This window comes from Leptidea sinapis, chromosome 1 (genome assembly GCF_905404315.1).
Source record: "Leptidea sinapis chromosome 1, ilLepSina1.1, whole genome shotgun sequence".
Lineage (NCBI taxonomy): Eukaryota > Metazoa > Arthropoda > Insecta > Lepidoptera > Pieridae > Leptidea > Leptidea sinapis.
In genome coordinates, this window is record NC_066265.1 from 7,872,837 (window position 1) to 8,120,562 (window position 247,726).

At 34.1% G+C, this 247,726-nt stretch overlaps 1 protein-coding gene and 1 long non-coding RNA gene across 2 annotated transcripts; one reads left to right on the forward strand and one right to left on the reverse strand.

The window, feature by feature from the left end:
- The first annotated feature begins 19,947 nt into the window (after nucleotides 1-19,947).
- Nucleotides 19,948-170,635, forward strand: LOC126969339 (neuropeptide SIFamide receptor-like). Its single transcript, XM_050814735.1, has 3 exons — nucleotides 19,948-20,488; nucleotides 94,461-94,560; nucleotides 169,830-170,635. Exons 1-3 carry the CDS (start codon nucleotides 19,975-19,977, stop codon nucleotides 170,590-170,592), a joined length of 1,377 nt encoding a protein of 458 aa, XP_050670692.1. The 5' UTR covers nucleotides 19,948-19,974; the 3' UTR covers nucleotides 170,593-170,635.
- Nucleotides 150,049-151,701, reverse strand: LOC126972358 (uncharacterized). Its single transcript, XR_007731129.1, has 2 exons — nucleotides 151,658-151,701; nucleotides 150,049-150,639 (listed from the first exon to the last, which is right to left on the reverse strand). It is a non-coding gene; the product is annotated as an uncharacterized LOC126972358 (long non-coding RNA).
- Nucleotides 170,636-247,726: the final 77,091 nt, after the last annotated feature.

A 247,726-nucleotide genomic window follows, 5' to 3' on the forward strand; every position in this document is an offset into this window, starting at 1 on the left:
GTCCACCTAGAAGGACAACTTCACCCTCATCCCTTCACTCAACACGACTTTCGATAAGGAGGATAGCTGGCGTCGCAGTCGCGGCAATTTTAAGGGGAAAGCCTTAACAAAAAATTTTTTTAAAGGATTAAAACGCGTGTAATTATAATGTATTTTTACATTAAGTTTAATAAAATAATAATAAAAATGCAATCTTCTTGTATTCCTTACATATAGATGCGCGGTGGCCATTGAAAGCAAGGGAGCCTTTCCTCCCTTGCTTTCTTGGTTTGCAAATAATTTGGTTAAAGCGAAGACGTTTGATCGTGTGTTCTTGCAACTTCCATCATATGGGTTTCCCGAGAGTTTTTGCAAGTAGATTACCAGTTTCGTCATCGGTTGATGCTCAGATCCTTAACATGTAAACGCCACTATTCCTAAAGACTGTTTGCTATCTCTAACACTGTTACTTTTACAGGTCAATAATATGTTGGGTATCTCCAACTTGCATTGTTATGCAGATCACGATAGTGGAGGTTTTAGATTCACCAGTAGTGGGTTCTTTGGGAAAGCAATGACCAGTGCCAGAATAAACTTCTCCTATATAAGATACGGATGCTGATGGGTAAAATTAACTCATTCAATTTAAACACAAAAATAATTCAAGTATCACCGCTCTTCAATAATATTTCCTTTATGCCTCGCCTAGTATTCGATTACTGCGTCTCAAAATCACAAGAGATTTTCAATCCTGCGGTCATCTGGAACAGAAAGCCGAATTGGCATCAAGAAAACTAGGGTTTATTGTTAGAACATGACTATACTTCAAGCTGGGGTCCACATTTTAGCACTCTACTAAGCGCAGCTCTGACCTCATAATAATGAATATTATTCTGCTATTTGCTTTCATCTTTAGTCTGGTGAACTTCAGTATCAGCTCGAACAATTTGAAAGCGTGCAACGCAAAGCTGCTGGAATTTTCGAAGACCCAGTGTACCATGAACGACTCGATCACTCACCGTTGCGTAGAGACGTCTGTCTGCCACCGCATTTATCACGGCCGGATGTCAGAAGAACTGTTTGATCTGACTCCTGCCACCGAATTCCACCTTTGCACGATACGATCACCATATGGATGTGTGGTGTTCTGTTCATCATCATATCAGCCGGAACACATCCACAGCTGAACAAAGGCCTTCCCCAAAGATCTAAATGACGATCAGTCCTGTTCTGCTTTCATGTAACCTATTCCAGCGATCTAGACCAGATCATCAGTCCATCTTCATCTACCAACACTACGTCTACCAGTACGTGGTAGCCATTCCAGGACTTAACTGCCCCAACAGCCATCTGTGTATCGAGCTGTGTGCCCTGCCCACTGCCACTTCAGTTTCGCAACCATCTGGGCTATCTCAGAGACTTTGGTTCTCCTACTGATCTTTTCATTTCTGATTCAAACATTTCACTCAAGAAATACACATCATTCTAGAAGTAGCTATTGTAGTACTATTGATTATAATCAATACTTGACTGGTATGGAGAATATTGAGCCCATAGTGTTATTATTGATCTCTGCTTGGTTCATGCTAAACAAAATAAAATGAAAGCTCCGAGTATAGTCCTCTGAGCGACCAAGAGCTTCCTGAGCCCATAGTTATAGCGACTTCGTCTGCGTTTCGTATGTCATCACTGGCCTTCGTGTTCAGACACTGTGGTATTTGGAATGAGGTCCTGTTTGAGTGCAGTTTTAAAAGAACTCTCTTCCATTAACAATCGAAGTATATAATAAGCTCCCTTGCATGGCATGACGTGCATGGGTATCATTAAAAAAGTGCGTACTTCCTAAAATTCCTATGATTCCTCGGATGTTGTAGGCAAATATGAGCGGCGGTAATCACTTATCATAAAGGCATTAAAGGTATTTATTTTCTCAAAATTAATTCCTATTAAATTCTTTTTGATGTCATTTCTAATATACTAGATACTACTATCGCTTCGGAAACAAATGGCGCTCTGAGAGAGAAGAAGCGGCGCAAAAAATTCTCTCAGCATTGTGTCATGTCATTGCTAAGACTCTAAAATAAACATAATCTAGTCCCAGGCTGCCCGATCACTTAGATATTCAGCTTTGGAGTTGTACGATTGACGATAGAGCCATTTTTTAATAAAAAAAATAAATTTATTTATAGATAATGTCTGAACAGTGGTTGGGACTTAACAAAATTGTAAATTGACTTTATAAGAGTGTATACATTTACTCTTCATATCAAGCTTACTAGAATTCGCTCGTTCGTCCTTTTCTTTCATGAAAAACAATGACAGAATCAAAATAACATGAAAAAATGAATATCACAAAAATATATTATACAAAGCCGAAATCCCATTCTTAGTGACTGAGGTTTAAATTTACGATTCTATTCACGAACGTTAGTTTCGACTGTACCTAATGTGTATATCTTATCTGGATTTTGTTAGGTTAGTAATCTTGTAAGAGACGTCGTCCAGAGGATAATGTGACCCTTAAAAGGCTTCTTATAATGATGTGAAGATATATTTGGATTAGGAATGACAATAAATATTGAATATGAAGAGAAAAATTGAAAAACTGTGTGGGATTTATTGTGTGAGTTTTTTAAGTAAATAGATTTTCATATTATACACTGCACATTATTAATTTTTATGTCTGTAAGAGCTGATTGGGCTCAGCGTTTTCTGTAAAAATCGTTGTTTTTAAAATATTAACATAAACATTTTTTTTTCATGTTGAAAATAACAATTTTGTAGGCGTGGCTTAATGTATTAACTGCAGGTACTCGTATCTCTGTTTATTTTGTTTTAAAGATTTATTTATTTTTATTTAATAAATCTGTTGAAAATTTGAAAATTTTTGTTGCATTACTTTTAATATACTGTGTAGCATGTGAAATGTAGAATCTGTAAAAAATAAATTTAAGAGTTGCAATCAATGACGTCCTATATATATAGACAATGCACCTCATACAAAATCAAAGCCGATATATGGCACATGCCACAAATGACACCATAATAGGCTTCGACTGTTATGTTTATACATTTCTGCGTTTACTCCAATTTTTTTAAATATTATTGGTCAATAGGCAGCAATGTAAACACAATTTTAGCTGTGATTTTAGTTTCAGCTGCGTATTTTGAATTAAGAACCCAATTTGGACAATGACATCAGGTATTTTTTAAACCCAAACGAAAAAGTGGATTGCTGTAAGTATTACGTACGTCAGTCTGTCCCAATCAATCAAGATTTGTTCAGTCGGAGGTTTTATACGTTTTTAATCAAAAATCACGGGATAACAATAAAGGGATTTGGATTATTGAGGCAAACTTATACTCAAATATAATATTATATTTTTTTTCACATAAAATAATTAGTTAAACTAGTTATTTAAATATTAGGTTCCTTGAATTAAATAAACTTGTCTACGCTAAAGCTACCTTTGAAATATCCTTTCCATTATAAAGTGGAATTATCGAAACCGTTTGGCGCGATATTGAGATATTCGTAAATTTGTTGCGAACACACTCATAGCAAATTTAAGACTTTTATGGTTTTCTCATGGTTGCCATTGTCAGATCTGGACCAATTTCACGTACACTAACACAAATCGCGAGTGTAAGACGTAGCTTGTCACGCACACTAAACTAATATTCCTGGCCTATTTTTATCGCCTGCCTAACAGCAGACGTATAAGTTATCTTAGGATTAATTAATAATAATAAATAAGGAAACATAAATTAACAATTTATTAAATTATTAAAACTTTCGTGAGATATTGTAAGGTAATTTATAATTTCGGCTTTACTTACGACGGTCGGTACCCACACCGATAAATCATGAGTAAAGCCGTATTAATAAATAACGTAAGAATTTATTATAAGAAAACATCCGCGAACACTTACTTATATCGATTATTTGAATTTTGGTTTTATTATTATTAATAATAATAATAATAATATAAGTCTTTATTCAGAAAGTAGAATTTACATATACATTTACATACTATCCTTAACTTACCATCTATCACTATCTGTTTGTCTATTGACAAAGGCCTCTTCCAACTTCTTCCACTCCTTTCTACCTTTAGCTAAGCTAGACCATGCCTGCTATCGTCCTTAGTTCGTCTGACAATCTCCTGTATTGTCCCACCCGTTTCCTTTTTAGGTTTCTGGGATACCAGTCCATGTGATATATTATTTGCTCCATTTGTCTACACCCTTAAGGGTGTATCCGATCCAGCGCCATTTAAGTTTTCTTAAAGTATAAGTGACATAAGATAATATTTTTGTTTTATCTCTTAAATCTATCTTTCGAACTTTATGTGTTTTATTTATTTAGTCTTATTAAAGACAACATAAATATGATTTCGGAGATGAATGATGAAGCGTGTATTTTTATTAAGTCGTAAATTTCATTGAAATCCACGCTTATTATCATCTAAATAAATTATTAATCCAAATCTTTACGGTTTCTTTGGTGGAGGAGTTTTAGTGCTATGTCGAGACTTGGAACGTAGTTACGTCGTTTCATTACGTGATTATTGTCATGAAGAATAAATTACACTTGAGTTATACTTTTTTTAACTTCATGATGAAGTTTTCTAATAAGAAGACACTTTGGGTATTCACAATGGTGAAGTTATTACTCTTGTATTCAACACTAATATTTTATTGTAATATAGTATTTTATGCCACAGTTGTATAAAGAGGGTCAGAAACGCGAGTGGCGAGGGTTACGATGATGAATGACGCCACGAGCGTTTTTTGTCCTAGTTAAACGACGTGTCGAATACAATATTTTTTCTACGACTTGATAGTTTAATTTATTAATAAACAAACAAATACCACAAGTTTTGCTTAAATGAGCGGGAAATGTTTTGTATACATACGTACAAACTTACCTCTTGTGAGTATTTTTATTTATAAATCAAGGAATGGCAAAGGTACACCCATACCGCCAAAGCGGGAAATGTGAAAATTACAGAAGAATTACAGACCTTGCTAAGTTTGAAAGTGAACAATTGCTTAAAACGTACTGGATTTCGATTCTCCTTTTATTACAAGATTATAGCCGTCATTTGTCAATCTGTCAATGACTGCACGTTTCATACAATCGAGTGAATCCCTTTTTTTATCAGAGAGTTTCGCTAGCCTGACTTAGTGTCAGTGATACCATGCTCGTCATTACCACCGGTGCACCCCGCCCTGTCCAGCCGCGCACTACGAGCCCAAGTCCGCAGTAAGAGACGGGATGCTATCGCGAAAACACACATACTGATGAAGGACCTCCGAATGGTCCGAAACTAGTCGGTACCAACACCGATAAATCTTGAGTAAAGTCGTATTTAAACATAACTTAAACAAAATGAGCTACTTACACATGAAAAATCCCATTCGATTTCTTTACAAGCCTGGTAGCATTTTGCAAGTGAGAATGACAAACATCGGCATAATTACTTACGGCCGTTTTCAACAACCTATCTATCCTTAGTTTAACTTACTAGACGTAGACAAATCTATCCTTTTACGCTTACTTACATTTCAATAACGTATTGACAGATAGCATTGGATTATAACTGTATTGGACATAACTACGGATAGATAAGATCTTGTCATTAAACGGTGACAGCAATGTATCCCTAAGTTAAACTAAGGGTAGATAGGTTCTTGAAAACGGCCGTTAAAAACTGACATCTTCTAGTTGTAAACAGTACCTTCCGGCGTAGTTTACACCGCCTCGCTACTGACGGTATCTGGTTTGTTTTCTATTACTATTATTATTATATTTATTACCTCAGATTTCTGCTATTTATTTTATGGACTGATTTGGAATTAATTTTATATTTGAAAGATATCTCTCAGATTTGTGTCATTATAAAAAAGTCTAATGAAAGGAATTTCTCCATTCAGTAATAGTTTGTATCCTGTGTATACAATATTAATTGGTGAAATTGAATTGAATTTGAATTTATGAAGCTCAGAAGATCAGAGCAGAGAGATAGGTAGTACACAATTAAATTTGATTTTATTATTTAATTAAATTTGAAAAAAGGTTCCAATGAAAATTCTACCATCTAAAAATCTAAACTATGTGTTAATAAAGCTTACTTAATAAGTCCATGAAATCCAGTCATGGTGCTCATCAATTTGTAGTGAGACGCATTACCTGTATCCGTGAGAAAAATTGTAAAATAAAATTAACATAAAAAAAGTTAAGTTATTATAACATAAATCTTTTTCTTAATGATACCACAGACTGATAACGGAGCGGACACCCTCAGGCTCTTTAATTATAAACTTTTATTGCACGATATTACATTGTAATCCATATTTTTACAAAAAAAAACTCGCTGAGTATCTTGCGCAGGTTTTCTCAGGTCTTTCACACACTATTTTTAATGGGTAGTTTTTGGCGATTAAATGATTTTAAATTCTATTTTGAATAAAAATATTTGAACTTAAATTTGAATTTATGTAAAACTGTGCCATAGAATCTTTTTTGTAAATGATATAGTCAAATGGTTTTTTGTGGATAGCGCACAGACACGAGTTCAATTGAACAAATTTGATGTTATCCCCATTAAGCGACTTTCACAAGAGAGACATCCATAGAATGTACAAGTTTATTCGGCAGTGGTTGACAATTTCATGATCTCCATGCCTGGTACATACACCGTGTGTGTATATCTCTGAATGCATGTTGGAGGCAGGGGCGTGCATATCATATAGGCAATTAGTCAGTGCCTAACTCGTTGTGAACCTAAATAAACACAGTGTTAAAGTTAATTTAGTTTAATTTAATCCGTTATTTTATAACCAAACTTCAATTGAATACCCACTCATAAAAAATACTTACGCTAGATGCTAAGTACCCACGGAACAGAAAAAAGAAGAAAATACCTACGGTAAGCAATCTTCAGATTGCATATTCTATAGCTCTACTACGACTATATATACAGTGCCTACCTTGCTGGAAAACCAATGCACGCCACTGGTTGGAGGCATCAATCATATTATTGATAAACAAAAGGAACATTGTAGGAGGTTGCAAACAATCTTAGCGTATAACAGCTTTGATAAGTTATAAAAAAAAACTACGTTTAAAATATATATGTATCAAATAACTAAAAATTTAATTTAATACACCTTTACCTTTAATATTAAAAAATACTATTATTTGTATGCGCTACCTATTCATAGGTTTTAAGTCGTTGCCAAGCCCTAAACAAAATAAAACTTAATATTATAAACAGCTTACTTACTGTAATTATTAAGGTTGCCTGGACACGCGTGTCTGTCCGCTTGTGCTGTTTTGTTCTAGAGTTCTAGATGAAGCTATCCCGCTACCTACTATTTTGCTTACATTTGGCTTGGCATGGACTTCAAAGCTATCAATATGTAGCACATACAAATAAAAGTATTTTATTAATATTAAAGGTAAAAGCGTATTTAATTAAATTTTTAGTTATTTGATACTTTTCAGTTTTTGAAGTCGGTTTTTTAAACGTTGTTTTTTTTACTTTTTAGTGTCAGTTAATAAATATAATATGTAATCAACCTAAATAAGAACTCCTAAAACAGCCGTACACAAAAAACAATTATATCATCTCGATTAAATTTATATGAATTTTTGTTTACCTCGGTAAACAAAAATTTTCATAAAATGAAAACTACTGGTCAAAACCATGTAAAATTTTTATAGGACCAAATGGAATCTTTTCTGCATCGAACTAAAATTACGTAAATCGGATCATAAATCTCAGAGTAATCCGTGTAGATACATAAAAAAATACCGATCGAATTAATTACCTCCTCCTTTTTGAAGTCGGTTAAAAATAACCATACAACAGCCAGTGAGTAAACTAGTTATCCACTTGAAGTTGTAGATTACCTGTGAGCATTATCACACGTGGGATTATAGAATGATAAAAAGGTCAGCTTCGATTATTTAATTAAGTTGCTGTTACATACTATTTCTATATATCTCATAGAGAGCCCACGAGAATCTCTAAGCGAAAAATTCAAAGAAATTCATATTATGACCATGTACGGATAATACATATAAAGCAATCTACTCTACGTACATAAACATTATAATTTATACAGTAAAGCGACAACCATAATTTAAAAACTAGTAATAACTACAAGGTTATAGTACCGATCCCCTACTAGGCTCTACAGAGACTTATTTTACAAAATAAACAATTATTTTGCATGAAATGGTATTAAATTTTACAATAAATTACCAACAAGTGTATCTGAATTATAGATAATAAATTTAAATCTTATAATAAACGCAGACTTATGACGAAGGCTTATTACAGTATTGAAGATTACGTAAACGATATTACAATGTTGAATTGAATAGTAATATTGTTGTTAATTTTGGATTTTATGGTTCAGCCTTATATTGTTTAACTGGATTTTTAACATATGTTTAAGCTTTTGCATAATTAGCATGTATTTGATATGTATTTTTGGTGATTGAGGCTGACGAGGAATCTTTTGATTTTATGCCAATAATTTATTTTTACTTAGACTTTACATTATTTTGTTTTAAATTAAATACTATGCCGAAGGCCGACCGTTCTCACTTCAATTCATATTCTATGATCTCTGTTTACATTGTTTATTATTTCAAAATTTGAATGTTCCAAATTATATTATCTATATATGTATATATAAAAATGAATTGCTGTTCGTTAGTCTCGCTAAAACTTGAGAACGGCTGGACATGGGGATTTGGAAAATTTAGGTCTTGAATTATTTGTGGTCCAGAGAAGGTTTAAAAGGTGAATAATTAGGTTCCTTTGATGTGTCCATACATAATTTCTATGAGATTTTATTGACGCACGGTTTGACAGTTCTGCTGTGAAACAATTTCATTACGAAAGCAGGGTGCATATTTTACGAAGTAACTCTTGATGTTATGATATATTATTGACAAATTCATAAAAAACATTATTTTATTTATTATATACAGAACAACGTCCGTCGGGTCAACTAGTTCTTAATATTTGTGCCCAACAGTGATCTATTGTTACAATAGATCTCAAATACGAATAATAATATTATCTCCTTGCAATACAGTATACCGTACGTACCATTTGAATGCAATCACTACCTTTGATAAATAAGTACATAGAGGACTATTTAGGAAAATATATTGTTTTTTCTTACAAGTAATTCTTATACTTCGCTTAAATGGTGCTTTTATTTTAAATTACTATTATTTCCCAATTCCTTTCTTTACTAACACATTTTTACTAAATATGACCGATTTATTCACTCGTACAAATAACAATTTAATATACTCATATTGAATCGTTATTCGTTAAAGGCCCCAAGAGGGCACTTACGAAAGTCAGTGGCATTATAAATCTTCAGTCTGCAGTTATAAACGACCTATTTGGGCCCGCGGCTTTGCCCTGTCCTTATGTTAAAATAAGTCATTATTGAACATTTTGTACCATACATGAGTCTCATTTGGACGAATTTCAAAACTAATATTCTGATGACTAAGAAGAATGTGATGTTATTAATATTGTCTTCTATTTCAAGATATAAGGAAAAGCACGTACACGTTTCTAAAGCCGCGTCTGCTGCGCCGCATTTTCGTGTTTGTTAACACAAAAACATGTTTTATAAACAAATTAGGGGCGTGGCTTAACAGTTTTTTGTTAAATAAAACATCTTAACATGTTTAGCGCGAGAAACGGATAACATCATCCGCGTTTATCTGCGGGGAGGAAATTAACGCATAACTTGTTAGCGTTCTCTGAATGAAGACGTACCTACTACCTATCATTCGTAGCTAGCGCTAATTCTAATTGGTTTGCTTGTGATGGAGTGGAATAAGGAAAATACTTTGCTTTTTAAACAACTGATAACATAAAGACAGGTTCTTTGGGATGTTGTGAACTGTCAAAGTCTGCGCAGTCACTCCGGCGATTCGATTGCACAAAAGACTCAAATTGTAATATATAGTGAAACTTGGATAATGAATTTAACGGCGACTCTGCGCCCTAATCAGAATTATTTATTCTACGTGAGTAATCGGGCGAGGTTATTTAAGAAATAAACGTCAATAGTTACGTACAATCAAATCATAATTGGTCTTCCATAATTAAATCATTTTACAATCGTATTTCAAGCGGATCAAATCGGATAACAAAATATGGCTAGACGATCCGTCGTTAACGTCCGGTCGGGCCGCTGCTCGTTCCAAAAGTGACGACCAACATGGCCGCCCAACGAACCGACGACGTTCCGTCAGAGCGACAAGTACCTCTCACTCTCGCACGTCAAACTGTTTTTATTGAAAGATTAATGCGCCACAGTTGCGCTACCAGACGTTAGTGACAGTTACCTCTCGCTCTTGCATGGTTTCTCTTTCTATCGAAGAACTAAGGCGCTACAGTTGCGCCGTCAAATTTATAAATATTCCAAATTTAACGACGACGAAGTATAATCCGGCTAAGTTTGAAAGCGAATAGTTTCTTGAAACGTAGTGTTTTTCGGCTATCTCCGTTTTTTCAAAGATTATAGCCGTCATCTGTCAATCTATCAATAACTGCACGTTTCATACAATCGAGTGAATTGCTTTTTTCTTAGAGAGTTTCGCTAAGCTGTTTCAATACAAAAACCAAGTGCTTGAGAGGAGTTGCTATTATTTAATCATAACGCGAATGGACATGTTTTCTTATTGTACAAAAACAATTGAATGATATTAAAATAAACGTTATTTAACTAAACTATGTGGTACAATAATATTTTCATTGGTTTTATTTAAAACATTCATTATTACAAAGTTGTTATTACGACTAAAGTGAAATAGTTTTTGTTTTGTTACGCCTGACACACTTTTTTAAAGACAAAAGATATCTCATATTATGTGTTTTCTTAATAAGATGTCCAAAAATAATAAAAAATGTAGATACCTACTTATTTTTTAGATAGTCCCTATCAATGAAATTTCGATTTACTAGTAGATTCTTATTTCTGGAAGCGGCCAACTTCAAACGATTCTAATTAAGATAAAATCAGTATAATAAATAACGTATCATGAAGCTGGACTCAAAAATTATTCGACATTTTTAATTTCCGCTAAATCTCAAGTAATTAAAATATTTTAAGCGCGGCAAATTATAATAATGTTTGGTAATTAATTAGCAATAAATTTCTCAATCAAATTGATGTCACAATTCCATTGTTTTGGTGTTCAAAAACATGTTATACATGAGCCCCTTATATAATACGAGTACTTGCCCGTTGCATTCGCAACTAAAGGTTTTATCTCAATAAAATATTTAAGTAGGGATAAAAGAGAGAGTTGTCATACTGAAACATGCAGGGCAAGCCTGTCAGCCATTAGGTTGGCATAGCGACATCCCATTCTGCACGGACGCACGCCAAGAAAGGGAAGATATTAGTAGAATAAGACATCGGCCGACTATTCTAAATTTGATTTTGGTAGGTGGTTCACCGATCTATACGATCCAGTACACCTAAGAATCATTGAGAGCAAATTGACATCTTGACTGTTGCTTCTCAATATATTCTTGATAATGTAATGTATGTTCATAGGCACATAAGTGAATTTGCCAGAAACTGTCATAATCATAATGTTAACACCAGGAACAGACATAAACTTATGATGCCTACTACTCGGCTAAGTCAAGTTAGTAAGTCTTTTGTGGGGCGATGTATATGCTTTTACAACAAGATCCCAGAAAATGTTCAAAACAAAAGTATAACGTTATATTCAAAAGAATTGTTAAAAAGCGTTTGTGTGGTAAAGGTTACTATAGCATAAATGACTTTCTTAATGATACCACAGATTGGGAATGGAGTGACCGCCCTCAGGCTATTAAATAATAAGTTTAATTGTACAATATTACTTTGTAAACATATTTATTCGATGAAAAAAAAAGCCCGCTGAGTTTGTTGCGCCCATTCTTCTCAGGTCTGAGGTATTCATTTTGGAATGGGTGGTAGTTTTTGACTTTCAATAAGTGATGTCACATCCTATTTTGAATAAAAATATTTGAATTTGAATATAAATCTGTGGAAGTAATCCATTGATCGTAGGTCAAGGATTGGTCTCCGCTGCGCTCCAACTAGATACGGCAGACGTAGTCGCAAAGTGCAGCCACTAATATTACGCCCAAGTGGGCGTACTCGAGCCAGTCTCGACTAATGTCTGACGTTGACGTTGTTGTTCTGTTAGACTTTGCTAGTAAAACTTTGTAAAAATAATATTAAAAGAAATAAGAAAGACACTGGGATATATCTCATATCATCAATAAGTAATTTGTATTTTATTCATTTCAATGTAAAATAACACGAAAAGTATATTACAAAATTTAAATATGCCATTGAGTGTGAAAATGCTACGCACACAAGCATCTATTCGTTGCCGTAATAAAAAAAATATTATTCTTAGGTAGTGCGGTATCTAGTTTGAGCGCAGTGGAGACCAATCCTTAATCTAAGCCATTCAGGCTAGATATTTTTATCACCGGCAAACTACTCTATATAAAGTCAATAGTTAAACATGTTTATTCAAATAGGTTTATGAAAACACCGTTGAATCGTTATTAAAAAAAATTACGATTCGTAAAGCTGCTTTTGTTGAGAAGAACTCGTAAGAGACAAAACTATTGATTTTTTAGATCATTACAAATTATGCAAACAGCTGTACTGTAATAATTAATATTGATAACAATTACACAAAGTAAATATAGGTCAAAAGATATATATTAATAATTAGAATAAAGTTATAAAAAGTTATAATAAACAATGACTTAATAAATAAAACATAAAAAATAGTTATTAAGGCCGGGGACCGAGCCAACGGCCTTGAGGAATCCAGCGGAGCTAGGTTACCTCTGTCGCACAAGATCGCCATAGTTTTAATTCAGAATTAGAAGCATTTTAAATTTATTACAAACATAATACAATTTTCTTTACAGAAATAACAAAACTATGTCATAATAAATCGTATTGGTAAACAGTAAATAATTTTTCATACATTACTTATCTTTATTGAATGATTAACATGACTCCAACTGTAAAATTTAGGGGTTTCGTTGGTGATTTTTTCACTATATATATTATGGATAGAAAGGTAAAGAAAATATGAATATTTTTGTTATACTCTATCGACATCATTTTGTTTAACTAAAAGCTTTATATAAACTGTTAAGAAATGGTTTCAAATATGCGCTATTTTGGCGAGTTTCATTATTCGCCTGACCAACCAGTTCCATCTTTTTTGTTCTCATTCACTGTATAATATGCCTTTTTTAGTAAGTTCTGCTTTACCTTCTTATTAATTTCAAATCTATTTCAGCCCAACTCTAAAGTGCATATTACGTAAGACCTCACACACTCAGACATGTACCACTTTTTCGCTTTAACTAAGTAAGACGAATCAATATCGTATTCAAATTATGGATATCAGATGCTTTTTTAAGCTATTTTTATTTTTATGTGCTGTTAACGCCTCGCACATGTGTGTGTCGCAATCGCAACCAACGAATCACACATATGCATACTACGAGCTTCGAACAGTGAAACTCGCCAGCCGACAGTTACCTACCAGAGCACATCTGTCTTGTATTCAAATAAGAAATTTTGTACTTCTTGTTATATAATTCAACTGATAAGTTTTTAAGGTATTTAATTGAGGAATATACCAACACGCATGAGCTGCAGTACGTGCGTTTTGTTTTTTTATGACAATAAGGGAAGAGACGAGTAGGACGTGCAGCTGATAGTAATTGATATAATTGATCCTGCCCATTACAATGCAATGCTGCTCAGGATTCTTGAAAAACCCAATATTACGGAGCGGCACTACAATTGCGCTCGTCACCTAGAGACTTAAGATGTTAAGTGTCATTTGCCCAGTCATTTGCAAACTAACGTAACATTACATGTTTACACATTACTGCTATAAGGCAAATTACAAATTAGGCAGAAATAGGCGCCGTTGTGGTACCCATAATCAAGCCGGTATCGTCATAGCAAAGGAGGAGGAATTTACAGTGCAAACAAAAGAAAAATTATTAAATGTACTGTGACATAAGAGTCAAAATATCTATTTCTTTTGTGTTGTGGAATCATTAAGTCCTTGGCCAACCTTTCCAAGAGAATAATACCGAATGAAATAATAACTTAATATGTTGTTAAAATACGACTAGGTATGTATGCCGGCCTGTGCTATAAGTTACCCTGTCTTGTGCACGTCGAAGTCATACTGCTCTGTCTACAAATAGATTATTACGTTTTTTTTTATGGAAAAGAACGACAAAGGACAAACGAGCGTACGGGTCACCTGGTACTAAGTGATCACCGCCGCTCACATTCTCTTGCAACACCAGAGGAATCACAAGAGCATTGCAGGCCTTTAAGGAAGGTACCCATGTCGTATCATCCCGGTAACAACGCACATGGAAGCTCATTCCACAGCTTTGTAGTACGTGGAAGAAAGCTCCTTGAAAACCGCACTGTAGAGGACACATACAGATAGTGGGGACGATACCCTTAAGAATATTGAGAAGGTGGAATTCGGCGGCAGGAATCAGGTGAATGTGTGTACGTGGACAATTTAGATTTTTATAAGGATTGACTTAATCGAAAATGGCTTATTGGTCACATGTGTTTTACCTAAGATAAGAAATTAGAAGAAAATAATATTGTGCGTTAATTGAATCGATAAATAAATAAAATGAGGTCGCGGTAGATTAAGGCCACCGGCGCGCAATGATCACCAACGTTCATGTAGTCCAGGATACCGCGACGACATACCGACAATCGATCTATTCTCCGTTGCTTATTGATATTTGTATTTCGTTTGCCTGGTGATTTTTACTTAGTTTTCGAGTCAGTATTATTTTTAACCGACTTTAAAAAAAGGAGGAGGTTCTCAATTCGTCGGTATTTTTTTTATGTTTGTTACCTCAAAACTTTCGATTGGGTGAATCGATTTTGATATTTTTTTTTATTTACAAGCTGGCGCTTCCCGTGTGGTCCCATTATAATTTGGTCTAGATCTGACAATGGCATCCATGAGAAAAATCATAGGAAAACGGTTGACCCTACAGGCCCTCCCTGCGACTTCCCGCATTCCATACCTAAACTCTTCAAATTTTGGTTACGATTTTGAGCTCTTGAGCTCAAAGAATTAGCTTTTCTATAAATTTTTAAACTGCAATTACTTTTTAATGAATAAACCGATTTTCATGTAGTTTTCAGTCGACTGGTAAAGCCGTTTATAAACTTTTTTCGTAGTTGTATTGAGATTTTTCATAATCTATACCTCAGAATCGGTCCGAATTGTATTAATCATAATGAATATCTAAGTTTGGTCAAGCCCTTTCGAATGGCGCCAACTGCGATGAAATTGGTCAAGCTGTTCAAAAATTATACGAGGTTTACATACACCCATACACACCCACATTCAAACATGCGAAACGTTGAGGTCTGATGAAAACTCGATTTTCGAAAAACGAGATAAGACCAACAAATTCCCAATTTATGAAAATTTTGAAAAGTTAAAACTTTGTTGCGTGTCATTATCGTATTTGAGCTCCTAGACTATGATGTGTGACGTAGTGATTGGTGATCTAATATACGGAACATCGCGATGGCTCTATTCATTTGCTATCGACTCCACATCCAAGGCTGCTATTAATTCTTTCACCTCAGGACAAGGACTGACTCCTGGCATATTATCCAGGCTATTGCTTGTGTCTGAATATAGATTGATAAACGATATCTTTTTGTTTATAAATAGTTTGAAATGTTAATATTGTAATAAATACTTACTGAAGGCCTTTTCTATTATTCGTTATTCTAAGTGTATTAGTAGTGAGTATTACTTAGTTTCAATTTAAATATTTGTTTCATTATTAGTATGGCAGTACTAACAGCGCTGAAGATCACCTACAACTCAGCGCTAATATACGAATGTCACCAAATCCTGGAACAATTTGCCTCTTATAACCGGGTAACTGCAATGGATCAAGGAACACAGTGGTTCGTTCAGTAATGATGCAGCGGATGAACTTGCAAGGCGGGCATAGGCAACTCAAGTGTCTGGTCGATTGCTAGTTCTGCCACTTTCCTTCAGCCAAATGCGCTCATGGATACGCTCTCTCACCAACAACCCACACAACACCCGATGGATGAATGTATCAGGCTGTTGACAGTCAAGAGAAGCGATACCTGCACTATGTGACGTGGGCGTCGTCTGACTGACACGTCCACTTATCAGCCTTGACAGACATGACAGACGAATAACGGTGGGCAACCTTACCTCACACATCACTAAACAAGCACTTTTTCACAATCGCCGTAACAAACAGCCCTAAGTGCAGAGGCTTTCTAGCCGACGGTCGCTCATGTTATCTTGGAATGTGAGGAGGTGGCCAACCTACGGCAAAAACCTAAATTAATACGAGGTCGCTCCAAAAAGTCTGCGAACACCACGAGAATGTTTTGAACTTCTGGAAGGAGCTGGGCTGGTTGGAGAACTGATCAATACTGCACGCAAAATGGACCCAAATTAGTGGTTTAATTGCGGAAACAGGAGCCTCTATACCATACAAGACCATTTGTTTGACTCGCGTATTCTTACTTAGCACGTGAGATTCATAATTGTCATTTTATTATTTCATTTCCTAAATTTACCGTATGATCGGAAAAACTGTAATGATATTAAGAAGAACGACGATATACGGTCTACTAAACTATTATTATTAATGATACTTCTTGTAAACCAATTGTTTAGTAGTAAATAGTAATAGTTTAACCAGTTTCAATATTTATTGAAATAGGAGTTACTTTGCGGAAATCCATAATTATTAAAATGATTTGAGTTTTCTTTAGTGTTAATTAATTGAGTCTCGTGCCAGATTTTGGCAAGACAACACGTCCTGAGGATGCCTCGTGTAGAGGCGAAACACGTGTTGAATTGTTTAAAGACAAATATTGGCGGAATTAACACGAAAGAAAACTCAAATCATTTTAACAGTTTCAATATCCCATCTCAAATTTTAGATTACTTAGGCTGGGTTGCACCAACTTACTTTAGCCGACAAACATGTTAAACAAAAAATATGTTGCACCATTTGAAAATTTCTTGATGACGTCATAACATGTTAACATAGAAATTAAAATTTAGTTTAGTATGAAACGTGCAGTTATTGGACATAAATGTGTTTTGACATTGCGAAAGAGCATGTGAGAACATAATATATTTCCGAGTCAGTATGGTTGGTTTCACAAAGTAATGCTTAGTTTAGTCCTCTGGATTAAGTTAAACGGATTTTATTCAAATCTAATTGCGACTCTCTCTAATTGAAATACTTTACGTAAATCGTAATCAACTTGCAATATTTCTAGCGCTGCACTTATTTGTAGAACCTTAGTGCGGATTCTGCAATTAAATTTACAAAAGAAAAATACTAGTTGCGACTGTAAATTTATACCGCTTTCAAGGCCCGTTATTGTATATTTCCTTGGAATAACCTATGATTATTATTATATTACTATTTCCCTGCGAGATCCAATTAAAAATGAGGAGATCCGTAGGAGAATCAAAGTCACCAGCATACCCCAGATATATTGTCTTTAAACTTTTATCATTGAACTTTAACATTGTAATTATTATGTCGGGTACTCACGATATATATTGTATTAATTTGGTGCCGATATTTCAATCCAAAAAAAAATGGCTCTTTCGTTAATTTTAATATTCCACAGCTGAATATCTAAGTGATCGGACAGCCTGGGACTAGATTATGATAGTTTTATAGCGATAGAAATAACTGTACAATATTGTATATTTTTATTGAAAGAGCGCAAAAAAATAGAATGCTGGGAGAGTTTCTTGCGCCGCTTCTTCTCTCTCAAAGCGCCAGTTATTTCCGAAGCGGTAGTAGTATCTAGTATATTAGAAATGACATCAAAAAGAATTCTAAAGAAATCAATTTTGAAAATTAAATGCCTTTTTATGCCTTTTGAATCGTGGTTGTGGCGAAATTGCGCTGGCGGCACGAAACTCTTGACACATTGACACTTGCCACTAATAGTACATCAATCTGGCCACGTGGCGCCTAATTCGTTTCGGTCTTTGATTCCCTAATTCATGGCACACACTACTGACAACGTCTATACTTTCGGGTATTTTTGTTGCATTTGTACTGCAGAGAGAGACCACGGGATTTCATGTTTGCGCTAGTCTAAAACCATCCTCCCTATTAAAACTGTTACCACCCTTTTTAATTTCTATAGCTTCTCTAACAAGCTGTGGGATATATTGGCGTTCAGCAGAAATCACCCGTGGGTTATGCAGCTCAATCCAGTGGTTGGTACTGGCTTCAAGCAAGTGTTTGGCTATTGGCGATTTCGGACCACGATTCTTGAAATTGTATCGAAATATCTGCACCAAATTAATAAAATATATATCGTGAGTACCTGTCATAATAATTACAACATAGCCCAGATGGTTGTCAATCTAAAGTGGCAATGGGCAGGGCACATAGCTCGACGGACTGATGGCTGTTGGGGCACTAAAGTCCTCCAATGGCGACCACGTACTAAAAGACGTGGTGTTGGTAGGCCCCCCACAAGATGGGCCAACGTTCTGGTCAAGATCACCAGAATAGGGTTGATTGAGGGCAGCGCAGGACAGATCGTCTGGCGATCAAAGGGCTCCCCCTTTGTCCAGTAATGGACCTCTTCCGTCTGAAATGATGGTGATGAGGAAGCAATAGCATTGTAAAAATTTAATTTATTACAAAAGTGAAAGCTACTATATTTTTTTCTTCACTACAATAATCCTAAAACTATTACTTTAAGAATAAATATAGTGACATCAGATTAGTATTGTTCATGAACGAATAGGTAACGGATCGCAATGCTGTTACCATGTCTATCAAAGTTCATTAGCATTATATATCTACACTTCGCTTTGTACTTTGATAGCCCATAACAATAATGCCAAATATTCCATAACCTAGCGTCGTAAAGCTAACAATACAGACATTAAATTTAAAACATAAAGTGTTGAATCGCTTTATAGACAGCTTTGATGGTTTTATATGTTACCTTCTGATTGTAACTTTACTATCGTAAAAATATACAGCTTAAGTTAAATTATATGTAAAATAAATGGATATCCGATTCTTAGTTTAATATAATAAATGATTTTCGTGCTATAATGACAGCTGTCTGGATTATGGATTGAAAAATCTACCATAAGACTTTTATGACAATTATATCGCGATACTAGGCCCAAAATATCGTAGTCTCTATAACAGGCTGTGCAAGCTTCAAATTTTAAATGTGATATTTTTACGTTAATCTTAATCGTCTATTTTTACTCTGTACAACAGAACATCACCTTAAATCTTAAAAAATCTAAAAGACTAATTAAAAATTAAACTTCACAATAATATTAATTGTGCACATCCCTATATATTAACTCAAATAAGTAAATCAAAAATTGGCGTGTCACAATATTTGCACTCGTAACATACAATTAAGGTGACGTTTATTACTTAATAATTTAATAGAAGTGCCACTTGGCACTTCTATTAAAATGAAAGCATAACCTTCCGGATGCGACCCACGCGACCTTCCCCATATTTTCGCAAAATTTTAATTGCATTTTAATAAAGGAAAATAGACCATAGCTACATTGATATACCGATTATTTTATACGAAAACATAAGTTTGTTGATAGGCTCTAAAATGCACATGCGTCGGGACAGCGACTAGCGCTGCTACGACCCGGCTAAGAGCAGACGGCCCGCGACCGCCAATCTCGAACAACGCGACGCTACGTAGAACGCTACGAGCTACGAACTTTTTACTTCAACGAACTTTCGTAATGACTTTAACTTTTGAAGTGAAGTTACAATCTAATATATTACGTGAGATGTTTGTGTGAAAATGGCGCCGTTAAGAACTCCCGCGGATTTTACGGAGATGGATTTTTATAACTTATCAACACAGCCTTACGAGAGGCATCATTTGAGACACAGGAACCATCCGAGGGATCACGCCAGGAATCATTTGGCGGATATTTCTAATTCTATAATGGAGGTTCTGAATACGAAGTTTGTGCCGGAAAACGCTCTGCTACCGGACATGGAGCCGTTATCGACGCACATGGAGACGTTTGAGGGCCACGAGAGGCTGAACATCACGATGAACCGGTCAGAGCTAGGTGTCGAGGATGAGTTTATCTATCGGCACGGTGGCGCTATGACAGCCGTGTACTGCGTGGCGTACCTGCTGGTTTTCATTGTGGGTCTGGTGGGCAACCTGTTCGTCATCGCCGTTGTGTACCGCTCGCCACGCATGAGGACGGTCACCAACTTCTTCATCGTGAACCTGGCCGTGGCTGACGTGCTTGTCATCGTCTTCTGTTTGCCCGCGACGCTCATGTCCAATATTTTTGTCCGTGAGTATTCATTTTTGTTTTCATTTACAATATTATTTTTAAACATGTTTTCATAAAAATTACAAATATATCTTTCTTATCCCCCAAGTTTGTTAGATAATTTACTATCAACATAAAAAATTGGTAGCTTTTGTTATTGTGTGTAGAGAAATATTTTTTAAATTCTCTTTTACATTTCATTACGTTTGAGTTTTTGGTGTACCGAAGGTTTTATTTTATTCTCAATCAATAAACTTGTGATATCAGCGACAATTTTTTCAAGAACTTTAAAATTTTTCTTTACGAAAGTAAAAAGTTAGTATCGAAATGGATGCTTTAGATACGAGTAAAAGCAATTAACGTAATTCCAATTAACGCAGTAAATAATTTTAGGATTAATTTCAAATTTTGTTTTATTCATAGTACATTAAAAATTACTGATTTGGATTAACTGGCCGCTAGCGACAATTTGCAAACATATGCGTAGTAAGCCAAGTAATCGAAAATTGGAATTTCGTTTACATAAAGCCTGTTTGAATCTGTGAATTTTTTTTGTATACAGTTTTGGGGTCTGTTCCGTTGCGCTGGGTACGGCTTCTACCATGACAACTTATTTTATTAGTTCATAAATAACAATAGAAATGAAAGGTTTATTACTTCATATCATCAACAAAAGTCACCTTATCCGAACTGATTCCAAACGGCATATTGATTATAGAGCTGTTATATACAAACATAGATTCATTATTATTTAGTTTGTTGGTGTTCTATTTTTGTACCCAACGACTTTTATATGATCACGTTTCTGCTTTGATTCAATGTATGTACACTTTTAAAAGTATATAATAGGGCTACTGGCAACCGAAGTGCAGGCAACTATTTCGGTCAACGGATCGGCCTAGCTATCCAACGTAGAGATGCTGCCAGTATTCTTGGTACGCTTCCCCGTAGCGATAGTTTTAATTTTATATGACTATAGTATTGTAAATATAGATATAAAATTTGTTTTGTTTGAATAAATATCTTTTATAAGTTCTAGCCGAGTTCCAAAATTTATTAAGAAATAATTTAGTGGGCTGTACAGATAGCCAGCCAGTGTCTTGATTATGATAATTAAGTAGTGTTTGTGACAACTAGAAGATTTTTGAAAGAATAAATTTAGAAAAGATAAATAACTTTTATGACTTTTTATCTACGTCGTTCTTACAAGCAGGTCAGTACAATTACACTTTTGTTATGTCACCTTAAGTTCAAAAATATTTTGTAGTGCATTTATAAATGTTGCGTAGTCAGTACGATAGAAATTATTTTTTCCAGATGGATACCACTTTGAGATTTTGTGATTAATTCTTTTAATATCTGGTATTCAAACAATTGATGTTTTATCCGAGACGTGCGTGGATTTAAACTTAGCAGTAATTGAGAGTCTTTGATTAAGGGTTAGTCTTCGCTGCGCTCTAAATTTTTGTTTATAAAATTAAGGGATGAGACGAGCAGGACGTTCAGCTGATGGTAATTGATACTTTATGCCCATTACAATGCAGTGCCGCTCAGGATTCTTGAAAAACCCAAAAATTCTGAGCGGCACTACAATTGCGCTCGTCACCTTGAGACGTAAGATGTTAAGTCTCATTTGCCCAGTAATTTCACTAGCTACGGCGCCCTTCAGACTGAAACACAGTCATGTTTACACATTACTGCTTCACGGCAGATGTAGGCGCCGTTATGATACCCATAATCTAGCCAGCATCCTGTGCAAAGGAGCCTCCCACTGGTAAAAATACTGGATACCGACGGCAACTATTAGATGCTTCATGGTTAACATTTTAAAATTCCGAATTCCTACCAATAATAAAGAGTGCGTGGCATCTTGACACTCACTTTGTGTTATTTTACATTGAAACTAATAAAATACCAAATACTGATGATATGTGATCCCAGTGCCTTTCTTATTTTTAACCGACTTCAAAAAAGGAGGATGTTCTCAATTCTTCGGTATGGTTTTGTTATGTTTGTTACCTCAAAAATTTCGACTGGGTGAACTGATTTTGATAATTCTTTTTGTATTTGATAGCTGGTACTTCCCGTGTAGTATTGTAATTTGGATCCAGATCTGACAGTGGCATCCATGAGAAAACCATAAAAGTCTTAAATTTGCAATACATACATATAGCAAAGTAGATGATAAATTTACGAATAACTCAATATCGCGCCAACCGATTACGATGATTCTTTTTTACTGGAAAGGATATACTTCAAGGATAGTTTGGTGAGAGTTTGATTAGGTTCTGATTACGGAATCCATGACAAAGTAACGGAACTCTTCAATACTTAGGAGCAAATTTCTTTGAGCGAATCTTTTTATGCTATCCGGATATTTAAGTCATCTACCATAACATAGTTATGGTCAAGTAATTGTCGTAATCGAAAATGATGATCAATGGGACTCCTTAACGACTTACAGTAAGGGTGTGATCTGTGGCAGAATTTCTAACTGTAAAAGTAACTGAGAGGCGAGAGCGAAGCGGCGGAAGGACATCGATTCCAAAAATAACAATAATCGTAACTAGAATTAGATTAATTAATTAGATTGTATAAAAATACGCAATTATTTTTATACTTTTTAGTGCATATTATATCTATTGTTTTGGAATAGTGTTTTGAAGTCGGTTGTTTTTTGTTAAATTTTTTTTTAGTATTATTTTTACAATATTTTATTACGCGACCCGCTATTAAAATTTCAATTATTAGGAAAGTTTAACAGAACATATGGCACGTCAACGTCACACATTGTTCGAGACTGGCTCGAGTACGCCCACTTGGTCGTAGTATTCGTTGCCACAGTTTGTGACTATGCCTGCGGTATCCAGTTGGAGCGCAGCAGAGACCAATCCTTAATCTAAGTTGAGAGTTAACTAAACAGATTTTTATAGCCTTATAGTTTTTTCAATTCTTGTAATTTTTATTACCGGATTACAAATTAAACTCAATAAGGAAGACCCAACCTGTTAGTAGAGGGTACAACTATTACAATGCAATATTTTTGCAGCCTATACCAGGCCATCAGCAGCTATTTTATAGTAATATATTATTATCTTTCTTTTTATAGGTCGTTTTGTATATTTCATAAAACAATTAAACGTTATTCAACAAAACTGCTTCACGGCAAAAATAGGCGCCGTTGTGGTAACCATAATCTAGCCTGCTTCCTGTGCAAAGGAGCCTCCCACTGGTATATAATTTTCACTGATAAACAAAGAGCCCAAAACTACGACATAAAAGCTAAAATAATAATAGTATGTATATCTAGAGTAAAAAAGAGTCTTATTTTAGTTTATAGTAATAATTATGTTATTTTGTAATTGCTCCAAATGATGAAAACAAAATATTCTTAACAATTTTTAGTTGTAAAGATCAAGAAAATTTATTGAAGTAGGCGTTACTTTGCGGAAATCCATAATTATACAAATGATTAAGTTTTCTTTAGTGTTCATTCCGCCAATATTTGTTTTTAAACAATTCGACACGTGTTTCGCCTAGACTGGGTGAATCTGAGTCTCGTGCCAGATTTTGGAGAGACAACACGTACTGAGGATGCCTCGTGTAGAGGCGTAACACGTGTCGAATTGTTTAAAAATAAATATTGGCGGTATTAACACTAAAGAAAACTTAAATAATTTGTGTAAACATCAAACTTGCCGGCCAGGTCATGGGTACCACAACGGTGCCTATTTGTGCCGTGAAGCAGTAATGTGTAAACATTACTGTGTTTCGGTATAAAGGGCGCCGTAGCTATTAAAATTACTGGGCAAATGAGACTTAATATCTTACGTCTCAAGGTGACTAGCGCAATTGTAGTGCCTCTAAGAATTTTTTGGTTTTTAAAGAATCCTGAGCGGCACTGCATTGTACTGGGCAGGGCGTATCAATTACCATCATATGAACGTCCTTCGCATCTGGTCCCTTATTTTCATAAAAAAAACTAGGCTTTGTGATATTACGTCATTGAAAACAAGCATGATTTTTAGGAGAGCTAGATTTTGGTAACATTATAATTTTTTGGTTATGGTTGTAAAATGATATGACGATGATGGTGAACCACCAACCACCAACCTTTACTATACTCCAACTTGTACATAACAGGTTCTAGTGAGTAAATGAAACAGATATGAAGGGTCTCGTCAAGTCTGGACCGGAAACGAGCACAGACGTCGAACTTTCACTCGACAAACAAATACACAACAATATTTTATTATTTTCAAAGAATCTTTGCTCCCTTTATACTCTAGAGTAATTTAGAATAAAATATTTTCGCTTTATTTAAATTTCGTCTCGGGTTTTGTGAATACAATGGATCATTAGATTTCTATTACTAAGGAAATATTTCTGAGGTTACTGGCGTTACTAATCTGAAAAAATTCTATGGAATAGTGATCATAATAGCGATATTGTGTTGTTTGAAACGTTTACAAATCTGCATTTATTTTTTAAATAATTCACTCATGATAAACTTATAAAAACTAGAGAATATTGCGGTACATATCCTTAATCAACTATCCAAATGTTTTAAGTTTTCTTAAGTGTTAATTCCGCCAATATTTTTCTTTCAACAATTTGACACGTGTTGCGCCACTGTACGAGACATCTTCTCAAGACTTGGAGTCTCGTGCCAGATTTTGGCGAGTCAACATGTCCTTAAAGAATAAAACATTTGGATAACAATGGATTTCCGCAAAGTAACGCCCACTTCAATGAATTTGTTGAATCAACTAGTTATTATTTATCAATTTATTAATGCCACAGCTCTATCTCTATATGAAGTACAGTTCTGGTTTAAGTTCCGTGGTCATCACATGACATCTGGGCTCGGGTTACATTACGATTTATTGCTCTTTAAGTGTTTGGGTTCTGTTTCTAAAACTTATGCCGGCACTTTTATTTTGAAACCGGCTAGCCCTTTTTTGAATAATGTAAGCAATAGAGACTGCTTAATTTTAACAATTTTTCATCTATATTAAACATTTGTAGCGATTTTTTATCTTTTTACCTACAGATTGCATATCGATTATTACTTATTAATGTAGTAATTTTTATTACTCAAACAAATTTGAATGTTACCAATTACTAATATAATAGTAAGTAAAACACCATAGTATTGGTTTTTTATAAAAATATATATCAGGATATAATATTATTAGGATTAAAATAATCGCAGTACGAGCAAACAGATTCTACCCGGTAGGTGTTAAAAGATCATTAACTGGAAGTACGGCTGTCGCCAGCGAATTTGTGAGTAACTCATTACCCATTTGCGAGTTGTTCGCTCATTCAACGCCTGGATTGTGATGATGAACGCAGTACAATGACCTGAGTAACTGTATCAAATAAAATCATCCGTATTGAAGCGGTCACAGAATTCAAATTTGTTTAAATGTCGCTGTTTATTGAAACAGTCATTTAAGGTGCTCATTAATTGAGTTAACAAATTCAAGAGAATGTTTTATTAAGGAACTTGAAAGGAAATTCAATGGCGAAGCAAGTGTCTGGCCAATATTTAGTAGCAGTTAGGCTACGCTTGTCTACGATACGCCTTAGTAGCGCTACGTTGATAATTTATTACCTGGATTTATTTCAACAACTTTATTTTACTGCCTTGTTTGTGAAAAAATATGCACTACTGTGCTGTTTTAAGTGGTTGTATGTGCTGATAAAAATTTGATTATCCAAATGTTGTGATTTTAATTGATTGTGAATTCCACTAAGTTTTCCGTTCAAACAATCCGACACGTGTTACGCTTCTAGGCATCCTCAGGATATGTTGACTCGCCAAATTCTGGCACGAGACTGCAGTGTTTTCGCGAGATATCACAACATTTGGATAATTAAGTAAAATAAAGCCTAATTTTATTAATTTTCTAAAAACTTTATTATTGTTTTATAACTACATAATCACATAATGCGTCCATTGTGACATTCGGCCCGAACTTGCGACACATTATGTGGGCGGCATAATTTTATGAAAATCCATTGCTACGTTGGTTTGGCGAGCGATAACGAACTATGAAAAACCTTAACTAACTGAAGTACAAACTATGCGATTATTGTATTATTGTAATGGGCAGGGCGTATCAATTACCATCAGCTGAACGTCCTGCTCGTCTCGTACCTTATTTTCATAACAAAAACAGTTGAAAGTTGAAAATTGAAAATAACAATCTCCGCATTAAAAAAGTGTATTGTTATAACACTAAAGCTTATTTATAGGTACGCCTTATGAAACTTGACAAGTGCTAAAGTACCTACAAAGAAATATCATTATAAATTAATCTGCATCTCTTCGTAGACTCGCTAATTGAAAACGCAAATGTTAGTTTGAATGTTTGATGAAATAAACAAAGCACTCTGAAATGGTCTCGGAGACTGTGTTTATAATTAAGTTAAAGTTATGTATCCTTTCAAAGTGACAGAAAGGTAGCCACTTGTAAGATACGCTTGGCTTCAATTGGTGAAATTCATATAATATTGTATTTTTATTTTATTCTACTTGGTTGTTAACATTAATTGTAGTTTTTGTTCTAGACAGGCATTTGTTTGCTGGTTCAAAGCCCCTCTGGTTGGTGAGCTTTCGTCGTGGTTCATTTCGAGCTTTATACTTCACTTCAGTTTTGAGATGATTGCTCATCGCGAGATCAATTTAGGATTTCCACGTTGATGTTCTATTCCAAATTCAAATTCAGAGCTTGCTCTAAAATATGCTTTTACAACAAGATCCCAGAAAATGTTCAAAACAAATCTATTAAATGTATTACTAAGAGTTGTTAAAAACATTTGTGTGGTAAAGGTTACTATAACATACATAACTTTCTTACTGATAATACAGACTGGAAATGGAGCGACCGCCTTCACTATTTACGAGTGGCATTGAATTGTAATGGCAGGGTGTGATACTTACCAAAAGATGAAATTCTTTCTTCTTTGGTCACTTTTCCCCCAAAAAAAATACACATTACTTGGAATTTTCATAGGGGGGATCTTCTGGCGTTTTGCGGAATAGACATATTATAGTTTTAAGGCGCGTGTTCAACAATATTTTTATGCAAAGTTCAGCAACTATTTAAAATCAAAAATCAAATATAGAATAACAATTCGGCTAAGGAATGAATGTTAAAGTTAACCGAACCTATATCAATATCGAGGTCTATGCTTTGGATTCGCTCTGGTTTGCGATGTTTCTAGATTCTGAGTTTTCCGAAAAACTTTCTTAATCAACGCTTTACAAATATTAGCACAAAGTTTTAAATCTAAAAGAAATACACGGCTACAGTATTTCCAACTTTTATCGGAATTAGTTCGTAGTCTTAAATAATGCAGGCCTGAAGCAATCTATTAAGATGTGGTAAACGAGAAACAGGAATATCAAATGAAACTTATTATCTATATCTTACAGACAATTTATATAATCGGGCTTAGATCATTAATACATCTAGAAAGACTGTTATTGCTGTGAAAACGTCGAAAAAATTGAGTTCGACAGTAAGCCTCAATTTTGAATAATGCACGCATACTCAAAAAAAAACCGCGATTCTAAGACGTAGCGTACACATCACGCACACTAAGTAATAAGCCTAGCCTGTTTTCATTGGTTGTCTAGTAGCAAGAGGCTCTATCTAGATGTATTCAATTACCTTAGTAATCGAGTGTTGTAATATAATGTATTTATGATTTTTTATCTTTGTCTGGGCAATAGCGCATTTGCAGGTTATGAATATTTAAGACGGGAAATGGATTTAAGTGATCATTTTAATACTGCAAATACATATTAATTTTTATCGGCTAAAATCGATATTTCAATCTATTTGATGTTAGAAATGTTTGATAGTTAATGTCAGAAATGAGCGTAAAATAAGATAAATTTAGAAACCTTTTTACTATTCGATTTTTTTAGATAAGATACTTTCATATAGAAGTTAAGAAGAAAATAGTCATAGAGGCTTTCTTCTAACCCACACATATAAAAATAAATATCCAACAAGACCATAAAACACTTATTTAACAACTTAACAAAAAAATATAAAATTCAATACCATCCCTCATCTAGTAATTAACAATATTTTATACATTTCCTGGGTATTTTATAAGATACCTGAAGGTAGCACTTTTATTAACAACAGCCTGTGTAGCCGAGTGGTTAGCGATCCTACCTACAAAGCTCAGAGGTCCCGGGTTCGAATCCCGGTAGGTGCAAGCATTTATATGATGAATATAGATGTTTGTTTCCGAGTCATGGATGTTTAAATGTATTTATGTATGTTTATATGAATATATGTATATTTAAGTAAGTATATTGTATTAAATATATCATTGTCTTGTAACCCATAACACATGCTATATATGATTAACTTGAGGCAAGATAATTTGTGTAAAAAGTGTGTCAATATTATTAAAAAAATAATTATAATCAATTTATCCTTACTGCCATGGTCTTTGCTAAGTTTATTTTAGGTCATTAGGACACAATAGCTTTTGAAGAGCTCTTAAGAAAATGTATAAATAGCCTGGAGTCAGAGCTAACTTACCGAGGACCGCACATAAATATAAATTTAAAATAATAAAGCTGTAAGCAGATAAAAATGTCTCCAAAGTAGTAGATAAGCCGTTATGCACACTGTCTCATAAATATTGAGACGCAGACGGCGTCTACACTCAGATGTACTGCAGCATTTAGTTAATCTTGTGGAACGTCGACTGGCTTTTGATTTAATACGTCTTGAAAATAAAAAAATATTATTTCAACAATTTTCCTCTACACAAAGCACCCAACGCGGCTAAAGTGTTTAATGAAAAACTTTTTGACACTATAGGCACCAATTTTATCATACTTCATAGTTAAGACTAATTTTCTTGGATTTTATTTCGCTTCGTAAAGGCATAAAAGGATACATTTCCGCCAAATTTGGATTTTATTATGAAACAAAGGATGAGTATTCCTTAGTAACTTTAGATGTATTTCGGAAAATGTTATTCAATTGATAGGCGATTATATTTGTTTGTATATTATCTATCGATACTAATAAATGCACAGCCGCTTTTTCCTTCAGTTATACTGTAAAAACTACTCAACCGATCGGAATAATACTTGTACCATTAGATGCAGCGTGTTTCGGAGAAGGTTTAAGTATGTAAATATGTTGGTGATTACTTATCCGAACCTTCTTTTTTACTTATATACCTTTATTATAATCGCAATACATATAATTCAGTCAATGACATTTTATTACGTAACACAATTAGTAAAATGAGGTTTGTATGGCAAAACAATGTTTTCCGGGTCAGTCGTTTTTTATATTACCAAATAGCTGATCCGAAATTTTCTATTGACGCTGTTCTGTCTATAGAAAAAAAAATATGATAAGAGTATAGGGGAATAATGTTGTCTTAAGCCATTGGATATGTGAAATCAAAGTTAGTGAGTTAAAAATGAAACAAAAATGTATTTCTGAATGATTTTTAACCGTCTTCAAAAAAGACGAAGAAGATTTTTTTTTATGTTTGTTACCTCTAAACTTTCGACTGGGTAAACCAATTTTGATAATTCTTCTTTTATTTGAAAGCTGGTGCTTTCCGTGTATTTATGTAATTTGGTCCAAATCTGACAATGGCATCCATGAGAAAATATTAAAAGTCTTAAATTTGCTATATATACGTAAAGCAAATGTGAGTGATAAATTTACGAATAATTAAATATCACGCCAACCGATTTCGACGATTCTTTTTTTTATTGGATATATAGAAATTGTTAGTTAGTGTACTTCAAATTCACTTAAAATCAATAAATAAATAAAAATTACAAAAACAACTGACTTTTTAAACAATATTCCAAAACAATAGAATATAATATAATATGCACTAAAAAGTATAAAAATAATTGCGTATTTTTATGCAATCTAAATAAAAAATCTAATTCTAGTTACGATTATTGTAATTTTTGGAGTCGGTGTCATCCATTATAGGTTTGTAACTACATACATAGTTATAGGTGAGATGTGCTTGAGTCGTGAGGAGGCGATAGGCGAGAGCGGGTCGCGGCGGAAGGACACTGATTCCAAAACTAACAATAATCGTAACTATAATTAGATTTATTAATTAGATTGTATAAAAATACGCAATTATTTTTATACTTTTTAGTGCATATTATATATTATATTGTTTTGGAATAGTGTTTTTGAAGTCGGTTGTTTTTTTGTTAATTTTTTTTTATAATATGCAGTAATAAAATAATAAGGAATAATATTGTATTTGTGTAAACAGCTTTTACGTTACCGTTTAATAATTGTTTACAATGTTTGCATTTTTTTTAAATATTAAAATGTTATCATTAAGAGATAGACACATATGTCTATCTCTTAATGATAACTACATACATACATGTCTATATAAGATACAAAATTCCACTTTACATTTTTTTTATATCTCAAAGGGTTTGGACAGCGTTTTCGTATAAAGCTCCCAGACGGCTCATTTTTTCCCGATACCTCGTACTAAAATCATTAATATATATACAAAACCTTAATAAATTATATACTAAAACCTTCCTCGAGAACTATACTATCCATTGGTGAAACCAGCAAGAAAATCGGTGCAGTGGTTTTTGAGTTTACCGTGAACAGACAGATAGACAGACGCGTCGAAAGACTTTGTTTTATAATAAAATGTAGTGATAGTATACTATGTTATGACATGAATAAAACTTATCTCAACAAAAATGCGGTAGAATTTCAAGTTATTTAAAAAAAAACTTCATACACTAATGAGAAAATACCTGTGATGTAGTATTACAAAGAAATACGTACAAAAGGACACGCCAATAGCAACAGGGTTTCTATAACATCGTCTCTTGAAATGATTGTTTCTGTTCCCTAAATTGGTTTGTTTCGAGATTGTTTGACGTAAATATATAGCAGGAACGTGTGGGGAAATGTATTGGAAAATTGATAAATGGTGAATCCATTTTTTTGGGGTTGTTTCACGGAATTAATGTTAATCTTAATGGGTTACTTTGTGCACAGGTTTCTTTGAAGTTGATATAACTTCTAGCAAATTGTATTTATTTAGATGGACTTTGTTTCTTCAGTGGATATGACTTCTATGTTTGTACTAAACCAAAAAGAGAAGGGAGATTGGAAAATCCAAAAGTACGCGAGTCATAATGTCATTTTTCACAATATTTTAATGTGAGGAAAAACATTCTTTAATAAAATGTATAGACAGGTTTATACGAAACCGTCTGGTTTCGTTTTCTGAGTAACACACAGCGGCCAGGCGTCTACTAAGAAAAAATATAATGCTAAAAAAAACATAATTTAAGCTATTTTATAGTTAAAATACCTATTATTTTTCTTCTTACTGAAGCCATGATAACATGATGACTTATAATAATAATAATATTGACACACTTTTAACACAAATTATCTTGCCCCAAGTTAAGCATATATAGCCTGTGTTATGGGTTACAAGACAACGATATATTTAATACAATATACTTACTTAAACATACAAAAATTCATATAACATACATAAATACATTTAAACATCCATGACTCAGAAACAAACATACATATTCATCATATAAATGCTTGCACCTACCGGGACTCGAACCCGGGACCTCTAGCTTAGTAGGTAGGATCGCTAACCACTCGGCTATACAGGTCGTCTATACTTATCAGCAGTTACAATTTTGCAATTGCAATTAATATCATATAAATTACATGTTTTGTTGATATTTTAGTTAATCTATAGTTCCTGAGTTATATTTTCGGGTTATCTATTGAAATATTCAGAAGATTTTTTGATATTATTTTAACGTGAAACTTTAAGTACATCGCCTCAAATTTTTCGTCCATCAATACAGCCGGCCGTGGACTAGTGGTGAAACTGAATCATTAATTTCAATGACTGCTTTTAAATCAGTTTGACTGAGTAGTCTAATACGCCAGATATAAGCTCTGGCTCCCGAGAGAGAGCATGGGTACAAAAAAATATTTTTATTTAATTATATTTTTATTTTCTGAATAAGTAAAGTATAATATATATAAATTAGTTTTTCTTTACTTTTTTATTGTTATGCTGAAATTAATATGTTATTTTTTGAAAAGAAGCTACACTAGCATCTTTGAATACCACACTAAATGAATAAACATGGATATGAATATAAAACATCATTTTTTTTTATATTGTCTTCGAATAATAAATATGTCATGCTACTTTATATAGATATACCTACCAAAAAGTTCCTAATTAATCACTATCACTATATATTACAAAAAAAATACCTCCGCATCTATCTGTTTGTTCGCAATAAACTCAAAAACCGTTACAACAATTTTCATGCTGTTTTCACCAATGGATAGCTTGGTTCTCGAGGAAGGTTTCAGTATATAAAATTATATCAAATGATAAGGCTTTGTATACTTATTTGTATACATTAACGATATATGTTGGAGGTGTCGGAAAAAAATAAGCCGTCTGGGAGCTTTCAACGAAAACAATGTCTAAGCCCTTTGAAATACAACAAAATAATGTATCGTGGAATTGTTTATCTTCTATTATAGTTCTACAGAAAAGTCCGCGATGGCATATATCTATCTTTTAAGGATAACATACTATATCCATGTTAATACTTTAAATAATTGGCAATTAGAAAGCGGTATTGTAAAACTGCTTACACAAATACGATATTAATCCTTATCAATCAGAAATCCGTTATATATATATACAGGCTGTCCCAAAGTTATGGGACATGAAGGGAAAGTACCTTAAATATCAAAGATAGGCTATAGGCTGAAAGAAGACTTTATGCTATTTTTAAAAGTTTCATTTTAATTTTTAAGATTTTCTAAAAAATACTTGCCTCGTCTGGTAATCGAACCGACTGAAATGTAAAAAAAACACCCCTACTTTTATAATGCCAATCGAAAGAATGGCCAAAAACTAATAACCCTTCTTAAGTAACATAGTATTTTAAAACAAAGTAAAATGACCGATTAGATGGCCGGCCAGATCCCCGGACCTTACACCATAAGATTTCTTCTTTTGTCCCATGTTCCATAACTTTGGGTCACCCTGTATATACATTTCAGATGGCTTAAGACTACATTATTCCCGAAAACTTATATTATCTTTTTCTTTTAACAGAACAACGTCTGACAGGTCAGCTAGTTTTCATTATAATAATACGTACCTTAAGATTGTTTCAATCAACTCAAAGTAGCATAGACAACGCATAAGACCTTTACCGTGATATGTTTTGTCAAAGTTCGTTCACTTGTAATAGGAGATGAAAATGTTAGTTGGGGTGGAAAAACCTCGTAAGCGATATTCGGCCCTAATGGTGTTTTTTGCCATATTTGTGTTCTAAATGAGAATATCAAATGTTCGCAAACAGATTTCTGCAGGTAAGTGGCTCTGTGTAACGTGTGGTTTTATAGAAAAGGTGGCGCATTTTACGTTCATGAAAATGGCAGTTTAACGTTAAGGTTCTGTCTAGCTTACTTTATTAAGTTCTAATTACCTTTTGAAAGTATTTTGATCGTTCAAATTGTTTTATCTAATTTTATTCAAGCTTATTTGGTACAAACATCCAGTATGTTTGTAACGCTATTTGCACAAATTAGACTTAACTAACTTTTCCCTAAAATCTAATACTAATTTACTAGCATCCTAGCCAGTATCATGTAAGATAAACCCTCTAGCCCCAAATTTATGGTTGCATGACGTAACACAGATTCTACCAAATAGCAGCATGCAAAGGTTGAGCACCTGTACTTTCAATCATAATCATCATCTTTGTATTCCTCGGTGATTTCTTCGTTAATAGTCCGGTGAATTCATAATATGGTTTGCCAGGACACTCAGGCGAATATAGAAGAATCCAGGATCTTAGATCTATGACGTCTATTCTGCTCATCTAAGTACCTCTTTATTAAATACAGTAACACTTAAATTCCCTGGTGCGACTAAATTTATCACGACCATCTCCCAGAAGAATAGGCAGCTACAAAGGATTTCCTTTGCATCTGTCCTGACAGAATTGTCTGGTTTCTTCCAGTCGCTATGCTGTCTTGTTCTTTCCACTCTTGACCTGACCCATCTTAAATACAATTTGTTATTTAAAGTGATATCCTTCAATTGGATTAATGGGATTAATTATACAAATTAAATTTGTAACGAAAATTTCCAAACCGCGCCTCGCGGTTTCCGTCCGAGAACTCTAACCAACTGAGTTAACAGTTCGAGTGACGCATCGATCGTAAGTCTTGGTATGTCTTATTCAACTCTTCGGTTGTGGTTCCATCCACAGGGTCTACTTTAAGAGCGCTCAGACGGAAGCTGAGAGGTGCGGGTTCGAGTCCCGCACCGTTCATAAACTTAGGTTACAAATTTACTTTGTACTATATTTATTACATTACACCTGATCGTACTATGCATGGTCAACCTTAACCAACACTTTCATCTGCTTTAGATTTTGTACAGTCTACTCTTATCTATATCTTATATGGTGTGAGTGGTGACAGACACACTAAAGATACTTGAGAGGACGTGGTATTCGGTGATCATATTTAAATAAAAACTTTAAAAGTTAATAATAATTAAATAATTGCCAGACTTAACTGAAAGTTAAATATTAGATAATGTAACGCGCGATCACTCATAGATTACTCGCTGGGGTGGGTAAGTATGAAGCTAGAGGGCGGACTACGGATCTATCGGCGCTTGCGGTTAACTAACGTAAAAGTACGGTACATTACTATACTTTTTCCGTTCATCATTTAAGTATTTATTGGGAAATTCATTATGTTATACCTAATTTTATTTCATAACTAGGTCGATAATCGAATACCAAGTTAACTCCTGAGTCCATTCGAAAAAATAGTAAGCATCTCACCGTAAATATGCATAGTAGATAGATTTATGGATGTTTTCGAATTGGTTGCCAGCCACATGTAAACTTTAAATTATTTATAAAGAAACTGATAAGGTTTGAGTTTGGATGTAATATTGAAATTTGAATAAAATAAAACTACGTTTAAAGAAACCGACTACAAAAACTGAAAAGTATCAAATAACTAAAAATTTAATTTAATAAACCTTTAACTTTAATATTAATTTGATAACCTGATATTAATTTTTGAAGTCGGTTAAAAACTTTAATTGTATGATGATAGTGAAGGACCCTATATCTCTTTTTTCATCATGTGCATGCCCGCGTGTACTAATCGGGTTAACGTAATAAGGCTTTTCCTAATTTGCTTATCTATTTTTTTCTCACTGTATTGTTACCTCTCATGAAGGCATCATCATCATAATTATTATATAAGCTGGAAGACGTTTACTGCTGGACAAAGGCCTCCCCCAAAGATCTCCACGATGATCGATCCTGCGTTGCCCTCATCTAACCTATACCGGAACTCTTGACCAGATCATTGGTTTATCTTATGGAGGGCCTTTGTCAAGGACTTTACTTGCTCAGCGGCCATCGTTGAGCTATGTGCCCTGCCCACTAACTTCCACATCAGTTTTGCATTTATCTGGGCTGTGTCGATGACTTTGGTTCTCCTACTCATCTCCTCATTTCTGATTCGATATCGCAGGAAAATTTTGAGTATAGCAATGGAGAGCCATTGCTATACTCAATACAGCATATTATAAAAAAATTATAGAGCGAATGTTAAATGACACACACACATTGCGAACTTGCTGTTCAAAACATACAATTTTGATCGATTTGATTAGATTTTCAAAGCGGTTGGCGATCAGATAAACTGGGGTCACATTAATATGGGGAGCACTTACGAATTACCATGTCTATAATATTCATTGAATCGAACAGACTATTGGCTAACATTTGGCACATAAATTAGACTTATGGACATATTGAACGAGATAGATAAGCTCGCTAATTCATTACTAGGACTGTGATGAATAACGTACGAGGTTATTGGACTTTGCTTAAGCACTCCCGATTTCTATTAAGTAATTGCTAAAATCTGCAAAATGTATTCGGATTCGTTAGAAGTATTTTCACAAGTTAAAGCTATTTTAAGAAACAATTAGGAATGGATTCTGCGCCATCTGTTTCGTTTGGAATTCATTATAAATATCGGAAGACATTTTTTATTCAGATGTATCCCATTGAATAAAAATGTTAATTTATATTCTGTGTACGAGTTCTTGGGATGACTATGATTTAGAATTGTATAAAGATTTTTCAGTTTGTTTGAGACAATTCAATTCTGATGGTGTATTCTGATTCGTGACAGCAAGTTTTTTTTTTATGGAATAGGAGGACAAACGAGCGTACGGGTCACCTGGTGTTAAGTGATCACCGCCGCCCACACTCTCCTGCAACACCAGAGGAATCACAAGAGCGTTGCCAGCCTTTAAGGAAGGTGTACGCGCTTTTCTTGAAGGTACCCATGTCGTATCGTCCCGAAAACACCGCACAAGGAAGCTCATTCCACAGCTTTGTAGTACGAGGAAGAAAGCTCCTTGAAAATTCACTGTGGAGGACCGCCACACACCAGATGGTGGGGATGATATCGTAACTTGTGGCGTGTCGTGCGAAGGTGAAACCTGTTTGTAGGTCCATCCTACAAAAATAAGTTCAACCGAAATATTAAACTCGCTTCATATATTTCTACGCACGTGTATTATTGGTTATTTGCTAGACAGTCACACTAAACGGCCGAATGGAATTGAAATTATTTATATAAGTACCTAATATATGTTATATAACATAGTTTAACTTAGTGACTGTGATTAATTTTCGTTCCATTACTTCATTTTCCCTTGGGTTCAAATCAGTCGTGCAGACAAAGTAGCTAGTAGTAGCAAATTAAAATATTATATTCTTGGTATATTTCCTCGTAGTAGTTTTATATATTATTAATTATTTACTTCATGTATCATAAGTATTGTAAATACAGTTAAAAGTATTGTTTACTTTTACATATTTACATGACAGTAAGAAAATTAACTAAGTTGATATAGATAAATGATTTCATTTCTTTTGCAATATGCTTTTTGGCTTAATCGTTATTTGAGTATCGAAGTGACTTAAAGAGAGGGGGTAAAACTAGCTCTTACGATCGAGCCCAATAAAGAGCACTCCCGAAAGCCACTCTGTCATTCAGTGCTTTATATCAGTGATCGAGGAGCCGATTCATTATGTTTTTGATTGATTTGTAAAATGGAGATTCTTTCACCGTTTATTATATTTGTTGAGGTGTTACTAAAACATGAATTTGCGAGCATTGCTTAGAAAAAGATTTTACAATAAAAATGTGACTTCTTACATGCATACTTTAAAACAAGTATACTAAAATTGAAGTTTTGTGTACACTTTTGTTCGAATTTGGTGACAAGTTCAACATAAAATTACGACATTCAGTTATATTAATAACATATGAAAAAGGAATATCTGTTTAGGCGTTAGAGTTTATTATGATCAGCTCTTTGGACATGTGTATGATAAAGCTAAATTTTCTATTTTAACTGAAATTAATAATCCCACCCAGTTAATCGAAAAAAATAGACCCTGAGGTTTACGACAACTTGATAAAAAATCACAAATACATTTTAAATATATAAATATTTAATTTTAAAATTAATAATAAATATGGAAAGAGAACGGTCAATTATGTAATACCAGATTACATTAACGAACTGCCCAAAGAGCTGCAAGAAATGTACATTAATACTACGAAAAACAAAAGTCGCTTTAAAAGATACTTCCTGGAAAAAGAATAGGATTCGAAAAAAAATATTGTAACTTGAAAATTCAAAATAAGGTGAATGGTTCTAGGTACCCAGATAAACTAGTGAGGTTTTCATGGTACTTATATCATAAAAATGTATTTATTTGTTCTCTATTTCCCAATAAACTAAAAAAAAAGTATCATTGGAATAATTATCAATTTCTACTACTAGTGAACATAATGTTTCGTGAAAAAGATAACAGAATTACGACAGAAGAGTAATTTCGTATTTCGGTCAACCTAATACGAAACCACAAGCTAATAAGCACCACATAAAGCTGTTTCATCGTTTCATTGCATTATACGTGAGAGCGGTAGAGATATGAATCGTGCCAGTAATCTAGTATCGGTGCGTTTACCTCACAAACGGGGCACATAACGTTTGATGGATACTCAACGATATACGAGTATTTTGACAGTATTTAGGTCGGTCCAAACCCACTGACGAACAAATACAGTGCCACTTGGCGCTAACATAAGATGTTAGCTTTCGTGCGAGTATTATACACTTGACCAAGTTTGAAGATTGATTGTGGAATAAGATACAGTGAAGTCCTGAACTTACAATATTTTCCTGTAATAATACAAATTGTTTTAATTTGTTCCAAATAACAATGTAACAAGATTTTTCCTGAGCAATCCAGTAAATGTATTTATTTATTTGCTGTCAAGACACTTGGCCCTTGTTTTCTCTTCTCTCTCTATCTTCTCGTCTCAGTAGGGTTACTGGCAACCCAAGCGCTGGCAGCTATTTCGGTCAATGGATAAGCCTGGTTATCTAACTTTGAAATGCTCCCAAAATTCTTGGTACGCTTCCCCCTAATGATAGTTTTAATTTAATGGACAAGTGAGACTTGACAACTTATGTCTCAAGGTGACGAGCGCAGTTGTAGTGCCGCTCAGAATTATTATTACTGCTTTGTAATGGGCAGGGATACGCCCGGGCAATCACCATCAGCTCAACGTCTTCTTTACATAAAAAAATGTAATCATAGTATTGTAAATAATTTAGTTATAAGATTTGTTTTGTTTAAATTAAATTTTAGTTTTAATTACCATTTACCTCTAAAGCAGCTCATGTCTGCTCCACTATCAAAGTAAATATTTACAGCAAGATCATCTCGGCTGCCCCTATTTCCTAGACCAAAACAATATATCAGATTTCCAATTCGGTTAGAACACTAACATATTCCGGTTACCTATATATGTCGACGTGAGCGATCGTTGTAACTTCCTCCATTTTGTGTAAGGATTTTAAGGTGTCTGCCCCCAATACTGGCCTAACAAGAAACCATTGACAATATTAAATTTAGTTTTCATCAATCTAACAAGATTTGTATGTAAACTGAAGCTTTGGTTAACATTATCTTACACCTGTATCTAATGTTATTGAAAACAATGCTCTCAAATTGTTTTTTCTTTTTATTTTATATCTCTAGTACCTCGCGGTTATACTCACAAACTTAGAAGACTAGCGTAATTGGCGAACCCTGTGTGAAAGTGAGACACAACTTACTTAACTTGAACTTACATAAAAACCTAGATAAACGGAATAGATGAAGACCATGAAAGCCTTTTGAAACAATCTAGTGTCTATTAGTATCCTGTCATATTGGACCGCGTTTAAATTGTTGTGTTTTTATCGTTATTGTTCTGTTTTTTAATGGATTTTAATTACAATGGTAATATAATACAGAACACGACGTTCCGTATCAGATTATGTTGTTACATATAGCAACAATCCAACTAAAGAAACATTTCACAGGTAAATACTGATTTGTCAATACTACTTCCGTAATGTTTATTTTTGTAGAACATATGCACTAAAATACTAAATATTACATTTTATAAACGTAGTAAACACTCAATATTCTAAAGATTATATTAATTTAAAAAAAAGTGTTAGAAATTAAAATATTGTATACGTGAATATAACGCTTTTATCAATATTTGTCATAGGGATCGACTAAGCAAAATACTACACACTTCACTAACTCACACATCTGTAAAACTAGCACACATGAACATTTTTAATTGAGTCTCGCCGTAATGAGGAGAGTGTTTGTCTATTACGGTATGGTACTATGTTAAAAGTCATACTATTGTATAATATTTTTTTTTTCATGAAATACATATTGTAGCTTTTGTACAAGAAATAGATATCGCGGTATGAATATGGTAATATTTTTAGGTGTACGATGAAGCATTACTGTTGTGGATTATTATACTAACGTATCAAAAACCATAACGTGGTTTTTCTTCCAACTAACTTGACTAATATCAAAATGAGCTGTATGATGGGTACAAGACAATGACATTTAATACGATATAATATATAGTTAAACATAAATGTTTCTGCCTAAAGACTCCGTAGACCGAGCTTTATGACCCTGCGCCGAGTCATGCTGGAAGGACAATTCTTGGTTATTGAACATGGTGTTGTTAAGGGGCTTTACTACCTTCTCAAGAATGGACAAAAGAGCGTACGTGTGCCAACATTTTGATATCTTTTTCACAAAAGTATGGCTCAGTCACTCCTTCATAGCTAATACCCCACCAAACCATCACTGAAGTCGGATAGTGCCCACGTTGCACTCTGTCGATTAATTGGGAAGCTTCCTTAGAGCATTGAGCATAAATACGGTCATTTAACAATCATATAAAAATGACAGATTCCGAATTCAAATGTTTTAGTTTGTTTCTTTTTAATTGTAACAGTATTTAGGGCCAGACTAAGTGCATATTTGCGCAGTCAATTTGAAAAGATTTGATTTAATACAACCTCATAATATTATGAACATATAGAAATTCATTTATTAATTTGCATTTATAAAGTTGTACCTTTACAGTTTAGCTTAGTCATTTATTAGCCTTTTAATATAAATATAAAGAGTTTTTTTTATGATAATAATGGACGAGACGAGCAGGACGTTCAGCTGATGGTAATTGATACGATCTGCCCATAACAATGCAGTGCCGCTCAGGATTCTCGAAAAATTCTGAGTGGCACAAAAATTGCGCTCGTCACCTTGAGACATAAGATGTTAAGTCTCATTTGCCCTGTAATTTCACTAGTTACGGCGCCCTTCACACCGAAACACAATATATTTATATAAAACAATTGTATTAGAACAAATTCAACTAAACTTTATTAACCAATAAAGGGTAACCAGGTCGTAACATGAGCTTTCTTTCGTATATTGGGATCTTATTAGAATACTCATAACATTTAATGCAGTGGAGATCTCTTCGTATCCATATCACGTTTCAATTTGTGATACCTCTGCAAAATATTAACACGACCAGCGTTCACTCTTAACACGTTTTCACAATTTGAGTCACGGCAAATTCAATTGTACAGTGCAGAGGGAATACTCAGGTTTCTCTATGCTGTTTAAAACTTTTTTCATTACTACTAATGGTAATTCCTAAATCGATAAACTGATTGCAAGTCTATTGCAGTAGTAACAAAAAGAGGACTAAATAAATCATATTAGTTTTTTTTTGGATAAGACGAGCAGGACGTTCAGCTGATGGTAATGGATACCCCCTGCCTATTACAATGCAGTGCTGCCAAGGATTCTTGAAAAATCCAAAACTTTGTGGCACTACATTTGCGCTTGTCACCTTGAGACATAAGAAGTCTCGTTTGCCCAATAATTTCACTAGCTACGCAGCCCTTCTGACTGAAACAAAATAATTTGAACACATAACTGTTTTACGGCAGAAATAGGTGCCGTTGTGGTACTGATATTCCAGCCGGAATCCTGTGCAAAGGAGCCACTAGATCTGACTCAATTTAAAAAGATATAACATTTTATGATAGTTACAATTTTAATATGATAAAATATAGGCCGGTATGGGACGCCAGACAAATGTTGAGGATCTGAGTGAACTTTCAATCAAATTAATAATCAATAGTAGTTAAAAAAACAAAAAAAAAAACACGCTTTTTATAGAAAACCGAAATGAAAAATTTGAATTTATTTTCTTATTTAAAGTTAATATAATATCCTGCATTATAGACGATTGATGAAAATGATATAGTCATCGGTCTTCGATAAATCTACGAAGCTTGAACGAAATTTGCTCGTTTAAATTAGGTCAAAATCGCGCCCAAATGAGTCGGTTACATACAAATATACATACAGGCGAAGCTAATAAAAATCGTGTAAAAACAAAAATTTATGAATATTTGGACTATTAATAATATTAATAGACATTATCACTTGACACAGTTTAAGATAACATTTGTTGCTTAGTAACAGCATGACGGTATAAGAGATCTTCTTACCGTTTTCTGTGACTCCAAACTTTTTGATCTAATATATAAAATTCTCGTGTCACGCTGTGACTGATTCTCATGAAATTTTGAGTGCATATTGGGTAGGTCTGAGAATCGGACAACATATATTTTTCATCCCCCTAAATGTTAAGGGTGGTCCACACGAAATTATTTTTTTTAATTTGTTTGATTATGAGTCAGCATTAAAAAATACATACAACTTCAAATTTTCACTCATCTACGATCAACAGTTACTTTTGTATTGCGATTTTAATATCGGCAATACAACGTTTGCTGGGTCAGCTAGTATTACTATAAAAGTGTAACAAGGGTCGATTCACAACTTTTTTTTTATGGAATAGGAGGACAAACAAACCTGATGTTAAGTGATCACCGCCGCCCACATTCTCTTGCAACACCAGAGGAATGCCAAGAGACAAGACAAGAGCGTTGTCGGCCTTTAAGGAAGGTGTACACGCTTTTTTTGAAGGTACCCATGTCGTATCGTCCCGGAAACACCGCACAAGGAAGCTCATTCCTAACTACTACTAACACAACTACATCACTAACCAAATGAAAGAAAAACTTTATTTAAAACAAACAGTTTTTTCCCAAATTTGGGTTATGAAGAAATTGTTGTTTGTATTGGCTATATTTAATTAGTTTTAAATAATAATAAATATTTTTTTATTGCCATACAAAACATTACAAATATAAAATGAATAATATGGCTACGCGATGAAACAAAAGGCAAAAGGAAAAGGCTCAGCTTCACCTGACATGGAACCATGGATTTATGTTTAATGCAGCGCTGTTTTTCAGCCATGCCCTCCTACCTAAGCTGTTGAGTGGGAGTGGATGTATTATGGCTTCCCGATGCTATATTTTAAAAAAATGATGTGGTGTCGTGGGACACCAGGTAGGAACGAAGTTCCTTCGGCTAATGTAGAATCGACACAAATTGCAAAAAAAATCGTTCTAATATTGCTATAATCGTTATCATATATTAATATAATAATATTGATAATATATACACTACTCGCTTGTGTATGCGACTGTCGCGCCTGCGCACGTCTCATTTAACGATTTTATTATATAATATTATATATATTATATAAATCCCTATCCCCTCCAAGCCTGCCGTAAGAAACTTCGTTCCAAAAATATAATAAAAAAAAATAGTACAAGTGATGTCCATACTTCTTGCAAAGGAGCAATACACACACTTTAATTTGGATGATTTGTATTTCACGTATAGACATCACATACTATTACTATTAGCCCATGAGGGCCGCTTACTGTCCGGTACCGTCGCGTAAGGGTCGATGACCTGCACGCGGTACACTCGAGTGATAAAGCGCACTATTTCTTTGCGTGACGGAGAACGCTGTGTGTGTGTGTGTTGTGTGCAATTTTGCGGTTTGTTGTTTTTAAATGAATAGCACTTAATAACAGCGGGGTTTTCTTGTTATTTATGTAGTTTTCTCTCTGTTTCTTTCATTTTCTTCGACTTATTGGTGGGCTAAGCCAATTTCAATAATTTTATTGTATTATCTGACACTTCGAGACTAGCTCTTTTCATGAAGTTATGTCTTTTGTTATATAGTTAAATAATAATTGGTCCACCTAGATTTTAAACAATTTTGTGTTCTGAATAAAATTCTTAATATTCTGTTCTTTCTTATTGTTGTCTAATTGTAAATGGCTTATTTCTTTACAAGTTCCCGTCAAACATTGTTTTGCCATTTACATTAACCCGCGCCAGCTCATTGTAAGTATCGTGTTAGGCTTAGATTTAGGATTGGTATCCGCTGCGCTTCAACTAGATACCGCAGGCGTAGTCGCAAAATAATATTACGGCCAAGTGAGCGTACTCGCCAGTCTCGAACAATGTGTGACGTTTACGTGCTACATGTTTTGCGTAGTAAACGTTGTAACAATAATACTACAAGAAATACGAAATACACTGGGATCACATATCATCTAATAATAAACTTTATTTCACAAAAACAGAGGTTCACAATACTTAAATATATATGTACTACGTCTTAAAAATTAACTTATCTTAAATAAAATACAGTGTTGAATTGAAACTCTGATACCCACAATAAGATCTTACTTGTGTTATTGGTACCAGTGTTTGCGTAAATCAAATTATATTGGTTTAAGATAATAATAACATTAAAATGAAGAAGCGCGCACACATCTAATCTAAGCGCATCTAAACAACATTTTATAATAATTCATAATATATGTAGAATATTCCTATGTTGTAAACAGTATGTACTCAATAGTATTTTTTAGTTTTATAAGTTATATATCTTGAGGAGGTCTTCAGTTTCTGTGTATGTTTTTGATAGGAGCCATTTATTAACAACGGGTTTGCATCAAAATTTTGCAAGAGGATATATGTGACATTGTTGATTTATTTTATTATCGAGATGACTTGCGATTACTTGATGATGTCGACTGGCTAGAGAAGTTCTAAAATGTGGAACTGGACAAATCTTAATTTCAATGTAAAATAACATGAAGCGTATGTTTCAAAATTTGAAAGTTGCCATCGAGTGTCAAGATGCCACGCACACAAGCATCTAATAGTTGCCGTAATGAAAAGCTATTGTTCTTAGGTAGTGCGGTATCTAGTTGGAGCGCAGCGGCGACCAATACCTACTCTAAGGTCATAAGTAATGAAATGTCATTGACTGCATTATTTGTGTTGTTAAAATATAAGTATTTCTATGTCAAAAATACATACGTTCTGGATGACAAACATATTATCAATAATAAAACACACTGCATCTTATGGTACAAGTATTCAAATTCAAATATTTTTATTCGAAATAGCATTCAAAATCATTTATTGAACGTCAAAATCTACCACCCATTCAAAATGGACTGCCTCAGACCTGAGAGGAACGAATTAAGAAACTCAGCGGGCTTTTTTTCATTAAAATATGGATTACAATGTAATATTCCATAATAAATATTTATAATTCAATAGCCTGAGGATGTCAATAGCTTCATTCCCAGTCCCAGTGTGGTATCATTAAGAAAATCTTTTTTGTTGTATTAACCTTTCCCACACAAACGTTTTTAACAATTCTTTTAAATTTCGTAATACATTTGTTTTGTAAATTATTTGGGATCATACTGTAAAAGCATATACGAGGGCTGCACTAAAAGTATCGGGAATGGAATATTTCCACTGTTCCTGTCATATTAAAATCTTTTTAATTGAAAACTCCTTGGTTTTAAAAATCGAATACCATTTATTTATTTAGAAAAAGATTCTCGGTCTTGTCACAAGGTCTTTTCAAACTTGTTTAGTCGTAGAGAAAATGGAATTAACTCGAGAAAATTCTAGAGCGATGATTCATTATGACTTTCGAAGTGGTTTAACACAAAAACAGAGTGTGGACCGGATGATTTCTGCATTTGGTGCTGAAGCCCCATTCAAAACCAGGATTTATCGCTGGTATGCTGAATTTCAAAGTGGACGTGTCAAGCTCAGTGATGTTCCCCGTCAAGGTCGTCCAAAAACTGCAGTGACCATTTCCTCGTACATCGCCCAATAAAAGACTTACTAACTCCAATTAACCTAGACCTAGTAGTAGGCATAACAAGTTTATCTTTGTTACTCGTGTTAACATTAATATTATTATTCAGATCGTTTTACTCGTTTATTTTGTAATTTATGCTCATTTTAAAAGTTAATTTATTTTTATAAGATTTTTATTAGTATTTGCTATAACTGAAGGAAAAAATCATTTATAAGTATAAATTAGTTGCTGTCCACATAAAGTTATTATTAAGTATATTAAAATTGCATTGATCATCAATTTCATGTAAAATTTTAATGCGAGTTGTAAAATATCGCTCGAAAAATTAATGCTTAAACCACAATAAAAATTGTAGTACAAGGTGCGAGTTAAGTATTTCATATAAATTGCAGCTCTGCAACTACGTAATAAGGTTGACTCTTCCACTTCAATGAACAAAAGGTAAAATCCCCTTATATCGGTCTCGCAATTGGATGCCGCCATTAAAACTTTGTTCTTGCAGTCTTTATGAAGATATAAATAAGATATTGTTTTCTGTTCGACTTCTGTTTGAATATTGTAATGTTGCGGTTCTCTTTTGATGCGAAACAGATGTTGGATCCAGACGAGACAATCGTCTATTACATTGTTATTTGTATTCTCATTGTCTGTTTAATATTTTAATAAGGTTAATAATTCGTTTGAAAAAACTGTATAAAATCTTGACTCAATGAAAAATTTCTTGTAAACAATACACGTATTCAGTTTGATTTCAATTATTTTGACGGATAACCATTATTAAATATCATCATATTCTTAATTGATACTTTAGCATATATATTCTACAGATGATAAACATTTTCATCCACAACGTTAAAACATAAAGAATCAACTGCAGATAAATATAAACTTTGTTCAAATGTAAAAAAAAAAAAATAAAAAAATCATTAATTATTTATACTAGTTATATGGGTTTCATTACTTATTTGGAAGGCTTTTACGCCTTAACTACAAAGTCAATTATGAAATTTTACACACAACTTGGGCAGAAGTAGGGAATCGAATAGTGTCATATAATCAACCACATGATCTAACTACATTTATATCATACGTTTTTTAACAAGATCGTGGAAGGCTTTACTAAGTTGTAAATGGACATACAAACAAAAACAGCAAAAAATTGCAAATATAGTAGGTGTCGGATAGTCATAAAGCGTCTATTCATCACAAAAAAATATAATTAAAGACAGATGGTACATATTTATACAGCAGAATAGATAAAGATTAATGCAGAGGACCCTTTCCATATTTTATCTGTTTAATTTAGGTCCGGTTCGTTCATCCTTCAATCTGTTGGTAACAGTATCTCATTATTTGAATGAATTTAAAATATGATAGATACTCTACACTTTTATAAGATCATGGAAGATATTTATATACCAGCTTCTGTACGATATCAATACATATTATATAACAAAGTCCTCCGTCGCGTCTGTCTGTCTGTTCGCGATAAACTCAAAAACGACTGTATTTTATGTTGTTTTCACTAATGGATTGCGTGGTTCAAAATCAATCAAAATCAAAACGTTTATTGAACTCATAACATTAATTACAATTTTAGTTTATGACTGAACTTAAGTTCAGTTATACACTAAATTTCGTAATAATAAATAAATAATATCAAACAGATAAAATTAAAATCAAACAAATCAAATAAGTAATATAAATAACATCAAACAATTAAAATCACATAAAACAAATCATACTTAAGTAGATCAATTCAATTCCAGGCTGCTTTATCATTTAAATAATCTAGGATATTGTAATAGCCTTTGCTGCTTAATTTACTTTTTGTGAAGGCTTTGAATTTATTTATAGACATATTTGATATATGTTCGGGGAGTTTATTATAGAAGCGAACACACTGACACCTAAAAGAATTACTGACTTTATGGAGTCTTGTGGCAAGCATGGCAAGTCTACCCCTATTTCTAGTATTAATACTATGTAAGTCACTTAGTTTTGTGAACTTATTTTTATTCTTTTGTACAAACATCAAATTCTCGTAAATGTATTGTGAGGCCACTGTCATAATACCTATTTCTTTAAACTTATTCTTTAACGAAATTCTAGATCCCATGTTATAAATGGCTCTAACGGCTCTCTTCTGAGCACACATATTAAAATATGATATTATGTATATAATTTTTTATTGATCTCAGCAGCATTACCCCATAAAAGGATACCATAGCTCATAATGCTGTGGAAGTAACTAAAATATACTATTCTGGCCGTATCTATGTCAGTCAGTTCTCTTATCTTCTTAACCGCATATGCTGCAGAGCTTAATCTGTTTGCTAACGCAGATATATGGTCACCCCAGTGAAGCTTCTCATCTAGAGTTATACCCAAGAACACTGTCTTATTTACAAGATCCAACATTTCTCCATTTAATTAATATGTGTGTTAATCTTTTTTACATTTGGTAATATGAATTTTGCGCGTAAATGATTGCGTGGTTCTCGAGGAAGGTTTTAGTATGTAATTTGTTAAGTTTCTGTATATATTTGAATACATTAACGATATTCGTTGGAGGTGTTTGAAAAGCGTCTGGAAGCTTTCAACGAAAACGCCGTCTAAGCCCTTTGAGATATAACAAAATAATGTATGGTGGAATTGTGCATCATATATAGATCTACAGAAAAGTCCGTGATGGCATATGTCTCTCTCTTAATGATACCATGGTATATCCATCTTAATACTTTATATTGTTTATTGGGTAGGTCTCAAAATCAGCCGTATTTTATTTTTTGCCCATAAACATTTCTTTTTGCTATTTTTTTATCAATTTATATGGCGATACAACGTCTGCCGGGTCAGCTAGTATACATATAATTTCACATAAAATATATGAATTAGATATGAAACATCTCACACTTAGTAAAACTCACATGTACTTTGAGTTATAATATGTACAATGCCATTAATATATTTAATAATCACATTATTCTTTAAATTTGATGTTAATAAATATATTTTATAGGGGGAAAGTGTGATAAAACTATATATTCACACTCACTGAAGTAGAGTTATGGACATTCTGTGATGACTTTAGCGATCTTGAAGCCTCTTGAAGTGAACAGCCTTCGTCAGACGTGCTTCATCTACCATCCATACCTCCGTCGCATCATCAAACAGTGACCTATTTCTTAGTGAGCTCTAAGGTTCAACAAGGAGTACTTATTCTAGTTCGTTCGACTTCTTATGAGGACTGAGCTTTGTACTATGAATGCAAGTTCCTTAAATTTCTTGTGGATGTGTTGGAAAGGTTAGGCTAGGCTTACATTACACACAGTAACTTACTGAAGTCGCGACGTTCGCGCGTACCTGAACGTCACCTAACTGAAAGTCCCAAAGTAGACTGTGTTGCTCGTGCATTTGCGGATAGGTGTCAGAAGGGGTACCGAATACTGTATTTATTATTACGTCTGTTATTATTAAAATCATACTAGTGTAATACTCTTCTTCTCTAGTCTCTAGGAATCCAATAGATGGCGTTGTGCATTTCTTAGAACGCACTAACGGAAGACCATTTCTATTTTTTTCTATATTTCAAACATGCAATTGTGTTCAGTTCTGTGTCTTAAGCATAGTAGACATATGTGTATAAGTGAGTAAATTAGTTGAAGCGAAATTAGTGTGCCGTGTGCGTCTATTAAATATTGAACGTTGTTCCCGGACCCCCCTCCTTCGTTGTAGGGTTTTAGTCGGATAATGGATTGATTCCATCACGACGACCAACACACCACCCCACCGAAGACTCTGTATGTGGAGTGATGGCCTGTGGGGGTTTCCACACGCATTAAAAGGAACGACCAGGTCAGGAAATGGCAAAAAGAAGTATGTCTTGACCGAGGCAAAAGGAAGTTCATAAGCTGTACCTACCATTGTGCGACGCCTGCGTGATGTATGTATGTATGTTGTGTTTCAAATGGTTAACGTATCGTTATTTAATTGTATGTAGTACTGCAATCCGTTTGTTGAGCATTACCTATGCACACTGTGCCTTTTTTTGTTCATCAAGGGGCATGCGTCACAGCGCAGTCAACAGATCACGTGAGGCATGCCCTTAACGCAAGCGCGATGACGGTTGAATTCGCTTTCAAGCTTTTCGCGCTGTGTTACACATTTTCCCGCGTCCGCATGGGGTGGATTTCTGTACCACAAGGCGTTAACAACGACGAGACTAAATGACTATACGGCGTTGCGTTCCTAAACGCATTCAATTACCTCCGATTTTTTAAATGATCGCATGAGATCGGTGACCTTAAAGACCGTAGACTGTGGCGAATCCGACGCATTCCATATTGAGTAGAAAGTCGAATAATCATTTTTGTGTTTTATGTTTACGGCGCCATGTCATTACTGGACTAATGATACTTAACTCCTGACGTATCAAAATGACGAACACAATTGCGATCCCTCTCGGAATTTCGGGTTCAATCATCCTGAATCCTGAGCGACACAGCATTGCAATCCATAACTTACCATAAAATGAACATATTGTTCGACTTGTCACTTTTTCTCATAAAAAAAGATATGAAGCATTTCATATCGAAATAAATATAATTATAATTTCAGAAATATCAAAGCGCCTAAAGTAATAGAAATAAATGATGAGGCATTAAGTGCAGAACAGCATGTAATGAAAATAGTGGCCATCAAGACTGGATTGTGATGTCAGTAAATTGTTCAATTAGCAATATCGTGTTCGGTGTGATAAGTTTGCTCCTAAAAATATTTATTTAAATTGCTACAGTTAATATTGCTATGAAGATTTTATAAGTATTAATCTTATAAAGTAATCATTGACCAAAAGTTAATGTCATGGAAAAAGGTGAAAAATGCCATGTTTGTTTTTGTGTCGTTGCTTTTAATTTCTGAAAGAGTTAAACATCATTACCATCAGCTGGAAATGTTTACTTTTGGACAAAGGTCTGCCCCAAAGAGTTCCACGACGATCGGTCCTGCGCTACCCTCATCCAACGTATTCCGGAGATCCATCTTGTGCTTACCAACACTGCGTCTTCTGGTACGTGGTCGCCATTCGAGGACTTTACCGCCGTAGCGGCCACCTGTCCGTCGAACTATGTGCCCTGCCCACTGCCAATTCAGTTTTGCAATCATTTGGGCTATGTCGGATGTCCTCATTTCTGATTCAATCTCGCAGGAACACTCTGAGCATAGCCCCCTCCACTGCCTTCTGTGACCATGAGCTTTCTCATCAGGCATCATAGTTAGCGACCATGCCTGCGTACCGTAAGTCAACGCATAATAATTAGTTAAACATAATGATTATTATTAAACACTAGTAGAAGAGTCATTGGGCATTTGCCGCTGTTAATAAAACAACTATTTATATATAAATATGGTAAAAGTCCTGATGGAATGACCCTGGTGGCTTGGGCACGGGGAATGGCGTTGGTCTGAGATGCAACTTGCGTCGACTCTAACTCCTTCTGATGTCCAAGTTACTTACAAGTGCTGGAGCTGCTTTTTGGACTGCTGAAGACAGCAAGCGCAAATACATCTAAGTCTTACATCTTTGTGCCCTTTGGTGTCGAGATACTTGGCCCGTGGGGCCCAGAGACGAGGAGAATTTACAAAGTACTAACGTAGATAGTACTTTGTAAATTACGGCTAAGGACGGATTTATGTCCGTAAGCTTATGCTTAGCATAATCTCTGATTTTATTTTTATAGTAGTTTTGACAGCTAAAAAATAGATCGAGCATTAGATAAGACAGCCTTATGCAAACATTATGTTTGCGTATTATCACACTCACTTAAATTTTACGTTAGAAAATTCTCAGCAATGTCTTAGGACGTTTTATAGATCTCAGCCTAACTATCAGGTCACCCGTAAGTACGTTTGTTTGTCCTCCATTTTTTATGAACATAAGGGACGAGACCAGCAGGACGTTGAGCTGATGGTAATTGATACGCCCTGTCCATTAGAATGTAGTTCCGATCAGGGCTCTTGAAAGACCCAAAAATCCTGAGCGGCACTACAACTGCACTCGTCACCTTGAGACATAACATGTTAAGTTTCATTTGCCCAGTAATTTCTCTAGCTACGGCGCCCTTCAGACCGAAACACATTAATGCTGGCAAAAATAGGCGCCGTTGTGATACCCATAAACTAACCGGCATTCTGTGGAAAGGAGCCTCCCACTTCTGTTCCAAAGCCTTACACATAAAGCGTAAATAAATCGACTTCTATAAAATCACAAAAGTTTTCAAAATGAAATCGTTTAAGTTGTAATACGGTTGTTATGTGCAGGAATGAGTTCGCCAAAGGGAATTGAGTCCTAATAAGAATCGGTCTGGACACAATAAAATGTGTGAGTGTTCTCGTAAAGAACTCCGCAGATGTATGGCATTCAATAAGGTTACTCGAGAACCGCTGTCGAGTGCTCTCTGCGGCTGCCGAGTTTTTCACACCAACTATTGTTCCAAATAAACTTACGTAGAACTATCGAATTGTTACTAATTTACAAATTGTTTTCGTTTTGGATTGTGTGACACTGAAGTTGTATCTAATATGTTTGGAGGATGTACTATTTGGATTGTGTAGTATGAAGTCTTCCTTTTGATCCGGCTAAAAACATGATCATCATCATCATAATTTCAGCCGGAGGACGTCTACTGCTGTCTGACGGTCCTGCGCTACCCTCATCCAACCTATTCCGGCGATCTTGACCAGATCGTTGGTCTATCTGTGGGGGGCCTGCTGACACTACGCCTTCCGGTACGGTCGCCATTCGAAGACCTTACTGCGCCAACGGCCATCTCTCCGTCGAGATATGTGCCCTGCCCACTGCCACTTAAGTTTCGCAATCATTTGAGCTATATTGTTTACTTTGGTTCTCCTACGGATCTCCCCATTTCTGATTCGATCTCGTAGGGAATCTCCGAGCATAGCACTCTCCATTGCCTGCTGAGCAACAATGAGCTTCCTCATAAGGCCCATAGTTAGCAACCACGTCTGCGTTCCGTATGTTATATATGTTGGTTAAAAACCTTCGTCTTCAAACACAAAAAAAACATGTTCATGTTATAAGCCTTTTTCGTCTTGTTTCGGTGTCCTGATGTTGGTCGTTTCCTTCCCAAAAATTACCTTACATTTTTTATTTATACATGTGTGTAAGTTATGAGGTTTGAGTTTATGTGTTAAATACACGGATTCTGTCGTTTCGCATAAATTTTAAAATGATTAATCTCTCAATATGGATTTAAAAGAGTGACAATGAAATTCTTGAAACTTCTACTTTATAAGTTAAGGCTGCATGCGGCGTTGTAAGTTGTGAAGTGTTATAACTTTTGACATTCGTGTCATTAATTAATAATCTACAGGTTCATAGCCTATTATAACGTAGTTGAGTGGGTCCGCGTTATAGGGTTACTGCCGTATAAAGCATTTTAACGACCTCGTAATAATAATAAAAATTAATCAGAATTCATAAGAAGTATTTCCAATTGTTTGCCTAGTTTGCTATTTATAAGGTTTTTCAAATACACAAATTTATTAAAATAATTAAATTTAGTTATAACGCAATTGGCACACGTGCAAAGATACGTGAAGCTCATTACAAAGTGTACACATCATTATAAATATATAAAACAACAAAAATATAAAAACGCGTTATAAGGCTGCCACTTTTTAGAGAAGACTACTAAATTTGGTTTGGTTTTACTAATTTATATAGGTATATTCTACTAATATTCTTATGAACAGTTAGAGCCATTAATATTAATGTCTGAAGGTTGTCTTGATTTGAATTCATTATAATGCCGACACATACTTTGCAAAATGAAGCTACAATCTAGTATAATGATTATTCTTGTAACATGTTCTGTTTTAGAAATTTCGTAATTGATTTTCAGTTTATTTCTATTCCAGAAATAAAATTTCAAAATACATCAACGCAAGTGAAGTCAGGACGGCTTACTATAAATATCCTAAGAATTAATTTATAGTTTTTTTTATTTATTGTTCAAAATATACAAGAAACAAACTTCTAAACAATTTAAGCCATCTTCATCAAACTTAAGTGTTTATGTGAGTAATAGCGAGTTCATTAACTCTTAACTTAAATATTTTAAAATTATCCAAATAAAGTACAAACATATTTTACATACAATAACATGACTAAATTTAATAGCAAAGGAGACAAAGCAAAATAAAATCAAAGAAAAACAATGGAAATAATGAAAAAATTAGTCAACGAGACACCCAGGCTATGCTCATTTGTAATAGGCATTTCCTAGAGTATGTGGCCATGATCCGCGTTACTCATTCCCAAGAAATTAATAGGTATGAATGTAGGTAACATTCAATTGAATATCATAAAATGCTACTAATTCAATCAAAATCAAAATCAAAACATATTTATTTTCTCTCACAATAAAAACTTACAATACACAGTTTATTAAAATCTATATAGATACATTGTTATAATTGTGAGAGACCGGAGCTTGAAATAGGTAACAAAATACCTGTGCTACAAGTCACCGGGCCCCCAAAGCACATGGTTAAAATGATGAAGCGAATATACAAAAAATAAATATATTATAACGAAACTTAATTAGATAAACAAAACTTAATTAGATACAGAAAGTAATTGGTTGTTAAGGTGTTAGTGTAGATGATGGTTATGTGAAGGTGTGTGTGTGTGTGTAATATTAAGTAAATTTTCAGTTTCAGTGTAGTCAAAGTGTTTCAGCCATTCAAATAGAAGTTTTTTACTTTTTTGATAGTTTATTTTGTGTAATTTTAACTCTTTATTTATCTTATTAAACAAAAAGCTACCTAAATAACACGGGAATCTATTGATGAAGAATGTATTAAATTTTGGTACGCTAAATAAATAATTGAAATTTGATCGAGATAGTTATATATCCATAAATCTGTATTCTGAAAAATTAAATGCGGTGCAATATAAATACCTTTTTGATGAGGTTTGCTGTTAAAAAAATAATTAAAGAGAAGGTTTAATTTCCGATGGTCTTGAACCGGGAACAAAAGGGATTGTGTAGAAGCAAGCCACAAGCTCAGTATGCTGGTGGCGCATTAGCTTCCAACGTTTTATTTTAATATCGTGGCCTTCAGAATCGTGAATTGCACATTTTTCTCGACAATATTAGAAAAGTTGAGTACGTTTCTTGCATTCTGTTCTGGGACAAAATTAAATGTCCGAATGAAATTCCAGTTCAGACACATCGCGTTGGAAGCGACCTTGAAGCGACAGATGGTTCGTAAATGCGATTCATTTTATGCTTTAGTCTTTATGTTACAACATGATTGATGGATATCCTATGATCCAATGATAAATACATAACGCCGGGATTTTCATACAAAGTTATACAAATTCTATTCAAATATTTTTATTCAAAATAGGATTTGACATCACTAATTGAAAGTCAAAAAGTACCAACCATTATAAAAAGAAAGCCTCAGACCTGAGAAGAATGAGCGACACAAACTCAGCGGGCTTTTTTTCATCAAAAGCCAGCACACGATGTCAGATACTGTCTAGATATAATCATCATATCTAACTTAGTTTCTTTTCACTTTAAGCATGAGCGAAGTAAAATCCGCAAAAAAATACTATATATAATCTTACACGACTAGGATCAATAATGTACATAAATAAGGAAGAGAAAAGGTGTAATAATTGACCCTTGAGGTACCCCCCCCCCCCCTAGTACCATGTAACCATGTGAAGAGCCCCAGGTGATTTCCATAATTTTGAACACAATCGAAAACTTTAGATGAATCACAGAAGATACCAAGTAAATTCTTCAAAAATAGTTTTGATTAGCTCAACACCTTAGTAGAATGTCCCTTAGTAAAAATAAAAATATGTTTTGTATGCAACTTATGAAAAATAAATTATGTTAGTTTATGTTTTAAAGTTATTTTTTCAAAATAATTCTAGTGGATGGTAAGACCTGACTTTATTATTTGGAGTTAAATACAATAATATTATAAACTATTGCAATTTGTTATTGAAATACTATTTTTAATAAAATTTGAATTTGAATCATTTTACTTGTACCAAAACTACGTTACTATTTTTAACCTTAATTGTCATAACGACAATGTACTTTAACCACAAAGACTTAAAGCGCAATTCATCAAATCGTCGTAAATTCTCTCTGAAAGTAATACATTTCCGCAGCCCGCTTCAAATTATGTGTTGTCGACACAGAACAAACTCATGTGAGATTAAACTTCAAAAGTACTTTAAACAGTCGACATGATTTAATTGCGCTGAAAAAAGTTGGTGTTACATCATAAAGGGAACATAATGTGAAACAGCTTATTATGTTATCTTGTAGGCGATATATACTAATATTTATTTATGCAACTGTTGTAAAATAAGGGGTATTAAAACATGAAAGTGTGATAATATTTAGTATCACATGAGTGTGTTAATACCTTATTATCAGCAGTTGCATACAAGACTTTATCTACACCCATAATATGAATCCTCTATAAGATTTTCAAACAGTTAACTTACTGCTAAAATAAAAACAGCCAGTCCCAGTAGTAACACAATATGTTCTATTACTGATTCTATACAAATAAACTAAGTATTAATGAAAGAATTATTTATTTTAATAGTAATTTACATTGCAGCGTTTAAAGTATCTGGCCGTGTGCTGTCAAAACATGAATCGCTCATTTTTTGTGAACAATAAGAATATCGAAGAAAAATGGCGGAGATTCGAATAACCTATTTTTTTAATGGTTATTAGGACGTTGGGTGTTTTAATGTTGGCAATAAGCTAACTGTTTCAGAATCTTTAATAGATGACTTAAAGCATGGCCATGGGTGTAGATAAAATACTTTACTTACGCCTCACATTTAATAATATATTATAAGTATAAGCAATTTGATTGCATCTCATAATCGTTTCAGTTGGAAGACGTGCACTGTTGGACAAAGGCTTTCCCCACAGATCGCCATGATAATCGGTCTTGCGCTACCCTCTTCCAACGTAATCTGGCGACCAGACTTGACCAGATCGTCTTTCCATCTTGTGGGGTACTTCCGGTACGTAGTTGCCATTTGAGGACATTACCTCCCCAATGGCCATCTGTCCGTCGAGCTATAAGCCCTGCCCATTGCCACTTCAATTTCGCAACCATCATGGCTATGTCAGTGACTTTGGTTCTCCTACAGATCTCATTAATTGCATCTATCGCTGTCTATATGTATATATATATATATACATAAAATATTATAACAAAAGCCAAAAAAAGCCCACTGAGTTTGTTGCGCTCTTTCTTCTCAGGTCTGAGGCGTTCATTTTGGAATGGGTAGTTTTTGACTTTCAATAAGTGATGTTACATCCTATTTTGAATAAAAATATTTGAATTTGAATTTGAAAGAAATTTTCAGTATTCGAATATCAACAACATTTGAAGAACCACCATTTTAAAGGGTTATATATTATATTCCACATGAAATCAGCCTATTTATGTAAGATAAATTGTACGAAACGAAATAATCTTTATATATATAATTCTTGTGTGCGTGTGTATGTCACTGAACTCCTCCTAGACGGCTGGACCGATTCTAATGAAACTTTCTGTGTGTATTCAGGTGGATTCGAGAATGGTTTAGATTCATAATTGAACTACCTCCTAAACGGCTGGGCCGATTTTGATGATATTTTTGTGTGTTCCAGTGAATTTGAGATTGATGTGTGTCTTCAGGTGGATTCGAAAATGGTTTAGATTCACAATTAAACTACCTCCTAAACGGCTGGACTGATTTTGATGAATTTTTTGTTTGTTTCAGTGAATTTGAGATTGGTTTAGATTCTCAATTCCGCCCATATAATATAATTCTCCTGCTCATGTGTATGTTAGTGAACTGCTCCTAACGGCTGGACCGATTTTTCAAATTTAAAACATGTGTACAGGACAACGTCTGTTGGGTCCACTAGTATATTATATTCCACATAAAATTAGCCTATTTATGTTAGATAAATTGTACGAAACAAAATAATCTTTATATATATAATTCTTGTGTGCGTGTGTATGTCACTGAACTCCTCCTAGACGGCTGGACCGATTCTAATGAAACTTTCTGTGTGTATTCAGGTGGGTTCAAGAATGGTTTAGATTCACAATTGAACCTAAAAGGCTGGATCGATTTTGATGATATTTTTGTGTGTTCCAGTGAATTTGAGATTGGTGTGTGTCTTCAGGTGGATTCGAAAATGGTTTAGATTAACAATTAAACTACCGCCTAAACGGCTGGACCGATTTTGATGACTTTTTCTTTGTTTCAGTGAATTTGAGATTGGTTTAGATTTCGATCAATTCCGCCCATATAATATAATTCTCCTGCTCATGTGTATGTTAGTGAACTGCTCCTCACGGCTGGACCGATTTTTCAAATTTAAGACATGCGTACAGGACAACGTCTGTTGGGTCCACTAGTATGTCAATAATTTTCTATTAAATCCCAAATATTTTTGGGTATTTAAGACTTATTAATTTTTGGCCTAATTGTTGGTCTCTATTTCATATACTAATAAATAATGATCTTATAATGGAGTCATAAGTAAATCTAAAAAAAAAAATTGAAAAAGTAGAAATAATTTTGTAGAGTTCATTTTAGCGGGTTAATGTCTACTGTGATTTAATTTAGTTAGGCTGTCTGTCTATCACAAACTTCATATATAAGCTGTTTGATCATAATGTTATCTTCATATCAGCTATCATATATATTAATAGTTTCAACATTCAAACTAACATCCGAATATAACAGAAACTATAATTCAGTATTTTTAACTTTATGATTGTTCATGTCCTTTGATGGTATTGATAGATCGCCATTCAATCCATTTTCATATATCTGAATATGTTGTATTATCCATTTAATAACACATTCTCTTAAAGTTTCCCCATTGTCAATGGTCAACAAAAAAAATGGCGCGCGTAGTAGACTACGCCTTATTCTATAATATCATAAATTTCTTACGGCTAAAACTGTTTACAGTCTGATGCTTGAGTAAGCATACTCAAACTGTGGAAAAGTAAAATAATCTGGAATTTTCGAATCGTCAAATATAATATTTAATAATTTCCACCGTTTTGTTAATCTATGATGGGAGCCAATATAAATTACTTATGGCTAAAGCCAAATATTTACTGTTTGGTCTACTATTTAATCGAAGTTTTCAATATTAATTTGGTTTCAGTCGTTGTTTATGTAAACATTATGTACTTAAGAAGTTGGAAACTCAATTAAAGAACTAAAGTGGAGAATAAATGAGCTTACGGGTCAACAGATAGTATGTGTTATGTACAAGTGAAGTCTTGATAAATTGGCAATGAAAATTAATTCTTTATGAATTATATTTGAAGATTTAACAATAAAAATATTTAAGTGATACCTACACTTAATGTTATTGAAAACTGATAGTATAAGTACATAATATACTTTCGAAGCAGGTATTTTTGTAATAAATAAATGTATTGAAAAGGGCACTTATGATTTCTATTAAATTTTGTATTGATATAAGATATTATTTACTATAAATACTAAAAATATTATGCGGCACTAATATCTACGTGTATAACGACATACATTCGCAAACGGCAAAAGTGTGCTTAAAGACACTGTAAGCACACTTTTCTCCTTAGTCGTGTGTCAACTGTCACTGTCCGAGACAAACCTGAACTGTTAAATGCTTTAATTGCTAATATTTTAAGCAAGTGTAAATGTGGCAATGTATAGCAATGGAAGCTTATTATTGTGTACTTTGTGGCATGTTCCATATTTCGACTATGTTTTTATACGACGTGATTTTTAGAATAGACAGATTTTATTCCACCACCGGACATTACGTGCAAAGTACCATCCGCATCACGTAGACGTCTGGCATTCCACAACCGCGCGTTTTGTTCGAAATTTCTTGCCTCGCACAGCCACTTTGTGGAATCAACTACCGGCAGCGGAACAGATACGACTTGGGGACCTTCAAGAAAAAAACATACTCTATACCTCTACCAATACTCTATACCCTAAAGGCCGGAAACGCATTTCTTGACACACTTGTTGTTGCGGATGTCCATGGGCGGTTGCCTCACCTCTCCCCATTCCGTGAGCCTCTTCCCCGTTTGCCCCCCGTTTTTACAAATGGCTGCAAGGGAACGTACAATACTCTGAAGTATTTTTGCGAATTATTAGTATTTTGGCGAATATCGAATATCAAACAAGCACAAAAGCGCTTTGACATCCGCCAGTCCAGTGATACATAGTAGAGGTCAGTGCAACGAGTGAATTAGCAGACGTCAATATTGAAATTCTAATCGTACTAGTAACATAAACATCAGCAGTATCACCTCTTTTATTATATTCACCTTTAGAAACACGCTCTTTTGACTTCGTAAAAGTCTCGTTTTTACTGAAATGGAGCTTTGTGAGGTGCAGTGTGAAGCCGCGACAAGGTCGAGGTGAAGGGCTGAATTAAATGTTGCTTTTAATTTTACGAATTGTGTTCGTTTTATGGTTGTGAAATATAATTTAATTTACATAGTACCACATTGAATGTATCTATAAAAATGATACAAGTAAAACCGTAGAAGATATTATGACAGTTTCTTCAACAGAGGTAGATATTAAAGAACTACAAAATAAAACCAAAATAGTGCTATGGCTTAGCAAGAAATGTCTACATAGTAAATTAATATGCCGTAGAAGTAGGTGCAACGGGAACCAACAAGAGTGGTAGACGAGTACCAAAGGAGGTCTGCCCATTGCGTAAAGCAGTAGGTTGCAAGCAAAATGTTTCAGTTTTAAGGCACCGTACCTAGCTATTTTTTTTGACAGTAAGAGACGAGACGAACAGGACGTTCCGTTGATAGTAATTGATATGCCCTGCCCATTACAATGCAGTGCCATTCAGGATTATAAATAAAAAACCAAAAATTCTAAGCGGCACTACAATTGTGCTCGTCTCCTTGAGACATAAGATGTTAAGTCTCTTTTACCCAGTAATTTCACTAGCTGCGGTGCTCTTCTGACCGAAACACTGTTTACATATTACTGCTTCACGGCACAAAGAGGCGCCGTTGTGGTACCCATAATCTAGCCGACATCCTGTGCGAAGGAGCCTCCCACTGGTAATATGCTAGTAATTTCCGAGAGCAAACTTCACAAATCACATATAGGTAGTTTTCAAATTTTGATAGGCAGGGAGAGCAACACCAGAAGTGGCGGTACAAGTCGAGCCACTAGTTATGGACACCGTTCGGAGTTACGCGCTCTGTCACACAATGGAATCGCCAATCGCACGGTGAATCCATTGTGAATTCTGATAATTTATATTCTATTTATTATCAACAAATTTAAGCTTTTGCAATATTTTTTTTTTTTATTATTTGTCCATGACTTCTATTATATTAATTATCTTTAACAATTGGTGTTCGTTTTAGTTTATGATGACTAGTTCTGCTGTAGCCTTACTGCAATTCATTAAAAAAAGCGGCCAAGTGCGAGTCAGACTCGCCCATAAAGGGTTCCGTAGCAGCAAGTAACATAATATAAAAGTTATTTAGAAAGGAAAATGTTATGAAATTATTTAAATGGAAAAGGCAAAAAATCTTTGCTCAAAATCATGCAATGCAAATCTAATTAATCTAATCATTTATACATTATAAAAAAAAACTACTTACTAGATCTCGTTTTCGGTTTAAGTTTGCAAGGTAACGTACATCATTATTTTTTTTGTTTTATCATTCTCTTATTCTAGGGTGGGAGGACACTCATTTTACCAGTTTGGAAATGTCTCTTGCGTAAACTATTCAGTTTAGAAAAAAATTATACTAGAAACCTCAATATCATTTTTGAAGAACTATCGATAAATACCCCACACGTATGGGGTTGATAAAAAAAATTTTAGACTTCTAGGTATGGGGAACCCCCAAAATTTATTGTTTTTTTTTTTTCTATTTTTGTGTGAAAATATTAATGCGGCTCACAAGATACATCTACTTATCAAGTTTCAATAGTATATTTCTTATAGTTTTGGAAAAAAGTGGCAGTGTGACAGATAGACATGACGAATCTATAAGGGTTCCGTTTTTTGCCATTTGGCTACGGAACCCTAATAATTGGAAAAAAACATTATGATAAAAATTAAAAAGCAAAGCTTTTAAATTTAATCGGAATTAGTGTCAAGAATCCTTTTCATATTTTCCTTTCAAGTGAATTGATAATCCAGTTTTGAAGTTCACTTGAAACAAACGTTGGAGTGCTCCCTTAAAGTCTTAGCTAGCTCCAAGTTGCTCGTTCATTGATCGGGCTGGGTGAACATCCTCACATCGGGGTCACCATGTCACATGCATTCGCAGTGCGATCGATTTCATCCAACATTTCTCATGATTTGTGGCTATCAGATCACCATAGATACACTGTTCAATTCTGATTATTTATTCCACTCTATTAACCTACTTACTAATGTCGAGGATTTTTAACTACAAACAGAATTCTTTATTGTCATAACATGAATTTCAAATCAAGTAATTAATGGGTACTGTTGTATCACATACACTGCTGTATCATTATACACCTTTATTGTACTTGTGCTTTCAACATATATCTGTATCAGTCCAATATCCAGGTTCTATTTTTGCTATTGGTCAGTGTGAAGCGAATTTTTCAATTTTTGACAAACATCAAATCGACATTATTAATCCCTGCTATTTGCGATTATGGTCAAATAATTATTATAAGAAAAAATTTTTTACGTCTCATCAAAATGAAGCTACTCACGGACAATAAGTTTAATACTGATCAATTACAAAAATAGACTCTGCATCCTGGACTATATATAACGTTTTTCAAAAGAGTAAAAAAATTACGTCTCATAACTGCTAATTTCCCAAACATGCAATTATATAGACAATGACTTTACTAACATTATGTTGGCAAACTTAACATATTATATTGTAATTGAAATTATTTGTAAAACGATGAAAAAGAGTGGCAATGAGTTTCTTGCTAATTCTTCCCTTAAGCCATTACTAAGTAGTGGTCAATTTATTAAGAAAAAGAAATATTGACATTCATAAGTGTTACTTACATGACCTATATGAATAATGTGATTTTGATTTGAATTGAAATGCTTTTCTTGACGAATAATATATTAATTACACATTAAACGATTTATTAAAAAAAAGATAAAGATCATATATGACGAGGAAAGAACCTCTGTCTTGTTTTTAAAAGGTGTGACGTCATTACTGTTGACATCACAATTGCTATCTTGCTGAAGACCACTCATTGGCTATTCCAAAGAAAACTACACGAGTAAGTATTTTATTACTTTCGTTTATTCAACGGGCAGCGTTACGACGGCCCGAGCACGACTGACTAAATGTCGACCGTGCGGCTGTATTTATAGGACCCGGCGCACGTGCTAATCCACGTGTTTTGAAATGCAGCCGTATTTATGAGGCTATGTGCACGTGCACGTGTTTTCAATTCATGTTGTTTTTACAATAATTTCACATCACAATGTAATTGAAGGATAAATTATGAACTAATTTTAACTAAAATTAGTTAAACTGAATTATTCTCGTTTTTATAATAGGTGTGTTGTAGTATTTGCGCCGATATATAGTATATAGTGAAGATCACAAATGGCAAACGGAGCCTTTTAAAGATAATTACTTATTTAACAGTGTTTTCATGCTTATTATTATACCCAAACAAATTTAAAGGGTTATAATAAAAACATTGGATGAATTCGGAATGTTAGGCATTCAAACTACTTAAATAATCTATTTATTATTAGACACACTACGAATATTCGTAACTAAACATCTAAACGTGTTCTAAAAACATCTTTTTACAAAAACAAATACTTACTCCAAACAACTTATATTTATTAAGAACATAATCAATAATTAAAAACATAAGTATTATTATTTAAAACCTTATGCAGATGAGACCAATATATTTCAGATTGCTGCCAGTGGGAGGCTCCTGTGTACAGGATGCTGACTAGATTATAGGTACCGCAACGGCGCCTATTTCTGCCGTAAAGCAGTAATGTGTAAGCATTACTGCTTTGCGGCACTGCTGCAGTGAAATTACTCGGCAAATGAGACTTACCATCTAATGTCTCAAGGAGACCTGCACAGTTGTAGTGCCGCTAAGAATTTTTGTGTCTTTCAAGAACCCTGATCGGCACTGCATTGTAAAGGGCAGAGCGTATTCAATTACCATCACCTGAACGTCCTGCTCGTCTCGCCCCTTATTTTCATAAAAAAGGTAAAAATTATATTTTAGAGTGCATATCTGTGTAAGAATTGAATTTCTTTACCAGTGGTTTCTTATCATATCCCCCACACACTTTTTCTGCCATTAAGCAGTAATTTGCCAGCATTATTTTATATTGGTTAGTAGGCACCGTAGCTAATGAAATTACTGGGCTAATGAGATAACATCTGATGTCTCAAAATGAATACTCCTCCCTGCATCGTAATCCTCAGTACTGAGGGTCGTGACCAGCCCTCTGTATCTCTTTCTCAAGTATGGTCGCTCTCCATCTATTCCTGTCTCTGGCGGTGTGAAAGGCATTGTGAACCGTAGAGTCGAGGGCGGAGCGGATCTGGTCGGACCATCGTGTTGGACTGCGTCCACGAGGCCTCTTCTCATCTATTTTGCCGACCACAATGAGCCTCTCAAGGTTTCCATCGTCCTTCCTTGCGATGTGACCGAAGTATTCTAAAACTCTCTCAAACTCACAATGAATACAAGCAGCTGATAATTTTTAGTTAACACGAATATTGAGTTGGCACAACTACAGAGTGTTGTGGGATATAATGATTTATCTCTCTGGCTACGTAGTAGTACATAATGCATTCATCTTAATGTCATAATATGTTACATCGTTCTATGGTTATGTGTCAAGAAATCTCTTAACCCGCTGACCGTTCTTATGATGTAGGTTATTAAATCCGATCACGCTAAAAGCTTCTTGATCAGCACTTCCCAGTACCCACTCTAAGCTGTTCAAATCACCTTATCTACTTGACTTTATTAAACATCTCTACGATTTTTGCTCAAGATTTCTGTAAGGTTTTGTTTTTGTTGTAAGTTATTTTTAAGCTACGTTCAGTAATTTTTACGGAATCTTAATTAATTAATAATAATTCTAATTCATTTATTTTTTTCGTATCGGAAGCCAGTGGTAGGCCTCCCACAAGATGGACCTGGTCAAGATAACCGGCATACGTGGGATGAGGGCAGCGCAGGACCGATCGTCTTGGAGATCTTTTTGGGAGGCCTTTGTCCAGCAGTCGTCTTCCGACTGATGATGATGGGTAATTTTTGGTAGGAGAAAAACTTATAGTTTCGCGTCACTCGATATGCTCGTTGCGCTTTCGCCAGGCTAGCTACGCATAGCAACAATAATACATTGTATATCATACTAGATTATATCATATAAGTGTCGGACTTCATACAAGAGCACCTGAATTGACGCACGCACACATACACACGATTTACAAGGCTGCTAAGTAATCTTGGGAAGACAAAACTATTGAGCGTAAGTGAGCAAAATTGGCTGCATGTACCAACCCTAACGTTCCACCCAGACGTAGGTATAAATTTTTAGGAGACCGCTGAGTTACGCGACTGTTCTATACTTGTATTGTTCTATTAGTACAAGATGATATTATTTATCACAGCACTTTGTGAGGGGTCTGTGTTAAAAATACTTATAAGTATCTTATTAATTAATAATTGTATTTCTTTTATCGTTTATTTTTGAAATAAAAACTAAATGCATATTTAATTTTATAGGTTAAAAATGTTTTAATTAATCAACAATTTTTTTTTTGCATTTCGTATTATAAGCCTTCATTATATGAATTAGTATTAACTTATGCCAGAAGGTTTTTAAAACCCCTTTTTTATTTTCGCCGTTCCGATATGCTCCAATTTATAAAAAATCACTAATCAAACAATACCTGTAAAAATCAACAAATATACTGAAGTGAAGGATGAAGTGGCTAAAATCTGGAACCAAAATAAAGTATACGTAATTTCAATAGTCCTTTCCACCACAGGTGTTATCCCAAACCATCTGTTACATAGTCTCAAACACTTAGAATTATAGGATACTCTTTACATCACCTTAAAAAAAGACGCCATCTTAAATACATGCCGAATCGTTAGAAAGTTCTTACAAATTGACGAACACGACATTCCACCCGACACATAAATTTAACACACCACGCGCTGCATTTACTTGGTTTCGACCCGTTAATGCAGGCAAACCAGCGAAAGGCTGAGAAAAATTATAAAAATAAATAATAATATTGACACACTTTTTACCCAAATTAATTGCAAGACAACGTTATATTTAATACAATATAATAAAGGCGCTGGTGTGGGACGCTACTTGCGTTGACACTCTGGCTCCTTCTCATGTCCAAGTTACGTCAGTTGGTGCTGGGGCTGCTGCTTCGACTGCCGAGGACAGCAAGCGTCGCAAATATGTTGGTCTCAGTGAGTCATACATATTTGTGCCGTTTGGTGTCGAGACACTTGGCCCGTGGGGCCCAGAGGCGCGGATAATGTTCAAAATACTATCTTCGCGCCTCAATAAGGCTACTGGAAACCCAAGCGCTGGCAGCTATTTCGGTCAACGGATCAGCCTTGCTATCCAACGCGGTAATGCTGCCAGTATTCTTGGTACGCTTCCACGAAATGATAGTTTTAATTTTATGTAGTCGTAGTATTGTAAATATAGTTATAAGATGTGTTTTGTTTGAATAATAAATAAAATAATACATTATTATAATGAAAAAGCATTATAATCCCATTCCAAGGCATTAGCTCGCGAGCCTGTTTTTACAACACGTCTGGTTGTTATGAGTGACCTGTTTTTATAAGTCCTACTTTACCAAAGGGTTCTCAGCTATAACCCACTTCACTTGCGGACATAATTTCAGTTTTAGTACTTGAGCTTTTTACTGCTTTGCGGGACGAAGCTTTCAAGAAAACATGATATATTAAAAAAAGATCGTTTAGATTCATTTTTTATTTAGATGACATACTGTTTATTACTGTATTAGAATTAATAAAATATATAATTTGATCATGATGAGAAAATATCCGAGAGTGGTGTGTATACAGATATAAACTTAAAATGCCTTTTACTCGATTAAGTCGAGTTAGTTATAATCTTTTATGAGGCAATGTATCCTACTTATATTATAAATGTGAAAGTTTGTATATCTGGATGTACCTATGTTTGAACTTCTTTAACGCAAAATCTACTGAATAGATTTTGATGAAACTTTACAATAATATAGCTTACACACCAGAATAACAAATAGGCTATAATTTATAAAACTATAGTGTGAATTATACAAAATATAAAAGAAGTGTGATTTTTACTAATGAATACAACTAGCGCCATCTCTTATCAACTAGCAAGCAAAAGATTAAAACAATTTATATGGCAAAACAACGTTTGCTGGGTCAAACGTTTGTGTGGTAAAGGTTTCTATAACATAAATGACTTTTTTAATGATACCACAGATTGGGAATGGCGCAACCGCCCTCAGGCCATTAAATAATAAGTTTTATTGTATGATATTACAGTTAAACCATATTTTTTATGAAAAAAAGGAGCCCGCTGAGATTTTTTGCGCCCGTTCTTCTCAGGTCTGAGGAATAACTTTTTCGAATGGGTGATTGTTTTTTAGTGACTTTCAATAAGTGACATCATATTCAATTTTTAATTAATATATTTGAATTTGAATTTATTTATTCGTTAAGTCTTGAAGAAGATTTGGTCATGTGGACTTTGAGCCGCTGAGTATATTTGTAGCAACTTACCAGATTTTTTTAAGAAGGTTTATTTGGTTCATATCATCTTATAACTAATAACAATATGGACATTACAGAACCAAAATGGTGTCTAATCAGCATTATCTTGGGAATTTTACTTCTCAACGTTGGTAATCTCTAGACACCGTAGAAGCCAGACTTCGAGAATTAAATATTTATTTATTAAAATAGATATCCAATCCCCCAAGTCTCTGCTACCGTAAACGTTGGCAATGAAAATAACAAATTATATATTCTAGAAAATAAGATCAAATAGGGTTTTTTATAACAAATTGTAATACCACCTACTAAAAATTCACTGACAAGCTATCATCTAAATAAGTATTTTTTAAATAAAATAGATCAATTTGCTAAGCTTCTGAAAATAAATTTCAAATAACACAATGGCTAATATTTTAACATATATTGGGCAGAGTAAAATATATATAAATAGCAATTAAAATAAAGCCTTATATATGTAGGTATCAGAAAACTTATTTCTACAACCCTATCTACAAGTTGAGGGATAAAACTTTATTATGCTTAAAACTAATACATATGGTTTGTGGGGGGAAATCCAGGAAACTGGAAAAATCTGGCTATTTGCTATCACTTAACCTAACTTAATACTAATGACTAGAACTTAAAACTAGCTTAAAACTAAGTTAAATAAATACATAGATATGTATATACGTGTATAATATATAAATATAACGCTAGGGACACATCGCCTTTTATAGGCTTTTATATCTTCATTCTGTCCACCTATCACTGTCATGTAAGGCCGGTCCATCTTGTGAGGGGCCTACCTACATCTTGCATTCTCCGCATGTATCTTCCGGTACGTGGTCACCATTCGAGGACTTTACTGCCCCAAAGGCCATTTGTCCATCGAACTTTGTGCCCGGCCCACTGCTACTTCAGTTTCGTTATCATTTGGATTATGTCGTTAACTTTGGTTCTCGCAGGAACTCTCTCGAAACTCCGAAACTCTCGAAACTCCGAGGACAGCCCTCTCCAATGCCCTCTGAGCGACCATGAGCTTTCTTATAAGGCCCATAGTTAGCGACTACGTCTGCGTACTGTAAGTCATCACTGGCAACACACTGTTTGAAAACCTTCGTCTTCAGACACTGTGGTATTTGAGAGGAGAAGATTTTACGGAGCTTCCCGAGCGCTGGCCATTCGAGTTGGATTCGATAATTCACAATATCTACAACAAGCAAGTAACACAAACTTGATTAAGTGCACACGTTCGTCCCCAACCCGAATGTGTACACAGTATGCTTAATCAGTAGCTCATGTGAAATCGTAATCAATAATAGTATAGAACAGTTTGTGTCAATACGGGCGTTTGATTAAAGCCACAGAACTGGTGAAAGACATCTCTTTTAACTGTTCTGTGATTATAGCACTGCTACAACATTTAAAAACATTAATAAATAAAACCTTTTTTGAAAATAAGTTTATTTAGTAAAATTCAGTTGAATTAAAATAATAAATTGATTTAATGGTAGTTTTATGCAAGTCGTAATACCCATGTCGTATCGTTCTGGAAACACCGCACAAGGAAGCTCATTCCAAAGCTTAGGAAGAAAGCTCCTTGTAAACCACACTGTGGAGAATAAGATGAGATGAAATGAAATGGAATGAAAAATATTAATTTATATGAAACGTGGTAACATAGTTCGTAAAAATTGGTAGATACACAGCACAATTCGCCAGTAAATCTATAAAATTTGAATGTGCATATTAGAATGATCATATTTATACGTCATTAAAACAGATTATATAGCAATAATATAAATAAAAAACATTAGTTTGTAGGTACCACTCTCAAACAATAACTTTTTAATGTCATTATTTTTGGCTAAATAATTCTGCTAAACTATAGAAGCATTTATCTATTAGCCATCATTTTTTTTTTTACATAATTGTTTTAGGCATCTCTCTAATATTTTTGGAAGATAATTAAAGACCTTAATAGACATAACATTTGTGTTATTTTGATTAAGCGCTTTTCAGATGAATATGATTTATATCGATGACTTTTTTTTTCTTTTTTTATAACATGTTCTTTTTGAATTGAGCCTGACACGATCGGTCTATGTTGTTTAGTTAAGATCAGCCAAGCCCAGCCCAATCGAAATCCTCTGGTGTTGAGGGAGAGTGTGGGTGGCGGTGATCACTTAACACCAGGTGACCCATAAGCTCGTTTGTCTTATTTTACCATAAAACATCTAATTAAGCTTCTAAAGTTTGACACAGTCTAACATATTAACATGGCAAGTTATGTAAAATCTTGTAATAATTGAGAGAATAATAATTTATGTTTTTTTATATACTTAAGAGGGGGCAATCGGGCAAGAGGCTCACGGGATGGGGAGAGGTGAGGCAACCGCCCATGGACATCCGCAACAACAGTTGTGTCAAGAAGTGCATTGCCGGCCTTTAAGGTGGGAGTATGCTTTTTTCTTGAAGGTCCCTAAGTCGTATCTGTTCGAAAAAACCGCAGCCGGTAGTTGATTCCACAAAGCGGCTGTGTGAGGCAAGAAATTTCTTACAAAACGCGCGGTTGTGGAATGCCAGACGTTTTGGCACGTAATGTCCAGTGGTGCAATATAGCCGCTGGAATCAACCCGAACAGCTCCTTTGAGCACTCCCCATGATAAATGCGGTAGAAGATACAGAGCGAACCCACATCTCTACGCAATGCCAAAACATCAAGCCGATACACACTTCACACACGTGTTATATATCTATATTGAGCGTAGCTTTTCTCTTTACTGTAAGCGCGCAAAAGTCTATCTACTATTATTTTTAGATAATACATAATAACAAGATTCTCACCGCTAAAATGCATCATAGTAGTCGTTAGAGGTCGGAATAAATGTTTCAAGACAAATAAAATAAAATAAAGAAATCATAAAAAAGAAACTAAATTTTCAGTTTGTGTTTACTTATTTAGTATCAATCAGTTTTATATTTACTTCTTAGATTCAATTCTGACAACGAAACATGCAACTTGCATCTCATTTTGAATTATTTGTGAAGAGCGGTTCGTCGCCCTCTCTTGTTACCTACTTATATTATTTATACGTCTAGATAGACTATGAGTTTAGAAAATTTTAAATTGAGTTAAGAACTAACCTCTATTTTGAGCAATTCACGCACACTGACACAAATCGTGAATGTATTACGAAGGTTGTCACTCACCTTTTACCAGTGGGCTCTTTTGCAAAGGATGCCGGCTAGATTATGGGTACGACAACGGCGCCTATTTCTGCCGTGAAGCAGTAATGTGTAAGCATTACTGTGTTTCAATCTGAAAGGCGCCGCAGCTAGTGAAATTACCGGGCAAATGAGACGTAACTTATGTCTCAAGGTGACGAGCGCAGTTGTAGTGCCGCTCAGAATTTTTGGGTTTTTCAATAATTCTGAGCGGAACTGAATTGTAATGCGCAGGGCGTATCAACTACCATTAGCTGAACGCCTGAAATCCTGCTCATCTCCTACATAACACCTTATTTACATAAAAAACACACTAAAATAATATTCGTGGCCTGTTTTTAACGGTTATGTAATAGCAAGAGACTCTATCTAGACGCATAAATTATCTATGGTTACCTACTTGATAATATTTACATTATTAGGAACATTCTGTTTGAGCCGAGATTAATATCACACAAAACGTACAGATTAACAATTCATTCAATGATTAATGAATTTTTCCATGATCATTTTATTGGAGAGGACGTAGACAAAGGTAGAGTTATGAAGACGTCGTTCTCATATCGAACTGTCGCTCTAATGAACACCAACCAATACAAAAGTGTTGATTACTGGTGCGCTGCAGCGCAATACGAGGATCTGAATCGCTTTTATGTTGAAAACTCTGGTCGTTTTAATTAATTTTATAGTAATTAATTTTCTTCATTACTTACAATACAACAACATTAGCGTTTAAGCTTTAAAAACACGCAATTGATCGATATTGTACTCCTTTCTTTGGAGTCAGTTAAAAAGTATTTTTTCCTTAAAATAAAAAAAGAACCTTTGCACTGTGCTGTCTTAAATTAAATCTATTATCAAGTATCTTCTAATTTTCTCGTGAAAGGTAGAAAGGAAAAATCAATGTCGTGATACACAATTACTACGACCACTAATGTTACAAATATGAATCGCACGATATATAAGAAATATGAAAGACCTTAACAGTTTGTGTTGTTTATTTGTTATCATTATTATTACTTACTAGCTGACCCGGCAAACGTTGTTTTGCCATATAAAGTATAATTCACGCGATAGTTTTATAAGTAATAAAATATTGCCTATATTATAGCATGTACATCATTTTGTTCTATTGTCAATAGTTTTTGCATCGCACGCAAAAATAGGTTTTCGATTTTACACCTTGTGTTACAAAATAGCAATTTTATTACGGATCCATAATTTTGAAAAAAAAAACATAGCCTATAGCCTTCCTCGATAAATGGACTACCCAACACTGAAAGAATCATTCAAATCGGACCAGAGATTAGCGCTTTCAAACAAACAAACAAACAAACACTGCAGCTTTATAATATTTTGATTATTATTACTTATTATTATAATTTATCGAGTTTATATTATACTAGCTTTTACCCGCGACTTCGTGCGTGTGGAATAGTTACTTTGTATAGAATTTTTTAATTTTTAAATTACTCACTTTGCAAATAATACACTACAAACTGCTGTGGTTATTACATTGTCATAAACTTCCTACTATAGAACTTTCATTCCCCTTTTCATATTCACATAAGTCTAAATTTTAAAATCGCTAGAGCAAATATTTAAAAGTTTCATGGTGTTATCTTCAATGAAGAACTTTTATACAAACTTCCGTTCCCTATTTCAACCCCACCAAGATTTTTAATTGCGATAAAAGGCTATGCCCTTTCCTAATCTCTTGTTTGTCTCTGTAACAAAATCAAAATCTGTTCAGTGACTGAGGCGTGAAAGCGTAACAAACAAACTTACATTCATATTTATAATATTAGTAAGGTAATATATAACATTGAAAAATCTCTAAAACTTCTGGACGGATTACTTTGACTGATTTAGCTGGCCGATATAGGTATTATGACATGGACATTATAGGACTATGTTGAAGTAGTTATAATTAAAATCTATAAAATTGTAAAAAAAATATGATAATCATATTGATAATCATATAATCACCTCATATAAAATCTACGCGGGTGAATTCGCCAGCAACTTCTTGTATAATATACTAGCTGCTATCCGTGTGCGTACAAATAACTAATAATATGAATAACGGGATGGTATACATGTACCTTCATGTTGTCCAGACCTAAATTTACAATTTTGAATTAAATTTATTCAGTAGTTTGCCCCCCGGACCGCACCATAGTATCGCGCACTTTTTCCTACTAACTAGACTCTTACCGTTATATTTTTGCTTAAGACTATGTTTTATTCTGATCTGTAAGCTATGTTATTGTAAAGTGTCATCAGAATCTATTAAGTAGTTTTTGCGTAGAAACAAACATACATTCTAAAAATCTTTCGCGTTTCTTATATTATCAGGACTGTACTATATATGGTACCTGTGTGTGTGAGAGTACATGAACGGCTCAAATGTTGCACGAGGAACGAAAGGTCCGCGAAACTCTATCACCAGACGTAAACTCTTTATTGGTCGTAACTGACACGATATTGCCGGCTCTATGGCCGTTATCGTGAGTTACTTGATGACGATTGTTTCGCCTAAAAATAGATCGTTTTCAAATACAACCTCTGCTCATTTGTATTAAATTCAAGACATACGAATATATACTATATTTGTCATGATATAACAAAAAAAAACCTTATACGAAAAATAAATTTAACTTTATAACAAACTAGACTGCGTTCCAGAACTGGCATTGCTGATATTGGAGAAAAAACCGCCAGGCTATAGTGGAACTGGGCATGTATGTCGGAAGCACAAAGACCGATGTGCACCGGTCGTCACGCATTTGGTGCCTCAGAACGGCCAAAAACGCCGAGGCAGACATCGAAAATCAAATATTGACATCAAGAAGAAGAAAAGGGATCTTATGGCAGAAACTTTCAAATTTGTTCCTCCATGGCTTTGCGATGAAGGCTGGAAGGTTGGCTTCAGCAACGGCCATTCCGCTTTCCACCTCTAGGTCGCATCTCCACCGGCTGAACCTGGGGCATTCGATTACCAGGTGCAATGCGCTTTCGCCAGTAAGACCGTCGCATATGCACACTGGGCTATCCTTCAGGCCAGACCGGTGGAGATATCAATAAGATATTGCAGCTGGCACAGGGTCGCGATAAATGGAGAAAAGCAGGAAAGGTCTTTACCCACGATCCGATAGACTAATATATATGTATGGATATATACACATATTTTAAAATTTATTTATAATCGCTTATAAAATACTCACAGAATACCTTTATTTATTTATGGTGTATGTGGATGATACAGCTACTGTACTCAATAACTTTTGTATTCATTTACATTTACTTTATTGACTTACTCGTGTAAGACATTGACTATTTGACGTTTGAGTGTGTCTGTTGCATCATTTTACATATTATATTGTAATTTGAAATGATTTGTAAATCGATGTACTTAAATGTAAATCTTGATATAAAACAGTGGCAATGAGTTTCTTGCTACTGCTTCTCAATAGCTCAACCCTTTACGAAGAAGCGGTAGATTCAATATGAAAAAAAATTTTTTTTTTGACATTCATAGGTGTCATTTCCGTGACCTACGTGGATAAACTGATTTTGATTTGATTTGAATAAAAAATATTTCTTAAAAAAATGTAAATTTTCAGAGAATTATACGCTTATATATCCTTACGCTTGTACAAAATTAGCTTTGTTAAGTTATACTATATTATAGTAGATGAGACGTATCAAATTATATTGTATTTTTATTTTGTTGTGGCAAGTATTAAATACGAATCATTGACACACCACTTAGAGCAATGCAATGTCGCGCCAATTCCTACGTGCGGAAATTTTTGCGGGTATTTAATAAACGATTTGAAAAATAAAAATAGAAAATCTTGGCGATGGTAAGCGCTCTGTTGATTTCAAGAAGGAAAAATTCAGGCACCTTATTAGTCATTCATTTCTCATTTCGAAATTCTTTATTAGTAAACTAGCTGACCCGACAGACGTTGTTCTGTATATAATAAATAAAATAATGTTTTTATTTTAATTTGTCAATAATATATCATAACATCAAAAATTACTTCGTAAAATATGCTCCCTGCTGTCGTAATGAAATTATTTCACAGCAGAGCTGTCAAACCGTGCGTCAATAAATTCTCTCATAGAAATTATGTATGGACACATCAAAGGAAAACAAATTTGTTGCTTTTATTTAATTTAGCAGCATTTTCCTATTTATTATATTATTATTCATCATTTAAACCTTCTCTGGATTTCTACAAGTAATTCAAGAGCAAAATTAGCCAAATCGGTCCAGCCGTTCTCGAGTTTTAGCGAGACTAACGAACAGCAATTCATTTTTATATATATAGATATATATAGATGATTAATACAACAGAAATTTACAGCGATTTGAATAAATTCATTTGAACATTAAACATGAGAATCTTTGAGGCTAGGAAAAAGAAGGAACGCTTATTCAAGTTATGACTAACATAACAACATAAATCTCGCTACGACAATGTATAGCTGCTACAATTACTTAAAAAAAATGTGACAATAACATCCAATGTACATTATTTGAAAATAATCTAAAGGTTATAATTTAATTATGTTCATCACAATAAATAACACATCTTATTAGTTAAAATGGTAGAAGAAGATCTAAATTCATATTTGAACCGTTTGCGAGTGCCAGAAAGTTAATTCATTGCACTTATGGAAACGGTTACTGTACTATTTATTCAAATGCATGCCTTACCAGCGCAAAATAACAAATTGTGCTTATAGCCCAAACACATGGTCGGATTTGGTACGGCTGGACCATCGGTCGGTCCGGTGAGCGTCTCCCACCAATTGATACAGCATCGTACTCGGTACGGTCCGGGGGGTAATTATAATAATATAATGCGATTAACAATGCGACATACCATCAAATATCGTCCGGTACCGGACCGCGTCTGATGGTTAGACCGTACCAAAACCGGTCATGTGTTTAACCTATTAGTAATATTACTACTGGAGATTCCTTCAGATCCCTTGAGTATTTTTATGCAGCATGCGTCACTTCGCTCTCGTGCGATGTGCGCAGTTAGTCATCGTCCAATCTTTATGTTTACACGTTTCAACCGCATTGTAAAATTACCAATATTGTTTCCAATGCATTGATAGCATTCGATAAATGGAAGCTTTCAATGAGACTGCGCATTTGCAATGACATGTATTCAAATATCCCATCCTATTACAGCAATGAAATTAAAAGCAATATTGATACCTGCAATTACGTCTTTATACTAACAACATCGCAAATGGCCTAAGACAATGGACGACAAATTGATAGGAAGCATTGACATCATAAATCAAATACTAATACGCTACAGAAGAGAGCTTCAAGGGAATCATTAAGAGAAAAATTTAAAGAAATTAATATTTTGACTGTTGCATCTCAATATATTCTTAATAATGTTCTGTAAGTTCATATACACATAAACGAATTTGCTACAAACTGTGACAATCATAATGTTAATACCAGGCACAAACATATTCTTGTAATGTCTACTACTCGGTTGGTATGTCTTTTATTGTATGTATAAGTCTATACAACAAAAACCCAAAAATGTATAAAACAAATGTGTTAAGAAATTCAAAAGAATTGTTAAAAAACGTTTGTGTGGTAAAGGTTACTATTACATAAATGACTTTCTTAATGATACAACAGACTGGGAATGTAGCGAACGCCATCGGTTATTAAATAATAAGTTTTATTGTACGATATCATATATATTGTAGTGAAATTAAAAAAAGCCCGCTGAGTTTCTTGCGCCCAGTCTTTCAGGTCTGTGGCATACTATATCAAATAGGTGGTAGTTTTTGACATTCAACAGGTGATCTGCATCCTATTTTGAATAAAAATGCTTCAATTTGTATAATCTCCACTCCAGTCTTTCTTTATCAATAGTATAATAGATTGGTTTGTATAAACCATACTAAATAATAACACAATACATATTATGCACTTGTTTGTGTATTTATGTTCTAAAAGCTTATACCTATGGTATTTATCAAGAGATAATTATAACGAGATAAATCGCATTTTGGAACAATAGCGCACAAACACATACTAAGCATAGTACAACAGCCACAACTTAAACAATTACTTCAAAACAATCTATCTCAGATGAAGCGTCACCTTGAACTAGGAAGTGCGCAAGTTATTCAATCTCAGAGTTATTTAACATACAATCTGCTTTAATAGCGTGCCAGCAGTCATTCCTCAAAGGGTTGCCGGCCCGGGCATATTTTACTCGACGGACGTAATCCTGTAAGGCTGTGTAGGCTTTACGTCCTTCGCATTCACACGCTAAGCTCGACCGGAAAGCTATTTATAAGTTCGGGTTGATTTATTTAAGAGTACACGGAACTTTTGTGTGTGGTTATAAAGATAATACGATTCTAAATTATCAAAGCGGTTATATTAAATGCAGCGGTTTTAATAAAGCTTGTTTGTCAATGGGGTAGTATTATATTTATTCTAATTTATGTTTTTCCAGTGAGAAAATTACAAAATTGTGCTGAAATATGTTGCTACCGGCAATTCCTACGGATCTCTAGAATATTTGTACAGAGTATGCAGTCTGTGTTGTTTTGTGCGGATTGACTCATCGTTCGAACTATATGTAAAATGTTTCAAACACATTGAACAATTATCATGTTAAATATTTTGGAATGGTTAGGGAATAATTTCGCACGAATTGCTTTATTTATCAGTATAAAAGTACTAGCATTTTTGTGGTTAAATACAATATTCATTTATTGCGCTATCGTACACAAAAATAACAATTTATATTAAATACAAAATTTAACACTTCAGAACTATAACAATTATTTTACAGCGGCTGTCTTACGAATTTTCGATCAGGTCACGTGTCCTGACGCGAGTTTGACATTTTACACCGATCCCAAGAAAAGTGCTCAATGCCGCTAAAGAAGTTTTTACATCAAAAACTATACATTATAAATTGTGCAACCTTGAATACTAAGTATTAAAAACCTTCTTTCTCTATTTCTTCCAGTTCTAGTTGCTTAATCATATTGAAATAATATAATATGTACAATATTTTCTATAACCATCATTGCGTACCTGAGCTTATTAGTTATTAGTTAGACATTTACACTGATGTTAATTATCTATGATAATTGTATTAGATTTGGATCATTGGAACGTTTATTCTTTCGTTGGAGAGCTTTCTGCGTTTTTAAAGCTTCTAATATTATACGTTTTTTTTGTTTCTTATTGCAATAAAGAATTCTCATTGATTCTATTCATAAATAACTCGTTTATTTTTCAAGGTGTTCATTACTTCAATGAAATTCCAGGTAAACTAGTTAATTTTCCTCTGAATTCATTCAAACTTAGTATGATATAGACACATACAACACGAGATTTCCACGTATATAGTCACTCATCACGATATATTCCTTTCGCCGAGTAGAGTTCAGCTAAGAACGGATTTTACGAAATTCCACCCGCAAGAGTTTTTTTTAATATGAACAGAACAACGTCTGTCGGGTCAGCTAGTAGGTGTATAAATTAATGACAAATATATATAAGTATTATATTAATCTTGATATCAGACACGAAGAGGAACCTAAGATGAGTCTGTCAAAGATAGTATAACATTCAAAATATTAAATATTCACGTGAAGTCACGCCGCGCCGCGACATTTCATAATAAAGTTAAACGTAGGTCGTAAATAAGTTCACAGACGTTTGAGACGTAATATCCAGGGAGCCATTTGACTGTTGCACACAATTGTCGCTTCATTCTTACATTATATTAGCAAAGTTTAATTGATTTGAGATTGAGTTTATATACCAAAGTCCACAGAATGAACCACTCATTGATTTATGACTTGTTTAAATATTTATAAAAAGGTTCTTAATAATAAATATACCAGTGGAAGGCTTCTTTACACAGGATGCCGGCTAGATTATGGGTACCACAAGGGGCGCTTTTTCTGCCGCGAAGTAGTAATGTGTAAGCATTATTGTGTTTTGGTCTAAAGGCTGCCGTAGCTAGTAAAATAACTTGACAAATGGGACTTAACATCTTATGCCTCAAGCAACCAATTGTCGCTCAGAATTTTTGGATATTTGAAGAATCCTGGGCGGCACTGCTATGTAATTATTGGGCAGGGCGTATCAATTACCATCAGCTGAACGTCCTGCTCTACCCTAAAAAATAAATCGTTAGTGGAAGGTATCATGATAAATTCAATAGTTTTTGTATTTTTCACAAACTGTGCAGAGGAGCCGGCTTCCTGTGCAAAAAAGCCTCCCACTGTTCCCACTTTCAATATCATTAATAAAGTAGATCGAAGCTTGAAGCTGAGATAGCTGCTTCAAGAGGACTAGGTATTAAGAACTGTTGAAAGGCAATAAATAGCAAACTAAACAACTTATAAAGAATTTACATTTCACTTAAGAGAATAAAAGAATGAACATGTAATATTTTTCACTTGATCGCGATTACTGACTTAGATAACCCGTACCTTATGTAAGTTATTGGCATATTTAAAGGCTGCACAAAAGAAAGCCTCATTAGCATGGCTATATCCGATACTATTGTCTGGAAAATTTCATCCATTTAAGTTCAACTGAACACCGTTTACATAGCCGGGAATTATACTTGAATACTTTAAGTTTCGGTTAAGCGTAGTCAAGCTCTATTAGATCTTGTGATATACCCTTAATATATTTAATAATTTTCTACCTAAAAACTTTAGATTGCTCTGTCAGTATAATGGCTAGTATCCAGTTAAAGTGCTTAATAGTCTTATTATCTATTAAATTACATAAAAATTTCAGAACTAATCCCATTAATAATCTGATAATAATTTTTGGTACGACAAAACATGAGAAGTTCGGAGTGCTAGCAATGTACATAAAGAAAACTAGATATTTTATTTACCGACTTCACAAAAGGAGGACAAAAGTATAAAAACAATGCGTATTTTTATACAATTTAATAAATTAATCTAATTCTAGTAACGATTATTGTTATTTTTGGAGTCGGAGCTTGGAGGCCGAAAATGTACCTCACAGGCGCGGGGCGTCTCGGAAGGAGACTCGAACCTCGGACCGCCTGCTCACTAGGCTGGATGGAGAGAGGCCCTGTAAATAGTGTGTTTATGTGCGTGTGTCGTTTTGTGTGCTCTATTTATGAATGATGTACGTACTTTCTATTACTGTACTGTGACGGAACCTAACCACAGTCTACCAAAGATAGTATAACAGTATTAAATATTCACGTGAAGTCACGCCGCGACATTTTATAATAAAGTTAAACGTAGGTCGTAAATAAGTTCACAGACGTTTGAGACGTAATATCCAGGGACCCATTTGACTGTTGCATACAATTGTCGCTTCATTCTTACATTAGCAAATATTAATTGATTCAAAATTGAGTTTGTAAACTGAACTATCGGTTTATTGATTTCATCATCATCATCAGCCGTAAGACCTCCAATGCTGGAGAAAGGCCTCCCCCAAAGTTTTCCACGATGATTAGACCTGCGCTGCCCTCATCCATCGTATTCCAGCGATCTTGACCAGATCGTCAGTCCATCTTGTGTGGGCACACCAACACTGCGTCTTCCGGTACATGGTCACCATTCGAGGACTGTACTGCCCCAACCAGAGATTGGAAAGTAATACACAGCTTAAACGAACAGGCCATTATTTCCGTTCACTTCCAAACTTGCACTTCGTCGGTCTGCCGCTATTCCTCTTCAGATGGCGGTGCCTTCAATAGGTGATCTATTACCGCACCGAACACTCGTTCTCTTCTATCTTCTCCTTGGGATATAAATTAAGTACCCCGCGCCCGCTTATTGTATGAATTCTCATAACATGAAAACGCAAGTGTCACACATTTAAATAAACAATTTTTAAAGGATTAAAATTTTAGACGGACTGAAAACGTGATCTGGCCAGGTCATGAAACGTCGGGTTAACTAAAACTATAGTAAAAATGTTACTTCTACGCATTTTTTTTGTGTAAAAACACAGTAATATATACACGCGTTTTAAATCCAGTTAAAACTGTTTTATTTTAAATGTAATAATATGTAATTGAATTAATTATTTGTATTGCGAATATATATTTCCAAGTCATAAAAACATAAGTCCGACTAAGTAATCACCCACAAATGATATACCTTCTCCAAAACACGATGCATCTTATGGTATGAGTATTATTCTGATCGGTTCAGTAGTTTTACCGCAGTAAAGAAGAAACCCGCTCTACATTTATTTTTACGAGTATACCAGCTGACCCGACAGACGTTGTTCTGTTCATAATTAAAAAACTCTTGCGACTGGAACTTCGTAAAATTCGTTCTTATCTGACTTCTAAACGGCAAAAAGAATATTGCTACAATATTTCAAGTCTCTACGCCTTATTGTTCCAGAGATATCGTGATGGGCGAATATACAGGTGGAAATCCCTTTTTTTATTTTATTTTTATTTTATGGCAGTAAGGTTCGGTAGAACCACTCAGGATTCTTGAGAAACCCAAGAATGCTAAGCGACACTACAATTGCGCTCGTCACCTTGAGATATAAGATGTTAAGTCTTTTTTGCCTAGTAATTTCACTAGGTACGGCGTCCTTCAGACCGAAACACAATAATGTTTACACATTACTGCCTCACAGCAGAAATAGGCGCCGTTGTAGCACACATAACCTAGCCGGCATCCTGTGCAAAGGAGCTTCCCTCTCATAGATATAAGATAATTATTGACCACTTTGAGACTATAGTATGCTGTAAATTACGTACGTAAGCTAAATATACAAAATGTACTGGAATATTTTATTATTTTTATCAAAGACATAAAAATGTCTCATTTATAATACATCAATACGGTATGTTACCTGCAGATAAAATATAAATATTCGCTAAAGCTGAACGCTTACGTTTATGTTTCATGTCCAATGAAGTGAAAAAGATATGAACCGAATGGGAATATTGAAATAGTTAAGCTTTATTTTCTTCGGGATTTTGAATCAGTATTACGTACGAACAGATGTATCAGAATAGAAATTGTTTGGTTTGTCTTGAGCTGCTTTTAATAATGAATAATATATAGTAGACGGGGAATTGAATTTAATTGTATATAATATATTATGACAGACCGACATCTCAAGTCAATTTTCTAGTATGCAAATATTGAGGTTGAGCAGGTCATTATCAACTGTAGAGAAGATCCTGTAGATGGAGCTACAACCTGAGAGTTGAACAAGACATACCAAAATTTATAAACCTTACGTCACTCGAACGGTTGGCTCAGTGGAAGAGCGCTCGCGCGGAACACGAGAGGTCGTGGGTTCGACTCCCACATCGTCCATAAATTTTGTTTTCAAATTTAATTTGTGTATATATATTACAATATATACCTTGATGTACAATTTATATTATATGAGTAAAAGATTAAATTATAACCCAGTTTGATACATAACACCCATTGTTGTGGGTGTTGATCACGACAGCAAGTAAAACACACACAATCACATGGTTTCTTTATACCAAACGTTACAATTGTATCGGTGGTAATTGTACTTCACAAAGCCTCGTGATTATGCAATAAGAACATGGTGTTTCCGACATAGATGTGCGACACAACCGCCTAGCTCGATAGTTGTTCCCTGACTGCTTGCTCGGCGCTCGACCGGCGCCCGTTCTCGTCCGCACTCGCACCGCATGCCGATTATACCCGTGCCAACTTACAGAATCATTTTACGACAAATATATAATACAGAAAAATTACAATCATTGAAACTATTCTAAACTCGGAAATATCACGGAAACCATATTTTGTACATTAATCATGTCGAATCTTTACCACAAAAAACAACAAGTTTTATTTTAATATTTCCTCACAGTAATTTAATTTTCAAAATACACGAAATTACAGCAAGGTTTGAATTGATGCTGTCCTTTGATCAGAAGACAAATATCTTCTGCTCCAGTGGCTCTCCACCTGGCTGCCAGAGTCAGCTCCGAATATTTCATTCGTTTTGGCGAGGTTGAAAGGCTTCACTGCAATTTTAATTCCAGTTCATTTCAGGATAATGCACAACCACGACTTCTCTCTAAGTTCTTTTCTTCCAGCTATAATTTCTTTGCACAGGATGCCGGCTTTCTGCAGTGAAGCAGTAATATGTAAGCATTACTGTGTTTCGGTCTGAAGGGTACCGTAGCTAGTGAAATTACTGGGCAAATGAGACTTAACATCTTATGTATCAAGGTGACGAGTGCTGTTGTGGTGCCGTTTAGAATTTTTAGGGTTTTTCAAGAACCCTGAGCGGCACTGCATTGTGGCGGTCAGGGCATATTATTTACCATCAGCTGAGCGTCCTGCTCGTCGATTGTTGTCATAATGTAAACTACATACCTAATCTCCAGCATAATAGATATTTTGTGGTAAAAGGCACAAGCTTTTATGTCTCTTTTACATAAACCTACTATCTGTATGTACCTAGTTTATTTAAGAATTACTAGCAGTAACACCTACTTGTCTAGATTCATTTACCAAACTTAAGTACCTACCTATGTAAACTTCATCTTAATGTATGTACCTAATGGTTGTGATGTATAATGTTGTAGTAGGTATTATCAGTATGTAACTTTGTAGTAACTTGTACATGGCTTTCTGTATATTACGTTTTCTTTTGAGACAAAATAAAATATTTGTATATTTGTATTTGTCTCGTCCCTTGTTTTTATAATAAAAAGACGTTTTCGGAGTTGCTCTTAATATAAGTATAGGCATTATACAGAGGAATAAAAATTAATCCAAATGTTTATAACATCATAAGACGTCAACCCATAACACTATTACTAAAATATATCATACAAAAATTGTAAATTGTATAAATAAAGTAGAAAATTCATGAACTGCAAACATGTTTGCAACACGTTTATGGGAAAGTATAATTTCGAAATTTTTCACGCGAGATTTTCACAAAGAAAATATACGTAATTTCATTATTGCTTATCGGATCGTCTCACTGTAAGGTTAAGGGCCGACTTTGGTTTACACATTGCTGTAATGCTGAAAGTTAATACTTTATACAATATATTGGCTTGAGAACTTTTATAATCAATTTGTTTGAATATAGTCGAAGTGTGAACAAAAGGTAAACAATATTATTGTTGAAAATTCTGTTATTTGGCTCGTAAGAATATTGCAGATGTGATTTATTTATTTTTGAAAATTATAGTAATGTGTTGTAATCTATGATATGTTTCACGAGGTGAGGCTACTAAAAAAAAGCGGCCAAGTCGGATTCGCCCATGAAGGGTTCCGCAGCAGCAAGTAACATAATATAAAAGTTCTTGTAGTTTGTTTGAACTTTTATCGTTTTTAATAATAGTGTCTTTTTTTAATTAAGTTTTTGATGATACGATTTATGACGTATTAAAAAAACTACTTACTAGGTCTCGTTGAAACCAATTTTCGGAGGAAGTTCGCATGTACTGTAATGTACATCACATATTTTTTTTTTGTTTAATCATTCTCTTATTTTAGAAGTTACGGGGGTGGACGACATATTTTACCACTTTGGAAGTGACTCTCGCGCAAATTATTCAGTATAGAAAAAAATAAATTAGAAACCCCAATATTATTTTTGAAGACCTATCCATATATTCTCACGTATGGGTTTGATAAAATAAAATTTTTGAGTTTCATATCCAAGTATGGAGAACCCCCAAAATTTATTGTTTTTTTTTTTCTATTTTTGTGTGAAAATCTTAATACGGTTCACAGAATCCACCTACTTCCCAACATCGTTTCAACAGTGAAGTTCTTATAGTTTCAGAAAAAAGTTGCTGTGACATACGGATGGACAGACAGACGGACAGACATGACGTCTATAAGGGTTCCGTTTTTTGCGATTTGGCTATGGAACCCTTAAAACTTGTACGAAAATGTAAATGTAAATGAAAAGAGGATACAATTTATTAAGCCTGGGGACCGAGCCAACGGCCTTGAGGAATCGAACGGAGCTAAGTTACCTCTCTCGCACAAGATCGCCATAGTTTCAATTCAGAATTAGAAGCATTTTTAATTGATTACAAACATAATACAATTTACTTTGTAAAAATAACATAAATAGGTAATGAACTGTAAAACTTCTTTGGTGTTTTTTTTTCGCAATGTATATTAAAGCCAGAAATGTTAAGAATGAATGAATGAATTTACTTCTCATATTCTGTAGACATTTAATAATTTTTGGAAAAATAAAAGCCTTATACAAACCTTTCAGAAATAGTTTCAATTATGCGCTATTTTGACTATTTTTGGGATTGCGGCCATAAAGCAGTTCTACAGCTTGTAACGTTCACTGTGAAAAATAATTATAGGCTTCATTGAGTGCCTTGGTATAGTTAAATCAACTTGAAAAATAAAGAAATAAAATAAGATGTAGGGCTTTTGATATATAATATAAATAATGTCAGCATTATTGATTATTTTTTAAATAATTATCTTTTTAGCTTACAACACTTAAATCTGTAGTGACTTAACCATAGATTTTCACGACAATACCAACAGTCATTTTTTCTGTTTACGAAAATAAACTGAATATTTATTCAGATCTGTTCTACATCAACTATAATTTGATTCGTGTAAGTTAGTTGGCACTTCTGTAGTGCCACATTTGTGAGCATTAAACAAAGTTCGAGTAATCATTACTTATTTTGATTTCTAAGTGGAAACTCTGCCCAAATACAGTGATTACAAGAATTGTGTGTGTGTCTAAATTACCATCCCTTCTACATAAATTTTATTGAATTACTTACCAGCGAAATTAGGCTTACATTTAGACAGAATTAGTAATTACCGATTCCTGTCAACATTATCTGTCACATTTTTCACTCTGCTTTCTTTTTTGAAATAAAATACAGTCACCATAACAAACCTACTGATGTAGAAGATAATTTTTTAAATAAGTTTAATCGTTTTTGAGTCAATGAATTACTAATAATCTTAATTTAATTAAATGCAAAAAAATTGTATATTACGCACATACGGAGAAAAGTAGATCATTCTCACCCTCGGAATATTTTTCCAACCTGGATAAAAAGCTCGCTTTTAGTCCCTGCTACGAAGGACAGAAGTCGCTTTTCCGGGAGAGAATCGGCCTTTTGTTCCTCGTGCCAGGGACCAAAAGACAGCTTTTCATTAAGGGGGGAAAAATCTTTTCTTCTAATAATATATGAAAAATAAAATATATAGATGACTTAGTATAGGCAGGAAATAAGATTTATAGAAATCTTCACCCTCTCCTGCTTTCATTTCTTATCTATTTACAAGTTAAATTCTAATTTACTAATAGATTACTTAACAGTTAGTCACCTAGACATTTTTATAAGTAGCAGTAACTACGTTCATTATTTTTTACAAAATCTCTTAAATTATATAAATACTATTGTTAAATCCACGAAAGATATTTCCCTTTTAATAGAAACTGGATAATCGAATTCTGCTCGATGTGAAAACGGTGTTAATCGCGTCTTCCCAGCGGTGATCTAGATGGTTTTAGAACCCAAAGATTCATAGAGTAAATTTTATCTAAATGGTAAGAGTCGTTACGAGAGATACAAAAAATAGATTAGTACAAAAATGATTGCATAAAAAGTGCTCGTATGAAAATATATATTAAGGTTATCTTAGTACGAATGCTGTAAAAAAAGAAAACCTGTCAAAAATACTAATTTCCGTAATATCTTTCATTATTCGTTTAATAACAGATATCGAGGGTCAATTCTTGGACCCTTCACTGTTCATCTTCGATTTTCTTTATTGTTTAATTTTCTGCATCCTTTAGCCTCAGAGTAGGTCGCCATTAAAATTCCCCTAATACACAATCCGACACAAGGTCACATCCCAAGCATAATAACGTACGCCGCATTATCATAATATTATGTATCAAATACAGCTTAGCTTATGTTGAGGAAAATGTCTCGCACCGAATTGTGATTCGACTCATTACTCATAACATAGATTGATTATTGTCTGTAGCATTCGTGGTATTGGCTTTGACATTTCGTTTGTCAGTCTTTCCAGGATGAGGCATAGTTCAAAAGTGCACAGTAACGACGTTAGTAAGAAGTTCATCTTTAACAAAATTCTATAGCTGTAAAGATGATTTATCGAACTGCTGTTGTGAATAAAATTAAAATTTTAAAACACTTTTTCGCCTTAATACTAATAGGATTCTGGTTGATTCAAAATGAAATTTCAAGGCTATTTCTTCTTAAATGGATAATTAATCAGTGCAAATTGTGCATAACGCAAAATGGTGCAAAATGGTTATATTTTTGTACATTGCCTATAGTTATGATGGTATAAAGATCTGTATGGTATAAAGGCAATCTTATAACGACTCTTCCAGGTTCCAAATGATGTTCAAGATTTTACTTGGCTAGGCAACATATGAATAAACTAAGTGATATTTGTTAACCTAGATAATATCTAACTATATATTATAGATATCTGCTAATGAAATTTATATTTAACTTTTTAGTTACCTCGTGTAAAGTATATTATGCATGATTGACGTCATTTTTGTAAAATAATTACAGTTTAAAGTCATACGGCAATCGAGTTAATATGGCAAATTTGAATTAAATCTATTCAGTAGATCGTCCGCCGCCGGACCGCACCATAGTATCGCGCACTCGGTTGCTCACCACCGTAACTATTAAAATATTTATCCAATTGATGTAGCGTAAAAGGAAAAGTTTATCTATTTTAAATAACAGTAGCGATAAAAATTTTAATGTAAGAATCAACTTGAAACTACTAAATGTGCATTAAGATAAATTATCAATTTTTGTTATATTTTATGGTTCACTATTTTGGCGGTGATGACTTACATATAAGAGATAGATGTATGCTATCCTAGGGTTTTTTGTAGAACTATTTATGATAAGCATTTCCATTATACGTGTAACTCCAACGGTATGTGCAACGCACGTCAGACTAGCTCGCAGACAGCAGACTTTTTTCCTACTTACTCGACACTTTATTGTTATATTTTGGGTAATTCACAGTAATATTTATAAATTATAGCCTATGTGTTATTCTGCTGTGTAAGCTATATTATTGTAAGTTTTCATGAAAATCCATCCTGAAGTTATTGCTTGAAAGACATACACATACATACATTCATACAAACTTTTGCATTTATAATATTAGTAGAATTTGAGAAAATTTTGAGAAGTCCATCCAATTATTCACATTATTTTCTATCATCAGACCTATTCTCTTGATGTTGAAGAAAAAAAAATTCATAAATAAACGAGGTTTGAAGGAACTAACATACAAAAAAAAATACAATCGAGTTCCTTCTTTTGAAGTCGGTCGATGAATACTTTATAGCGCACTCTTAAGCCCTTTGAGTCACAAGAGCGCAATGTTGCAGAACCTTAACACAACCCAACACAACACAATTAAAATTTTCTTGCTGTGAAATAAAGGTTTAAGGGTGCCTGGAAAATTTCTGAGAATTGTTACTTTAAATAGAAACAGCTCACTGAAAGTGCAGTTAGGTGCAGTTAGTTGCCGGTACATTATTTAGCACTTATACAATTTAATTAGAAATGGAAATCGAGCACGACCGATGACTAAAATAGACTATGAATTATTATTGTAAGAGAAATGCAAATACATATATTGTAATTGAAATTATTTGAAACACGATAAATATATAAATCTTGATTTTAAAGAGTGGCAATGAGTTTCTTTCTACTTCTTCTCATTAGCTTAATCCTTTATAAAGTAGCGGTAAATACAATAAGAAATATTTTTTTTGAATTTCTGAGACCTACATGAATAAAGTGATTTTGATTTGATTTATTATTTGGCTTGTGAAAATGCTCAATGATTTATGAACAGTCGCAGAACTATGTAAATTGATTTAAGGCTATCCACTAATCGATGGGAATTTTGAATAAGGCAGGCACTACTTTGCCTCCAGGAAGCAGTGTGGCAACGATTCTCGAATTTGCAAATAAGAAAATATTTAGATGTTATTAACCTATCTATAAATATGTTTAGAACTTTTCAAATTGTAACTTAAATCATAATTAGCTCCAAATCTTAAGTCGCCTCTTAAAATGCGAGCCATAGTTTCAGGTGCTTTATTATTCTCAGAAGAAATCTCATGCTTTCAGATAGGATTTCTTCAAATTATTTTCTTCACTACTTCGATCACCATTTTAGTTCGAATACGAGGAGGCCTAGATCTTCTTCTGTCACAAGCAGACAAACTAAATTTTTTAGTTACACGTGATTTGACAACTAATTTGACTCTAAAATGTGTCTAGCAACACCTTAGATTAAGGATTGGTCTCCGCTGCGCTTCAACTAGACACTACACTACCTAAGAACAATCGCTTTTTTATTACGACAACTATTAGATGCTTGTGTGCACGGCATCTATACACTCAATGGCATCTTTCAAATATTTTATTTGATACGCTTCGTGTTATTTTACATTGAAAGTATTAAAATACTTACTGATGATATGTGATCCCAGTGTCTTGCTTATTTCTTATTGTATTATTTTTACAAAGTAATTTACTACGTAATCCGCCATTTTAGTTTCAATTATTAGCAAAGTTTAACAGAACATGTGGCACGTCAACGTCACATTGTTCGAGACTTGGGCGTAGTATTAGTTGCCGCACTTTGCGACTACGCCTAAGGTATCTAGTTTTAGCGCAGCGGAGATAAATCTTCATCTAAGAACAACACATTATAATACTTAACTTATTCAATCAAGTTCGTTAAATTTATGAACTATGGCTCATTACCCCGGCTTGAGATTTAAAAAATAAAAGGCTGCTCATAAGGGTTTCTGGTTCCTGTAAAACACATTAATATATCTGGCGAGCGTCTATCCCCTTAAGTTGATCGGTTCGTTTAGTTCATGTTACATCGGCTCCTCCCACGCCTCTTCAAGTAAATCATTTTTATTTTCCACAGTCCGGTTTGATATGGAGATCGTAATAAGAACTTAAGATTTATTATATTTTAAATGTTTCATAGCTTCGTCGGCTAAGTTTGGCAACTATTTTAAGCGCTTAACCTTTGAAAGTTGTGGATTTAACATAATATCTTATATATAAAATTCTCGTGTCACAATGTTAGTTACCTTACTCCTCCGAAACGGCTTTACTGATTTTTAACAAATTTTATATGAATATTCAGTAGGTCTGGGAATCGGCTACTATCTATTTTTCTTGACCCTAAATGTTAAGGGTAGTCAGTAGGTAGTAAGAATTTTTTTTGGACAATATTTTTATTTTTTGTTTTATTATGATTCAGCATTGAAAAATACATACAAATTTAAATTTTCGCCCTTCTACGATCTACAACTATTTTTGCATCACGATTTTTATATTATTCTGTTCCATCCACCAAACCGCTATAGGGTTGCAAGATGGCAATCGAATACAATAATTGTAGTACGATATATTTGGTAGATTTGAGAATCGGTTGCATCAAAATTTTAATAATTGATTTTTTTTTAATATGTTATATGGCAATACGACGTTTGCTGGGTCAGCCAGTTTCTATATTAATACATACTTATTAGTAATATTGTGAAAACGGCGCGTGTAAAGAAACCTAACCTATAAAATACCTTATTAATAAAAAAAAATATACTCTTTAGCGAATCCAAATCAGCAAGACTTCAGTCATCATGACTAGGCAATTAGTGCTGAAAATATTACGAGCCTAGACATGAATGTCGTGGACAACAAATATGGTCACTTTATTCAAATTAAAAAAAAAAAACTAACCACATTTGAAATGTTTTTTTTGTTGTTTTATATGGAAAAATGGTTATATTTCAATTATACGTCACTTATTTAATAAAAACTAAATGGATTATGTACTCAATAGATCGATACAACGAACTGTATTTTTATTAAATTGGACTAACTTAAATTAACCAATGGGAAGCTCCTTTGCACAGGTAGCCGGCTAGATTATGAGTACCACAACGGCGCCTATTTCTGCTGTGAAGCAGAAATGTGTAAACATTACTGTGTCTCGGTCTGAAGGGCGCCATAGCTAGGGAAATTACTGGGCAAATGAGACTTAACATCTTATGTCTCAAGGTGACGAGCACAATTGTAGTGCCGCTCAGAATTTTTGGGTTTTTCAAGAATCCTGAGCGGCACTTCATTGTAATGCGTAGGGCGTATCAATTACCATCAGCAGAACGACCTGCTCGTCTCGTTCCTTATTTTCATAAAAAAAGACTAGGCTGATACACAGCAAACCGTATAAGGTATGAAATACAGCAAAATAACAGAGCAGAGAGTAATGGCAAGTAAATTTGTTATACTTGGCTTGAGTATGGATCGAACCTTAGATCTTTTCATACTTTCAATTTCAACAATACCCACATAAAAAATTATTTAAATACATGAAAATGTATGTGTACCAGTGGGAGACTCCTTTTCACCGGATACTGGCTAGATTATGGGTACAACAACGGCTCCTATTTCTGCCGTGAAGCATTACTTTGTTTCCGTTTGAAGGGCGCCGTAGCCAGTGAAATTACTGGGCAAATAAGACTTGACAACTTATGTCTCATGGTGACGAGCGCAGTTGTAGTGGCGCTCTGAATTTTTGTTTTTTTTATAATCCTGACCGGCACGGCAGGGCGTATCAATTACCAACAGCTGAACGTCCTGCTCGTCTCCTCCCTTATTTTCGTAAAAAAATGTGAGAAAGTAGAAATGAGATTTTATATTGAAAAATTATTAGTCACCCAATGTACAATCAAGAATAACTTTTACCAGGAAAAGCAGGAGCAATTTAAGTATTCATAAAACTCTATGCTAAACAGCGGAAAATTCATATTTAATTATTGTACGAGGCTTTGTCATTTCCTTCTGTATTGTAATGCGTTGGGACAAGGCCACGGAGGAAACAGATAGGATACTGTGCGACCAGTGTGTGGGAAAGAGAGGTACCGTAAAGTTCACAGGTACAGTGACCTGACCTAGTTTACGTTGCAGGGTACTGTTCATATTGATTTGTTGACCCGTTTTCTACCTGTTGCTCTATTGCGCTCCGGCCCTTCCTTCCGAGCCTAAGCCTCAAGGTTTTATGCAGGAATTCATTTGCTTCCTTCGCTTGAATGTTTTAACGCGGAGAATTTTGGGTGGCCATCAATAAGATACGCTTTAAGAGGGTAGTTGTATACTTATATTTGGAAAATTCCGTACTTCTTCAATTTGAGTTACTACACATAAAAATTGTCTGATATCTTTTTACACGCTTTCTATTAGCTTCACCTGTGTGTATGTTTTTTTTGTAACCAACTCATTTTGGCGCGATTTTGACCCACTGTAAACGGCCACATTTCGTTCTAACTTCGTAGATTTATGGAGGACTGATGAAAATACATTAAGTTGATAAAATTTTTCCATTTTTCAATTCGCAAAATAATATTTTTATTAATTTATATAATTTACATCAATCACAGGAATTAAAGTTGCGTGTATTTTAAGTTTTTATAAGTACTATTTATTTATTAAATGAACTGGTAAGAAATTTTATTTAATTATTGTAACTAAGTAATCTTTTATTACGTGAATAACAAAAGGAACTTAACAAGTTAGTGTCTGAATATCTCATCTCTCTCTCTCATCCATTTTTAATTTAAAATGTATCATTTTAATAAAAACGATACATTTTAAATTAAAACTAATTCAATAGTACAATGTCCATTTTGCTGTCAGTTGTAGGGTGATAATGTTTTTCGTTTCACGATTCTTTAAATAGGCCTAAAAGGCATTTATTTTCTCAAAATTGATTCCTTTAGAGAGATTCCATTTGATGTGATTTCTAATATACTAGATACTACTACCGCTTCGGAAACAAATGGCGCTCTGAGAGCTTTTTTTGCGCTCTTTTCAATAAAAATATACAATATTGTACAGTCATTTCTATCCCTATAAAATAATCATAGTCTAGTCCCAGGCTGTCCGATCACTTAGATATTCAGCTGTGGAGTAATAGGATTTACGACAGAGCTAGATTTTTTTATAAAACATTTAAATTTATTTATAGATAATGCCTGAACAGTGGCTGGAACTTTATTATAAAAGTGTATACATATACCCTTAAAGCTATTATGTATCTTATGAAGCCTACTAGAAATAGTTACAAGCAATCCCTTATTTCTAGTGTTATAATAATGAAAATCACCATTAAGAGCAAAAAGGTGACGATTTTTGTGAACGTATATTTAATTTTCATAAATGTACCGATAATGAACAGTAATACTATTTATTTCTTTAAATTTTTCTTTGAGAGACTATCTGTAACCAAGCTGATACATAGCACGAACAGCTCTCTTCTGCAGAGCAAACACTATATCAATGTCAGCAGCATGACCCCACAGTAAAATACCGTACCAATATAACTGAAAAATACCAAAATAACTGAAGTACTGTAATCTAGCGGTCGCAACATTCGTGTACTCTAATCTTTCTAACGGCATATGCCGTAGAGCTGAGTCTATCTGCTAGATGGGCAATATGTGGACCCGACTGAAGCTTTTTATCTAACGTGATAATCAGGAAGACTGTAGTGTCCACAAGTGCCAATCTCTGGTCAATCAAGTACGCTGGTTTGTACCTCCGCTGTGTTTGGTGTAATGAACCGTAAACACTTTGTTTTTTTACTGTTTAAGTGCAGATTCTTCGTCTCAAACCAACGCACTATCTTTAAGAGTGCATTGTTTACCTCGTCATCAATAAATCGTGTGAAGTCAATAGATTAGGTTTTCATTTAAATAAACTCTATTATGAGTCTTCCTATCTTCACAAAAGTTATTTAATTCCAAACAACTAGCACTAGGGAAGACAATCTCATGCTAGGTCACTAACTCTGCTACTGTAGGACACAAAGCCAATTTTTATTCTTTAAAAAAATGGAATATTATCATCATATTATGTCAATATTATATTATTATGAGCAGACTCAGAAACATTTGGCGTAATGTCCTGCGTGTTATTGGTATTAACCCGAACAACTCTTCTGCGCATAATGCGATAAATAAGTTTTACTTTAGTTAACACTCGGACCATGAATTAATTAGTTTATTTGGTTTATGCAGCATGGGTGCTGGGTTGGCTGATGTGCAAGACGGTTCCATACGTGCAGGGGCTCTCCGTGGCTGCTTCCGTGTACAGCCTCGTCGCCGTATCTCTAGACCGGTAAGTGGATAAAAATACATTTACTATCTCAAAATGGATTCCCTTAGATTACTTTTAGCCTAATAAAAATAAAAATAATAATTTTTAAAATAAAAGAATACGTCTTATAACATATTATGCAGTAATAACATTTTTTGTATATAATGATGTATTCTGCAAAGTCATTATGTAAATTATTTTATTCTTGTTTTTTACTTTTGGCAGCGAACGCGTTGTGTATAATATTTTAGGTAATGTTTTTACACCTTGGGTTACATTATTGGAGTTTTAGTAAGGATCCCTATTTTTTTGAAAATATAATATAGCCTGTTTCACCCGGGGATGGAAAAGCTTCCCAATAGAGAAAGAATTCTTCAAATCGGTTCAGTAGTTCAAAGCATTAACGCCTTAATGGAGTTTTATTGTAAAACTGTATACGTTATCGCTTAACACTTACGACGAAAAAGAACAAGAACAATATCTACTTTACAGTTAATAACCTGCCCAACCCCAATATTTGCATATTAGGAAATTGACTTGTTTAGATTTAGAAGAGCGACATCTCAAGTAAATTTTTCAAATTTTATTTGTTTATTTATCCTAGAAGTGAGGGTTATCACTTTAAAAGCATAACATATTGTTTAGATTTACAAGAGCGACATCTTAAGTCAATTTCCTAATATGCAAAAAGTAGATCCTGTAGATGAAGCCACAACCTGAGAGTTGAACAAAGCATAAAAGATTTTATAACGATATGACACTCGAACGGTTAGCTCAGTTGGTTAGAGCACCGTCACGGAACGCCGCAGGCCGTGGGTTCGAGTCCCGCATCGTTCATAAAATTTTGTTGATTTTCAAATTTTATTTGTCATTTCTCTCACTTCAGGGATTGTATATAAATATTTTTTTTACACAAAATTAAGAATTTATGAACGATACTCTAAATTTTTTTTTTGTCTTTATCTTACCTTTGTCACTATAACAGCAGAACATGACAGAGAGAAGTAATTTTTAGCTTGGAGTAACTTTTCGTTGTGTTTATTAATAACACAAGTTGGGCTTACAGCACTGGTGACGCGGTTTCGAATACCGCATTGTCTGTAAAACTTGGCTTAGATAAAATTTGTTTTATTAATTAAATTAAAAAATGCAATTCGCCTCAAAAACGGTGGTGATATATAGTTAAACATTTCCTGTTTGAAGTCCGTTGAAAACATCAAATACAACCTTCATTTTGATGGAAAACCAAGTACCGACTATTGAATTACAATAATTAATAAATATTTACAAAATGACACTACCGGATATAACGTCAAATGCGAATTCTGCCTTCATCATGTTGACGTATGGCGTTCCACACCGCGTGATTGGCAAGAAATCTCTTGCCTCGCACGGTCTCTTTGTACAACCAATTACCGGCTGCAGTTTTCCTGAACCGATATGATTTAGGGATCTTCAAGCTTGGAGCATACTCCCAACTTACAGGCTAGCAATGCATCTCTTGATCCCTGGTGTTGTGGATGTCCTATCGCGTGAGCCTATTGCCCATTTTCCCCTACTTATGTAATATAGAAAACACGTCGCTTCATTGTGTGTCTTCTACTGCATTTAACATGGGGAGTGTTGCGAAGAGTTATTTCCCCTGATTCCTTCCACCGATTTCCACCTTCACACGACTCGCCACAAATTAGTACATCATCTCCACCATCTGAATGTGTGACGTTCCTTCACAAAGGGTTTTTAAGTTGCTTTCTTCCATGTACTACAAAGCTATGGAATGAGCTTCCTTGGCGGTGTTTCCGGGACGATACCACATGGGTACCTTCAAAAAAACGCGCGTACACCTTTCTTAAAGGCTGGCAGTGCTCCTGTGATTCTTCTTATTTTGCGAGAGGATGAGGGCGGCGGTGATCACTGAACACCGTATCCCGTTTTTTCCATAAAAAAATATAAAACCATCCTGAGTTCTTTCAAAATAAGCGCGCTTACGAACCCAATGGGTGAAGGGGCGGCAACACTCCTGTCATTCATCTTGTTTTGCAACAGAACATTGGCGGTGGTTGTAATTACATGCCAACAGAAGGCCTATTTCATAAAAAAAGTGTGTGTGTACTTATGTATTCACGCAAGAAGTAATACTTCTTTGACCTAATAAAGCAAAAATCCCTAAAATTATTGTTTCCTCGTGTTATTCTACGTTTGTAGAAAGAACAATATTGTAAAAATCTTGCAACGATGGCTTTGACAATAAAATATAAAATAACGAATACGGCTGTACGAACATGAACCCTTTGCCTGTCCTAATAATGGACTACGAAATAAAAAAAAAATAACGAATGTTGCAAACGTCAGAAAATTTTAGGAACCCACTTCAACCTGTTGCTTTTGTGTTACCGTGTTTAAAATTTCACTCGCATCATTTTTTCATAAGGCGCCTAAAGAAGTATAACTTCAAAAAATTTCGTGTATGACTTTAAATTTTGATATTACAAAAATAAAGTATCTCTTTTAATAGCGACATCCGGACATATATAACTTAGCTCGCCTATTCTGCGAGAGATTCATATATTATGAATTCAATTGTATGGAAAGGCTAGCGACCTTGCACAGACTGAACGGCCCATATACGCCCATATCCCACAAATCGTGAACATTCCATCTCATTACGAATTACTTATGTTGTTTTTCATTTGGGGAAATCCTGGTTTCGGCTTGCTTAATGTTATTTCGTAGATAGTAAACAAACGAAATTACGCATCACAATGTGTTCCAATTCTATCTACTCCTATATACAGCAGATGTTTTGTTCAGAGAAATACTTACATATGAAAATTTACTCATTTTGACGCGTTAAGGAAATATTATCAGAGTGAATATTTGTGATGTATGCGCACACCGTCACACAAATTCGACACCCTGGCGTTTGATGGTTAATAAGGCCATAATTTGTTTCATACTTCAGCTGCTATAAGCCATATGTCTACTGAAGCACAATCCATGGACGAAAACTAAAGTTCAATATGCATTAGTTATTATAGAAAAAAAAAAACATATTTATTTCTAATTGTTTAAATAATTTATCGATATTTAAGTAAATGATATTTTCATTGGTTATATTTAATTTCTTATTTATTACAATATTGCTCTTTCTACAAACGTAAAATAGCACAAGGATTTTTTTTGTTACGCCAAAGAATTATAACTTTTACGTTCGGTACATAAATATTTTTTTTCGCAAGATGTTAATTTAGTATTTTTATAAAGATTGTATTCAAAAAATTAATAAAAACAATAAATATTCTACGCTTTTCCTTTTTCTTTTTCCATAAGTTCGATTGATGTAACGGATGGCAGCGATTTACTCTACATCAAATGTGACTACGAACCTCATTCTTGATTGCTGATTACCATAATACATACTACTTCTTCTCCTTAAAATTTTTCATAAATATAATAATATATCTGTTTTAAATAGACCTTTTAGCTTAGAAATTATAAAATGTTGTGTACCCTTCTTTAACTCAAGAACCACTAGACCTATCATGAAAAAATTTTACACAACAAGAGAATAAATGTGCAAATTACGAGTATGATATTTTAATATCGGTAAATATTATTGAGTAATTTGTCAGAAACATAATTATTTTGATCAGTTAAATTGATAATAAGATTAATATGTTGTGTACTTCATTTCGTATGTTATGACAGGTGTTTGCTTGGTATAATTTTAAATCTGGCAAGTGACAACCTGTTATTGCATATTCCTACCAATGATTTGTCAACGACAATTGGTGGTCGGAGGTTGGGCATATGCTTGTAACACAGTTGGGTGAATCAGCCTGGCGAAACTCTTTAAGAAAAAACGATCACTGTATTGTATGAAACTTGCAGTCATTGATAGATTGACAGATGAAAAGGCATAAAAAGGCATAAAAGGCATTAATTTTCTCAAAATTGATTCCTTTAGAATTATTTTCGATGTCATTTCTAATATACTAGATACTACTACCGCTTCGGAAACAAGTGGCGCTATGAGAGAGAAGAAGCGGCGCAAGAAACTCTCCCAGCATTCTTTTTTTTCCGCTTTTTCATGACAGCTATAATCTTGTAAAAAACGGAGATAGCCGAAATCCACTACGTTTTAAGCAACTGTTCGCTTTCAAACTTAGCCGGAATATACTTCGTCGCCCAATTGTAATTACTATTTCAAATATTTGTCAAATCTCACTGCACGTTTCATACCAAAGTAAATTACAGTTTTTGCTTAGGCAGTCCCATCTCTTATTAGGTAGTATGTACATCCTCTTTTGGGTGAATGATCTCGCAGTGAGCAGACATCTTAACAATTAATTAAAAGTGAAACCAGTCACCAACAGATTTCATTCTGCCTGAATTTTACAAATTTAAGTCAGTAATCTAATGTACGAATTTAATTATATTAAAGCGGGCAAGTGAGTGAACTAAAACTGATTGAAAAGAAAAAAGGTACTTACTGCAGCCATAGAATGATTCCACAAAGTGGCTGTGCAAGGCGTGAAGTTTCTTTCGAATCGCGCGGTTTTGAAATACCAGTCATCCAGGCGATACGGGTGACTCTTAGGTTTTTTCTACGTTGTTTCACGCGGCATCCTAGTTATGACTAGAACACAGTTCAAAGTATAAATTATGATTTATTACTTTTATCCAAAGAATCCAATATAACTCCCACCTCATAATCGTTGTCTCTCAATTCTCCTTGACCCGAGCAATGGGCCTTCTTACAACAATTCCCCACTGTGCAGTGTGCCCCAATTTATATCGAAGGCCTCGCGTGCTCAAGATTTGTCAATGCATTGCCGCGGCCGGCGTATTGCCGGAAGTAAGGAAATCAATGTACTTTGAATTAAGTATATGCTGCTTTTAATCTGCGAGGTTAAGTGTCGTTTAATATGAAATAATAGAAATTATTGTTTATTTTTTATTCATTACACTAATTATAAAAGTATAAGACTTTTTAATTTTACTAGCTTGTTATGTATCATTACAAGTAGTGAGAGTGCAAAGGAAATATATTTGAAACGCGAATAAGACAATAATTATAAGGGGAATAGATGGAACATGAGATTTGTATACATATAAGCATGTAAGAATGAAAAATGAATATAATTCAGTAATTATCATTATAAGTTACTCCGCGTAGTGACGCGTAAGAATCAAATATTACCAAAAGTTATTAAGTTATTACCAAAATACGTTATTTGTACTTGGCAATATAAGATTTCATTATATTTATATTAATAGGTGCATAGATAATTAATGATAGCTTACGTAATGAAGCTAATTAATTATGTAGTATGGTCGGAACGTCCACGGTTATATTGACATATAAGTCGTAACGTCAAAGTCAAATGTTCAAGACAGTGGCACTCCGGGAAGCACACAGAAGTAAAAACTTGAACACTTAGTACGTTATTATAGGACGTAGCGAGCTCGTGTTTCACATTAACCGTCTGGGGCTAACGTAAGTGTGACGTGTTGTCAGAGGTTTGAAAGCATGGACGACGACGATCTTTTATTTTCAATTTAAAATTCATACCTGAAAACGTGCTATCGTATCTAGCGTCAAGTTCAAAATGGTAGAACCTACCTGACGTTGCGAGTGAATCGCGCGCGTGTGACTTCGACGTGAACAAACAAAACAACATGAAAAATTTGTTATAGCCTGAGCATATGGTTGGATTTGGTTCGGTCGGACCGTTGTACGCTATCTGGCGGACGATATTCGATAGTATGTCGCATGGTCCATCGCAAAAAAATATAATTACCATCCCAGCCGTACCGAGTCCGATGCTGGACTATTTGGTCCTAATCACCCACCGGACGCCTGGACGGTCCGACGGTCCGACCGTGTGCTTAGGGTATTATAACCGCGAGCAACAATCAGTCGCCAGCTTGTGCGCTTCTTGCACCGCACCTGCGTTTTCTACGTAAACACTTGCTTATTATTCTATATGTTCGATATAACGGGACTGCGCCCGTGAGTCAACGTGAAAAAGCACTATCGCGCCTGAAGTAGTTTCCACTTCAAAGTTTGCAGCTCCAGATATAAATTTCCATGTCACAACAGTTTAACCAAAACTTCAGGTTTACTCTTTAAAATTTATATATATTTTAAATTAAACAGAAGTGGTCAAAAGTAACTTTTCCTTTTATAGAAATGTTCCTCAGCTCGGTGTGTCGTTTGCATGGGCCTTTCCCAACTGCCTCCATTGAGCTCTATCTTTTGCAACCCTTGCCCAATATGGTCCTTAAGTCAGTATGTCATCCTCCCATCTCATCTTAGGTCTTGGCTGCCTTCTAGTATCATCTCCGGGATATCAAATTGTAATTCTCTTGCTTCACATTTCTGTTGAACTGCGAAGCATTTGTCCGGTCCAGCTCCATTCTTGGTGGCCAATGTTGACGACTTTAGTCTTATTTCTTACTAATTGATGCCCACGACTTCATCCGCGTAGACAAAGGTTTTTTTTTAAATAATAAATAAGTTTGAAATTGAAGACTATCTCATATCCTATTCAAGTTCCGGTTCCCGTTTTCGCTCCCGTTCCCAACATTTTATGTGAATCTTATTTCGAGGAAGGTTGCTATGGCACACTAAACTAAGTGGTATAGATATAGCTCATCGGGCGAGAACCATTGATTTTTTTTGAAATAAAATGAAGCCTATATCCTTTCCCAAGCATTAGTCTTATCACTGTACAAAATTTCATCAAAATCGGTTCAGTAGCTCCGGCTTAAAAGCGTAACTTGAATAATTTTAGTAGGGATGTCTGTACTTTTTATCCAGTCTCGAAGTGTTAATCCCATGGGTTGTTGGGATAAAAACCTTTACTTTTTAGTAAGTATAAATAAATACTATGAGTCAAGAGTGTATAAATTTACAAGAGTAAGTTCGCAAAATTCACTACAAATATAAAGACAATCTAATACTTATGGAAAGGACCTGTTGAATTATTCCGTGGGATAATTCATTGACACAACAACAACAGTACAAAGACCCCATACAAGAATCGAATCACTTCACCCCAGTCAAAGAACTCTCGCCTCATAAACAAACCTAAGGCTAATAATGTCAAAAATCTAAATATCATCGAATGCTCGGAGTGTAAGTGTGATCTTTTAGTCTCTTACGTGACTTGAATTAATTTGTTCATTCAGTAAATGGGTGCATTCTATTGCTCTGTGCATATTTATTACTCATTCTCGTTAATTAAGTATTCTGTTAATTCCTTTTTATATTTTTTGTCTTCCTACCTGATCTATTTTTAGACTGATTTTAACAAGTCCATGAATTTATTAAATTATTTTAATTGAATAAATTTGCGTTTCAAAAGGAAATAATCTAGTAAGAGCGTCGTTTTTGTGCAAACTTTTTTGTGTTACAATTTGGATTTATAGTTTTTATTCATGGAATATGAAAGTTTATATCCAGACTGGACGTCTGGATATCTGGTCCACGGCTCCTCTGCACAGGATACTGGCTAGATTATGGGTACCACAACGGCACTTATTTCTGCCGTGAAGCAGTAATGTGTAAGCATTATTACGTTTCAGTCAGAAAGGGCGCCGTAGCTAGTAAAAAAACTGGGCAATATTATTAAAAGTAACAGTCACACGTTTGACAATCTAATGGGATATAGTTAACTAATTTATATTAAAAATAAAGTAATAAATACTACAATAAGAAGTATCTTCGACGGCTTCTGAAACTTGATTATCAAATTTTACTACGATGTATGCGATACTTATTACAAGATTATTGTATTATGTATTAGAAAATATACACACACACACACACACATACTCACGCCTTGTTCCCGTCGGGGTAGGCAGAGACAATAGAATGCCATTTGCTTCTATCCTTACAAACCTCACGCGCTTCCTCTACATTCATTACTCTTTTCATACATGCTCGCCGGTTGCAGGTGCTTCGGACCTCTCCTTTTCTCAAAACGTCCCCAATTTGATCGACGAATGTTCTACGAGGTCTCCCGCGACCGGCTTGCCTCACACACTTGCCTTATATATTTGATGCGTCATTCTTTCTTCACTCATTCGCTCCACGTGTCCAAACCATTTAAGCATTCCTTTTTCAGTCCTTGTCACAACATCCTCTTTCAAACCACAGCGCGCTCGTATTACCGCATTCGGAATTCTATCAGTCAGTCTTACCCCACACATACTACGCAGTGATCGCATCTCAACTGCGTTAATTCTGCTTTTATGCTTCTTCTGCCATACCCAACTCTCACTTCCATACATTAACATGGCGACAAGCACTCCATTATGTACAGCCATTCGCGCTTCTATTGGCACAGTCTTACCGTTTATAAAGGCATGCAGCGCTCCATTCACACAATTTTCCGCACTCACTCTCCTTTCAATATCACCTTCATATCTTCCGTCTCTTGTAAACATGCTACCCAAATATACGAATTCTGTAACTTGTTCTACCCTTTCATCTTCAATCGTGATAGTACACTCAGTACACCTTTCATCCTTCTCAAATACCATCACTTTCGTCTTTCTTGCATTTACTTTCAAACCTCTCTCTTTAAAGCTCCCGTTCAAACAGTCAATCATTTGTTGCAACTCATTTACCGATGATGAATTTAGAAAATATGAGCTGGTTTATTACACATTGTATGAATAATTTTCAAACATTTTTATTCCAAGGAACTAAAATATTATTTCTCCTTAAAATATTATCTGTCCCAAAATTAATTGGAATTTGGAACTATACCTCCAGAGTAAACGTCTCGTACGTTCTTAAACTAACGATTGAACCCATATACATACAATATACCACCGTATAAAATATAGACAGAGCGTAAGTGAGAAAAGAACATCTCAGACGGATATGCAGCCACCGATTGACCACCCTACTGTTAAGGATTTTGATTGACAGATTGTTAATATTCAGCCAACCATTTACCAGTGGCAGGCCCCTTTGCACAGGATGCCGGCTAGATTATGGGTACCACAGCGGCGCCTATTTCTGCCGTGAAGCAGTAATGTGTAAGCATTATTACGTTTCGGTCAGAAGGGCGCCATAGCTTGTGAAATTACTGGGCAAACGAGACTTAACATCTTAAGTCTCAAGGAGACGAGCGAAATTGTAGTGCCGATCGGAATTTTTGGATTTTTCAAGAATCCTGAGTGGCACTGTATTGTAATGGGCAGGGCGTATCAATTACCATCAGCTGAACTTTCTGCTCGTCTTGTCCCTTATTGTCATAAAAACCACGCTTGAAGCTCCGTAGAATTACTACATATTATAAAAAAATGTCCTCCGCTGTCTGTATGTATGTTCGCGATAAACTCAAAAACTACTGCACCGATTTTCATGCTGTTTCCACCAACAGATAGCGTGATTCTCGAGAAAGGTTTTATTATATAACTTGTTAAGTTTTGTTTACATTTACGATATTTGTTGGAGGTGTTGGAAAAAAATGAGCCGTCTGGGAGCTTTAAACGTAAGTCTAAGCCGTTTGAGATGTAGTTCTCCAGAAAATTCCGCGAAATGTGTATTACTTAATGGTTTACACAATACTATATTAATCCTTATCATTTTATTACTACATATTATTAAATCATTCATTTCCGATGGCTTAATGTAGTCTACTTTAAACCTGAATAAGTATGTACCTTGGTACTTCATTTTTTTCTATTGACAGAACAGCGTCTGTCGTGTTAGCTAGTTTTAAATAAACCACTAGGTAACGCAGGCATTGATAAATATAATTGGACACGCATAATCGGGCTGTCTTACTGTCTATACGATAGTATATACTATGTTTGTACTGCTGTATCCTATTACGTATTTAACGATATCATGGCAAATATTATGTTCGACTCAATATATCAAATATGCCTTAAATTTAGAAGAATGGGCGTTTATCTACTTAATCTCTAAGCTGAGCAGGGAAAGACTTTAAAGTCAAAGTCAAATAAATTTTATTTAATTAGGTTTAAACTAAGAGCTTTTGATATATATATATATATATATAGATATGCTCACTTAATCCCTATGTATCAGCTTCGATTCCTACAAGGAAGTGGGAATGAAAGGGCATGCATCTGAGCGGTTTTAAGCATAGATATAAAATTTATAGTTTTATAATTTTTTAATAATAAAACCTTAAATATATAATAAAAATTAGACACTTTATAATGGATCCCCTGGAAACGAGAACTGGAAAGGTCTTGAATCGTCGGGTTAACTAAAATAATAATAAAAATTAACTTTTACGCCAAATTTCTAATTAAAAAACAAAGTTACAATTACACGCGTTTTAATCCTTTATTTATTTTTTTTATTTATATATAACGATTATTGTTATTTTTGGAATCGGTATCATTCCGCCGCGACCCGCTCTCGCCTCCTCACGACTCAAGCACATCTCATCTATAACTCTCACAATTCAAACGACTCAACAATTACAATGGGACGACACGGGAAGCACCAGCTTTAAAAAAAAAAAAGAATTATCAAAATCGGTTCACCCAGTCGAAAGTTTTGAGGTAACAAAAATAAAAAAAAGTACCGACGAATTGAGAACCTCCTCCTTTTTTGAGGTCAGTTAAAATGTGTTTTATTGAAATGTGTAACACTCGCGTTGATCAAAGAAAATACTATGTATTAAAATATATATTGTAATGTTACAATAACAATTAAAATTATCAAGACAAATAGCCACGTAAATATGACTCGTTGAAAATAATTAGAAATAAAAATTTACTGTTATTTAATTTGGATTTGTATTTGGTATATATATTATATAAGTATAACCTCTATTTCAACGATCTACAAAGTACGTGTTCAACTGAACAATCGGTTCGCAGATATTTATTTTAAAGGGCAAGTCCCCTACCAGTTATTCCTTCCAATGAATCAGGACGCCTACCTTGGGAGTCCCTCGGGCATAATACATCGTCCCAGACCGCTTTTCAATGGAAGTCAACGAAATTTATAAAACAAATATAATCAATAGATAAATTTAACTGCGACGTTTGTATGATTTTAAATCTCGAGTGGTAAGTGTTTATAAGCCCAGGTCGTTTGCTATTTTTACACAGTTTGACGGTATTAACAATTTTTTTATGCAGGCAGGGCTTATCAATTACCATCAACTGAACGTCCGCGAACATACCGGAAGCATTTTTTTTCACACTACAATTGCACTCGTCACCTTGAGACATAAGATGTTAAGTCTCACTTGTCCAGTAATGTCACTAGCTACGGCGCCCTTCTAACCGAAACACAATAATGCTTACAAATTACTGCTTCACGGCAAAAAAAGGCACCGTTGTGGTACCCATAGTCTGCATCCTGCGGCATCCTGTGCAAAGGAGCCTCTCACTGGTACTACAGTTTTATGGAAAACCCAAAAGCATCCTCAGCGTGATATTATACTGAACGCGTAAGGCTTTGACTGCCCTTTGAGTACATCTTAACTACAGGCAGCACGAGTTATATATTTGTTGACTCTATGAGCCAGACAAATTCGTGCACTACCTCAAAATCATATTTTTATAAAAAAGGAATTGGTTCCTATTTGTTCTGTTTTTTACTAATAATGTAAATATTAAATAAATTTAACATTTCACTAGTCAAATTATAATATATGACTACATAAAATTAAAAATTTCATTACGTGGAAGCGTACCATGAATACTGGCAGCATTTCCGCGTTGGATAGCTAGGCTGATCCGTTGAGCAAAATACATCCGCTGTCAGCGATTGGGGAAAGTACTATCTACTTTGTACATTCTCACTTCTCAGCGCCTCTTGGCCCCACGGGCCAAGTTCCTCCACACCAAACGGCACAATGAAAGGAAATGACGTATGACTCACTGAGATCGACATATTTGCGACGCTTGCTGTCTTCAGCTGCTTCAGCAGTCAAAGCAACAGCCCCACCAGCAACTGAAGTAACTTGAACAGGAGAAGGAGCCATAACCTAAGTTATATTTTTATAAACTAAGATTTTTTTTTTAAAAGTAATTAAAAAAAATGGTTCCCATTTGTTGTGAATTTTACTACTATAATAAATATTAAATAAATTAAACATTTTCACTAGTAAACTTTCAAGTTGCAATAACATTTTAACTTAAGCTGTAATTCGCTGAAACTAACGAATTGAAGAATTCGAATCACGATTGCAATTAAAGAAAACCTTCTGTGTTATAAACCTCTCACTTTCACACAAACTCTCCGTTATTTTATTTTATGGCCCACAAACTTGCAAGCGAACCTTTCAAATGGATATTTGAAATTAAATTTAGCAGAACAAAAGATGAATTTAAATTTAGGTATGTTTGAATTCTTTCATATCAGTAAATATTATTAAAAGTAGTTTAAAAAAAACGTAAAAACACGCTTTGGTTGAAAATATAATGGATGAAAAAATTACATAAATTAACAAAAATCTTATTTTGCAAATTGAAAAATGGAATAATTTTATCAAATTAATGAATTGTCATCGGTCCTCGATAAATCTGCGAAGTTTGAACGAAATCTGGCCGTTTAAAGTGGGTCCAATGAGTCGGTTACAAACAAACATACATACTTACAGTTGAAGCAAATTGAAAGTATTAAAAAAGTATATTAGTAACTCATTTTTTCTAAATGATTTTTTTTTTAATAAATATTTTTTTTTAATGACGTTCAGGTTAGGACCTGGACTTCACACTTGGACAAATATCACTTGACACTGTTGTTCTTTGACAATAATATGATAAGATTTATTGGATTCCAACCATTCATATCACAAGAATATAGTTAATGCAACCCGTTTACAAAATAACTGTCGACATCAATAATAATAACAATTTATTATTAACAACAATTACAATAATAACTTTACATTGCAAATAGTAATTAATATAAAAATGAAAAAATAAAAAAGGTTTGTGGAAATTTCTAATAAAACTGATAGAAATTAATCAAATTCCAATATCTATTACAATGGACCGAAATATGCTGGAATTGAGTGAGAGCCGAAAATTCAATTCAATTTCCCTAAGAAAACACTCTCGACCTTCTAGCGAACCTTTTTGTGAGAATAAGTGGACAATTGCAGCCTTGCTGAAGGTTTCTTAAGGGATCGCAAACCTTCGCGTTACCTTGGAGAGCCTTACATTGGAATTGGTAGAAAATATGAAGGATTTGACCTCTCGTATTATATTGACAACTTGAGAGATATTTTTACGGAAGACTATTGCTAATATTGGTCAAATTCTATTTATGATTTTTCGTAATTTGATGTATTGAAGGAAAAGCTTCTTTAACGGCGTTGAGCACTTTTCTTGGGATGGGTATAAGATGTTGAACTCGCGTCAGGACACGTGACCTGATTGAAAATTCGTAAGACAGTCGTGGAAATTACGGATGAAAGTTGATTTTTTAATAAGAAATTTTTTGTTTTTATATTGTAACACTTAGTTCTGAAGTGATAATTTTTTTATGTAATATAAATTTTCTTTATTGTGTACGGTAGCGCAATAAATTAATATTGTATTTTACCACAAAAATGCTATTACTTTTATACTGATAAATAAAGCAGTTGGGAAATTATTCCCATTCCAAAATATTAAAATTCACAACGTTAATGTTCAAATTATCACTTCTGCCGGCACTCCCGGAGTGCAATCCGTACTATTTTATAAGTCAGCTTACGTTATCAGTGTGTCTAGTCTTACTGAATTAAAATAAAACAGTTGTCTAGTCAAAACGCAAAATTCCACCCGCAGTATGATTATCTGGAATACCAGACGAGGAAACGAGTTTTGGGAGATACTTCTCGCCACTTTGTGGAATGAATTACCAGTTGCAGTTACACGACTTAGGGATCTTCACGCTCAGACCATAGTTTCACCTTGTTCATAATACCTGGTGTTTGCAGATGTCCTGAGGGGGTTTTTGTTTTTTTACCCTAAAAAAAAACAAAATAACGGCAGGGCGTATCAATTACCATCAGCTGAACGTCCTGTTCGTCCCTTAATTTCATAAAAATATAAGGAAAATTAACATAAGCTTGGATATCTTTACTAACGAAAAATTCACAATAATGGGCAACGGATATGTTGCTATTTTTTTATGTATGTCGCACGAACGACCGAAAATATATATTATTTCCAACTGACTTTACGAGAATATCTAAAAGTCAAGTCGACTGTTTATACCTAGTTTATACCATCAGTCTTGTTCATAATGAGGTATCGGAGGTTTAAAACATGCTTAAAGACCCTTGTTAAAAATTCAGACTGAAACACAATAATGCTTACACATTACTGCTTCATGGCAGAAATACGCGCTGTTATCGTACTCATAACCTAGCCGGCATCCTGTGCAAAAGAGGCTTCCACTGGTAAATTATAAAGAAAACCTGAAAAAGTGAAATAACGAATAATTTATTTAACATTTTAAAAACCTCAATATAATTCTCACCAAACATCGAAACTAATATATTTTACTAACCAGAAGGCACTCGATGTCTACAACAGAAAGTTCTAAAAATAGCTAAGAAATTCAATGTGAGAACATTAATTCTAGCCAGAATGCAAAATAAACGCTCTTGAAGATAAATATTTTTAAAATGTCTTCCCTGATATATTGTCTTTGCTGTCACTACAATATTGAAACTAGTTTTCTATTATATTATTACTAGCTTTTGCCCGCGACTTCGTCCTCGAAATCAGACATCGAAGAACTGACAGTGTGTCACTTTTTGATTCATTAACTTATGGATCAACGTTTGTTGCTTAAGAAGGATTTTTTTAATGAAAATAAGGGAAGAGACGAGAAGGACGTTCAGCTGATGGTAAGTGATACGCCCTGCACATTATAATGCAGTGCCGCTCAGAATTATTGAAAAAACCAAAAATTCTGAGCGGTACTACAACTGCGCTCGTTACCTTGAGACATAAGATGTCAAGTCTTATTTGCCCAGTAATATCACTAGCTACGGCGCCGTTCAAACCGAAACATGGTAATGCTTACATAGCACTGCTTCACGGCAGAAAAAGGCGCCGTTGTGGTACCCATAATCTAGCCGGGCTAGACATAGCTGAGACATAAGATGTCAAGTCTCATTTGCCCAGTAATATCACTAGCTACGGCACCCTTCTGACCGAAACACAGTAATGCTTACACATTACTGCTTCACGGCAGAAATAGGCGCCCTTATGGTACCCACATAAATTTACCCTTAAAAAGGTGTTTACGACAACATATCTTTATAAACGCGAAGAAGCTAAAATAACCATAGAATAAAAAAAAACGATTATTTGCGCGATTAAGAAATGAGATGAAAATGTAACTAAATTTTGAGGGAACTTAAAACAATGAAATGTGTGTCTAGAAATTTCTTGACCTGAAATTATTTCCAATAAAACACGTTTTTCCATACATACTTTACAACCCCTTTTCATCCCCTTGGGGGAGTTTTAAGATAAGCTTCCTTAGTGTAAACTTACGTTACTAAAGGGATATTTGTGCAAAATTTTGTAGTTCTAGCGGTTTCAGCTGTGCGTTGATCGATCCGTCAGTCAGTTTCCGTTTTTATTTAATATATTATTATATAGATATTTCATATAAACGTTTAGTAAAGTCTAATTAAATCCGGGATTAGGTTTTAACAGGCTCACCAATTAATAAGTCTGTCGAATCCATAATGAGTAGAACATAATAATAACTATTATAGCATTAGATAAAACGTTCATAATATGAACAATTTCAATATTAAGTTTATCTTATCAACTCTGAGAATAGTTCTAAACTAAACTGTAATTATTATTCATATTGAAATGATAGCCAAACAAAATATAAAATAATTTATTCATTATTAATGATGGACCAGTAATGGGGCGTGTCTGACCAGTGGCACGACGCGGGCGGTATGCACCAGTGGGGCGCGGTGGTGCACTATTGCTGCTGAATGGACAGGTACCACCGGCGCCACAGGAACAATAGGGGCAACGTGGGGCACGATGGGGGCAACGTGGGGCACCACTGGGTGGGCTACGTGGTGGGCGACGGGAACTATGGGGGCGATGACACCCGCGCTAGCTACCGCTACAGCAGCGAGGAAAATTATCTGTAAAATAATAAGATTTAATTTCAAATACTTGAAGATCCGTGACAAAATGGTTCAAAAATATAATTTATATATTCTTGATAATGTAATGTTTGTCTAAAGGCACATAAGTGAATTTGCTAGAACCTGTTATAACCATAATGTTAACACCACGAACAGACGTAAACTCATACTACTACTCGGCTAAGTCGAGTTAGTAAAGTCTATTGTGGGGCGATGTATATGCTTTTACAACAAAATCCCAGAAAATGTTCAAAACAAAAGTATAACGTTATTCAAAAGAATTGTAAGAACATTTGTGTGGTAAAATAATATAAAGGACTTTCTTATTGATACCACAGATTGGAAATGAAGCGACCTCAGGCTATTAAATAATAAGTTTAAACATACAATATTACTTTGTAAACATATTTTTTGATGGTAAAAAACTACTTAGTGTGTTGCGCCCACTTTTCTCAGGTCTGAGGCATTTTGGAATGGGTGGTAGTTTTTGACTTTTAATAAGTGATGTCACGTCCTATTTTGAATAAAAATATTTGAATATTAATTTGAGCAATTAATTTCCTTGTACGAGGTTTCCAATTTAATATGAGACAACCAGTGGGAGGTTCCTTTGCACAGGATGCAGGCTGAGTTATGGGTACCACAACGGCATCTATTTATGCCGTGAATCAGTAATGTGTAAGCATTACTGTGTTTCGGTCTGAAGGGCGCCGTAGCTAGTGAAATTACTGGGCAAATGAGACGTAACATCTTATGTATACGATTCTCTAGCTCAATCTTATATACGATATGGCTTGAGTAGTTACGGACGTACATATAACTCCTGTTTGAATGAAAAATTTAAGCTGCAAAAAAGAATATTAAAACTTTTGCCTAACAAAAATTATAGTGACTATTCCGAAACTGATTCTTTTAAACATTGCAAAATTTTACCGGTGCAGGAACTGATGAAATATTCAATTTTAAAAGATTTTTTTTTCTAAATACTGGGATAAATTACAACATCCTGTATGGCAAGCGGGCCATCACTCGGGGCCGTTTATGCGCTCCGAGCGCGCTCAATAGATATGGCGAACGAACGAATGCTTACCTAGTTCTTCGGCTTATTAATGAATTACCCACTGATGTACGGAATTGTATAAATCCTCGTAATATTAAGAAAAAACTGAAATCATACTTTTTAAGTCACTTACACAATTTATCTAACTGGCACTAATGTTCCGTAGTTAATGTACCTAGATTTAACTCTTTGTTAGCATATATTACAAACCCGTGTGGTTTTCTGATGCTAGCTTTAAGTACTTTCTTTTGTAAACTTTAATGTAAATAAATTAAATAAATAAATAAAAATGTGTCAGTACCACTCATAATTTTTGGGGTTTTTCAAGAATCCTGAGCGGCACTGCATTGTAATGGACAGGGCATATCAATTACCATCAGTTGAACGTCCTACTTGTCTCGTCCCTTATTTTCATAATAAAAAATCTTAAAATAATCATATAATATAGGGTTTTTATAGGCCGGCACTCTCTTTTCATTACTATTGCAAGGGGAAATAAGCCATTGTGCTTTGTGAGCTAATTTAACTCGATTTATTGCTAAGATTTTACAGAAATTGTAAAGAGAATATGCGAATAATTATACGGGGCTTCTAACCCTCTTTTATATCAGGTATTTTCCAGTTGTTTGCTTCCAATCAATCGGTTATTCCATACATAGATCTTCACTAGGGCTTATAGGCTTTGAAGAAATGAGATTTCTATTAAATATTAAAAGAGCATACAGCATTCATAACGATTATTAATTAAGTCATTTAGTCATTTTTCATAACAGTTATTGGAAGTTGGCTAACAAAATTAAGTGAATATATGAAACATCCTTACAATATGTTAAGCCATTATTATGATTCCTTGTGATTTATTTGTAATTTTGTTTATTTTCTGGTCTGTTTAATTATTGTTGATTTTTAATTATAGTTAGTCTTACTTCATAAGCGTTTATATTATGATAAGTTATGTATTACTTTGTGTACTCAAAAAAAGCTTTTTGTTTCTCTAAATAAATAAACAAAGTATCTCTGGAATGATTATACGAACATACATATTATGAACTGTTTATAGATTGGTATGTTAATAAAAACATCATGAAAATAGCACAAGAAAGTAATGCTGTTTGTATTTCTATTATACAGGGTGGCCGAGAAGTTGACGTCCAAAGTTAAAATTTGAATTTGGCTCATTTTATTGGCCAATGTTCGGGGAAGTATTTAAAAGTAGTTAGAAGCCATAGGCTCCCCATTTAATTTTTTTTTTTTGATACCTTGAACATTTTCATGAATTTAGCTGGAGCTTACGACTCAATTCTAAACTATTTCCGCATTGTCTATTCATAGTTTCTTATGTGGTTATTTCAACTGTTGTTAATAATTATCAACAATAAAATTAACTAAAAAAATAAGATAAAAGTCCTAAACCACAATTAGGTGAAAAAAGCGGATAAAAGGGGAAACACTTATTATCTCCTAAACTACGCAAAATCGTAGAACATACAAAGGGTTGATTGGGATACTCATCACCATGAGGCTTTAAAATTTTAGCTTTGGCCGTCAACTTTTCGGCCACTCTGTATAAAAATTAATATAAGAACTTGAAACAATTATTATAAATCTTATTATTACCTTATCTTTAGTCATGTTGATAAATAACCAAAGTTGAAACTTTCATTGAAACTTGAAAAAAAAAAAGCCCGCTGAGTTTCTTGCGCCCATTCTTCTCAGGTCTGAGGCAGTCTCTTTTGAATGGGTGGTAGTTTTTGACGTTCAATAAGTGATTATAAATCCTATTTTCAATTAAAAAAAATTGTATTTGAATTTGAAAATAAAAAAAATTCAATAGTTATAAAAAAATTTTTGGGGTATATAAAATATATGATGACCGATTCTCAGACCGACAAAATATATCGTACATACAATTTATAGTACGACAATAATTATTATATTCGATTGCCATCTTGGAACCAATTGCGGATTAGTGTATGGAACAGAATAATGTAAAAATTGCGATACAAAAATAGATGGATGGATCGTAGATGGGCGAAAATTTTAAATTGTATATATTTTTCAATGCTGAAAATGTCAAAAAATAAAAAAAAAAACAGATTTTGGGGTGGGTCACCCTTATCATTTAGGGGTATGAAAAATAGATGTTGGCCGATTCTCAGACCTACCCGATATACACACAAATTGGTTTAGCCATTTCGGAGGAGTTTGGTAACATACACCGGGACACGAGATTTTTATATATTAGATAATGTATTCTTATAATATCTTACCAGTTTGTACATTGTGTTCGAGTTAGGTTCTCTTCGCAGTGACTGTGTCTAGATGACATAAGGTTTACCTTTTATAGGTCTTTACGTTCGCCTTCTGCTGCCGTTGTACTTCATAAATCCTTACTTTGTGTTGGGAAATGTTCTGTGTTTGTTTTATATACAGGATGTTATAAATTAATAAATAAAAATGATTTTTTATGAAAATTTTGGCAAACTAATTATATATCTCACACCGAAATACTAAGCATACCTTTTTGTTCATAATGTATTTTTTTTGGCTTTTATTATAAAAAGTATCTTATCATTTCTCTTAGTTTCTGTTTAATACAGGTAATGTATCACACCAAAACAAGTACGGGTAATCAGTTTCGGTAAAACTTTCAGCTGTGAATCTTCAGAAATATTGAATTTTATAAACAATAAAGTTAAAATACATATGGCCGTCATTTTGAAGTTATGTAAAGCAAATTGATAATAGTTAAGTAAAATTTTAATAAAATGCATTTTTATTAAATATTGGGCCATTTTTCTCAGGTTTGAGGAAATAATATTATATTTTCGAATGTGGTGAAGATTTTGCATAATTCGTTCAGTAAGTGAAGAAGTCTATACTATTTTGAATGAAATAAAAAGTATTTGAGTCAATATTATTTGGGATCAAGTAGCACAGAGGAACGTCAAGAACTTTATTTGTTTCAAGAATTCCTTTAATAACTATTTCAATTTGTTATTTTACATACAATATTTGATATTTTACATACATTGGAAGTAATAAATGATTTTTAAACTATCATTAGTTGAAATAGCTAAGCGATGCTCACACTGACAGCAGGTATCTAATCGATCAGCTTCTAGATCACTCTATACTCCGCACTAAATTATATTTTTTTTTATGAAAATAAAGGACAAGACGAGCCGGACGTTCAGCTACCTTGATTATTCTTTAAAAACTCAAAAATTCTCAGCGGGATTACAATTGCGCTCGTCACTTTGTGACATAAGATGTTAAGTCTCAGTTGCCCAGTAATTTCACTAGCTACGGCGCCCTTCAGACCGATATATAATAATGCTTACAATCTAGTGGTACCTATTAACTAGCCGGCATCCTGTGCAAAACAGCCTCCCACTTGTATATAGGTTAATACTGATATTAAGCGATAAGTAAGCTAGAGTTAAGAGCTCCTTCACAGGTCTTAGTATTCAATTAAACAATACAATATCTAGACTAATAGAAGCACAAATATAAAAATATATTAAAGCTTCTTTGACAAAGAAGGTTTACAATAGTATAGTAGATTATATATAGAGGATAATGATGTATGGTTTTTGTCTGGTTCTGCGCAGGCCACCTAAAATTGTATAATATTACTAGCTGACCCAGCAAACGTTGTATTGCCGATATTAAAATCGCGATACAAAAGTAACTGTTGATCGTAGATGTGTGAAAATTTGAAGTTGTATGTATTTTTAATGCTGACTCATAATCAAACAAACTCAAAAAAAATGTCAAAAATAATAAGTCCTTAATATTTAGGGGGATGAAAAATAGATGTTGTCCGATTCTCAGACCTACCCAATATGAACTCAAAATTTCATGAGAATCGGTCAAGCCGTTTCGAAGGAGTTTAACTACAAACACCGCGATATGATAATTTTATATATTAGATATTAAATAGGCTACGTTGTTATATGATTTAAAAGATGGGCTGGGAGTTTCTTATCAGTTCTTCTCTCCATGTCAAAGCCCTTTTACGAACCGATGTAGGTTCAAGACTTTTACCAAGTGTTGTTGCAGTATAATATAATAATATTGACACACTTTTTACACAAATTATCTTGCCCCAAGTTAAGCATATATAGTCGGTGTTATGGGTTACAAGACAATGATATATTTAATACAATATACTTACTTAAACATACATTAATTCATATAAACATGCATAAATTCATTTAAACATCCATGACTCGGAAACAAACATCCATATTCATCATATAAATGTTTGATTCAAATTCAAATTCAAGTATTTTTATTCAAAATAGGATGTGAAATCACACATTGAAAGTCAAAAAAACTACCACCCATTCCAAAGTGAATGCCTCAGGCCTGAGAAGAATGGGCGCAACAAACTCAGCGGGCTTTTTTTTTTTCATCAAAAATATGTTTTACAATTAAAGTAACATTTACAAAGTAACATTGTACAATTAAACTTATTATTTAATAGCCTGAGGGCGGTCGCTCCATTCCCAATCTGTGGTATCATTAAGAAAGTCATTTATGTTATAGTAACCTTTACCACACAAACGTTTTTTAACAATTCTTTTGAATAATACTTTTGTTTTGAACATTTTCTGGGATCTTGTTGTAAAAGCATATACATCGCCCCACAAAAGACTTACTAACTCGACTTAGCCGAGTAGTAGGCATCATCAGTTTATGTCTGTTTCTGGTGTTAACATTATGGTTATGACAGTTTCTGGCAAATTCACTTATGTGCTTATGAACATACATTACAATATCAAGAATATATTGAGAAGCAACAGTCAAGATGTTAATTTCTTTGAATTTTGCTCTCAATGATTCTCTAGGACCTAGGTTATAAATAGCGCGAATAGCCCTCTTCTGCAGCACAAATATTGTATTAATATCAGCAGCGTTGCCCCATAGCAATATACCATAGGACATAATACTATGGAAATAACTAAAGTATTCTAGTCGCGCCGTATCTATGTCAGTTAATTGTCAAATTTTTTTAACCGCGTATGCTGCAGAACTAAGTCTGTTCGCCAATCCTTCAATATTTTTTCGATTCGAACCCGGGAGCTCTAGCTTAGTAGGTAGGATCGCTAACCACTCGGCTATACAGGTCGTCAAAAAGTATGTTATGAAAGGCATAAAAGACATTTATTTTCTCAAAATTAGATACCTTTAGATGTTTTTTTGATGACATTTCTTACACTGCCACCGCTTCGGAAATAAATGGCACTCTGAGAGAGATGAAGTGGTTATGTTATTGTCACTCCCTATAGTAGATAAATATATTATTTATATTTCTACCATTCTACCGTTAATTCATAATCGAGCGAACTAAAACTGTTATCGGATATGAACATATTTTATACACGCTGTATATATCGATTATTTAATATAAATCAGTGTTATCCTCGAGCTTTGATCACGAATTACTTGTACATATTCTACTACTATACAGATTATTAGATTCAAAAGTTCATTAATTGAAATCTTGGTTACAAATTGTGTTGCTATATGGCTTAAAAATAATAATTAAAAATAATCAAATATTTTTTTGCTAAATAATAGAATGATTGTTTTTGTTAATTTGTTTCATAAATACATTTAAAGTTACATAAAGATATTGTGAGTAAAAAAAGGTTTTATGGTTACCTGTTATCAATTCTACGTTTATTGACATTTTGTCTGGATGCACATTTATAACCCAAGAACAGCCTGAACGATCTTAATGAAAATTTGTGTAGTAGGTAGATCATGTGACTGATATAATAGCTATATTCTGCCCGCGAATTTGTCCGTATAGATTTCATAATAATATACGGGAAATCTATAAGTTTCGAGATATTATGATGTGCTCTATAGCATTTCCCAACCTAAATTGTCTGTCTGTTCACGATTGGCTGTGCCTTCATGTAATATCAAACTCATGTATTATCAATCATTTTCATTTCTATTTTGGACAAAATAACAAAAAAGATGCTGTGGTCACTACTTATCGTAATCAAAAGAAATAAATTCTAACATATTGGAAAATAATAAAATATTCCGAATAATTCGTTAAAATATGTGTCTGTTTTAAAACTGAAAATTTTCAAAAAAGTTTTCCCAAAATGAATGTAGTTTACATTTTAAATTCCTTTTACATTTTGATTTTGATTCACCATAATTGGGTAGTTCAAAATCAAAATTTGTATATATCGAATATGGCAATACTAAGATATGACGTCACATTTTATAATGGCTATCTCTGTTTAATCCGAAATATTAAATTACTTATTACTTTTTTGTTATTTTATCAATTGAAATCATCTTATTTATTATTAAATCCAGTTTCAAAAAATGAAAAGAAGAAATATTTTAATTTGAGTATCATCATCATCATCAGCCGGAAGACGTCCATTGCTGGACAAAGACCTTCCCCAAATATTTCCACGACGATCGATCCTGCGCTGCCCTCATCCAACGTATTCCGGCAATCTTGACCAGACCGTCGGTTCATCTTGAGTTCACCAACACATCGTCTTCCGGTAAGTGGTCGCCGAGGACTTTACTGCCCCAACGGTGACCTGTCCGTCGAACTATATGCCCTGCCATGTCGGTGACATGGCAGTGGGCAGGGCATGACTTAGGTACTTCTACCAATCTTCTCTTTTCTGATTCGATCTCGCAGGGAAATATACAGGAAGAAATTAATTTACAAAAAAATAACCACTTAATTGACTACTTTCTTTTAAAATACAATGTTACTTAAGTAGAGTTATTAGTTTTTGGCCATTATTTCGATTGGCATCATAAAAGTAGGGGTGTTTTTTTTAAATTTAAGTCGGTTCGATTCCCAGACGAAGCAAGTAATTTTTAGAAAATCTTTGAATGCAGAATTACTAACTTTTAAAAATAAGATAAAGTCTTCTTCCAGTAAAATAGCCTATCCTCGATATTAAAGGTACTTTCCCTTCATGTCCCATAACTTTGGGACACCCTGTATATCGCATAGCCCTCTCAATTGCCCTCAGAGCCACCATGAGCTTTCTAATGTACAAATTATTAATTTTAATTTGAGTATAATACCCAATTATTGTGAAACTGATTGTCAAGAAAAATACAAAAAAGAATTACAAAATAAATGTATGTCCTCGTAGTGTTTATTACATCAGTCCAGGAGAAAAACAACAACTATTGTATAAAGAATAATTAGAATCTATTACTTCAGGAAGTACATAAGGTTTGTAGGAAGTAATTATTATAAATTACGTAGATAGTTTACAGAAGTATTTTGTAAATAGTGACTTCCCTACTGTTGTGTATCAATAAGCATAATTTCATAACAGTTCCTTATATTTTTACTAGCTGCCCCGACAGACGTTGTTGTGTATACGATAAAAAAATACTGTTTTATTGGAATTTGCCAATAATAATTCAAAACATCAAGAATTATTTCGTAAAAAATGCTCCCTGTTGTTATAATACTTATGTACTCCTTCTCGAAAAGGTGCAAAAAGCTTTTCTTAGGTACCTTTACAAACGTACGCATGGATACTACCCCTATATGTATCCCACAAAATTTCTTCTGGGTACATTAGGCTACAATTCCCTCGAGGTTAGGCGAAAACGACAGCAGCTCACAGTTATGTGCAGAGTTCTCAGAGGTGATATAGATGCGCCGAATTTGCATGTTGAGCTATGTAGAATCTTTGTACCGGACAATTACTGTTCGAGGCACAGGCATAGATTGTTCGCGAGTCCGACACATCGTACTGTGGCTCGCACCAACTCACCAATACCGAGGTCTCTCTCGGCTCTCAACGCTCTTCTCGAAGCCAACCCTGCTTGTGATTTATTTGCGGATGGCAGACGATTTTAACAGAGTGCTTGCGTTTTTGTGAGAGGAATGGATGAACGGTATTCGGAAGTTAATTAATTGTTAGTTATTTACAGTAAACTTTGTATTTATTAACTATTATTTATGTAATATGTTTAGTTTGTAATTAATTCTTACTTTAGTATTGTAATTGGCTAACGCCGTTTTATTAAAGTATAAATAAATAAATAATGAAATTGTTTTACAGCGGAACTGTCATACCGTGCGTCACTAAATTCACTCATAGAAAATATGTCCATACAAAACAAATATTGAAAATAAAAATAATTATGGGTCCCGAATCGAAATAAAAACTATCCTATCTCTCAAGTTGGACCAAACAGCACTCCATGAAGTAATCCCCATTAAAATCCGTTCATTAGTTTAGGAGTCCATCGCGGACAAACAACGTGACACGTAATTTATATATATTAAGATTGAATGACTCATGTCTATTGCTAATCTATACTTGTATATATTACAATACATTTTTTTATGGACAAGACGAGCAGGACGTTCAGCTGATGGTGAATCATACGCCCTGCGCAATGCAATGCCGCTCAGGATTCTTGTAAAATCCAAAAATTCTGAGTGGCACTAATTTGCGCTCGTCACCTTGAGACATAAGGAGTTAAGTCTCATTTTCCCAGTAATTTCACTATCTAGCGCCCTTCAGATCTATCCACAATAATGCTTACACAATACTTCTTCAAGGTTGTGGTACCCATAATCTAGCCGGCATCCTGTGCATAGGAGCCTCCCACTGGTATAACCAATACGGTTATTAAAACTCTATGCAAAAAAGAATTGAAAAAGTACTGACTTCAAACAAATTTACTTTAAAACATGGTTAGTTAAAAGTAGAAAAAATATTAATAATTACAACATTTATAACGACATTATATACTTACAATATGAAATACCAACATCACATCTGATGTATATACAATGGGACCAATTCGAGAATAGACCCTTTTAAAAGAAAATTAAAAATAAATCTATGGAAAGCCATAAGTGGCGGTGATATATAAACCTTTAGACAGAACAAATACAGTCGAGTTCAGAACATCTACCTGCTTTTGAAATTGAATAAAAATTATCATATTATTTATTATAAGAAATATAAAAACAAAAAAAAAATGCGTGTGTATAAAGTACACATGTCAGAAGTGAAACCTGCATTGTGCATGAACCTCTAAACTACATATGAAGTCCTGGTACATGTTGCTAGGATGACACATGATTTCAACCGCTATGAAAGACATTACTAACACCGCTACCATATTTATGTTCTCCTGGTGTCTATGCAGTTATAAGTCGTGCGTATGACATAAGAATATATTAAGGTATACCTACTCGCGTCATACATAAAAATAAAATAGTATGTATATTTCCGTCTCATTCTTTGCCGGCTTCATCCTACACATTTTTGTATTTGTGTCTCTTACCTGTCGTTTTTTCCGTTGCATCCGTTTTGAAATCACAACGATTCTAAAGAAGTTTCACTTCAAAATATCCTTTTTATTTTTATCTTTTAAAACACGAAAGGCAAATAAAAACCAGGGCTGTAGGGTTATCGTTTTATCTGTAAACACATTATTCGACTCGAAAGGTCATACTAGTAGTCATTTATAGGAAGTTTGTTTTAACCTCGAACTGCATAATAATACTTTTTAAATGAGTTCTGAACCAATATTTGTTTACAATTGAAATTATTATTTCAATAACACGTACATAACATTCAGTTAAGTACGTATTAAAATTTGTTTATACATGGAGATTCTGCAAAATCGAGAAGTAACCATTTTTTTATTATTTTATTAAACTAAGATAAAACTTTATTTTTTGAAAATACGAGACGAGACGAGGAGGACGTTCAGCTGATGGTAATTGATACGCCCTGCCCATTCCAATGCAGTGCCGCTCAGGATTCTTGAAAAGCCCAAAAATTCTGAGCGGCACTTCAATTGCGCTCGTCACCTTGAGACATAAGCTGTTGTCTCATTTGCCAAGTTATTTCACAAGCTACGGCACCCTTCCGACCGAAACACAGTAATGCTTACACATTACTGCTTCACGGCAGCAATAGGCGCCGTTGTGGTACCCATAATCTAGCCGGCATCCTGTGCAGAGGAGCCTCCCACTGGTAAAACTAATGATGTACACTGAAAAAAAAAAATACAGGCATTTAAGCTTTTATTGAATGGATCTTCTGTCGCTATCTTGCATAAAAATTTGTAAATAGTGACTATGGTAAAACTAAGATATGACGTCACATTTTACTATGGCTATCTCTGTCTAATCCGAAATATTTAATACTCCGAACTTTTTTGTTACTTATTGATCAATTGAAAAAGTTTTTTCATTTCATTTGAATCAAGTTTCAAAAACGAAATTAAAGGAATCAATATTTTTTAAGTGAAATATCCGTTTCCACCAGTTTACATTATAAAATTTGTTTGTACATCGACATTGTTTTGGCGTAATGAAATAAAACAAAAGTTTCACAGACAGTTGTCGGTAGGTAAACCAGCAGAATATTTGAGTAGAGAAGATTGAATTAATTCCTTAAACTCGCGGTTTCTACAATCAATATTCGTTAAGTAGAAATCAAATTATCTTCTCATTATCACGAATTTGATCAGAGTTCAATGAACGGTGGAATATTGAAGCGACGAATCTGTTAAAAATTGTTTGGCGATAAACAAGTTTAAGATTTTTTTATTGTGTTTCAACAAATTTATGTATCGATTGTAGAGTTATTTTGTTTATAGTAACATTTTTTTTCTTTGACTAACGCGAGTGTTACACATTTAAATAAAACACTTTTAAAGGATTAAATCGAGTGTAATTGTAACTGTGTTTGTACATAAGATTTTTGCGTAAAAGTTACATTTTTATTTCAGTTTACCGAACGTTTCAAGACCTTTCCAGATTTCAGGGGGACTGCAATGAAGTTGCATTGCAAAATGTAACTTTTACGCAAAAATCTAATGTAAAAACACATTTACAATTACACGCGTTTTAATCCTTTAAAAGTGTTTTATTTAAAAGTACTCTACCTTCAGTTCTTTCGGTGATTCTTACATCTACATTTTTAATCGTATTTGTCACTATTATAATATACATTTGAAGAAGACATGAATTTTGAATAGAAATACATTATTAATAATGTTCTGAATTCTTGATAATGTTATGTATGTACATAGGCGCATAAGTGAATTTGCTAGAAACTGTGATAACCATTATGTTAAATCCGCAACAGACAAACTTATAATGCCTACTTCTCGGCTAAGTCGAGTTAGTAAGTCTTTTGTGGGGCGGTGTATATGCTTTTACAACAAAATCCCAGAAAATGTTGAAAACAAATATGTTACGAAATTCAAAAGAATTATTGGAACACATTTGTGTGGTAAAGGTTACTATAGCATGTTTTTCTTAATGATACCATAGCTTGTGAACTTACCAAACCCCGCTAAATTTATTACGTCCGTTCTACTCAGGTCTGAGACATACCTTTTGAAATGGGTGGTAGTTTTTGACTTTCAACAAGTGATAGCATGTCATACTATTTTGAATAAAAATATTTGAATTTGAATCTGACGACCCATATAGCCCAGTGGTTAGTAACCCCGCCTACTGATATAGAGCTGCTGTGGTCGAATCCCGGTACATGTAAACATTTGTATGATGAATATGGATATTTATTTTTTATATGTTTTGTAGTAAGTTTAACGAATTTATAACTCACAATAACATACTTGATAAATTAATAATTTTCCTTAGATATTAATCGAACTCTTCAATTTTATTAGTTTCTTAGTACTAACACTGAAAAAAAACCATGAGTGCAATTGACACGTGGTAGAAGTGAAACCTTCAAAAATTTTGGCATCGAGATAATTAAACGTTTGTAAAATTTCGAAAAGATGACGAGGAAGAGAAAGTTCAAAATATATTAAGGTATCTCGCGTCAAATATAAGACAATCTTTTCTTCCACTATGATCCCCTGGTACCAAATCACTGTATAATACTACCTATCTCTTTTTCTCCCACGTCATCTTATGAATTTATGTCTGTCTCTTTTTACTGTCTCGCTTTTTCGTTTCATCGACTTTCAAATCACAACGATGCTAAAGAAGTTCTCACATTAAAAATATATTACAGAAACCAGACACACACAGACATCCCGCTCATATAATATTTTTCTTTTGTTTTATTATATTTTTATAGACTTAATTTGTCAAGCCTAATTTTTGGTACTGTTAATTTTAATTGATTTGGAAGAGCGGGGCCATCTTTCTTAGGTGTTCCTCGCTTAATAGAAGGTCACATCCACTATTATGTTTGTACCATTTTTGTTACTGAAATATTTTTTTTTTTACAGAAACCATGTTGCATGAATGAAACTTGACCCTTAAATCGTATATCATGAAAGTAAATTAATATAATAAGAGTCTTAGTTCAATTCAATCCATGTCTTATTATATTGAGAGACAAAGAAAAGGCGTGAGCAACTTCGTAGAAGGTATTAAACTACTTTTAATCACAAGATTCGATTACTAGGTACTAGGCGAAAGTAGGTAATGAAAATATTGCTTTTTTTATCGGTCTTTGGGGTGTGCTAGCTTCTTCGTTTAGCCTCTTGTTGTCGGTGAAAATTTAAAACGTGAAGCAGTAATGTGTAAGCATTATTGCGTTTTGGTCTGAAGGGCGTCGTAGCTAGTGAAATTACTGTGCAAATGAGATTAACATCTTATGTCTCAAGGTGACGACTGCAATTGTAGTGCCATTCAGAGTTTTTGGGTTTTTCAAGAATCCTGAGCGGCACTATATTGTAATAGACAGGGAGTATCAATTACTATCAGCTAATCGTTCTGCTCCTCTTTGACCTTAAAAAAATATTATTACATTATATGTAAAAATGGTTATTGACATGTTGTTGTTGGATGATGTCTAGACTAAGATACTACTAATTAAAACATTAATTATTAAGAAATGGACACAACTGCATAACATAAAACGTTTTCTCTATTTATCAAAAATAATAAATATTTAATTTTTTTGAATTAAGTTGTTAAATGTAATTTGGATGGGAATAAAAGGCTTTTTTTAATTTATTAAATATTATTATTAATTTGAAATAGTTTGGATTGTGAAGCATATTATATATTTTGATTGATAGATATCGTCATATCGTCATATTAATATTTTGATTATACTATTAGGTATATTCCTTTTCCTATACCATTTAATTCAGTATTTGTATTTGTTAGTTCGACAGTAAGGAACACTCGGTGAGAGATTCAGACTCACGCTAGTCAATTATTTTATTTATTCTCAAACCTGGGTTTCCTAATAACTAGTGTCTCGTTTAGAGATTCATTAATGCAATCACAATATAACCTGGGGTCATTCGCACCGTTTGTCTTGAAAATGGCATCCCCTTTAAATTTAATTACTTACTCAATGAGATACCGATTTGCGATTATATTCAAAGACCTCTAAGTCTGTGAGGTGTAAGGATTGGTAACAGAAGCTCGATACGATTTTTATTTTTGTTTTTATTTTTATGTTAACTTAGGTTAGGTCCCTTAGGACGAGATGAGCAGAATGTTCAGTTCTGTTGGAAATTGATACGCCCTGCCCATTACAATGCAGTACCGCTCAGGATTCTTGAAAAACCCAATAATTCTGAGCGGCACTACAATTGCGCTTGTCATCTTGAGACATAAGATATTACGTCTCATTTGCCCAGTAATTTCACTACGGCGCCCCTCAGACCGAAACACTTACTGTAGCTTACACATTATTTTGCTGACACATTACTGCTTCACGGCAAAAATAGGCACCGTTATGGTACCCATAATCTAGCCGGCATCCTGTGCAAAGGAGCCTCCCACTGGTAAAACTACGCTTATAGAAACAAAATTACTTACACAGTTGTGTCGCTATTGTGTACGATATTAAAGAAGATTAAAATAGGGCTTATCAGAGTATAATATGTTAGTACATTTCGTGGTAGGACAAACTAGGAACTTTTTCTGAAAAAGTCTAATAAATGTTTGTAGCAGCACAGCTGGAATCACTGGATCTAGAACCACTAAGTTTTGCACAAATTTTCTTTTAGTAACCTAGATGTGCACATGAAAGTATTTGTGAAAAATCTAGCCCTAAGGGTGTAAAAAGGGGTTGCAAAGCTTATATGGAACAACGTATTTTCTTTGAAGAAATTTCAAGTCAAGTAAGTTCTAGACCCAATTATATTTTTTGAAGTTTCCTCAAAATTTCGCTAGATGGCGTAGTATATTTTCATCTCAATTCTGAATAGTGCTCGCAAAAGTTGCACATTCATGATTTTTATTTTTATAGCTTCTTCCATAATGGTTTGAAATGTTGTTCATGAAGAATTATTTACTGTCTTAAATACCTTCTTAAGCAACAAAACATTGATTTATCAGTCAGTGAATAAAATAGCCCGTCAGTTGTCTTCTTTTATAAATTTAATCTTGATTTATTCATATTAACCTCTTCGATGTCTGATTTCGACTATCACGGCAACAAAGTTGCTAGCAATAAGGCTTTATTCATCAGACGCCACGTCTCGCATCATATTAATATTTTTGACGATGAGTATGTACATGATATCACTTTTAAGTAGTATTATTAGTACATCATGACGAAACGCTCTCAGAATGTATAGCTTTTTTGCAAATGGCCCCCAGAGCTAAGTTTTAACTAAATTAGAAATGACTTGACTTTCTATTTTATATTGTTATAGTATCAATTTTTTTTCAAATAATGTTTTATTAGAAAGCACTTCAATTTTTACAAAACAATATTTTTTGATAAGCACTTGAAACATTATTTGGATATATATTTATAATAATTCCATAGATATAGTATTCCATTCTAATATAATGATGGATATCTCCATCGATGTAGATATGTATTGGTTGCTGTGTCGAGTGCTGCCTGCTTATCAGATCACCTCGTACTTCGTGGCCGTATGTTTCTAGTGTCACATTTGATTTATCAAGGTAAAATAATCGTATTAAGACTTGATTATTTAATGGTTACTGTGGCTTCTTGCATTTTATTTTCAGAGGCTTTACTGTAACGCGACTGTTTGTCATTACAGTGCGCGTTCAAAGAACTTTCTTCAACGTACAACAAAACTATGGAGTGGGATTCTTTGCGCGGTGTTTCGAGGTCAATACGATTCGGGTGCACACAAAAAAAGTGCGTATACTTTACTTAAAAGCTGATAACGCTGTGAATCCTCTTCCATAAAAACCGTTTTTTGTTGGAAAGTTCCAACATGTAGTTATTATTTCTTGACGTATGGTGCGATCTTCAAATTCGTCAGCAGGGATATGTAGCTATTATTTGTTCGGAATGGTAATATAAGAATACTAATATAGTTAATTTCTCAGTTTTAATGTGAATTTTTATTACAGTGCCTAAATTTGTCCCATTACAACCGGCCGCGAAGTAGGGGTGAAGTTGAATTATAAATTTCAAATTACGAATTGGCGCGTGAGTTTCGTTCTGGGGTGGGTTTGAACTGGTTACCTTTTTATTTTATGAATAAGTAAAGCATTGTATAAATTAATTTGGTATTTTTTTTTTATTATTATGCTAATATTATTGTGTTATTTTGTAAACAAAAGTTTCATTTGCATCATAGTTGCATAAAACCACACAATTTATATAAAGCCAATGTAAACTAAACTTAATAATACTCTCAAATTTATGTAACACGTGCCATTCATTCACAACACCTACTTATTCACATCATAGTCCCTGAATCAAACTTAGTTTGATTAGTTTAGGTCATTGCAAACATTGTATGGCACAGTTCAGTTTGTTGAAATGAATAAAACCACACACATTCTAAATTTGTAGAATTGTTATTACGTTGTAGAATTTGTTATTGATATAGGTGATCTATTTAAGGCGAAAAGTAATCAGAAAACACGCAAACATAGTGTTTTTAGACAAGTTTTGTGCTGAAAGTATAGCATTTCGGGCTATGAACACTACTTAATCCTGTTACACATATCCTTAAATCTTATTTGTAGGTTGCTAATGCTTGCTATTGCTTATAGTTAACACTGCCGAGCCTTTTTGAACTACCACTTTACTTTGAAGTTAAACAAGTTCTTTGGCATGGCGTGACGCATTTTTTGGTACTTCTGTCAAAAAAGTTATTCTTATAGCTTGTACTTTTTTGTGTAGGTTCATTTATTCAGATTAGTAGTGATTTACGAGGATTGTAAGCATATAAACTGTTTTCCACGTAAGAATTTTGAAAATATTGGCTTTGTTACATAGAGGGCGGGCCGGCAGCCGTGAACACATATCGCTCAAGGTCGCTGGCGTTTAGTGTCGCCTTAAGATAGTGAATCATTAAAACCATATTAAAACTAGGTATATATTCTACGTGTATTCTACGGGAGTAGGTTCTAGGTTCAGTAATGTGTAAATTTTACTGTGTTACGGTCTGAAGGGCCCCGTAGCTAGTGAAATTACTGGGCGAATGAGACTTAACATCTTATGTCTCAAGATGACGAGCGCAATTATTTTAGTGCCGCTCTTAATCAGGGTTTTTCAATAATCCTGAGCGGCACGTCATTGTAATGGGCAGGTCGTATCAATAACCATCAGCTGAACGTCCTGCTCGTCTCGTCTCTAATTTATCGTCCCTTATTTCCATAAAAAAAAAAAAAAAACTTCCTTTCTCCTGTGTTAGCTTTGAATATAAAATATCTTAATTTAACAACAGAAACAAAATCAATAGCCTCTTTAGAAATAATTTATTTACAAAACTTAGCAGCTATTTAAAAATTAACCGAAAATATGATAATGCGACTTGACTTTGTATTTAACGACTGGCGGATGTATCAACGGTGCGGCGTGCACGATCGGGGCGTGGTGAAGGATGGGCGCATGGTGAACAATGGGGACATGGTGCACCAAGGGAGCATGCACCACGTGGTACCCTGGCGCCGGGAGAGCCACTGTCGCCGCCACCACGCACAGGAGCTGTAACAATTATTACTTTTTTAAAACAAGCATTGAAAAAAAGCTGTCTTACCTAAGTTAATCGTTTCATAGTTATTTTCTTTATATCATTGGTAGTATTTTATTATTAGATACAAACAAAACAAATCTTATTAATAAATTTACAATTCTATGATTACATTAAATTAAAACTATCATTACGGGGAAGTGTATCAAGAATACTGGCAGCAATTCCGCGTTGGATAGGTAGGCTGATCCGTTGACCAAAATAGCTGCCAGTGCTTGGGTTTCCAGCCCTATTGAGGCGCGTAGATAGTACACGAATCGACACCATAGTTTTGACGTGTCTAAAATTCAAATAAAACACTTTTAAAAGATTAAAACGCGTGTAACTGTGTTTTTTCATTAGATTTTTGAGTAAAAGTTACATTTTTATTATGATTTAAGTTAACCCGACGTTTCAAGACCTTTCCAGATCTCGTTTTCAGGGGTTGTTTTTGTTCATTGTCCCCATTAAAAACACAGTTACAATTACACTCGTTTTAATCTATTAAAAGTGTTTTATTTAAATGTGTAACACTCGCGTTAAACAAAGAAAATACTATCCGACAAGTAGTTTTTACCACGTAACTGAATTATTCCCATGTATTTTCTTAGTTTTGTAAAGCGCTATTAATTATATTTAGTTAACTTGTCTGTCATTATAAATATATACTTATAATATAAAGGTTCATTAGTCGCGCTAAGCACTTTATTGTGTGGTACTTTATTGAAACCGAGCTGTCACGTTCATTCGGCTGAAGTCGGATTGAGTTGACTTTAGGAGCATTATCAGATGGAAATTTTACAGAGTAATTAATACCCAATAATCATATACAGGCTGTCCCAAAGTTATGGGACATGAAGGTAAAGTACCTTAAATATTGTAGATAGGGTATTTTACTGAAAGAAGACTTTATGTTATTTTTAAAAGTTAGTAATTCTGCATTCAAAGATTTTTCTAAAAATTACTTGCCTCGTCTGGGACTCGAACCGACTTTAATGAAAAAAAAAAACCCCTACTTTTATGATGCCAATCGAAAGAATGGCTAAAAACTAATAACTCTTCTTAAGTAACATAGTATTTTAAAAAAAGTAGAGGTACTATCATTCCATAGATAGCATTGATTATTCGTAAATAAGTACCCACTTCATAATTAAAATACTTTATAGCATAGTTTTTTTTTATTTTAAAAGCGATACGAGATAGTCCCATAAGTTTGGGACATCCTGTATATTAAAAATTTATTTCGTACTACCTGATATCCTGCGACGTCGTTGCGTACATTTTTTTAATCTTGGGTTACATTATTGGACTTTTAAGGGGATCTCTAAGTTTTTTGAAAATGTAATATAGCCTTTGTCACCCAAGGATAGTGCAGCTTCCCAACAGTGAAAGAATTTTGCAAACCGATCCTATTAATAGAGATTTCGGACCCTATTAAGTTCCCTAGAAAAGATTTGACTGTTTGTTTGTTTGCATTGAAACAAACAAACAGTCAAATCTTCCCTCTTTATAATCTTCCTGTCCTGATGTTTGTTTCCAGTGAACTCCTAAACTAATGAACTGATTTAAATGGGGATTACTTCATGGAGTGCAGTTTCGTCGAACTTGAGAGATAGGGTAGTTTTTATTTCGATTTGGGACCCATAATTACTTTTATTTCCTATATTTGTTTTGTGTGGACATATTTTCTATGAGATAATTTAGTGACGCACGGTTTGACAGTTACGCTGTGAAACAATTTCATTATAACAGCACGAAGCATTGTTTACGAAATAATTCTCGATGTTTTGAAATATTATTGACAAATTCCTATAAAACAGTATTTTTTTATTATCTACAGAACAACGTCTGTCGGGTCAGCTAGTATTTTATAAAATTTGATCGAGCACTTTATGTCTTAATATGTCAAAAGTTGGCAATACGTCATCAAAGGATTGACGATTTTGAATGTTGGTGTCAAATATTAAGTTCGTAAAGATTAAGTGCTATAAATGATTTAATTGTTATTAATTATAATGGGTTGAAGTCATTAATTTGACATATTACAGTAACAAATTGTTAAGATAATTTTTAATAATAATTACCAGATAATATTAATAAAAATTACTTTTACCGTAACATATTTATGAATGGCTGAGGTTAAAGTGAGCCTATTGAATGAGCTTATTAAAAACATAATGTGAACCATAATAAAATAAAAATTGCACATGATTTCAATCAATTAAAAAATAATTAAGAAGTTTAAAGTGAGAAAAAAGAATATTGCCAGACCCCTTCATCGAACGTACAATCATATATTTTCAAATGAAACTGCAATTAGAGTGCAATATAATATGAAAAATTATAATAATTATTTGATGCAATACAAAAATATCTCATTTATATTGTATCGCTAAAGAAGAGACAATACTTTATTTCAATTTCTGAATGTGCTCGTCCGCGCAAAGTTAATTTCAAAAACTATTTTTTTTTAAAACCTTATAATTGCCATGTTGCTTACTATTTACGAAAACTTTATCCAACTAGTATTGCAAAAATAAATATTAAAAGTAAAAGTCACAAATTTTTCAAATGAATCTCAGCTAAATATTATAATATGCTTTCGAAAATTAATGTACAAACTAAAAAAAAATCACACATTTTCTGGCCTCTCGCGAAATGTTAATAATGATTAGCTGTGCTTGTGAGCTTGTACTGTAGTAGTAGCTTGTAATGTACACAGATCAAGTTACGATTTAATGAAAGTGAACTTACAACAAGAACTTGAGGTGACATCTCGCCAATCAACTTCAGTATGTTCAAACGACACCTATACACCTATTTATATACATTTATAAACGCGCCATAGACTTATGCAAACAATAGACAAGTAATTAGAATTTTCCTTGATTCTATTAGGTAATTGATAATTATTTCTCTTTTTTACATTGTTTACGTCGTTCATCGAACTTTGAGTAGGTTTATTGTACTTGTATAATTTATGATAGTTCATTGTGAAAAAGAAAAACCTCACGATATTAACAAGTTTTTTATGTACTATCGGAATTATATTGTTGATAATAGTCATTTTATTTTACACAGATTTTCAATTTTTTTATTAACTAATCAAAGTGTCGGAATCGAGGAAGGGTTTAGTAGAGAAATAAGGGGAATGAGACGGACGGTTTCTTCTTCCACAGGCAAAAATCTTTCGTTGGGAATGCATCTGCAGTTTATAGTCCGAATGCAATTTATGTAATACAATGCCTTCATAAACATTACTTGTAAAAAAACCAAGTCTTGGAACTCAGTTCTTCTACCGAAAAAAAATATGAGATCCATTTGATACCAAGTCGGTCAATTTATTCAGTCCCTACTTAAGGGAACACCCTATTAAGTTATTTTGTAATTAGTGAACCTAACAACAACTTATAGTGACCATATCAATATTAAAAATCTTTTATGTTTTTCAATAAATACATTATCTTGGCCAACGCATGAAAACACGATTTCACCATTTTTTTAGAAACACCATGTATCTGTCAAGTAATTTAATAAATAAGATTGTTAAGTGGGATGGTCAAGTCATTCTATTAATTTAAAACATAAAATTTTTATATTGGTATGGTATAATACTAAACAGAAGAACGATAAAGAACTTAGCACTGTTAATGGCCAATAATGAAGTAATATAATTTCTTTTATGTGAGAAGAAGTCTTTGGGGTTCATCAGCACAAAAACTCATAACAGAGTTATTCAATTTCTAACCAATTTGACAGGTGACCCAAAGTCTGGTACGTACCTCTGTCACATGATAAGTTTGGCCATACAGAGAGGTAACGTTGTCAGCTTCAAGAGCACTTTACCAGCCAACAGCGTTCTTAAATTAATTTTATTACATTATCTAAGTTTTATTTTATAATTTTTTACATAAATATAGTGTTATTAACTATTAAGTCATATGTAACTAATATTAATTATTTAATGAATTATTTTTCTTGTGAATAAATAAAGAAAAATCCAACTAATTTGACCCTCAAGAGACAGTTATAATACCACATTGAATATAAGAAGAATTTACTTATGAATTTACACTAACACAGTGGCCCTGCTGGCATTCAGTCAATGTCACAATAAAGGTTACCCTTATACTTGTATTAACTCGGTCATGAGCAGCTTATTAAAGGATTGATTAAATATTAAGGCTGAGTTGCACCAACAAATTTTAGCAATAACAAACATGTTAAAGTACCGGTTAAGCAAAATATGTGGTGCACTTATTGACAATTTTTAGATGACGTCATACCTTTAACTGCTAACCCTAACCGTCCAAATTTCGCCGGATAAAGCTATTGTAAATGTTTAATAGCATCTTGTCAAAAGTTTGATAGTTGATAATAAAAATACGTTTACTTACTCGTCAGTCAAATGGTTTTAGTTGAAACTGGGACATTGAGGATATCTATGTATGCCCTGTGCTTTCCCGTGGCATAAAAAGGAATAGGGGAGTCCTAGGGTGTCGTGATAGGCGACTAAGGGCATACCAGTTGGAGGCTTCTTTGCACAGGATGCCGGATAGATTATGGGCCCCACAACAGCGCCTTTTTCTGCCGTGCACCAGTAATGTGTAAGCATTATTGTGTTTCGGTCTGACGGGCGCCGTAGCTAGTGAAATTACTGGGCAATTGACACTTAACATCTTTTGTCTCAAGGTGACGAGCGCAATTTTAGTGCGGCTCAGAATTTTTGGTTTTTTCAAGAATCCTGAGCAGCACTGTATTTTAATGGGCAGGGCGTATTAATTACCATCAGCTGAACGCCCTGCTCACCTCGTCCCTTATTATCATAAAAAATATCCATTACAATGTTTAACCGCTCTTCACAATACGTGAATACTTACTAAGACTGCTTAAGTCAATGTTACTTAACTATAAAAGTTATATAATGGTAATGGATATAGTAAAAATAAGAAAACAATTATAACAGAAATAAATAATCCATTAACATTTTCAGCAAACGAAACATTATAATACTTAAAATTAAATTATAGGTACATTTATAATAATATCAACCATCTTGCTATATACGTTACTTAAAATACTTGAGATATTTAATGGAAGCCAGTAAAGTTATGACTCAACTTCTGCGTATTGGTTTTCTATGAGATTTTCAATATTGATTTCAATGAAGAAATTTAATCCAAGTATTGGAAAGCCTCGCAGTAATTTTATTAGGCCTCGCTTATAAACCACTTTGACTGGACTTCTTCAATAAGAATAATTATCTGATTGTAGGCAGTATCTAAGAAGACAGGACGAGATAATATTAATTGTGACAGTGATCACGACCATCATGTTCACGAAGCATTACACATACAATGAGTTCAAGCTCTAAAGGTTGATGCATCCAATATACGATAATTTATATTTATACATTTAATTCTTTATTACTTTTCATGAAATAATTTATATTACTTAAGCACGACTGGTATTTTGGATGCAGCACCTTACAAACTAATTTGTTATGTATATTACAGCCATTGTAAAATACTCTATTTAATTGAAAAGAGTGGCCGTTGAGTTTCTTGGTTTTTGTTTATGCAAATATAAACTTTGACTTTGACGTTGGATGTTCTTCTCAAGAGGTCAACTTTATACGAACATATTGTAAATTCAGTAATTTAAAAGAAATATTTGTAGTGGCTATTCACAAGCGCCTAGTTTAAGTCCATTTGACTTTGAAAGACAACAAAATATATGAATGTTTTTTTTAACGTTTTAAATGAAAAAATGAAATTTTTTAGATATTATACTGGGATTTATTCGTAAGCTTTTATGCTTCGTGTATTCGTGTTCATTTATGTTGATTTTTGTTTGTTTTTCACATTTTTTTTCTGGTTGGGTTTAAGGCTTTGCAGCATGCCATTTTGAATCGTAAATCGCATATATATATTATATGTGTTCATACATTTTCGAACTACAGATCTGTAAGTTATGCATAGACTTAACAAATTCTAAAAAGGGTAAATTTTATAAGTAATTTTGTGGTAGCATATTTTGGTTACGATTATTAAGAGACTCCATACAACATAATGCCTAATGTAAATTTTTTACTCAGGTGATGTTAGTAATGAAGGAAGGTATTAATTCTAAATTATAATCCACGGGATGTTGAGGCATTTCATTTATGTATTTCTTTAAAAACTTTTTAATGAAACGGCTTGCAGTGTGTCTTTTGCATACATTTTAAAATTTGATTTGTTAGGGTCAGTCCATCTACAGGTTCTACTTTACAGTTGATAACTTGCTCAACCCCAATGTTTGCATATTAGGAAATTGACTTGAGATGTCGCTCTTTCAAATCTAAACAATTTGTTTTTTAAGTGCTTTTAAAAATAACAAATTGTTTAGAATTTACGATCACATTGTCTCAATTGGTAAGACCAATCGGACGGAGCCTGAGAGGCGGATTCGAGACCCGCATAATTCGTAAATTTTGGTTGCAAAATTAATTTGCATAACAAAGTAAACTAACAGTACCAGTAACCACTCTAATTGATTTCTAAGCCCTTGCCAAATTAAAAACCTCGAGAGCATCTAAATGTGATTACCCAAATGGGGCAAGAATATTTGATTACCCTTGAGAGCCAGCATTAAATAAGCCTAGGTTCTCGACGATAACCCACATTCTGCATTAGCAACGGGTATCTAGGTTACAGGGCGCCGGAGGTAAACAACTTAGAAAAACGCATTTCTTTTGCGCTCCGACGGATTATCGATGCTAAGGTAACATGCCGCCTTCTATGGAACATTTTTATGTTGCGTAAACAACTATTATAAATCTAGATATAGAAACAAGTTTATATAAATTATGCGTACAGATAGAGCCTCTTGCTGATAGGCAACGCATGACAACAGGCTAGATTTATTACTTTAATGTGCATGACAAGCCACGTCTTACACATAGAGTTTAACAGTTCACCGCTATTTTTCTCGACGTGTTCACAGCTTGCACAGTCTATCTAGATGTTTAAATTATCTAAGTAAACAAGTGTGAATATTTAACGTATCATTTACAACAATTTTGTCTTTCAGATTTTTTTATTATTTTGTTTTAAGAAAATATATATTATAATTCTGAAATTTCAATTTAAATTTGCTTTAAATAATGAGAATTGTTTCTTTATTTTGCATGAAAAAAAAACACAAAATTTAAGCGGCGTCATTTATTCTAAGTATTTTTTTACGATTAATATACTTTGATACATTCAATTTGTTACATTCTTAGGTTAGAAGAGCAGTGGAGAGTGTAGTAAATGGCTGTTTATGGGGTCGTAGAATGAGCTGACGTGGGAGACTGCGATTGGTGCGTGATGGATGACCGGCGTGTGGTGGATGCCCACGATTGGTGCGTGGTACAGCGACACCACTATCGGCTTTGAGCTGGCTGTCGAGAGCACGGCCAGAACTGCTAACTGCAACAAAAAGCATTGATAATGTTTTATTATCATAACAAAACCTTTATTTATTTACGGTGTGTGTGGATGATGCAGCTACTGTACTCAATAACTTTTGTATTAATTTACATTTACTTTTTTGACTTACTCGTGTAAGACATTGACTATTTGACGTTTGAGTGTGTTTGTTGCATCACTTTACATATTATATTGTAATTGAAATGATTTGTTAATATATGAAAATGTAAATCTTAATATAAAAGAGTGGCAATGAGTTTATTGCTACTTCTTTTCATGAGCTCAACCCTTTACGAAGTAGCGGTAGATTCAATAACAAAAATATTTTTTTGTCATTCATAAGTGTCATTTCCATGAATAAAGTAATAATAATAAAATATTTTATTTGCAGCTAAAAAATGTGTAATTAACAAAAGTAAACTTACCAAAACAAAATATATTACAGCTTAAAAGTAAAATGAAACTTAAACATAATAGAAATAAAAGAAGCTCAAACATCAGCTGCAAATAGGCACAAGCTCGGCATATGCTGACACACATCATGTATGTCCAGCGCCGATCTTCCGCTTGAGCCATTCTGTGACCTTGAAGCTGTCCCAATACGAATGTACGCTATGATTTTTATAATTTTTAATTTTGTTGTGAATTATACGGTTTCATTTGCGACTTTCTCAGTGTAACCAGTATCGAACCGATGGTTGCTTGCTCTGTGGTCTTCAAGCGTCCTCAAGCGTCAACCAACTGTCTAGGTGACAGATGACACTGTCAACTGTCAAAATAATTACAGGACTTCTAGAGCCACATTATATCAACAAACAATTATTGTCAACTAATATGTTATTCATTTTATATTGTGCATTAGGCTTACAATTATTTTGAACTAAAAAATACCTACGACATTATTTTGCAGTGTAATACAATCAAAACCAAAATGATAATAAAAATACTAGCACCATACAAAGAATAAGTACCTACTAGATAAATATATTATTAAAATGAACTATGATTAGAGAATGAAAATAGATAAAAGTGATTTTGATTTGATTTGATTTATCGATTCATAAGGGTTACTATAATATTAATGACTTTCTTAATGATACTACAGATTGGGAATGGAGCGACCACACTGAATGGCTATTAAAAAAGAAGAAGCCTTTACATTGCGTTTACGAATCAGACATTCAAAATATTATTTTGTTAAACAGGTGCCATATATAAATAAATGATAGTTTCAATTAAAGAATTTTAATAAATAAATAATATATATTATGTAGTATATAAAATAAATAATATATGAATAGTAAATTTTTGTTGGGATGGGATAGAGTGTTAAACTCAAAACGCGTCAGGACACGTGGACTGATCGAAAATTCGTAAGAGAATCGTTGAAATAACAAATGAAAGTCAATTTTTCTTGATGTTTTCGTTACATTTTATATTTAATATAAATTGTAATTTGTGAACGATAGCACAATGAATTAATATTGTATTTAACCAAATAAACCTTACTATTATACTGATAAATAAAGCAATTCGTGCGAAATTATTCTCTAAACATTTCAAAATATTCAAAAATGCACAACGTTCATGTTCAAGTTATCACTTCTGCCAGCAGTCCCAGAGTGCAACCCTAATGATAAAATCCCACTTCTCAGAATAAGTTTTAAGAATTAGGTTCATTAAAAATTAATTCCATTTGGATTTCACTCACCAGTCCAATAAAATATTTCGATGCCATTTTAAAGTAAACCAAGTTAGCTTCAAAGTTTGACTAACAAATTCACTAAGGATCTGTCAATTTATAGTTAACTTGCTCCAATGTGAATTAATTTGCGTCCCATCTCAGATTCGTAAATGGTAAGGAATGTACGGCTTAATGAATACCAAAACATATGTTTACGTTTTAGCTGGAAATCTTTGGCGAGTACTTAAGGCGTGTTCAGCGCATTCATAAGATTTTCCTGTTCAATTTTTTGTCGTTTTAATTGGGCCGTTTAAATGAGTAATTATATAGTTATTTATCATTAAACTTTGTTGCTGAATAGTGATAAGTTGGAGCCAGAGAGAGGATCATTTTTTTTATTTTATACGTCATTAAAATTAGGCCACTTATATTGAGGATTGGTCTCCGCTAAGCTTCAACTAGATACCGCACTACCTAAGTAAAATAGCTTTTTAACGGCAACTATTAGGTGCTTGTGTGCGTTGTATCCTGACACTGAATGGTATCTTTAAAATTTCGTAACATATGCTTCGTGTTATTTTAAATTGAATTTAATAAAATACAAAATACTTACTGACGATATTTGATCCCAGTGTCTTTCTTATTTCTTGTAGTATTATATCTACAAAGTTTTACTACGCAACCCGGCATTTAGTTTCATTTGCAAAGCTTAAGAGAACATGTGGCACGTCAACGTCACACATTGTTCGAGACTGGCTTGAGTACCCCCATTTGTGCGTAGTATTAGTTGGTGCACTTTGCGGCTACACCTGCGGTATCTAGTTAGGGCGCAGCGGAGACCAATCCTTAATCTAAGTTAGACCATTTACTAATGTGCGCGAAAGCCTTTGCGTTAATTATTATTGCCTGCTTGTGAATGCTTGAATTTTATAACGTTATTTCTGAGTAACCATGAGCTATTGCTAAGTTACCAAGCTTAGAAAAAGTACGTTGCACGTACTTTTGCAAGTCGAATATTCTCCACGTAAGCGACAATACCAGAACCGCACATTGCTTTCGTTTGCTCTACTATCCTCTCCAAACACAGCATTGATATATCGATATGTTTCTACTGTGTTTGCTTTACGCCAGATTTTGTTTCCAAAAAATAATCTTATTTTCATATCCAATATCTGTACTTTTAAAGCCGAATTAACAAAAACAAATCTAGAATGTTCTAGCTGTTGCTTCACAGCTTTGATTTCTCAAATTATCTAGAGGTTTTTTAGTAATGGAAATTTAGAACTTAGCAGAAATTTCTAACATTAATGCTTAGCAACTCCACTCACGCATGACGTGTCTCCGGGGATGAAAATGATCTCATATTTTCAGCCGAAAGACGTTCAGTGAAGCATCAAGGCCTCCACTAAAGATCTCCCTGTCTTGTGCTGCCCTCATCCAACTTAATACAGCTGTCTTGATCAGATCAGCAGTCAGTTTAAGGGGGGGGGGGGGGCTCCAACCTTCACGACTTATAGTAGTGGTGGTAGGTGTTCTTCTTGATGCGATTCATCTATCAAATATGTCATGTATATATTTCGCATAGCTTTCAGGCTCCTTTGCACAGGATGCCGGCTAGATTATGGGTACCGTAACGGCGCCTATTTCTGCCGTGAAGCAGTAATATGTAAGCATTACTGTGTTTCGATCTGAAGGGCGCCGTAGCTAGTGAAATTACTGGAATAATGAGACTGGACATCTTTTGTCTCAAGGTGACGAGCGCAGTTGTATTCATTCAGTCGGAATTACCATCTCAAGACCTACATTCTCGTTGAAGTACTTCGCCATTAAAAGTCTATGAATGTATAAATAATTTAACGTAAACGTTGACATAAATTTCGCAATAAATTATTGCCAATTTTGTTTACTGGTGATGAAGTTTGTGAATAATCGGTGTTTGTGATCATGTCTATTTGAGTTAGATTTGACAAATTGTTTAGATTTGAAAGAGTGACATCTCAAGTCAATTTACTAATATGCAAATATTGGGGATGAGCAGGCTATCAACTGTAAAGTAGATCTTGTAGATGGAGCCACAATCTTAGAATTGAACAAGACATACAATATTTATCAACGATACGTTACTCGAACGGTTGGCTGAGTGGAAAGAGCGATCGCACAGAACGCGAGAGGTCGCGGATTCGAGTCCCGCATCGTGCATACATTTTGTTTTCAAAATTAATTTGTGTAATTAGCCCCAGAAGTGCGGCTTATCAATTTAAAAAATTACAAATTGCTTGGTTGAGTTTTATAAATTTTTGTCAAGAACTGCTTATACGACCTTTATGAGAATTTGTTTGTATTTACATCATTATTACCTAATGTAGACGATATAATAATATGTAAGTAATGACTATATTCGCATTAAATTCGTTTCTACGCATCTTTGAGGGATCATAATTTCATGATTGGTCTGAAAACATAATATACAAACGAACAAACTTATATTATATTATATATCTTGAATTATGTGTTCATGAATAAAAAAATAAGCTGTGTATACTTTCCGTAATAACTTCCATTTCTTATTATTATAAGAAATAAATTCCAATGTGTCTTTATACTTCATTCGTTGTGTGTGCTTAAATATTGTCGTGATTATACTCTGATCCAGGTAATGTGAGCCTGTCATTTAATGTAGTGTCATTTTTATTTATAAAAAGAATAATGAATGTTAGAACAAATGAGATCAAGAGTACAAATTGTTAAACTTGTAAGAAAAATGTTCGACTAACTAAATTCGTAAAACGGGATTTTGTGCATTTTTTGATACGGCCATTTTGAATAATTCATTGTTTCATGTTATCATCAGTCTTGTCGAAAACTAATAAAAAAAACAACGTTAAAAAAACCGTCTTCAAAAACTCAAAAGTATATAATATCTTAATAATGATTTAATTTAATACACCTCTTATGCAAATCTAATACCTTTAATATTAATAAAATATTATTTCTATGTATTATTTATTGATAGAGCTTTAGTCGGTGCGAAGCCTAAACAAAATAAATTTAATAAACTAAAGAATCACAAAAATCCGATCATAAATCTCAGTACAAAAATAAAAATAAACTATCAATGGAATTGATAACCTCCTCCTTTTTGAAGTCGGTTTAAAAAGTTCAAGATAGTGTGTATATGTAGAGACTCCACTATCAGTATAGTATGTGTATCAAATTTGTATGAAAGCGTGTCTTAGAAAGTCAAGAAGCAGACCAGAGATTTTGGCAGGTTGCAGGACTTGAAATATGTTGATACCTGAATTTTCAATTGAATGACTGCGTGGAGGCACATAACGTTATGTACTTAGTCCGGCCATAAACAATGTAACAATTAAAAATAAACAAAATATTATATTCGAATTTGGAATCTGTCATTTTTATATGATTGTTCATTGATTTTTCTCATTTTCGCGCCAATACATACAATATTTGGCGATATTAAAATACAATATTTTAAAATATTAATATTACTACTGAAGGATGATAGCAAGCAGTTGCTGACGCTCGACGTGGACATGGCGTCTTTCTATTATTATTGCTCTCTGTAATTTTTTTTGAATAAATGAAATCTTGAATATAAACAAAAGCATCGGAGGTATTTCGTTTATTAGCCTAATTGGTTACGCTTAGTGTACGGCGATGATTGGGAGAGCTTTGACTGGGGCATGATGAACAATGGAGCTGCTGTGGGCGATCGCTGATGGGGCAGTCTTGACAACGACTGGGGCGGCGTGGACGACTGGGGCAGCGTGGACAACTGGGACGGCGTGGACAACTGGGGCGGAGTGCACAGCGACAACTGGAGCGTGGACAACTGGAGTGTGCACGGCGTGGACGACTGGTGAGCCGTGGTTCACGAGCTGGCTGCTCTTGGTGATGGTGGTCTTGGCAGCAACGACTGGCACAGCAGTGTGCACCAAGGGTGTGTGGACGGCAGCCACCACGGGAGCGTGGTGAGCCAGTAGGACTCCGGGAGCGGCGGCAGCGCATGCCACGAAAGCAACGAATACGATCTGGAAATATATATTCTATTATTCCATGCTGGCTTTTTTTCTTATAAATATCTATATATATTATAAGACTAGGATTTTTTTCTAGGATGATTTATGCAGGAACTGAAAAGCTGTACCAAAAGCATCCGTTTCATCCAGAATCGTTGGTATTAACAATGAAACGTAATGATTACTAACATAATAAAAAAACATAATAATAAAAGGAATAAAATGCGAGTTTGGTAAAAAAAAGGTAATATAAGTTTTAAATCAAACATTTACAGTGGTGTTTGGCCTGCAAAGTATCCAATGTAAAAGTTCAGTTGCTATTACAAGAGTATTAATTATTAAAAAAATATGTACCTGCCTTATACACAAATGATCTTAAAATTTAAATAACGAGGCGATTATTTACTCCCTCAAAGATAAATTTAATTACAGCGTTTATACTCTTTAAGAGAACGGAAATATTTTAAGTTCTTATTATTCAAATTGTTTAAAAAGTTTACAAAATTTGGAACTCTCATCAACATTGTGATAAGATATTTTATTTCAGGCTCAACTGAATAAATTTTGTTAAAAAAGATGAATGATAATTATTTTGAACAGGTGTATTTAACATTGATTGGATTATACAAGAATTTTTTATTATAAATATTTGTGAACTGAACTCTGTTCTTAACGAACATTTGGACATAGAATTAATACTCATACGAAATTATATTTTATATCAAAAAGATTATGTATGAGTCACAATTCACGATCCAATCGGGGATGTAACTGAAAATATCTATTTTAGATCATGACTACCAAAAATAAGATCATTTCACCAGTAAAATAAATAAATTTGATCATCAGAAAGGTTTGAACAAAAGATTCAGTAGGTTTATTTCTAATAAAGATAATCATAATTAAATGAATCTGGCCTGTTCGTAATGTTCTATAATCATATAAGCACAGGACACGTAGTACCAACACAAATAAAAGAACTTTTCATACTACTTAACTAAGGGACATCAGATAAGCGAAATGTTAGTCCTTAAATGTTGAAAATTAGCAAAAATAGAGAATAATGAAAGGGGAAAAGGAGGGCTAATGCCCTAACTAGAGTACACATCTCGGAAACAGAAGAAAAACTAACTTTAACAGATTAAATTAAGGAAATAATACTTTAACTTCTAACAAACATACACTACATTTCAATGTACCATTATTATATTTTAAATATAAAAAGGAGACTTTTTAATACTTTATTATGCTACTATGCAAGTAGACAGAAATAATTTAAATTTTAAAGATACTTTTAGCTATGCGTTGAAAAATGTCTTAAGTATAAATACGCTGTTTTAGTTGTCTATATGCAATAAAAACTCGATTGGACTTCGAGAAACCGCGTCAAAAATATTCACTTTTAAATCAAATTTTTAAATTAACACAATATAAAAACACTCACGAGTTTCTGCATTTTGGTTGTATTAAAACGATGTGGTAGATTTGTATGGATCGGTTGAATATTGCCGAATTATCTAACTAAAGTATCCCGTGGCCCGCTATTTATACCAACTGCCGAAAGTTAAGCATTGTTACACGCAATACGTTCTTGAAGAGCACGTCTCAAGTTCGAACTTTCGTGGAGGTGGTAACTTGAAAATTTAATAAGTTGTTAGCCGCGACACTGCAACTGGCTTTATAAAATATTCGCACTTATATTTTGCTGCCTGACATTTTAATATTTTCATTTTTGAATAATTATGTTTTTAATTTATTTAAAGGAAGTATTTCTCATGTCGTCTGCATATGAGATGTAACAAAGAAATTGAAGCAATACTTAAAGCTAAAATCAATAATTGTATACTTTAAATATCTCAATTTTAAGAAGAAGGTACTATTGTGATTTATCTATGAATAAACTAAAAGTCCTTCTTTCGGGAAATTTATGAAATATAATAAATAAATACTGATTTTTATGAATTTGTTAAAAACATTTCATAGCATCAAAAATTATTTCGTAAAATGTGCTCCATGTTTTTACAATGAAATTGTTGTACAACAGAACTGTCAAACCGTGCGCCAATAAATTCTCTCATAGAAAATACGTCCATCCAAACAGATATTGGGAATAAAAGTAATTATGTGTCCCAAATTGAAATAAAAATAATCCTATCTCTCAAGTTGGACTAAACTGCACTCAATGAGGTAATCGCCATTAAAATCCGTTCAACAGTTTAGGAGTTCACTGGAAACAAACATCAGGACACTGGATGTATATATATAAAGATAATAATTATAAACTTTAACTTTTGATGATGTTTATTTGTGCCATAAACAAAAGAAATATTATATCTATGTTTTAAATACTATGATTACCATAAATTAAAATTATCATTACCTACGGGGAAGCATACCAAGAATACTGGCAGCATTTCCACGTTGGATTTCTAGGCTGATCCGTTGACCGAAATAGCGGTCAGCGCTTGGGTTCCCAGTAGCGCTATTGAAGCGCGTAGATAGTTATTTGTACATTCTCCGCGCCTCTGGACCCCACGGGCCAAGTGTCTCGACATAATCATTAAAGACAGCAACTTAAGTAAATTTTTTATAAAGCTTTTGCTTGCCCGTGCGTTATAAATTGTATCTTTAACTTAAAAAAATCTAGTCTTACAATTAAACAATTTGAATGAAACAGATTTTCTTCCTCCTCTTTCTCTGTCTCTATTTTGTTACTCCTATACGTAAGTATATTCCTACGCTGTGCTCCTGACAGGCCCTTTTGTTGTATTTTTTCTACTTAAATGTATTTTCTTTATGATAATAAGGGACGATGCCAAGGGACGGCAGTGACACCCAGGATTCTTGAAAAATCTCAAATTTCTGAGCGGCACTACAATTGCGCTCAGAAATTTGAGATTTTTCAAGTTTTTACAGTAATTTCACTAGCTACGGCGCCCTTCAGACCACAGTAATGCTTACATATTACTGCTTCACGGCAGAAATAGGTGCCATTGTGGTACCCATAATCTAGCCGGCATCTTGTGTAAACGAGCCGGCCACTGGTATAAATTGAGGGTCTATATTTTTGTAACAGAATCTAACCTGGTGCAAATCAATCCTCTCTCGCTCCCCTATAAAACTGGAGTATTCCAAGTGCGGTGCTCACGTAAAATCCACATCACAACGATCCCCATTCTAACACGATGATAATTAAGTTAAGAGTTTATAGACAATTGCATTAGATTCTAATGACACAATTCACCTAACTCTTATATTTATACGTCTAGGTCTAGATAGATTGGCACAGCTGTGAAATCTTAGAAAAAAAAATAAAGGTTGACGTGTTAACCTCTATTTTAAGCAATGCACGCACACTTACACAAAGTAGTTGTCATGCACACCAAACTAACAAACCTGGCCTGTTTTCATCTGATGTCTAGCAGCAAGAGGCTTTATCTAGACGTATAAATTATCAATGCCTAAACTATTATTGCAATAATTGATAAAATGAATATATATAGCCGCATCCAACAAGCTCGTAATTCTTGGTTTATGACCGGCAAGTCAAGTTATAAGTGCAGAGATCAAGTTTGTGTAAGTAGGCTGATGCCAAGTTCAAGCAGTCAACTTGACTGTTACGTAAATCTTGTACAGCCAGCAATAACACAACGTATTATGTACATACACCGGACTGCAACTTTTTTAACTGACTTCAAAAAACGAAGATTTAGATCAAGGACATTTTTGTATGATTTTTATCATATTAAATAGTGTCGTTTATTAATAGAATTTTTTCATTTGAAAGGGCAAATCTAGATTGTTCTCATGAAAATTATGAAATCCATGATTATTCATCGGAAGCGATGCGTAGTTTCAAAATATGCAAGGCCTACGCAGATAAATAATTCTAGTAAGTTCTTTCACTGCATGGTTTCAGAATGTATTTCATCCTTTCTCTTGTTAAAAGACTGTCGCCCACTTCCTTTGCAATACCAGAGGAATTACAGGAACGAGGAGGAATTTTCTTAAAGTACCTACAGCGTATCAACCTGGAAAGATCACACATGAAAGCTCATTCCGCAGCTTGGAATTACGTGGAAGAAAGTTCCTTAAAAACCACACGGTCGAGGAATGCCACAGTACTTTGTGGCGAATTGTGGGAAGGTGAAGTCCGGCGAATTATTTAAAATTTTATCAACATTGGAAACTTTAAAAGAATAAGAATTGGTGAACAAAGATTTTTTTTTAATAAATTCTCAAGTTTTCCTCCATGGTAACAGTAATGTATAATTTTGCATAATGTCATTAAAATATTGACGAAGTGGAACTGATAAAGAAGACGAAGAAGAGAGAAATGGCCAACGAGACTTGTAAATGTTATTATTTCACGTACTGAAAGTTGTTCAAGGTACCTTGATCTAATCTGGTTATGTGAAAGCTGGGGACCTCCTATGTATAACAGCCATGTTAAATCTTATTGGAATTGTAAATTGTATAGGTCTTATAACAATTTTCATAGGTAAAAAATGTTAAGTACAGTAGACCGAGTAGAGAAGGTATTCACGGGCTATTCTCAGCAACGGTATGTGGCCACATTTGGCACTCCAGGATGATGTGTGTGGATGTCACTGAGTAGAGAGTAAAATACAAACTTTAAATATAGTAAAGCAACAATATATTTAAGAATAAATATTCTCTAGAATCTTTGAAGTCAGTCGTGGTACTTGGGAACAATATAATATATTGAAATATTTTACTTAAGAATCGGTACTTCATAGAGACTATTCCTTTAACAAACTATACCTTATAATGGAAGACCAATCATAAGTTTAAACTAAAGTGGTTTATGTCCAGGACTATACTATTCAATGTGTATAAATATAAAATACATTAAGTAAATTAATACAAACATGTGTTAGTTGATTATTTATAAGATGACAAATATTGAAATTTAATTACTTAACCATAACGACGTTACAATAGGTGACTCAAATATCCGAATAGCATAAACAAGATTCGGCCGAGTATTGTTGATTTGCTCCTAAGAACTGAAGAGTTCCGTTACTTTGTCATAATCAGAACCTACTTAAACTCTCACCAAACTACCTTTGAAGTACATCTTGTCCAAAAAAAGAAAAATCGAAATTGATTGGCGTGATATTGAGTTATTCGTCCATTTGTCAATATATTATTAAATCATATTATTTATATATAACTTAATAATTAATAACACTATTTATATAAAAAGTAATAAAATAAATAATAAAATAACCTATAAAATTAATTAATTACAAATAGTTAATATCATTAAGAACGCTGCCGGCAGGTAAGGTGCCCAGATTATCATAAAAGAAAATAAATTTGGGCATAACGTCTGAACATAGGCTGGGACTAAACATATTAAGCAAATAAGCGATACAAAATTGACTCAAACTTTAACAGCTTTTAATATGATAACAATCATCGTATTGGTAGGATTGCATAAATGTTAAATTAACAAAACTGTTATCTATAATTGAGTTGTTATATTAATAGTTAGGCTCGAGGCTTCTAAGGTCACAGATCTGCCAACTTGTCTTATATTATAATCGCATAGCCTTGGTCTAAGGACAATCAAGTTTTATTTCGTAAGTTGAGCTTACATGAGATACAATGTCAAGTATATATTTAGGTTGCGAAGAATAAGTAGAGCCCTATATTGTATTAATATTCTTGACCTCTTTGTTTCGGGATTATACAAATAGATATAGATTATAGAAATCTATTAATACTAAGGGCTTAAATTACATATTATTATACCTATACAATGATTATTTTGCTATTTTTAACTGAAAATTTGATTGAAATTCGATGAAACGAAAAAATGACAGTAAAAAGAGACACATAAATTGATAAGAGTTAACGTGTGAGAAAATGAGATAGGTAGCATTATACAGTGTTTTGGTACGAGACGATCATAGTTCAAGAAGAGATTGTCTTATGTATGATGCGAGGATACTTTAATATATTCTGAAGTCATGCGCACGACGTATTACTACGTCATAGACACCAGGAGAACATAAATATGGTAGCGGTGATAGTAATGTCTTTCAGAGCGGTTGTAATCATTTGTCATCCTAGCAACATGTACCAGGACTTCATATTATGCAGCTTAGAGGTTCATACACAATGCACATCTTAAAATTATCATACAAGTGCTGACAGTTGTTGTTGTTCTTTGGTGTTCGTGGTTCCCTTTGTACTCCCTCCACTCATGTTAGAACTTAGATAATTTATACGTCTAGATAGACTGTGACAGCTGTGGACTCGTCGATAAAAAAGCGGCTAACTGTCAACCTCTATTTACAACAACGATAGCACACTGAAAAAAGGGACATATGTATCTTGAGTTAAAGTTGTAGCTTTTCACGCGTTGTGTAACAGCAAGAGTATGGCAGAGAACTTAGGGTATTTACATTAACATTTATGTGAGATTATGATTTAAATAAGCTTAAACCGATATAAGTATATACATGTAAAGTAGTTTAAATTATGAAAAAAAAAAACAATAATTATATTTTCTTCATTTTTTCTTAACAGTTAATCTAAAATAACATACTTTGTTAGTTTATATTTGGAGGTATTCACAGTGTGAATAAATAATAACATAAGATATTGTCTGAAGAAAAATAAAAAAAAAACTGTTTCTGATTCCAGCTAAGATTCTCTTCAGTGCTCATTTGGATAAGATAGTCCTTAACCCTTTGCTATGTGTGTCACCGGGGCATGAAAAGAATACGGAAGTCCCAGTGTCGTAAGAGATGACTAAGGGCAACATTTTACCATTTGAAGGCTTCTTTGAATAGGATTTCGGCTAGATTATGGGTGGCGCGATTAATGGCGCTTATTTCTGCTGTGAAGCAGTACTAATATGGAAATATTATTGTGTTTCGGTCTGAAGGGCGCCGTAGCTAGTGAAATTACTGGGCAATGAGACTAAACAGCTTATGTCTAAAGGTGACGAGCGCAATTATTGTAGTGCCGCTCAAAATTTTTGCATTTCTCAAGAATCCTGAGCTGCACTGCATTGTAATGGGCAGGGCGTATCAATTACCATTAGCTGAACGTCCCGCTCGCCTCATTCCTTATCGTCGTAAAAAACTGATACTACATACAATAGTTAAATTATAGTAGTTTCGGTTACCTTTAGAATTATAGAAAATCAAATAATGTTTCGCGCCAAATGAAGAACACAAAATTTAATTTGTGAGGAATGGGAGTGGGGGTTGCTCTAGTTCTAAATATTTTTTAAACACAATTTATTGTCTCTTGCAACCAATTATATTATAAGCGGCACTACATTGTAATGGGCAGGGCGTATCAGTTGCCATCGGCTGAACGTCCTGCTCGTCTCGTCCCTTATTTTCCTCATAAAAAAAAAATTTAACCCCTCCAATGATTTCGTTATAGTATTATTAATAACAGCTATACGAAGATTTTTGGACGTTAATATATCAGAAATTATTTTAATATATACTAGCCGTTGAGTGCGACTTCGTCCGCGTGATACTCGAAATCAGATATCGAAGAACTGACAGGCTGTGACTATTTGATTCACTAAAAGATATATCAACGTTTGTTGCTTATGAAGGTGTTTGCGATAATATTTATTTTTTAAAAAAATTCTTAACCATTTTATTGAAAGAAGCTAAAATAACCATAAAACAAAAATCGTGTGCAACAATTAATTGCACGATTTTGAAATGAAATGGAAATTTTGAGGAAACTTAAAAAATGGTTGGGTCTAGAAATTTCTTGGCTGAAATTTTGTCCAAGAAAACACGTTATTCTATACAAACTTTACAAATCCTATTCTACCAATTAGAGATTGAATTTTTTAAAATCCTTTCTGAGTGCACACCTACATAATTAAAGGAAGGAAAGAGATTGTAGACCCAGCGGTTTCAATTCTGCTTTCATCGATCAGTCAGTCAGTTTCTGATTTTAAATATATGTAATGACTAATGAAATACATGGTTCCAATGTATTCCAATCTTGTAATGGAAAGGGTTCTATGAAATATAAGAAAAATTTCTCACATAGGCTAACATTTTGAATTAGTTAAGGTTCGAAACTATCTGAACTCTCTATTTTTCCAACTTTCTTAGATAAGTAATAATAGTTTAAGATTCAAATAATAATTTAAATTACATCATTTATTTTGGAGAAAATTTATTTAAGCAACAAGTTGTAACAAAAAAGCCTCTTTCATTAAGGTGTCATATAAAATATTTTAACTCATTATTATTCGTCAAACATGTGAACCACTGCTTTGGTATAAATTATACTTAAAAGTTAAAATACTTTATGTAATACCCAATACGTGACGGTATTTAACAAATCAATGGTGGTAAGTGTAGAACGGTATAGATTGGACGTAGGGCACGGTCTCGTGGGTGGTGGAACTGTGATGGGTGATGGCGGAGTCTGGAGTTTTGTAGGAAACCAGGGTCGATGGTAGTACTACCGGGGCGTGCTGTACTGTATACACGGGGTGCGACAGCTCGTGGGTTTGAACCAGAGGCGCGTGGAGGACGTGAGTGGTGCCATGGTCGACGAGTTGGCTGCTGTGGCTTGATGTGGTCTTCGCCAGGAGTGCGGGCTGAACGGGGTGTAGCACGTGGGTGCTGCCGTGGTCCACCGTCTGGCTGCTCGATGTTAGAGTTGTTTTTGCGAGTGGCACGTATCCATTGTTGTACACATAGACTGGAGACGAACTAGCGTACGCCACGCTCGCGATAATAAGCTGAAAAAATAAATTATAAGATAAAAAGGCGTTTAATATGAGATATAATATAACTCTATTTAGATTGCATTATTAATGTTATTCGTCATTCTAATGTGTAACTGTATTTCAGTATTTTAATCTTAATTAACAAATCCTATTTGTCACTTTCATTCGAAATTTAATTACCAATACGTTATGCCATAAGTGAATGGAAAAAGAGATGTAAAAATCATTTTAAGACCGGATATTGAAGTGCCAAGAGCAGTAGTTAAGACTGAATCTAGAACCGCAATTTAGGATCAAAACATAGATGGACATTATGCATTAATAAAGTTAAGTATACAATTTATATTTATTATTTATACACGAATTATCAACCAAAAATATAAAATCTTTTTCGACCATGATAGAAAGAATAAAAATTTATTGCAATATAATCTCAAGGCAACAAATCGGATGATAATCGTTACTAATTTATAAGATGTCTAGAAACAATTGTGTTTATTAAATGGTTATTCATATAAAACGAAGCCAATTTAAAAATTTGGTTGTTGGTCGAATACTTTTAGAATTGGTCAGAAAATACATTGGAATTATCCTTATAAATGATTATGAAATATGGTTAAGATACTTTATTGAAAATATATTAAAAGTTTTTCTGAATTAATAATTAACAAAATTGTTATACATTTTTGGACTCTACATTGTGATTATAATAATAAATTCAGCTATATAAATTCGAGGTTATTATTTTTAATGACAATATGGAACGAGACGAGCGGTGCCGGTTCAGGATTCTTGTAAAACCAAAAAATTCTGAGCGGCACTACAATTGCGCTCCTCACCTTGAGACATAAGATGTTAAGTCTCATTTGCCCAGTAATTTCACTAGCTACGGCGCCCTTCAGACCGATACACAATAATGCTTACACATTAATGCTTCACGGCAGAAAAAGGCGCCATTGTGGTTCCCATAATCTAGCCGGCATCCTGTGCAACACACTAGTTAATTAACTTTAAAAATTTCACAACTTACAATAATTGACTTCATTTTTGGTCCAACAGTATTCAACTGATGGGTAATAAGTTAGTCAGAAGCTTTTTATACTCAGACAAATTTATCAAAAGCAATTGCGTCATTAACAGGGGCGAGTTTTGATTGTACCGCGCTGTACTGGTTATGAAACTGCAAAATTACATCGCGTTTTGTTTCTGTCGTGCGTCAATTATTGTGAATTAGATATTTGCATAAGTGATCTGGTGTTATGAAAGATTGATACGTAGTCCTAGTGCAAACTGACGGACGGATCGTAATCTTAATATCGGCCTATACATATCATTAACTGTCTATATGTTATGCCAATAATTTTGATGAGTGCAAGGTTATATTTTGTTTTTTGCGAGCTGCTCAAATGCCACCTTTATAATTTTTTTTCATTCGCTATTATTTCTAAATCAGGCTCCGTATTCATGTTACACCGAATTAAGTCTCATACTAAAATGATTCGATATCGTATTTGATGGAAATTTTATTAATAACTGATTTCTTTATGATTACTTTTCTTTTAAATAAACTTAATTCAAATATGCTTAAACTATGGGCTTCTGAATCGCCACTATAAATATTTCTTATAAATTACTCAATTATACTATATGTTCGTAAAAAGTTGAGCTCGTGGGAAGAACCTATATAAGAAACTTAACGGCCACTCTTTTCAATCAATAGAGTATTTTACAATGGCTGTATATAAATAACAAATTAGTTTGTAAGGTGCTGCATCCAATATATGAGTCATGTTTAAATAATAAAAAATATTTCATGAAATTTAATAAAGATTTAAATGCATTAATATAAACTATCGTACCTTGGATGCATAATAACTCATTGCTTGTGTAAGAATGCTTCGTGAACATGATGGTCATGATTACTGTCACAATTAGAAATAACATCCAACAAATACAATGATTCAGTAGTAGTAGTAACCGTAAGTAGCACCCGTTCACGAGATGACGCATGGATCAGCCATCGTTCCCTTCGCACATCTTTGAGGGAAGGATCATACTTTAAATAAATGAATTAAAATGATATATTCAAACAAAAAAATAATAATAGATATACAATCGGGTGCTAAGAGGAAAACAAAACTAAAAGATGCCTCAAATCAAGCGTTTAAACTAAAGTGGCAATGGGCTGGACACATTTCCCGACTAACAGACACCATGGATGGACCATTCAGACCACAACATGGAAGGGAACTGTAGGAAAGAGAAATGTGGGCAGAGCGCATAATAAGATGGAGGAAATTTTAGAGATTGGCAGACCTAACTGGTACAAAAAAGGAAAAAATATTAAGGATTCTAGGAGGCATTCACCCTACTGCGATCCAGTTGAAAAATTAGTGAAACATAATCTAAACTAGCATAGCTTATAATGTAAATTATTATAACTAATATACACAAACACTAAAATGTAAAATGTAATGGAAAATTTATAAAAGGCTTCATTATTGTTATTATCGTTTATACACCAAAATAAAAAATATAATTATATGTTCACAAGAACAACTAAAAGATTGCATTGTGTTTGATATTGACTTTTGCCTTATCAATGACTTTTGTCTTATTAAGACATTGACTATTTGACGTTTGAGTGTGTTTGAGGCATCATTTTACATTTTACATATTATATTGTAATTGAAATGAACTGTAAATCTTGTTATAAAAGAGTGGCAATGAGTTTCTTGCTACTTCTTCTCATTAGCTCAACCCTTTACGAAGTAGCGGTAGATTCAATAAGATTTTTTTTTTTTGACATTCATAAGTGTCATTTCCGTGACCTACGTGAATAAACTGATTTGATTTGAATGGCAGCAAGTATTGTATCATTAGTAACAAATAAGAACTTGTTTCGATGTGGAACTGTAGGCACTGAAGAATACTTTAAAAATTTTATGTTAAACCTAAAAACCTTAAAGCTCCTTTGCACAGGATGCCGGCCAGATAATGGGTACCACAACGGCGCCTATTTCTGCCGTGAAACGGTAATGTGTAAACATTATTGTGTTTCGGTCTGAAGGGCGCCGTAGCTATTGAAATTACTGGGCAAACAAGAATTAACATCTTATGTCTCAAGGTGACGAGTGCAATTGTAGTGATGTTGTTGTGTTCAAGAATCCTGAGCGGCACTGTATTGTAATGGGTAGGTCGTATCAAATACCATCAGCTGAACGTCCTACTCGTCTCGTCCCTTATTTTCATAAAAAAAAACTCATTTCACTGACTTACAAGGCCAGTTCATTACGTGCGTGCTTATAGAACTTACGCACTTTTTGACGGATAACGTCGCCGGAACAATGAAATATCGATAACAATAGAATATCAATCCCAAGTCAATACAGAATAGATAACATCTGTCCATTATAAAAGTTGCTCAAATATGGCATACAAAGCTTTGTACAGTGTTCAGCTTAATTACAATATCGTGTTGCAAGAAGGTTTTACAATTGCATATGACGGTAATTGCGTTTTTATTGCCACTATTGACGACCCACATAGCTCAATGGTTAGTGACCCTGACTACTAAGCTAGAGGTCCCGGGTTCGAATCCCGGTAGGTGCAATCATTTATATGATGAATATCGATGTTTGTTTCCGAGTCATGGATGTTTATATGTATTTATGTATGGTTTAGTAAGTATATTGTATTAAATTATCGTTGTCTTGTGTACAGGCTATGGCCTAGGTTGGGGCAAGATAATTTGTGTAAAAGTTGTCAATATTATATTATTATTATTGAATATACTACATGTCTTTTTCATAAATAATGGGTCGCATAAGCGCAATAACAGAATAATAAAGTTATTAAAAGACTTTGAGAAATACCTTAATTCTGTCTAAAGACTATGCATATATAAATATACATATATATATATTACTATTCGTTACTTTTAGACCAGAGAAAGTGACAGAAAGTATAAAGGAGTTTCAATAATTTCGAGATACTTTTCTAATATCCTATCAATTCCATCTTGTTTCATTTGACCTAATTAAAAACAAAATGTTTTGATCAAAATATAAATTAAAATCGTACCCCGTATCTTGACAATCTAAAATTAATTAGTATTTATATTTAAATGTATAAATTGGTATATTTCTGTTATTTTTTAAATTGCACATAATATTTTGTTATATCTATAGTTAGTTTAACTGGGCTGATTACACACTTAGCTTCTTGATTGGGCCATTGTGCGTTTTTTAAAAAATATCTTCTTACTCCAATCAGCCCAGATCATTCCAGAAGTATAGCAGTCTTTTTAAGTTTCTGCAGGCATCTGGAAGCGATGCTGGTGATTGGAGTATTTGTGCCCGTTGTACGGCCACACTGCTGCACTCCATAAGCACGTGTTCTGGCGTTTCCTCTGCCTCCATGCATCCTCTGCACAAGGGGCTGTCTGTTACACCTATGATAGACAGATGCTTGTTTACGGGACAGTGAGCGGTGACTACACCTACAATTGTGCGTATATTGTCCCTGTGTAGTCTCATCAGGTTGCGGGCGAACCTCTTTGGGGGCACCGGAACCGCATTCTTTGTTTGCCTGCAACCTTTGCTGTTTCTCCATTCTGTTAGGTGGGATTGTTCCGTTTTTTCTCGTAGCCATTTTTTAATTTGGGCCTGAGGTTGTTAGATGTATATAAAGGGTGATCCAAGTAGAGATACTTTTTTCAATAGCCTTTTTTTGACAGATCACGTGTCAGTCGTGTCATGCTTATTACAAAGCAGTACCGATGAGGATGGATTTTTAATTGAACCCAAGATTCTTTGAAGCATCTCAAACGCGTTCGTCACTTTGAGACATAAGATGTTAAGTCTCATTCGCCTAGTAATTTCACTAGCTTCGATACCTTTAAAACTGAAACACAATAAACGAAATGCTAAAATTTTAAACTTTAAAAAAAAATTCCAAGTACAACAAAAGCTGTGGTATGGGCTTCCTTGTGCGATTTTTCCAGGATGATACGACATGGGTACCTTCAAGAAAAGCACGTACACTTTTCGACGCTCCTGTGATTCCTCGGTGATCACTTAACATCAGGTGAACCGTACGCTCGTTTGTCCTCTTCCATAAAAAAATACTAGCACTTACGTAGCCCTTAAAAGCTTACATATTAAGCTTATAAAGTCGCAATAAAGCCACAGAAAGCAGAACAATGGCCGATTATTATTTCCATAAACAATAAAATGCCTCCATGAATAACTTTTTGAAGACAGCAGAAGTATGGTTATGTCTTGTTGTGAAATACCTTTATAATTGCATATTAAGCTACGGAGGCTTTTGTGTAAGGACTGAGTTTATTTGTTAAATATTGGGCTATAGGAATGAATCTGGTTATTTATTCCTTGGTTAAATGTTCTTTTGAATGAAGTCTTTTCTTATACACCGTAAAAGTTTGATAAAAAACAGTTTTTTTTTTATTTTGAAACGGAAATAACTTTTCAATGAATGACCCGATTTTCACGCGGTTGGCGGCATTCGACACAGAGCCTCATAAAAATATTTTGAGTTTCAATTGATCGAAATCAGAATTTCGAAGTAATTCCGAAAAAAACACTTCATCGGTTTTCTTTCATCAACGATAACTCACGAACGAATCAACCGATTTTGACCGGTTTAATGGCGATCGACGTGGTTTTTTTGATGTTAAGAGTTGATTGGTTTTTGGAATTGATCGATAGAGAAGTTAAAAAGTAATTCCAAACCACATACGAAAAATGTTTTTTGGTAGTTTTTTGAGATTTGCTTGTCACGCACTAGTAATAAACTCGGCCTGTTTTCATTGGTTGTTTATCTACGCGCATAAATTACCAAAGGTTTCGACCTACGGATCTTGACCTGCCATTTTTTTTTTTCTTAATGCCACTTTTATATAACGTTTCGTCAAAAACAATCGTATATTATATAAAATGGCGTTTTAAATTCTGCCCCATAATGATGTTCTTATAAATTTAACTGGTAAATTTTATCCTTGTATTTAGGTACTTTTCTTTTCTTAAAAAAGCGTATACTAGAATAAGTTTAATGTTACAATAATGTACACGTAAAAGCCAATTAAGATAGTAAAAAGTGAACATATATTTAAAACCATATTATTATCACGCGATAATTAATGACAACCTTGTCATAATATTGATATCAATTTCGTAATATTGTATAGGTAATGCATCGGCTTACTCTAGAAAATTTTGTCAAGTTTTATGTCATAATTATACTTTCATTTACCTCATAATGTCTTGATCAATAAGTATTGCATACTTCTACATCTACCAGTGCGAGGCTCCTTTGCACAGGAAGCCGGCTATATTATGGGTACGACAACGGCGCCTATTTCTGCCGTGAAGCAGTTATATGTAAACACAAACGCCAGAATGTAAACATTACTGTGTTTCGGTCTGAAAAGCGCCGTAACTAGTGAAATTCCTGGGCAAATGAGAATTAACATCTTATGTCTCAAGGTGACGAGCGCAATTGTAGTGACGCTCAGAGTTTTTGGGGTTTTTCAAGAATCCTGAGTACTACTGGTTAAGGCGTACCAATGTATCAATTACCATCAGCTGAACGTCCTGCTCGTCTCATCCCTTATTTTCATTTAAATAAAAATTGCATTCCAATGTCATCAAATTTCAAATTCCAATCAAATATTTAAATCAAATATTAAAGAGCTGTTCGTGCTATATATCAGCTTTGTTACAGACAGTCACTAAAAGAAAAATTTAAAGAAATAAATATTATAACATTTCATTGTTAGTACATTTATGAATATATGTTCACTTTTTGCTCTAAATAGTGATTTACTTTACTATAATACTTCAAAAAGGGATTGCTTGTAAATAATTCTAGTAGGCTTTATAAGATACATAATAGCTATAAGCGTAAATGTTTACACTTTCAAAATAAATTCTCAGCCACTGTTCAGGCATTATCTATAAATAAATTTAAATGTTTTATTAAAAAATGGCTCCATCGTAAATCCTACTACTCATCAGCCGAATACCTTGATCGAACAGCCTGGGACTAATTTATGATTAATTTATAGGAAAAACAATGTACTATACCTTATTGTATATTTGATTAAAAAGAGCGCAAAAAAGAATGCTGGAAGAGTTTCTTGTGCTGCTTTTTCTCTCTCAGAGCGCCATTTGTTTTCGAAGCGATGGTAGTATTTACCTCAAAAAGCATTCTAAAAAATTAATTTTAAAGAAATAATTGCCTTTTAATAATTAATGTAGCTATTACCTGCAATGTTAAAAAAATCATGTATTCATTCATATACATATATATATATTTTTAATATTACATTTCTAAATTGTGTTTGGCAACAACTGTTTTTATTTGTGTGATAATAATTTAAAAATAAATTAATTATATTATGTTTATTTTCAACGGTATTTTCTAACTGCAGTTGTATCAGAAAAAGCTGACGAAAGCATACGTACCTAATGACTGAATAGTTCATCAAATTGTTACAAATCAAATCAAATCAAATCAAATCAAATCAAATCAAATCAAATCAAATCAAATCAAATCAAATCAAATCAAATCAAATCAAATCAAATCAAATCAAATCAAATCAAATCAAATCAAATCAAATCAAATCAAATCAAATCAAATCAAATCAAATCAAATCAAATCAAATCAAATCAAATCAAATCAAATCAAAATCACTTTAATCATGTAGGTCACGGATATGAAACTCATTGGCACTCTTTTAAATCAACATTTAGATTTTCATCGTTTTACAAATCATTTCAATTACAATATAATATGTAAAGTGATGCAACAAAACATTCTCTCACGTCAAATAGTAAAAGCCTTACACGAGAAAGTCAAAAAGTAAATGTAAATTAATACAAAACAAAAGTTATTGAGTACAGTAGCTGCATTATCCATAGATAGGGCAAATATAAATGCTTGGATACTAGAGAGCATAGTATTTGAAATTTCGTGTTATTTTATATTAAAATGCAAATTAATGTCTATTTACTTTAAAATTTTGTTAAACTATCAATATGAACATCAAGTTTCATTTAAATGTGAAAGTTAAAACAATAATTGTAAACTTTACAAATACAATTTCGCAAGTGCGCATATAACGACCGTATCATATTGAATTATCTTAAAGTCATCGCGTTATCGATTAAACATAACATCGGTGTATTGAAATCGATATTGTATTTATATGTCCCGATTAATCATTTATTCTTTTGATAAGATCGTTCTGACCCGTTTACGTTACCGCCTTCAGCAAAGTAATCACAGTGCTTCTCGATCTTTTTACTAAAGACAGTCCACTTAAGGCACTTTTTTGTTCGAAAGTAGTGTTTAAGTAAATCTTATAAATAAAGTAAGAGTTTTAACAGTAATGTTGTAATTAAAATCACACTTAACGTATAATTAAGTGGAATTAAATGGAGTGGAACTGTTTTAAAGTTTATGTTGTTGTTTTATGTATATCATCAATCTTACAACGAAATTTCGTTCTTGATTATTTAAAAAGAGTAACTTTAGTAAGTTTTTGACTAGTGTCCATAGGTGGAGAAATTTTTTCATTCGTTTGCAGTAGAGTAAACATTGGGTAACTTTAATTTTTCAAAATATATTTAATATTTTTAAGATGATATCTTATTTGTACTATTAATAACGACAAATCTTCACATAGTGTCATGTATATAAATTGCGTAATTATCTCCAAACTCATAAGCAATACCTTTTTTTATTATATAAATTATTAGCTGGCCCGACAGACGTTCTTCTGTAGATAATAAAAAAATACTGTTTTATACGAATTTGCCAATACTATTTCATAACATCAATAATTATTTCGTCAAAAATGCTCCCTGTTGTTATAATGCAATTGTTTCACAGTGGAACTGTCAAACCGTGCATCACTAAATATAAAATATGTTCAAATAAAAATAATTATGGGTCCCAAATCGAAATAAAAACTATCCAATCTCAAGTTGGACTAAACTGCACTCAATGAAGTATTCCCAAATAAACTCCGTTCATTAGTTTAGGAGTCCATCGCGGACAAACAACGTGACACGTAATTTATATATATTAAGATTTAATTACATACGTGTGATAAAATCACTATTTGATTACTATTATAATATGTAATCAGCTAATTTTGTTTTAAGGGTTATTCGTTCGTTCCTGACGACTTTAATTTAATTCTTTTGTTTTAATTTTTAATCTTATTAGTAAGACTATTGAATGAAAATTTGTAATAAGCCTTCAGTACTTAATTGTTACACGTGTTAATAACTTAGATTGAAAACAAAAATTGGTAGATAATAACATTCTTTCAAACTATCTTTAATTTTATCTATACCTATATAAGTAATAATTGTCAAGACCTATCCGACTACAACAATATTATTTTTACCTTATGTTTTGAGTATTATTATGGCTTGAGTATTATTAGGACTTGTGGCTGTAATCGCGACGGCCGCCTTCTTGAAGTTAGCTACTGAAAATCAGTGTTTGGTTATATCCAACTAATATGCTGAATAGCAAACCTTTTTGGGACAAAACACTGCGAACATCACCTTATTATGTTAATATAGAATAAGCCTTACTTTAATTTTTTACTTTGGTTCTGAATGTATGTTAGTTTTTAAGTAGATTATGTATGTATATTATATTCGTAATTATTTAGATAAGTTTTTCATGTTGTTTGTTATTATATTTTGTAAATGTTTTCCTGTATTTATAGTGTTTGCTCTAAATAAAGATGTACTTAATTACATACTTATATATATATATAATGAAAATGGTCTTTGTTTGAGGCTCAATCCCGCCTAAACCACTGATCGTATCGACATGAAACTACAACCATTCGATGACCCTAGGGTAAATTTCGCATCTAGATGCGTTATGGTTACTTATTTTTCAAATTCCAAGCGAAGCGGTCGGGATTGGCTATTAATGTAAAATCACAAAATGTTAAAGGTGAAATATATTTCACACTTCATATAATTGTTAATAAGCGCCAAAAATTGTTGTTCGCACATAATAAATGATACAAGTTTGAAGGTATAATATCGCCTCTGTAAATTTAAATGATTTATCGGTTCGCTTACTTACATACACTGGTCATGACCTGAATAATGACGGTAAAGATTACAATTTAATTATTTGTCACTTAATAATGTAATAGTAGTTAGTAATGTAATAATAATAATATTGATAGTAAAGCTATATTTAATTCCATGCAAAAAAAATACATTTAATTTATCTGACTACTAAATTTCTATGGACCATATGTGGGTAAAAGCCTCATCCAAAGAAAACGCACAAAGGCATAAAAGGCAATTATTTTCTCAAAATTGATTCCTTTACGATTCTTTATTCCGCTTCGGAAACAAATGACGCTCTGAGAGAGAAGAAGCGGCGCAAGGAACTCTCCTGGCATTCGTTTTTTTGCGCTCTTTTCAATAAAAATATACAATATTGTACAGTCATTTCTATCGCTGTAAAATAATCATAATCTAGTCCCAGGTAATATAAAAAAACTCTTGCGGATGGAATTTTGGAAAAATCCGTTCTTAGCTGACCTCTACTCGGTGAAAAGAATATTACTACCAAATTTCAAGTCTTTAGCTGTAATGGTTCCAGAGATATCGTAATGAGTGACTATATACGTGGAAATTTCTTATATATATATAGATCAATATCATACTTAAATTTAATGTATCGTTCTCTGAATCCAAATCTAGAATATACATTTACGACATTAACAAAATCCCTCCCCGAGAGAGAACTAAACCTGACTAAATCTAAAAATAAGAGCGACGTGTATATTCCCAGCGGTCGTGTAATTAACATGCTGCTCGAGAAGCTACTCTAAGCATACCTAATATACAGTCTAAATTAAGACTTTACTATAATTTGTAACTAATACTAAAATGTATCAGAATTATAGAAAATATTCAGCAGATGGAGTCATGTAGACCATATTTTGTTAAACACAAAATTTTAACTCTTACTTTAATTTACATCCTAGAAGCATGTAAATTTGTTAAAAAACATTTGGACTTATACTAAATACTACTAAATTACAAGCGAAATGATAAAAATTTAAACAAATTAAAAATACCCCAAAGAAGCATGTCATCAAGATAAATATGGCAATAAAAAATTATAATCACATCCCAAACGAAATTAAAAATAAAGAGAAGCCTTCCCTATTTAAAAGAGACCTTAAAAAATTTCTAGTTAAATGCTTCTACAGTTTACCCGAATCTTTTAATTACACCAAGTGTGAGAATTAGTTACAAAATAGAAATAAATAGTTATACTAATAATAACAGTTGTGTTTTAAATATCTGTTTTCTTATGTATAAAATGTATAAAACTTATTTAATTTACATAAAACACTGATGTAGGTAGGTATAGACAATGTACCACCCTTTTGTAAAAATGTGACCTGCAATATAATATTCAGATTTGATTTGATATTATGTGATGAAAACAAGAGTAGTTTTAAACAGAATTTATCGTAATGAAATCCTTAGCCGTATTCAAGGTCTAATTATAACGGCATCCGATTTTATTTTCGTGATTCATGTCTGATAGGTTTTTTTTATATATTTGTTTATTTGTTCTTTGAAATATATCTGAAAATACAAAATATAAAGTATTAAATTAAGGTTTATATCCTTTTTTATGGAAAAGGTATACAAACGAGCGTTCCTGGTGTTATGTGATCACCGCCACCCACATATCTTGCAACACCAGAGGAATCACAGGAGCGTTGCCGGATTTGATATTGATTTATTATTCATTTGTTGATTTCATCAAAATTACTCGCTAAATCCTGTAACATCTCGTACTGACGCAAGTTCTTTGGTAATTTTTTACCTTCACTATTTTCACAAAACTAAATACCTCACAAAACTGGTATTGGTGTAACAGTAGCCGTAACGCCATAATCTATCGCCATAAATGATACAGGTTAGAGCACACATTTGGAAGATTCTCTTCATGATATATCAAAATAGCCTTTTCACCTCTCCAGCACGAAAATGGCGATATTGCTACGTGAAAACTCGCAGCAAAAACGCTTTTTGCAAAGTGATTTGAATTTCGAACCCCACGTGACCATACATCCGGGAATTACTCCGCGTTAAAAAAATTAACAATGCGATCCGATGCGTTCCGAAATTCATTTTAGCCTATCGTATTATCTCATTGTCACAAAAAATTATTATCTTAATTGTTTCTCTTACTATAACCTATAACACTTTCCTCGCTAGTCGAGGTGAAATGTTGTATGTTTCACACGGGAGCAAATTTTTATATTTCGTGCCTTTAAATCATTCACTACCTCAGTAGTCTATATTATAATCTCTCGCCACGCTCGTGATACAAATCTATACTACTTCGCCAATTCAATTATCAGTGATTTAAAGTCAGCACTTGCAGCAAAAAATAAGTTTGCTCACTTGTTGAACAAATAACTATTTCAATGGAATTTCCAAAGGAAACATTAAGATTTCCGCTCTTAGCAGACCTGGTGGTAACTAAATTGCTTAAAGGCATTTGAAAATCCAAAGGCTATATATTCACATATTATTTACTGGTCTTTACAATTGTTATCGATATTCTATCTCCGTTGCTACTCTATATAGATACTTTTATTTGCTATGTTTGGAGAAAACGTTTCCCTGGTAAGGAAACGCTTTTTAGGTAATGGGTTTTCATTGTATACAGTAACAATAACTTAATTGAATAAATTTAATAATAGATGCTATATTTACGAACTTATATATTACGAAGGGTCTTCCAAACGGTTTAAATTGACTATTATATAATATAATAAAAAAATAATGTAAATGATATTATTGATACTTTTTTATCCATTACTATTGCTTTAATCGTTTATTACTGAATTCTTTTATCTGTCGTCTATCTCACTGACATTTTGCTTAAAAAAGGCAAACAATTTTTTTTTAATAATTCTAAATCAATTTGCCAATGTTATTCATCTCAATTTTCTGCACTTCTTCCCTATCATAACTATCAACAGACAAATGTCCTCCGTGAGCGAATTAAATTTAATCTCGATGAATAGTAAAGTATATTAACTTTATTTCTCTATTAGGTTACCAGTGGTAAGCTCCTTTGCACAGGATGCCGGCTAGATTATGGGTACCACAACGGCGCCTATTTCTGCCGTGAAGCAGTAATGTGTAAACATTACTGTGTTTCGCTCTGAAGGGCGCCCGTAGCTAGTCAATTACTGGACAAATAAGAATATCTTATGTGTCAAGGTTACGAACGCACTTGTAGTGCCACTAAGAATTTTTGGTCTTTTCAAGAATCCTGAGCGGCACTGCATGTCAACGTTTTTTCTTCTCCCGAATAGAGATTTTAAATAGCCACGACTAAACAAAAACAATTGTAATTTGTGATAAATTAAAACAAAGCTTTGGGGCGGTCTTTTTGTCATTAAAGTACGGTCAAATTTAATTGACGCATCTGCATGAAATTTATTCAGAAAGTTGGTAATTTATCGCATACATTTCGTGAGCAGTTTATTCTTTGCACAAATTCAACATAATTCTTAATAAAGTTATTCTCGACAGAAATAAATATAAATTATGAAGAACTTTTTAGGGTTAATTCCCGAAATAGTGGCAAAACCCTTCGAGTCTGTTACAAGGCTTTAGACGCGGGAACGACGCTGATAAGTTTAGAGCTTAAACTGTCACGGAATGTGTTTTTTGGTTGCTTTTATATAAATAAATTGTTTATTTCTATATGACGTGGCCATCCCTGTCACATGGTCAGGATCCTCGTGGTTATCCATTATGTTGTAGGCTTTCAATACGACAGCATGTCAAACACAGTCTTACAAATATACGTTTATTATTAGCCACAAACATAATGGTATGTAGGTGCACTTCACAAATGATTATGTAAAAAGAATGTGGTGTTCCCGGCTTGGGCGAGTGACACGACTACCTCGCTCGATAGTTCTTCCCTGACTGACTACTCGGCGTTCGCCCGGCGCCCGCTCTCGCCCGCACACGCACCGCACGCCACTTACTCCTAAGCTAGGACGAATACCGAATCATCTTCGTACTCGCTTTTTGGCTCGACGTTCTTGACTACGACATTTATATAAAAATTAGTTTTGGCCATACAAAAAGGTAACGTTTGCCAGCCTAATGGGCACCTTGCCATAGGACATCATAATATTTTACTATATTTTGTAGTTAATTTATTTAAATCGTTAATTTATTAATTATACTTTATTTTATACAATTCAATATTATTTAAAAAGTGATATTAATTAATTAACGAGTAAATAAAGTTATCACAAATAAGATTAACATAGTATTCCATGTTTTGTACTGCAAATGTTAGAATATCAAAAGTAAATATTTTGTTGTTGTTAATGAAACGGGGATCACCTGTGGGTTGATGGGGAAGTATCTGAAACCTATACATATGTAAGAAAATCACGAAAAACAGGGTATTTATGCAAGTGAATTTTAAATTCAGTCTACCGTGTCAAGGGGGGGGAAACCAATGAAGCCCATTCATCTTATGAATGGATGAATGGGCTTAATTGGTTCGTACCAAACAAACAGATTTTTAATTACGATTATGATGTAGTTTTCGAATTATGACGACGAATCCATAAGGGTTCCGTTTCTTGCCATTTGGCTAAACTGGAACCCTAAAAATAATTTTTAAGGGGTTTATCTGTGATGTTCTTATACATTAAAAAAGTATTGCACCATGTCACAATTCACTTAATTAAGAGCCTTCTTTCTCGTCCTTTGCCATTAGATAGCAGGTCAATGACCTCAAATTGCATCCGGCCATTGACCCAGCTCCCGTTTCAGTGACATGTCATTTATCAAAGCGTCAACCTGTCGACTATTTTTACCGCCTACCTTTTTTAATATCCTTTCAGAGGCCTGTCACTACACGCGTACACCATACTGCTCTGAACATTGTATTGTTAACACATGTTTTATTAATGTGATAAATTCTAGATGGGGGCTTTAAATTCATGAATTTGAATAAAATTTTTTTTTGTTGCAAATTTTAAGCATAGTTCAGATATCCTCGTTAAATAGGATATGATATCACTTATTAAAAGTCAAAAACTACACATGCGAAAAAGACCGCGGGCTTCGTTTTTTTAGATATGGTAACACTGTAATATGGTACTATAAAACTTATTATTGAAAAACCTGAGGGCGGTCGCTCCATTCCCAATTAGAAAGAAAGTCATGTTATAGTAACCTTTACCACATAGCAATGTCAACTGTGCTATGATTGACACCGGCTTTGAATTTGGGTTGGTGTTTCATTAATTATAATTAATAAGTTAATCTTTACTTTTAAATTGAGAATCATTATTTTTCTTAGTTTCGGTTGTATTCTTCGTATATTTGAGACAAGTCTTAAATACTAAACAGCATCTTAATTGCCTTTTTAACCAGACAATGTATTTTCACACCATGCAATGTATCTTCCCACCATGCAGTATATACTTCTGTTTACATTATAAGGCTTAACAAAAAATGTGATTGTTTATGAATAGTGTCACTGCTTGCTGTATTTGCTCAAACAATAAGTATTCGTGGGAAAAAATCATGATTACCTTAAAAGAAACAATTTCGTCGTACCCTATTTTATTTTTAATTATTCGTACATTATAATTGTTTTTATTAATCAACTATTTCTAGTCCTAGGGATAAAACTTAAAGACAGGATCAGAAATGAAGAAATTCGGAAACGCACCAAAGTTAGAGATGCTATACAACATATCAGAAGACTAAAATGGAAGTGGGCCGGTCATGTAGCGAGACTTGAGGATGGGCGTTGGACGAAAGTGGTCACAGAGTGGAAAGGACCAGGAAGTAGAAAGCGCAATCTAGGTCGTCCGCTCAAATGCTGGTCAGATGACATACGCGAGACCGCAGGCAAACACTGGCTCGGATTGGCACAAGATAGGGATAAATGGCACAACCTGGAGGAGGCCTTCACACGCACGGGGGTTCCTATGAAAGAAATCAAATAAATATTACCTAAACTAATAAATACTCACAAAATTTACTTTATTTCATAATAACTATTTATAGTCAGGAAGGTGTATTAAAAGTTATTTTTCACCTTTCCTCAAACTTAAATAATATAATAACTGTTTAAAGTTTGTTTATATTGTAAGTTTGTTTAAAAGATTATACTGTATTGATATTCAGAACAGTGAAGTGTTAAATAAGACATTTTACTACACTTGTTTACCAATTCCTTTCATTAAACACAGAAATCAAATAGTCCTAAATCCTTGGGAATTGTATTTTGAAGTGAAAACTTTTTTAGCGGCGTTGTGCACTTTTATTGGGATGGGTAATAAAATGTTAAACTCGCGTCAGGACACGTGACCTGATCGAAAATTCGTAAGACAGTCGTTGTAATTATGGATAAAAGTTATTTTTTCTGAGAGATAAACTTTTAAATGTTTTTAATTGTAATAGTTCAGAAGTGTTAAGTTGTTTATTGTAATATACATTGTCATTTTAGTAGACTATCGTAATAATGAATATTGTAATAAACTACGTAAATGCTAGTACTTTTATACTAATAAATAAATCAATTCGTGCGAAATTATTCCCAAACCATTCCAAAATATTCACATATTATGATCAATGTTAATGTTTAAGTTTTTACTTCTGCCGGCACTCTAACTCGGTTACCTACTCATAATTGAACAAAAAACCATAAATGAGGAATTGATCTGTGACAAATCAGGTATCGGTAAATCAGCTAGTGAATGTCATAATGTTTATATAATCTAATGCAATGGAATTTCACTAAGTGAATCAATAATGCTATTTTACCTGATTTCAGCACAACTCTAAATGATCTGAACTCTGTTCTGCTTCGTTATTTCTTTTGGAATATTAAAGTAAGGACAACACGTGTTTTCTAAACCTTTATTAATATTTTTGGGTATCACAAACTATAAGTGTCTGACCTCAATACGAAGCTCAATTGGGAACAAGGGCTGAGAAGTATAAATTAGGCACAAAGTAATGTCGTTAGCTGTTACTAGGCTCTATCAGTCTCATTTTGTTCTAAATATATTTCCCGACCCGTAACCGTTGATTACCTCATTCGTTATGTATGTTGTAACTGAACTTTCTCCTAAACGGCTAGACCAATTTTAATGAAACTCTCTGTGTGTCTTCAGGTGGATTCGAGAATGGTTTAGATTAAATAATAAACGGCTGGACCGATTTTGTTGATTATTTTGTGTGTTCCAGTGAATTTGAGATTGGCTAAGATTTTCAATTCCGTCCATATAATATAATTCTCCTGCTCATGTGTATGTGAGTGAATTACCCCTAACGGCTGGACCGATTTTTCAAATTTAAGACGTGTGTAAGGACAACGTCTGTCAGGTCCACTAGTCTAAACATATAAATTTGTGAATAATAAGGGTCTGTTTCGTACACAATACTGTACTTTAACTATATACTAGAGTGTCAACAAACGCACACATCACACGATTTACACGTCTGTCAGGGGTGGGACAGACGCCTTAAAGTGACGTTTTCAGAAGACTGTAGTGCCATCTGTTAGTTGGCCCGAAAATGAAAACTTTGGCAGCTGTCACTCGCTTTGAAACCTTTCAACTTTTCTTTATTTGTGTTAATGCCCAAGTGCCCACTGGTCATAAAATGGCGCCTAGCGTTTGCACATGTATGTAGCTCTCGTGTACCATTTTGCATATTTACACTACTAAATCTATCCTTTATGTTCCATGTTGTGACAAAGTTAGATAACTAACTCTACGCGCAATTTCAACATGGTAAAAAATTGCAGTAACTACATTAAAAAGCAGAGTTAGTTATTTAATTGCGTCAGAACATTAAAAATGGAATTTTATAATTTCGAGCTTATATATAGTTATTTTCGGGGCCAATCTCCAGATGGCGCCAGCTTTCAAATAGACAGCTGAGAATAAGCTAATGCGTAGAAAGGGCTCTCTTTTCCCTATATATTATTATACTCTTTGACATCTGTAAAGCAATATTGGGAAAACAAATACATTGTGTGGCACGCTGTACGCCACCGTGACTGGTCGATGTGCGAATTAAAATAGCTGCGCCCCACCGTCACTTCTTTCGTCAATTTCGCGCGTCAATTTTTTTGTATGTACCACTCCTACGGCTCCGACCAGACGTAGGTATAAATTTCAAAGAAACCGCTAAGTTACGCTTCTGTTCTATTACTCGTATTGTGCATACGTGTGTTATACCACAACGGCGCCTATTTCTGCCGTGAAACAGTAATGTGTAAACATTACTGTTTTGGTCTGAAGAGCGCCGTAGCTAGTGAAATTACTGGGCAAATGAGACTTCACACCTTATTTCTCAAGGTGACGAGCGCAATTGTAGTGGGTAGGACGTATCAATTACCATCAGCTCAACGTCTTACTCGTCTCGTCCCTTATTTTCATAAAAAAATTGTGGTTTGTCATGTCAAAATAACAGTTTTGTGGTACAATGTACATGAATATAGACGAGAAATTAATTTATTGAGCAAAATCGTTTCTTAAGTATTTTACAGTCAACTTAATATATTTTTGTTGAGATTACAAGAAAATTTGGGTGGAAAATGCAAACTCTATATTAGGATAGATAATGCATATACACCTTATAATATAATTGTTTTCGAAACATTTAACATGCGCATCCAACTCTTTGACCATTTTTTGTATGTTTGACGCTTGGATTATTAGTTTCGACTTAACATGTTTGTGTATTTAATAAAAAAAGTGTTTGGAATTCTTATTTTAAAAAAGACATTAAATATTTATAAAACAATCATAAGATAATATAAAATTCAAGGTATCAAGGGAGATTTTTTGTATTTAGATAAAACTTATTTCAATTCTCTATTCGGATTATATGTTATTCTTGTCGAAGATTGGACATAAAACCGTATCTATATATCGATAACACCACCTTCTGTTATCTTTTCCACTAAACCATTAGAGGTTGCCTGGCAGAAATCGCTCTTAAGCGTTATCGCTTACGAGCGATCAAAAAGCTTGAAGCTTTTTGATTAATTTCATTTCAAAACCTTGCCATTAACATTCTGTTTATTTGTTACAGGTTCCTCGCAATCTGGTGGCCGTTGAAATGTCAAATCACAAAACGTCGGGCCAGAATGATGATCGTCTTTATTTGGATATTCGCTATCGTCGTCACTGTACCCTGGGTATTCTTCTTCGACCTGGTCGTAGTCTTCGATGAAAGCCCTCACGTCCACCTCTGCATTGACGTCTGGCCCAATCCTATCAGCGAAGTCCTCTACTTCGTCATCGGAAACCTCATCTTCTGTTACATCCTCCCCATGGTCCTGATAACGATGTGTTATATACTCATCTGGATCAAGGTCTGGAGGCGCTCGATCCCAACTGACACCCAAGATGCCCAAATGGAGAGAATGCAGCAGAAATCCAAAGTTAAAGTCGTCAAAATGCTAATTGCTGTTGTTATATTATTCGTCCTCTCTTGGTTCCCACTATACTTAATATTTGCTAGAATTAAACTTGGTGGACCGATTCAGAAGTGGGAGGAAGAGATGTTACCAATTGTGACGCCACTGGCTCAATGGTTGGGTTCGTCCAACTCTTGCATCAATCCAATACTGTACGCTTTTTTCAATAAAAAGTACAGGAAGGGATTCGTTGCGATCATTAAGAGCAGGAAGTGTTGCGGCAGACTCCGTTATTATGAAACCATTGCTCTCCAATCTTCGAGTACGTCCACCAGGAAATCATGGCATTACAACAACCATGCCTCTAGTACTCGTCGCTCGCCTCCCGTTGATAAGAACGCTGTCTCATTCATATTCAACCACACAGGAGTTTAAAAACATAGCTCTATAAGATGGACACACTCGCAGTTAACTGTATAGGCTGACTGGCTCAGTTCTATCTCAGAGTACATACTTGAATTTGAGAGCAAGGCTTTAGTTAATGAATATGTAAATAAACCTTAATAAGGAAAGTACGCACGAATACCTACATTTGTACGCTACGAAATTAAGCAAGATTTTCTTGAAAGTTTTATATATACTGTATTTTCTTATTATATTATACTATATTTTCGTTGAAATAATAATAAAATCATCAATAATTATTTGTATGTTTATGCCACAAATTTTGTACTTGTAGAGCTATTGAATAAAAGATAATATCAAGTAATTTAAAGTATATTTCTTACGTATCTTCTAATTTAATTGATTGTTTTAATCTGTATTTGTAGATATAATTATAAAGTACAAATTTGTAGGCTTTCTTCAAATTTTTGTATAATTGAAAGTGTCTATAATTAAAAATACATACTAATAACATCATACCAACTGTCTATCTATCTGTCTATCAATATCTATTTATATATTATACGTAGATAAGTAGTAATAAATAAAAAAATTACTTGTAAGCAATAATTTGTAATACTAGGACAGAGTCCATGAAAGTTTTTATAATTTTAAAACTATTTTATATGGAAAAATATAAGCCAAGCTTACGACTCATTGCGACTCGCACAAACCTTTATACATTTTGTAATAATTCATAATCATTCATTGTTAAGTGTATGGGGACATACATCTTGTAATATCATCTATCATAATATAACATGCGCAAAATATGACAAATACTATGCATTATCTACGGAATCAAAAATATTTTTGTAAAATTAAAACTACAACGATAAAATAGCACACATATTCGACATAAGTTCCAATTAGATACTTAAATTATTTATAAGTCTAGATAGACTATGGCAGCTGTGAAAACGTCAAAAAAAAATGATTTCATCCACGAGTTGATTCACGCACACTACCACAAAGTGTCATACAAATCGCGAGTGTAAAACGTAGCTTGTCATGCACACTAAACTAATATTCCTGGCCTGTTTTTATCGGTTGTCTGACAGCAAGAGACTCTATCTAGACGTATAACTTATTTAAGATTGGATCATTTATCTGTGCCGACACGCTTCAAACAATATAATGTAATTAAATCGATGTTAAATATATCTTAATACTTAAATTGAAATAAAAAATATATTTGTTACTTGGTGTTACAAACATACGCGTTTTATAATATATTTAATAACGAATGCATAATATCATATTTTTATATAAAAATAAAAAACATAAATATGTAATTGTAAGTTTAGACTCGTAGTGACTTAAATAAAATGTATTATTTGAATTAATTTTCTTTTTTAACATTTAAGCATTGTATGTAATAAATAATTCGAGACAAATATTTAAAAACATGTGTTGATTTTAATAAAAAATAACTTTTTGTTTCAATATATCTTTGAAATCTAAATAGGCTTAGGTTAGTTCTAGAATAATATATACGAAATTTAATTCAAATAATACCATGTAATTATTACCTGAATTCGGGTGTAAGCCGCTTTTAATGCACAAATGAAATATAGTAATTAGGATATTAATTGTATTGTATTTAACTAAATAATATTATCATAGATAATAATGGGCGATAACCATAGGCTATATAGAATTGTCGTTCCTTAAGCTTTGATGATTTCTGTAAGAAATTTGTTCTTTTTTCTTAAAGAGATTATTTTTGACGTTGTATTTCTTTTGGCGTGTTAGAGAAAAACTATCTGAGATATCTTGACGTTAACTGGCCAACTAGACCATTTGTATGATACAAATTCTTCAACTTCAGCTACCAAGACTCTTTTAACTCATATGACTAGTGAGCCAATCCAAAGGACGAGAATTAAATAAATTACAAGTTTTAACCCTTAACTGCTATAGTAAATTTGACATACTTAACTGGTATCATTGGGGCCGTGCGGTCCCCATAGTATGTTTGCTTCTAGCAAGTTTTTACTATGTACTTGAACAAATGGTCAGAAAAAATTAATAAGAGGCTTGTTTTATGAAATCAAATAGTTTTTTTTTTATTATAAATCTTCTTACTTCAAAACTAGAAGAGATGACGAAATAGTATCAACATTTTGGTTATATTTTTTTCTACGTTACAACTATCAATGAAAGCTCTAGTTTAAAAAGTTAAAATAAAAAATAACATTATTTTACTTTATCTATAAAACGTAAATTAAGAAACAAATAAAGTTTTAGAATCTGTCATCAAAAATTCACAAAAATCAACATGAATTAAATCACTTCTAATCTTAACGCTCAAAATACTAATATGAAACTTTGTTCTGTCTCGACTAGTCTAGATCACTGATTCGGAATCAGAATCTTCGTGTAAGAGTTCTTCTATTATTTTATCACTTACATTCCGTGACATTTTGAATGAATACCTAAAAAATAACAAAAATATTTAAATTTCTATGCATAAAAAATTACGTACCGTGGGGGCCGCGCGGACCCCAACACGTGCATACCAGGTAAGGGTTAAAATAAAAATAATGATTTCTCTCTAATTGTATAATAAATGATATTTAAATCTCGTTATTCAACTTAATTATGCGGTATTATAATATATTCATTGATTGTATTTATTACCTTCTTTATAACAATATTGTTTTTGTCTACAAACGTAAAATAGCACGAGGTATAATTATTTAAGGATTTCTGTTTTATAACGCCAAAGAAAAATACTTTTGGTAGTGCGTACATTTTTTTTTAAATGTATGATCAGATATCTCATTATTAAGGTATCGCGGTAATATATTTAATTTATAAAATATTCTAGCTATAGTTAAAATATTTGTAACCAGATTAGCACAAATTTCAATATATATATATATAAATTAGGTAATACAGTAGAAATAAATATTTTTCTATAATCAAAGAAATAAATAGTTATTTTAATCCAACGATATTTTCATAGAAAACACTTTGCTTCTAGATCCGTAGCTTGTAATCCAACTTTAAAGATGTTAATTTAAATCTAATTACTTACTTTGATTTGACAACAACTTGGGAAATTGAAATGGAAAACCTTTCAATATAAAAAAATACATCAATCTAAATCTACTGATGTCAAGATGCCGGTATCGAGTGCTAATGATCCTTGAACCGGATATAAATTTAAAGATTTTATAAAGAGCTTCAAAGACTGACACGAAGCAAAAAACAACTCCTTGAAAAGGTTGTAGTTATATAATTTCTTTAATCAATATTCAATAGACGAAATTCAAAAATTCTTCTAAAAGTATATATTACTAGCCGACCCAGCAAATGTTGTATTGCCATATAAAGTAATAAAAAAAATCAATAATAAAAATATTTGGGGTATAAAAAATAGATGACGACCGATTCTCAGACCTACCAAATATATCGTACATAAAATTTATCGTACTACAATAATTAACAAACTCGATTGCCATCATACAATAAAATAATATAAAAATGGTGACTTAAGACAGGAGTTTATTGTAGAAGGGCGAATAAAAAAAATAGATTCTCAGACCTACCCAATATGCACACAAAATTTCATGAGAATCGGTCAAGCCGTTTCGGAGGAGTTTATCTACAAACAGCGCGACACGAGAATTTTATATATTAGATAATATAATAGCTGATAGTATGTAGTACTAAAGCATAATAATTTAAAAAGCCTTCTTGTTAAGAATCGGTACAGTATCCATTATGATGTAAGTAATAAAAAAATAAATGTTGAAATTAGATCTATAGGAGATTGAACTTAAAGTTTTCTATGTTACTACCTATAATGCTACAAATGAAATCTATTAATTTTCTATTTATGTTATATTATTTTCTATTTATGTATTATATTCTGATAAAACCATTCAATATTCATTGTATCAGTCGAGTAAACTTCACACATCATTTTAAATACTTTAGTTAGCTGTTAGAACTTTGCTTATGATAAGCATAGATTTACTTTTAATTTATTTGATTGATTTCATAATAATATTTATTTATTGGCTTAGATTATGGATTGGTCTCCGTTGCGCTCCAACTGGATACCGCAGGCGTAGTCGCAAAGTGCGGCACCTAGTACTACTCTCAATTGGGCGTACTTGAGCCAGTCTCGAATAATGTGTGACGTTGACGTGCCACGTGTTCTGCTTAACTTTGCTAATAATTGAAACTAAAATACCGGGTTGTGTAGTAAAACTTTGTAAAAATAATACTACAAGATATATGAATTATACTCACACATATCACATATCATCCGTAAGTATTTTGTATTTTATTAATTTCATTGAAAAATAACACGAAGTGTATGTTACAAAATTTTAAAAATGCCATATTTGAGAGTCAAGATGCCACGCACATGAGCATATTCTACTAATAGTTGCCGTAAAAAAAAAGCTATTGTTCTTAGGTGGTGCGGTATCTAGTTGGAGCGCTGCAGAGACCAATCCTTAATCTAAGTTTATTGGGTTATAATAAACTTTATTAACGTAAGTTATAACAATTGTATATTCATGTAAAAACTAGTATTGTTAAATATGAATCAAATAGGTGTTTAAATTTTTAGACAGCTTTTTAGAATCGTTAGTGATCTGCTTGTGAAGGCCGTGAGAGGCCCTTTTTGAAATTCACAACCATATCACCAATATGATTAGAAAATTTGCAATATTCTTACAATGGCCGTAACGAAAGCAATCTCTACATATGAAATTTTTACTCTAACATAACATATCAGAAACGTGCAGCAATTCAAAGGTTATTTTTACTTTTTTACGAAACTAATTCTCGGTTAAATAAAATATCACTTATGAACTAGCTTTATATTCTAGCTCTACTTTTTTAAAAGAATGTTAATTAGAAATTCAATCCATATTTCGATATATTGTGTTTTCGCAGTAGTTGGACATAGGTTGTAGAGAGCATGAAGAATTTGTGATTGTGATGAAAGAGATTGGATTGACCAAAATAAATACCAAGAAAACATGCTTTTACGTATATCAGGATGTATTTGCTTTGTTCGATTACACTAGAGTTTGTATTTTCGATTCGGTTTTCACTTAGGGTATTGTAGAAAGCTTGGAATAACTCTTACGGCGTGACAAATAAAATTAACATAAAGTTATACCTGAGAATAAACCTAGGTAGAGTTTATTAATGTTTAGTCAATTGTAATAATAACTATAATTTTGTTAATAATAATTTATGCATGCCAGAAATGGCCGAATCAGACATTGATACATTAAAACTATTTACACCCATTGTTACATGTTTTCTAGCAAAATAAAGGATTTATTTATATTTATTTATATTATTTAAGAATACGATTACCTTATGATTGGTTTATTCGGAAGTATAACGCGTTTATTTGCAAGGCTGCTTGAGATTCTGAAAACTTCAGAATTTAATATGTAGTGTCAGTGTAGCCTTCTTGGTTTATTCTCAGGTATAAATTTATGCTAAGTTTATTTGTAAAGCCGTTTGCGTTTGTTTTATTTCGATCGGCTGATGAATATAACCATTTGAAAATACTCAGGTAATGTTTGCAATTAATAAAGTGTTTATTTTGGTGGATTTTCAAAATATGTTATGTTGCTGTAATATGACAAATTTGGAAATACAGTGAAACCTGGTTAAGTGAGACATCAAGGGACCTGCAATGTCGTTTCACTTATAGAGGTATTCCACTTACCCAGTGTCGCAGATATACAGGTATAAATAAATATCTGTCTCATTTACAGAGGGTTCCATTAATAGAACTGGTAGGTCTTCAATCCATTGGCTACATTTGTTAATATCAACAGCGTTACTTTCTCCACAAATTGCTTTGAAAACTATACCGTTTCTTTTCTTAAACCCTTCCATCCAACCATTGCTGCTACAAAAATTATGAATATCGAGCCTTCGCGCGTGTCTTCCCACTTTCATAAACGGATATTAACTTCAGTTTTTCACGTAATGATAACGATTGTAGCTTTCGTTTTGACATTTTTCAAATAAGCATCTGTATGATAGTAAAGCGAAACTAAAACTGAAAGTAATTGAAGCTCAAAATTTGTACTTACGTACTTGGAATTACGTGTGGAATTTGTGGGTAGAATAAGAATGAGTAAACAAACAATGTTATCTATGATGATAAATCGATAGAACAAATCCCAGATATAGAGGTTTACCTCGTCCCACTAACAGAGGTAATTCAGTGCCAAAGTGTTGGGACCTCGGCATGAGTTCCAGTTATGGAGGTTTCTCACTTCTCCAGGTCCCACTTAACCAAGTTTCACTGTATTATATTTCATCAATTATAATAATGGAATAAAGTCAATACTGGATTAATTGACTGGGTAATATAGGTAGCTGGAAGTAAAGAAAATACGCATATTATCGGTCCTCATTTTAATTTTATTTTTTAAGTATTTTTGTATAATGACATGGAGTGCCCCTGAGTACCCTTATTATTGTATTAGAGTTGTTCATGCGAAAGCAACATTTTGTTAAGTAAGATTAAGCTTACTGACAGCTAGGTGTGGGCACTACTAAGTTCAACCTTAAGTTATATTAATTAAGTATCGTCTCATAAGTAATGGTTCCATTCAATTCAAGATTTGTTGTTCGTTTTTTTCTTTTATTTTCTCAAGTAGGTATAAGAATATTATGTTCTGCATAAAATTGCGATTTGTTATGTGTTATATATAGTACCATTTACTTTAAGATGTAATGCAGTGCCGTACTTATTTTTTTTTATGTTGTTATAAAAATAACCTACTGTATTCTTTTAATAGTCATTTGAGTGTTAAGTTAATATTTTTATCTACACTCATGCCTTAAATCATCTATTAAATATTCTAAAACAGTTTGCTTATTGCCAACATTAAAACACCCAATTTCCTAATAACCATTACATCATCCATAAGAGTGTTGTAATGAAATTCAGTACAACATTACAACACTCATTTTGATGATGTAATGGCACGCTAACTGTTTCAGAATCTTTTATAGACGATTCATATTATGGGTGTAGATAAAGTCTTATATGCAACTGTTAATAATTAGGTATTAAAACACTCATGCGATACTATTATCACATTCGTGTCTTAATACCCCTTTACACAAAAGTTGCTAACTATTTTACTGCCGGCATGATTGATTTCTCCGCGCCTGTCTGATGCACGCCTAATAGTTCACAGCGTGATAGACTTAGTGAGGTATTTATTTTATTACTGAGTATTATAAACCACGTTTGCAAAACTACGAATTGTAAGAAATATTAAATAATAAAATATATTTCCATTTTTCATTTATTTACCCCCATAGGTTTAAAAATATTGTTTGCATTGAAATCATTTGAACAGTTATAATTCTTCTTTAAAGAGTGTGTGTGTATTATGGACAGATAGCCGTTGGGGCAGTAAAGTCCTCGAATGGCGACCACGTACCGGAAGATGCGGTGTTGGTAGGCCCCCACCAAGATGGACCGACGATCTGGTCAAGATCGCCGGAATACGTTGGATGAGGGCAGCGCAGGATTGATCCTCGTGGAAATCTTTGGGGGAGGCCTTTGTCCAGCAGTGGACGTCTTCCGGCTGATGATGTATTTATGGATGATGAGGACAAACGAGCGTACGGTTCACCTGACGTTAAATGATCACAGGAGCGTTGCTGGCATTATAGTCGCGTCGTGTCGTCCCAGAAACAACACACAAGGAAGCTAATTCCACAGCTTTGTTGTATGTGGACGAAAGGTCCTTCTTGCAAACCCCACTATCACAGTGTAAATACTTACAATGGGCTAATGCGTTTGATGTTATGAGAAATGCCGCCTCCGTCCAGATACGCGTTATTCTGTCAGGGTTGTCACATTTATTTTATTACAATTTAATATTTTTACTTTGTATGTTTATTTTTATCTGTTGTAATGTGTATAGGGTACTAGGAAAATAAATAATACAACTATTTAGTAAGTAAATTTATTGAATTAGAAGAAACAAATCAATACAAAAACTCGAAAGTTCTCAATTCTAGGGATGTTATGGATATCGAATGACAGATATGGATAATCAATAATAGTTTACCAGTTTCGGTTACGGTTAAGGATTTGGATTTTATTTCGGATTATCCGATCGTTGTCCATAATTTCGGTTACGGATATATAACGAATTTTTTAAAAATATAAATTAAGATTTAAAAAAATGTGAGCCGTCACGGGACGCCTGGCAGATGTGAAACATCGACATTATTTTGTAAAAGTAATATGCAGAAAAGAACATATTGTGATAGGAACTAAATATGACATAATGATAAAATAAAATATTACGATTTTTTTCCAGATAACGATGACTATTTATTGAATAAACATTTATTTTCATTAAATACAAAAATTTACGAATTTATTTCAAATCGTGACTACTTAATTCGTTTAATCAGTGACTTCGGTAATAGTTATATTCGATGTTGCCTCTGAGGACGGTATTATGGTGACAAGGCGACGCGTCGCCACGGCATGCGTCGCCACGCCAGAAATCGGTTTTACGTGCGGTTTCACATCAACAATTTGTTATTTTTTTTTTGCTTTCAAGTTTAATTAATTGATTGAGGACGTATTTTCTATTATCTCACATCACACAGTATTCTTTATAATACTATAAAAAAATTTATGTTCAAGTTATTCAATGCAATATTGCATTATGTGCCGTTTAGTTGTACAAATATTTTGAATATTACATTTTATGGCTTACTAGAAGCTGTTTAGAACGATATTGTCTCGGGTAGATCCAAAAGTTTGCGCCATTTAAAATACAACTACCGTCATCTAGTGGTGAATATTTTTTTAATTCTTTGTCTGTCTGTTTGTCCGAGGACTATCTCCGGAACGGCTAAATTGATCTTTGACCGGACTTTCACTGGCAGATAGCTGGTGTTTTAGGGAGTAAGGCTAGTATAAGAAGGGGGTGAAATAGGTGATAAAAATTTGTAAGGCTTCTTTTTTTAATTGGAAGCGGTGCTAGACGAAGTTAGTAAAATATTATTTGTGCTTATACACGTAACAACCTATATTTGAAGAGAAGGCAATAAATAATGTCCACCTTTTTCAAAACAAGGAGCAAAACTGCGGGAATCTATAGACCAAGACCTCGAAAATGATACCCATATTGATTTTATTGAAAAAGTCACGTCCGCCATCTTGGATGTCAAAATGGACGTCATAATTGTAATTCACAGTCCTGAAATCCTCGAAAATGATACCCATATTGATTTTATTGAAATAGTCACATCCGCCATCTTGGATCTCGAAATGGATGTCGTATTCTTAATTAAACTCACGATAACCTCGAAATTGAAAACAGCTGAGTTATATCTGTCGTGTAATAATTTATTATTAAGTCTATGGTAGAAGTGAAACTTCAACGCACAAAATTTAATTTTTACAAATATATCAACCTTCCCGTCAAAATAAAAAAAATATTTCCAAAATAATATTGAATATAATGTTCTTAAAAAAAATTTATAAAAAAGTATTTACAACATCAAAAATTCAATAAAGTTTTTAAAAATATATCAAAAATATTTCCACAAAAATTATTATTTAAACGTGTTTAATTTTTTTTTTTTTTTAAATATATTATCAAAACACAGAACAGGTAGTGTTAACCATTTCAATAGCTTACAAATTAAAACAAGCGTTAGCCCTTAAAGTCGTGTCCCGAGTTTCTAACTAATTCGGATATCTGTTGCGTATGCAACTCGGGCTCGCCTACCCGCCTCTTAGCCCTCCCATCCCGCACGTCTCCGTCGGACAACTGTTGATATAGACTGTGCCACTGCGCAGGACCGCCACACATCCAGATGGTGAGTATGATATCGTAATTTGTGGCGTTACGTGCGAAGGTGAAATTCGGCGGCAGAAATCAGGTGAAACAGCTCTATGGAACACTCCTCGTAGATGTGGTGGAAGACACAATGAAGCTACGTATGCAACATCAAGTGATCTAGCCATTCCCAGAGCACTGGATTTCTGACAATTCTCTTATCTTGCAACACCAGAGGAATCACAGTAGCGTTGTACGTCTTTTAGGAAGCTATACGCGCTTTTTTGAAGGTACCTGGAATGTCGTAGCGTGCTGGAAACATCGCATTATTTATTGACAATATCACTAAATACACAGATCAAGAAAGTCTAAGCAACATGCATGATATTACAAATTTACCATTAATATTAATTAATTTCTAAGTCTTTATTCACTCAAAGTGCATAGGTATGTAAACTTTTTTGCTATTGATGACATACTGGGTGGTTGTAAAAAAAAAATCGATTATGTTTTGTTTTTTTCATAAAATTAAATGAAAGGGTTTTTGTTTGAATTTAAGTGCGTTTTTATTGCTACGTATAGTGTTGATTTTATAATTTTACCAACCATTTAAATAAAGTTAGCGACAAAATTGAATTGTTAGATATTCTTTATGTCATGGAGCGACGTCATTTGACGGCAAATGAAATGCAAAGAACTGTAGGGATGTTGCAAGCGGGAAGTAATCAATCTCAGGTATCTTGGCATTTTTTCGCCAAACTAAAGACAAACTGATCGCAGCTGCTCGCCATCAACGCAGCTTAAACACAGCACATACAGGGTTAGCAGGAGACTCTAAGCGTATTTATATTAATGAGCACCTCACTATTATCAACAAACAACTGCTAACAGCGACTAAAATCAAAGCAGCTGCAACCTCTCATCAGTATGTCTGGGTAAAAAACGGGCGAATATATGTACGGAAAAACGAAAAATCTCCCCCGATGCTAATATTATCCGAATTAGATTTAAAAAACCTCTTAAATTAAATAATCCACTTCGTTGTATTATGATTCTAAACACAGCTTTAATTTATGTTCTTAAAGTTAACGTACCTTTGTTCAAGTCACTCACATTAAAATATAATTTCAACATTGTTCACTATAATAACGTTATAGAAAACTACAACTCATTAAGGACCTACTCGAATTTGTCATAACTTTGTTATTAATACATTACAGTACATTACACCATACACACATACAAAAAAACACAGAACTAAAAACCATTATCATTCACTACATTTCTTATTTATCACAGATATACTACAAGGACGAATGTCAACTACTAGTAACAACGCGAAAGAATTATATTGTACTGATGGTAACAAACAATATCAATTAATATTATTTTACTACTACCCTACATATTTTGAGAACGTTATCTTTTATGAGTCAGGGTAAACTAAATGTATACTACCAAAATGCGTGCGGGTTGCGTACTAAAACTTTACAATTTTACAATAATTTACTTTTAGAATCTTACGATGTTATACTCATTACAGAAACTTGGCTTTGCGATGGCATACTTAGCACGGAACTTATACATAATCAGAAATACAGTATTTTTAGAAGAGACCGTCACTTGAACACCACTGCACGTGGCGGAGGTATCCTAGCACTTGTTGACCGCAATTCAATGCATTTAAACACAGCGAGGAAAGACTTGAAATTGAATGTATAACCTTATGTTTTAAGGGACAATCAATTGGTACTTCACAGGATTTGCATGTGGTTATTGGCTTACATACCACCTGACAGCTCCCACACAGCTAGAATAAAATTATTTTTGAACGTACTTATTAATCTAATCTCTAAATATCCAAATGATTTATTTTTAAATGTAGGTGACTTTAATCTGCCATGTATAAAGTGTACTAAAACGGTCCCCTTTTGCTTGCAAAATGTTCATCCGAAATGCAAAATGTTGCAGTGGAATTAATAAATACCTCTTTTGCGGGATTTGAGCAATTTAATCATCTAACTAACTGTGCGGGCAATACGCTTGACTTAGTATTTAGTAATCTAAATATATCCTTATCGAAGGCAGTTACACCTCTTACCAAAGAAGATAATAAGCACCCAGTTTTGCAATTCTACGTTTTAGACCTGAATATAAAGTATAATTCTCTTCATAAAAATAAAAAATATCTTTATAGAAAGAGCAATTTTGACAAAATTAATCTGGAGCTAATCAGTAAAGACTGGTCTGTTTTGCATCATGGTTCTCTTGACGAATGCACATCAGCATTTTATAAAATATTATATGGAATTATCGATAAACATGTGCCAGTGTGTACTGTCAGCCATAAGGAAAGCTAACCTACATGGTACAGCCGGGCCCTTATCAAAATAATTCGAGGAAAAAAGAAATATCATAAATTCTGGAAGAAATATGGAAAAATAATACATTTTCTCTCTTACGCAAAAGGCAAAAACAAATCCAAGATGAATGTCACCGTGCATTTATTACAAAATCTGAAAATAATATCAAACACAACCCTAAGATAGATTTATCTATGGACCTATATAAAATCAATACGCAAATACTTTTCTAATTACCCTAGTATTATGACGTATGAAACGAACACCCTTACAGACGCACTCAATATATTATGTAAATTATTCAATATATATTTTAAAAAAATGTTCCAAGAACCAGATCAGTCTAACCCAAAGTCACGCTTTCCAGTTGCTGGCCCTTCAACATCAAACAATCTATCCAAAATTAACTTACACAAACATAGCCTATTGAAACTCTTAACTTCTGATGACACAAAAGGTGCTGGTAGTGATAGTATAACACCCTTCGTCATTAAATCCTGTGCTAAAACTCTACTGTAACCTATTTATATTATATTTGCTAGATCTTTCAGTGGGGGAATAGTACCATCAGTATGGAAGACTGCTCACATAGTACCAGTGCACATGAAGGGTAGCAAAGTACAAATTGAAAATTGCAGACCTATGTCTAGCCTGAATATCTTTGACAAACTAATGGAAAAAACAGTTCACTCTACTGTATATCCAAACATAGCAGCTAATTTCCCAAATCAAAAGCACGGATTTATTAAGGGCCGCTCTACTGTCACGAACTTAGCGGCTTTTACAGATCATATTATATTAAGTGCAATGGACGATAACTGTCAGGTAGACACCATATACACATATTTTGAAAAGGCCTTCGATAGTGTTGACCAACAAATCTTACTTATAAAGTTAGAATCTTTAGGCATACACGATGACCTTCTCCGATGGTTCAGCTCATATATTTCCAATAGAAATCAAGCTGTGGTTCTGAATGGATTAAGATCAGATTTTGTTGCGGTACCTTCTGGAGTACCACAAGGCTCCTCGCTTGCACCTTTATTATATGTTGCGTACATCTACGACATAGCTGACTGCTTTCAAAATGCAAAATTTCTACTTTATGCTGACGATAAAAAATCTACATGACAATAAAGACTGTTGAGGATTGTAGATTACTGCAGGATGACCTGAATAGACTTGCAAATTATTACAGTAAATGTTGAACGAATACAAGAAAAAGTCATACATCTTGAATATCCCTCGCAGTATAAAGGCAAAGACTACTTAAGCCCGTGTAGGCATTTCAAACTATCAACTCTTAAAGATAGAAGGATAATTTCAGATATGTCCTTACTATACGAGATCTGTCACGGCACCATGATAGCCCTGAACTATTAAATACTATGCTCAAACTAAGAGCGCCAACACGCCACACCCGCCATACGCCCATGTTTTTTGTACCACACTGTCACTCGAGATACTCTCAAAATCGTCTAACGAGCCGCATTCCCCACATTTATAATACGTCCTTCCCAGGCTTAGATATTTTCTACCTTACCAAAAATAATTTTATGTTGAATGTTAAAAATATATTATTAAACAATGATGACATCAGTCAAACCACCTAAATTATTAAAAAACACTCATAATAACAACACACTACACACCCAAACACATACACACAGAAAACATGAATTTATGCGTACATTTTTTTTCCTTTCTCGCTTTGCTATTTATGAATTCATGATTTTTTTTTTGTGTTTTGCCTATATAATATAAAATCACTGTTGGCCAATGATCTGTACTTTATTATATAGCTAATAAGAGATGTAATGTGCTGCAGATTTTAAGAAATAAATAAATAAATTTAGGCATTCATAGAAGTATTATTTGTCGTCTTTTACAGCGCTTCAATAATACAAGGGAACCCGCTGAACAGCATTCAGACCGTAAAAGGAGTAGAACCACTCGGCAAGACATACAAATGAATGCAAGATGCCAGCCGATGTTAACCTCTCGAGAGATAAGTTTAAGGCTGCAAGATTCAAGCGGTGTTGATATAAGTCCCCAAACTGTGCGAAATCGACTGCATGAGTACGGCCTACGAGCTCGACACCCAATCAGGTGCCCACCGTACGTCACGCGAATCGCGCTCGTCGAAATGAGTGGAATGGAAGAGAACGCAGAACCCAGGAACAATGGGATAAAATTATGTTTTCCGATGAGTCGCGATTCGGGTTCAGGCGTGATACAAGAAGGGTGCGAGTGTACTGTCGGCCCGGAAATACTGAAAGGCTCAGGTGCATTCAAGAAGTTCATCCATACCGCGGCTCAACAGTTATGGTATGGGCGGGTATTATGAAGAACAGGCGAACTGAGCTCGTTTTTGTAAATGGAAACATAAACGCTGAAAATTACGTTGAGGATATTCTCAGACCTTATGTCCATCTATATATATCATATGAAGATGACATAGTCTCATTAATTCAATGAATAATCGTTGCTGACAAGTTCTGAATATAAGAGGAGGCCATACTATGTATTAAATTATCCTTTTCTTTCACAATAAATTCGTTTTTTTAAAAAATTTCATTTTATTAAAAAAAAAAATTTAGTTGTTTTTGTACCATAATTTCTGCAGTATATTCTAATATTGCTAATATCTGTTATTAAAAGAACGTATTAAGACAACAGCTGTAATTTTTACATCATATGACCCGAAAAATATTATTTTAAAAATAAAATACACCGTTATTATGTGAAAAACCATCCTAAAATTTAAATAAGTACATGTTGCTGAGACTTTTTTTATATGTGTAAATATAGAAAATAAATTTTACATCACACAATAGTTGAGAGACATATATCGACAAATTGCACGGTATCGGACTGTATGCACTCACAGCAATTTCTAAACCATGTCCAAATTAAATAAAGTGCATTATATTCTGCTAGCTCCCATGTTGTTAACACTTATATTGAAAACGTTGACCTATTTATCTAGCCTTATTGAAACTTTATATAAGCTCTATCGTGGTAAAGGCAAAAAGGACAAAACAGAAGTCTGAACCATTCATAACAAACATAATAAGGTTTTGATTTTCCTGCGAAGTTAAGGCGTGGGTAGCACAGTAGGTTGAGCCGGCGACTCTCACCACGGAGCATCCGTTTCAGTCCTCGGCCGTCACATACCAATGAGTTTATGGATTTCGTATTCATTATGTACGTTTTTTCGACGCTTTATAAGATCGGCAACGATTTTGTGATTTCTTTGGTGTTACAAGAGAATAACGACTGCAGTGATTACTTGTTGATTTAATTGATCAGTCAGCTTGACTCTTTGACGTCGGAGATATAAGGGGTTTCTCTTTTGCCCTCGTTAATAACAACAGCCAAATTTTGACTAAACTTTTCCGGCTTTAAGATTCCCGAACTGATATTACTAAGATACCTTAAGCTTTACACATCAAAAGCCGGAATCGCAGCTATTTTATCGCGGATGTGGTTTGAATTTCCATTAGGTGAGTTACGTGCCCGCATGGCCTCTCTTATATTATGTCCTATGCTATATTGCTATGGGGCAGTCCAGCCAATATCAATTTTATCTCTGTGCTGCAGAAGAGGGCTAATCTCGGTATTTATAATCTAGGTCTACAAGGTCTAGGTAATTTACTAGAAATTGCGATAATCACAATGTGATAAACACTCGGAACAAACATAAATTGTTATGCATACTACTTGGTTAAGTCGATACTTTTACACCATAAACCCAGAAAATGAACAAAACAATTGTGTTATGAAATTGAAAAGAACTATTAAAGTTAATAAACATTTGTGTCGTAAAGGCATAACGTAAAGGTATACTATAACATAAATGAATGTCTTAATGCTATCTCAGATCGGGAATGAATTGGCCCCCCTCAGGCTACTAAATAATACATTTTACTGTACAATATCACATTGTAACGATATTTTTATGAAAAAAAAGCCCGCTGAGTTGCTTGCGCCCGTTCTTCCCTGATCTGTGTCATTTGTGTGCATTTTATCGAATGTTTGGTAGTTTTTCACGTTCAATTAGAGATTTTTAACCATATTTTGAAAACAATATTGTTTGAATTTGTATTTGGAGCATATCTTCTAATGCAGATGCAAAAGTGCAAAGGCGAAACATGTACTATTTATTTGCTTAACCCATTATGAAAGATAATGCTTGTAGCATATTACATTATTAACTTGCAACTATATTTTAAATTATCTTGAAATGAAACGACAATGAAATGAAATGAAAGGAAATCAAAATCTAGCTTTACCCCAAATGACTAGTCATTCGTCGACGCAAAATATGAAAATATTGTGAATCAACTGAAGTGGTAAAAGACAATAAATATTCATACAGCTGAAAGCCTCATTAGGACTGACCGTTTTGATTCGTTTATTCATTCCAAGTGATAAACAGTTCATTCTTCCCTTACATAGGGGTCTTTAGCACAGTTGTATGGTGCCTATTATGTTCAAGATTGATAGATCTTTTGACAGGAACTTGGCTTATCATTAATGAATTTCGCTTCCTAATTAACTCTTAATGACTCCCAGGTCGTTAACCTCTCCTCGAAATTTTGTGTGGCTGTAAAGCTAGGCTTAATAATTTCTCTAATTTTACTAACCTTTGGGATTACAACAAAGCTGTAACGGGACCCTTATGTAGGGACTAAATAAATTGACCAACTTGGTATTAAATGGATCTCACAACCTTTTACGGTACAAGAACTGAGTCGCGAGAACTGTTGTTTTTTACATGTTATGTTTTTGATGGCATTTCAATTATGAGCTAGAAAAAAAATATAAATATGTCAATCTTAAAAAAATATTTTACTTAATAATTAATAAACATTTCTAGTATTACAATTTGTTATGTTTTTAAAGTGATAACCCTCACTTCTGGAATTAATACACAAATAAAAATTTTAAACAAAATTTTATTAAGAGTTGAACAAAGCATACAAGATTTTATCAACGGTATGTCACTCGAACGGTTGGCTTAGTTGAAAAGAGCACTCGCACAAAACGTGCAGTCGCGGGTCAAGTTCCGCACCGTTCATAATAAATTTGTATTCAAATTTTATTTGTGTATTAATCCCAAAAGTGAGGTTTATCAATTCAAAAACATAACAATTTGTTTAGATTTTATATTGGAGTTGAGCAGGTTATCAACTGTAAAGTAGATCCTGTAGATGAAGCCACAACCTGAGAGTTGAAGAAAGCATACAAGATTTTATCAACAATATGTCATTCGAACGGTTGGCTTAGTTGGAAAGAGTGCTCGCATTGTTCATTAAATTTTATTTGTGTATTTTTACTGTTGCCTCTCAACTGCATATATTCTTGATTATGTTATGTATGTATACTTAGTCTGGCCATAAATACTGTTACAATTAACAAATACACAAAATATTACACTTGAATTTGGAATCTGTCATTTTTATTTTGCGATATTAAAATGGAGGAGGGTGATAAAGAGAACCGAATCGCTGTGATTGCACTACACAAAGTAGGTATGAAGCCAAAAGTAATTTTTAAAACTCTCCATACGCATGGTGTTAGTAAAATGTTTGTGTACCGGGCTATTAAAAGGTACAATAAGACCTTTTCTGATTGTGTCTAAAAAAGATCTCCGTCCACGTAGTGTTCGTACGAAAAAGGTGGTCAATCTGTAAAGGAGAGAATTCAAAGAAATTATGTCCGAAAGAAAAAGATTTTATCTGGGGAGATGAACATAGCACCTAGATTCGTAAAATCGAAACATCTACTAAAGCGGGACGCAACGGGAGGTCACAGAAAAAATTTGTTTATGGATGAGAAATTTTTACAATTGAGCGACACTTTAACAAACAAAATGACCGTATTTGTGCTCAAAGCTCTAAGGAAGCTTCCAATTAGTCTACAGAGTGCAACGTGGGCACTTTACGACATCAGTGATGGTTTGGTGGGGTATTACCTATGAAGGAGTGACTGAGCCATACTTTTGTGAAAATGGTATCAAAACATCAGCACAAGTGTATCAAGATACCATTCTTGAGAAGGTAGTGAAGCCGCTTAACAACACCATGCTCAATAACCAAGAATGGTCGTTCCAGCAAGACTCGTCGCCGGGGCATAAAGCTCGGTCTACGTAGTCTTGGTTGGAAACGAACGTTTCGGACTTCATCATAGCTAAAGACTGACCATCGACTAATCCCAATCTTTATCCGCTGTATTATGAGTTATGGCCGGTTGTAGAGAGTACGGCTTGCTCTAAACGCCATGATTATTTGGTCCCTAAAACAATCCGTACTATTGTCAGTGAAGGATTTTCCCATGGAAAATGTGCGTGCTTCTATTGATAACTGGCCTCAATGTTTAAGGGACTGTATAGCAGCCAATGGAGAGCACTTAACTTGTTTTATATTTATGTATTAAACTAATAAACTGTAAAGGTAATAAATGTTATTTGCAATAGAATTCTTTTTTTGTCTTTGTTTCAGTATTTATGGCAAGACTAGGTATACTACAGTATGTATTTAAAGACACATAAGCGAATTTTCTAGAAATTTTGTATGCTATTACCAAGAACAAGTACTAACCTGTTACGTCTACTATTCGTTATTCAGATAACTCGAGTAAGTCATTTGTTGGGCGATGTATATGTCATTACAACATGAAATTCATTTGTTACGAAATACAAAAGAATTGTAAAAGTCACTATAATATAAATATCTTTCTTAAGGGCTATACCCAACACAGAGACTGTTCTCAAAAGTTGGTGCTCGTCAGACATAATTCTTCTTTTTAAAAAAGGCAATCCGCAAGATAAAGGCAACTATAGGCCAATAATTAGTCTTCTATCAAGTACTTACAAACTCTTTGCTTCAATAACACTCAAATAAATAACTCAGAAAATTGAAAACGCACAACCTGTAGAGCAAGCAGGCTTCCGCTCAGGTTTCAGCTCTATCGATCACATTCAGACAATTGAAAAAATAATAGAAAATAACAGAGAATTTAACAGACCACTGTATGTGGCGTTCATAGAATTTAGCAAAGCCTTCGATAGTATCAGTCACAACTCCATCTAGAACGCACTTAACTCTTTACATATCAGCCAGAAAGTAAAGATTATATATATAAAACGTGTATGAAAATAGTATAAGCAAAGTTAGACTAGAGACCAACGCTGAACCCTTCAAAATTGAGCGAGGTGTACGACAGGGTGACGCGCTGTGACCAAAACTTTTATAGCAGTTCTTTAAGAAATTTTCAGTAAAATTAGTTGCACACAAAAAGTAATTCTGTGAAATGGTAAATAACTCAATCAGATTTACAGATGACATTGGGATACTGGCTGAAAAACCTAGACTAAGAGGAAAAAGGGTGTGAAACAACTATGATGCTAGCAATATCGATTGGACTGTAGTATATAATACTGACTCAATTGATACCAAAATCAGTTTTTTCAACTCTCTAATTTTACAGCTTTATGAAATGCATGCGCCTCTTAGACCTGTTAAAAAGAAACATCTCCCCGCTCCTTGGCTCACAGATGAAATTAGGACATTAATAAATGCAAAAACTCGGGCATTAACAAAGTACAAAATTAGCAATTCTAGTTCCGATCGAGTTAAATATAAAAGTATCCGAAACCGATGCAACAGAATATGTAGGGATGCTCAACAACGTCACATATTTAAATCAGTCGATAATCCCGATCCTGCTAAAGTTTGGAAATTTTTAAATCACTCTTCTTTCACCATTAATGCCATCACTCTTTGGAATCAACTGCCGCTTACTATCCGACAAGCACAATCATTAGCATCCTTTAAAAATCAACTAAAAAAACATTATCTGTCCTCTATTTGATAGAATCTATCTGTATGTATATTTTAGTATAGTATATATTATGCGTGTCTATATTTTTGACACTTCTTACCGTTTTAATGTACTGCCGTTCTCTTTTATTGTATTACAAATGGTTGCCTGGAAGAGATCACTATATAGTGATAAGGCCGCCATTTGCACCATATCATGTAATTATGTATGTTAGTAATTAAGTTATATTTTGTTAATGTGGTGTCAAAAAAGTGTAATAAATAATAAAATAAATAAATAAAAAGTAACTATACTCGATCAATAAGAATAGACTCCGGAACGTACAAATAAGACTAAACTATACCACGGTCGTCTAATGATATTTAAGTGTAAAGAACCAGACGATCCACAAAGAACTTAGTGTACAGCCTTATTTAATGCTGATCGCTTGACACTTGAGGTGGGGTATCGGATATATTCCCGAACTTTCCTGAACTTGAAACCTATAAAACAATGTACAGTATTAGTTAAATAAGAAGTTCATCCTTATGAGAAAGCTCATGGTCGCTCAGAGGGCAATGGAGAGGGCTATGCTCGGAGTTTCCCTGCGAGATCGAATCAGAAATAGGGAGATCCGTAGGAGAACCAAAGTAACCGACGTAGTCCAAACGATTGCGAAACTGAAATTGCAGTGGGCACGGCACATTGTTCGGCGGTGGCAGTTGCCGTTGGGGCAGTAAAGTCCTCGAATGGCTACCACGTACCGGAAGACGCAGTGTTGGTAGGCCCTCCACAAGATGGACCGACGATATGGTCGAGACCGCCGGAATACGTTAGATGAGGGCATCGCATGACCGATCGTCGTGGAAATCTTTGGGGGAGGCCTTTGTCCAGCAGTGGACGTCTTCCGGCTGATGGTGAAGAAGTGGATCGCAGATAGCAAACAAATCAAAACACTGAGGGTTATCTGCAGTAACACCACTCAGCATCACGTGCTGCAGAAGACCATACGATGGTGTCAATATCAAACTGAACTAGACTGACTCATCCAAATGATAAGTTTGGTTACATTTGCAAATATACGCGGGCAAACTCGCAAGAATAACTAACACTTATACCCATACAAAACCTAAAGACATCAAAAAAGCAAAAACAATAATAAAAACTTAATTTCAAACGAAGGTTTAAATTACATTTAGCGATATTATAGTATATCCCACTGGTAAACAGACTTCTCCGTTTAATCCAATAATGCATTTCCCGAAGCAAACTACAAAAAATACCAATCCAACGTTAAATCCAAAGTAATTTGTTTAAAACAGCAAACAAGCTTCGGGGAATAAAATCCATACGGCGAGGCGTCCCTGAATCGGGGCGGGACGTGCGGGGGGAGACCGTGAACTCCATTTTTGGGTCACCGCGGCGAGGTAGGCTTACAGGGTCACGCCTGCAACATCGTTAGCATACTCGGTGCATTCATTTGTACATTTTTATAAGCATTTTGTACATTTAATGATGCGTCCATGTCTCTCAACCTTGACATGCCTGATACAACTCAACCGAGATTTATTGGCGTGTTGCAATTTTTATTTGCTTATAATATGATGATTTATATTATGCGATATCATTGTGATTGGCTAATTAGTAAGACATAAACAACTTATGGTGGATTGGCTTAACTCAAGGTCAGATATGTAATTTGTCAGTCGAAGTTATACTATTTAGCAGCACTTCATAAAAGTTTAGTTTTATTAAAATGTGGCAATAAATTCATTTTGTCTCGTTTAAATCAAGATATAAATAATCGTCATTCATTAGTAAAAGGAAAAAAAATCTTTAAAACTTACATCATTTATACCTAATAAATACATGAAAATTAAGTTTAGAACTAACCTGTATTTTGAGCAATTCACGCACAGAAACACAAAGTGTCATACACATATAAATCGCGAGTGTAAGACGTAGCTTGTCACGCACACTTAACTAATATTCCCGGCCTGTTTTTATCGGTTGTCTAACAGCAAAAGACTCTATCTAGACGATTAGTTTTTCTAGCATTAAAAGTCCCCCAACACAGATTATTATCATAAGGTTTAAAGAATTTCCATTACGCGTACGAAGCCCAGCGACACATCACAATGTTTTCTAGATAGTTGTATAGTAACATAACGCCCAATACAGCAACAACTAATACCAAACTCAACAAACTAATACCAAGTTAGCGTACTCGGGCCAGTCTCGAACAATTTGTGACGTGCTGACATGCCACATGATCTGTTAAACCTTGTTCATAATTGATACGAAAATGCCAATGCGTAGTAAGACCTTGTAAAAATAACAATACAATAAATAAGAAAGACACTAGGATCACATATTATACATTATCATCAGTAAGTATTTTGTATTTTATTAGTTTCAATGTAAAATAACACGAAGCGTATGTTACAAAATTTAAAGATGCCATTAAGTATCAAGATGTCACGCACTCAAGCATATTATTCCACTAATAGTTGCCGTAATAAAAAAGCTATTGTTCTTAGGTAGTGCGGTCTAGTTGGAGCGCAGCAGAGACCAAACCTTAATCTAAGTTTATTGGGTTATAATAAAGTTTATTAAGGTAAGTTATCAGAACTGTATATTCATGTAAAAACTAGTATTCCATAGAGTCGCTTATGTAAAATTTTACATCGACATATATATATACAATATTTATCGACATAATAAAGAAATAAATGACATTGTTTTCTTGACCTATGATGAAAATGAACATGAACGAGTAAATCGTTCATGTTCATTTTTTAACGAAAATAAGGGACGAGATGAGCAGGACGTTCAGCTGATGGTAATTGATACGCCCTGCCCATTACAATGCAGTGCCGCTCAGGATTCTTGTAAAACGCCTAAATTCTGAGCGGCACTACAACTGCGCTCGTCACCTTGAGACATAGTTGTCAAGTCTCATATGCCCAGTAATTTCACTAGCTACGGCGCCCTTTAGACCGAAACACAGTAATATTTATACATTACTGCTTCACGGCAATGAAGCCTCCCACTGGTATGTATGGTATCAATGTTGATGTAATTATGATTTCATACATTTTTTTTCTGATTTAAATCTGTTACATAACAATTCGAAGACTGACAATATCATAACAAATCACTGAAGCAGGATTGTTTTCATAAAATAACAATAGAATTAACTACTATTTGCTTTCAGGCCGTACAATTCAATACTATGTACGGATGTGAGTTACGGTAGCATTATGCTATAAAGATGTATACCTTACTACAATGAACACAGAGGCGACAATCGCGGAGCAAGATATGTCATCCCAGGTCAACTGGCCGTGGCCCAGTCCTGACCTAAAATACAGTTCAAGGACACGCATCGCCCCCGGCCTTGCATTCCACTGCACACCTGCCTCGGACGAGGGTTCTGGTGTCTGGAGATTCCTATTTAATGACATTATTCCCTGTTTAACGTTTGGATATTGGAAAGTATTTGGCCTGATTGAATTTCGAAAATAGTTATAATATCATCATTTCGATAAACCATACTAATGTTATAAATGAGAATGTAAATTTGTTTGTTTGTACAGCGATAGACTAGAGCTTGGGAAAGGACATAGGCTAAATTGCATCCCGGAAAAATTCCGCGGGACTAGTAACAAAATTAAATTAACGTCGATGGGCTATTACTATACCAATAGTAGGTTTAGTTTGCTAATGCAATCTTTCTCTTATTAATATTTATATATTATATTGGGAACAGGAGTGAACACGGCCTCCCCCAAAGATTGCCATGACGATCGGTCCTGCGCTGCTCTCATCCAACCTACTCTAGCGATCTTGACCACATCATCGGTCCAACTTGTGGGGGGCCTACCAACACTACGCCTTCCGGTACGTGGTCGCCATTCGAGGACCTTACTGCCCCAACGACCATCTGTCCGTCGGGCTATGTGCCCCGCTCAGTGCCACTTTAGTTTCACAATCATTTGGGCTATGTCAGTGACTTTGGCTCTCCTACGCATCTCCTCATTTCTGATTCGATCTCGAAGGGAATTCCCCGCTGAGCAACTATGAGCTTCCTCATAAGGCCCATAGATAGCGACCACGTCTGCGTTCCGTAAGTCATCACTGGCAACACACATTGGTCAAAAACCTTCGTCTTCAGACACTGTGGTATTATGAGGTCGCCTCTGATTGGTCTGTCTCTTGTATTTATTGTATAGTCATTATTTTTTAGTTATACATTAGTACCACATATGACTAGTGAAATTATAATATCACGGCTTTGATACCTGCGACATTTAATTAGATTTTTACAGTTTCGTGTATTCACCAAATAATAAATAAGTCAACAAGGCAAACCAAAAGATCACCCTTAGTCAGAGTTCAGAACATTATCCAGTAAAAACTTAAGAAAAACACATCCCTCAGAAGACTAACTATCGCCTATTGTTATAGAACTGGTCTATCAACGCTACATGCGTAAGATTCAAATTTGATGGACACCCTTTTAACCAAAAATTATACGCCTAATTCAGTTGGAAGAGGGTGACACAGTAGAATTTTATCAGCAGCAGAAGAGGTGGAATAGTAGTGTTATTTTTAATTTTAAGTAACTTTACAATGAGTTTATTTCATGTCTGTTAGATGTGAAAATTTGTTTTCAAGGATTGGACTGTTCAACCCAAACATTTATTTGCATTGATAATTTTGATGTTAAAAATGACATAAAAAAGAACATGACTGAATTAGTAAAAGGCAAAAGGCATAAAAGGCATTTATTTTCTCAAAATTGATTCCTTTAGAATTCTTTTTGATGTCATTTCTAATATACTAGACTATCGCTTCGGAAACGAATGGCGCTCTGAGAGAGAAGAAGCAGCGCAAGAAACTCTCCCAGCATTCTTTTTTTGCGCTCTTTTTAATAAAATTATACAATATTTTACTTTCATTGCTATTGCAATAAAATATTCATAATCTAGTGCCAGGCTGTCCTTTCACTTAGACATTCAGCTGTGGAGTAATAGGATTTACGACAGAGGCATTTTTTTTTATAAAACATTTAAATTTATTTATAGATAATGCCTGAACAGTGGCTGGGACTTTATTATAAAAGTGTATACATTTACCCTTAAAGCTATTATGTATTTTATGTAGTAGCAAAGCAAAGACAAAGCAAAAAAAAATAAAGAAAAACGATGAAAACCCGTTATTTTAATTTTTTTTGGGGAAGATCAATTCTTCAACCACTTAAAATTACAATAAGATCCATGAAAATAATCAGTCTTAACAGTGATCTATAGTTTACAGTGGCTATCACAATAGATCACGTTGGTCGCATAGAAGCAGGGCTACCCTGAATTTCTAAAGCCTCTTTACCAACAATAAGAGGCATAAAAAGCATTTATTTTCTCAAAATTGATTCCTTAAGAATTCTTTTTGATGTCATTTCTAATATAAGTATATATAAGTACCACTTCGGAAAATAATGGCGCTCTGAGAGAGAAGAAGCGGCGCCGGCAACTCTTCCAGAACTCTTTTTAATAAACAATATTGTACTGTCATTGCTATTGCTATAAAATAATCATAATCTACTCCCAGGCTGTCCAATTTAGATATTAAGCTGTGGAGTAGTAGGATTTACGATATAGCCATTTTTAATATAACATTTAAATTTATCTTTAGATAATGGCTGAACAGTGGCTTTATATAATCATAGTTATGACAATAGTCAGTTAGATGTAAACAAATCGTGCTTATATCGGATTATCTCAGTATTCCTTTTATCCACTTATTTTTGTTCAGCCACTTTATATTAATATAGCTGGATTGATCTATCTCCACTCATTTATTTTGGCAAGTAAATACGTGCTGGATCATGAGAATCAAGATTCTATTAGCATTATTAATGTGAAATGCAATGAAAAAATTTGTGCAGCTGTTAAAGAAATGTGTCCCAGGCTTAGTTAGTTCGTTAGCTTTACCCAAGTTTTTTTTTTTTTTTTTATGGAATAGGAGGACAAACGAGCGTACGGGTCACCTGTTGTTAAGTGATCACCGCCGCCCACAATCTCTTGCAACACCAGAGGAATGACAGGAGCGTTGCCGGCCTTTAAGGAAGGTGTACGCGCTTTTTTTGAAGGTACCCATGTCGTATCGTCCCTGAAACACCAAGTTAAGTTAACATTGTAACAAACATTCCACCAAAATGTAAGATATCTTTTGTAACGTTATCTTAGAATTTGGAGCGTAGCACTGGAAAGAGCGAATAGACTTTTTGAAAATGTGGTGCTGGAAAAGTATGCACAAATGTCCTTTAGGTAAAAAAAATACCTTTAGGTAACCATTTCAAGAGTGCAATGATAACGAAGATAAGCCCACAATTCAGGCTGAAATCGTCGAATCGTTTACTGTCAGGCTTTCATGTTCATACTTTCTTAAAAAAAAAAACGGCCAAGTTCGAATCAGACTCGCCCATGAAGGGTTCCGTAGCAACAAGTAACAGAATAGAAAAGTTCTTGTAGTTTGTTGTAACTTTGATTGATGTTTGAATAGTGTATTTTTTTTTCAATTAAGTCATTAATAATACGATTTAAGACGTATTAAAAATACTGACTAGATCTCGATCAAACTAATTTTCAGTGGAAGTTTGCATGGTAATTTACATCATATTTTTTTCAGTTTTATCATTCTCTTATTTTAGAAGTTACAGGCGAAGGACACACATTTTACCATATTGGAAGTGTCTCTCGCGCAAACTATTCAGTTTAGAAAAAAATATATTAGAAACCTCATTTTTTTGGGAGACCTATCCTACGAGATAGACACGTTTGGGATTGATAAGGAACCCCCAAAACGTTATGCGGTTCACAGAATACATCTACTTACCAAGTTTCAACAGTATAGTTCTTATAGTTTCGGAAAAAAATGGCATTGACATACGGATGGACAGACAGATATGGCGAATCTATAAGGGTTCCGTTTTTTGCCATTTGGCTATGGATTCCTAATATTTACGTTTACAAGTGAGTGAATAATATGAAACCCATACTTAATTATTTACCTTAATAATTTTAAGCTTCTAATTAGTATGCTAACTATTTTAGGCATTATATAGATGGATGTCTAATGTTGTTAGCGGCGCAGGTATGGCATAGCAACCCTAGATACGTTCAACATGGCCGCCGTAATTTGACCCAGATCCGGAGCGAACCGGTTCATGGTCACTGCACCGCACCAATCAATACCTACGCGTTTTAAATTTCAAATTCTTTATCTGTTGACAATATTTTACAGATTGTTTGGCGCAGATGAGTGCCATCATTGAGGAAAACGACATTCCACTAGTTTATATTTTAGGTGATTATAATGCCCACCCTAGTGCCAAGTTTGGATATCAATTATTGACTTTTTGTGATGAGCAAGAACTTTTATGTGCGGACATTGACGTGTTAGGTATATACTCAGACACACATACATTTGTCAGTGACGTGCACGGTTCTCGTAGGTGGTTGGACCATTGCGTGACGACTCAGGCGGCGCGTGACACTATTGTGTCTGTCAGTGTTATGTACGGTGTGTACACATCAGACCACCTACCACTGTGCGTGGAGTGTAAGATTGATCCCTGTTTTAGTATAAAATCAGTCGAGAGCCGGGCACTGCCCGCTAATAATTATAAGATACGTTGGGGGAATAGAAATGTTAGTCAAATAGATAGTTATTACGAATATTGTAAGTGTGAACTTGAGAGGGTGAGTATGAATGAATGTGTAAATTGTATAAATGAGTGTAGTAGTTGTGTAAGTAGCGATAGCGACGACTGTTTTAAAAGTATTGACGAATATTACGATAGGATTATTAACGTTTTACAAGTAGGTGCCGTAAAATGTTCAGATGTGCGCCCTATAAATAAAAATCGGAAGCCTGTAACCGGATGGAACCTCCATGTCAAGGAAAGTCATCAAGCGGCTCGGCTTGCTTATGAATGCTGGTTAGTGACTGGCAGGCCGTCCACGGGCGACATATATGAAAGGATGGTAGATAGTAGAAAGGTATTTAAAAATAAAGTGAAATGGTGTGTTCGTAATGAGGAAATGATTAAGATGGACATTTTGGCTATGTATAGAAGAGAAAAAAAATTCCCAAATTTTTGGAATGCAACAAAAAAATTGCAACACAAACATAGTCTACCTGTATCTGTGGATGGCTTGCAGAAGCCCAGAGAAATAGCAGAACTATTCGCCTCGAAGTTCAAAATTCACTCGATGCCAGCACAAAGCCCGGAGATGGTAACTTTCCCTGTTGTCCCTGCGAAACCTGTAGTACAGTTCACAGTCGACGATGTAGCCAAGGCAATTCGAGGAATGAAGCGGGGCAAGTCTCCAGGCCATGACGATCTTAGTATAGAGCACATTCTATATGCGGGTGAGGTCCTGTGGTCTAAGCTATGTGTGCTTTACAATTTATGTGTGAAGCATGCATACCTACCTAATCCTCTCATGAAAACAGTTGTTGTGCCAATCGTCAAGTGCAAAACAGGAGACTTGGGCTCGTCTAACAACTATAGGCCTATTTCTCTGGGCACCGTAGTGGGCAAGTTGTTTGAGCGGCTGTTGCAGCCCGAACTACTGCAGAAAGTGTGTATAGATGAGGCACAGTTTGGATTCCGTCCCGGCGTCTCAACAGACTCAGCCATCGTCAGCCTCAAGTACACAGTTGACTATTATGTGAGCCGTAACACGTCTGTTTATGCTTGCTTTCTGGATCTGAGCCGCGCTTTTGATCTAGTGAATTATGAAATCCTCTGGAGCAAATTGCGCGCCTCAGGTGTTCCTGAATCAGTGGTAGAGGTGATGAGATACTGGTACGGGGGACAAACGAATCATGTGAGGTGGGGCGACACGACCTCTGATGCCTATAGGTCAGAATGCGGGGTTCGTCAGGGTGGACTAACCTCTCCGGACCTTTTTAACGTGTACGTTAACGACCTGATAGGCGGGCTGAGGAGCACTGGAGTCGGCTGCCATATCGATGGTGTTTGCTTTAACAACCTGAGCTATGCGGACGATATGGTGCTCCTTAGCCCGTCGATCAAAGGACTCAGAAAGTTATTGTCAGTCTGTGAGAGTTATGCCAACTCTCACGGACTGAAGTACAATGTCACGAAGACGAAAATGCTTGTTTTCAAAGCGGAAAAGGGTCCGGAGAGAGTTCCCGAAGTGTATTTGAATGGAACAGAGGTTCGGGTTGTTGAGCAGTTCAAATACCTTGGACACATTGTCACTGACGATCGCAAGGACGATCTCGACATGGAGCGGGAAAGGCGGTCATTGTCGGTTCGGTGCAACATGCTCGCGCGCAGATTTGCTAAATGCAGTGATGAAGTGAAGGGCACTCTCTTCAGGGCATACTGCCAGTGTTTCTATACCTGCCAGTTATGGTACCGATACAAGAGGGCGTCCTTCAGCACCATAAGGGTGCAATATAATGATGCATATCGCATTCTTATGAAGTTACCGCGGTACTGCAGCGCGTCGGGCATGTTTGCCGAGGCGGGAATGCCCGATTTCTTTGCTGTCATCAGAGCTCGTATATCTTCCTTCTGGGAAAGATTGCGTAGCTCGTGTAACAGCATCCTCCAGGTGGTGGGCCAGGACCTGCGTAGTCCAATGATAGCCCATTGGCTCTCGACACATCGGGAAGCAAATAGAAAATAGCTTTGGACACAAAGCTGTTTTCTTTTTGCTTTTATCTGACTGAGATAAATAATTAATGAAAATAAATTTGTAATTCTCTTGTATTGTATACTATTTTATTTTTACGTATACTATTTGTATTGAATTTGTATACTATTTTATTTGTACGACTCAATATTGTGTATGGGATTTTATGCCTGCAATAAAGAATTATTATTATATTATTATTAATATTGGCGCTAAGCTGTTAATGACAAATTATTTACGAACGATCGCCCTTGTCGACGGCATTGCTATATATCACCTTTTTTGTGTTAAAGGATTTTTTGCCTATTACTCGGTACTTTTCCACTTTTCTTATTTAAAAATTATTCAATTTAATAATATTAAAATATATCAGCTGTACTGGCTTATGTAAATTTTTTGCCATAGCCTAGTTAGTGAATCAATTTGTTCAAAAGTTTACTAAAAAAAATTATTGAATTAGGCGTTACTTTGCGGAAATCCATAATTATACAAATGATTTAAGTTTTCTTTAGTGTTAATTCCGCCAATATTTGTTTTGAAAACAATTCGACACGTGTCGTCTCGTGCCAGATTTTGGCGAGACAACACGTCCTGAGGATGCCTCGTGTAGAGGCGAAACACGTGTCGAATTGTTTTAAAAACAAATATGTGCGGAATTAACACTAAAGAAAACTTAAATCATTTGTACAAAACATTACTGTTATTTAAGTACAAGCATCATTGACGCATTAGGTTAACGGTTGACTCTCACCACGGGGCCTCGGTTCGATCCTCGCTTGCTACGTACCAATGTGTTCTTTGGTTTTCGAATTCATAATAATATGTGCGTTTATTCGATTCTTTATAAGGTCGCCAACGTTCCTGTGATTCCTCTGGTGTTACAAAAGAGTATGGGCTGCGTTGATCATTTAACATCAGGTGACCCGAATGCTCGTTGGTGATCATATTCCTTATAAAACTCATCGACTGACCAAAGGCCAGATCTGATGATAAATATGTTCACGAGGAACCAATATGGCACCAATTGGGAAAGAAACTTATTCAAACTCTCTCACAGTCTTCTTCGTCTGGCTGGTCCATGCGTCAACTCGTGAACGAGTGCTAGTTGCGGTGCCTGGTCGACTTGTTCCAGTTAACAAATCATTGTATTGTTTTGATGCGATTACTAATTATGACAGTAATCACGACTATAATGTTCACGAAGCATCCTTACACAAACAATGAATACAAGCTCTATAGGTTGATGCCTTCCATATAATATAATCAATATTTATAGAGATTGTTTTTTTTTTTTACTTTTTTATAAAATATTTAATATTTAACACGCGTTGTACAAATCGTAATATGTATTACAGCTATTGTAATATAGTTACTCATTATTGTAAAAGAGTGGCCGTTGAGTTTCTTGTATATTCTTCTCACAAGCTCTACTTTTTCCGAACATATTATAGTAGATTCAGTAATTTAAATAAAATATTTATTGTGACAATTCAAAAGCGCTTAGTTTAAGCGTATTTATACATATTTAAGTATACGTCCCTAAAGAGTAAAATAATATTTATTAGTGCTATCCTGCCTAAAATCGGCAGGCCGTATCAGTCATCGCGCCAGCATTAATGAAGTCATTCGCAGAGCATTCGGTGCTCTTACTATAATAACCAGCTGCTTCAGAGCCAAATGGTACGACCCGCAGCGATGGCTAGGGTCCTGATGGAATGACCCTGGTGGGTTTGGCACGGGGAGGGCGACGAGACTTGCGTCGATACTCTGGCTGCTGCTTCGACTAGCGAAGAAAGCAAGACACTTGGTCTGTGGGGCCCACAGGCGCGGAGAATGTACAAAGTACTATCTTCACATCTCAATAGAGCTACTAGAAATCCAAGCGCTGGCAGCTATTTCGGTCAACGGATAAGCCTAGCTATTCAACGCGGAAATGCCGCCAGTATTCTTGGTACGCTTCCCCGTAATTATAGTTTTAATTTTATGTAATCATAGTATTGTAAACATTGTTATAAGATTTGTTTTGTTTGAATAAATATTATTTGAATATATTATTTTCGTTGACTTTGATTTTGAAAAAACTTCGGTTTGGATTAGTCCAACGAACAATAGTTGATTCCCATTCATGTATAGTGTATAGCATTCGATGTTGAAATAACGCGTCCTTATTAACCAATTATAAATGATGTAAACCAATTATTATGCTTGTCAAAATCGCAAATGAAGTAGGTAACTCCGACCGATTGACAGTAAATAAATGTTATGAAACCGTACCGAGGCTAATTCAAGTTTTGATATTGGGTGAAGTTCAACGCTTAATTTGTCTTATTCAAGGTTCTTCAAAGAGCTCTCATTAGCTTACCTTTAGAGTAATTTTATACATAATTTATCATATTGTTCATCCCTGACTTCCTTTAAATAACATCTAGCGTTTAATAAAAGAATTTTGGATGAGTCTTCAATTCGATATCGTTTTAAATTATCATCAGCATTTTTAGATAAAATTTTACATAATAACTAATGTAATAAATTAAGAACAGCCTTTAAATAAATATCGGCAAACGGTCGTTACTTTGGTACAGCTTGTCTTCCGACAAAGGCCTCCTCAAAAGATTTCCATTCTGTTTTTCCGGTTTTTTGCTGGTATTTTCTTGAAGTCTTCCCATCTCATAGGCTATCTACCTCTATTTCTTTTGCTGTCTAGTGGTTGTCATTCAGTTTAATAACTGAATGACAACCACTAGACAGCAAAGCTAGAAATGGACAAGACTAATGTCTTGTCCATTTCTCTTATCATATGACGTCTCCATAATCTCACCTGTCATGGAATTGGCAGGTCATATTATGTAATCGCATGTTTAGATAAGACTCAATGATTCTAACATGGCGACGTCATAACTACTATCAAGAAACACCTAATATCCCCCAATTAGTACTTGGCTGTATAAATTGAGCAGTAGCCACCAGAAGTTTAATAATAATAACTTTATTTCCCAAACATTACAATAATTAATAATAGTATTACAAGTTACAAATGTTTCTAAATTATATTATTGATTATTTACATACAATACAGGGAGCAAAGACAGCTAAACTAGTATGAACTGTGTTTCAGCTGTCAGTGAATTCTCGGTACCAGGTATAACCTACATGGTCAAATCAAATTATCAAAATCAGATAAAATAAAATAAAAATACTGTCTAAATACAATAGTGAGATTAAAATTAAAATAAAATAAAAGTATAACTTCTAAGAATGTGTGTGTGTGTGTGTTAATATACTTGCTGAAATATACAAATTAGTAAGTGTCCTTAACACTCACAACCTACCCCAAAAATAAATCTATTATCAGTTAGGAATGTCAACACGAAGTAAAACGACATGAATCCACATTGGAAACTGAAACGGCACTGAATTATATTTTCACTTTTTTATTTTTATTTTTAAATTTTGTTGTGTTAAATAAAAAGGCTTTATTACCATTTTCTAAGAAATTGAGATTTTTTGAAGGGATAACAACGATGCAGAACCATTAAAACTTTATAACTGTAAGTGCAGTTTCGCACGTGGCTGAGATCTAATAATAGAGCATACTTAGGGTTTGCTGAGACTTTACTTACGTAAACGGTAAAACTTAGATTAGTGTTTAGCTTAGCATTAACTTTGGTTTCGTTTTTATAGTCACTTGACAGCTGAAATTATACTGACATTGGCTATGACAACCCAATGGAATAGTCAAATTCGCGTTTTATCACACTAGATAAGGCTTACGCAAGTAATGTCTGAGCAAAGTCTAAGTACGGTCTATAGATCTAAAGGCACCAGCCTCTTACGTAAAAGTAATTGATTCAAACACAACTGCAGAACATAATCTAAGCGTACAGGAAGTAAACAAATATACGTAGAAATGGCTTGAGTCAGGATTGTGAAGGTCGTCTAGAATCTAGGTAATCGGGTCACTACGTCCCGGGCTTGCATTCGATCTAGTATTTGTTTTACATTGTCACTGAGCGACAGACGTATTAGTTTCGAACTGGTTTTCTATTTACTTATATAAGAGTATTCCTATTTGAATAAATTAAGATTTATAAAAATTCTAACTCTTACGCCATAAATACTGAATCAAAGAAAAAAAATTCTATTGCAAATAACATTTAATACTTTTACAGTGCGTTAGTTTAATATATAAATATAAAACAATTTGAAATATAAAAAGCTTATTCGAAGTGGTCTCCATTGTCTGCAATACAGTCCTCTAAACGTTGAGGCCAATTATCAATAAAAGCATGCACTGTTTCTATTGGAAAATTTTTCACTGTCAATCGTACGGATTGTTTTAGGAACTCAAAATTAACATCGCGATTAGAGTAAGCCGCACACTCTAAAACAGACTATAACTCATAATCCAGCGGATTAATATCGGGACTAGACGACGGCCAGTCTTCAGCTCTGATGAAGTCCAATACGTTAGTTTCCAACCATGACTGCGTAGACCGAGCTTTCTGACCCGGCGCCGAGTCTTGCTGGAAAGACCATTCTTGACTATTGACATGGTGTTGTCAAGGGGCTTCACTACCTTCTCAAGATCAAGGTATCTTGATATCCTTGTGCCGATACCTTTATCACAAAGGTATGGCTCAGTCACTCCTTCATAGCTAATACCGTAAAAGTCTAATCTTCGCCCGTTAGAGCTATTGTAAATGTTAAAAGTTTCAAATAAATATTTTGATTAACTTGATATTTCACTTTTTAACTTTAACTATGCCAAGAAATACAAGATGGTGCAACACATTCCGCAGTCTATGTTAAACTCAGCGGAACTGTGAAAGTTAAAATTAACTTAAGCCTTAGCTAAAACATCGAATAAGCTGCAACACAGCCTAATTATTGTTGTGAGATAATCAAACCATCTGTATTAATAAATGGAGAGACTGCACAGGGGAATACCTTCTATTATAATAAGAAAACTACTGACCTGTTCGGAATAGTACTTGTACAATAAGAGGCATCGTATTTCGGAGAGGTTTTAAGATATTTTTTTTTTAGACAACTCGGCCAACCTGACTTAAAAGCAGTACGTAATTGAAATTAATAATTCAACTTCATCCCTACTTCGCGGTCCGATGTAATGGGACATAGGAGAACTCTAAAAATAAGTAGAACATATATGCAATTATAATTTGTAACATTTTTAGTGCATATTATATTTCTATTATATTGTTTTAGATTAGTTTTTTTATGCCTGTTGTTTTTTTATTAAAATATCTTTTTTTTTATGCATAGAACACATTGGCTTCAAATGATAACGAATCTGTTTTATTGCAAAAACATAATAACATCTTAAAAATTACTTAATTTCTTTTTTAATAATTAGTTACTTTATTTATTTAACAAATTGGACGGACAGAAAAGAAAAAAATCACTACTAGGTTACGACGGACAGAGTCGAATTTTCCAGAATACTGAATTGTGCCTTTTCAACTTGTTGTTTGATTAATAGTTATAATATTATAATATAATTTTTGGTACCCAGTACAATGTTTTACTCCACTAGAGCTGGGTTGCACCAACTAACTTTAGCAATAACAAACATGTTAAAGTACTAGGCAATAAATGTGTTGCACCATTTGACAATTTTTAGATGACCTCATAACTTTAACTGTTAATTGTAACCATCCAGTCTTCGCCAGTTAAAAATTATTGTGAATGTTAAATAGCTAAATAGCAACCTGTCAAAAGCTTCAAATAAATATTCAATATTTATTTGATATTTCACTTTTAACTTATTTATAATGTTAAATAGCTAAATAACAACCTGTCAAAAGCTTCAAATTAATATTCAATATTTATTTGATATTTCACTTTTAACTTATTTATAATGTTAAATAGCTAAATAACAACCTGTCAAAAGCTTCAAATAAATATTCAATATTTATTTGATATTTCACTTTTAACTTATTTATAATGTTAAATAGCTAAATAACAACCTGTCAAAAGCTTCAAATAAATATTGAATATTAGTTTTTGCAATAAAACAGACCTCATAACTTTAACTGTTAATTGTAACCATCCAGTCTTCGCCAGTTAAAAATTATTGTGAATGTTAAATAGCTAAATAGCAACCTGTCAAAAGCTTCAAATAAATATTCAATATTTATTTCATATTTCACTTTTAACTTATTTATAATGTTAAATAGCTAAATAACAACCTGTCAAAAGCTTCAAATTAATATTCAATATTTATTTGATATTTCACTTTTAACTTATTTATAATGTTAAATAGCTAAATAACAACCTGTCAAAAGCTTCAAATAAATATTCAATATTTATTTGATATTTCACTTTTAACTTATTTATAATGTTAAATAGCTAAATAACAACCTGTCAAAAGCTTCAAATAAATATTCAATATTTATTTGATATTTCACTTTTAACTTATTTATAATGTTAAATAGCTAAATAACAACCTGTCAAAAGCTTCAAATAAATATTCAATATTTATTTGATATTTCACTTTTAACTTATTTATAATGTTAAATAGCTAAATAAAAACCTGTCAAAAGTTTCAAATAAATATTCAATATTGATTTGATATTTCTTTTAACTTTACTTTTATCTATGCCAAGGAATACGATGGTGCAACACATTCCACACTTTGTGTTAAAGTCAGCGTTACTGTTAACATTAAATTAGATTTAAACCTTAACTATTCAGCTAATATGATACAACCTAGCCTTAGTAATAATATGAGTAAACATGAAATGAAGGTAGTTTACAATATTAATCTGGACATCAAACAAATTGATATAACGAGATAATATTGAAGGTTAAATGAAACGGGAACTTAGTTCAGTCAGGGCTGAGCTTACTTGCTTGTTGAATACTAGCATACATTTTGAAATACTCGTATTAAAATTTTAATTACTCAGATAATTTACGTAGGATATATTTTTAACGAATTGAACCAGTTTCATCAGAAGAGATTATAAGTTCTAGTTGCTGAAAGTTTATTGAATTAGGTGCTATTTTCGATAATCCATAATTATCCAAATCTTGTTCCAACTTGGCGAGTCAACATCTCCTGATGATGCCTCGTGTAGAGGCGAAACACGAGTCGCATTGGCTAAAGACAAAAAAACAGGTTACACTCCGAGATTGCCGGTAGAAGTGAAAACTTGAATATAAACGTAGTGCATTTTTTAATATTTAAATGGTCAGGGAACAATTTTTCACTCTACCTTAATTACTACTCTATTTAGGGTATTTTGAAACAACATGGTACCATTATAAATAATTGGTACCATGATACCAATTATTTTGACTGCACCTATACATATGACATTGTGACAAACCCCTTTTGTGGTATCAAAACACACACATTAACAAAACCTCTACTCAAGAAAAATAACATCCAGCGAGATTATTTTTTCTCCACAATAGGCAGGAGCATAATTCACCCGACTTCTCGATCGCAGATTGTAGTGATTTTTTTCCACCTTCGCACGACACGCCACAAGTTAGGATATCCTCCCCACCATCTGGATGTGTGGCGGTCCTCCACAGTGCGGTTTTCAAGGATCTTTCTTCCACGTACTACAAAGCTGTGGAATGAGCTTCCTTAAAGGCATAAAAGACATTTATTTTCTCAAAATTGATTGCTTTAGAATTCTTTTTGATGTCATTTCTTATACTACTAGATACTACTATCGCTTCGGAAACAAATGGCGCTCTGAGAGAGAAGAAGCGGCGCAAGAAACTCTCCCTGCAATATTTTTTTGCGCTCTTTTCAATAAAAATATACAATATTGTACAGTCATTTCTATCGCTATAAAATAATCACAATCTAGTCCCAGGCTGTCCGATCATTTAGATATTCAGCAGTGGAGTAATAGGATTTACGACAGAGCCATTTTTTTATAAAACATTTAAATTTATTTATAGATAATGCCTGAACAGTGGCTGGGACTTTATTGTAGAAGTGTATAAATTTACCCTTAAAGCTATTATGTATCTTATGAAGCCTACTAGAATTAGTTACAAGCAATCCCTTATTTCTAGTTTTATAATAATGAAAATCACTATTAAGAGCAAAAAGGTGACGATTTTTGTGAACATATATTAAATTTTCATAAATGTACTGACAATGAACAGTCATAATATTTATTTCTTTAAATTTTTCTTTGAGAGACTGTCTATAACCAAGCTGATATATATTACGAAGCTCTCTTTTACAGTGCAAACACTATATCAATGTCAGCAGCATGACCCTATATTAATAATACCGTACGACATGATGCTGTGAAAATAACTAAAGTACACTAATCTAGCGGTCACAACATTCGTGTACTCTCTAATCTTTCTAACTGCATATGCCGCAGAGCTGAGTCTATCTGCTAGATGGGTAATATGTGGACCCCTCTGAAGCCTTTTATCTAACGTGATACCCAAGAAGACCGTAGTGTCCACAAGTTCCAATCTCTGGTCATTTATAAGTACGTTGGTTTGTACCTCCGCTGTGTTTGGTGTAATTAACCGTAAACACTTTGAGAGTGCATTGCTTACCTCGTTATCAATATCCGCACGTCGCTTCACTTTAATAATTAGTGAAGTATCATCAGCAAACAATACAATCTCATGGCTATCATCTACCACAAACGGTAGATCGTTAATATATATAAGAAACAAGAAAGGACCGAGAATAGAACCCTGTGGAACACCTATTTCCACAGGTTTACCGGAAGACCGTTTGCCATTTACATTGACTATTTGAACTCTTTCGTTTAAATATGATTTTAACAGATTTAGGGCTCTATTTGTCACTCCATAATGTTTTAGTTTTAGGAGTAAAGTTAAATGGTGGACGCAGTCAAATGCTTTTGACAAATCACAAAAAATGCCAAATGCATCCTGCGACTCTTCCCAGGCGTCAAAGATGTGCTCAATGAGTCTAGTACCCGCATTAATTGTTGATAAGCCCCTAGTGAAACCAAACTGATTTTTGTTCATTAATTTACAAAAATGCATTTGTAGCTGTTGAAGCAAAAGTTTTTCAAAAATTTTACTAAAAACAGGCAGCAATGAAATAGGTCTGAAATTAGCAGGGTCAAAAGAACTGCCCGATTTAAACAAAGGTATAACTTTGCTGTATTTTATCAGGTCAGGGAACACACCCTCATCTATGCATTCATTAAATATTATTGCTAATTCAGGTGCTATAATGTCAAGTATGTATTTTACAATATTAGTTGAATGGCCTCATAGGTCTTTTGTATTTTTTAGGTTAATTAATTTGAAGATTTTTATTATATCACTACCTGTAACATACTTAAATTTCAAATCAGCTTGTGCGGTGTTTCCGGGACGATACGACATGGGTACCTTCAAAAAGCGCGTACACCTTCCTTAAAGGCCGGCATCGCTCTTGTGATTTCTCTGGTGTTGCAAGAGAATGTGGGCGGCGGTGATCACTTAACACCAGGTGACCCGTACGCTCGTTTGTCCTCCTATTCCATAAAAAAATTATTGTTATGTCATTTTATTATATCTGATTTATCGTATTTAAAACTAATATTGATGTACATAATGTCAATACTGGAAACAAACATAAACTCGCAATACCATCTACTAAGATCCGTAAAATTGCTAAATCTTTTAAAGTCAATATTGTATTATATTTTATAATAAACTTCCAAATGATATTAAAATATTACCATTACCAATACAGTGAATAAAAATTTTTTTGAATTGAAATTGAAATTGAATAAACGTTAAAAAAATGATAACGATAGCCTTAGTTTGTTAATATTGTCGGTAAGTACAAAAATAACCACACACGTATTCAGTGAGTGCTGAAAACAACAGGTTATATTTTAATTATAATTAATACCATATAAATTAACTTGGTATAGAACTTGGTATAACATTATAACTGAGAATAAACCAAGAATATGCAAAATATTGACTATATTGCTGACAGCACGGTCAGTATGATGATAATTCTGAAGTTTTCCGAATGTCATGTCGAATTTCAGGCTTCTGCCTTGGATATATTTGCGGGAAACATACCCTACGAATGAACCAATCATAAGAAAAATGTCTATTTGTAAGCATTTCGTATATTCTTGGTTTATTCCCAGGTATAACATTATACCAAGTTTGTTTGTAAGGCCGTAAGAGTTTATAGAATGTTTTGAACATAAGTTACTGGAATTACATTGTTCACCCTCTTGACTCTAGTATTTACTTAAGTCCAGCAACTAAAAAAATTGAATAAATTTCATCACCATAAGTTGATCATGATAAAAGAAATAATAGCAGTGAAAGTAAAATATTATATAAACAATAAAATTAATGTAAGTATAACTCGTTTACCCTACTGAGATATCATCAAATCAACTGCTGTAGACGGGTTGATCTTTTCTCTGACAACTTTACTTACGACTGAAACAATACGATATATAATATATAAAAAAACCCATGTCTAACTAAATGTTAAGAAAACAGCACTATTTATTTATACACAGCTACAGAGCATAGTAAATATTTACCACAAAGGCTGCATTTAGTGCTCGACCCACGGCCAGCGCTGACGTCGGTTAAGCGTAACTATAACAATGAAAAATATGAACGCGTACAGTCTAGCGCTGATGAATTGATAAGTGCGTACAAATACGTCGCGCTTACGAGAATCGTCGGTCAAGCTCGTCGGTCCGGGGTATGTCGGTCCGCTGATACGCTATGGCCATAAATTAGAGCATTCAGTAGGTACGACGCCGACCGTACGCACGTCCGTAGCATCACTATCAAAAATGTTCAAATTCGTGTCCTGGCATTTCAAATAAATTGTATAAATTTTTCATCATAATATCTTCCCCGTCTTTTATTCCGTAATCGTTAACGTAAGTAGTACGCACAATATATCTCTTTCTTTCTTTCAATAAATCAAAGAAGGTTAAGGTTACAAATGGATTCATTTTTTTTCGCAATAATTCGCAACATGTCATGTCTACATGCATACGGGTACGCGCTACGCTCGACCGACGACAGCGCTCACCGTTGCGTCGAGCACTAAATCCAGCCTAAAAAGCCATCTCAAATATTATATCATTATGTTATATAAATCTATTTATATTATATATATATTATATATATATTATTTATAATGGAATAGAACATTTATGTTATCGAAATTGATCTTGAATTGTTAAATGTTAGTTGAGGCAGATTTTAGAAATCTAAATCAAAATATCTGTCGCTCTAACGTGGACGGAATTTGATCAGTCTGATATGGAAAACATAATAATATATTCATGCAAAATTAGAATTAAATCTATTCGGTAGATTTTGCATTTTATCCGGTCGATCGTCACAAGCTCCAACTAAAAATCCTGAATAAAAAACTCAAATATCGACGTTTCTATATCAATTATTGCCTCTTCCAAGAAATAAGGAATCGTTACGTTATGTAGGTAAGTTTTTTTTTTAAAAGTGGCTGGACCAACGTGGAGACGATCTGCTCTGGACAGATCACAATGGAAATTTCTGGAGGAGGCCTATGTCAGAAGACAAGCGAACGACGTAGAAGATTAAGAATATCACTTATATTAGATTATTACTTAGATTATTATTACTTAGCTTAGAATATTATTTAGATTAGATTAGACTATATATATTGTATGAATCTTACATTGTTTGCAATAAAGGCTTATTCATTCATTCATTCATTCAATTATTCTTTTTAGACTATTTTAATTTTTTTTCTTTACTCTTGCTGGATTATTATTCTATTCTTCTATTTACAAAATAAAACATGAGTATCAATTTCTAACACTTATTTTATCTTGTGCACAGTTTGACATAAAATACGATTTAAAACTAGTTTTAATATTTATTTTATCAATATACTTAAAAAAAAATCATACTCACACACATAGTTATGTATAATTATGTACCTACAAGCTTTCGGAAGGACCTATCCTCTGCAACTCAGGATATCCTACCGCAAAGGGTAGGGCACAAGACTTTCTGTACCATATATTATCTATTATTCTTGAGTAAATGGTGATTATTATTATTATTATTTGTGGCCTATTTAGTTAAGCCTTTTAAGCATTGTTTGAAGTAATCTATCACTTACAAAAACAAAAATATTAAAAAAAGCAAATAATGCAGACTAATAATGATGATATTGAACTTACTTCAAAATAATATTCATCAAAGGTTAAACCAAATAGAAAATATTCGAGACTATTTTGTATGATATTCCTCTTAAGAATAGAAGATTGTTAATTATTGCAACCGTTGGAGGAATTAGTAAAGCTCTTCATAGCGACGATGTCAAGGGCGTTTGATCATTGGTATCGTGTGAATGTATCTAGCGAGGCGTCGTACCGGAAGTAAGCGACGAGCAAGCGCAATCGACTTCTCACTTCCGGTGCAGAGGCAATACAAACTGGAACGTTGATTGTGTGTGATCGAATACATTCCATATTTATGTTTACATTTCAATATATTCAACAGGGAATATTTCTTCGACGAAGCGTGTTCAACGTTGAATTGAAAAACATATTTTCCGCTTGGATTCGATCTTAACTTTTTTAATGTACTGTGCAACTCATTATAAATGCTATGGTTCATCTTACGCCAAACTGTCGATTTCAAAAATCCTGAGACCTTTGTACTATTATATATCGCATTTGTTAGATCTTATCTTGAGCATGCTTCGACTGCTTGGAATCCACAATATGCCGTTCACGTGGATATGTTAGAAAAAAATCAGCAAAAGTTTTTAAAATGTTTTAATAAGAGATTTAGTTCCTTTAATGCCAGTAAATTAGTTTCACTGGAACTCCGAAGGGAACAAAAAGAACAAATATTTCTGTATAAAATTATAAACGGTTCAATTGATTCACCGCACCTACTTGTCAAGAAAAATTACTTAGTATGTACCCAGACCGTCTACGCGTAAAATAAAAGCTTCTGCATGGCCAAAAGCTAATACTAGATAAAGTAGTAACAGATTTTATTAAGAGCTTGTGTCTTATAGTTTAGAAAGTATGGAGATTAATGGCTGTTATCAATAACCTATCTATCCTTAGTTTAACTTACGGATACATTGCTGTCACCGTTTAGTTACAAGACCTTTTCCCTCCATAGTTATGTCCAATATAGTTATAGTACAATGCTATCTGTCAATAGGTTATTGAAATGTAAGTAAGTAGAAAAGGATATATTTGTCTACCTCTAGTAAGTTAAACTAAGGACAGATATGTTATTGAAAACGGCCGTTAGACCACTTTTGCCATAAAATCAATAAATTTAAATCAAATTTATTAAATATTGGTAAAAATGTTATACATTAGAGTATCTGCGCATTTGTGTGTACTTTATGTTAGCTCAATAAATATAAGTAATTAATATACCCGCAAAATTTAATAAAATAATCATGTATTCTGTGAAAACTTAATTGGCGCATGTAATAATAAGTGAAACAGAATATGTATTATGTTGTATTCTGTTTGTGTTCGTAATAAATAAAATAAAATAAATACATTCTTCATCATCATCAGTCGGAAGGCGTCCACTGCTGGACAAAGGCTTCCCGAAAAGATCGTCATGACGATCGGTCCTGCGCTGCCCTCTTCTAACGTATTCCGGCGATCTTGACCAGATAGTCGGTCCATCTTGTGGGTGGCCTACCAACACTGCGTCTTTATGCGTAATAAATACGCTATTTATCAAAGAAAAAATGACCACAGCGACGAATGCTTGCCACTCTTGGCAAACATTGAAATTGATTTGGACACTTTTTTTTATGGAATAGGAGGACAAACGAGCGTACGGGTCACCTGGTGTTAAGTGATCACCGCCGCCCACATTCTCTTGCAGCACAAGAGGAATCACAAGAGCGTTGCCGGCCTTGAAGGAAGGTGTACGCGCTTTTTTTGAAGGTACCCGTGTCGTATCGTCCTGGAAACACCGCACAAGGAAGCTCATTACAGCTTTGTATTACGTGGAAGAAAGGTCCTTGAAAACCGCACTGTGGAGGACCGCCACACATTCAGATGGTGGGGATGATATCCTAACTTGTTTTAATCCACTTTTATAAAAATATGATACATTCCGGACGGCTGTTGAATCCGTGTTGCTACGGATTCAATTAAATTCGGGTTAAAAATCTGTATAAATAAATAAGGATCAGCCGTAGATTTCGTTTATTTTCTCACTTAATATAACCTTCATAGTAAATAATAATATGTCGGAGTATCGCAATAATTATCGTTCATACATAAGTAGTGACTCACTCCGCAGGTATACTCGGTTGCTGTATCTCCGTAAAATATATTCTCCTCTCTCACACAATTCGGCTGTCTAATCGCTGCTATATTTTAAGTCTATGGTTCAAACTATGAAAGTAATAAATACATCACAACTATATAATGACAAGTGATAGCTAGAGTGCGCGCAGAAACTTGTGGAAGTTGAATGAACATCCAACTATAAACTTCATTAATGATTTCAAGTGCTTAGTGGCTAGAGGTACGTTCAGTTCAATTATTGAATTTGTAACTGTTATGGCGGAAGTTTTACTAGAAAATTTAATGAAACAACTTTTAAAATATACGTATTAACAATGTCAAATTAAACATTTTCATTTTTCTTATTACAAAAATGGACTAGACGAGCAAGACGTTCAGCTGATGGTAATTAATACGCCCTGCCCATTAGAGTGCTGCTCAGGATTCTTTAAAAACTCAACAATTTGAGCGGCACCATAAGTGCGCTCGTCACCTTGAGACACAAGATGTTAAGTCGTATTTACTCAGTAATTTCTATAGCTACGGCGCTCTTCAGACCGAAACATAGTAATGTTTACACATTACTGCTTCACGGCAGAAAAAGGCGCCTATAGGTATCAAACTACAGTACAGTCAACACTATGGTTATGTATGGTTATGGTTATGTAGCGTTCTCTCACAGTGCGATTTTCAATGAATTTTCTTAGATCACCTATACGTCTAGATAGTCTGTGACAGCTGTGAAAACATCGCCAAAATTGAGGTTGACAGTTGACCTCTATTTTTTTTTTTTATGGAATAGGAGGACAAACGAGCGTACGGGTCACCTGGTGTTAAGTGATCACCGCTGCCCACACTCTCCTGCAACACCAGAGGAATCACAAGAGCGTTGCCGGCCTTTAAGGAAGGTGTACACGCTTTTCTTGAAGGTACCCATGTCGTATCGTCCCGGAAACACCGCACAAGGAAGCTCATTCCACAGCTTCGTGGTACGAGGAAGAAAGCTCCTTGAAAACCGCACTGTGGAGGACCGCCACACATCCAGATGGTGGGGATGATATCGTAACTTGTGGCGTGTCGTGCGAAGGTGAAATTCGGCGGCAGGAATCAGGTTGAACAGCTCTTCGGAACATTCCCCGTGATAAATGCGGTAGAAGACACACAATGAAGCGACGTCTCTACGCAACGCCAAGTGATCCAGCCGTTCACAGAGTACTGGGTCCCCGACAATTCGAGCTGCTCTGCGTTGCACGCGGTCAAATGGATCGAGCTGATACTGGGGTGCGCCAGACCAGAGATGACAGCAATACTCCATGTGAGGCCGGACCTGCGCTTTGTAGAGCGCTAGAATGTGGGCCGGCTTGAAGTATTGCCTTGCTCTATTTATGACGCCAGTTTCTTTGAAGCCAGTTTGGCTTTGCCCTCCAGATGGCCACGGAATTGGCAATTGCTCGAGATTTCGAGACCCAATATTCCGATACTAGGCGAGGCTTTAAGGGAAGTGTTCTCGAAGAGCGGTGATACGGCAAATGGGGTTTTTTTAGTGGTAAACGCGCAAACTTGAGTCTTCTGGGGGTTAAATTGGACAAGGTTCAACTTACCCCATTCCGCGACCTTCTCGAGAGAGGACTCGATAGAAGACACAAGTTTCTCCCGGCACTGGTCGACGTTTTCCCGAGAGAGACCTGCATGGCCCGTGTATACGGCATCACCAGTGCTGTCGTCTGCATAGCAATGCATGTTGGCGGTGTCCAACATATCATTGATATGCAGAAGAAACAGCGTGGGAGATAGCACACAGCCTTGGGGCACTCCAGCGTTCACGGGCTTGGGATTCGAGCAATAACCGTCGATAATGACCTGTATGCTGCGCCCAGTGAGGAAGCTGGAGGTCCACTTGCATAAGCTCTCGGGAAACCCAAATGATGGAAGTTTTGCGAGGAGCGCCTTGTGCCATACACGATCAAAGGCCTTCGCTATATCCAGACCAACTGCCAGGCCTTCCCCCTTGGTTTCAATAGCCGCCGCCCATCTATGTGTTAGGTATACCAGAAGATCGCCAGTCGACCGACCATGGCGAAAGCCGTACTGCCGGTCGTTGATCAACTGGTGACCCTCAAGGTATACCAAGAGCTGGCGGTTAATTATGCTCTCCATGATTTTGGAGAGTAGGGAAGTAATAGCAATAGGCCTGTAGTTTGCCGGATCCGAACTGTCTCCTTTTTTTGGGATCTGATGGACAAGGGCTGACTTCCATGAATCAGGGACTACGCCTTTTGAATAAGAGTGCCGGAATAAACGCGTTAGCACCGGCGTCAACTCAGGGGCACACGTTCTAAGCATGATTGGAGAAATGCCATCCGGCCCGCTCGACTTCCTGACGTCCAACGAAAACAGAGCTCGCCTAACAGTTTTCTGTCGGAACTGTACTTCAGGCATGGAGCTCTGACACCGCGGGATGGTCGGCGGTGTTTTTCCGTTGTCGTCAAGAGTCGAGTTGGAGGCAAAAAGAGTGCACAGGAGATCGGCTTTCTCTTTTGCAGTATGGGCCAGGGTGTCATTCCTCATGTGCAACGGCGGCATGGACGGCTGGTTGAAGTTACCAAGAGCAGCTTTCGACAACGACCAGAACTTGCGTGTTCCAGTCGGGTAACTGGAAAGCTGCTCGCCAATTTTGACGACGTGCTTCGATTTCGCACGGGCGATTTGCCGCTTAAAAAATCTGGAGGCACGGTTATATTTCCTCTTCAGAACTTTGCAGTTCGGATCCTTTGAGCCCAGCGCCGCAACCCAAGTTCGATACGCCTGTTTTTTGCAGTCAGATGCTGCTTTAACTGACGCATCGAACCAGGGCTGTGATCTGCCACCGATCGGTACTACAGAGCTTGGTATAAAAATATCCATGCCCTGCAGTATGACATCGGCTACTGCAACGGCGCAGGCACTAGGATCATCCGAAGGGAAACAAACCCTGCCCCAAGGGTAGGATGCAAAAAAGGAACGCATCCTATCCCAATCTGCTGACTTGTAGTGCCAAACGCGGCGGGTCGCTGGTGGTCTGCGACGTTGGCGTCGGATAGGCACTACACTCCTGACCACGCAATGGTCGGACGTTCCGAGAGGGGCGTCGACAGAGACCTGGTAACCATCGGGATGTGTAGTCAGCAGAAGATCTAATAAGGACGGCATGTGGCTATCCACATCCGGGAGCCGCGTCGGCGACTCAACCAATTGGGACAGACCATACGCCAATGCAAAATTATGCAGAGATTGCCCTGCGTAGTCTGTGGTACGTGATCCAAGCCATACGGCATTGTGCCCGTTGAAATCACCCAAGACTACGATTTCAGCGGAGGGGATCTGAGCAAGCACGTCATCAAATGCCGCTTGAACGCAGCCCATAAGGTGATCCGTTTCTGCGTTACCACTATGGGACCTGTAGACACACGCATAGATGTGGACGCGGTCCTCTAAATCTACGCGGAGCCAGAGAGTAGACAGCCCCCTACCCTCAAAATTGCCGAGACGGCGACAGCAGATATCCTCCCTAGCGTACACACATACCCCGGCATGAGGCATGAAATTATGCTCAATTTTGTACCCGGGGTACGTTAAATATGACGTATCGCTAGGTCGAGATATCTGCGTCTCCGTAAGGAAACACAAGGCCGGCTGCGCCGTCTCAAGGTGGTAGTGGACGGCGTTTAAGTTGGAGTGAATTCCCCGGATGTTACAAAAGTCCACATTAAGCGTGGAGCGGGGTGCCGTGGTGTTGCTGCCCTGTTTGTCCTGTGACATACGCGGTACTGTGCCCCCCCCAGAATACGAGGGGCAGCCCGAGCGCGAATGCTCGGGGAGGGATTCTCCGGCTCTACAAGAGCCGGTACCCTCCTGGGGTAATTTCTTTTTTAGGACCGCTCTCATATTTTGTTGGGGGGGGGGGGGGGGGGGGGGAATGGCCTCCGGTCCTCGACACTAACCTATGCGAAACATAGCGGCACTAGGCCGCTACTTCACGCCGGTATTCTGTGCGAGTGTGGTAAGTAACCCGGACGAGTCTGGCCCGATTGTGCTGACGTCATAAGACAGCAGCGTGACTCTCCCACTTTCAAAAAGCCCGTAGTCGCCTCGTACGACACCCTTGGACCTGGGACTACCCTATTCTTTTTACGCCCCGGGGCAGCACAGGGCAAGACTAATTATTATTTTGACTAATGCATGCATACTTACACGGGGTGACATACAAATCGCGAGTATAAAACGTGGCTTGTTACGCATACTATAGTAATAAACCTGGACTGTTTTCATCGGTTGTTTAGCAGCAAAAGGCTGTATCTAGATGTATAAATTATCTAAAGGAATTTTCTACCTAGTACCAAACTATATAAAACGATAATTCAGCCACGGTAAACGATCCTGCAATTTAGATTAGAATTGTTGATTGAAATTGAATCGTATAAGCATTGATCAGGTGATCCGTGCATGTGTTTAATTTCCTCTTCCATCTTAATATGTATATTTATTTTGTGCGTCAGTTGTAACCGAACTCCTCCTAAACGCCTGGACCGATTTTAATGAAACTGTGTGCGTTCAGGTGGATTCTAGAATGGCTTAGATTCACAATTTAACTACCTCCTAAACGGCTCGACCGATTTTGATGATTGTTTTGTGTGTTCCAGTGAATTTGAGATTGGTTTAGATTCTCAATTTCGTCCATATAATATAATTCTCCTGTTCATGTGTATGTTAGTGAACTCCTAACGGCTGAACCTATTTTTCAAATTTAAGACGTGGGTACAGGACAACGTCTGTCGGGTCCACTAGTAAAATATAAAAGTATGGGTATGTACTCTACTATTATAAACTTCGCATTTGTTAGTTGTTCACTTTAACACATTAACACACGAATTGATCATAGTAAATAATCTGTCGGTTGAATAGGGAAAGATGAAAAAGTGATATTGCCGCAGTCTTTACAGTCCACATTGTTTTTTTTTTATGAAAATAAGGGACGAGGCGAGTAGGACGTTAAGTGGTTATTGAAACACCCTGCCCATTACAATGCAGTGCCGCTCAGGATTCTTAAAAAACCTCAAACATTCGGAGCAGCACTCCAACTGCGCTCGTCACCTTGAGACATAAGATGTTAAGTCTCATTTGCCCAGTAATTTCACTAGCTACGGCGCCCTAAGACTGAAACACAGTAATTAGTAGCTTACACATTACTGCTTCGCGGCAGAATAGGCGCCGTTGTGGTACCCATAATCTAGGCGGCATCCTGTGCAAAGGAGCCTCCCACTAGTAAAAATCCTCCCTCGGAAATACTTTACAACTATATGTGTCGTCCATTTCGTGTTTTTGCTAAGGTATAAAAAAACTAATTAGAAATACATTAAGTAATTTAATAAAATATGCCAGCTGCATCTATGCTTTTATCACAAATACCCAATTATTTTAAAACTAAACATTATCTCTTACTTATCAAACACCTCAAAATCTTGAATATATTATGGACTTTCATCTAAAGACAAAAAGTTATCAGCATATTAATTTATTTTGTAAATTTGAACTGCTTCCTCATCAAATTATAAAATTATTATATATTAACATCAAAGTGATTAAAATAAATGTTTGGTATACGATAAAAAAATCCAAATACTGAATAAAAAATAACGAAAGAATTCTTCATTCCAACTTGACAATAACGATTACAGCAAAATAAAGGGTGAACCAGAACAAAACAAGATAATTACTCCATTTCTGTTCTTCTTATAATGCCTCTCTATTCTTCGGAAAGTATATTAAGTTATGTAAAAAGTTTATCGAAAATATTATAAAGATGACAATTATTTTACAATCTAAAAGACTGCTTATTATGTAACTGTTCATTTAAGAAATTACATACAAAAAAAATTATGTAATCAACATTATTGTGAATATATTATTAGTTATAAGTCTTGTTTTTAATAAGTGTTACATGTATTAAATAATTCAGAACAATTACTTTTATAAACTTTTGGAATGAATGAAGGACAACCCAACTTTCAGAAGAATTGCAAGTGCTTCAGTGCTAAAAGACAGTGTAAGTAGAGGTAATTTAATGAAAGTAGTTTCTAGCGCTTACAAACACGCAAATAACGTAATGAAAACAGCTGTGACTTTGATATGTGTGTAATTTTTTGAAGGTATTGTGACTCTGGTCTCAGATATTCGTAAGCCACACTAAAAGTTTTCCGAATCTTAAAAAAACAACATCTTATAACCAAAATATTATATTTATTGCTTTTCAAAATACTCTCCCTTTTACACATTTTAAACATTTTTTCATGCGATCGAACCATTTTTTAAAACAGGAGGACCACAGATCTGAAGGCATGTTTTCTACGTTGGTTGAACGCTATCACTGCCTTTTCGGAATTGGTAAAAGTCAAACCTTCTATTTTCGTTGCGTCTACAACTTTGATGTGTGATGAAAAACAATTGACAAATGATTTCCCGCCAATTGTTTTTTTGTTACTAAGAAGGTTGCAACGCTTCAAAAAATATAACATTCGAAAATCAAATAGTTCCCATTAGCTAGAAGTGCAAATCTTTTCGTGTGTCTCATGTATATATAGCAAAATTTTTGCTCAGTCACACAATCTCGGAATTATGTTAATTAATAATGTATATATACATTTTTTCCTTATTTTTAAACCGATAATAAAGTTTCTACAGAAATAATTTGCAAAAGCCGAAATTCATCAATATAGTTTAAGCATAAGCAACTTGTTAAACTTATACAGGAAAATATTTTGAACAACAAAAGTTCAATGATACCAAGAGATAGTAGATTGTCGTCAATTCAGTAATTGAGTTTGTAACACTAATTGAACCTTCCATTGTTTGTTTTCTCTTCATAAGCTCAATAACAAATATTTTAGTCCTGGAAGTAATTAGTGAAGTGATAACATTAATTTGCTTAAGTTCTTCTTATTCTCAGCAATCGAAGACTCGATACTTACTAAGATTCCCCAATATTTATTTTCATTTAGGATTGTTTTCTGATTTCCAACAATATTTCTTAGATCATTTACGGCCGTTCCTAATATACGATCTACAGATATAGATAAATTACTACCTTCTACTGTCAGTAATTAGCTGTCAATAATCTGAAGCTGTCCCAATATGCCTGGTAAGTAATTATTATCGTCATAAGGCAATTCACGCGTCAATTTCCATACAAACTTTATATCGCTGGTAAGCTATACGTCGTCCCATTGACAGACAGCGTGCACGGATAAGGTGAGTTACTGTCGATAAGTTTATTGGGACAGAAAAGTTAACGCAAGTTACGATTTTTATCTCAAGAAAGAGATAGACTGAATATTGGGAACGGCCGACGCCTAGAGAGACTATGACAGCTGTGTAAACATCGAAAAAAATTTAGTTTAAAAGTAACCTCTATTTTGAGCAATTCACGCACACTAAAGTAATATTTCTAGCCTGTTTTTATCGGTTGTCTAACAGGAAGAGACTCTATCTAGACGTATGAATTATCTAAGCTACATGTATTCTTACGCAAATTCTTATAGTTGCCAAAAGGCTTATTATTATAAATTTATCTAATGTTCAATAATTAAATCTGTATTTTATCTTTAAGTTGAAGAGCATAACTGATCATTGTTTTTTTGAATTAAAAAAAGTGTGTGCGTGTAATATTTACGCACGATTGAAGTAAAACTTGATTGAAATTAACTTGAGGAATAATTAACAGATACATATATATACTCTTTTTCTTTGCTTATCTGAAAGCTCATAGACAAAATATTTTATTTTCGTTTGCCCTTGTTTGTCCCACCTATTCTAGGACATCTAGTATATAACAAATATTCTTAAAAATATATACTTGCGTAAATTAAAACAGAGTTAGTAATATATAATTGAATAAAGATAATTAAATTATTAACATCACAAATCTCAATATAACGTTGTTATTGAATATTAACAAATATGGCTGTATGGGCTCGGACCTTTTGCCTGTCCGATGGACAAAGAAAAATTAACGAATGTCGCAAACGTCAGACTGATAACTATTATTTATTACAAAGTAGTCATAAATGAACAAATACACTTGGTGATTTTCAGAATATATTAGTGAGCAAATTGAAAAAAAAATTTAAACCATTATATTATAATGTTTAAAAATTGTTTCACATGACTTTATTCTGCTGGAAGTACTAACGTTACTTCCGTCAGAAATATATTATGAGTGACCCCCGAGTCACGCCTAAAGAGGTTTTACTTCAAAAAGATAGAAAACAATTATCTGTAGAATGATAATGCAAAGCTAGTAATATAACTTCATATTACTATAATTAAATATCTTATAAGAATTATGCTTATTGTCTAAACTTAAATATTTTAAATGTTTATTTATAATACTATAATAGAGGACCTCTTTTAAAATAATGATCCTAAAAATATGTCACTTTCATCCGGTCTTTACCTAAAAATATGTGCATTTCACCCGGTCTTTACTAATAATATGTGTTTTTCATCCGGGCTTTACAAAATATAATATGTGTATTCCACCCGGTCATTGGCGGGTTTGAAATGCTCCGCGACAATTACCGTTCTGGTCTATTTCCGGACATACGCAGTTACGATTTATTACTAGTCAAAGTCAAAAAAACTTTATTCAATTAGGCTTTCACTTTTGAATAAACATGATATTATACTGTTTGCTGACGATACATTTTTGTTATTTAAAATAAAACGCCAGCAAAAAACTTTCTGTCAGGTTGACGACGACATTGCTGAAGTAGTAAATTGGTTTAATATTAATAACTTAATAAAAGTAAGCTTTTAAACGAAAGGAAAACAAAATGTGTAAGGTTTACACTTCCAAATAACCACCAACCAACACCTATAAAAATTAATAATGACAAAATTCCTAGGCATTACATTAGACTTTAAGCTACAATGGGGTGCGCACATAAAAAACTTATGTAATCGACTTAGCTCTGCAGTAGTTGCGATAAAAAAAATTGGGCAGCTAACAGATGTTGAAACGGCTAGACTTGTTTATTTCAGCTACTTTCATAGTGTCATGTCTTACGGAATTATATTGTGGGGTAGGGCTGCAGATATTGTAAACATATTTGTGCTGCAGACAAGAGCAATTCGAGCAGTCTATAAAATGCGTTCAAGGGATTCATTGAGAGAAAAGTTTAGTGAAATAAATATTATGACAGTACATTGCCAGTACATATACGAGAACCTCCTATACGCCCATAAAAATATAAGCCAATTTAAAAGAATAGTGATGTGCACAGTGTCAATACTCGAAACAAACATAAACTCGCAATTCCATCCACTAGGCTCCGTAAAATTGCTAAATCTTTTAAAGTGAATTGTGTTATATTTTATAATAAACTCCCAAATGAAATTAAAATGTTACCTATTAAAAATATAAATGTATCGTAAAAAATAAATTAACAACTAAGGCCTATTATAATGTGAAAGATTATTTGAATGATAAAGATAGTTGGAATTAATGTTCTAAATTTTATTAATGAATATTGTTATACTCATTTGAATGCTATTGTAACTATTGTACTTCATCCTGAGTTGCACTAAATAACTTATAAAGTTTTACAGTGAATAAAGATTTTTTGACTTTGACTTTGAATCATCACTTTAAATAATTCTTTTAAACTACTGAATTTACCGTATCATAAAAAGTTGAGCACATGAGAAAAACATACAATTAACTCAACGGCCACTCTTTTCAATCAAATGAAGAGTATTTTACAGTTGCTGTACATATACATAACAAATTTGTTTGTAAGGTGCTGCATATAATATATACCTGTTTAAATTATATAAATTATTTCATAAAAAATAATTAATAACTAACTGTATAAATATAAATTATCATATATTTGATGCATCAAACTTTAAAGATTGAATTTGTTTGTGTAAGTATGCTTCGTGAACATGATGATCTACTACTTCTGCCGGCCATCACAAAACCTGACAGTTGAATAAGCATTGCTCATTTAAAAAAATAGGCAAGCAATAACCCTTTAGTTGCATTAAATTTCTAGCATTGTTTTAATATGTGGAAGAATATTAAATATAGTTGGAACGAAGTTCCTTACGGCAGGCTTGGAGGAGTTAGGGATTTTGCTGCGGGACCGCACTGTAAAAAATGTGATAGTAAAACCGTAAGAAAAAGTCCGTGGAATGAAACCGTTAAATAAGACGTGCGCAGGCGCGACAGTCGTATACACAAGCGAGTAGTGTATAATACCTTAGTTTCAGCAATAGAATTTAATGACGAGACTGATTAATAAGAATTACTTATAATAATAATAATAATAAACTTTTTTTCTAATTATTTCTATTTCAATGTGATTTTATGTTGTCAAACAAAAATAAAGAGACATATTTTGTTATTTTAATTGATAATTTGGATTACGATTTTTTTTTATTTTACGTAATTTATTATTTCCTTAAATACTGAATTTCCTAAATACTTTCCTGTACTTAAATAAAAACTAATCTGCAAAATTTAAGAGAAAAATCAAGAAAACCTACATAAAATTGAACACGATTTTTTTTTTACAAATTGTGTCGATTCTACATTAGCCGAAGGAACTTCGTTCCTACCTGGTGTCCCACGACACCACATCTTTTTTTTAAATTTTAAGCCAAATAGCTTATTAATCTATTCACATTAGTTCCCAAAGTAAATGCTAAATTTATATTGTTGCGTAGCAACCCTTCGAAGTATATGACGAGAGTTGTCAAACTTCAAGACATTGTTAATTTCAACAGCTCCGACAGCAATACTCGTAGCTCAGCGGAAAAGTGTTTACTTTAGACGCTGTAGACCCGGGTTCGATACACCTACCAGTGTGTGAATTTTTTGGGTTTTGTAAAGTTAAAGGAAATTTCTAGTAAGTTCAGGATCAAATCGAACAGAAAAAAAGGGATGGAAAATGTGTAAGCAGGATAAAAATAGTTAAAAGAATTTTCTAGTACAATTTAAATTTAAAGATGGAATGGGAGAATCATTTTGAAAATAGAACGGATCCGGGGGTATATAAGCCGTACTAAGCGTGGCCTACGGCAGTTCTAGTTCTGACCGCAAATAAAGACTCGTTCCTATAAGCGGAGTATTATTTCCAATCCCTGACCCACTCCCGTGTCAATATTAATTTTCTCAAGAATATAATTGATAAAGCAATTGACTCCTTCATGAAGACGGAAGGGTCAATCACCTTTTATCGCACATTATAATCAGCTAATGTTAATAGGATGCGCGCTCGTCCATACATTTCATGTATTAGAAAATTTTGCTAATGGTCTATTCACACAAACCATAATATTTGAAAAGATTATTAATTTTATTGACTTTGACATTCGTTATATTAGAAAGAAATAATGAGATTTCATCACAAGTATACCGGTTCATTAGAAGGACCTGAGCCTCTTAAATAATAATTGTATACGAATTGCCGATAAAAATATTGTTACAACGTAAAACTATTTGAATAAATTTTATCTATTGTCAATTATGAAACGCATTATGTACAGAACTACGAAAATTGAGTTATTTTTAGAAAAAATATTAAATAAAAAAATGGAATTGTATGTAAAAAGGAAATAGAATTGCAGAAAAACGAGTATCAAAGATTCCGGCTTGGACTCTCTGGCATATAAACACTTAACAATGCATGTGGCTTGTTGTTTATCGTAGATACAAAGGACTTGAACCGTTTCAATGTTCTTTACGAAACTGGACTCAATATAATGTTACAGAACTTAACATAAGTTTTATGAGTCATCAGTTGCTAGGCGAGGTATGCTAATCTTATGCATAGGCATAGGCAAGAGGTAGCTACGAACCCTCGCAGATTTTCTCTGTGACCAATTTTAGCTTTATGGGTATTTTATCCATAACTATTCTCAATTCAATTATTTTTATGCTAATTAATAATAATATTGACACATTTTTACACAAATTATCTAGTCCCAAACTAGGCCTGTACTATGGGTACAAGACAATGATAAGTTTAATACAATATACTTACTTAAACATACATAAATACATATAAACATCCATGACTCGGAAACAAAACATCCATATTCACCATATTAATGATTGCACATACCGGGATTCGATCTCTAGCTCAGTAGGCAGGGTTACTAACCACTCGGCTATAGGGGTCGTCAATAATTATGTCGCAAGACAGCTGAAGACCTTAAATACATCCAGCTGGGGATTGAGGTCTTTGATAGTACGATAGTGAGGTGCCCTGAGGTCATAACTCTTTATGAGAATATATCCTATTTGAACCCTCAAAAGATTCACTTAAATATTATCGGCAAGATAGTAAAAGATAGTCTTGAGGATGTGATATTAGTACGGCAAAAAACCAGCTGAGCTGATAAAAACATCTGGTCTCAATGTATTTTTCTCAATTTCTATACCTAGGCCTATTTACATCAGATTGGTGACCACCTACTTTTAACTTGAAAACAATGGCAATGGAATATAATACAAGCTCCAAGTCCATGATTTCATTTTATTTAGCATAATTTTAAATCTTTCTATCCGGTTTATGTGACACTTTCCTTTTACAACAAACGATCAAGTGTATGGTACACAATCTCAACTTTTAATTTATGCTTTGAGGTGTTTTATTTGACGAATTTCGCCTTTTTAATACATTGAAATTGAAATATTGGTCGGAAACCAAGTACTCTTCTAATATTAATTAATTTTTTTCATTTTTGATGTTGAAATAAAAAAAAAACGTGTTGCACTACGGGAGTGCCGGCAGAAGTGAAAACTTGAAAATTAACGTTGTGAATTTTTGAATATTTTGGAATGGTTAGGGAAAATATTCGCATGCTTTATTTATCAGTATAAAAGTACTAGCATTTATGTGATTAAATACAATATTTATTTATTGCGCTATCGTATATAAAAATGACTGTTTGTAATATTAAATAAAAAAATTTACACTTCAGGACTATAATAATTATTTTAAATTAAAAAGTTTATCTCTCTGAAAAATCAACTTTCATCCATAATTTCAACGACTGTCTTAAGGATTTTCGATCAGGTCACGTGTCCTGACGAGAGTTTAACATTTTATACCCATCCCATGCAAATTGCTAGACGCCGCTAAAGAAGTTTTCACCTTAAAGTTAAATTATTAAGTTAGTGATTTTCTTTTGATATAATATGTTATATTTTCAGTAACCCTTTGAATTATATAATACTTGTGTTCGTCTTGGAACTACGATGGCATCATCAATAATTTTATTACTTTTAAGATATGCCTATCAAAAATATTTGTTGATAGGTTGACTCGTCTGGTGCTGCAAGAGAAAGTGGGCGGCCGCGGCGGTGACCACTTAGCTTTAGGTGAACCGTAGCCTCATTTGTCCTCTTTCATAAAAAAATGTCGGTCTACTTTCTATCAATAATGTTATTCCTGTTACCATAAAAATAGCCCTGAAGCCAAACAGGTACGACCAATTTGACTGAGCAGGACGAGTCACGATAAAATGTAAATAATGTTAAGCTTATTGCCATCGGCAATTACTTATTATTTTATGTTTGTTTAATTTTTAATGTGTCGAGACACTTGGCCGTGGGGCCCTGAGGCGCGGAGAATGTTCAAAATACATATTCGCGCCTCAATAAGGCTACTGGAAACCCAAGCGCTAGCAGCTATTTCGGTGAACGGATCAGCCTTCCTATCCAACGCGGAAATGCTGCCAGTATTCTTGGTACGCTTCCACGTAATGATAGTTTTAATTTTATGTAGTCATAGTATTGTAAATATAGTTTAAGATTTGTTTTGTTTGAATAATAAAGTTTATTTGAAAATTTTAAATAACACTATATTAGTTTGTATTGGGTTTATAGCTTTTAATAAAGTCTATTATTATAATAAGTATATATTATCAAGATATTTGTTAATATATTTCTGAATATTACGACTGATAATGTTACATTCGTCATTAGAGCACTGACACATCGCCCACACCTACTCGTACCAAATAAGCGTTATTTATATGGAAAGCACTTCAGATGTCTGTTCACTCGATATCATTTGGGGCGTTGAACCTTCCTGCCACGACAGTTCTTGTAGATGTTTCATTATGTTTAAGGGAACATACACCTCACTGACTATGAGGCAACTCAGCATTTCAGATTTATACTATTAATGATTGTAATTGGACATAGTTCCTGAAAAACGTTCCATGCCACAAACATCACATTTTAAGGAATTTGTGTTTAAAGTTTAATAAATATTTGTGTATTCCATACATGTGGGTTGGGCTACTAAGTCATGGTATCATTAAAAGAGTAACAGTAGCGCACCCATTTTTTGTCACTCCGTTAATATGAATGACGTGACCAGTTTTGTGTTCTTAACTCAATTTCGACCTGATAGTGGTTTGGAACGTTTTTCTGGAATTACGTCCGATTATTATCACGGGTACTCACGATATATATCTTATTAATTTGGTGCCGATTTTTCGATCCAATTGCATGAATCGTGTTCACGACGGAACTGCGGAGGCGGCGAGAGACTTGACACATTGACACTTGACGCTAATAGTACATCGATCTGGGCTCGTGGCGCACAATTCGTTTCGGTCTTTGATTCCCAAATTCACGACACTCACTACTGACGACGCGGTCCAAACTTTCGGGTCTTTTTATTGCATTTGTACTTGCAGAGTGGGACCATGGGGCTCCATGTTTGCAGCGCTAGTCTAAAACCATTCTCTCTATTGAAATTATTAGGATTCTTTTTAATTTCTATGGCTTCTCTCACAAGCCGTGGAATGTATTGGTGTTCGACAGAAATCACCCCTGAGCTATGCAGCCCAATCCAGTGGTATAAGCTTTTGAAAAGAGGATCTGCAAGTGGAGATTGATACCTTGGCTGCGCATCTCAATAGTTCTTTAATATGAATTATTTAAATAGTTGATATTATAATATGGTCAAAATATGGTGCGACATTGTTCCTGCCATTATTACTATGCAATATGGCGGCCTGAGTATTGAAAATGAGACAGGCTCAGTTTAGCCCAGCTTAACCCTACGATCATGCAGGTTTGTGAGTTTACTTCTACTCCAATTTGTTAAATACTGTCAGGATCATGACGTATACAAGGCACCAAGAAGTTATTGCCACGAATCTGTATGAAGGGCACTAGAAAAATCAGCTTGGAATTGAGTATCAATGAACCGAAATTCTACTTAATACACCTATCTTACACCAAACTTACCCTAAACTGCCCTTTTTAGTCTAACAGCATGTATATTTGTTACTAAAATAAAATTAAATTTAGAAAAAAAACATACTCAAAGATTGGTTCTACTTACTTACTTTAACGTGACATTGGCCAAATTGAGGTTCGTCTTCATAATATTATTGCCATTTTAAAGCGACTACTCACCTAAAAATAATGATGTAAAACAGCTGAATTGCTAACAACAATTCAACGATTAAACTTGATCATGACAAATATCAAACACATAGTAATCCTTAGATTAAGGATTGGTCTCCGCTGCGCTACTAGATACCGCACTACCTAAGAACAATAGCTTTTTAATGCGGCAATTTTCATATTGTAGTGTGTATTGGCTGTATGTTATATATGCTTGTGTACTTGACACTCTTCTTGACTTCCTGACACTCTTGACAATCAATCGGCATCTTTCAAACTTTATAACTTATATACGCTTCTTGTAATTTTACATTAAAATTAATAAAATACAAAATACTTACTGATGATATGTGATCCCAGTGTGTTTCTTATTTCTTGTAGTAATATTTACTACGCAATCCGGCATTTAAGTTTGAATTATTAGCAGAGTTACTTATTCGTATATTATATAAAAAGGTTCAAAATTTAATAAAGCAGTCTTAGGCTGAGATCCATAGAGCCTTAGACTTTGTTCATACTTTACTTACATATAACTTAGCTGAGAGTGATAAAACACGAACATGGCTTTTGCATTGGACTGTCTTAGCTTGAGCTCAGCATAATTTCAGATATCAATTAACTATAATATATAAGATATTTCCACGTATATAGTCACTCATCACGATATCTCTGGAACCATAAAGCGTAGAGACTTGAAATTTGGTAGGAATATTCCTTTCGCCTAGTATTCCACCCGCAAGAGTTTTTTTTTAAATATGAACAGAACAACGTCTGTCGGGTCAGCTAGTTAACTATAAAAACGTAATCAAATATCACGCTAAGCTTAAACTCAGCTAAGTTTTACGTAAGTAAAGTCTGAGCAGTACGCTCTAAAGATGGCCTTTGTTCCATTATCAACAAAGCTGTTTTTCATTCATGTTGATCATTACAATACGAGAGCCAAATGCCTACACAACATCTGAACTAATCAAAGTTTCCTCAAATTTATAAAACATCGGGACACGACCTCGGGACACTGACCTCCTGTGACGAAACAAAAATACTTCGACACCATCAAATGAACTAACAATACGATATTTTAGGTTGTTGTTTTTGATGAGCCAAGTTTTTGAGGGAAATTGTCTAATAGCTAATAATGAAAGAAAAAGGGTTGTGTATTTTCACAAACATTCTTAAAATAGATCGAATAATTCTTAATAGATGAATAAAAAGTTTGTATATTTACTTGTATTATATGTAAATATACGGACATTCTTAAAAATCCGAGCAAATCCGAGGCTCGGTGCCTTGCTCGGATTTTTAAGAATGTACAAAACTTGAACAAAAAAAAAAACTAATAGGACTTCTGGATTCGAACCGGGGTCTTCTGCTTTCCGGATCACCCAATGTCCCATCTGAGCTATAATAGTCTTGTATATAGTGGCGAAATTTACCTTTGTATTCTAATGTTATTGTAGCTGTTTCTCATTCAAACATGGATAAAACCATTTTTTTTAAATTGAAACCTAGCTAGATCGATTTATCACCCCCGAAATCCCCTGCATACTTAATTTTATGAAAATCGTTGGAGCCGTTTCCGAGTTTCAGATTATATATATATATATATATATATATATATATATATATATATACAAGAATTGCTCGTTTAAAGATATAAGATTAATAGTTAGAAGATTTTTATAATTTTTAACCGACTTCAAAAAAGGAGGAGATTAGAATAGATTTAGACATATTGTTAGTTACTATACTTCAAATTCACCAAAAATCAAAAAATTCAAAAATAGTAGTAGAAATAAATTTTTGAAGTCGGTTGTTTTTTTTTTACTTTTTTTTTTCCTTTTCTAAAATAAATTTGCGTATTTAGGTCGAATGCTTAAAAGGAGGACCCATATGTCGGGCTCGGGTGTCCACATACGTTTTGCTGGTATCTCAAAAGCTTTTCTAGCGAAGCCGGGTAGAGACAAAAAGACGCGGGGCTTCTCGATTATAACTACCTCTTTCGGGATATTCGTTGCAATGATTATTTCTGAATTTTCGATATTTTGGTCCCCTTGCACTAGTACTGCAAGGGGACCAAAATATCGAAACGGTACGCAGCAAAACTGACTTTTATTACGTTGATGATGGGACAGGTGTTAATGTTACAGAAAATAGTAAATTTAAAGACTGACTACGTATAGAAGAGATACATTAAAGTAATAACAAAGTGCACCGTAAAAATAACGTTTTGTATTATCTAAATTCTAATCTCTTCAAATGCATTGATTCAAACTATCAATAGAATGAAACTATCAATAAAGTGTCTATTAGGATTGAGATAGTACACTATTAAGGGGACTAAGCAGCTGACCGTACATATTTGTAAAAACTACGTTATCAGCTGCAGGAAACTTCTAAAACGTAAACATTGAATGTTACGACACTCCATAAGTAGTATTTACAAGTTCATTCAACTTTGTGCAAGTTTACGTTGGAAATGCAGACATCTTGTTAGAGTCCAAAGGCGTCGTATATATTTTATCTGCAAGATTGTGACATGAAGGAATTTGCGGTTCTGGACACTCACGAAGTTTTACAGCCACTACCAAATCAGTTGTGACAAATTTGAGATAAAGAGAAATTGAAGCTAGCACTTACTTTAAGATGGATACAAGATAAAATACCTACAGTTTCTAAATTGAACAATAATATTTGAATAATATAATTTTTAAATTCAACATCGGTAATGATAATGAACCATATTTTCTTAATAAAATTATTCAATCGCTTTCACATCTTATGTCTTAAAGCGACGAGCATTACTACCATGCCGCTAAAATTTTTGGGTCAGCCAAGAATCCTCAACGGCACTGCATTGTTGTGAGCAGGGCGTCACAAATCATTAGGTGAACGAATTGCTCGTCTCGTCACTTTTATCATAAAAAATATTCACGTCAATTATTAGTACGTTGCTGACAGCGATGATGACTTAAAGGGCATGGCGTAGCGTTTAGACCATCACAGCGTCGCCAGCAGTCTAGTCATTGCTGGCCAATACTCCTACTGGTCGACTCAGATATAGAAGCCGGTACTCGGGACCCAGAAGTGAAAACAGTGGGTTATTTAGTTTAGATGGTGGCTTGAAGTCAAATACCATCTTGCCTTACTACATCTTGAGTACATCAAGCTTTTTACTCTCATCAAACCTCTCATAATAATGTTTTCCTTATTCTTAGTACTTTATTTTGACCTGGTCGCTTATGAAAACATCCCTGACATGATAGTTGAATTTGCACCTAGCTCGAATCTTACTAACATTAGATATGGATTAAATATGGAGGCCATTTTCCTTATGTTTTTTTCAGTCAGAATACTTTTATGATATAGTCCAATGATTCGTATCTCTGACTACAGAGCTTGTCCTGCTGGTCCTGTGTTCCATCCCGGATGTTTATGTATGTTTACTTTATTAAATAATGAAATATAGTGAAATAGTGCGCCGTATCTAGTGAAATTAGTGGGCAAATGAGACTTAACATCTTGTGTCTCAAGGTGACGACCGCAATTGTAGTGCCCCTCAGAATTTTTGGTTTTTCAAAGTGCTGCTCAGCACTGCATTGTAATGGGCAGGGCGTTACAACCACCATCAGCTGAACGTCTGCTCGTCTTGTCCCTTATTGTCATAAAAAGAAACATATAGTTGTCTGACACCCATAGTACATGCTATGCCAACCGCCTTTTCTTAATTTGGTGCTCGATAATATGTGTGAAATGTGAGCTATTCTTGTTTCCATACAAAATGATACGGCAAAGGAACTGACCTTAAAAAAAAGCGCGTGAGGAAGGTGACTTTTAAAGATGGTGACGCTCCTGTGATTCCTCTGGTGTTGCAAGAGAATATGGGCGGTGGTGATTATTATTCATCTCCTTTTCCATAAAAATATGTTTAAACGGCAAATTCCCCGCACGAAATCTAAGCACGTCGTCAAAATCGAAGGATGCACTTTTGTTGAGTGCTAGATTGTGGGCTGGTTTGAAGTATTGCCGTACTATATTTATGACCCCCAGTTTCTCGGAGGCCAATTTGGCTTTGCCTTCAAGATGAGCGCGATCGCTTGAGATTTCGAAACACAGTATTTCGATAGTAGGTAAGGTATTAGCATCAGGTGACCCATCTGACAGCGCAAGTTGCTTATTGTGTTGTGGTGACGTAGTGGTATATGGTTGGTGTTAGTAGTTGTGTAGTAGTGCAGCGGAAAGGAGAGTTCCTAGTACTGCGAAGTAACTCTCTTATATATTATTAATATTGTTATCCCAATATGGGCGCGGACCCACGCCCTAGTAATAACTATACGCGTTGTAATAACGTAGAACTTGGGCAATGTTTGGATAAATTATTGCCTTGTACAGTCGGAGTTATTTATTGTATCTTAATCGCATCCTACAGGCCTATGACCTTTAAGAGGTGCAGTATCCTCAGTGGACACATGTGTGGTAGGTGCTTTGCCTGGATAATGAGGGCTTTTAGGCATCCCTCCCTCAATGTGGCAATGGCCTCACACTCCACAAGGATATATTTAGGGTCTTCATAGGCTTATGTAAAATAGTCCCGCAGGTAGGTACTACAGAGAGTGTTTTTAGTGGGTAAAAATCCCACTCTGCCGGTCAATCTCGTATTAATACATTTTGTTGTAACTTCACGATACCATTACATTATTTGTATGTTTAATGAAGTTCTAGATGTATTTGCGAATAAAATGTAATAGTTTTCTCATATACGTATGTATGTAGCATGTTTATGTGTATAATATTAAGCAGAATGGAATAAAGCGATCGTGTCCTAGCCATAAACATTTGGCGTAAAATAAATGGACGGTAATGTGTCCCGCCAATAATTTATGTGAACTTTTTAGGTTTACGATGGCTTTTAATACGTTTCGGAAAAAACAGTATGCTTTGATTTGTTTGAATGCTAGATTTATGTACATCATTTTGGAAGTTCATAACTTTCAACAGTACAGTTGCTATTTTTAGTTAAATATTATCCATAAAGGGAAGCAGAATATATCAGTTTGAACTAAGCTGATTCCTAATTCATAAACGTTCAAGTGGTGATTATTTCGAGACTTCCTATTTCACTCAATTTAAATAATCCTATCGAAACCACATTGAAATAAATAATTTATGATAAAGTTTAAACAACTAAATCGGAACCAAATAAACCCATTATAAAGGAATGAGGAACAAATGTTTTGGGAACAAATTGTAACTTGCGAGTTCTTTGACCCGACGTAACATCTACTAGGGTGAGTATGTTACAATAAAATAGAAGAGAAATATATTTATTTACCATAGGAAGTGAATATAGTATAACTCACATCCCATCTTTGAAAATGAAAATATGTTTTAGTACTAATATAAAACTGAAAAGGCAAGCCATTTGTATATTGCAACACCATACTTCGTACGCTGTCAGGCCGGTCGCAGTGGGACTCCCCGATGCTGGATCGTTGGATACGGCTGCATGCAGTCGTATAGTAATTTACCGTCATCATCGGGAGCCACCACCCGGACCAGCCTGTTATTTTCTTTTATTTAATTTCCAAATATGTGATTTAATAAGTTATTACTAACACTATTTTGTAAGTTTGCAAATTGTACTAACAAATATGGATGTAATCTCATGAATGAATCCGAAATAAATGATTTTTATTATTATTATTATTATATTGAGTGATATTTAAAAGCAGAAATTGTGCCAGCCTGCTAAGATTTGACATCATTCATGGGGCTCTCCTTTATCTCATAGCTCAGTTTACCACTCGGGCTAATTTTTTTAGAGAGAAAATATCTTAGATCATTTATACTTCTAGATAGACTGTGACGGTTGTGAAAACGTCGATAAAAAATAGACTTTAGAACTAACTTCTATTTTGAGTAATTCACGCACACTAAACTAATATTCCTGGCCTGTTTTTATCGGTTGTCGAACAGCAAGATACTATCTAGACGTATAAATTTTCTATGGGAAATATCATGCTTCTGTAAAAGTTGATTAAAACTTAATTATGCAGTTTGATAAGTTTGATATTTGATCTATATTTATGTAGGAATTGAAATACTTATTTTTTAAGAACCCTAATGAATGTCTACGTGAATATATAAAGAACGATACTAAAGCACGACCACACGACATGAGTGAGAAGTTTATCAAGGTAAATAATACGAAATATAGCTATAACTTTTATAATATATGTTACCAGCTAAACCCAATTTTAGGACAAACTACACTGGCCTTCAAAAGTAAGTATCACACTTTTAAAATTGGGATAACGTTTTAAGTTCACAAGATATACTTTCGAAATAAAAAGGACTCGAAAGAGAATTTAATTTTGTACATATAAACTTTATAGTCAGTAACCTTCTTTTAAGAATTGGCTGAAAAAAAACTTCAAAAACAAAACCATTCCTTTTTCAAAGTGGACGTTTCCGAATTACAATTTTACCATTCACATTTTTTTTTCTGTTTTAAATTTTTTTCAAGATCGATGGGTCTTGTTTTAAAAATTTATGCTAAAAAGCACATAACATTTATTTATCATGCCTCTTTCAGTTGAAGAATGTGCTAGGATCATGGCTTTTCTGGAACTAGGCATCAGAATGCGTCGCACTGCAAGAATGGTGGGTGTGACGGTACGAACGGTCCAGAAAGTAAAGCGAAGGTACGAAGAGACTGGACACCATCTGAGGAGACCTTGTAATGGCAGACCCAGGTGTACCAGTGCCCGAGAAGATCGTTATATTATTTCCACTGTGTTAAGAAATCGGCACCAAAATGCAGTTGTAGTCCAGCTACAGCTACTTCAGACCCGGAGGGACTACATTAGTGACAGTACAGTGAGAAGAAGACTTGCTGAAGCAAATTTGAAACCCCGAAGACCAGCGAGTGGCCCAAAACTCGAGAGACAGCATCGAGTAGCGAGACTGCGATACGCCCGTGAACACATGCAGTGGGATGAAGAAGAATGGTCAAGGAGTCTCGATTCTCCCTTTACACTTCTGATCGAAGGCGAAGTGTTTACAGGTGACCTGGTGAGCGATACCTTCAAGCCTGCATCTCAGAAAGAGTCCAATACGGTGGAGGCAGTGTACATGTATGGGCTGGCATATCTTCAGAAGGTCGCACAGAGCTAGTAGCCATAGAAAATGGCACCCTCACTGGGCAAAGATATGCTCAATGAGTATGCAGGGCCGTATTTAGCTAATATGGGTGATGGATCGATGATGATGCATGATAATGCCCGGCCACACACGGCTCATATCGTACAAGAGTATATTCAGGAGGTCGATATCAGCGTGATGGCTTGGCCATCAAGAAGTCCTGATCTCAACCCGATTGAACACGCCTGGGATGAGCTTGGGAGGCCAGTCAGAAATCGCAGACCACCACCTACTACCCTCAGGGCACTAAAGCAGGCCCTGGTAGAAGAATGGGAGAATATTCCCCAACATCGGCTCCGAAACCTAGTGTTCAGTATGCCAAACCGGCTCGAAGCTGTAATCAGAGCTCGAGGAGGCAATACCAGTTATTAAAAATTAAATAACATGTAATACATTTTAGTTGATTTTTTTTACACTAAACAAAAAATGTCTATTTTCATTGTTTTATCTTTTTTAAGTTAAAAATGTTACTAATGTATAATTTTAGTTTCTAAGAATTAAAGCCTGTAAAATTTGCAACAAAACGTTTTTAATCTTAAATCTCTACCTTCTAAAGAAGGTAACTAAGAAAGAACTATAGTTAAGAAAAAAATTTAATTTGAAAAGTGTGATACTTACTTTTGCAGGCCAGTGTAGTTTTTCCTATGCCAAATCAGTTCATCCCTTAGGAGATAGAATAAACCGGCATACACTAGGCCAAACCAGTTTATACTGAGATGTAGTTATTCGTGTAATGCTCAGTTAGGTCAGCCTAAACAGGCCGATAGAAGAAACTAGTTAAACCTAGTCTGTACCGGCTTATCCTATCGCCTAAAGGATGAACTGAATTTGCCTAGGAAAAAATAGTTTGTCCTAAGATCGGGTTTAGCCAGTGACATAAATATATATCATTAAAATTATATTAATGGAAGTCCGATAAATCTTACTGAATGATCTCACTGCCTTTGTCAACTTGTACCAACATTACCCTAAACCAAAAATAAGGTTCTACGCAGGCCTAAAGAAGTTCTCACTTTAATAAGTTTTCAATATGTGAATTTATTGGACTTATTCAGGGACTTTAATTTGGCAGATGTTTCATATATAATAATAACAATACCTGTGAAAACGAACATATAATTTGTTTTTTCCTAAAACGTGGTCACAATCACGATGTTGATATAAAAGGCTAGTCACATTACAAAATATGCTTTATTGACATGATAGCATTATACGCAATGTCTGTTTATTTACGAGAGATGTTTTGTATGTCCGTAACTTGTCTCGATGTTACCGTCACCCGTGTCGCATTATTGAGAAGACGATGACATTGTAATGCTAATCAAAGTGATGTTTGTTTTTGTTTCTATTGCTGTCTGTTATTTTATTGTTCGTGAAGGAGCGTTTGAGGGATCGACTTACCGCAGAGAATGACGTATTTAGTACTCTTCATGCTAGACCAGTAGCTATTTTGAATGCTTACAATTTCTACCATACGTGTTTATTACGGAAACAACTTCTCCGAACGAAAATTTACATTTGCATTTGCTATAAGCCCTGCATTTGGAAGTTTTGTTCTATTACTGCTCTCTCTAGTGGCACCTAAATGTTAGAATTATTTCGAATTATTCGTTGATTAACTTTTATCGCGTTTTTTAGCGCGTATTAGAAACATGTTTTAAATCAGCACCAAATATTATTTCAAAATATTCTTATGCGTAATTAGTCATCCATATAAAAAAAAATGGAATGTATAGAATTACAAAAGTAACAATTTTTCTACGAATTCTCAGATCGGCCTTCCTATAAAGCCTTGTAACGCCTTTGCAAACGAACTTCTCTTAGCGCGATACGCATATTTTTAGATGACATAAAATATCTGGACTCACGACACCGTTACGAGACGCAGCTATAGTGTGTGCATATATACATATAGGAGACTGCGGATGTGTCTATTATTATATAATATATATATATATATATATATATATATATATATATATAATATAGATAATGGGAATTAAATTTTTTATTTCCTGTTTAAGTTACCATGAACCTATAGTTTCTATTTTAGATTGTAATAATTTTAATGATAATGATACAAGAGTTGTCGGAATTGTTAACGATGATTCATAGAAGAATATTAAATGTATTTTAAAGTTCATATATATATATTTATATGATCGAAGACTGATACGAATTATCAAAAAATGGATTAATATTTAATTTTTTCTAATTTTTTATAAAAAATTCACAATCTTTTATAAATAATAATAATGCCTGATTGCTCAATGCGTTCATAGTAATTTGAAAAATTTGCCTAAACTAATCTATATCTAATCAGATATTACCTCAGATACAATATATTTTTAAATAAATTCATCTAAATGTTTATACCTACACCAGTTGGAGGCTCCTTTGCACCGGATGCCGGCAAGATTATGGGTCTAGGCGCCTATTTCTGCCGTGAAGCAGTAATGTGTAAGCATTGCTGTGTTTCATTCTGAAGGGCGTCGTAGGTTGTGAAATTACTGGGCAAATGAGACTTAACATCTTATGCCTCAAAGTGACCAGCGCAGTTGTAGTGCCGCTCAGAATTTTTGGGTATTGTAGTAATCCTGAGCAGCACTGCATTGTAATGGGCAGTTCGTATCAATTACCATCAGATTAACGTACTGCTCGTCTCGTCCCTTACTTCATAAAAAAAAAACCTATACAAGCCAAGTTGTTTTCAAAATAATATCTGTGTAGTATCAGCTGTATGTGTGTTCCGATTAATCACAGAACTGGTTCAATCAAGTCAGGTGAGATTTTCACTGGCTAATAATCTTATGTAGTTCGTTTCTTAACATACAATTTTATTTCACAAAATAAATCAGGGCTATACAAAATTGTCAAATTGAATTTGATAAATAAAATGACCTTTTTTAAAGACTACTTTCTGAAGAGAATCTATCATTGGTTGTTTTGCATTGAGAAAAAACAAAGTTTTGGAAATAGGATTCAGAATTTATTTTTACATTATTTACAAACAAATTATGTTACATAAATAATAATATTGATACAAAGGTGGTAATTACGTAATCTCCTCAATGGCACACCTATTGTTAAATATTAAATTAAAAGATAATTTTTCAACAATAATTAATTACCTATTATATATGTACACAAATTATTATACATGAGATAAATTTACAAATAATCTACAAAATTTTACAACTAGAACAACATTATTTAAAGCTTCCAGTACCTATTATTGGTACGTAAATTATATCGCTTTCCCAGTACGAACACATTTATCATCATAGTAATGAGACTTTTTCAACGGATTGAAAACAATTTTTTTTAATCAAAATATTATGATGAACATCTATTTAGTTCTACAAAATCAATTTTAACTAAATCGGTAGTGATTGTGAGTTAACATGACGATAATAATATAACATATCTTAAAGATACAAATTAATTGATCATTTGTATAATGCTTGAAGGATATTTATAAGCATATATACTTTATAGATTTTTGAATAATGAAAAAAAAAATATAATGAAGCTACAGAAATAATAATTACTATAATATCTGAAAAAAAAAAATTTTTTTCCGAGGGTAAGGTAAAATGTTTGATTAAAGATATTTCTTTCATATTTCTTTTTGGTCTATGAATAAAACTGAAAAGTCTTTTCAACATCTTAAATCAGCTGAGTCAGGTCGGTTTAATCATTTGATCCAACACTTATTTTTCAGCATTATTTCTAAATTAATAACTCATAAAGGTCTAGCAAACATCAATCGTTCGCTGCCCTGACGTCTCATAATCTCGGCCGCGACTGGACTCGCCACAAACACAGCAGGCTGCCCGCGCAAATCCATAAAGCTACCTCCCTTGCGGTTGTTACTTAGCTTTCTATTAAGTCTTGTATCGAAATGATCTTCGTTCTCGCTATGATCGTAATCAACCATCGGTTCGTTCAATACTTCTTTTCTCCTATAATTTTTCTTCCCGTTGAAAAAGTATGATTGACCCATGTTCACATTTGGTGTTGATGCCTGCCGTGCTATTCTTCCACCTGAGCCTATTCTTTCAAAATATGGGAAATGACGCTGAACGTTCTCGGAGAAGGATTGTCGGCGATGGTTGAATCGTCTTGCGTTTAAAGGTTGTTGGCCAAACGAGGCACGTCTGATGAATTCTTGTTCACTTCGATATGCACCTGGCTCTTGGTTCTGATTTGATTTTAGAGAGTCTTCGTAACTACACCTGTAATGGTAAAATTTTAGTAAAAGAAAATTGGGTTTCTTTTTTTATAGATATCTACATTGTATCCTATTAAACACAACTAAGTGTATAATTTTTTGCATTGTTTCCAGCAATGAGTATAATTCTATTATTTTACTAAAAAATGAATTTTAAATTACTTGTTGAAATTCAGAATCTCCATCCCATTTGAATATTACAAGAAAATAAGGAGACGATTAGTGAACTTTCATAGTCAATTCTCATAAGAATTAAATTTATTTGAAGAATGATCCTAACGTCGATTGCCAAAACTCTTTAACTAACTGTCACTTTTACTAATAAACCTTTATTGGAAATAAAGGTAAAATAAATTTTCTCTATTCCTGCTATAACAGCATGTACTTCACCTTACAAAAGACTTACTAACTTAGCTGTGTTATAGGAACTATATTTAGTAATTAAGCAAATATTATTTATAGTTAATACAACAAACAAGTCATTATGAAGAATGTAAGATGGATCGTGATAATCAATTTGTTAATCTGTTTAAAATTTCTTTCTTATTATTTTCTTGGTACTTAGTTATAAGTTCAGCAAATAGCCCTTTACAAAAGCATATTAATCTTTGTTAATTAGTTGTCTTTTTAATTATGCATACTATAAAACTGAAAAATTTTTCAATGTAATTTCACCAATGAAATTTAGAATAAATAACATCATCTAAAAATATAGTATGTCTGATTTAACTATTCTCCATTTAGATATCATTGTGTCAATCTTTCTAGTGATCTAAGTAAAAATATGATCGCCAGCTCAAGTAAAATATTAATTAATAATTCTCATGAGAGCTTTTTGCTCAGTAAATAATTTACATTTTTTACTTAATGAAGAACAAACGAGCGTCTCCTGATAGAAAGTGATCAAAAAAATTCTCTCATGCAACATATGGCGCAGGTATCACAATATGACAGTTAATAGATTGTGATGGTGGAGCAAGCGATGTTTAAAGACGTTATAGTCCTAACAGTTTATACAAATAAACAGAAGATGCTTACCCGCTGCTTTCTTCTGATGTGTGCATTGATGAGTGACCACAGGGACACTTGGCAGCCTCGGCGATACCAGAGTCCTGTCCGCTGGAATTCACTGATGTTATCGATGTGTCTTGTCCCTTCCTATGTGCATGTTTGTGTGTTAACAATGTTGGTGATGGTACGAAGATACATGAAGCAAACTACATATTCTAGCAAAGTGTTAATTTTTTTAAGATTTGTCAGTAATTTATTATGTTAACCATCACCCATTTTATTAATTATTAATTACATCAAAAAAAGTATCAATTATAATATAAACTTTATATATTATGAGTGTGTTAAAGTTAGTTGTTAAGCTTATAATATACATTTAAACATTAAGTAAAATTTTGGATAAATAACGTAAATATTTTGTTTCAGATTGTGTACAGTTTCAGAAATTAAATTATTTAAGCTCTCTCACCTTTTAGCTGGCTTTTGGTTAAACTTAATACACATCCGCTCATGTTTGTTATTGAAAATTTCTGCTCCATTTATATTATCAAATTGACTTTTAACACATTTTTGGTGCGCTTTCCCAAACTCTTCGATCGTGTTTCCGTGAGGGCATGTTTTTTTAGCAGGATTTTGATGAATAACATCGATATAGGAGTCAGCTTCACTGTATGACTGGTTTAGTTCCTGACACTGATTTCCTCCGGATGGGAAGAGTGCACCAAACTTGGATAGATGCTCATTTGAAAAAGCATTTAGATGTTGGTGAGAGTATGGATGACGTCGTTTTCTGTGAGGACAAAAGATAGAGGAAAGAGTTAGTGAAAATTAAAGATTTTTAAATTATATAGAAGAAAGTTAAATAGGAAGATATCGTATACAGAGTGATATTGAGAATTGATACAACTACTACTAAATACATGATTTAATGAAACACTCAAAAGCTTCGTAATATTTATTTAAATAAACAATTAAATTGATTTAACTACAATAAATTCTACAATAACAAGTTAAATTTGTACTCTTATTTTAGTAACCATTTTATCCTGATATTAAATAAAATAATGAGTGGCTTGTTTTCGTTTGTGTTGATGGTGGTGTCTGAAATGTGGAAGAAAATACTTGCTTACCTTTGCGTTAAAAAACCATTCATTGAAATATTCTCATGAGAAGGAAATTTTAATATAGTATTATTATATCAAATGTATCCACAAATTTGATCGCTACTAAATGAAGAAAAGAATCATTAAAGTTTAATAACTTATTTATATGAAGTAATTTTAAAAGCTACCTTTTTGTTTCCCTTGCGCACAGAATGCAAACAGCCGTTGTACACGCGCCAATGAACACTAAACAACCCAGCGCTACAACACTTATTTCCATCGTACTGAAGGTTTGGGAACTTTTAGCTTGAACCATAGTTGTATCACCAACTTCTAACACCTTGAAACCAGCTAGGTTGTGACGTAGATCAACTTCCCTTTTCATGAGAGATCTATAAAATTTTGTATATAATATTATCAATAAAAATTGTAAATATATATTTTAATATAAATGTTCAAGATTTGGCTTTTGCTTACTTTTGCAGTACGTCCATATCTATGATTGCATTAGAAATAGGATCCACGGCGTATATGAACATATCTGTTCTGAAATTAAAAAAATGTAAATAAAATCTCTTGTAAAATAGTTTTATTCATTCCTCAGGCATCAAAACATAAAAGCAAGTAAATTTACAGCTCTTGGCAAAATATTAATTTTATAAGAAATATCTCTCCCACTAAAATGTACATTAATGAATCGTGCTTCCCTTACGCACATAACAGATTTGGGGCTTGAAAACTCCCAGTCTCCTTAGACTCCTAGTTCCTTAACTATAATGTATAATATATTAAATTAAATACGATTGTTTCAAAACTACTGTATGTTTTTACTACAAAATTTCTGCCGCCTAATAAAGTAACTCCTCATAATTTGACCAGTAAATTGGTAACACCTAGAAGGCGTTATTCAAATAAGGCATAACAATGTTTGACTTGGATAGTTTTGTCCACAATCCATATTTTAGAGCCAAATGTGAATATGTCAACCTTACAGTGCAATAAAATACTTACGCGTAGCCATCCATCGCCGCCTTAGAGCTAGTTTCTAAGCGTCGGACGCGAATATCAAATCCAGTCATATTGGACAGATGACTTGTTATTTTATTCATTTCTTTTTCGACTTCCATTGGCTTTGCTGCTACAACCATCACGAGTTGTTTGCTCTCATCAAGAATGTATACCTACCAAAAATACACATACATAGTTTCATGCCGTAGTATTTTTTAATATAAATATTTAACTTAATTTTACTTACAAAAACATTAGCTATAGCCGATTTTCCATCATCTGCGCCCTTCCTATCTGTCGCTTTAACGTCAAATCCTATTACTCTTCCTGCGTCTTTAGCAAAAGAACCAGCAACCTTGACTCTGCCTGTTACTGGATCTACACTGAAGCGACCACGATCTGAATTTATCACTTGATATCTTATGTCTCCGTTTATACCAATATCAGCGTCAACTGCCTGCACAAAAATTTATTTATGTATTAATAAATGGTATATATGTTTCTGAATTATAATATTATAAAGAGGAAATATCTGCATGTATGTTTAGTTGCAATATAAAGACACTATTTAACCAATTTTAAAAATTATTTCATCTGTAGAAAGTTATAGTACCAGTAACTAACATAAGCTGTATTTTATATAATAACCAAAGCAATGTAAGGACACGTCATATTATATACAAATTTAAAAAAATTATAACTAGTAAATAGTAGTAATATATTATAGGTATATATAGTAGTAAATCACATCAAGGTGGTAGTGTGGAGTTAAGCTGCCCATGACTGACAATGGCATTTATTAGCTGGAAACTGAACAACTAAACTCCCTTAGAATATCTTTGATGTCAATTCAGGTTAAGCGCAAATGAAACCAAAGTCTCTCTAAGGGAGAAAAACGTCGATTTATGTGTTCAATCCTATAGCTATAGGTATCCATCCCAGAAAAATTTTTATTAGATACCACTGAGGAAAAAAAAAATATCTTATACACCTCTGATTTTCAGTAATTTTAGCACAGTAGACATATGTACCAGTACGGTAACTACCTACAAACCCTCGAAATGACACACTCACACAAACATGCGTACACTAAGATGGCGACTGCAATATTTAAAATCAATTTTTTTTATGAGTGTGGTTTGGTTTTCGAGGATGTTTTTTATATTCATTTATTTTGGACAAAAATGTGTTTTGTGATGCTATGCCACCCACGAGGTGTTGAAATACCAGCAAGTGCTGTCAAAATGAAATTTAAAAATGGCGGCTGCAAAAGATTATCAGCTTTTTCATCACGGGTGTCGTTTTCATGGTTTTCGAGGGTGCTGAAATAGATAGTGCTGTCAAAATGTAAATCCAAGATCGTGGCTGCATGAAATAGACAAGCTTTGCATTATTAGTGTCATTTTCATGGATTTCTAGAGTGCTGAAATATATATTGCTATCAAAATGTAAATCCAAGATGGCGGCCGCATATTGATTTTATTGAAAATGTCACATTCGCCATCTTGGACCTTGAAATGGGTGTCATATTTGTAATTGACACTCCCGAAAATCTTGAAAATGATACCCATTTTGTTTTTATTGTAAAAGTCACATCCGCCATCTTGTATCTCGAAAGAGATGTTAATTGTTGTTAATTGACACTCACGAAAACGATAATTGCCCCACCTAAACAATTTCGTCGGATGACTGCAGGGAAGTGTTTCTTAAGACTGTGGTTTCCCCTCAATATTTTAAATAAAAAATTTCAACGAAAATTAAAAAAAAAATCCAAAAAATAATTTCCAGAAAAACATTCAATAAAATGCTGTTTTAAAATATTACATAACAGTCATCATGTAGAAATTATGTAGATATTACATTAGAAATTGTTTAGCCATCACACATACACTATACACAAATTATTATATCTTACACTTTTTACTTTTTTACGCTCCGCGACGACCCATTAGGAACTTCGTTCCAAAAATACAGTCGAATTTAGACCGTTTCCTTTTTCAAAGTTGGATTAGAAAAATAGCCTGACAACCCTATTGCTTCAATGGAGTGTAGGCACGTGTAGGTAAGTATTTTATCAACAAGGCTTATTTCTATACTGGTACATAATATGTCTACTGTGGTTTTAGTCACTGTACTGTACATGGAAGTAAAATCTGTTATAACCGTATGTTGATTAGTGTATTAATCGTATGGCATCCAAATGGCAGCAAAGAGGTGAAAGTTCTCTTTAGAATACAGTACGACATCTCATGTGTTTTAAGATATTTATATTCTTGTTAAGTCACCTTCTACACCAATGTTTTATCAACGCTATATCCAACTATCGCCAAGTTAAATAGAGACAAATATAAATGACGTGATTCTAATTGATATGGCAAGAGAGATAATATAGCAGCAGTGGCAAGCTATAACTGGCTACGAACTTGCGGCGAAAGAAAAACTAGATTTATCTAAAAAGTGAGTTCTAAAAGACAGGTACCATCCCATACTTGTTAAAGTTATTTTTAGAAGACTTAAAGCTTACCTGTAATTGAATAACTTCATAACCAAATGGCGCAGTAGTTGGAATAGCAGTAACCATAGGCCGTCCTGCATTGATGAATTTAGGAGCGTTGTCATTTATATCCTTTATGTGAACAACAACTTTCACATCGAACTTAGTCATACCCTCTAACACATCGTCAGATACTGGAAATATCATATGAGGTAGTTCCCGACTGACTTTCTGCCTTTCCGCTCTAATTATGATATCAAAAATATCACGTGTTTCTCTATCAGGGCTCCTTATTAGATATAATGTTCCATTGCGAGGATCAATCACAAATGTTTTTTTGATGTCTGTATCATTTTCATTATATATAAAATACTTCATCTTGAAATTTTCATAATACTCGGTCAGATTTAATGTGAGTAGTTCCAAGGGTGTATTAACGTTTTCTTCTATTTCTAATTCGTAGTAACGGGATATGAACACTGGCTTTTCTGACACTTCTATTTCATCAGGTATATCAGTTATTGTCAGTATTACGAGTGAAGTAGAACTTAAACT

Excerpts from the sequence above, each read along its gene's own strand:
- LOC126969339 (XM_050814735.1), top strand. The coding sequence starts at position 19,975 with ATGGCGCCGTTAAGAACTCCCGCGGATTTTACGGAGATGGATTTTTAT. Across the intron at positions 20,489-94,460 it reads CATGTCCAATATTTTTGTCC|CATGGGTGCTGGGTTGGCTG; the intron begins GTGAGTATTCAT and ends TGGTTTATGCAG. Across the intron at positions 94,561-169,829 it reads GTCGCCGTATCTCTAGACCG|GTTCCTCGCAATCTGGTGGC; the intron begins GTAAGTGGATAA and ends TATTTGTTACAG.